General features: G+C 37.5%; 1 protein-coding gene across 2 annotated transcripts; it reads right to left on the bottom strand.

The window, feature by feature from the left end:
• Positions 1-2,396: 2,396 nt before the first annotated feature.
• FBN2 (fibrillin 2) lies at positions 2,397-236,370 on the bottom strand. Of its 2 annotated transcripts, XM_079916031.1 has the most exons (65): positions 235,650-236,370; positions 234,750-234,832; positions 229,127-229,225; positions 226,107-226,202; positions 217,615-217,710; positions 171,346-171,543; positions 154,647-154,772; positions 122,033-122,158; positions 111,233-111,385; positions 109,511-109,744; positions 108,446-108,583; positions 104,507-104,626; positions 102,742-102,867; positions 101,784-101,906; positions 100,007-100,129; positions 94,573-94,725; positions 92,108-92,161; positions 90,401-90,526; positions 88,357-88,482; positions 83,508-83,627; positions 77,509-77,646; positions 76,866-76,916; positions 75,921-76,046; positions 73,075-73,302; positions 72,123-72,248; positions 67,615-67,743; positions 66,714-66,839; positions 64,300-64,425; positions 63,738-63,860; positions 63,456-63,581; positions 63,006-63,131; positions 61,791-61,913; positions 59,371-59,493; positions 57,666-57,791; positions 52,093-52,215; positions 51,101-51,223; positions 48,574-48,735; positions 47,777-47,845; positions 47,199-47,324; positions 45,873-45,998; positions 45,112-45,264; positions 40,601-40,669; positions 39,589-39,714; positions 39,282-39,407; positions 37,334-37,459; positions 35,412-35,528; positions 33,777-33,905; positions 33,244-33,363; positions 30,307-30,432; positions 29,487-29,639; positions 28,646-28,711; positions 28,206-28,331; positions 27,510-27,629; positions 26,486-26,608; positions 25,921-26,052; positions 20,872-20,997; positions 19,348-19,554; positions 18,272-18,397; positions 16,545-16,667; positions 15,075-15,191; positions 14,331-14,459; positions 12,498-12,617; positions 7,745-7,976; positions 6,130-6,301; positions 2,397-4,275 (listed from the first exon to the last, which is right to left on the bottom strand). In XM_079916031.1, exons 1-65 carry the CDS (start codon positions 235,901-235,903, stop codon positions 3,901-3,903), a joined length of 8,739 nt encoding a protein of 2,912 aa, XP_079772157.1. In that variant the 5' UTR covers positions 235,904-236,370; the 3' UTR covers positions 2,397-3,900. The 2 variants fall into 2 exon arrangements, with proteins under 2 accessions (XP_079772157.1, XP_079772158.1); XM_079916032.1 differs by lacking the exon at positions 6,130-6,301 and having other exon boundaries at positions 4,089-4,275.
• Positions 236,371-288,358: the final 51,988 nt, after the last annotated feature.

The raw sequence follows: 288,358 nt of genomic DNA on the forward strand, positions 1-288,358 counted from the left end.
TCACCTTCACTTCCTGTGGGGTGTTAATGAATCGCCATCTTTCCTGTCTCTTCAGAAGTAACGATTCCTAAAGTTTCCCTTTTATTTTTCAAAAAAACATGGGCTATATTTAACCTTTCCCAATGGATTTGTCTTTGTCTTTAAACAGTTTCCAGTAATCCCCTCAAGGTCCCAAAGATGTGTGATTTACACTCTTTCCAAAGTCTCTGGAGCATGAAAGAAAGTGGCTGTTTGAATACATTATGTCCTTTCATTCTCTTGTGGACTATTGTAAATTAGAAGTTCAAATGAGCCACAAGCAGCATGGAGAGAAGTGAACAGAACTGATTCTTTCAAAGAGAAGGGAAATTTTCAGATTTCCAGCCTATCCTTGAGAAACATGAATATTTCTGAACTACATATCTATCGAACCATGTGAAATTACCATTTTGTAAGTCAAACATGGCCAAATATTGGCAATTCCTCATGGTTCAATTTAACATATGAATTGACTCATTTCCCTTGAAGCATCAAGGATACGAACCAAAAGGTCTGTAGGTCTCAAACTGATGTTCTGTAAATTTTAGTTGTGTTCCCCACTCTCTACCATAAGCATTTATTCTTGAACCAAGAAGGCAAACCAAAACCTTAGAAGGGACAGATCCATGAATTATCCTGTTTGATATTCCTAGATAATGAAATAGGGCAGATGTTAGAATTTAGAGTAAAATCATTACATATTACCTTAAATTATTTTCAGTGTTCATGTGCAAATGTAACCAACCTTCACCTACCACAAACAAGGAACAAAATAAAAAGTACTAAACGGGCCTAAATTTTTTTTTTTTTTTGCAGTACGCGGGCCTCTCACTGCCGTGGCCTCTCCCGTTGTGCAGCACAGGCTCCGGACGCGCAGGCTCAGCGGCCATGGCTCACGGGCCCAGCCGCTCCGCGGCATGTGGGATCTTCCCAGACCGGGGCACGAACCCGTCCCCCCTGCATCGGCAGGCGGACTCTCAACCACTTCACCACCAGGGAAGCCCCAGGCCTAAATTTTTAAAAGCTCCAAATCTAAATGCTAGTGGAAAAGGAATTCATGTCAGCTGAAGACCAAATTATTGCTTATTATTTTACTATTACATGTACCTGCTGGACTTGGTTTATATGTCTGGGCTTACATTATTAATTTAGTCTTGTGTGAAGTTTTCTGTAAGTTCGCCAAGGTAATTTCTGAGGGGACAGTTAATGAGAAAGACAAAATGGTACAGGATCTATCATTAGCATTTAGTTACCAGAGAGGCACAAACTAATCACAGCTGTGTCAGTGCTCACAATAACGGAGTTGCAATAAAGCTATCAGACGTGCCCAGAAAGGTTCTTCCTGGAAGGAGCATCTTGAAGTAGTCATTTCCTTCTAGTACATTCTTCTGTGTAAAGCACCTAATGATTTTTTTTTTTTCTCTTCTGTGTAAAGCACCTAATGGTGTGGATTCTCAACTTCCTCCAGAGCAGGTTAAAGCTAAACTAAGAGTGCTGTTGCTCAACTTTCAGAGTCAAGTTTGGTTCCAGGTAATTTCATATTACAGCACTCACGCTGTACCAGTAACAGATGCCAGATGAAACTGAAGACGCATGTTAAGTTTTAAAGGATGCCTCAAGGCAAATACTTCCCTTATTCCATGCAGCTAATTTCTGGTTGGCTAAGAACAGCATTAAGATCAGTCATAATATTTCCTTGTTTTCTTATTCCTTGGATGAAAAATTTCAGCACACACATTCTCAAACTTTGTGTGGAATTAACTTCAGAGACGTGTCTGTTCTCATTTCAGCTGTGTATCAGAAGAGAGTCCCTGTTCAACGACTTCTCCTATCTATACACCTGTCCTGTGAGGACAGTGTACAACACTGCAAGAGACAGGAAGCTCTCTTCCTGTTATTTTTGGTGAAGGTGCCATTTGGCCCGGGGTATGCCTGCTGCATACTTTTGACTAAAAACTCAAGTTCAGGAAAACCCTAAGAAGGAAGACTCTTTAAGAGAATGTTTCACTTCCTCACAGGTGTTTTAGGGTGCTTTAACACAATGGCACCCAAACCACAGGTGAGGATGAAGTGAAGAGATTCTGAGGTCTCTAGGAAGATGGGTCCTTGGAGGCTTAGAGTCTACGCAGAAGTGAACAACCAACTGCCTTGACTATGTCCTTCAATTTGGATATGACCTTATATTGTAATTGTCAGTTGAACACTCCTGCCTAATTTGTGTCACAGACTTGACAGCAGTCGCTTGTTTTCTTGTAAATGTGCCTGGCTTTCCTTCTGGTACTTTCATACAGGTCCCTGTAAGCAAAGCCCCCAGCCCCTCCCACAAACAAAACAGGGATTGTAGTCCCATAAAACTCTCAGTCGGAAAGCTACCCCAAAATAAGCTTTATTGCAAGAAATGTGTCATATTTGATACACAGACCTATGAAAACAAACAAAACCAAAAGCCATAAGTTTTTCCTCATAAACACTTGATTACAAATTTACACTGTTTGTTTTTTAGTTATTAGAAAACAAAACAAAGTCCCAAACTGGATCTAACTGGTGACTAATCTTTGGTCAGCACAGGTGTGAGAGGAACAACCCAGAGCCTGCATGTGCTTTGGCCATTTCACATATGAGGTTTGGTCACTGGTCCAGGGACAGGTTCTTGGGTTGAGAAGAACGCGGGGACTTACTCTTATTAGCACATCCTGGTACAATATCTTTTTAAATGACTAAAGCAAACTAAACATCAATTCATTGTACAAACATCTTTCATACACAATAGGCTATGATAAAACGAGACATATGGTGTATAACTACAGTATTAATGAAAATTCTAAAAAAATTGGATTTAAAAAAAAACAACATATATTCCTTGGCTGTACTGCATGATTTGTTTGCACATATGGCAATCCTGAAATAGCTTGAACATAATAAATGCACCATTAATCTAAGACAGCACCAAACACTACAGAACGCCAGGTGTTCCTTTCCGAAGGAACAGCAGTTCTTCAGCTGCCTACAGTACCACAAGTATGCAGCACGCCCTGGGTAAGAATGAGGTGTTGTGGGTAGCACATGTGCTTCCTTGAGGTTATGAGAAGGAAATACAGTACGGTTTGGCCTGCAACGCTACTGGTCTCACAAGCAGTCAAGGTATTTTGCTACAGTGGTTGTGTGCTTCATCTTCTGTTGCCTGGTGTGTCTGGTGATGTGAAATATCATCACAATGAGCTGCTCTGGCTTTGATCTCCTTTATAAAGGATCTAATGACACATTGATTACACTGCCCGTTCAGCTCTGTGAGGCTTCCTTTAAAATAATCAGATGTGTACCAGTTGGATGACTGGCAGAAAACCAACGGAAACACCTCTTGAATCTACTGAATTTTTTAAAAAGCACCTCTAAAAGAAATAGCTCAAATTTATAAATCTAAAGAAAAACAAGTGAGTTTCCCTTTTTGTTTACATAGTTTGTTCATTTCTCCATATATTACTGCATTAAAAATAAATAAACATCTATATTTTTTTTAATTAGCAACTATAGCAAAATACCCAAAGTGTTACAGACTGCTAACAGGAAAAAAAAAGCTCACATTATTTTTGTGCATTTAGTGCCATATGCTGATCTCTTGAATATTTAGGTTTTTTTTTAATATATTTTAAAGTGAAGTTATATAGAAAATACAGTAACCACGGTTGCCTCTGTACTCAAATCTTTGGCCACACCAGAGTCTAATTATCACTCCCTGTGAGGGTCAACATTCTAAAGTCTGAGACAGGGAGGAAAGAAATAAAAGTCTTTTTTTTTCCTCTTTAAAATTAGTCATTGATTTCTCAGAGGCTTCTGAAGGCTGGCTGTGCAGGGATTTGAGCCTGGAACAAAGTCTGCAAGGGGTTAATAGAGTTGAATCTGCAGCCTCATTCTGAGAGCCTCCCCGAGCTCCCCTAGGAGGTAGTCGTCCTCATTGCTGTCTTCCAGTTTCTTAAGCTCCTTTTTCTTGTAGAGAGGGATGCTAGTGACTTCCAGTGTGTATGTGCCAGGCACGAGCTTCCTCTTGGCCGTGTGCAAGTAGCTGAGCCCATTCCTTTGGTGGATGCGGAAGATGCCATCGTCATTCCCTTGGGAGATGACATAGCGGATGTGGTTGTTGAGTGGCTCAATGGCGGGCATGAGTTCTAGGATGTGCTCCTTAGAGCCAAGGCCGGAAAGGTTGAACTTCATTTTCATGGGGCTGTCCATGTCGACACTCTCCAGGCTGATCTGTTCAACCTGGAGAAAGAGCAGGAAACGATGTGGGAAGACCTTCAACAGCACAGGTAGATGACTCGAAAGGAGCCTGTTGTCGGGGTGCAGCCACAAGGACGATGTATCTCTGCCCCTCTGCACTCTGCTTGTAACTTACTGTCAGCTGGGAGAAAAGGTCAATTCCACAGAGTATGCCCTGTAAATCTTTACGACTTCTCACTCAGCCTTATCCAGGTAAAGTTTCAGGTCTGGGCCTATGGGGAGCACTCACATTTCAAGTTTTTTTTGTTGAGTTTATGGAATATCATGCTTATTAATACTAAACAAGAGACAATTTAGGAAATGACTGTAATTTTTTTTTTTTCCTGGAGTTAAAACGAGAAGTGCAGCTGTTATCTAACAGCAGGGACTGTCCCCAGAGGGCTCTTCACTCTGAAGGCCCAGGTTGATTTTATGGTCACAAACCGTGAGTGAGTGTCTTTGCTGGGAGCTGTTAGTGCAGAGGGAGGGAACTGCAGAGTCGTCAGGGCTCAGGTTTGAACCAGCTTTGGTAAAAAGCCAATGGGGCATGGCCCAGATGAACCAAGTCTCCCTCAGTCAGCAGTATGGGAGGTTTAGGAATGCTATTTCAGTAAGACAGGCAAAAAAAAAAAAAAGAAAAAAATCAATGCATTGAGTGGGTGCCTGCCAAAAACTTGAGAAAAGTGGTGCAGAAGTGCCCCCATCAGTGTGCAGACAAAATCCTGTCCCCAGAACTACGATGGGAAGGTTTTATGAGCAGAATTTCTGGATTTGTAGTTTGGGATACTTGATGAATATCTCAGTTGCCATATTTAAATATCAGTTAGACACCTCAGTCTCCGCAAGGTAAATGTAATGCTGGCCTATTTATTATTATAAAATAGAACCAGAGACTTTTTGGCTAGCGAAGTCTATCTAGTCTTACAAATAAGTTTCTGAGGCCCAGAAAACTGAAACAAATTGCCCAATTCACACAGCCAGTGAGTTGAAGACTAGGTTTTTTGATGGGGAATTCTGCAGTAACACTAACTGACAAGGATGGTACTCTCCCTGATGTCTGGGGGAAAACATCTCCAGATACTGGATACTATTCGGAGAACATGTACGATGCTTATGCTAGGCACCATTCCAGGAGCTTCACAGTAATCACTCAATCTTCTTGTCAGCCTTCAGAGGTAATTATTTTTATTCCCATTTCACAGGTGAAGAAATTGAGGTAGAGAGAGGTTAAGTAAAATGGCCCATGTAACATGGGTAGTAAGTAGGGAGGATCAGGGAACATATTCAAAATCATGAAGTCTGTGGCCTGCCCCTTTAACCACTCTGCTAACTACTATGAACAGCAAAGACATAGCAGCAGCAGGCAATTCAGATCTTCAGCTCCTTACAAAATACAAGTTATGTGGAGATAAACTCTTTATGGGAGGAACACCTGTCTTATAAATATTACAATATAAGACCAAGTTGGCTTACCTACTGAAAATTAAAATCAGCCCAGTACATTACATATGTATACAACAGAACTGGACAGATTCAAAATAATTTTGGTTTTTGAATCATTTCAAAATAGCTATTTCCTAGAAGCCCATATTATTGCCTTCTGGCACAAATCAAAAAATGAAAACATACGATCTGAAACTGTGAATCTTAAAGTCCCCCAGTCCTTGTGTTTTGAGCTAAAAATGCCTCTAATTTTAATTTACTTGTCTCTGCCATAGTGTGTCCATGAATTTAGCCAATAAATTTCATGACAGTTTTAGCTTCACTGAGGCTGAAACCTACATAAAAGTTTACTGCAAAATATACGTGACTCCATATGGATAAAATCTGGTGACAAAACAAAGTGAGGTTACTCACAGCAGTGGGTTTGGGTTCATAAACACTTCTCTTCTGTCTGCTGTCTTTCTTAGAGTAGCCATTGATTTTGCACTCATAGCATGCTTCCGGGGACAGAGCGTTCTCTTCATCCACTTCTGCATCCATTGACAGGTACTGCCCTTTGTTAAATCCCATTCCTGAGACACAGTGGCTATTTGCAATAGGATGCAAGGTGATGTTAGACTTCATTATAATGTTGACTACTGTTTTCCAGAGGTAGAGCAGAGATTTTTCCAAAATAAGAAACCCACAAAGCAAACCCTAAGATCATAAATATAAAAACCTAATAGTCTTGGTAACTCTTTTCTTCAACACTTAATACATGAGAGTCTCCTTTATTCTGAACAGCAAAATTCTTCTAAGAGTGAGCCCCAAGTTTCCCCAATTTTCTATCCTAATTAGACTGAAGCACTATGAGTAGTTAAATCAAGAAGATAAAAATTAAGTATGAATTTCCAAAGAGAGTGCCAGAAGTTCTTTTTTTTTTTTTGCAGTACGTGGGCCTCTCACTGTTGTGGCCTCTCCCGTTGTGGAGCACAGGCTCTGGACGCGCAGGCTCAGTGGCCATGCCTTATGGGCCTAGCCGCTTCACGGCACGTGGGATCTTCCCGGACCAGGGCACGAACCCGTGTCCCCTGCATCGGCAGGCAGACTCTCAACCACTGCGCCACCAGGGAAGCCCCAGAAGTTCTTTTGAGTCAAAAGCCTGAAGCCTATGTTTTCTGCTCACAACAAAGCTCTCTGCTTTACCAACTGAGATTTCTGAACTCCAATTCTGGTTAGTGAAAGACTCAGCGAGCTGGCTCTAAATGACCCTTGTCTACACCACGACTTTTGTTTCAAGCATTATTATGTACCCACAGCGGACATACTAGTCCACGACCCTCAGTGTCTGACTCACACACTGCTCCTTCTGAGGAGGGTGACCCTGACTGACTCCTAAACTCTTATCTTCTATGCTGTTGAGCACTGACTTCCTTGAAGGAAGGATGCAGGTGGCCAGAACCTCATCTGCAGCTGATAGGACTTGAGACAGCTGCACTTGGGAAAGTGCGACTAGCTGGAGGGAACCCAGCCTTGTGGAGACAGTGTCACACCAACCAGGCGCATCCTCTCTCTGTGCAACAAAAAACCAGATGAGCAAAGAGAGAAACAACTCCTTCCTCAGGGAGCATGGAGCTAGCACCTGCCAAAATTCACAGAAGAATCTGGGGTGAAGCCATTTCCATTTGTACTTAACTCAGGTGTCTCTGACAACACGTGAGCCACAGCATTTTTAGACAACTGCTTGTCTCTGGCCTTGAGGGATCCAACTGAATCCACTCAGGCCATTTTAAGAGGCAAGAGAGTGATACCTGTACACACGTTTGAGTCTTATGCTCACCACAAAGGAGGTAATCCACATGCCTTCTTCCATGTGCTTCCTCCTCCTATTCCCTAAGTGCCCTGATCAATGCTTTTCCCTTGTGGGCTTTTAATCACCATGAACTGCCCCCCCTCCAGTGCCGGGTGGCCAGGCGGCCTGAACACAGGGAGGGCAGCCTGAGTTGGACCACGCTCGCCTTCCTGTGTGCGGGGAGGTGGAGGGTCTTACCCCTGTCCCACTCTGTAGTAGCCAGGTGGGCAGCCGCAGAGGTAGCCCCCTTCCGTGTTGGAGCAGCCGTAATTGCACGGGTTCTTGGAAGACGAGCACTCGTTCACATCGTGGCAGGCACTGGAGAACTGGTCGAAGGAGAACCCAGAGGGGCAGGCGCACTTGTAGCTCCCCAGGGTGTTGTAGCAGGAAGCAGAGCCACAGGCATTTGGATTGGAGCACTCATTCTCATCTATGAACATAAAGCAAGAGACTCTTACAAGGGGTAGGGGCAGTGGGGCAAAGAAGAGCCTGAGTTTCAAAGTACCTACGATTTTACAGGGGAAATAGCTCTAGAACCGTATTTTTTAAATGTTTACCCTGATGGTCGATTTGCAAAGCCTATGAAATTAAAAAAAACACAACAAGACCCAACAAATCCCCCTAAATTATGACTTAAACAAAACCTTGCCCCGCCCTTTTATATTCTGTTTGTACTAGGTTTTTCTGAATACCCTGGCAGCCTCTGGGGACAGATATTTGTAGTTTGACTACTGAAGAACTCTTCTATTCTCGTATCAGAAGGTTACTTCAAAAGCCTACACTTCAGATAGATTCACAGAGACAGAAAGAAGATTACTGATTGCCAGGAGTTGTGGGGAGGGAGAAATGGAGAATGACTTCTAATGGGTATGGGGTTTCTTTCTGGGGGGATGAAGATGTTGTGGTGTTGACGTTTGCACACTGCTGTGAGAATATACTAAAAACCACTGAACTGTACATTTTAAAAGGTGAATTTTATGGTATGTGAATTATATGTCAAATTTTTAAAAGCCTCTATTTATATCTGTATTTTTATCCATTCTCCCAGCAATTCCCAAAGCCTTCACTATATATGGAAAGAAAAACAGATAAAAAATTTAAATACCTTAAATGAAAATAACTGAAATAAACATTATTTAATTGAACATTCTGAACCAATAACCTTGTACACTTTTAACACTTGAGAATGCATCAAGTGCAGACTTTGCCTTCTGACATGGGTTTGCACCAAGCCATCAGCTGACATAGGTTTTACTAGTTTAATGACTCACATTATACCATAAATGCCTGACAGCAAGATAATTACAGGTTGATACTTTCAGCTGCTCTTATCATTTTTACAAATTCAAAGCTTGATTGTGCTTTTAACTTTGGAGATGACAATTTTGCTCTTAACTATCTGGTTGATACCTATTTTGTGGCTTGACCCCTGTGGGCTTTATTATAATCTAAATGTCACCCTGGGCACCAGTCACATTTGGTCTGTGGAATTCTTTCAAATTCTCATGACTGCACTGGAGCATAGTGTGTCTGTTTACCTAATACCTGACAAGTCTATGTTTCAGCCCATGTGGGGAAACAGGCCCATTTGCAATTAGGTGTACCCTTGGGACACAGCAGCTACAGGGAAGTGCTTATCTGCAGGAGCTCAGAGAGATTACAGAAGATGCAGATACAGTCTCAGTGAAGAGGCCTCTCACACAGGAAATTAAACTTCATTAACTACGGCACAGAGGTTATTGAGAGGGCCGATGTTATTAGGCACATTTCTGTATCGTGATTATAGTTTCAGAATTAAACCAAACTGCCAAATGTAGAATTCTTAATTACTGGATATGAAATGTGCTATGATTACCTAATATGTACAAATTCTTAGCCTTCATTTCATGGGGAGAAAGTATATGAATAAATTCTTAATAACCAGGCTACCTATGACATAAATATAACTATTTTATTTCTACATACGAAAGACTTGGAATTCTGCCTCAAAGGCTCATCTGCTTTTATAATTAAATCTGACATTTATATGTGGTGTTTCTCTCCTAATGGAGAATGTGAGTTAGGTTATAATTTAACAAAATGATCCTGCTATGAATATAGTATTCGACACTGTGTTAGGTAGAAATATTACCAGGCAAAACTAGTTAGTTGAATAAATTGCTTTTAAACATACCACTGACATGAACATTTCTAAGTAGGTAAAATTTCTGGAAGCACCAGGATAGACTTCATGTTTATATGCTATAAACGTACATCACAGCATAATTCTATAGGCTTAGGTAATCTGACTTTGAAAATATGTTCCTGTTTGAGACCCACTTTGAGCTGACTCAAGCCTTGCTAAACCATGTTCAAGTTATTTTGAAAAGGACATACAAGGAACTAGAAGTTGCTGACACCACATAACCCAAAGCTTCATATACTCAGAAGTAACCATATGCAAATGTTAATAATATTCCCTTATTTTCAATTTGGAATAATCATCATGCTGGCATATATTTGAGAATGTTACCTAAATCTGTACAGTACACGTACCAGAATGTTATAAATGTTCTGTGGTAACTGGCTGGAAACTTCTGAAAGTATTCATTTGAATTAAAAACTTTTTTCATTATTAACACTTACAAGAACTGTCATTTTTCTTAAATTGGTAGTAGTATTAACAACATTGTAGGTTTACAATTTAATATTACTTAAGTTATCTGATGCACTAACATTTTTGTCTTTTTACAAGGGGACCCCACTTAAATCTGTCTGAAATACTTCATACTATATTCCCCCCTCAATCATATGAATAACTGAAGATATTTCATACCCATAGTGACAGATAAAAATGATTTGTGGCCTTTCGATTTGCATTTTGTTATAATGCTTGTTATTTTGCTAACTTGTTGCTTTTATTAGTTCCCAATGGGTTGTTTAATTCTCTTACTGCCATATATTTGAGTTAAAATTCCAACTGTGTTCTGTGGGTTCAAGGCAAGAAAGTCAGCAATTTTACTAGAGACCAGCTGGACTGCTCAACCCTGCACAGAAGAATCTCGAATCTTTCAAATTAAACCCCTGCTTCATCTTACTTACCAGGGGCCTGCTGCTTACAGAGGCCCATTTTAGCAGAGCAAGCTAACAAATTAATTCTTGCAGTTGGGGATATCTGCTTATGTATCTTTAGCTTTGAACTCATCTTTGAAACCACTTATCCCTCTGCCCATGGGGGTCTCTCCCGACTAGAAGGCACACTGGCCTCTGGCTGGACTCCAGCGTGAGCTGCTTTGGGGTGACTGCCTTGCTTAAGTGCCTATTCCAAGGATCCCAGCAAGAAGAAGTGGGATACATCACATAGCCCTGACTTTAAGTTAGACCAAATTCAGTGAAAACCTGTGTGGCTATTTTCGCACTAAATGCTTACAGACAGAAACTCCAGGAAACTTAAAAAACGTAGAAATTGAGTTGATACTCCATACATGTTCCTATTTCCACTCATGATCACTTTAAAAACAAGAATTTTAGTTAAGCTGACACATGTGAAATATTAGAGGATCATTCTTTTGCTTTAAGTTCTGTAGAATTAAACAAGAAGCCGTGGTGTTAACCAAATAGAGGCTTGGGCCTCATATTTTATAAACAACACAATAAAATCGTTTCACACTGTTTAATAGCTATCTAAAAAAGTACCATTCCCTATGTTCTGAAGAGTGTGCCTATACTTTATCTCTGTTTATGAATCAATAAATCAGGGCACAACAACTTCTGCGACATTCTTTTTTCTATGAAGAGAAAAGAAGTAAACTAAACTTATGAAGTTATTTTGATTGACTGCCTAACTCATCATTTTGATAATCCTTTCAAACTCTGTCCTTAACTCCTAGATCATTAGTGGTTTTTGCATTTCCCCCACGAGTGTCTATTTGTGGTGTGGCTAAGCATCTGTCTTTAACCTGGCACAAGGCCACAGCAGACTTGCGATGACGTTCAGAGTTGCTTTCCCTCCTTTGAAATTTGTCTTGATTTTCTCAGTTCACTAAACTGTCATTAGAAATTTCTTTTGAGAAGATCACCAAGGATAAAATCAGGTTAATTTATTTAGTGGATTGCTCACAGTAAAAGATCTGAAATACATGTGGGGTAATTTAAATGACTACAGAGAAACAGGAAGTACCCCGTTGTTTCTCAGCAGGACCACTGTTCCCCTTTCTGTTCTGCTGTGCCAGCATCTGATGTCACACTGTGTTGGATGGTGCCTCTATGAAGGGCATTCAAATGGAGCCAAGAAATTAGGCATATGCTAACTAAGTTAGCCAGCTATTCAAGTAGAGAGCAATGTTCTCTTTGATCAATCTCTCCTTAAAAGGAGAATTTCCATGACTCTATCAAGTGCAAGAAAGGGAGCTGAGTGCCTACAGATTTTATTTTATAAACACTTTTGTATGGAGTTTTCAATAGAATTTGCTGTAACTAGGTACTTTTTCTACCTTAAAATCCTTTAGCCTCTTCATTAAATATGTGACTGGAGAGCACAGATGAATGGTGCTCATTAAGTTGATCTGAATCCCTTTAGATTTATATGAGGGGGATGGATGGGCAATCCTTCAACCCCCAATCAAAAGATACTAAATTACCGATAAAAACTCTCTGACCTTAACATGTGAAGATGATGATTCTTGACACCATCTTCAGAAACTTAGAATTACGCCTAGCAGAAAATTAAAATTATGAAAGCTCTAGTTGAGTTACCATTTAGGTACTTAACATTTTTATTATGTATATTTTCAAATACACACATGTACAGAGACTAGTTTAATGGATCCCCATGCATCAGTCCTAAGTACTGGTTTTTAAGTTCTAGGGTTTAAAGGCTACACTGAAATGCCAGTCTTTATTGTTCGTTCTTTTTACTCAAAGATGCTTTAAGGTGAGAAAAGCAGATGCTGTGTAACAAGCGAGTGCTCACCGACACACTGATTCCACTGGTAATGCTGAATATATCCTTGAGGGCAGCCACACCTGTAGCCTCCCAGGATGTTCTGGCAGCCATGCTGGCACCTATGGTTTCCATCACATTCATCAACATCTGCAAAAACAATCCCGGCAAAATCTTTATGTAACCTTTCTTCTACTATTCTTAAATGAACTCCAAACACAGCCTGGGGTAACTATTATCACAGGAACAAACAAACAAGACATACTGAGGGGCTGTGATTTTTCCAAGTCACATGGTTATTAATCAGTGGTGGTGCAGAGAACAGTTCTGAGATAAGAAACCACATCATTCTTATGCTATCCACCAGCCATGCCACGTCAGTGCTCTAAATAACAACTTAATGTCAGCAAATCAACCATAGCAACCACAAATGTTGTGCATTTTGGATGGATTAACTACATACGGTATGATTTATTTGGTAAATGATATAAATATCTTTGCATTATATATTCCAGTAGGTTCAAAAGTGATTGACATATAATCCTCATTTTTGGGAAGATACAAGCACTACAGAAATACCTAAAAAGTATAATGGTTTGCACACAAAAAATTTTATTACCATTCAAGATTAATTAGATGCAAATTTAAAGTATTCTAAATATGTTATTTTTAGACACGATATAGTATTATGACACATATGGAATAATTTCTTTGTTCAGACATGCATACTCTTCTGGAATGACAACTGAGGCTTTGAAACCTACCCATAAAAAGTGAAATGAAATTGGCATGTCTGATGTATGCGTAACAAATTTATATGGATAATTAATAAATGATATCTTATGTGGATGGTTACAAGCCAAACCCACACATGGCAAGCAGCTGTATGTTCAGAATACTTTCAAAGTCTCAATGACTTCGAATACAAAATATTAAAATAGAAAATTTTTAAACTGAATTTTTCTTGGCGGAAAATTAGATACATATAAAAGTCCTATAATTCTTAGAGTATATTAAAAACTTTGAGAAATTCTTAGAGAATATTAACAATTTTGAATATATTTCTAGAATTCAAAATCATATATTTCTAAGAATAATTAATTAAAGGGTGACTAATATCAATAAAGACATAAATTACAATTGTATATAAAAATATAAAGGGGATGTATATGCTCTCAGAATCTCTGGCATGAGCATTTTGTAAAAGCTACCAATCCTAGTACATTTGTCTCATACGCTAGCACATGCAATAGAAATACTGAAGAACAATATAATATTTTATTGACCGCAGGCAAATTCTTATTTTATTCCTACTTAAATGTTCCCTTGGACTTAATAGGAAATACCTATTGTGACAGAGACTTTATAGGAAATGCCCTTTATAGAAAAGAGAGTGAATCAGGAGTCTCAGACCAAATAAAATCGCCATCAGTTTTTCCCAGAGCTTTCTGTACATTTTTTCGGTTCTCTATAATTCGTTCTTTGTCTTACATGTAATATTTACACATTCAAGTATCATGGAACAGACATCCAATTTTTTTCTGGTATACTCATACACTACTGTAAACTAAATTAGGTACAGAATTCTTTTTCAGTTCAATTCTTTTTTAGATCAGTAATTAGGTAAACAGTTACTTTAGAAGCCAATTTGTACTCACAGAATTTTTGTTTCATCACATTAAGGTTTTCCTCTGCCCCCAAAATGATATATGAAAATTTATGAACAAAAAAATCAATTTCTGGGTTTTATTTTGTTAATTTTTTTTCTTTTGAGATGATCTCAATTGCTCATTGAGTGGCTTGGAAGTTAAAAGAAAACAGTTTGCTGTATTAGAATAAGAATATTTGAGCAAATAAACTCACCTTCACAGTTCAGTCCCGTGGCATCAAGAGAGAACCCTCTTTGGCATTCGCAGCTGAAACTTCCAGGGGTGTTTTGACAGATTCCTTTTGCTCCACAAAGTGAAGGCTGAGACCCACATTCATTGTTGTCTAGCAAAGCACAAAGTGGGAGAGCGTCAAGCTTCCCAATTATTATATGACTCAAATTTTACTACATGAAGTAAAAAGTGAAGTATGAAAGCCTAAGTTTCATGATGTGAGAACAGAATTTTAGGGAAATGTATACCATTATTCATGGTCATGTTAAAGGCAAAAATGGTCAGAAAAAATATATTTCAAGAGATTTGAAATTAGAGCATATTTTGGGTCAATTGAGGACATGGTTTTCGATAGTACAGACAAAGTCTCTTAACCTGTGTGCCTTCTAACATAAAAAAAAAAACCCAGCATATTCATTAGCATGTTCTAAACTACAGTGAGCCTTTACTCATATTTTATCTGAACAAACATGGTTATATTTAGAATGCAATATAAAGGCATTGCCTGGAATACACCTCATGTGCATGTGCTTGGACTATACAGGATTTTTTCCTTTGGATATTGTTCTAGTGAAAAAAAATCTATTATTAACAACATTTTTAGACCAGTAATTATGAGGGATTGGTTTTAATGTAAATACTGAGCCATTATTCTACCATTTTTTTAGTACAGTTTTAGGCTTCTACTAAAAGTTTGCAAAATTTCTCTTTTGTAGTTTTGTCTTACCAATACAAGCAGTGTGATGCTGTGTGAAACCAGGTGGACATTTACAGGTAAAACCTCCCAGAGTGTTGACACAGAGGAACTGGCAGTTGTGCTGTTTGGTTTGACATTCATCAAGGTCTGCAATGAAAGAGAAGCCTATGAAATTGGAGCAGAGTTATCTGGCTTTGCCTCCTTTCTCAGGAAGCCACAAGGAGTATTTTGTCTAGATTTTTGTTGGAAGCTTTGTAGATATCCATATGCATATGGCAAGGAGTTTCTTTTCACATACTTAAGCAGCATAAATATCATGGGCTACAATGATAGGATGGCTAAGGTGATACATACCACAAAGTTTTCTTAAAATAAAAAACTGAAAGGATGAATCATAGTGGTGTTCATGAACTGTTCTCAAAACTAATATCCAAAGGTTATAATTCTTGTATTTAATGCACAGTTTAGCACATGGCTGGTCACTTATTTCTATTAAAGAAGGGATTAAACAAAAATAAAACAGAATCTGAAAATTGATGAAGGTCTTAACACAAACACTGAGTCAGGTTCTCAGGATCCAAATGAAAACACCATCATAAATACCAGAAGAAGCAAAATCACAGCATCTATAATTCTAGTCATAAATGGAACTAGTATTTGAACTATACTGATAGAAAACTCAAAATCTGATTTTGGTTGGATTGGAACTTAATATGGGAAAAGACATTTAAATAAATTCACAGAGCAATGTAAGATGCAGACAAGACTAACTATTTTAAAGCTTAAAACACACACACACAGTTGCACTCAAATAAAAATAACTATAAACGTGCAAAATTAAATTGACTCATAACAGTTCACTAAGTAGAGCCAAGGGTATAATATTGCTTCCTATTATTTTATTGTATTTGTTTTTTGGTATTTCTTGGAAATAAAACTTCATCTTCTTGAGAATAAACTGTATTTCAAAAATTTAATTAGACAGGAATTTCCTCAGTCCATTATTTTCATACCGATGAGGTTTACTACAAAATTGAACATATGAGTATAGTATTGAAGCTCTTTTAATTATCTAATTTAGTTTGATAATTACTACTAAAACTATGTAAGCAAAAATTTAAATTTACCTATTCATTTTCAATCTTCTGCAGTAAATGTGTAATAAAGATAGTTTAGAGAAATGAAATCTCAGATAAGCAACAAAATAAATATTATTTTAGTTGTTCAGTCTCTTCCTTCACCATAGCTTTCTGTATTATTTAATTTATTTTTCAGTTTGGGTGGTTTGCTGTAAGAAGCAAACCACTGTAACCCGGGTTTTAATTCTCTCTGCCTCCTGGCATGTGTCCTTTGGTAGAATTTTCTATGAATCATAAAATGGTCACTAGGAAGATGTGCTTTAGTGAAGGTGAGACACACAGTATCATCCCTGATTAGCTGACTTTGAATCTGAAAAAAGAGAGGACTCTTTTTTCAGAAGAATGCAGACTCTTCACTCACCTTTGCATGTCTTTCCGTCCTCCTGTAGGACATAGCCCCGAGGACAGGAGCACTGGTAACTCCCCTCTGTGTTCTTGCAGATGAAGTTGCAGGGTTTTGGGGACTGTGAACATTCATCAAGATCTAAGCAAAAGTGATGTGAGGATTAAATTATTGGTTAGAAGGAAAAACCAGTCCCTTTCCTCCCTCCATATTCTCACTTCATCTTTTTCTTTTACTCTTCAACTTAAAATGGAAAATAGAAATGAGGCACAGAACAATTTTCTCTAAATTAATTTACCGGTTTACTCTGTCGAGCGTGTCTTGGGCAAATATTATAATATCCGGAACAACTGTCTGGGTTTAAAAAAATACACTAGATTTTTTTAGATTGGGTGTACTTTGGTTTACAGCTTGAGAATCATAAACTTAAAGGCTAGAGTTTCTTTCCTTTGACACGTGGATGTGGCAGGAATTCTCAACCTCTCTTAGCTGACACTCCCCTAAGAATCTTTCGGCATCACAGACTGTGCTGGAAGCCTCCCACTTCCCCCTTCAGATGCAGTCCTCACCCTGGTCCACCCTGTTTTCGGGCCCAGGAGGCTGAACTGCACAGACACCATTAGCAGGCTCTCCTGCCCTCTGCCTTCAGGCTGGTCCTTAATTCCTCAATTCCCTCCTCGCAAGATGGGATCAGAGGTCACAGATGCTCTCAAGGCAGGTCTCTGGGCAAAACTTCTTCCCTCTTCTAAGTTTCAACCTTTCCCTCTATCTTTGGCCCAGAGGTGATACAGTCCCAGCACTCAGCATTATCCCTTGCAGTTTCTGCCCACTCTACCCGCACCTTTATATACTGTCTCTTTGTCAAAAACAAGTCTCTGTAAACTGTCCTCATTTGAATATGCCACCTTCTTTCTGCTAGGACTCTGATAGCAAATCACCTCCATTTCCCCCATAAAACACATTGATTGATAGCCCACAGAATGCTAAAAGCTCATGATTGATAGCCTAGTCTCTATCACTCTCTTGCCCAAACAAGTGAGTTGAATGTTTACTAAGATTTAGTTTGGTTTTTCTTAACCTTTTCATGCCAGGTATGCTTGTTATTAAAACAAGTTGATGTAAGTTGATGAAATATGAAGGAGAAAAGTTTTTTTTCTTTAATGAAAACTAAATGCTTTGGAAAGACTCAGAAAGGCAAGCTACCAACCCCCTCCAATTGTCATAGAATGGTGTCGATGAGACAATAAAATAAATTAGAAAAAGAGATTGTAAAAATGTAGAAGGTCTCTGTACTGAGACTGCTTTGCAACTGGAAATTTTAGATGATGCTTAATTGGCATATTTTATGCAAAAAAACCACAATGAGAAACAAGCAAAAAGCACTCTCTCCATATGCAAACACACAATTTCACAATCAAAAGTCCTATTCTTTCATTAAAAGAATGACAAACAAACATGCCTTTATACATTTTAAATTAAACATAAAATGTTGAAAATATATTTTTAATAATTTCTATGTTTCCCTAATTGCACAGACTTTTTGATGAATTAAACAATTCTGTGTCTCACATTACTAGACAAGGCCTTGGACAACTCCTATGATATTAAGAACCACACTGCTGAAAGGAATGGCATTTTTTAACAAAATGTACATTCCAAAGCTCCATAATAAAGATACTCTGCTGACAGTAAATGACATGTAGGAAACAACCACCCAGATGCAGAGACGCCTCGCCTCGCCTTACCTACACACGAGGTTCCGCTGATGTCCGTGGTGTAGCCAACCTTGCAGAAGCACCGGAAGGAGCCCATGGTATTGATGCACTGACCATTGGTGCAGAGATTTGGCATAACTTTGCATTCATCAATATCTGTCCACCAAAAACCCCAAGGCAAAAACAAATGTAATTTAATACAGATGCAAGAATAAAACTGGTTAGAAACTAAGAGAAATTAAGGAATTGACAGATCATTAAGAACCAACATTCATAATTGTGCTGGTGTACCTTTTCATCATTCAGTCCAGTGGCAACATAGAAGGGAGAGAAAAAAAAGAATCTGAAGTGATAGGAAGAGGTAAACAAAAGGAAGGCTATGTTGAAAGCCCCACAGAAGTCTACTCGTTCTGCAATCTAAGTATGAATTAGTTTTTGGGAATCTAGAAAGCTACCCCTCTGAAGTTCAACTAATTTGGAATTTGTGATAGTATACCATGGATTGGTTTTAAATTCACACTTGTATTAGACTGAAGAAAGGGTTTCATTAGCAAAGTAATCAAGCACAGGGTCGAGAATCTGTATAGTAATAGAGGAAAATGACATTTTTAGGACATTAGTATACTGATTGTACCAAAAAAATGGAAACTACTAATCATTTATGAGACTTGCTGGTTTGTAAATATGTTGCCAACAGAATGAGTCCCTGCGTACACTCAAACAAATGCGTTACACACAAACAAACAAGTAACCTTTATTTAAATGAAGCAAGTATAGTTCAGGAGTTATCCATGGGCTTTGGGGTTAGACAGATATGTTCCATTCCTTGGTCCATCCCTTAAAAAGGCTGTGATCTTGGGAAAATGATTTATCGTTTAAGCTTTGTGCTTCAGTTTCTATCTTTTAAAATAGGAATAATAATAGATTCTGCCTTTTAGATTTAATATGAAGATTATACCTTTCAAAGTCTCTGAAGCATTAGCGAAAAGCATATACAACCACAACATACGCACACATATTTTAGCTATTATTTTACTTCCTTCAAAATTAATCTGATTTAATGTTCACTGTGTTAATAATATGCATGAATTTCCTCAACTCCTTACCTCTTCCATCAGTGGTATATCCTGGGCCATGAGGACATATCTTTTTGTACTGGGCAGTTCCAGGAAGTGGGCAGAGCTCACACTGGTGACCCCAGCCTCGCCCCCCATCGCAGCAGCATTCTGACTTTGTGACAAGGTTACGGCTGCTGGATGCCATCTGACACATGGTCTGCAATACCTCTGCAAAGCAGAGTCCCTGTCGATTGTCTGAAATGAGAATGTAGTTAATAGGCATCAGTGTCAAGGAACTGACACCTTGGTCTTCAAATTAAATAGGACAATCAATGTTCTCCTTAGAAATACTTTCTTAAAAGCTAAATATTCTTTTAAGACAATGTTTAAGACAATGATTAGAAAGTTTTGTTGGAGATTAATTTCACGGAGTGTTCTTTCACTAAACACAGTTTATTAAATTTAATAATAAGTGAAACTATACTTAAGAAATAGATTTGGGATTTTTCTTTTTTTTTCATCTGCAGCTAAGTGATAGTAAACTACCATTCCTGTAGAATCCAGATAAAAGGAAAATCAAAGAAAATTATTTCCCTTTAAATAAGCAAATGAGCAACAGGATTTGTTTTTGAAAAGCAAATTCTAGACTATGTTATAATTTTGGTACATATTCAATCTAATCTCCTGTATTTTAGACATCTAAAATACTGTTCAAACATTGGATTAAGTAGTTTTTTAATTATAAATAAAGGGATTTCAATGATATAAGTAGGCAAAGAGATCTTTTATGTGGTTTTAAGAACCATCCTAATGAACTGTTAATATGAACAGAAAAGAACACTTTTTCTGTAGGTTATCTTTTCTATTTCCAAAAAGGTCTAGATTTAAGACAACAATAGCCAATTTCTTGACTAATAATTTCCTAGGATTTGAAGCAGATGACAGCATTTTGAGAACAATCTGATGTAGTTGAAATGTTCTATTTTTGCACCAAATCCAGTGATGAGTGCTAGTTCTCTGTTTGCCTTAAATTTTACTACTCCATACTTTTACACCTGCTCATAATTAACTAAAATGGTTTATGATGTATGCATGTTATCATTAAAATGTCTGAGACTTATATTTTCCAAAAGAAAATATTTTGTAAAACATTTTCCTGTACCATAAAATAAAAATCAACTTTCACTGCATTTTTGAAATGTGGCATATTCTTTAATATCATTAATACAGCAAAGCTTACCTTACATAGCAAATATTTTCTTTTGGAATTAAATCATCCCCTGATGTAAGTTTTACTAGAGTCACATTTTCCATAGAGCTTAATTAATCTTAATTTTGGAAAGACCATTTAAGATGGTTATTTACATTAAGCATAGACGTAGGTACAACACATACATATACAAATATGTCATTTTAATAGATGTCTACCTTTAAGGAAGAGGTATGTGGATTATTACTCAGATTGGGGAATCTGTTTAGCAGACAAGGATACATATGTAGAACTCTTCTGTGATGATGTCACAAAACAGATGTTTCATTTACCAAGTAAAATATACTCGTTTATCAACTTACCAAGGCATTCAGTTCCTGAAGAGCTTGACTGAAAGCCTTCATTACACTCGCACCTATAGCTCCCAATAGTGTTAACGCAACGCCCATTTTCACAGATTCCTGGCTTGGTCCTGCATTCATTTTCATCTTTAGAAAAGCAAATAATGTGAATCATGAGTAGACTATAAAATTGTAATTTACAAGTTTATCTTCTAATGGGTTATATCATATTTAAAACTTCCTCACCAAAATACTAATATGATAGAATACTAATTTATTTTTAAATATACCTCATCCTTCCAAGATGGGTTCTTGGTTAACAAAGTGTTTTTTTTTCCCTTTCCTTCTTTTCCTCTTCCTCTTTTCGGGGAAGAGGTGATATTTGATGGAGAATAAGAAAATTGGCCTCCAAAAGGGATTACTTGACAAGGAGAGAAAGAACTTTGGGGAAGAGGATACCAATTTATGTGATATGAGAGAGAGGCTGAGGGCGGGAAAGGGGGGGTAGGTGTTAGGGAGAGGTGGAGAGTAGGGTAAAAGGGCACTTAGGCCATGGATAAAGGACAAGTTCCTAGACTGCCTTTGAGTAAAATCACAGGAGTGGAGCAGTGTGTTAAGGGCGGCTAATGGAAGAAGGAATTTAGGCCGTACTGGTCTTTTGATTGGTGATAAATAAATATATTAGAGCAAAATTGTTTTATTAAAATCCCTATATACTTACTTATTGTGTTTATTTGATATTTTGTAAATTTTGTTTGAGGTATTTTTCAAATCAATGTTGTCAGAAGCATGAGAACTCATGACAATTAAATCCTTCTGATTAATTGCTCCCTTCATGTCTATACTTTTCAATCTTCAATCTGTTAATATTTATTTTGCATGTGCTTGCTTTTTATTAGCATTTGCCTTGAATATCTTGTCCTACCCCTTTATTTTCAATCTAGCTCACATTTTGATTTGGTACGTTTCTTGTAAAAAGCACCAAGCTGCATTGTAAAATAATTTTTAAAAGTACATTTGCCTTTTAACAGAAATTTGAACTATTTCCAAACTGATATGTTTGGACTCTTGCCTGCCATTTTATATTATTTTATATTTACCATGCTATTGCCCCCTTCTCTCAATATTTCTTCGATCAGTCTAGTTTTCTCTGCCCTCCTCTCATCCCTAACTCATGTCTGGAAGTTGTAATCTTCTATTCTTCCAGTGGTAACCATGAAACAACTTCAACATACACTTTAATGAATATTTTTCTATTAATATCAAGAGGTATCTGTTTCAAAAGCTTCTGACCATAACGAGTACCTTGGTATGACTTCTTTCTCTTCTCTCCCTGTGTCACCTGCCATGTTGATGTGGTCGAGAAATTTTGGTTTGTTATGTTTTTGTTTTTATGGACCACCAGCATCTATTTAAACCACATAATAAGGGTTACTGGTTTCTTGGCTTACCATTGCTTCACGTATACTACTACTTCCTCTTGAATTAACTTTAAAAAATATATTGGAATATAATTTGGTAATCATTTCAGAGAGGGTACGTGGGTGATAAATATTCTACAACACATTTCTGACAATGCCATATTTTTGTTTGCTTTATCACTAGATTGGATATAAAATTTTAGTTCAAAATTATTTTTCCTTAGAATGTTTTGAAAATACTGATGCTCCACTGTTTTCTTTTACCCAGTATTAAGGTTCATTTGTAGGGAATCTGGTTTTGCTCTCTTGGGAGCTTTAAGGATTTTCACTTGCTCTTATTGTTCTGAAACTCACTGTGATGTTTCTTGTTAAAGATATATATTTTTTCTTTTAGGAAACTTATTGCATAAGTTTTAAAGTATATGCAAAAGTATTAAACTGAGTTATGGATTTAAAAAATTGTACAGTGTTTCTTATTTCTAGAATCTGAGGGTTCAAGGTCTACCTTCTTGATCTCATCCTGTCCCTAATGTTGATACCTTTATTTTGATTAGTATTTTAGTTGTCTGATTTGAATTACTTTTTTCAAGAAGGGCTTTTGTTGGATATACTGAGTGAGTTCTGCCATGTTTGATGATATATAGTACAGCTTTTATACTTGAAAGATAACTTGATGTATCTTAAAGTCTTGGATTACTTTTGCTTTCACACCTTTGGTACTGAGAATCCCTGAGATAACTTGACAAAAAGAAATTACAATGGGGACTTCCTTGGTGATGCAGTGGTTAAGAATCCCCCTGTCAATTGCAGGGAACATGGGTTCAATCCCTGGTCTGGGAAGATCCCACATGCCGTAGAGCAACTAAGCCTGTGCGCCACAACTACTGAAGCCTGCACGCTGCAACTACTGAGCCCACGTGCTGCAACTACTGAAGCCTGCGTGCCTAGAGCCTGTGCTCTGCAACAGAGAAGCCACCGCAATGACAAGCCCGCGCACTGCAACGAAGAGTAGCTCCCACTGGCCACAACTAGAGAAAGCTCGCACGCAGCAACAAAGACCCAATGCAACCAAAAAAAAAAAAAAAAAAAAAAAATTACAACGGATCTCATGCGTAAGAAGTCAGAATTGTAACAGTGTCTTCCATACATGTTATTTCTACCCTTTCATACACTTTGAGAAACATATATTACTCTATAAACATGACTTAAGAGTCTAGGTTTAACTTGGTTTTCAGATCTTGTAAGAACAGTGTTTTCAGATCTTAGAAAAACAGTGTTTTTGAAAGAACCACTGCATAACCAAACCTCTAAGGTGATCTACTTTAACTTTATTAAGTAGTGGATTTCGAATGAAATATCTATTAGATTAAAAGAAACTATGAAATCCAATTATAATCTGATGGGTTGTTGCAGACATTTAAAAATTAATTTAATATTACATATGTAATTCAGGAATTCACTCTTTTGTAAAAAATTAAAATTGACACATACAGTTGAATTCACTTCAGACCAGTAACCTCTAATAGCGTCCCTGGATGTAATTCTTTTTCTACGAATTGGCGTTTATATCCTTTTTCTCTTAAATTTTTGCCCACTAATTTTAGCATCCATCTGGATCTTGTCTGCTTTAATGTTATGTTTTTTGTAATTCAAAACGTATAACTGAAACATATCTAAAAAGACCTGATTGCTACAAATCTTAGATTTATTTTCTTTCTTTTTTAAAAATTTTCCTGACAATGCAAACAAATGTTGGGAAATTTCTCTTGAGCATAAGATTTTCCAAGTTGCCACAGAAACCTAGTAACGATAGAAAAGATTAATAATATTTTACAGTTTGCATATTGTATAATGAACCTAATAGAGTCTTTTAATTTTTAATCTATTTGGCTATTTGCAGAGAAAATAATACACCATATTTTTCCAGTTTGATAGCTAAAATTCAGATTTTTCTGGTTGCTGAATACAGTAAAATGATACAATTACCTTATATCCCTCTTGATTCGTGTTATATCATCAATCTTACTACTTTCAAATCATTTTTCTCTCCTAATAATATTCATTACACCAAGTTTATTAAATATTCACAAGGCCTTAAGTCACACAAAGCATATTTTGCTTTTGCATGCACATCTTGTAACTAAATATATGTTATCAATAGTGAGAACCTGGAGTGTAATTTGTTGTGGAAGAAAGCATGCTGGCCTTGGGGAAAAGCTTTTGTATTCCAATATGATGTTGCAATATAAACACAAAAATAAAGAATTAATGGTTAAAAATAAATAAATCTTTTCCTGTGTATTTACTGGCTTGCATATGTACCTACAGAAAAAATATTGTATGATTTACAATTTTCTTTAAAATATGACACATTGTATATATTATTCTGTAACCAAATATTTAGAGTTATTTTTACTTCAGTACATACGCATATCTATTTTATTCCTTTTAACTGCTCTGTAAGGTTTCATAGCATTGCCATGCCACATTTATTTAGCTGTCATCCTGTGATGGGCATTTAGGTTGTTTCCTACTCTCTTTTTTTTTTTTTTCGGTTGTTACTACAACCAAAATTTAGTGGACATCCTCATGTTTCTTTTCCTATGGTAGATTCATTTTTAAAAACAACTTTACTGAGGTATTATTTACTGGCTATAAAATTTCCATTTTTAAGTGTACAATTCAGCGATTTTTAGTAAATTCTGGAGTCGTACAGTCATTGCCACAATCCAGTTTTAAAACGTTTCCATTTCCCAAAAGGATCCCCAGCAACCATTTACAGCCACTCTCCATTCTGACTCTTAGCACCAGGCAATCACTAATAGATTTATTTTAAGAAATACTATTATTATGTTATTTTTTCCCCAATAAGAAGTTATTAGTAATCTTCAAATGTTCCTCCAAAAATATCCACATTTTTCCAGGTATTGGAGGTTAAAAAGGGAGCACAGCAGATTATTAATTAAAGAAGGGGAGACACTTATTCTCAAGAAGGAGGAAGACCGTGTCGTGGGCTGCAGTGCCTCAGGCGACAACACTTTAGGGAGTAAGTGCTGAGATACTGGATGGGGTGGCCATGACCAGCTTACACGGTGTGATACTTCAGTACTCATCATAAAATCATAACGTTTCAAATTCCTGAGGTGATCTTAGAGCCCCAGCCCTACCTCCTCCCTTTAAAGATGAATTAACTGAGGTCCAAAAACATTAAAAAATATGGCTAAGTCACAGAAATACCCAGCCTGTTACAGAGTTCTGGAGATTACCTGCCTCATTACTCTCCTCATTCATGGAGTGATACAAAAGCGAGAATATTAACTCATACTTTTAATTTTGCTACATAAGTAAGTAGCATTGTTTCAAGGAGTTTTTTTCCACACTTCTAAATTTAATGATTTAGATTTACAAGACAGAGAATTATGATAAACAAGAAGGCATATATTCTAGGACAAGCATAATCTCCACTGTATTATCCAGAACCTACTGTATTAGCATGGACCCTGAGATCGAAGAAATCTAGCTATATAGCACAGCCTTGAAACAGCTGGAAAATAGCTGGCTTGCAGTTAGGATGATTTGGGAATAGCGCTGTAAATCTATCTTGGAGTAGAAGTATTAAATAAAAAGACACCATCCCATAAAGCCTTACCTACACAGCCTTCTCCATCAGGCCTTCGGGTCATCCCAGGCGGGCAGATGCACATGAAGGTGCCAATCAGATTCTTACACATCATGCCCCTAGATTCACAGTCATGTAGCCCTTCAGCACATTCATCCAGGTCTATAAAATATTTTTAACAGGAAAAACATAGAAGTAAGAAATTTTCAGGAACAGGGTATTGTTTAGTATTTTTAAGTCACTTTTTTGGTCTTCTGGCTCTTATTATGTAACAGAGAAAGGAGGAGCCCAGTCTTTTTCAACCGTTGGCTGTATTCTAGATTTATAAAATTTCAGCATTGGTCCTAAAGATAAGAAGTTCAGGAAAGGGCTATCTTTGCTTTAATAAGAGCTCAAGAGTGTGACATCTTATTTTTGACTTGACTGGACAGACCATCAAGTATCTTGTTATCTAGATATGGAAATCTACCAGCAATGTTGTCAGATACATTTCTCTAAAGCTCTAGAAGAAGACAGCTGAGAACCATAAACTCATTAAAATGTATTTCCAGCATGGCAAATAAAGTGCTAACTACTCCCCTGTCTGTAGCCTTACCTTTGCACATCTTCTGGTCTTCCCTGAGGGCATAGCCAATCGGGCATGTGCATTCGTAGGACCCGAAGGTGTTCATGCAGCGGAAAGCACACAGCAGTGGGTTCTGGGCACACTCATTGATATCTGATCAAGAAAACAGGCAGGCATGTGCTCAGCCTAGAGTTCTAATTACTTGCTCAAATAAACACTGATGTATTTGCACCTAACTCATCCTCCAACAAATAACAACTATAAACTCTGTAAAAAATACAAAAATAACACCTGAAGTGGTTTTTAGTGGTGAACTGAAAGTCAGCAAACAACAGGCAAAGAATAGGTTCTCAAATTTTTTTTTCCTGTGGATAGCACCAGTCCTGACAGCAGCACCTGGCAGCTAAATCTTCAGTAGAACCTTTCTGAGCTTCTGTCCAGGAGGATTCAGGGAAGGGAGCCTTGGGGCAACCAAGGCTGCTGAAGAATGAGGAGGAATCCCGGAAATGAGAGGACCAGAGGTAGAGAAATACCTTTTTCATTTTTTTGCACAAATGCAGCCCAAGTTGCTGACTTAACCATACATGTGTAGGCCAAAATCAAAGAAGCTAGCCACTAGGGTTTAAAGAACAGAACTGAAATCTGAACCATTGTCTTCCACAGGCCTGACAGTCCACTTTTATATTTATCCAAGTTAACTGCCTGCTAAGACAAAACCGTCAATATTCTTCAAAATAATATAACTGATTCCAGAAAACATCATTCACAATATCCAGGGCATAATCCAAAATTACTTAGGAACCAGGAAAATGTGACCCAATCTCAAGGGAAAAGATAAGCAACTGACGCCAACTCTGAGAGGACCAAGATGCTGGAATTATCAGACAAGGGCTTTAAAGTAGCTTTTGTAACTATGCTCACTGAGATAAAGAAAAATATGTTTGTGATGAATATAATCATCAATAGAACGTCAGAATAGTATAAATAAAAGCTGAGACATGAAAAACCCTTTCTATATCAAGAAGAAATAATACTAAAGAAAAGTATCACTTGCCTTCACAATTCATCATGGGCCCTGGCTCAAAGCCTTCGTTGCAGTTGCATTCAAAACTCCCAATAACATTGGTGCACGTCCCATTTCCACAGGGATTGCCAATTGAACATTCATCGGTATCTGAAAAAGAAGAATAAGAAAGTGCCACAAAATCTGGAGAAGGTTTAGTTTTATAGCAGTATGCCCATGAATATCCATCTGGCCCTCACACATGTCCCAGATCTGTGCAGGGCACACATGACTCTTGCAACCCCCCTTGGCCTTGGCTGGCTGGCCTTTATGCAGAGAACCCCGAGAGATCAAGTGTGCAATGATCTGAGCCTTCAGACAGCCGTGGCTTGCCCTAAAAAAAAACACAAACCCAGGGAGGGATGTGGTCTTCTGCCACCAGAGCAGAAGTGGAAAGTCATAAAGTAAAATGGATCTCTTTCCCAGTTAGTGGTTTTGGCAATTGTAAATCTCTAGACACATCAGAGTTTGTATATTTGGTTGAAGGCAGAGGTTGGGCAACTCTCCCCATCTTCACATAAACCAGGTCTACTGGAAAATGTAGAATGGGAGAAGAAAGAGCAGTTACTAGCTACTTATCCTGGCTTTGTAAATCCCACTGCCACCCATGGGGCCTGAGAGACCTTTTGCTGAATATAAGAAAGAAAACAGAACTTTCAAAGTGTGAAATGTGGAGTCAGCACTTACCCACACAGCGTACTCCAGTGTAATCAAGGTTGTAACCCATTGGACATTCACAGCGAAAAGACCCATCTGTGTTGATACACTGACCATTTGAACAAATGCCAGGGCTCTCAAGACATTCATTGACATCTAAAATACAGAATCACCCATGAACTCTCTTACATAAAAAGATATGCCCAAACTGTATATATCTATTCAAAAGAGGCTTAAAAATTTTAAAACATATAAACAATTCTTTTATCAGAGAAATATATAATGTATTTCACATGTTACAACATAGTCTTATGATAAATATAGTGCATATGATAACTATATAATAAATATTGTATTTGTGTATTAAATGCAATATACTATGTTATACAGTAAAATCAGCATGATTATAAAATAAATGTACAAAAATTTACTTATGTAAGACTATAAAAATAAAATATATCAAACCACACCTTCACGGGTATCATGAAGACTAGGAACAGTTCCATGGCCATAGGGACACAAATCCTGGAATGCCACTACAGAGAAAAACACAAATTACCCATTATCAAAGAGTCTCAACTATCAGAGAACTTAACTGATTACTGATAATACATGAAATGAGGCTTACTTCTCCTCTACAAGGCTGTTTTTAGTAAGAGTTTTTCTGTTTTTATAATTTATTGCAAAAGCAACGCTGAGCATATTTAGAGGTCACCTGAGCTTGTCCAGCTCCTCCCAGAGTACCACCTATGGAGGGTGTCTGCTTCTGTCTGCTTGCTTGTTTAATGTTGGTCAGCCAAAGAGCCTCTCTGCCCATTACACACAGAAGCTACCTCTGGCCTACAGACCAGGCCAATTCCAAGACTGCTGAAACAATTGTACCCTTCAGCTGTGCTAACTAGATCTGTGAGGTTCTTGGTCTATTCCTGCAAATGGCTATTGTGCTGACTCAGCTTCTCAGAACTTCACATAAGAGGCTGGGAGCCACAGCGTGGGATACAATACCCATGTGGGACTCCCGCAGCAATCTGGAATATAATTTTCATCCCCTCCTTGGATCTCTTGCCCTGCACCTCTCAAATTCATTCCTTTCAAAACAAGTAATACTAGCCTTGGTGGGAGAAATGAAATAACGTGGTAACTCCCTGCATGTACACATGTTGAATACAAAAGTTGAAAGAAGTTCCTGAGACTAGGTTGCTCACAATAATTTCATCCTCAAAATACTCATAAATTACATAGTCCAACTGGGTTCCGCCAGACAGTCCCAAACTAGTGCAAAGTGGCATTTTATGTAGTTGTTGCTCTTACCTTCATCATCTTTGGGGCACAGCTCACAGGGGTCCCCCCAGCCCTCTCCTGGCATCTTACTACAGCAGCATTTCGCCTTTGTGGTATTGAAAGCTTTGGGTACGGAGCACTTTCCATTTTCAAAGTTTGTGAAACAGAAGCTCTGGCGAGTATCTAATCAAGAAAGCAAACATCACAGATCTCCTTACTGGTCATTTTAAAAGATGGAATAATTTGTATATAACTCTGTTTCCGACAGAACATTTCTCATGGGCTGAACATGTGATGCAGATTAGATTAGCAGTTAAAAGATAGGTCTGGAAATCCTCAATTGCTGATTAACACTTGCCAGTTTAAACTGACCGCTCTGTAAAACTATATTTAATTATTTACAATATTTACAATATTTTAATAATGTGCTTAGGAAATGTGACAAATTATGCTCAATATTAAAATAATTTCCATGTCTTTTTTTCCCCCACTGTTACATTATAGCCTAACAAAATCAATCTAGGTAATTTTCAGTAAGTTACATCATATCAGAAGCAACTCCTCACCAATGTACAAAACATCTATGCCAACAACAGAATGAAAATGATGAAATAAGATAACAATTTTTCTTTTAGCATGAAGTCTTTTTAAAATGTAGAAACAGAGCCAATAATTCAAAGTGCCTTAAAAATTGTCCAGTGCATATACATCTGAGACCTACATTTTAAACTTACAGATGATGTATTTGCCAGAGACATATATTTTTAGTGACAAACACTGAATCATGGCTTACTATCTAGCTTTGAAGTTTAAGGGCCAATTATGACAGAGAAGCCATTTCAAAACTTACCGAAGCATCTCCGTCCATTATCAGACAATACAAAACCAGGGGGACAAATGCACTGGAAGCCCCCAGGAGTATTGGTGCAGGAACCGAAAAGACAGATGTTGGGATCTTCATCACATTCATTTATATCTGCAGAAGAGCAGGATAATTTATTGATTGAATTAAATCAAAACATTGTTCAATATTTGAAAATAAATAATTTGTCCACACTCTAACAGTTCACTAGCCATTGGATATTTAACATGAAACAATACATTGTATTATGTATACGTTTAACTTATCTTTAAAAAATAAAGTGTTACTGCCTCAAAAGTCAAAGATTACATCCAGTTTCAATCAACCATAGCCCCAGACTCCCAAGTCGGTCTCTAGCTCTCCAGACTTGACCCCTGGGGGTGTTTTTACATCCACCTGCCTACCTGACAGGACCACTTCAATGTCTCACAGGCATCGCATCCTCAGCAATGGTCCCCTTCTATGATGCCCCTCTCAGCAATCCACACTGGGGACCTGGAATCACATTTATTCCTCTCCCTGACCTTTCAACTTTCACATGCAAGCAGCATGTGGCCTGTAATTTCTATCTCCCCTCTACATTCAAACTCAACATCATTTGTCGCCTGGATTATTGCAAATCTCCCAGCTGGACTGCTGCATCTCCTTCTCTCCTCTTCACACTGCCACCAGGGCTGGTTTTCTAAAACACACACCTATTTTGAAAATCTGTGCCTGTGGAACTAGGGGAACTCAGACATGTGTTGAGAATTTTATCATTTCCACCTGACCCCAGAATGGTTCCTAAAAATACACAAGGATTCCTTACCAGCGATGTTCGGCCTTTTTTCATTGGAAGTGCTTATTTAATGGGTTATTTTAACTAAATGAATAAACATTACACAATTTCAGGCACGTTAGAACATAAGCTCCATGAGGACTTATGTGATGTGTCTCTTATGTGATGTGTCTGTCTGTCTGGATCACTGCTGCACCCTCAGCTTAGTCTAGCACAGTGTCTGGCACATTCTACATTCTCAATTTGTATTTGCAGAATTTTAATGAGTGAGTCGCACCACATCGTTTCTAAAGCAACCTGCAGTGCTCCATACTGCCTGCAGCACTGAGTGCAATCTTTTGAGCTGGCCAATCGATGCCCCTTACCACGTCTGTGCTGCCCCTCTTTTCAAAATGCCTCTCTGTTCCATTTCCTTCTTTGATAAGTAAATTTCTATCCAACATTTCAGAGACACCTCAAATGTCACCAATCCTTTGTGACAGGCTTCCTGACATGCCATCCTCTCACCACCACCATCATTATTCACAGCCTCCTACTGTGATCCCACATCCTGAACAGATCCCAGTACAGTGTCCGTCATGCTGAATTGTAAGGATATCTTTACAAAACGGGGTTTCTTACGAAATATGTCTTTTCTCTTAGGCAGTAAGTTACCTGTAAGAAAAAAACTTCCTTTTTGCGTTTCCAGCACCTAAAAGATGCTGTGTCCACTGTAATGTCCACTGAATGTCAGGATGGATTTATGTGTGTGTGTGTGTGTGTGTGTGTGTGTGTGTGTGTGAGTGTACATATAGTCACGTTAGAAAGCATTTCATCTAGGAAAATTGGTAGAAGAGATTCTATTGATAGGATGAAGGAAATATTCTTACAGTGAAGTAAGTTAGTTAAAAACCCATTCTTACAACATGTGAAATAGTGATGTTGTTTATCAGTGGATAAAGAAATACTCCTGAGGTTTAAAAATATGTAAGTGAATCATAGATTTTTTTTCACTAAGAAAAAAGGTAGCTAAGTCTTTCTGATACAAAGAGACATATGCATTTCTATTTCCTCCTTATGGCTGACACACTGCTGCTATCCTTGCTCCATAAAGAGATGAATCACAGGGATGTTGAAGAATTGAGATTAAATATAAACAAAGAAAATGAAAGAAAGGATCTTAAACTTTTCAAGAGAGTTTTTGCTAAGATGCTTCTAGTATTATTATTGATTATTTTTAAGTATTAAAAACACTAGACAATCTTACAAGGAACTATACAAATCAGACAAAAAAGGGACAAGATATAAACACCAAATTGGAATGACTAGGGATACCTATTATTTGTAATTATATGGTCTGAAAAGAAATTAAATTTAACTAAGTGAACTGTTTCCTTCAGTTCCATCTATATAAGTCCCTTGAGTGTGAACAGTAGAGCTACTTAGAATTTTTTTAAGAAACTGGGTAACTCAAAGGCAAAAAAACTCTTAACAATCATTTCACGTTAGAAGAACCACACTAAGATGCTGGTGCTTCTGAATTTCAACAAAACTGTTAAAAATAATTTGTACAAAAGTGAAATAAAGTAACTGTAAAAAGGTCGGTCTTCATCATGTCCACCAGGCAATTCTGGGACCCACTTTTGATGTGGTTACAGTGTTCTTGTACACTGGGAGAGTTTCCGCAGAAAAACATCTGTTCTGACAAATGGATTAATATTTTCTGTTTTGACATGTGGCCTTCCCAGGGAAAAAAATGTTTCAACAGCATTGTCAAGATTTTCTGCTTCACATTTCTAGAACTCCAGACACCTTTAATAGCTGTTTTAAAATTGGTTGCCAAAGATTACAATTTTTGTAGACACTCTTTAAATTCAGTAGAAAGTCTCTGTTGACATTTGGAAAAAAGCTTAGAATGCACTGAAAATTCTTTGACTAGTATGAGATTTCTGTTAATGAAAAATCCCACATCCTTAAATTCTTTATTCCCACCACTCCACCTTCAAATCATTTCTGATGGTTCAATAAAACAGATGTAGGCAGCTATATGTTTAATTCCTCGGGTCAGCATGCTTACAGTGGTTTGGATTTAATATATTTCCACAGAGTCTATACCAGGTCTTATTATACTAAACAGCTCACGGACTCAAAATAAACATTAGCCTTACCGATGCAATTCTCGCTTTTTACTTCATACCCTGGGGGACAGATGCATCTGAAGGATCCCTCCAAATTCTGACAGGTGCCAGGAGAGCAAGAGCCAGGAAGGGCAACACACTCATTAGTATCTTTAAAGAGAAACACGAAAAAAAATGATTTAAAGATGAGACGATTGTTGCCAAAGGATATTAACATGAATTCAACTCAGGCTTTCTGATCTACCACATCACTCTGGGCAAATATGCCCTTAGAGGCTTTTGACATATTGAGTATTACTCATTTGGCAAGAGGCTAATTTTCCTTTGTCTACGTTTATTGAGACACGGATAGCCTGAAGCTCTATCCCAATAAAAACACTGCATACGAGTCATTCCCAACTGTTGGCTTATACCTTTTACCAAAATTTCCCATGAAATTTATCTTGGTCATGTAATCAGATGACCAAATGAAATGCAAATGTGTCCCGAAGTTGGTGTGGGGGGGAATCACATCATTATTTTACAAAACAAAACAACATAAAGACTGTTTATTATGTACATACCTATACAGTTCTTGCCATCTGGAGTAAGTTCATAGCCTTCATTACATAAACACTTGAAGGAGCCAATTTCATTAAAACACCGTCCATTTCTGCACACTTGACCAAAAAAGGAACTGCACTCATCTACATCTGTAAGCAAACAGGAGTTAGCTTTTCAGAGAGAGCTCTTAACACATATTCTGTCACAAGTTGCAACTTAAAAACATATTCATTGGTAGACATTTACAAAACCCTACATTACAATTCCTCATCAACACAGAGAAAAGTGGCTCATATCATAAGGATCAGGTGACTAGTAAGGTCACACAGATCTCTCCTGTAGGCTTAAGGTGAAGCTTTCCATGCTTTCCAATTGAAATATAGTTCTCATCCTGGAGGTAAGAGGATACACGGATTTAACTGGACCAGTTTGCAGGTAACTTTACCTGGAGGTAAGCTGACTATATTCAAAGGACAAATAATGAAGCATATCAAAAATACAGAAAAATCAATTATATGAAAAACACTCTAGAATTGCTGACACGTTTTTCTGTCAATTGGAAAAAGAAGTTCTTAAGTGGTAGGTTTTCAGTTAAGCTTAGGGTTGATCCCGTTTGAGTAATTTTTTAGTTTGTTTGCAGATTATACTTTGATCAGAGCCATATTTGTATCTTTCATTCTCCCTGGCTGTACAAAGGGTCTGAGAAACTACAGACAAGAAGGTGGTTCAATAAAGTGTCTAGTTAGCTCTAAATTTTTTCACCGTTGCAGAATTTTATAAAATAAAGAATGCTGAGAAGAATATATATTGGATTAAATTAGGAGGTGGGTTTGAGCTGTGATGGTTCCATTAAGGTAGAAGGCCTGAGTTACTTTCACATACCTTACAGGATAATGTGAATTAAGAGATGCTATGTAGTAAAGCACCAGTATAGTGTCTGGCACATGGTAAATGAAATATTGTCAGTGTTTGTTGTCATATCTTTTACTATCTTCTCCAGCAACTACAGGACCCCCTCCTCCTCCTTCAGTCACTTTCAATTTTTATTTCAATCACTGTCTGTTAGAGGCAAAGGCTAAAATTCTGTGCCATGTAGAGAAGACAGTTTTATTTTCCACTGAAAGTACAGTTGTTCACAGAGGTTAAGTAGGTTTCTGAGGGCTGATTTGGAAACCTAGACACCACGCACTCTTTCTGTGGGAAAAGGCATCCCTTGCTTCAAAAGCTGACGGAAAATAAAATTTCAAAACACAACAGGGTTTTCAGTTGTAGATTGTCAGTGTTTGAATGTAAATCAAGAATGGATTTTATGAAATAATAACACTGAAACCATAACAGGTCTAACTTTGATCCCATCTAAGGGGTAAAAATAACCCCAAACCATAAATCAGTCCCAATATATTTACTATTATCTGCATGGCCTTTTCCCTTGAATCGATTAGTTGATTGACATAGTATTCAACGCAGCAGATTGTCTTGTGATTATTTAAGCCATGAGTGTGACTTCAGTTAACCAGAAATTAGTTAATGATATTACATATCTTTTGCACACATGCACAATTTGAATAATAAACATATTTATTCTTTGGCTTTATTCTGTGTTTCAGGATGTTGTGTAGAAATGAAAGAGAAGCAATAAAGGACTGAGTACTTACCCAGGCAATCATTATTATGAGTGAGTTCAAAGCCTGGGTAGCAGAGACAGTTATAGGATCCAACGGTGTTTTTACAAGTTCCATTTCCACATGGATGCCGCTCACATTCATCAACATCTACAAAGAAACACTGGCTCAAAGGAATTCAATTTTTTACTAGAAAAACATAGCCTATTAAACTTTTAGATTTTTTTTAAACTACTGGCTTACTTAGATTTTCCTCATTCAATACTAAGAACCCACATTTATTTAAGGAAAGTAAATATGAGGTAGAGCTAACTCAGAAGTAGAAAATTATAGGAAAAAGTGCCACTTAATGACTTACAGGAACATATACGACTCAGAAAAGAACTGGACTAATAAGCCAGCAACTATCTCCTTAGTAAGAGGTTTTAATGAATAGGTTCGCTTGTCAATTGTAAGGAAATCAATCTTTTGAAACACTAGAACAATTTGTTCTATTAAGCATTATAAATGCTCCCCCAGAAATTTTCATATCTTAATGTGATCAGCACAACAAAGGTAAACTGTGATTTCCTAAATTTTATGAATTAGTGGAATCTAAATTGAAGAAGTCTATTAGAGTTCAATTGTTATTAGCCTTTGAAAAAATGGAATTAATATTGAAAGGTCATGGCATATAAGAGAGGAGACGCTAGACTATGAATTCCAGGATGCTGAAAAAAAAAGAGGGTATTACTGTTCCTTAGGAAGGAAGCTTTGTTTAAGAGAGGTATTACCAAGGAGTCTAGGTGACTTTCATCATGGATGAATTGTTAGGACCAAGGACAGATTTTCACCATATGAATTTCTGAACCATATATCTCAGGGGTTTTTCTTAGCAAATCATATCCTCCCTCTCAGAGAGAACAGCCAGGAGAAGCATATATAAGCAAGCAATCTCAGAAAGTTCATGCAAGTAGGGCCGCATCCTCCGTGTGTCCTTTGCACAAGCACTCCCTAGAGAATATTTCCTAGGACCATGGGAAATGTCTGCAGGGGAGTTCTTAGGAGGCACTGCAAGAATGGAGACGTTCTCCAGGTGGTCCTCATGTATGGATACGCCATAAAGGAAACTAGTTCTGCCGTTCTGCTGTACTGAAATCTGACCTTACGATTCACAAAGATAGTATCTTAAATACCAAAAGAGTAGATGCACTTTAGCTTTTTCTAAACTGAGAACATGATAATTATAAATAGCCAACTTTTAAATTTAATTTTCCTCCTTCAAGCGCAAAGTGCTTCAGTGGAGATGAGCCAATGGCTGACATCAGCTTTAAGTAGTTAAGCTGAGTTCCAAGGTGTCCAGCCCATCTGCTTTTGAAATCTTATTAATCATCAGCTCAGCAAGTACTTACTGAACACAATTATTGCTTAACTAACTGTACTTTAGCTACTGGGGCTTTTCAAAGTTCCGCTATCTTTGCTTCTAAAAATTGTTCGTAAGAGTTAAAAAGCAAAACAAGTAGATAAATCTCATGTATTCAATGATTCGGGTGAAAGAAGCATATGTACGTATGTGTGTGTTTATATATTCATTTCAAAACTGTCACTCTGCTACTACTCCCTTGTATTCTTGCATTCCAAAAGGCTTTCTTGAGTGGGAATAGAGAGGGGTAAATGGGCAGCTGGTACCGTGGTGATCTCTACGTAACCCTGAGTGTCCCAGAGCTCAGGTTAATAAGCATGTGAAAGTCACCTAGGGAAAAAGGCCGTAAACACTGAACCCAAGAACATATTATGGTGTGTCCTGCTTGCAATTTTTACATTGAATAAAACCATAAACAGTTTCACATAGCTCATTTTTTGTAAGACTGTTTCTGACAGAGACTTGGTAGTTACTGTGGCGAATGACCAAACTGTAATCTCTTCTGGAGTCTCAGCTCCACGTCACCCCCTGAAACTAATGTCCTCCTTCTTACCCATGCACATCGTCTGGTCCTGAGAAGCCTTAAAGCCGTTGTGGCAGATACACTGGTAACTTCCTTGTAAATCCACACACAGGCCATGACTGCAAACATTAGGAATTTCTAAACATTCGTTGCGATCTAGCACAAAAAATAAAACACATGTTATACATATCTGATCTTTATTAAGATTCCTTCATTTTTTTCCACAGGCGCTGTTTCTATAATCTGCTATTAATTATTACAGACAGTCTGAAAATGAACCATAACAACAGCTGAATCAAAATAAGCAAGGCTTTAAAAGTATCCAAACCTCTTTTCAAAAAATTTTAAATCATGCAATTTTTACATGCTGATTGGTATCTCAAGGACATTATTTTATTTTAGGTCCAATTCCAGGAAAATCCATTGAGAGACCTCTTCTTTTCCTAGCAAAAGAATCTAAAAGATATGGTGAAATAGGTTCAATATGAATGAATAGATTTACTTAGAAAATCTTTCCAAATTATCTTTTTTCTCTTTTTTTAAGTGGAGTATAATTGTTTTACAGTGTTGTATTAGTTTCTGCTGTACAGCAAAGTGAATCAGCCACATGTATACATATATCCCCTCTTCCTTGGATTTCCTTCCCATTTAGGTCACCACAGAGCATTGAGTAGAGTTCCCTGTGCTATACAGTCTGTTCTCACTACTTATCTATTTTGTACATAGTAGTGTATATATGTCGATCCCAATCTCCCAATCCATTCTATCCTCCCTTCCGCCCTTGGTCTCTATGTCTGTGCCTCTATTTCTACTTTGCAAATAGGTTCATCTATACCATTTTCTAGATTCCACATACATGTCCTAATAAAAATAACCAAGAGATCACTGAAAAACTCAAAGAGGAAATAAAAAAATACCTAGAAACAAATGACAATGAAAACACAACGACCCAAAACCTATGGGAGGCAGCAAAACCAGTTCTAAGAGAGAAGTTTATAGCAATACAATCTTACCTCAATAAACAAGAAAAATCTCAAATAAACAACCTAACCTTACACGTAAAGCAACTAGAAAAAGAAGGACAAACAAAACCCAAAGTTAGTAGAAGGAAAGAAATAATAAAGATCAAAGCAGAAATAAATGAAATAGAAATGAAGAAAACAATAGCAAAGATTAATGAAACTAAAAGCTGATTCCTTGAGAAGATAAAATGGATAAACCTTTAGCCAGACTCATTGAGAAAAAAAGGGAAAGGACTCAAATCAATAAAATTAGAAATGAAAAAGGAGAAGTTACAACTGACACAGCAGAAATACAAAGGATCATGAGAGAATACTACAAGCAACTATATGCCAATAAAATGGACAACCTGGAAGAAATGGACAAATTCTTAGAAAGGTACAACCTTCCAAGACTGAACCAGGAAGAAACAGAAAATATGAACAGACCAATCACAAGCACTGAAATTGAAACTGTGATTAAAAATCTTCCAACAGGGCTTCCCTGGTGGTGCAGTGGTTGAGAGTCCGCCTGCCAATGCAGGGGACACAGGTTCATGCCCCGGTCTGGGAAGATCCCACATGCCGTGGAGTGGCTGGGCCTGTGAGCCATGGCCACTGAGCCTGCGCGTCTGGAGCCTGTGCTCCGCAATGGGAGAGGCCACAACAGTGAGAGGCCCACATACCACAAAAAAAAAAAAAATCTTCCAACAAACAAAAGTCCAGGACCAGATGGCTTCACAGGCGGATTCTATCAAACATTTAGAGAAGAGTTAACACCTATCCTTCTCAAACTCTTCCAAAAAATTGCAGAGGGAGGAACACACCCCATCTCATTCTACAAGGCCACCATCATCCTGATACCAAAACCAGACAAAGAAAATACCTTTTTTGATAGGAAAGCATGGACAGTTTTTCAGTGCAGGAAGTGTAAAGAACATTGTGCTCAGTGTCAAAGAACAAGTCATTCTCTTTCTTACCTACACAGGCTCCGTTGGGTGAAAGTTTGAAACCTGCAGCGCACTCACAGCGGTAGCTGCCGGGACTGTTGATGCAGTCGGCATTTCGCTGGCAGAGGTTATCACCGTTGCTGCACTCATCAATATCTGAAAGAGCAACAATTCCATTTTTAAAACTTCATTATTGCATCAGTATTATATTCACTTAACCAATTTGGTGATCAACTCCCAAATGCTATAGAAGAAACAGTAAAAATCAGAAAACTGTCTAAAAACCAGTTATGTCTGCCAAACTTTTTTGGATAAGGTCACACATCATTCAGATTACCTTCACAGACCAGGAGCAGGTCATTGTAGCTGAATCCCGTAGGGCATTCACAACGGAAACTGCCAATCTGGTTAATACACACACCATTTGCACAAATGCCTGGAATCTCTTTACATTCATCAATGTCTGCAATTGAACAGATGTGATCAAATATACAGGGTTCTGCTTAATGTATTCACCATAAAACCTTGAATAATACTATGTGTACACTGGAGTGAAAACACACAGTGTCACAAAAATCAATTCTATACAAGTATGAATGATTTTGTGGTTTATGAAAGCATACAGACCATACGATATTATATCCTTTGAACAGTGATGAAAAAAAATGAAGCAGCTGATCAAATATACCAAGTGATATTAGTGTCAATATAGCAAATGAATTTCCTAGGGAATCAAGCTTCCTCTTAAGTTACATGTCAGGCTCCCCAGACTGCTATCAGCCATCTGATAAAGCCAGCTATGTTTTTTTAATTTTATGTCCTTTGTTATACATGAATTGATAATGGACACTTAAAATTATATTGTTTATTTAATCTTTGCAGAAGAAAAGTAGATTGTGCAACAGAAAGTACATTCAGGAGGAAGTGATTTATACAATTAATAATTCTGCAAATTCATAAGTAGATTGGGAGAAAGGAATACTGTAAAAATACACCCAAAACTTAAATGTATACTTATGAAAAAACAGATGGTAAAGGTTAAAATAAAGTGGATTATTTAGAGTCATGTAATACAATATTCATGAAGAGGAAAACTAAAGTTTCAGCTTGATATGTACGAAATCTTGAGATAGTTACATAACTATCATAACTCAATCACCAGACTATGTTGATGGACTAATCCCACTGTTAAAACTTGGTTAGAGGCTCTAAACATGTTATTTCTTTCTTGTCTAACTATATTAGATCCAAATACAGATTATTATCTTTTATGGTACTTTAAAAACACTGAACAAATTTTTACAAAATGCTACATGTATTAAAATAAACATAATTTAGTAAAAACTCACCAACAGCTTTTCCAGTGTGAATGTCAAAGGTGAATCCAGGAATATTTCCACATATAGTTTTAAAGTCAGCTTTAAAATATAAACAAAGCAAATGCACTCTTAAAATTCTCAAACTCCTTCAAAATAACATTTTACATAGTATTACTTTTACTGACAGATGTATTTTATATTATTCACAATGAGACATTTTAATTTCAATTATATTTATTTGATAACAATGCCAGCTTCTGCAAGAAGTGAATCTAGGCACACTTTATCATTATTATTATTGCTATTCTTATTATTATCATCATTAACTTTTTACTGCTCTGATATTAGAAGTAAATCATTATGAGATTCAAAACATCTACTTTAGGCATTTAAATTCTTTGTATTTGGATATGGAGGGCTTTAAAAATGACCCGATTTACATAGATTGAAAAACCAGGTTAGTGTACCAATTTAAAAAGGGATTAGAATTGCACAAAGGCATAGGCATGCAAAAATAATTCTGTAGTGGTGAAACATGTTAACAATGAGTAATGAATGAGACATGAATTATGTCTTTTTTTAACATAAATGTCTATTTGTTGGAATGTGAAATTTGAGGCATCAAAAACAATGCATCGTGGAATAAAACAGAGACTATGAGAGTCACTCCACATAATTCACCAAACTAATAGTCTAATTTTTAAGAAGCATATTTCTTCTAATGCCCACTGCTACACACATGAATAAACCTCTTGAAAACAGTATCAAGTAAACACATACTGCAGACTATATGCCAAGTGCTATCTGGGGAGGGACTTTGTCTGTTTCATCCACCAATATTCACCAAGCATCCAGAACATATAGAAAGGCACATCACAGATGCTCAATTTAATGGCTTCTAACTGCATGGCAATATGAGAACTGTAATTTGTATACATCATCTCATTTAATCATCACTATAGGGACTTCCCTGGTGGTGCAGTGGTTAAGACTCCATGCTCCCAGTGCGGGGGGCCTGGGTTCAATCCCTGGTCAGGGAGCTAGATCCCATATGCATGCGGCAACTAACAGTTGGCATGCCACAACTAAGGAGCCTGTGAGCTGCAACTAAGGAGCCCACCTGTTGCAACTAAGACCCAGCACAACCAAAAATAAATAAATAAATGATCGTCCTTATAACCATATCAATTAGTCACTGTCACCACTGATTTATTATCCTTATTTAGCATACGAGGAATGTTTCAGAAAGGATAAATAATCATGGCAGAGCTGTGATTTAAATACAGACCAGTCTATCAGACCTAAGCCCTTTACTTCCTCTCACCTAAAAAAGTAATATTTTATTCCCCAAACCAATGATTTTCAATTTCTAACTGGTGAAGTTTTCAAATTACAGAATTATAAAAATGTTCCTATTTGTTTTTTTTGGAATAAAACTAGGGCAAGATAGAGCTAAGAAAATCCACTTGTGCCAAAGCAATCTTAACACATTTTTGACTGGAGATGTATTACAGCCACAGGCATTAGTTTCTGCAAAAATCCCCCAGTCAATAATGTATTAAGAAAGAAGGACAGAGCTGGAGGTATTAAGAGCCCTAATTTCAAACTATACTACAAAGCTACAGTCATCAAAACAGTATGGTGCTGGGCTTCCCTGGTGGCGCAGTGGTTGAGAGTCCGCCTGCTAATGCAAGGGGCATGGGTTCATGCTCCGGTCTGGGAGGATCCCATGTGCCACGGAGCAGCTGGGCCCGTGAGCCATGGCCACTGAGCCTGCATGTCCGGAGCCTGTACTCCGCAATGGGAGAGGCCACAGCAGTGAGAGGCCTGCATACACCAAAAAGAAAAACAAAAAACAGTATGGTGCTGGTACGAAAACAAACACATAAATCAATGGAACAGAATAGAGAGTCCAGAAGTAAACCCACACTTATGTGATCACTTAATTTATGACACAGGAGCCCAGATTATACAGTGGGGAAAACACAGTCTCTTCAATAAATGGTGCTGGGAAAACTGTATAGACACTTGCAAAAGATTGAAACTGGCCACTTTCTTACACCATATAAAAAAATAAACTCAGAATAGATTAGAGACTTAAATGTAAGCCTGGAAACCATAAACTCCTAGTAGAAAACATAAGCAGTATGCTCTTTGACACTGGTCTTAGCAATATTTTTTTGAATCTGTCTCCTCAGGCAAGGGAAAGAAAAGCCCTCAGGCAAGGGAAAGAAAAGCAAAAATAAACAAATGGGACTACATCAAACGAAAAACCTTTTGCACAGTGAAGGAAATCATCTACAAAATGAAAAGGCAATCTACTGAATGGGAGAAGATATTTGCAAATGATATATCCAATAAGGGGTTAATATTGAAATATACAAAGAATGGTCACAACTCAATATAAAAAATACAAACAATCTAGTTAAAAATGGGCAGAGGACTTGAATAGACATTTTTCCAAGGAAGACATACAGATGGCCAACAGACACAAGAAAAGATGCTCTATGTCAGTGATCATCAGGGGAAGGCAAGGCAAAACCACAATGAGATATCACCTCACACCTGTCAGAATGGCTATTATCAAAAAGACTACAAATAGGGCTTCCCTGGTGGCGCAGTGGTTGAGAGTCTGCCTGCCGATGCAGGGGACACGGGTTTGTGCCCCGGTCCGGGAGGATCCCACATGCTGCGGAGTGGCTGGGCCCGTGAGCCATGGCCGCTGAGCCTGCGCATCCAGAGCCTGTGCTCCACAACGGGAGAGGCCACAACAGTGAGAGGCCCACGTACCGCAAAAAAAAAAAAAAAAAAAAGACCACAAATAACAAGTGCTGGTGAGGATGAGGAGAAAAGGGAACCCTTGTGTACTGTTGGTGGGAATGTAAATTAGTGCAGCCACTATGGAAAACAATATGGAGGTTTCTCAAAAAATTAAAAATAAAACTGCCATACAATTCAGCAATTCCACCCCTGAGTATTTATGGGAAGAAAACAAAACACTAACTCAAAAAGATATATACATTTTTATGTTCTCTGCAGCATTATTTACAATAGCCAAGATATGGAAGCAACCTAAGTATCCACTGATGGATGAAGTGATAAACAAGATGTGATATACTGTATATATATATATATACACACACAGATATATACACAATGGAATATTACTCAGCCATAATAATGAATGAAATCTTGCCACTTTCAACAACATAGATGAATCTAGAGGGCATTTTGCTAAGTGAAATAAGTGAGACCAAGAAAGACAAGCAATGTATGACTTCACTTATATGTGGAATCTAAAAAACAAAACAAACAAATGAAACAAAACAGAAACAGAATCATAGTTATAAAGAAAAACTGGCGGTCACCAGAGGGGAAGGGAGTTGGGGGTTGGGCAAAATAGATGTGAGGGATTAAGAGGGCCAGATTACCAGCTATAAAATAAATAAGTCACAGGAAAGTAATGTATCCATAAGGAATGGTCAATAAAATTGCAATAACTTTGTATGGGGACATATGGTTACTAGACTTATTGTGGAGATCAATCCGTAATGTATGTAAATGTCAAATCACTATGTTGTAATCCTGAAAATAATATATTAATTATACTTCAATTAAAAAAAAGAAAAAAAGAGAAAATTCATTTGCCCACTGAATTTAAGCCACTGAGAAAGGCCCCATATGTCACTTTTCACCATGCCTCTCCTTAATTTCATCATGTTAAATGAAACATTTTAATAAATATACCCTAACTAATACTGTATTTGGTAACAAATGCATAACCATTGTTTCCTATTTGTCCTATTGGTTCATCTCTTAGTATCTACAACTATTAAGAGTGATCCCTTCTCAGGTCATAAAGGAACCTGAGTGGGCAACAATTTTAAGACAATTTTTTTGCTCTTGTCTCTATTATTGTTCAGTTTTTCTTTCAAAAGAATCTGTGCTTGGAGAAAAATTTTACTGTATAAAGACCAGTTCTCTTTTCTGCCTAAAAATTTCAGGTAAGTTTGAGGGAAATGATGCATAAGGAAAACTTTGACACTACATTGCTTTTATGTTAAGTTTGCTCATCAAATCCATTTTTTGCATATTTTCCAAGGTCGAACTAAAAAGATACTCACTGAGCTTGCTGGACTTTATAAATGACCACAAATTTTTAAATCAAAATGACACCTTCTAAATATAGCACAATGACACACAATAGTTTCTCAATAAATACTTGTTTTATGAATAAAAGAATAAGTAAGCAGCACGTTTTAAGATAATGAGTTTAAATGGGCTAGCGTTATAAATTTTAATTTCAGCAATGCGGCTTATTTTCAGGATCCAGACTCCTACTCAACAGACATCTCAGGAATTAGTGTTTGAATCCCAAAGAGGGCTGCTTCAGAAACCGAGCCATATGAGCTCTTGGATATTTTCAGAACGGAGTGTGTCTGCTTTCCGTACTTTTAGTACTTTTTGCTTTTCCTCTACTGTTACATGTATACCTGTGTCACTGACTCGGCCTTCAGCAGAAGCAGGAGCTGTGTGCTTACCCGTTCCTGGCGTTGGGCATGGTTCACAAGGTTTGTTCCAGGCTTTGCCCACATTGTATGTGCAGCAGCACATCCTCTTTGTCACATTAAAAGGCAACTCATTCTCACAAGTGGTTCCATTATAGCTTCGGTAGCAGAAGCTTTTTCTCATGTCTACATAGAGAAAAACAAGTAAGCCAACCAATCCTATCAGCAAGCAGCTAATAGCAAACCCCACACACCTGGACACACCAAACTTCCTCGATTAACTATGAAAATTTTCACGGTCGTTTGAAGGTATCTTAAAATAATTCCTTAAGCTGAACACAAATCATTTTTAGATAAGCATCTTTCCTGTTTTTAAATAAGGGGTTTCATTTACAATTTTCTTTGGGGGACAAAGTTAATAGATACTTCTCTATTCAAATGCATTTATTTAATTTAAAAAGGATTACATGTTAAATTTTAAATGTTCTCTTATTCATAAAATAATGTTCACTTTACACGAATGGAAAATAAAAATTATTCAAGAATATATATTTACAATATTTGATGAAATTTTCTACCTGACTCATGCTTTGTAACATGCAACTATGTAGCCAAAGTTCAAAAATATGGTACAGACCCAGAAGTTTATAAGACTTTGAAATACTTCACTATTCATAAAGATTTAACTTCCAAACTTTCTGAATAATAATTCTGAGATGTAAGTATCTGGGAGATAACTGTTGGCCAGGAAGCCAGCAACTGTGACCTAATCAATCTCAGAGACCTTTACCTACCCATACAGTTGTGGCCTCCATTGACCTGCATGTATTCAGGTGGGCAAATGCAGGTGTAATTTCCCAGGGTGTTGTAGCAAGTCCCAGGTCCACACACACCAGGATGTGCAAAACACTCATCAATATCTAGAGGAGGCAAGAATGTCCATTAATTAGTAAATATTTTCCCCATGAATTTATATCACTTAAACTACTGAACAAAGCATATAGTTGATTCCCCAAATTCATGTTTTTATAGAATTTATCTTATTTTTATAAAATTTAGAATTTAAAGCAATTACATAGGAAATGCCCCCAAATATGCATTTACATGATATAAAACATGTCCTTCTGAAGAATAAAAACCTAACATTCAAAAATAAAGATGATCAAAATAAACTATTCCGAAGTGGCAAAAAATAAGTTAAATGGCACCTATACTTTTTAATTGAAATTTCATATTCGTCAAATGGAATTGCTTTAAAGCTACTTTCCTCTTATGTCATTGAAAACCAAATATTAGTGTCAACTTTAAACTGAATGCAGTTAGAAAAGCCTCTTTCTTTAAAATTAAAAAGGCTTTCCTTTCAAATTAGCACCCATTCAGAGATTCTAGAAGTAGCACAGCTGCTGGGTAATTCTCCTTATTAAATCATATTTCTTCCAGATGCATTCATCTAACATGTTCCAAAAGAAAGGTTATAATGGAAACAATTACATTACATGTTTAAGGTTCATTTTTTAGAAGCATTCATTCATTCATTCCATAAATAAATACTGAGATTCTACTGTAAGCTAGAACTTGTAGCTATAAAGATGAAATAGATGTGGATCTTGCTTCAAGAAGCTCCCAGTCTAGTGGGGAGACAGACCTCTAAAAGGATGATTACACCGCCATGTGAGAAGTTGGGGATGGAACCAAGAAAGGCATCTGCATAACCTTTGAACTGCTTCATACTATGTTGTCCAACATTTAAAAGTTACTGAAAATATTAGCCTAATGGTTGCATTGAAACTTATCTATTTTTCTATATAAAATATAACTTATTGGTATTTGAACTAATAACTTATTTTGATACTGAATGTTTTCATATTATTCCAGCTTCCCCCACTTATTACCAACCCATTTACTCAGAGAAAAATAATGGTAAATTGTGGCAAATAATCTGGAAATTAATTTATCTATCATCATACAACTTAGCAGCACTGATAGGAAAAGAAAAAAGCTATGAACCAGTCTCAACATATCCTTTGATAAAATTTGAAGATGGACCCTTTTTCTCCAGTCCTGACCAGTAATTTTGTTTTAAATAGCACTAATAATTTTTAGGTATAAATTTATCTCACCTTCACAGATGCGGGTTTCCTCACTGAGGTAGTAGCCTTGAGGGCACTCACACTGGAAGCTCCCGAAAGTGTTGATACAGTTTCCACCCTGGCAGAGACCTGGTAACTCCTGGCATTCATCAATATCTGCAAAAGGGGAGACAGCTCAGATACCATCATGAAAGATAAGAGTTACTATGAGAGCTTTCAAACGTGTGATACTGTAAGACCTGCAGACTTCCACACATCCAAGTGAATGCACACTTAGATGAGAGGTTTATTCTGACCATGAATTTTCTTGGCTTTGTCATGGAACTTTGCTATAATCTGAGAAGAGTAATTACAGCAAGCTGAGGATGATTAAAGTTGCGGATAATTATAAAAAGAGTTTCTCTGCAGAACAATCACACATCAGGTCACTGCAATGGGTCAAATCTTTCTGATTTACAAATGGTTATTCATCAGACTGGTAATTGTCCATCTGTAATTTTGCAAAATAATCTTGTTGGGACTGTTCCACACTAACTTTTCTACCAGATTTGCTCTAAAGTAAATTCTTTACCTTGTTTAAATCTGGTGACAATTAGAGGTATGCTCACCTTCTAAGATGATTGTGATGGGGTTAGGTCTGAAGCCTTCACCTCCAGGACACAAAGTGTAATATTCAGCTGCAAAACAATGGAAAAAAAGAAATTTGATACCTGTGTGCAAGAGGCTGACAGTGAATTAGCACTTAACAACTGCCAGGCTCAAAGCGCATATCCTAAGGGGTGTATCTATATTTTCCTTAGTGCCTTTTCAAATACATTATCTTTAAAAAGTACATTACATTTTACTTGAAATAAGATGATTACTTCATAAATTATATACAAAGTAGAATAACAAAACCCATTTGCTTTTAATTAAAGAAAAAGATTATTTTCAGATAATTTATATCACAACCCTTTTGGCTAGTAAATAAAAACTAAAAGACTCAACAATTCAAAAGTTTCACCTATGTTCATATCAGGACATACATTTCAATTTAAGACATAATATGACTGGACTTGAGGAATACAACTCACCTATGAACCTGAACTAAAACAACTGTGGAAAAGAACCAGGAATGGTCTTTATCTGTGACACCAGGGAGAACTGATATTATCATCATTCATATTGGATTGTGGTTAAAAACTGTTTTTTCTTTTTAGCATTATCAAGAAAAACAGTAAGAAGAGAGGAATTCAGATTCCTTTTATATGACACACTCTTGGCTGGTTTCAGTACAATCATTGAAAGTAGTCCAGATTCAAAGTTTTGACCCTCACTACCTCCCCCACCCCCTAGCACCAGAAGAAAATGGTAGCTAGTGCTCAGCTACCAGTGTTTCTTTCCTCTTGTTCCGTTCCATACTCACTGCTATTGACAGGGGGGCAGGTCTCGCAGGGGTTCCCCCAGGCCTTCCCCAGAGAGCAGCAACAGGAGGAGCGGCTGACGCCCACCCCAATCTCAGTGTTGCAGGAGAGACTCCCGTCGCCCCGAGGACCGAACTTCAGGTAACAGTTGCCCACTCGATTGTCTGCAGGGCAACACAGGAACTTAAAATTGTCCTTATCAGAGTAAGAATGCCTGTTTTGGAGAATGGTCACTCAAATGATGAAATTCAAATTCTGTACATTAATCCCCAGAACAGAATAATCTCTTGCTTTAAACTTTTTCAAAACTGAGTTGCAGGAATTAAATAAATTACACTTTCCTACATCTAGACATCCATATAGATCATGGACTAAACAAGATAGTAAGCAATTACTCATGTGGGACATTCTGAATCTTTAATAATATGATTGCAAAAAATGTTTCCTATAATCAATCTATAGCATGAGTTTATCAATAAAGGGAGTGAAATCCAATATGTTAATTTAAAGCAATGTATCCTATCACTGAAATATTGATAACGCCATCTCCTTCCTCTCCTCCCCATAATCTCCACTCTCCCACAGTTTAGTTTCAATTTGCACATTGAGTTTTGCAGGTTTTGGGAAAGCTAGTCTGTAACAACTTTAGGGAGGCTACTTAAGAGATCAATGAATCTCAGCCTTTGTCTTGTCTCTATCCATAATTACCATCTAGATCACCTCATTAGTTCCATGACTTTAAATACTATCAAATTTGTCGTTCCATCTTTCACCTCTCCCCTGAACTCAGATCTTTCTGCCATGTGCCTAGTATTTGATTTCTCCTCTTAGATATCTCAGGTATTTTAGAGTTAACACGTCTAAAATCAAACACTTGATACTCTTTCCTCCACATACAAAACCTGCTCCAATCCTCTCCCAGGCTTCTGCATTTTCAATAAACGGAAACTCCAATTTTTTAATTGCTCAGGCCCTATACCTTGCAGTCAAACTTTGAATCCTTACTATCATGCCTTATTCAATCCAGTAATAAGGTCTGTCAACACTACTTTCAAAATATATCTGGACTCTGATGACTTACCACTGCTTCTAAATCACTACAACCTGAGTTCAAGCCACCATCATCCCTCATCTGGACTATTGCAATTGTTTCCTAACTCATCTCTGGACCCAACTATAGTCTATTTTCCCCACCATAGCCGGAGTCATCCTTCAGAAGCATTACCTTAGCCCAGGCCACTCCCAGTGGTGTCCCACGTCAATCAGAGTAAAATCCAAAGTCCTTATTACAGTCTACCAAGTAGTTTTCATCTCCAGCTGCACATTATAATCACTTTGGCAGCTTTTTATTATTTTACTTTTCTCTTTTTTTTTTGGTTTTGTTTTTGTTGCTGACTCCGGTGCAGACAGAGGTGTTAACTCATGGTTCTGCTCTTACTAGGCTGTATTCATTCATCCTTCCTTCCTCCTTCCCTCCCATTCTCTCTCTTTTATCCCTGCTCTCCATTCTCATTCCTCATCCCCTACCCAACCATATGAATGTGTTTAATATTATTCTTTTGGTCTCTGCTCCTGCAAAATTGTATTTTTGTTTTCGTGTGCAAATTTTAAATTTCTATAAATGGTATTTTGTCGTATACCTCATTCCATCTTTATAACATCCAATCCGTCAACTCCACAGTATTCAACTGCGATTCTTTTTCAATCTATCCACTCTCCAAATATGGCTTCTAAATTCTTGCCACTGCAAATAATGAGGCACTGAATATTTTTCCTTATGTTTCCGTATGGGCCTGTAAGTTACTTTATTTGATATCTAAAGCCCAGACAGGAGCTGCTGGTTCACAGAGTTTGCATATTCTTAGCCTTTGGTATCAGGAAAAGCAGTCCTTGTTATCTGCCATATGCATCCAGTAAACCTTTTTAATTTTTTATATTTGTAAGTCATTTTGAAAATAATTTGTAGAAGAAAAAGGCACAAACAACCTTACTAGAAATTTTAATGGGAATTTAATCATAGCTAACTCAAATTTTATTCTGTATTTTCTTGGTTTTGAAAAAATATACACCTGAAATGGTCCTATAAATGCCATTAACTGCTTGCCTGTCAGTTGTCATGCATAAACCTGAAACATATTCATTTTGTAAAACTGATTCCACATTTCAAACACATCTGTCCTGGCCAATGTACTGGACAGGGAGCCAGGCAACTCGGGACACTGCTGAATTCAGCTTTGCCATGTGCAAGCTCTGAGACCTTGAACAAATGACTGCACCTCTAGGGCCCTGGTTCTCAAGTCTGTGAGAGGAGGTGGTGGGAGCAGATGTCTCAAAAATTCCTGTTTCAAAATATGACTTGGAAGATAAGCAGGATAAAAGTGACAATATATTTTGGTAATCTAGAGTTTCTTCAGGTAAAGGACTACTATTTTGTTCTCAAGTTAATTGTAGTAAATGGTCATCACAAGAGAGTATGAGTATTTAACTCTATGTACTTCTATTCATTTGTTTCACATAGCTTTTGCTTACCAACACAACCCACACCGGTGGGGTTCAGCTGGAAATCGGGTGGACAGTTACACTCATAGCGACCAGGAGTGTTGACACATAGGCCGTTCACACAGTTTATTGGATCTGCACATTCATCAATATCTAGGAAAAACATTTAAAATGCCCACATTAACATCTTTACTTTCCTTGTGCATACTGCTGTTCCGAAGAATTTGGTGGAAAGTTTGCAAGTCAGTAGACTAAAAATCTTTAGGAGGGACTCAGAACAATGAAATAAAAATGAAATACTTCTATACACCTAAAGCAGTTTCCATAGATCAGTCACACAGTATTCATGATGATATCATTTAATATCCTTAATAAATAAATTATAATGAAACGTTGCAATTCTGAAGAGAAACATTTTATCACTTTGTTTAATTAAACTTAAACATATGTATTATATATTTGTACATATATGTGGACATCACAAATACATACAAAGAAATACTTTACTAATTTCGTGTTGGATATTTAATATTAAGTTGTTTATATTACAATGGATCCATTCAATAGTTAAAAATAAATGTATCAGCCAAGGGGGAAAGGGGTGGGGTGTGAGGAATTGGGAGACTGGGATTGACACATATACATTATTGACACTATGTATAAAATAGACAACTGATGGGAACATACTGTATAGCACAGGGAACTCTACCTAATGCACTGTGGTAACCTAAATGGGAGGGAAGTCCAAAAGGGAGGGGATATCTGTATGTGTATGGCTGATTCACTCTATGGCTCTAGAGTGTGGTGGAGGCTAACACAACATTGTAAAGCAACCATACTCCAATAAAAATTAATTAAAAAATAATAAAACAATAAATGTATCAGAATGTAATTTTCTTTTTCAAAAAAATGCATAGCCCAAGGCATAGCAGGCTAAGCAGAAATTTGAGGAACTTCTATATCTAGCACAAAATGTTCATTTCAACTAATAAGAACACAATTAAGCCCTTAACTGGCCATACCTGTACAGTTCCCTCCGGTTCTGTCCAATTCGTAACCATCATCACAGATACAATGAAACATTCCAGGCAAATTATTACATGTTCCAAAGACACAAATATTTTGGAAGGAGCATTCATCGATATCTGGAGATTAAAAAAAATAGTAATCTCTTGATTACAAAGACATTTAGATTTACTGTATGACATTAATAAATTATTCTATCTCCTCAGATGTTTTTATGCAGCAAAAAATTTTCTTTTTCTTTGACCAAAGATGTCACATAAATGGCAAGCAACTAATGTTTATATGGGTCAGAAATATGAAAGAATATTATCTTATTTTATTGATAGTATTTTACTGTCTTGACCTGTAAAATACTTCAGAAAAAAATTGGCCTAGGGCATAAAAACCTTTTAGAAATTAAATATGAACATGTTAAAGGAATAAGATTGTAAAAAATTAAAGATAAAAACAAATTCAAAGATTATAATAATTAAGTGAAAACAGATGTTTTATAAACATCTACAACATACAAAATATACAACATAAATATTTTAAATATTAAATATATCTTTTAAATTATTTAAGTTTAATTTTTTAAACTTCTTTCTTGTTATGTAATCTGATCTGTTATAATAAAGTCAGTTATAAACAGGGAAAGAAGTTTTTTCCCAGTAGTGTGTAATAAGATCATCCATTGCCCCACATTCCTCCAAATCTCATTAAGATATCTCTATTGGACTGAAATCATAAATTCAGTTTATGAAAGTCTTCCATGAAGCTTTAACCCAAAATAAACAAGAAGTTATTACTCCTCATTCGTATGAAAATGAAGGCATAGTGTGCCTGTACAGCTGTAGAAGTAATCTGTATTTCTACTCATAGGAAGAGGATGGACATTTTTGTACACAAATTACCTCATATCCTGAGAATGCAGACCAGGCATGCCATTTTAGGCTAGACTAGACAAGTCATTCTAAAATGCTGTCTTGAGACAGTTATATCTTAAGTATAAATGGGTCTTTTGGTCATTTATGATTGTCAAAATAAAGCATTGCAACTATCTTATATTTAAAGTATAGTTCAAATTGTGTCTAGAAGTTCAATTGATGTGTAAAGTTTTCTTTACTTGTGTTGGGGCAATAAACAAAGTTATTCTTTTTATATAAATCAGCAAAGACTCATTAAGTTAGTTTATAATTGAGTTGTGTTAATCTATAAATTGAAGTGGAATTGTATTATCAGCCTTCTGCATATGCATTTTACTTATAAGTGAACTTTATTAGAAATAACTTCCATTTAAATAACGTAAAAGTTGCGTGGAATAAGGTATTTTAAGAGAATACTGCCTTGTTTTTATAAAATTGATGCATATTCAGAAATTTGAACAATACAGAAAAGTGGTGATAGGAAACAGAAAAGATATGAAACACAGAAAATAAGATAGCAAGAACAAAAATCACTCAAAAATGCTTCTATCCAGAATTATCATTGTAAATGGATGAACACCATTCCAAACATTGATATTTCTCAGTGCATATTCACAGAGAGTAAAGCTGAAACAATTTCCATGCATCAGATCAATTTTTCATTATCTCAGTATCTTCTAAAATGCTTTCTAATGGTAAGAATTGATGAAAACACTAAAACTGTATCATCTTTTGGCTTTATGTTAAAATTCAAACACAATTTTAAGACAGTATTAATGGATTCTATACAATGATGATTAACAATTAGCATCCATATATGCTTCCAACTCATTTTTGTTATTCATATTATTTTCACTTTTTAAATGTTCATGGCATTTACCATAATCTCTACAGCATTTAGTACTAATTCTTTAAAGGAAACAATAATGTTTTTATTGTCACTTCTTCATTTACTTCTTGATTGGCTGTTTTTCATTGCTGATAAGTTGTGTGTTTTTTTTGTTTTTGTTTTTGTTTTGCCCAAGACAAGAAGGGAGATCCCACAGGTGGTTTGTTTCTGAATTATTTCACTTGTCAGGATATGTCTATTGTCTTTTTTTTAAAAATAAATTTATTTATTTTATTTATTTATTTTTGACTGTGTTGGGTCTTCATTGCTGCGCGCAGGCTTTCTCTAGTTGCGGTGAGCAGGGGTTACTCTTCGTTGCGGTGTGTAGGCTTCTCATTGCGGTGGCCTCTCTTGTTGCAAAGCATGGGCTCTAGGCGCGAGGGCTTCAGCAGTTGTGGCGCGCGGGCTTCAGCAGTTGTGGCGCGTGGGCTCTAGAGTACAGGCTCAGTTGCTGGTGCAACTGGCTGAGTTGCTCCTTGGCATGCGAAATCTTCCCGGACCAGGGCTCGAACCCGTGTCCCCTGCACTGGCAGGAGGATTCTTAACCACTGCGCCACCGGGGAAGCCCTGTCTATTGTCTTTATAATTAACTAACTCTGAGGTATAGCTTTCTTGTCACATGTGTCCTTATAACTGTGAGGGCAGCATTCTAATGTGTGTTGGTACTGAATGTTTTGTTCATGACTTGCCTTTTCTATCTGCAGTTTGAAGAATCTCTATTACTTAAGTTGACAAATTCAATAAGGTTAAATAAAAATGATTTACTTCTTTCTGTATATTCAGTTCCTTCTTCTATTTCAGGAAAATGTTTGGTTGTTTAATACTTTTTTTCTATTCAATTTTTAGGGACTCTTCACTTCAGAAACACCCATTATACTTAAGTTTATGGTCTTTGTCTTTTCTCTAATAGTGTTAATTTATCTTCTCCCCCCTTTTTTTCACTGTGATTATCTCACGTCCATTCTCTATGGTAGTAATTACATTTTCATCTCCTCTGTTCTTTGCTGTGTCTATTTAATTGTTCTCTTATTTTGCTGCACTGGTCCACGTTTTTTGTTTCCCTTAACTCTGCAGTATCTCTTTTTGTCTTTTTTTTCTGTTTTTATAATCACTTTGAACTTGTTCAATCATATGTTTTTATTAAGGTTATCTGAGGTACAATATACCTATGCGAAATTTGCTCTTGTTCCTTAAGTAGTTTTCCTCTACTCTGGATTGATTATCTGCTTTTTGTATGTTTTTGTTGTTGTTGTTTCCATAGAACACCTGCACAGTTGCTGTTGTTTCAGTTTGTTTACACATTACTTGGTCAGCTCTTTCAAGAGTTTTATATACAGTTGATGCTTGAACAACATACATTTGAACTGTGCAGGTCTACTTATACATGGATTTTTTTCAATAGTAAATACTACAGCGTATGTAGTGCAACTACACTATCTGCAGTTGGTTAAATGTGTGGACATGGAACCACTAATGCAGAGAACTGTGAACACTGAGGGCCGACTACAAGTTATACACAGATTTCTCCCCATGCTGAGGGTAAGTGTCCCTAGCCCCCATGTTATTCAAGTGTCAACCGTACTCTGAGATACAGTTTAGATGGAGCTTCTCGACATCCTCCCTTCTTTTTTGATTTGGGCTTTCTTTGGAAGACAGCTTGGGGTATGGGTTTCATTATAGCTTCTATTCTGTGGCCCAGAGTTTCATAAGGTGGGGGAAGAGGAGAAATACGGATGGGAGGACCTCCACTGGGCTCTGTGTGCTCTTTGTTGGTGAACCTGGCCCCTGCTCTCTCTTCGGAAATCATACTAAATGCTCTGCATCTGGGTTTACTCCATCTGCTGGAGTCCTAACCTGTCCCTGAGGAGGTTCTTGCAGGTTCTGTACCTTCCCATTTTGGTGAAGAATACTGGGAAATGGCCAACTCCAGCAGTTTTTTAAACTCTATAGAAATTCTGAGAATTTATGATTAGAGGTAGATGCTGAGTGGAAAATGTTGTTTAGAGGATCAATTCAAAGGGGCATCAATTTATAATAAGATGGGAAAATATCAAGGAATTAAAGTAATAAATTCAGGATAAACTGTCTAAATGTGCCAGATCTCATAGAAAGAGAGAAGACAAAACCATAGAGAAACAGGCAGAACCATGGAATTGCATTTTGTGGATCTCAAAAGTTGGCATCTGGTTAAATGGAGCAAAGGGTGAGCTACATGTGTGCCACTCTCAGGTGCCCTGGCAACTGGGATTTCTCTCCATGGAAACAACATATTTTGGGAAAGCCAACATGAGAAGGAAGTACAGTAAACAGAAACTATTTAGCATCACCTTGAGGGAGGTTCTGCAAGAAGTTTTGGAAGACCCTAGGCCACAAATAATGGAACAGAATTATGAAAGGGAAATGCTGTCTTATGTATAAAGGATTCATTTTGAAATTTTATGTTGGCAAATGTGTCTGGCTATTGCTAACTTGTCCCTTTTCCCACCAATTCTTGTCAAGCTGACGTGGGTAATAAATCATGTAATTCCATAAACACATTGACTCACAGTTCCTACTAATTGACTTCAATGCTTAGAAGGAACCAGGACTAGGAAAAAAATAAAGCTCATTCTACAGATGCCTTGTATAAAATGGTTTAGGTTCTGCCCAACCTAGCAGGTCAAAGTAGAAGCATGAATACTTTCAGTTTCTAATATCATCTTCCCAGAGCCTACTATTCATTCTCTCATTCTGATTCTCTTCAAATTGGTAGATATTTATGGAAATTGCCATGATCTTTTAGGCACACTTTCTTTCTTCAGTGACACTTCTGGTGGTGGGGCAGAGTCAGGCTCTACTCCAAGCTACCCCAGATTGCATAATTTTTGTTTGGTTGATGCTGGTGAAGTAAGTGTGTGTGTGTGTGTGTGTGTGTGTGTGTGTGTGTGTGTGTGTCTGCGCGCGCGCGCACGCTGGCATTTACTATTTCTGTTCATTTGATTAGATACTCATGTAGGGAAAGCCTATAATCTGGTTTCATTTTATAATCTTTGCTAGCAGTTAGCCTGAGTTTTTTTTTAAGGTTTTCTATGAATCACTAATTTTGTTAAAACCTTATGGCATATGAATTGTTTTCAATCCTTCTCCTTTATTTACATTTTCACGTACTTTTATGAACACAATGATGGCCCAAACTCTATGTAATGTGAATTGAGTCTCTAATGTAAAAGAAAATCCAAATTCTTTTTCTTGGAAAGATATCACACTAGTCACGAAGTCCCATTTCTAGGAAAGTAGGTGATGTCATAACTTAGAGGCAGGAGACATGACTCTTAAGCAAAAGGTGTAGTTCTTGATGAGTCCCTGAAGAGGACTTCCAGTCCCAGACATACAGACAGTTGACTAAAGCATAAAGGTAATGCCAAAAATGAGCTACTTAGATTTTGATAAACACATTAAATAGCAGTGATTGAGGTACACAATATATTTTAAAAGCTGAACAGTTTATCCACATTTCATTCATTTAGTGATAAAAAAAGAAATAGTTAAAAAAAAAAAAAACGAATAAGCCAAAGTTCCAACTCTTGGCTCTTGGCCAGGAAAACTTCATAAGAGATGAAAGCCACCTTCATCATTATTCATTCGGCAAAATAATCCATGCTTAAACAAATGACTTTTATGTGTGCAGCATGTGCTGTGTATTCTGCTTCCAGGTGGAGCCTGTTCAGCCCTTTTTGTGGTTTCATTTGTTGTAGTTGATCCAACTTGGAAATGAGTTGGAATCCTGGTGACCCACCTTGGCAGGATCTGCTGTCTGAGGCTGGAGTGAAGCCCATCTCACACTCGCAGCGATATGCACCCGGGACGTTGAGGCATTGTCCATTCTCACAGAGATTTATGTTTTCTGCACACTCATCAACATCTGTTGAAGGAGCAAATTACATCTCTATTAAGTTCCAAATCTCATGACATTTTTTTCTTTGCTCTATAACTAAACTAGTCTCACTGGCTTGAGTTAGTGCTCATTAACATCAAACAACAATTATCCATATACACCTAAATAAGGGTATACAACTTGATAGCAGAGCTGTTTATGCCCTAACATTCAATTCCATTATGATAAACAGTAGGAACGAGGTGTCTCTCACATCTGTCTCAGTTCTCTTTAATGCTAATTTGATGCATCTGTGTTATACCAACATCATTTAGATATAACCAAGAACATTGGAATTAATCTTAAAATGGTGTTAATTCATTTGAAAACATTACAGTATTAAAATGAACAACTTTTTCACTAGTTCAAGTATTTTTAAGCAAGTAAGGAACACTCTAAGGGAGTGAGGAAAGTTTCTTTCATGCCATTATAATCTCATTAAAATATTCTTATATTTAGGGCCTAACATTTGCCAAGGAGTGTGCTAGCTGCCTGACGTTCATGTTTTCACTTAGTTCACCAACCCTGTGAGGTTTACAAGAGGAAGAACCCGAGGCTAAGAGGAGGCGACTGATGCCTGGGAGTCACAGTGATCTAGTCTGCGGCTGAGCCAGGGTCTAGGGCCAGCTGTGTCTGATACCAAAGCCATGCCCCTGCCCTCACACCACGGTGCAGAGACATGCTAAGAAAGATGCAGTACCCAAGGTTTAAAAGTAAGGAAGCTTTACAACTGAATAAACATGTTTTCTTAAAGAGGCATTAGAAAACTGTAAGTCTGTGTTTTTGATGTCACTAATTAGAAAAAACTATCTTTTAATTTGGGGTTTAAAGTGTGCACTGAAATTCAACTGAGAAACACCTATCTCTCAAGCTTAAAAGTATCATTCTTTATGTCCAGCAAGATGATCTAGTCTTTTACGTGAATATAATAAGTGGATGTTTTATCCTCAAGGAATGCAGAGTGAATTTACTCACATTCATTAAGCTCTTATGATGCATGTTTCTAAGCTCTTTACTTGTATTATTCCATTTAATCCTTTCAATACCATGTGATAAACTGAGATTTTGATAAACACAATAAATAGCAGTGATTGGGTAGGTCATAGATTTTATTTTAAGAAGCTGTATAGTTTTCCCAACATGTCATTCATTCAATGATATAAAAGAAAAAGGGAAATAGTATTTATTATTATTATTACCACCATGTCCATTTTAAAATGGAGAAACTAAGGACACACAAGTTAAGTCATTCACTTCAGGCTATATGGCCAGTAAGCAGCACAGGCAAGATCTGGATCCAGATGGTCTGACTCAGAGCCTGTATTTTTGACCATTATGTTAATTAATGAATAAAAGGAAATGACAGTCACTAAGAGTACATGATAGTAATAAATGCCATTATTTTAAAAATTTTCCAGGTTTTTGTGTTTAATGTAAGCAAAAGATACATATTCACCTTAAGTCAAGTGTAAAAACAGAGGTAGTGATTTCAGCCTCCTTTAACTACAGTCTTCTTCTGATGATGAAAACATACAGAGTGTTGCATGAAAATCAGGACCTCACCCACCTGAGCAGGTAAATCCATCTCCAGTGAACCCTTCGGAGCAGGCACAGCGGTAGGAGCCTGGGGTATTGACACACTGAGCATTTATGCTGCACTGGTGGGTTCCATTAGAACATTCGTCCAGATCTGCATGTCAAGAGAACATAGCAATAAAGTTCAGAAATGAAAATGGAATATTTAAACACCCAGGAAGATTTTCATTTGTCTTAATTTAAATGTAAACTGGCCCCAAACTGGCCAAATGGAATGTATTTTAGTTTACTGGTCAAGTTGCAGTTCTATATAATTTTCTAAGACCTCAGACCTATGATCCAAAGTGTTCATGCTACAAACATGGGCCAAAATAATTAGTTCAAGCGTTTTGTGAGCTGTCTAATCAACTAGAATTATAATGTTTAAAAGAAAACCAGGCCTAGATTTCTTTCCGATTTCTACCGAGGGTGAATTTTATCATTGGCTACCTTATCACTAAAAAAGGGGTCAATTTTCAAGATAATACTGAATTTCAGAGCAGGAAAATTACCATAGAATTTTCAAGTTCATTTTATAGATGAGGAAACCAAGATATGATTCTTGACCTCATGGAACCCCTAGTCTAGTGGAAAAGACAGATGTTAAACACAGAGAATTCAATTAAATTTAATACTGTCATACATGTACCATGAAGAAAAGTTACAAGGTATAAGGAAATAAGAAGGGTGTCTAATTTGGATTGCAGGAATTAGGAAAGCTCCACTGAGGAAGTCATTTTCAGTTAACTTCGCATCTGAAGGATGAGCAAGAGTTGACCTGCGAACAGAAGTAGGGATGGGTCTTCCTTGCAGAGGGAACAGCACGTATGAAAACACTGAGAAGGAAAAGAGCTTTGATGTGACAAAAATTAAAGGAGGTTAGAGTGACAAAGAACAATGTAGGAGACCAGGGATGAAGGAAAGTGAAGCTGGAGAGATAGTGGGAAGATGCCATAGGGTCTTGTAAACCATGTGAAGGAAGCTGAAGTTTATCCTAAATTCAATGGATTAAGATGACAATTGTGAAGAAATCAGATCCATGGTTTAAAAAATCTACCTGGCTGCAATGTGGAGAATGGATTGTGGGAGGACCAGAGAGGGAGTAAGCCAACATATGAGGAGGTTCTTTTAGCAGCTAACGGAGAGAAAGGGCTGGGGTGGGGGGCAGATTGAGAGAGAGAACGGTTGTGATGAGAGCAGGGGGATGGAGATGGAAAGGAGTGGAGGGATTTGGATGCCATTTTGGAGTAGAGGTGCCTGGACATGGTTAAATCTTTTGTATTAGCGGCAGGCTATTTTTCGATAGCTGGCCAGAGTGATAGATGGACAAGAAGCACAAAAAAAGAGAGGCTAGAGGAGGGAAAAACAGTAAACAAATGGGACTAGAAAACTGGGAATGGGGATATAGCTGAAAAGTTGTGAGATTAATGATAGAGAAATGGCTGGACTCAAGTGGGTAGCTAGTGGACTTAGTGACACCGTGAGAGAACCTTCCTTAGCAAAGTTATTTAAAAACTATGTTAACTCAAATTCTGGAGTCAGCTCATAAACATTTGACAAGTATAAAACAATTGAGTAGGTAAGAAAGTACATTCAAATTAACTAATATTATTAATAAGAGATCTTAAAATTATCCTTTAATTCTTGCTGCAGGCTTATCAGGTTTTAATGAGTAATCATGGGGAGGTCGGTTTTGCTTGCTTTAATTTGTATTTTAGATAGACCTGGATAATTTTTACGAGTTGCAACATGCCTTATTGTTGAGGCACATAAAACACTGAACGTACCAAGCAGCACTATGAATGACATCAAGGGTAAAATCCAGTTCCTTGCCTCACAGCTATAAAGGACTTATTAGACTTTGGTCAAGAACTATAAAACTTGGAGAATGGCAACTGCCTTCACATTCTCCTTCTAATCTGGCTTCTTGGAATCCAAGACATTTAGATTTCTCTGGAAGAAGAATTCTATTTTCTATTAAGAAGCTGGTATTGACCACTTACTATAGACCTAGGTTATCTGAAAAAAATCGTTTCATTCCCTTCATTTATTTCACTGGGTTTTAAATCTCACTGTTACTCTATGAAAAAACTGGAAAAATATATTAGTCATGTTTCATCCTACAGCTGTTTGGATTTCTGGCTGCACATCAAATAATTTTTACTGAACAACACCACATTAAAAAGCAGATGCCAAGGCATACTGTTGTAATTTGATCATTTATACCAAAGTTAAAGGAAACTCTTAGGCAAGAATTATCTTGCAACGAAAGACAGCCTTTAATTTTCAAGAGAATAAATGAAACTAAGAGGCATGTTCCTATTTAAGTATGTAGGTTAACAACTGTGCAAAGAAGAGCCTCTAGGGATTCTCTGTCTTAGCGAAGGTTATTTACATTTGCAAAATACTCACCAATACATTTGATGCCATTTCCAACCCAGCCTTCTCTGCAGCTACATTTGAAGCTTCCTGGGACGTTTAGACATGAGGCATGCATGTCACAGTTGTGGGCACCAATTTCACACTCATCCACATCTGAGAAACCGTAGTTAATATGAAGATAAGATACAACCTAGTTAATTCTACTTCCAAGAGATTTCTGTATAGGCAAAATTTTAAAGTAAACACAGAGAAAACATTAACGTCACTTTTATTTTTAATATGTTTAGACTCCAACAGGATTTGGAAGTTCATGATCCAAATCAAACAAGGCCTTCCCTGAAAGAAACTGCCAGCCAGAATATATAAAAATAATCACTGGAAATGTTTTCTGGAAAATGACCAGATGCTTTTATCAGTATTATGTATATAGTGTCTGTGTATGTGGTACACATACATATGAACATGCAGAGTTCTTCTTTCATTACTTGCTCTTTCCTGGAGGTGTCAGCTTAAGGCCTAGGCTGCAGTCTAAGTCACCCACCACCTGGCCTGAGCAAAATACCACACTAAAGCCTTGAGCAATGATGGACATTTGGCCCAAAGCACTGACCCTGGGAGTTCAACCCCCATCCGCCCTTCAAAAGGCTAAAACTATTTAGTAGAGAACAGGAATAAGAGATAAAATGAATGGGGTGAACAAAGAAAAAAAGCGAAGAGAGGAAATTTGGGCAGGGAGAAGAGAAGGCAACAGCAAATGGAAAGAGAGGAGGGAAGAGCAGAGAAAAAGATGGGGAAAGAAAGGAAGGAAAAGAGTCTAAATATAAGTTTTAGATTAATTTTTGTTAGTTTAAAAGACCTGTAAAACTCAGCAAACACCTGGGATTCCTCCAGGTCCTTTGGTGCTTCTTCCTTACGTATATCTCCTGTTTGGGCAGGAGAAAGTGAACGCTGCCCCAAGAGCTACCAGGAGCACATCAGAACCATGGGGGCCAGATTCCACACCCATTCTCCCACTCCGTGACCAAGCACGCAGCCAGGTCTGCGGCTTGGTAGCGGAGACCGTGCTCATCTACCACAGAGAAGAGACAAACGCATCACACATGCTCTGGGCCAGTTACTCATCACATAACTGTCACAACCTGGTGTGGGTGAAAGTACAAGAAATTCCAGGGAACAAATGATGCTGAAGGTTAACCTCTGAAATATAAGAAGCTGAAACACAGGGGATACAAGCTTGAGACCTACCTGTGCATCCCGTGGTCCCCTTCTTTACTGAATATCCCAGCTGACAGTGGCAAATGAAGGATCCCTTGGTGTTCTCACATTCCCCAAACATGCAGATGTTTGAATTTAAGTCACATTCATTCACGTCTAGGAAATTGATTTTCCACACCTTGGTTAATACTTGTTTATTCTAGTAATTCAAAAGCTATCTTTTAAACTGAATAGCATACTAATGAGATACACAAATAACGTTTAAAATATAATGTATTTGCAGGACACAGTATTACAGATAAATATATTGTCTTTAAGGATTTTTTTTTCAAATAATTCTTCCTTTTTGGCTTTCACATCTTCTAATACAATGGTTTGAATTTTAAAAATAACCAAAAAAGCCTTTTCTTCTTAGGTGCGCGCGTGTGTGTGTGTGTGCACACTGTACATAAATATTTATCCTGTTCTTATGGTACCCACCAATGCATGTTTTCATGTCCATTGAAGCCATGAAGCCATCATAACACAGACAGCGATACTCTCCAGGAATGTTGGTACACTGCCCACCATCACAGATATCAGGATTATTTTCACATTCATCAATATCTGATGATACAAAATCAAAATCAAATGAAAAACAAGGATGACTTTTATTAAGCTCATGCATTTTTTTCCATCCAGTTCCACACAAAATATGTGGAGCCAGATTTGTAAGATAAGATTAACCAGATGTACAAAGTCTGTGTATTTTCCTTCCTGTACCTGCACATGACCTCCCATCTGGCATCAGGGCATAACCTTCACTGCAGCTACATTCATAGCTTCCTTCTGCATTAGTGCACTGGGTGTCACAGCCTCCGTTCATTATCATACATTCGTCAATATCTGTAAAAACATTGCCACCACGTTACTTGTCAGAGATACTGCCTTAAAAAAAAAAAAGAGAGTTTTTCTACTTCTTCTTAAACAGACAATGCTCCAGTGACTTTGGATTTTTCATGTTGATTGATCATTGTAACATTAGCCTTTCTTAGTTCCTCTCACTTCCTTTTAGACAGCATTTCATTTGACATTCAGCTCCTGTAACCTAAGATTAAAGAACTCAAATATACCATATAGGATGAAATATATAGAGAAATATAGGATGTTTCTTATTATAAAACCAAAGGTTCCTCTGCAAAACCACCAATGGCATCTGCCCCCATTCTTAGATTTGTTTTTAGGACAAAGGACTCCCATCGGCGTCACTATATATTCCGTGCCAGAAGCATTCCTCGACTGACTTGAGAAATACAACTTCCAGACCTGCCTGGTCTACTCTTACCTGTACAGCCCTGCCGGTCTGGCGTGGCCTGGTACCCAGCATTGCAGGAGCACTGATAAGTTCCAATCATGTTTACACATTTTCCATTTCTACAGAGATTGTCACTCAGGGAGCATTCATTAATATCTATAAAAAGATACACAGAGTTAATGTTTTATGAAATCACAACACCACTTAAAGTATCAAGAACATGCAGCATCAGAGCAATGGTCTCCAAAGGGCTTTATTTACTTCAGGGGGAAGTAAGATGGTCTCTTGCAGCAATTCAAAGAAAACGCCAGAATCTATATTTCTCTTAGTTCTATCTGCAACAGTGCTCTCCAGTGGAACTTTTCACATTGATGGAACTGTTACATATCTGTGCTGTCCAATATGTAGCTGTTACTGAGTGCTTGAAACATGGATACTGTGACTAAGGAACTGAATTTTTAACGTTATTTAATTTTGATAAAATTTAAATAGCCACGTGTGGCTAGTGAGTACCACATTAGACCACATCCACCTAGCACATGCCAGAAATAAAGCTTGTTAATACTTAATCTATGAATTTACACTGGCACCCTCAGCTGGTCTTAACTGGATGGTTACGTGTTGTCTAAATAACATGAAGGTTCCTGAAGGAAGACAGCTGGTTCCAAAAACAGAGGGGCTGAAAATAGGGCCCTCAGTTTTTAACTTTTCATGGCATTGTGTTTACAGGGCCTGGATAGGTGGATTACAGATTATATTGCCTGTTTTTAAGTAAATTAACCCTTATAAGATGGGCAGATGCCTTAAAGAAAACGCCTGCAAAGATCTGTGGAAGAAACTAGTACTAATAATGCAAAAAGAGAAGAGCAAGAAAATGGTAGAGTGACACTTCCTCACACAAGTTACCCGTCAAACACAATCTAAGGTAAAAATCAGATATAACAAGAAATTCACCCCAAATTCTCAAAATTACTAAGAAGACAATGTGGCAGATTTATGTTTATAATCATGAAATATTTATTTCATTGAACATGCAAAAATACATATTTTATAATGGACATTATATCATTGAGGGGAACTTTTTTTTTCAGCTATAAAACCCATGAAGGGCTTCCCTGGTGGCACAGTGGTTGAGAGTCCTCCTGTCGATGCAGGGGACACGGGTTCGTGCCCCGGTCCGGGAAGATCCCACATGCCACGGAGCGGCTGGGCCCGTGAGCCATGGCCGCTGAGCCTGCGCGTCCGGAGCCTGTGCTCCGCAACGGGAGAGGCCACAGAAGTGAGAGGCCCGCATACCGCAAAAAAAAAAAAAAAAAAAAAAAAAAAAAACCATGAAAGTTAATTAGCAAAATAAACTGAATTTAGAAACAGATTCTGGATCACTGGTATCACAACCATGAATAAATATTCTGTAATTATCTGTGTGAAAAAGCTTTTTGAACTATTAAAGTGGAATTAAAAATATTTAAAACTTTCACCTTTTAAAATGTCTGTTCGAAAAAAGAAGCAGACTCACAGATACAAAGAACAAACTAGTGGTTACCAGTGGGGAGAGGAAACGGTGGAGGGGCAAGATAGGGGTAGGGGTTAAAAAAAAAAAAAGGGTTATTATGGGATTATACAAAAACACGAATGCAAAACTTCTGAGAATTGTAAAGCACGATAGAATTTAAAGAATCTTTCATTGAATAAAAAAATTTAAAAAATAAATAAAATGGTCTATGATTTAAGATTCACCTAATCATTAGCATAGCGATATAAATATGGGTTATAAATAAATACATGAGTAGTCGGGAGGTGTGCTCAAGCTATGTTTTTATTTGGGGGTGTGGGATCTGTCTATTTTAAACTGTTTTATTTGCTTACACTTTCAAGAAAGACTTACTGTGAGGAAAACATTTCCTGGCTAAATCAAAGCTTTAAAGCCTATGGAACGCTTCTTCAAGACCAGCCGTGGTCGCACCTACATCCTCCGCCCCCCATCCCCGAGCTCAGGGCCGGTAAAGAGGCTTCAGTGCTTCTGTGAGGAGGGGGTTGGAGCGTGAGCTCACACACAGGTGAGCAGACCCTGTGATGACTGACATGGGGCACCGAGTGGATCCTTGTGCACAGGTGTGCACACAGGCAAACTATCAGGGAGCAGCCCTTCCAAGGGGAGCAGCTGTCCCATCCCAGCCGACCCGGAGGAGGGAACTACAAGGCCTGACACAGGGTCCCTCCCACAGGGTCCTTTCCAGTGCACTTGTAACGAAAACGAGGGGAACTGGGGTAAGCATCTTCTAAAGACACAGCCTGAATCCAAATGTACAGACTCTGAATTCCCAAATGTTAATCTGTTAGATTTCACAGGCCCAAACCAACCAGTTCATGAGAACGACCTCTGAGCTTTATGATATTTACCAGTTGAACTGGGAGGGTTTTATGTGCTGAGGAGACAAACTCACCCACACAGTCCTCACGTGACGGTGACAGCTCATGTCCCAGTGGGCAGTCACACTGAAAGCTGCCCTCAGTGTTCACACAGGTGCCACCCCTACAAAGGAGAGGGTTACGTTCACATTCGTCAATGTCTGAAAGGTAAAAACGTGAGAGCCATTAAAGAACTCTGAGGAAAAAACGTTCACGCACACAGCATGGGAGAAAGATTCATTATCTGAGGTCATTGTGACTCAAACATGAGACATGGGTTAGTAAGAGATGGGATAACGCTCTCCTCACTTTATGATCAGTAGATAAAAGGTTAAAGTTCTACTCTGAAAAGATAGTGAGCTATCAAGGCTTTTACTTGTATGAAATGAGCAGGCTCATGAGAGGTAAAAATAAACAATATTCGCTTTATATCACTCTAAACTCCAGACACCATATGTCTCTATCTCTAATCAAAGTGAAAGAAAACTCTTAGACTGATCACTTTCTGTATCCCATGAGCTGAGTCCTATAAGTTGCTAAAAATCAAACGATGGGCTAAAAGGTGGGCAATGCCAAGAGTGTTTGTAATAACACCCAAGTAAGGAAAAGGACATGGGATTCGCATGACAATATAAATTTGGGGGTCACCACCCACTACCATACATTTTCAGTGACTCCCTCCTCAGCAGTTAGTCTGTGGTGACTTCAGATTCTATAAATAAGCAGAATCCAGTCTCAATATCTCACTGCCATTAAGGCACCGAGGGCCTGGGGCTCCCCAAGAGCTATCGAGGAGCGGATATCCTGTCTGACACTTAGATCTGTTCTCTCTCTCACCACAGCTCCTTGCCAAGCATGCTGTTCACAGCTCTGAGACAGGCCAAGGTCGCACTAAGGAGTCTGTGCTACACCGGTTTGCAGACCCGAGCAGCTTACCCATGCAGTTCTTCATCATCATGAACCCGCTCTCGTAGCCTTCGAAGCACTCACACTCAAAGCTGCCCGGCGTGTTGACACAGATCCCACTCCCACAGAGGTCAGGAGAAATCCTGCACTCGTCAATGTCTAGTTCACAGGGTTTAAAAGAAATTCAGAAAACCAGAGTGAGATGAGAAGGTGTTAACAAACAGAGAGGTTTGGCCTTCCGAGCAAAAGTGCTGGAGGAAGCAGGGGCGAGGCGTAGAAGGATGTGTTTTCAGGAGGTCACCTCGAGGGGGACAGGGCTGCAGGCATATTCCTTTCCCCAACTGCCAAAACTGTCACAGCCAATGGGCAAGGGGGCCCTTTTTGTCCTTAAGAATTCTGGAATTGTGGATTTCTCTTTGTGGCTTAGAAATGATAACAGAAGGATGAACCAAGCAACTGGGATATGAGCCGACCAAGGCAGGTGGCAAACGAGGAAGCAGTGGCCATATGGATGGAGTCCCATGCAAAACGCAAAGCCCACGCTGGTTCTGCTGCATTAGCCCACGTCCGCCCCTGGTGCGGGCGTGAGAGGGCTGCTGCCTCTGAGCAGGGGTGGCTAGCCGGCCACAGAGACAGCCTCAGAGGCAGATGTGACCACTGAACCCTGAGCCGGAGAACGCGCCTATATGGCAGGGCCGTGGAATATGCCCCAACTGTGTTTCTGCGTCATATTCAGACGGAAGAGCCTACTGATTTAATTTTAAAATTAAAAACAAACGATAATGATGGGCTTTTGCGTTTGTCAATTTTTACATACTACAGTAAATAAGAATCTTTAATAGCAGCACTTAGACTCTCAAAAATAAGATTCTCTGAGAAATCTCCCATTCCTGAAATCAAGATTTTCAATAGAGCAGTATGTCTGTAAAATAAGATTAAGAAAACATGACTTGCTTAAATATTTTTGTCAGAGTGGGAAAAATGTTTTTGCCAGCATCTGTTTATTCTCGTGAATTTAAATTTTTAAGTTTTTCTATCACAGGATTTATAAATGGCTAATTTGCACACATTCTCTTGCGGGGGGTAGGGAGGGTAGTCTCAGCCCCTGCTTTCTCCCAGCTTTTGTTTTCTTTCTATTGATTTTTCCCAATTGCAGGACATACTGAAAAAATGCAGGTACTTTCTTTTAAACAAAAGTCTTAACAAAATTGATTGATTCAATTAAGCAGGTAATAATATGCACACTAATTCTCTTAATTTTTATCTATCAGTATCTAGGAACTGGTGATGAGAGCCATATGAAGAACACAGAATAAGTTCAATGGCAGAGGAGGGACAGATTTTGGCTGATGTGATGTGGTGGGAGCTGCATAGTGTAGATTATGAACTCTGGAACCAGATGACTGGGCACAAATCCCACTTCTGTCATCTTCTGGGTGTAGGGGCTTGGGAAAGTCACTTAATTTCTCTGTGCCTTAGTTTCTTTATCTGTAAAATGGGGCATGTAGTAGCACCTGCCTCATAGGAGTTTCTGAAGTGCTGAGAACAGTTCTTGTCTCATAAAGAGGGCAGTATATATGAAAGCTATTCGCTGTTAAGAATTAGCATTTTGGAGGAAGTGGCTTGAACTGATCCTGGAAGATGGCATAGAAATTCTAACTTTAAAGATGTAGAATAAATAGAAGGGCAAGAGATAAAATGCACAGATGAAGAAAACTAATGCATTTCAGAGAACATCAAGTCATAGAGAGGCTGATAATGGGTGCAAGTACAGGTAAGATAGGTACGGTTACTGAGGGCGCCAGCGTGGGGAGCAGAAGATGGGCCTTACATGCTGTGAAGAAGGGCAGCCAACCGTGTCCCACTGTCCTTTCACATTGCATCCCACAACACCGCAGTGCTGTCAACAAACTTCTCTTATACAGTATAAACGAGTTGAGTTTCAGAGCCATTAAGTGACTTGGCTAATTTCACACCAAAAACAGGGCAGTCAGAACTGGAAAAGCTTCTTTATCTACGTCTAGGATCATCTAAGTCAATAGAAGTTGTTTTGCGGGAAGTTATACAATCCAAGCCCTGCTTTAGGATGAAAAACCTGGTGGTTGTGAAAATGAAGGATCTAATTGGAAACTTACTGGGGTGGGAGACGCTGGAGGAATCTGCAGTGTAGTAGAGACTGCGATGTGCTGCCCAGGTCCCCCTTCAAGAAGGAAGGACTCACGCGTCCTTGCCCTCAGCTGTCGGGACTGCGGCTGGCAGAAAGTCCTGAGGTGAGAACTGTCTTCAGGAAGCACCTCAGCTAAGCGGACCTTCCTCACAGTCACACCCCTTCTTGGGGCAGATGTATGCAAAGATTCATCATGCAGGTACATAAACACCTAGCCCCTCCGCCCTAATCAAGACAACTGTGATGTGCTTCCCAGATGCAGAGCTCCCGGGGCAGGTGGGCTGAGGACCACATTGGGACTGCATCACAGCCCACTTCTGCTTCCTTTCCCCCCCTCCCAAGACCAATCCTTAATAACCTTCGTGCCTGCTAATCTCTGCTCCATCTGTTTCCTGAGGAGCTGAACCTACAGCAGCAATAGTGTAGAAGAAATAGTACAAGTACTTGAAACAACCATTTTGATGGAAGAATATACATAACTTTTTCACTTTTCTATTGGGAGAGGGAGGTGTCAAAATTAAGTCTGAGGCTTCAATCCTGAGTGAAATGATACTATTAATATATCCAAGGAAGTCCCTAGGCAGAGGAAGGGGGGTGGGACAAAGGGAGACGAAAACAAAGAGTAACTGTCCAGATGGAAGTTAGAAATGCAGGAGTGGAACTCAGGAGGACTAGAGAGCTAGAGATGGCACCTAGGAGTCAGCTCAACAGAGGCTATCCAAAAAGGCGTGATGGTAGATGCAATTCTGAGAGGCAGAATGTTGAGAAAGCAGAGGATTTTGGAAAATGCCCAAGGGATGGAAAATGCCAAAGACAAGAAGAATCTGGGAAGATTAGAGATGGAACATCATAGTCATGATAGGACAACTCAGACGGGAAATACCATGGAAGCTAAGAGAGAAGAAAATCAAGGAGGGGGTTGGCCAGAGGTCAAGGAGAATATGCACTGAGAGAAAGATTTTTTTGAACTTGGCAAAGGTGTTTTTTAAGAGTATATATATATGTGCCTGAAGGAGGGAGGTCAGCATTCAGGGGCTACAAAGCAAATGGTTACTTAAAAGAGAGGAATGAGAGGTGAAAGTAGGAAAAGAGCATGGTAGCTTGAGGGAAAAGGAGGGCTGAGGAGACCCTCTGCACTTGTTTACAGGTCTAGGGAAAGAAACCAGTAAAGAGGGGGAGATGCCAGAGAGAGAGGAGTGAACTCCGCTAAGAAGGGCCTGGAGAAGAAAGAGGGAAGGAGAGTGAAAGCAGAGAGTTTCGCTGGAAAATTGCAGAAGAACATCACATTTCCTTCTCTGGAAATGGAGGAGAGAGTAGGGCTGGAAAAGGACATTTTATACCAGAGAAGAGGGTGTGTGAGAAGGGTCCTGGCAATCAGGTTTGACTTCAATAAAGAAGAAAAGGAATGAATAGCGATACGAGAGGGTGTGTAAGCCAGAAGAGGTTTAGAAGTGCCGCTAAGAGAAATTTATTAAGGGACGTAAAGAGGTGAATACAAGTATCGCTCAGCAGCAGCAAAGGCCTGGTTGGGGGCAAATGCAGGGACCTCGGTCACCTTTTCTCAGGCTCTCCCCACCAAGTTCAGCAGCCCCGAGTGGAGAAAACAGTGGTGAGGGGGTTAGGAGTCGGGGATCGGCATGGAAGGCACGGCAGAAAGACAAGACGGCAGAACTCCACAAGACCAGATGGATAGTTGTGAAATGCTCAGGGGATAGTCTAGGCTGGGGAGGGCCAGGAGTGAATCACTAGGATCCTATGGAGTACGAAGCTAGGAAGAAGTCAAGAGAGACACTTCAATGGAGATCAGGAACGCGTAGTGGGGGCAGGAGAAAAGGGAAAATTCCAAAGAGAATATGTAAAACGAGAGTTCTGAAAACAAGACCTTGGAGACATACTTCAAGTGTTTGGAATAATTTGTTACATTACCTAATAGAAAAACTTGGAATTTTGTGTATTTTCTTAGAGAGAAGGATAAGGGTATGGATATGGACTGTGACTGAAGCATAATATTAAGAAAACTGCCCACAGACGAGGAAAATAAGTTACAACTTCTCTATTACAAACCTTAAAATTTGTAACAGAATGTCAAGTTTATACAAGTGTTGATTTAATGGCTATATTCTTTAGTACTCATATATTCTGAAAATCCTATTGTTATACTGTTCTTGTAGGTAGCACAGATATTATTTTCATGCTCTTTTGCAGCTCTCTCACAAGTTTGCTGGAGAAGTGGTTTAGGCATCAGGAAAAGGAAATAAAAAGAACAATGTACATGTTCCTAGTGAGAAGATGGGCTTTTAAAGGCAGTACTTCCCAATAGCAAAAGAAAGAGAGCCAAGGTTTACCCAGTACAACAGAAGAATAGTCTCACCTGTGCAGTTTCTTTCCTCCAAGTCTAAAGCAAAGCCACTATTGCAACGGCACTTGAAACTTCCAATTGTATTCCTGCACTTTCCATACGTGCACATCCCAGGGAATGCTTTGCATTCATTGATATCTACAGGCAGAACAGAGCTGGAATGTAGAGCCAGTTGATATAAAAGAGTAGGTCCAGCTTATCCTTAAGCTGGGATGAAGTGAGAGCATGGCATGGACATATATACACTACCAAATGTAAAACAGATAGCTAGTGGGAAGCAGCTGCATAGCACAGGGAGACCAGCTCGGTGCTTTGTGACCACCTAGAGGGGTGGGATAGGGAGGGTGGGAGGGAGGCTCAAGAGGGAGGGGATATGGGGATATATGTATACGTATAGCTGATTCACTTTGTTATACAGCAGAAACTAACACACCATTGTCAAGCAATTATACTCCAATAAAGATGTTAAAAAATAAAAGGGTAGGTCCATCATTTTAAGTTAAAAATCTAACATGATGGAAAAGAATGTACTCAAGTAAAAATGGGGGATATCAAATTTTTCAATGATTACATTGATGCCACACAGGAAGTGTCAACTGTGAAAAAGATTCTGTATTTTTACTGAACAGTTCTGATCCTTTTATTTCTATTTGTTTTGTAAAGTTTAGGGGAGATAGAGAACTTTTTGCAACATCAGGGCTGCATTTCATCAGGCTGTGCTGAGGAAAGCAGCAGTACAGTAGAAGGCTGTAAGAAAAGTGAGATTAGCTGTCTTTTTTAGTATCTTCACTTCAACACCAACTTGTACAGGTGATTTATACTCCTGGGCCATAAGGCTGGTTGCATGTTTTGTTTAACAAAGAAAATAAAGTGGGAAATCAAATGTTTAAGGCAAAATCAATCTTCAGAGAATGCGGAAGGTGAGCTTTAGTGCAGAGAGACCAAATGCGCTGCTGACGGTTACCTTTGTAAAATGGCCTCCCAGTAAGGACGTCCCCTCTGTTAGCAAAGCCAGGCCCCCGGGGGCACAGGGTCTCGTACTCCGTGGTGCCAGGTTTGGGGCACTCCTCACACTCAGTGCCCCAAGCCGCCCCGACTGCACAGCAGCAGGCATCCATGCGGAACTTCCCAGGAACAGGACGGACGCATTCATCCTCATCCCACTTCAAGTAACACTGCTCCATGCGGATATCTACAGGGAGAGGGAACCACAGTTTGAGATTAAGCTGTAAGATGCACTGAACATTCACATACCAAATACCTGCTTAGGCCCTGGGATAAGGCCAGGCCCTGGAGACACACTAATGAGCAGGAGACAGAGTCCCTGACCTCCTGAAATGGATACCATAATGACAGTCATTTAAAGAGAGAACAGGTGGGTTCTCCTTCAGTGTTACCTAATTCTCACCTGACACCTTCAGGAAGAAAAGGTTCCCTTGGGATAAGATTCCTTCTTATCATCAGCTATGATCCTTTTTTTGTATCACTGACATCAGAAAGAACAAATAACTTTAGCATATTTTAGGGCCACTGAAATATGAGCAATTCTGTGATTAGTGGGGGGAAAAAAGCATTTGAATTACATATGTTAAAAGTTATAAGAGCCTGGTAGAGTAATCCTGTGCCTTTACTACTGAGTTTCATATCAATATTTACATCAGGAATCAAAACACTGTCAACATATGGCCTGTGAATGTTTTGATTTTAATACTAATTTTGGAAACCTTTGGATAGTACATGTGCTTTACAGTTTGTTGCAGTCTTCACTACTCCTTATTACCACCTCACTCATTTATGTTAACTTCTTGGCCCCTGCAAGCATCTGAGTTTGATTTAGATCAACTTCTATCAGAGCAGTTTATCTCTTTTGTTCTCAGAATATTTTCCATTTTCATATGCCAATCTCTTGAAACCTTCTCACATTCACAGCCATGGTAAGTTATTGTAGCAAAATCTAAGTAGTGACAAAAAGCATTTAACAATAAAGATGTTAAAAAAAGAAGCATTTAACAGAAGTACAAGGATGAAGAATCCGATATATCCTCTTAGAATATTACAAAGGCATGATTTTGAGTGATATTACTGAGAATTTATTTTGCTGAGTGATAATTTAAAATCAATGATATAAATTCATATATAGCATCATTTAGTTACTGAAGGCAATTTGATTTCATTAGTTATTGGACCATACTGATACTATTACTTTGTCATCTTCAAAAGATACTTTACATTTTTCTAAACTTTGGAGATAATTTAAGAATAAAACTCCAAAAAGAAGTTTTCTTTATAATTGGACTTTGGATATTATAATTTCTAAACAATTCCATATGATTTTTTTTCCAAATGATTTTACAGTCATACTTTGTATCCAAATTTAAATATGCTGTCAAAACTTAGTTTAAAATAAAATTTGTGTTAATTATAATAACTAAACTGTATGCTGTTGCAAACTTTTTTCCTACTACTAATTTTAAAAATCCCTGTTTTTAAAATACTTTAAAGATCTTTGAATAGAATAGTTTAAAAATATTTATTATAGAGTTTTGGAATAATTTTTAATATATAATTTTTTGAATACTTAGTTAATATATAATTTTAGAATACCTATTTAAATACCTTGAAGATCTTGGAATATAATACTACCATTGCTCACACTTTGTCTACAAGCTTAAATTTCAAATACAAGCCTATGTAAAGTTATTTTACAAACTAAAAACTTCCTGTTTCATAAGATATTGGGAAAAAATCCCTTAAGTAAATAAAAAATTGTTCGGAGACAACACAGAATCAATAGAAGTTTCTCTTTCAATCATGAAACTTAAGTTTAGTCAAGAATAACGCTGATAAAAAATAAAGTCAGCTAGGCATTTCTATAATACAATGCTGACAGAAAGAGCTTCCTTATTTAAAATCTTTAGAAAATAAAGCATTAAGAAAATTTAAATTCTGAAGATGGTAAAGGAAGAGGTAGGATCAGTCAATGTTTTCACACAGAAGCCACATCCAAACTTTGCCATGACTTTCCCCCCTGTCTTGTCAAGGAGCATAGCTGCAATGGGCTGGTAAATGTTAAACTTCAAACGCGAGTCTCCCATTTTTTTCTATGTTCAAAATATACATAGTTCTCTTCTTCCACTGACTCAGTGTGAAAGACTAAACAGTCTAAAATATCTGATTAAAGAACTTATAATTTGTGTGTGTGTGTGAAAGTTGGGACTCAAAAATATATTTGTACGGCCCACGCTCATAGAAGCATTATTCACAACAGCTGAAACCCAAGCATCCATCGACAGATGAGTAGACAAATAAAATGTGGTACATATATACAATGGAACACCACTCAGCCTGAGGAAGGAGAGAAATACTGATACATGCTACAACATGGATGAACCTTTAAGACACCACACTAAATGAAACAAGCCAGTCACAGGAGGACAAATATCATATGATTCCTTTCCTATGAGGCACTTAGAGTAGTCAAATTCATAGAGACAGAAAGTAGAAGCATGGATGCCAGGGGCTGGGAGAGGGATAAGGGGTGTTAGTGTTTAATAGGTACAGAGTTTCAGTCGGGGAAGATGAATTTTTGAGATAAATTTGAGAGTATACTAACTTTCTGTATTATACAGAAACCATTTCATTTAAATTCATTCACTTGAAAAATATCCTCTGGTGAGTTTCCCCCAAATATCTCACTTAAAGCAAGTTTTCCAGCTATAGACCAAATAGTTTTGGTCAGGCCACTCTCCAAAAAAATAAGAAAATTCATGCTTGGTTTCATGCATAAAACACAAGACAGCATGGACTTACCCAAACACACACGGCCAGTTCCATCCAACGTAAGGCCTTCAGGGCACTCACAATGAAAAGATCCTTTGCTGTTAACACAGCGTCCATTTGGGCAAACACCAGGAAACACCTCACACTCATTAACGTCTGCAGGGAAATGAAGCAAGCAGAGAGAAAAAGATGTTACAAGTAGAAAAAGCAGGTGTAGTCTTACTTCCTGTATAGCATATTCATTCTGCAATACAATGTGGATTATTACTTGAGTTAAGCAGAAATATTCCACAACGAAGCCACCGGGTTTCCTGGGTACCAGCTGTGAAAACTACCACAGTCTTGCCCGTCCATAAAACACATCCCAGACATACACCTTTGCCAGCTGTTCTGTGCCTTAAAGGCTAGTGATGTCCTCACAAAAATTCATCCAACAGCATAAAGAGGAGAAATGGGAAATTCTAAGCTGTTTCCTAAGAATATTATTCTAAAACATTTGTTGACTACATCTAGTATTTTTATTGAAATTCCAAGGTTTTTGAAAGTGATAAATATCTCCAAAGTGTGAGAGTGAATGTTAATTTTTTTTTATTAATTTTAAATTCTTTTTTTTTTTAAACCCCACATTTGTTTATTTATTTATTTTTTTGGCTGTGTTGGGTCTTTGTTTCTGTGCGAGGGCTTTCTCTAGTTGTGGCAAGCGGGGGCCACTCTTCATCGCGGTGTGCGGGCCTCTCACTATCGCGGCCTCTCTTGTTGCAGAGCACAGGCTCCAGACACGCAGGCTCAGCAGTTGTGGCTCACGGGTCTAGTCACTCCGCGGCATGTGCGATCTTCCCAGACCAGGGCTCGAACCCGTGTCCCCTGCATTAGCAGGAAGATTCTCAACCTCTGGGCCACCAGGGAAGCCCCAGTGAATGTTAATTTTAAATACTGCTCTAAAGACTTAACAATGTCATTCAAGAATGCACCCACCTTCACAAGTAACACCTTTAATCCTGGCAAACCCTCTTGGGCAAGCTGTATCTGTGAGAACAAAGGACACATTTTTACTTCATTACAAAAAACACAACTGTCTTAAGCTCAAGAAACAGTATAATGGAATCTAAATTGAACTAAATAAAAACCACAATCTGGGCTTTAGAGGCAAAGGACTCCAGCTGCCCTCTGTTCAATTCAGTGGAGCACATGACATGCTGTGGTAACTCCATTGGTGTTGACCCATATTGAGATTCTCATAATTTTTCCTACAATTTCCTTTTGCTTTCACACTGTCAACCAAATCACAAGTAAACAAAAGATTTAGAGAAAAGAGACATCATGCTCTACCGGGACACATGCAAATAAGAATATTGGAGGATACTGATAGTCACCCAGTAGCTAAATTCTAGTTGATTCCCTTCCTTATCCAAACTATTCAGAAGGTCTGCTTATAGTAAAAGGATAAACCAAATACATATTTCCAGAAATGAATACATTTTACCAGAAAAGACAACATGTTGGGGAGGGTAATGATCTTATGGTCTGCCTCATGGTGGAAATATACAGAGAAAGAGATGCCTATTGAGGAAGAAGCTTTCCGATGCGAAGCCCAGAAGCCCGCTGGCCAGGCTCCTACCTAGTTCACACCGCTCACAGGGGCTCCCCCAGGCAGCCCCGAGGGTGGCGCAGCATTCGGATTTCAGAGTGGCTCCGTTAATGTTCACCTCACAGCGGTTGTCCTGGATGTTGAGCCAACACGTCCCTTTCAGGCTGTCTGAAAAGGAATAGGAAATAGTGGGGAGCTCTCATCTCTGAAGAAAACAGAACTCAGTTCTATACACCAAAGGCATTATTTAATAGTATTAAAAAACAAAACCTTATTTAAAAAACTTTTTTATAGACATTTACACGTACATGCATTTAAATACAGCATATTACATACATGAAAATTAAATATGGTACTGTATATATTTCACACGATATGATAATTAATACAATTATATCTATGGGTATTCCAGGAGCAGCTGCTACTGCCCACGATTTCGTACTGGGATTTGCAAATACAGGGCATTACTGTTATAAGATCATTACTTGTATGAAAAATATTCATAAGACTTATTCTTTATGGCAGATATTTTGATATTTAAGATTTTATCAAATAACATTCTCCAAATAATCTCCTTCTCTCCTAATTCCCCACCAAATAAACCACACACAATTTCCGTTCTGTTGGAGAGAAGCCAGTGTCTCTCCAACCGAAGATAATTATTTGATGAATAATTTGAATAAAAGAAATCTTAAAGATAAAAAAAATAAACATCACTCATAAAACCACCATTAAGACACACCAAGGCTAATATTTGATGTATTTTCTTTCAGGCATCTTTCTATAATACATATGTATAGCCTTATCTCTAGTTCAAAACGTAACACGTTTATGATAAACTACTTGAAGAAATAGCAGAGAAAATATAAAAATCACCTGTAATCTAACCATCCAGAGGCAACTACTCCTAACTTTTTATACTATGTTTCTACATCAGATTTAAGTTCTTCCTTAAATGCCCATTAAAAAGCCAATTTTGAAGCAGAGAAAAGGAATCCATAGTTGACATGGCAAATATTAACTGGGTAAAATAAATCATATGTGAAGTTTTCCTTGCAGTACTGTGGCTCTCAGTTTACTGTGCATAACATTACCAAGCTTCTTGTTAAAATGCAGACTCATAAGTTTCCAGGTGTGTGGCCCAGGAGTCTGCATTTGACAAGCTCCTGAGGTGATCCCTCTTCAGATGATATGTAAAACAATTTAATAAAGCTTAATAGCGTAGTGTGGTCACAGTCTTGGAAAACAATAAAGAAAAAGGCTATTCCTACAGTATTTTTTTTTCATTTTTTAAAATAGACTTTAATTTTTAGAGCAGTCTTAGGTTCACAGCAAAACTGAGCATAAAGTACAGAGTTCCCATATACTCCCTGCCCCCTCACACACACAGCCTTCCCCACTATCAATATCCCACATCAGAGTGGTACATTTTTTACAGTCAATGACTCTATACTGCTATGAATATCGTGTACAGGTTTTTGGGTGGACATAAATTTCAGGTGATTTGAATAAATACGAATGAGTGCAATTGCTGGAGTGTATGGTAAGAGTATGTTTAGTTTTATAAGAAACATCCAAACTGTCTCCAATGTGGCTGTACCATTTTGCATTCCCACCAACAATGAATAAGTTATTGTTGTTCTACATCCTTGTCAGCATTTGGTGTTCTCAGTGTTTTGGATTTTCACCATTCTAGTAGGTGTGCAGTGGTGTCTCATTGTTTTAACTTGCATTTCGCTAATGAAATATTATGTGGGCATTTTTTCATATGCTTATTTGCCATCTGTATATCTTCTTTGGTGAAGTATCTGTTAAGATCTTTAGCTTATTTTCTAATTAGGTTGTTAGTTTTCTTATTGTTGAGTTTTAAGAGCTCTTTATATTTCAGATAACAGTCTTTTTATCGGATATGTCTTTTGCAAATATTTTCTTCCAGTTTGTGGCTTGGCTTCTTATTCTCTTGACCATATCTTTTGCAGAGCAGAAGTTTTTAATTTTAATGAAGCCTGATTTATTAATTACTTCTTTCATGACTCATGCTCTTGGTGTTGTATCCAAGTCATTAGCAAACTTAAGGTCATAATAAATTAATATAAACATAGACATTACACCCTTCACAAAAATTAACTCAAAATGCATCACAGACCTAAATGTAAACTACAGTATTTACTTTAAAACTCATCTAATAATAAGGTCAAATAAAGTTATACTGCTAAAATCAACAATAAAAAAAAATACAGGGCTTCCCTGGTGGTGCAGTGGTTGAGAGTCCGCCTGCCAATGCAGGGGACACGGTGGGTTCATGTCCCGGTCCGGGAAGATCCCACATGCCACAGAGCGGCTGGGCCCGTGAGCCATGGCCGCTGAGCCTGCGTGTCCAGAGCCTGTGCTCCGCAACGGGAGAGGCCACAACAGTGAGAGGCCCGCGTACCACAAAAAAAAAAACAAAAAAACAACCAGAAACACAGAAAGGGAATTGCAGTGAAACTGGCAGGCCCATGAAGGGAGACGTTGTAATCTGATTCCCTATGGAACAAGGTAGTGGGTAAGAGGACATTACCTACAACCCAAGCCCTCTCCGTCAGAGGATAAAACAAAACAAACAATTCTGTCCTTGACTGAATACAAAAAGTTATGGGGCAAGGCTGTGGGGAAGAAATAGGCGGTCCATTTGCTTTTTTCTGTTTTGAGATTCAGTTTGGATAAAAACTGTATGCAAATGAAAAAGATTTGCTCAAATGCATTTGTATCAGGTCTCAAATTACAGGTTTTTTAAAGGCTTAAACCTGTACATTCCATAGCACAGAGGAAACTGAGATGCTTGTGTAAGGCTACTGTGTATTGAAATGGTCTTTTAAGGACTGGGTTAATTACTGATTTATCACCTTGGCTGTAGTCATTTTAAGTAAGATATATTGTAATAATATTTGCTAATATTTATTGAGGTAGCAACAAGCACTGTTAAAAGCTTTCTATGTATTAGTTTATTTACCCATTAAAACAACCCTATAAGGTGTGAACAACTTTCAGATGAGAAAACTGAGGCACAGGGGTCAACTAATTTACCCAAGTAAGGTCACCCAGCTAGGAGAGGGTCAGCATCAAGATTCAAACCTGCGTTGTATGATTTCAGAGGCTTTACTCTGCTTCTGTAGGCTGGTATTGTATCAACACTGAAAAGTCCCCAAATCCATCCATACACACACATATACAATCCATCTCTATCTCCTGACTGTTTTTTCTTTTGTGTGTGTACCTATATACCTACACATACACACACACACACACACACACACACACAGAGTCACAATATAGACGTAGTTATATAGTCAGAGGTTGGTTAAGATCTCTGAAAAAAATAAAGCAGGGAAAGCAGATAAGCTAGAGGCTACAGTAAAAATCAAGAAGAGAAATAATGGTGGCTTGGACTGGGGGTTGTTGATCTTGGTGGTGAGAAGTGGTTGAAATATGGATAAACTTTAAGTACAATCAATAGGATTTACTGATGGATTAAATGTGCAGTTTGAGAGAAAGGCATCAAGGATGACTCCAGGATTTTAGAGGCTGGCAATTACAAGAATGGAGTTACCATTTGAAAAGACAGAAATGATTCTAGGAGACACAGATTTAAGCTGAAAGATAGAAATTTGCTAAGTCTGAAATGTCAACTAGACACCCAAATGGAGACACTGTGCAGATAATTAGAAATACAAGTCTGAAATTAGCAGACAGATTAAGGATGGAGAGAGAAATGTGAGTCAATGTAGAGGCCATCTAAGCATGAGTGTAAGACAGAAGCAAAGAGGTCCAAGGACTGACCTGTGAGACATTTCAAATTGGAAAACAGGAGAATATGAAAGATTTAACAAAGGAAACTGAGAAAACAGGCCAGAAAAGTGAAAGGAAAAGAGGAGGCGGCCATAAATGAAAAAATTCTTGAGAAGGGATGAGTGATGAACGGTGCTAAACGCTGCTAATAGGCTAAGATGAGGAGCATTGCGCCTGTCGTGTCCATGCCCAGAATGCAGATCCAAGCCAAAGATGAAGGAGATTGGACTAGATTATGCAGAGCTATCAGATGTGAGCAGTGTAATGCAGGAAAGATTAACCAAATTTATAGTTCTATTATATTTAATCATTTCAACCAGCATACAGCAGTCTCTTCAAGTAGTTTCTAGAACAGTTCAAGATTGGTTTATACTTAGGAAGTTTGCATAATATCTTCTAAATCCCTAAATATTCTTTGTATCTAACTAATTCATGTACATTCTGACAATTTTAAAGTTTTAATTATATCAGGGAATTTTTATCCATCCAGTTCTAAATTTAGAGATTTGGCCCCTACCAAGAACAGCTTGCAGGCTAATTACTGATTAAAGCCATTTGACAGTCCTATTAAAAAGTACATTCATAATATTTCCTAAGTATATTTTACTATTAACTCCCTTTTTAAAACTAGAATTCTGTTTTTAATAAAAAAAGAAGAAAAAATGATGTCTAAAATTTTAAAATATTAAGTAAATTTCTTTCTGAGCAGCTTTAGGCTGGGATATTCAAATATGATCACAATGAATGAAAACACGTAACACGTTGGCTGAGAAAAATATGGTGGTGTTTAGGTGTCCAACATAATGACTTGGAAATAGAAAGTCTTTGTTCCTTTTCATTAATAACTATAATGGTAAAGGCCAAAATCATAGACATGTTTATGACAAAGCAAAAACTAAGATATCTTTGATGCCCAAGTGGCATACAGAGTTAGTTTTCTGAGACATTAATTGACTAATGCTGAGTTCATTTCCTTCGCATAATAAAACGAGTCTATCTCAGTTGGAAACTGTGGCTTAGCAAAAATATTTCTGCCTTACCAGATCCAACCCACACGTCCCCCCCCAAACCAGGAATTCTGTGAGAAAAAAAAGTAATGCCCTAGGCAGATGGCAGTCTATTTCCTAGTATGGAGAGCTGAGCAAGGCTCAAATTTCACCAGCTGTACCTCACTGGGAGATGAAGAGTTGGCATTTCCAAAGGGAAGGTTTTCATTGAAACTTTGGACTTGGTCAGTTCTCCTCCTGTGACAAACAGGTACTCTAAGCATCCAGCTAAATATTGCTAGCATCAGACATAATACTGAAAATACTATTGTCTTTGGAAAATACTAAATTGAAAATTGATATTGAATAAATAACAAACAAAAACAGCCAATTTATTTGGCACTATGTAAAACTGAAACATCTCCCTAACTACTTGGAAATATATATTTAGTTCCCTTTAAAGGTGGATACTAGGTAATAATATGAAGTATGTATACTTAGCCAGTGTAGCCATAGACACTAGAAGCAGGAAAGAATGACTGGGATCGTTTTTTCCCTTACATATGCTAAACGGTTGCTTATAGTGATAGATCAGACTATTTCATTTTATATATCTCCTATCGTCAAAAACTGACCTTATATGTTTTGAGATACATTGAAAGATGTCTTGGAAGTTTTGGAATCTTTCTCTCTTAGAGATTTCCCAAAGCAAGAAAACAGTTATCTTCTCTTCCTTGGAGCTCATAAATTTATGATTGATGGGAGAAATGAAAAAAAACAATAAATTCTTTCTATTTGTTTAAAGTTTAAACTCTTCAAATTCTTGTTAACTGAGTCCAAATGCGATCACATTTCTGTTTACCATTGAAGGTTGTTTATAAAATGTATGCAGTAAGGATTTGATTGTATTGATGCCTAAGGCATTCCTGGGGAATGAATATAAATATGTGTGTGGTATGGAAATGCTTATAATGTATAGCATAATATATATACTTATAAAAAAGGAACGCTTCCCAGAATCTAACAAAATATAAGAGCCTGTCCAGTTTATGCTATCATGTTGTACTCCCATCTTGATAACAAGAGAAAACAACTGAAGTAACTCCTAATTATTAGCTTCCTGTGATCGTGTTCTGTTTTTATCCACAGAAGTCCTGAGGTCTCTGCTTATCTTTGTAGTGAAACTGAAACATCAGCACCATGTATGAATCTTACCAATACAGATCAATCCTGTAGAGCTGAGTTTGCTGCCAGGAGAACATTCACAATTGAAAGATCCAAGGTTGTTCCTGCAGGCCCCATTGACACATGGGTTGCTTTCACATTCATTTATATCTACAATCCAGAAGGAAAAGATTCTGTTAGAGCTGCCATGTGTTTCTGGAAAATATTACTCCAACAAGCCACGCTATGCCAGAATGTCTGGTAAGCTTGGCTCTTGTAATTTTAATATGGTTCTATGAGGCATAAAGTGAATGGGGAAAGGAGAAGTGCATTTTACTGTGTGAATACACATGTGCACGGCCGGGGACTCAGTAGGACTATAGGAATCAGCCTATTTTGAAAGGGTTTAGCATCTAAAGCTTCACTGTTTCACTACAACTTTACATAAATTGGATTCATTTTCTCCTATAATGAGATGTAATTTTCCTGTGGGAAATCTGAATTCTGATTCAACGGAAAGCAACATATTCCTGGGTGCAATGTGTGCTGTGCACAAAAGTGACTGTTTCTGTCATTTGTGGCTCCGAGAGGTTTTGGAAGAATTTAAAAAGCCTGTAGTAGAGACAACATATCACAATGCTGGCTTTAATTCCAAATTTCTGGATACAAATCAGGGAATAAGGGATGAAACTTTAATACTGGGTACAGCATTCTCCTCTAGCCCTTATCCACCTTCCCGTTCACATTTCCATGTTTGGTGTGAGACATTTTTGCAGGCCTCTCACTGTTGTGGCCTCTCCCGTTGCGGAGCACAGGCTCCGGACGCGCACGCTCAGCGGCCATGGCTCACGGGTCCAGCCGCTCCGCGGCATGTGGGATCTTCCCGGACCGGGGCACGAACCCGTGTCCCCTGCATCGGCAGGCAGACTCTCAACCACTGCGCCACCAGGGAAGCCCCCTGGTGTGAGACATTTTTAAAGCACAACTGATTGTGCTAAAATTAAAAAGAGAAAAAAATCTTTTAATTGTTTTAAATAGACCTTTACCATCATTAATTTGATCTGAGTCCTAAATCAAATCATATACCATAATCTAAACAACTCCTGTTGACGGTCAGAAGTATGACGGTCAGAAGTATGACGGTCAGAATTAGAGTATGCCTATGTTCTCAAGTGGTGACTAAGCAAAATGTCAAGCCAATAAAGTTAAATAGCTTAACATGAGTTAATTAAAAATAAATACAAGATTTAGCTAAAGTGTTTAGAAACAATATCAAAGACTGACCTTCAATATAAATTAAACCACTCAATTTAAGGAAGAGAGACATGGATTTCTTTCTGTATTTGGTTAACTATCCGAAACAGGTCAACATACCTCAAGATTTTTTTTTTGAACACTACAGTTTCCGAGTTCACCATAATACTTATTTTTTTCTAAACACCTCTTTGAATTAAACATGAATACTATATATACCAAGGAAAACATGCAAATAAATAACTAGACGATTGTAATGTTTACTCTTGAACATCTCAAGTCAAATACAAACTAAACTGGTTCTGAAAAGGCAGGGCTCACTGATTTTCAAGTCTATGGACTTGAAATGCAAATTTAAAAATCCATGCGGAAAACAGTTATGTTCCTTCTTTGCTATTTCAAAACTACTAAAGAAGTACCCAGGTATAAAATGAATTCTTCAAGTAGAAATTGTGTGAAGAAATATAAATGCATCTTTCTTTCAGGTCATTTGTAGCAAGAAGGCCTCTTAAAAGAAAAATACAAGAGCAGGTTTTATAAATATAGCACAGATTTGGAATGAAAACATCTATTCCAGAGTACTAAAATTCTTTCAATAAAAACACAATGTAAAAAAGAAATCAGCCAAAAAAGCAGCAGATACCTAATCTGAAGACAGATGATATATTACCTACTAATTTTATTTGTAAGAAGCTCCCCCAAAAGAAAAATGTCAGTATCATATACTTTCAAAATCCCTATTTTATATTAAGCAATTATGAACTCAAAAACTATAAACACATGCCATGACAGCTACAAATATAAACTGTTTAATTTTTCTTTAAATACAATGTTTTTATGTTATAAATGTCGTGGAACCAGGAACTGAAACAGTTCACTGTACATTCCTGGAAATAAACTTCAAAGCACATCTGGTTTACATTTAACTAGTTATGTCACTGGAAACACAATCTAAACCACAGTGCTTGCTATAAAAATTTTAACTTTCACAGACTCTCAGAGCTCAAACAAAAAAGTAAAATAAATTTTTGTAACTTCAGTTTGAAATATCAAAGAAACTTGATCACTGCTATTTATTACGTATTTAAAATAGCCTGTTGAAAACATGAATGACAAGCAAAATTAGTGAATCTAGCAAATATATATAGAGAAAGCTAGAATCGGCAATGAATTGGCTGATAATTCCCTGCCTAGTCTTTGGAAATTAGTTTAGAAAGAATAGCATGCAGAGAACTGCTTCAGGCAGACAAATTTATTGTGTGAATGCAAGGCTGGAAATAAGGAGGACACCCAAGGGAAAAAGATATCCGTGGTCTGCAGGTCTATTTCTTTTTTGCAAAACACTTAATAAAATGCAAATAACTTAATAGTGGGAAGAAAGTGTAGAAATAACAGTTATTTGGTTGGATTTCTCACCATAAATCAATTTTATTTCCACAAATGTCATAAGGCTAGAACTAAAATATTTCTCTATCATTTCTCTTTTATTTACATAATATAAACTTCTTTCTTATAAACGACAGATAATAAAACATATTTCGTATTAAAGAAAAGGCTCAGGTTTATCAGGAACAATTATCCTTTGGACAAAATAAGTAAAGACCATGTTTTCTAACCATCACTGTTGCCTGATTTGGTATTAATATGCCTTAATATTTATGTAATCATCCAATGTCATACTATTAAACACCATTAGCTCCTACTCTTCACTTTTTCACGTAAGTAGGCGAATCCCTTTTATTTACCCTTTGGTATTTCACCTCTCAGTACCCTTCAACTTCATCTTACTCGTTAAAATGGAAGAAATATGCTATAAATATCGATGATTTGGTACGCAAACCAAAGTGACGAAACTGAATCAGACACCAACCATTTAGTTCCCCGTTGTGTCTCCCTCACAAGAGCACCAAAGGGTTCTGTTGCTATGGACAGGGAAACCAGTCCTAATAATCTTCAGCTTCCCAGTTAAATCAAGATGATACCCTTAGCTATTCTTGCTTTCAGAGCTTCCTGATATTTAACAGAAGCTTATCTTCCAAGAGACAATAGATAAAACTGATAAAGGGCAGTGAGAAGGAAGTGTAGAAAGTCGGGAATAAAAACAAAATGGAAAGAAACACAATTCTTGAAATCCCTTCTCCCACCCTCCAAAAAACTCATGGAGGAAATATGGCTAGAATTTTTTTTCTTTTACAAAGTTTCTCATGGCAATTTTGAAGGATAAGAGGTGTTGAGGGGAGTGGGTGCTAGAAAATAAAGACTCTGGTTGAATACATTTAAGAAGCTTAGGCTAAACACATATTATGTGAAAATATTCAAAATTCTTAAGCGTGCCCCCTGTCGTCTCTGCTCATCTATGGACAGGATGAATCTTCAAGTACTTTAGCTGGGAATGGAAAGTGCGCTTTTCTTTGAACAGCTCCTGCCACAGGTGGTGGATAGGAGGGGAACTCAACAATTATCAGAACTAAGTTCAGAAAAACTGCATTTTATGCCGAGGTTTTCTTTTTTCTTCCCTTTTTTTCTTTCTTCAGGTTAATTACTGCTTTTCAGTGGTCCCTCAAATTCAATCCAAACTGAGAATTGCACTTTGTGATTGCATTTCATTGACTTCAGCTAAGTCCTTTGTGTTCTGGCATCTTGTTTGAGTCCTAACTTGTTTCTGTTCATAAGAATGCTTTGAAGTTAAACAATAAGATGACGAGAATGTTAACATCTTTTTGCATAATATTACTATTGCAGTTTTCTTGGCTATGAAGTCACTAGGAAACAAATACTTTAACAGATAAAAAAGGGCTACTCCAAATAACTAAAGATGAAATTTTTTTTTTGAAAAGGTTACTATTCGGAAGTAGTTATTGGATTTGAGAATGTCATGGGACACTTCTGTAGGCCCACACAGTGAGACTTAAAAGGAACAATGACTAGTAGTCATACCACAGAGTATTCTGAAATACACAGTACTTTGATCAAGAAACAAAAACATAATTGAAGGCACTCATTGCTTAGCTGGTATCTACTGAAAATGAGGCCTTTCCTAAGCATTTAACTCATTCATGTAACTCCCACTGAAGAAAAATGAGCTTAAAAGCAAAGGAAGACGTTTTTAAACAGTGATTCACGATCTTTAAGCCCAAATTATAACTTCAAAATTTTCAAATGCAAATGACAATTTTCTTGGACTATAAATTTAATTAAGGTGACCATTTTTACTCAAGCCCCAAATATTTTCTGGGCCAACCTCTGAGGTCTATCAATCATTTCATAAATAAAATGCCTAAGAGCTGACTTTGCCATTACAGTGCAGGTTCCCCCAGGCTAATGTGTCACAGTGGTTTTAAAAAGGGAAAAACAAACAAAAATCTGACATTTTATTAGCAAGTAAAACAAATTGGCTCCTTTCACTTTTTTTTCCCATTAAATTCAAAATGTTTGGTGATATTTCATCTGAATGGGACAAAACTGATGGTTTTATAAACTGGGTTAGGTGCATGCTATTTCTAAAACTGGCAGATTAGCTGAAAGAGATTATACAATTTTAAACATATTCAAACAACATTCTTTCTGCTCTACTGCTTCATAACGTACTTGTGGTTCACGCATATCGAGGTGCTTACTGTTCACAACGAAGGAAGATGGCTCTTACCTTCACACGTCTCTGTCTCAGTCCTGAACACATAGCCAGGTGGGCAGGTGCAGCTGTAGCTCCCAGGTGTGTTTCGGCATAGGCCATTGTCACAGAGCAGTCTGTTTACCAGGCACTCATCAATGTCTGGAAGCAACCGTTAGAAGACAGGAGACACACACAGTGAAACAAACAGCACAGTGATCAAAATGTTTTATTTCTGTTGTTTGTTTTTTTCCTCACCCCATACCTTGACTCAGTCTCTTCGTATCCAAAACACATTCCTGATCCTAAGCAAAATATATTTGGTTTTACTCATATGGAACATTCTTATTCTTGTGGCTACTTTTAAGATGCTTTTGAAGTTCCTGGGAGGTGTGTAATGATTTGGAAAAGGCACATTACTACTTTGTTCTTCATTTACTTACTGCCCCACAGCGGTATTATACTTTAAGCATCACCATAATCTCCCTCATGATTGTACATTTTATCAAGTGGCTGAATCACTATTTATTTATCCATTAGTCCATGCTACGGGTTGAAATGGGTCTCTCAAAAAATATTTTGAATCCCTAACCCACAGTACCTCAGAATGTGACCTTATTTAGAAATAGGATTGTTACAGAGTAATCAAGTTAAAATAAGATCCTTCAGGTAGGTTGTATTCCAATATAGGTATGGACACCAACAACTGGAGTCCATATGAAAAAGGGCAAATTTTGACATAGGGACAAACACATACAGAGGGAAGCTGATGTGAAGACACACAGGGGAAAGATGGATGTGTGGCTAGAGTGACACATCTAAAAGTCTAGGAATGCTAAAGATTGCCAGCAAACACCAGAGACTAGAAGAGGAAAGGAAAGACTCTCCCCTAGGGCCATTAGAAAGAGTGTGATCCTGTTGACACCTTGATTTTGGACTTCTGACTTCCCAAACTGTAACAATCAATTTCCGTTGTTTTCAGCAACCCCGTTTTGTGTACTTTGTTAGGGCAGCCCCAGCAAACTAAAACTGGAATTCGGCTTCATTTTTATTTTTAAAATCTAGTTTTAATTTTATCAAAATTATGCACGTACCTACTTTAAATAGTTGAGTAGTGCCATGAACCATGTTCAATGTGTGAATGCTCACTGAATCTCCCTGTTTTCAGTAGGGTACTCATGTGCTCAACTGTACTTGGACACTATGCTGGAAGCAACTTTGCTTCTGGGGAATAAAAACTAGCTGCTTTGCGTATTTTTATAAATGTTCAACAATCTCTGGCTGGTGCCCTTCCCAACAGATATCAAAATCTGTTATAAGTACATGATATTTAATATAGCTTTATATATCCATCTGTATGTATGTCTTCAACCCAAGGTGAAATGGATATATAATAACATAAATCAGTAATAAAACCCAGAGCCATAAACACAGAAAAATGTATTTCTTTCTAATCATAATCATCAAGACTTGGATGTAAGAGTCATCAGTGGTTAGATGTAAAAATTATTATATATAATAATGGATGGAATAACATTCGTTTTATAAAAGTGAACTCAAGTGCTCCACGGGAAAATCTAGATTCTTCACAAATTCTTGAACATACGAACTACATACTTGAGTTTTTTCAAACATTCCCTTATAAATTACAAAAGGAAACACCCATCTCAGTTATCATGTTTGGATATTTTGCAGCAACTGATTCTTTATAAGTCAACCTGTAATATTTAATTTTCTTAACTTATTATTATCCACACTGCCTCATTAATTTTTGAATCCCACTTCCTAGTGAAAAATTATAGGATTAAGATATATGCAGATATAACAGGCCGATAACTGACTCTGTGTCCATTCACTTGGGAAAAAAATAATTTAAATACTAAATTGTGCCACTAAAAAGTCTGTTACTATGTAACAGCATTTGTTTGATTCCCATATTTTTCTATCTCTGCACTAAAAAGGAAACAAGAAAAACTGTAAGATCTCTAGTTTCACTCATTTATTTGTAGTTTGATTTCTCCTATAATCCATGGGATTAAACTATACAAAAGGCTCTTGTATAATAAAACAAATAACTTACCAATACAGTTTCTTCCAGAGGCATCTGGCTCATAGCCACTGTTGCAATTACAACGGTAACTACCACGTAAATTTTCACAAATTCCATTGGCACATATATCAGGATCCAGAGCACACTCATTGATATCTGCATTAAATGTTCAGAGTTTAATGCTCACAGCCACTTACTGTCTGTTGATACATGTATGTCTAGTAAAGATCACTCAAAATACGTAGTGTCTAACCCTGCAAACCCCCAATTTGCCATTCAGAAAGGGAAACGAAATGAAAATAAGGAGTGAGAATAAAATAGAGAGATATGGGACACTTCCTGGTAAGTCAAAAGAAAAATGAAGGGGACCGGCAGAAATTCAAAGCATTAAGCCATGTAATGTGCTGGCATTTATGATAAAATTAATAAAGAAATTTATAGACTGTTGGCTCAAAACCCAAAGGAAAACTCAACTTGATAGGTATTATAACCATCTAATTAAAAGGCAAAGATTTATTAGGGTGTCTGTATAATTTTATGGTCCTGAAGGCCTGGAATATTTCTATTTTATTATCATTTTTTATAGTCAACTAAGTAATATGATACTTATTAAATGTTACTCATTGTTGATAAGTTGAAATTAATGGAGAGGACAGTTCAAATGTGGATGCTTGAGAACACAGTGTTTTACAACAAGCCATGAACATGACTACGCTCTGTCACCCGTGGGCCGTGGGACTTGAGGAATGATGTACTTGTATGAGCAACCATCTAGTTGCAATGGCTCTGTTGGGGAGGCCATATTGAAAGGGAATAAAAAAACGGAGTCAGCATAAAATAAAATTTTGGTAACTATGCTCAAATTTTAATCCTAACTACTGTGTTCTAGAATTTGGGAAGCCTTAAATACTCCAGAAATGTTAGTCTTTTAATTTAATTTTTGGGAGAAACATCATTGTAAAAGTTTGCTCCTTTACTCTGGTTTCTGACGTTCTTTGCAAAAAAATGTGATATTTACTGTCAATCTATAATTTGTCTAAAGTCTCCTCAAACATGAAAGTATTAGAATATATATGTAAACTAAAGATTAATAGCACCCTACAATTTTATTTTAAAAAAACAAAGGACACTATTAACATATAAAATAACTTTATAAACACATATGTACTTAATGTTCAAGTTCTATATTGTAATTTTGTTAATCATAGTGCTAAATTTTAAAAAAGAAAACTTTAATGAAACCTTGTACTTCTTTGGTTGGACAGAAACATTTTAGTATTCTTAGTCATAAGTAGTCAATTTATTTTTAGGGCAGTATATCTCAAATATCTCTTAAAGATCCATATCAAATATCTCTTACAGATTGTTTTTGTTTAAACCATGTCAGCACCATTATTTAACATTTTTCTTTAAATTGTCTTGTTTTTCTTTTTTTTTTTTTTACAAGCTCTAGCTTCTTCTTAAGTGACGGTATCCGTAAAATCATGGTTGTAGTTTGTTAGTGACATTTTAAACAATGCATGTTTAACAGATAAATATTTATCTACTATGAAAAATGTACATCTACATACTTATTGATACCATCTAGCTTATAACCATTGTTCTAGGAGATAATTTATTTTATTACTTTATACTGATATATTTTTATAATATTAAATACATCTTATCTATAATATTATAATAATAAAGCTATAAAACTATATAATTATTATAAGATTGAGAATTGAATAGAGCTACCTCTTCCATCCACAGTGATACCTACTCCACTACTACAAAGACCGTGGAATTCAGCTGTAAGATAAAAACAAATAGAGAAATCAAAAACTCTAAATTATATCTGTTCCATACACAAGTCACTTACATAACTCCAAAACTATCATTAAGAATTACCTGCAACAACTTAAAATGAAAAGGACCATTTTCTAGCACAAAATTATTTTAAGAATTCCAAAATCACAGGTAAGCATAAAAATGTAAATAAAAATAACTGTGATTATCACCCTGAATTTCATTAATATATTGATAAAGATTACAAATATTTTCTACTTATGTAAACTTTAAAAATATCTAAATTGTACAACAGAGATTGCTTTTTAGCTTTTCTTCTCCTCTCAATAATAAAATAATAGAAAACACGTAATAAATAGCATTTACCACGTGATGTGCCTGGTGTTGTTCTAGCATTTTGCATCTAATAATTTATTTAATCCTCCCACTACCACAAACTAGATACTGTTATTTTTCCTCTTTTAATCCCAAGAGAGCTTGGATAGAGATGGGAAGTAACATGCTCAGGTCATAGAGTTTGTAAGTGGGGAGCAGGCTTGGACCCTCTGTACTCTACAATAGACATTTCATGTAATAGCCTATTTATAATAAAGACGATTTAACATCTTTTCTCAGTTATGTGGATCTACCACACTCATTCAATCAATCTCTTATTGATGAAATTAGGTTTGTTCAACTTTCTGCAATTATAATAAAAAAATACAAAGTTTAATTCTATCACTAGGTTAATCTCTTGGAAGTAAAACTGCTCAAAGTTTATGTCTCTTTTAAGGTTTTTGATAGTCCCCCTCTCCCTAAATATCCCAGGTTACCCTTCTAACACCAATGTAAGAGAGTACCCATTTCTGTATATCCTCCCCAACACTGGGGAAAATCAATCATTTGTATTTTACCAATCTAATAAACAAAAATGACACCTTTTTAAACTTTTCTTTTAATTTTAGATAGATTTCTTTTAATTTTTATATGGCACTCTACCATTTGCCTTTCTGCTTTGTGAAGTTCTATGTACACTGTACTTTTTTCTATAGAGGATTTCAACTTTCCTTATTGATTAATGTAAATTCGTTATAAATTAAATAAAATATTTTTCTACTTTATATGTGTATTTTAGTCTTTGGGGTCTGTTTTGAGTGTCCTTTATCATTACAGGATAACAAAAAGTTTGTATCTTCTACAAAAAAATTATTTTGTAACATTTAATGTAGGGAGCTAACTCCATATTTTTCCCAATATTTATCAACAATATTAATTACTTAGTTTAATTTGTTCTCACTGATCTCAATGCTATCTTTATTGTGTCCTATATTTCCACTTATATTCAGAACTCATTTTATTAGCCACTAATCTTTTTACCTAGTCTTGTTATCAATTTTTGCACTTCTTTCATAATATGCATAATTCACTTAACATTTTAGGGGAAGACTTCCTTCATTAACTCCTCTTTTTAAAAAATGTCATACTCAGTAATTCTTCCCGAGGGACTCTCACCATTTTGCTAAGGTTTGAACAGTCCATTTAGGATTTTTAACAGAATTACAAGCCACTTCCTTTGCTGGAATTCATTTCTTCCATCTTCTACCTGGGAAGTTCTTATTCCTTTTTTCAAGACCAAAGTAAGCCTCCACCCCTCTGTGCAGTCTTTCCCAGCCTCCCCAGGCAACTAACTGCTCCTCCCTTTGTGCTCTCCCAGTTCTTTATGTCCCTTTTAAGGCAGCAATCATACCAAACTGTAATTTATATGTTTGCCTACCTATATTTTCAACTATTCCCAACTTTAAAGGAAAAGAGATTGTGTTTATTTCTGATTCCCTACTGTACTTACATCTATTCAATACAGTTTTCATAAAAATATGAATAAACAAGTCATAGAATAGTCAAAGAATTAAACTGTTTAATGTGCCTATAATTCATGACAACATTCAGAAATAAATTTATGACTTTCTGGAACTACTGATATTCCTGATAGACTGGAACTTCTGGTAGACTGCAGCCTAAGACCATTCTGTGTAAAGATTAAAAATAAATAAATAAAACCAGGTTCTCATGAACTTATTATAACCTTGAAAGTGATACGTAAATTTTATGCTATTTATCTTCAGAATGACAGAAGGGATGGAAGATTTTGAGGCTAACATATTCACGTAAAGAATCCATTGTAACAGTCATAATTGGATCATAAAATAAATAAATAATCATAAAATTCACCGTGTGTTCTCTCTGCCTAGAGATCATAAGTAAAAACAAGATAGATCTCTTTATTATATGCTTCACATGTCAACACAGATTTGGATTTCTTTTCTTCCATTAAAAATAAAGACAAAACACTTCAGAGCCGAGGTACTCTTTGGCCAAATATCTAATGTGACATTTCTAGATTCTTTATCAGGTGTGAAACTGGCGAAGGTGACTACCTGAATTTTTAGCAGGGCATGGCTGGCAGGGCTCTCCAAAACCATAGTCTGGATTGGCACAGCAGCATTCAGACTTGGTCACTGCACCAGGAAAAGGACGGACACACACTCCCTTCTTGATTCCACCATAGCATGTACTGCGCATGTGAGTATCTAAAGGAGACAGAAGAACAATGATTTGAGACAGTGATAGAGACAAAGAGATTTCAAAACTGAAGGCTTCTTGTAACTTAAGTGGTCACTATATGGGAAGCTTCTAGAAGGCATCTGCCACTTTTCTTTTTCTTTGTATCTTTAGCATCTCATAGTGTTAAGAAATCAACAAATGTTTGTTGAGAGAGGGAAAGAATAAATGCATTATCAACAATTCTTTTTTTTTTTTCTCCAAGAAGTTTTATGTGCTACACAAGCATCAATTATCCCACTTTTCCTCACGGGCCTGTCATTGAGCCAGGTATATTTCCACAGTTACAAACAAGACTTAGAGCTCTAATCACTGACTACATTTAATATTATTTCTATTTTAGAAGTTCTTATGAACAATGAAGTGCAGTGCAGTTAAACTACCTTGAGATGATACTGCTTGGTCATGAACTTTCTTACTTAAATTTCTGAGTTAGGTGACCTTTCTCTTCAACCCCCAATTTACTGTTGTGACTGTGTTTTAATCATTGCAGACTCTCAATAAATCCAGTTACACAAATAATATTCAATAACTATCATTATGTATCTGTGGCATTGTGCTTGTTGCTTTACAGACATTATCTTGTTGAACATTCAGGCCAACAACTCCATAGGATAGTGATCATTACCCACTTTTTATAAATGAGGAGTTTGAGGTTCAGAGCGGTTATATAAGTACCTCAAAGCTGTAGACTATCCACTGTCTGACCTGGAATTCAGACTCAGGCTTGTGTGACCTCCAAAACTTTTCCTCTTTCTACTATGTCCTGTTACACCCCAAAGTAGCGTATCCTGCTTAGTTCTCTCATTCTAAATTCTCATAAAATATAATACAACTTTATGAGATGGTAAATGGTGAACTATAAAAAAACTCAGATCATCATACAGGCCAGAGAAGCAGTAGAGCTTTTAAGCAGTCTATTGATATGGCAATTCCATCAAAGAGATAACCATTATTATAAATATCTATAATTATTCATAACTTGTTGGAAATAACTTTATCTGCTTGTTATGCAAAGTGAGTCACCTATGTCTTACAATGTGGTGATGTTTCCCGTTAAAACAATGAGATGTGTGGCCGCATTAAACAATGAGATCTGTGTATGCTCAGATAGAAGAAGGTCATAAGATTTTACTACTCCAACCCTGGGAAGGGGACGTGCTGTCCCTTTCTGCTTCTGCTATGGCCTGGTTTGGCAGTCAGCTCTGAGCTACACATAAGAATAGGACTCAACACAATGACAAATATGCACAAATACCACATAGTTCATGATTTTCAATAAGATTTTTGTGAGTTCTTAGGATGGTACCACTTATCTCAAAAGGCATCATAGAATGGTCAAAGTTATTTCTGTTTTCATGTTAAGAACATAAGCCAGGAACAATTTTTAGAAGCAAGTTGATAAAAAGCCTATGGTACTCACTTCTATTTTTAATGAAGACAGTTGACTTTTTCCTTTTCAAAGACCCCACACTGGAACCTTAGTTCACATTATTCTCTTCAATGTAACCAAGCCACTGTTCCCAGTGGACAGGATTAGAGGTACCGATACCAGCAGCACGATCAGAACATGATCACATGAATATTTTGGTGGATGACTCGACTTCATCCTAAGCTATACCTGTTCCATATGTTATCAAATTTCTCCATGTCTTTTCTTTCTTAAAACTTGGAATTGCTAAAGGATTTTTTCATGGAATTATCATACTTTATCTTTACCAAAGGTAAAATTGGTATGGACACAAGATGCTAGCTGTATTTTACATTCTTTAGTATCAACTTTTCTTTATAGCTTAAAGCAGCAACTCTAAGACTATTTTTGATGTAACATCACTATTCCGATTTAACAAAACAGTAATAATTGTAGTAGTTAACTTATTGGGCATGTTTTATGTGCCAGACATCATTCAAGTTTACACAAATATGTCTAATGTTAACATATTTAATCTTCAAAAACAACTAGTGAGCAAAGGAGGCACAGAGAGGTAATGTGTCTTGCCTAAGGCCTCACAGCTAGTAAATAGCAGAACTAGGGTAAAGAAAAAAATTAACCTTTTACCTGACAGAACTGTCAAACAGCGTTCATGAAGATATTGAAATACTAACGTAACAGGATGCTAAAAAGGAACTTTAAGCTGAAATCCCATGGTGCTAAATATCATATAACAAGGTGAATTTTGAGACTCCATCCTGAAGGAAGTAGAGATGGAAAATTGGTTGCCAGGTCCTTAAACCCCTCCCAATACCGAGGATACAATTTAGAGAATAGCAATTAAGAGAAGAGTTTTTGAGGAGGATTTTTTTGGAAGAGCCAGATTACAAGTTGGGCATGCTTCCATCCTCACCCCTGGTCAAGAGAGCAGAGCTTCGCAGGGAGCAACTTGAAGAGCTTTGCACCCAACTCTGTCAGGGACACGTAGCACACAGAGGAGAGTGGCTGCTATTCCCACTGTAGAACCTCTGTTCACTCGGTTCAGAGGGCAAAGGGTGGCACGTCCTATGGATGAGACATGGGCCACACTAAGTGAGGTTCCTAAAACGACTACGTGGAGGGTGATGAGACACCATTAGATCTCTGTCTGAAGTGGACTGCAGAAAGACAAGACGTTGAGCCAGGAGTGGCCACCAGGAGAAAAATTCAGTGTCTGCATCTCGGGAAGGGCAGGCCAACGCCCCTGACATAATCATGAAATCACCCACGAGGAAGAAATTGGCTTTAAACTTGTGTGAAGCCCAGAAGTCTTGAAGCCACCCTAGGACACTGTCACTGCTTCTGCCTTCTCACCTTTCCTCCTGCACTTGAGCCTGTGGAGTCAGAAATGTCTTCCTCACGAAGGTCTGAGCTTGGGAGGGAAGTCGTAACTTCAAATCAAGTTCGAATATTAACTATTATATGATGCTGGACATTCTAATTGCTAAATTCAGATTATTTTCATTACCTAAAGTAGTCATATAAATTTTTGCTATCTAAAAATAGTAAAGTAAGGGGCTGCCTGAGTTTTCTTCCTTACTTATTGGATAAACTGCTCCCATTGAATAATTAAAAATATATTTTTAAAGGATTGAAAAAAACAAAATACAGTTGCCTTTTGTTCATATCCTGCCTGTGAGTCATGCTTGTTCAACGTACTAGTTACAATAGTAATTTAATTTTCTGAAAATAAAAACCCCCATCGCACTCTCTAGGGAAACAAAAATGAACAAACAAAATCTAGAATTAAAGTGCTAACTCTAATAGTAATTCATAGCAATGATTCATTTCTAACCTCAACAATCAATGCAACTGAAAGCATTTCAAAAGGCAGAAGACATGAAGAAAAAATATCTAGCATGTTAAGGGAACAGTAATATATAATTTTACACACAGAACAAATAGTGTTTTTATTTTAAAAAGTTTAAGTAACCACAATTGTGAAAAACTGGAGAGCATTTCCCAAAAATTTCTAATGCCTTTTCTGTATGTGGACAAGAGAAGGAATATTTGTGTTTGAACACTGAATTCCTAACAACTACTCATATGTCGGTTGCTTAAAAGAAAAATTATTTCTCCCTCTAAAACTGGTTTTGTACTCACCATAGGTTTCAGCAAAAGCATTTAGATAAAGGAAAAAAGCAACTGAAAATATTTTAGCTCTCTAAGCAGCAAGGAGCTACATTCTTCTAGTTACTGTATTTGAAATAGCCCTGAACGAAGTGCTGACAATCTTGTAAGCTGAAATAAATCCTAGATTGGATGGAGTGGGTGAAACTTTAAGTGGTCAGATTATTTCCATCTGCTGTTGCCTCTTTTTTTTTTTAACCTTCAGAATCCAAATGTTTTGATTCCCATAGGTAAGAATAAAGTAAAACCAACTATGTCTGAGAAAGACTTTCATTTCTCTCAAATATACTTTTAAACCAGTGAGTATGTCTGCCTTTTACTATGTGACCTGAAAACAGATGGTGCACAATGGCTAATTCACCCTAGAAGTTTCATGAAAGTGCTTTGGAGAGAATACGGCATTCAGTGTATTTTTACAACAGACTCACTCTGCTCTTGCTATCGTTAGGACACGTTGGGTGGGTTTCGAAATGCCAATGACATTTTCATCTTGCCTGCCTCTTTAAAGCTGATGCCTGGTAACTCAAAAGTACCCAAGAGGAATTCTGAATGGTTTCAAATAAAATATACATTCTCTCTCATACTCTTCCCAGGTTTCTATCATTAGTTACATACACAGTGATGAAGAATAACTATGTAGAAACATTTCTAGCTTTTGATGTACGTCGAAGTTCTATTGTATAAATTATTTACATTTAAAATTTTGTTCGGGAAAAAAAGCAGACTCACAGATATAGAGAACAAACTAGTGGTTACCGGGGGCGGGGCAGGGGGAGCGGGCAATATAGGGGTAGCGGAGTGGGAGCTACAAACTATTGGGTATAAGATAGGCTCAAGGATATATTGTACAACATGGGGAATATAGCCAATATTTTGTAATAACTGTAAATGGAAAGTAATCTTTAAAATTGTATAAAAATAAAATTTAAAAAAATTTTTAAAACTCAAATGGAAAAATAAATAAATAAATAAATAGATTTTCTTGGGATAAAAACAAGAATTTATTTAGATACAACTACAGTACCCATTTCAAGTCTTATTTGTTATTAATTATAAAATATAAATCCATTGTATTTAGAGATGTGGTTATCTAACACTATGAAGAATGCTGGTAAAGGACAATTTTTTTTTACCTTCTCCAGCATTTATGACTTGCATCTCATCAGAGGCTTCTGAAGGGAGCTAGCCGGGCTCCTTGTCCATTTCTTTTAAACCACTTTATTAATATATAATTCACATACAAAGAATTCACATATTTGAAGTGTACAATTCAATAGTTTTTAGCATATTCACAGAGTTGATCATCATCCTAGCTGATTTCAGAACATCTCACCACCTCAGAAATGCCTTTGGTGATCACCCCCTTCTCCCACCACCCTCACCCTCTCCTGCTCTAAGCAACCACTAATCTGCTCTGTCGCCACAGATTTGACCTTCACGAACATTTCATTTGGACTCGTATACTATGTGGTCTTTTATGTGTGGCTTCTTTCACTTAGCGTAATGTTTTCAAGTTCATCCATGCTTTCTTATGTGTCACTACTTCATTCGTTTTTATGGCTGAATATGATTCCATTGTATGGATGTATCTTTATCCCTTTTTCAAAGATCATTTGGTCAGTGGGGCCATTACAGAATGTTTCACTTACCAACACACACGCGTCCATCCACACCCACAGCCAGGCCTGGGGGACAGTCACAGCGGAACGACCCTTCATTGTTGATGCAATGCCCATTCATGCAGATTCCTGGGGTCTGGCACTCATCAATATCTGCCCAGAAGGAAACACAAGCCGGGCCATTACTGGGTAAATTTAACTTTCCTACAGAGTTCACCTGTTGCCTCCACTCTACATTATCAACACTTTGTTTTCAATTTTATAATTTGTGGAAGAACACACAGATGTGACAACAAATCTTATACACAAATGCAATTCTTTCAAACGTATTTTTCAGAAAGACTGAGTGAAAGTTGCCTCATTTTACCACTTAGAAGAGTCTCACAAATTCATTTTTCATTATTTATTTGGCAATTCAGCTTAATATTAAAGATATTTAACTCAAATTAGTTAAGTGAAACAAATTCTTCAAACTGAGGTCAGTGTTTGTATTTAACTTTTAGTTACACACACATAAAATTCTAACTAAGATGCTGTTTTAATTCAATTAGTTCATAATAACAAAATAATTTGGGGTCTCCCTTGTAATTTTCAATTCAATTGCTTGAATTTATGAACTGTAACCCACCATTAAATGGTTTCCCCCCAAAAGGGAAACAGCCTTCCAAACACGGGGCTGCCAAATCATGAGCATTTCAAAATTTATGGATTACAGCATTGGTAATTAAAAAATTAATAGAAAGTTCAATAAAGCAGGAACTGGTGAGATTTAGGTGATCTTTATATGAGTACTTAAGTTTCTTAAGAACTGCTAAAATGTTACATGCTGTAATGTCATGCTACACACTGAAACAGAATGCTAATCTCATACCCTGTGATTAATCCAAGTCAGCTCACCTTGAGATGACATCCCATGCATGAGATCAATCAGCAAAGCTACAATATTTCTATTTAATACTGAACTCCCCTTTCCTGAATAGTCAAGAAACTACTTTTATTCAGAAATACAAGAATGAGTCTTGATTTTTCACTCTCTACTGTCTCCAGAATTTCACTGAAATTACAGGGATTGGTTATGAGTATTATTTGGTATTCAGATAAGTTTGTATAATTGAAGACAGAAAGCATTCATGGAGTTAATTTTGTCTAAAAGAAGAAAACTGTAAATAACTTGTTTTTAAGTAAAAACTGCAAAATTTGTTCCATCTTACTAAATTCCAATTGTGAGTATAAACATAATACAGTCTTATTTATTTGCAAGAGTCATATATTTTGCTTCCTAAAGTTATCGCTAGAGCTTGGCCTTCAAAAGGGTTTTATAAACAAAACAATTGCTAGGAATATTCAAATTACTTCTACATGAAATCGATGTAAGATTTTTAGGTAACAATATAGTAACAAATGATCCGTGGATTAGCTTATGGAAAAGATATAATGCAAAACCAGTAATGAATGACAGTGGAAAATCTAGTTCTGCGAACACAAGATTTTTTTCTTCCTCTTTTTTATTGAGGCAAAGAGTAGACAGAAATTATTTCTATATTGTCTTTTCCAGACTTGCTAGAACCAATCTGTCATTCCCTTAATTCTTCCTATGCCATTATTATTTTTGTAAAGATATTAGTGTTCCATAAACCACAATGTATGTTTTTCTAGGAAACTTCAGGCACCTGCCGTACTGAATTAGCAAGAGATGTGAATAATACAAAATCCACATAAAGAAACTGAAGTAATTCTTGCATGATTGATTCAAATAAAAAAGATGGTTTCAATCATGGTTACTTTCCTATCTCAAAGCCATACATACCAGTGCAGTAACGCCCATTTGGAGCCAAGACAAATCCTGGTTTGCAGATGCACTTGAAGCTGCCATCTTCATTAATACACATCCCATTCAAACACATGTTGGTAGTTGTACATTCATCATGATCTGCAGAAGGAGAATGTGACTTACACCACTGGCCTTGAGGAAACCAGTTCCCCCTCTTTCTACAAACAATCACTAGTCATATTCTACTGCATAAATGAGCCATGTGGTCATGGATTTTTTTTCTTATGAATGCCAACTGACTGAGGGCAAATAGTGTAGAAAACATGAAGGAACTTTAGTGTAAGGGACATAAAGAAAAAGAATTAAGGAACCTTTGTGCTTAGTTTCTATTAAAACCACATGAGTAGTGTTTTATTTTGATTACCAAAAAAGTTAATATGGTTTCAGGGGATGTTTATATTGTATGAGAGAATAAAGCAATGACAACCTCACTGCAAGTGAAATGATCTGGACTTTCATTAGTTGGTGAAATACATGTTGCTGTGCAAATAGAATATTTCTGTGGAGTACTGATATTTACTACACTGTTAGACATCACCAGGACCAAAATTTAGAGGTTTGATTATCACATATGTCAAACATTTTTATGCTTCCCCAGATTGGAGGTGGGCCTTTTCTATTTTGTCAGTGTTATAACCCCGACATTCAAAATACAGTAGGTGCTAATAATTACAAAGAACAACTGCTACTTACAATTAAACATATGCCACACAGAAAATTTCCAGAAGTAGTAAATTATTCATTTGTTATGACATTTCCCAAAAACCTGTCCCTTCACTTTAATAGTCTTATGTTAAATGTATTTATATTTTACCTAAGTCATCTGAACAACTCTCACATATGTGTTGTGTGAGCTTTCATGAAAATAGAATATATAAATAAAAATGTATATCCTTTAAAAAATATTTTGCAAGGGAGCAGGCAATTTCCATACCAACACAGTTTTTTCCATCTGTAGTTAATTCAAAGCCAGCATTGCAAATGCACTGGAAACTTCCATCTGTGTTCACACATCGACCATTCTTACAAAGAACCCCATTCTGGATGCATTCATCAATGTCTGGGAAAATTAACAATAGCCAAATATTAGTCTTTTAAAATAATTATAGATAAAGACAATAAAACAATAAATGTAATTTTAAATATCTAGTTTATTTTTACATGTAATATTCAAGATCATGTTGCTTCTTCAGCAAAATTTTCATTTCTCACCAGCTTTTTTCTTGGATACGTAGGTTTATGCAATTTTATAGCCCTCACTTATAATAGCTGAAGAGGGAAAGAAAGAGAAAAATGAAATGGATGTGCAGTGAATGTAGGAGAGGGTGGACAGTGCAGCTGGAATTACCGGTGCAGTTGCTTCTGACATAGTGGTTGAAGACCTAAAAGTCAGAGCAAGTGATATCGCTTATATGTGGGTTCCAAAAAAATATATGGCACAAATGAACTTATTTACAAAACAGAAACAGAGTCACAGGTGTAGAAAACAAACTGATGGTTACCAAGGGGGAAAGCAGGGGGAGGGATAAATTGGGAGATTGGGATTGACATATATACACTACTATATATAAAATAGGTAAGTAGTAAGAACCTACTGTATAGCACAGGGAATTCTACTCAATAATGTGTAATGACCTATATGGGAAAAGAATCTAAAAAAAGAGTGGATATATGTATATATATAACTAATTCACTTTGCTGTACAGCAGAAACTAACATAGCATTGTAAATCAACTATACTCCAATAAAAATTAATTTTTACAAAAGTCAGCAAGGAGTAAGAGTGAAGTAACTGCAGAATATCTGGATTAAGAGCTACATGACAAAAATTGCTGGAATAGGGCTTCCCTCATGGCGCAGTGGTTGAGAGTCTGCCTGCTAATGCAGGGGACACGGGTTCGAGCCCTGGTCTGGGAGGATCCCACGTGCTGTGGAGCAACTGGGCCCGTGAGCCACAACTACTGAGCCTGCGCGTCTGGAGCCTGTGCTCCGCAACAAGAGAGGCCACGATAGTGAGAGGCCCGTGCACCGCGATGAAGAGTGGCCCCCATTTGCCACAACTAGAGAAAGCCCTCGCACAGAAACGAAGACCCAACACAGCAAAAATAAATAAATTAATTAATAAGAACAAGGCACCAAGACCTGCAGTTTAAAAAAAAAAAAATTGCTGGAATAAAGTGATTCAAGTAACTGCCAGGGGATGAATAGGAAATGAAAAAGAAGACAAGCAGAGTCATCTGCTAAAAGAATTCTGGGATGAATCAGTAGTGAGGGAGAGGTTTGGACGAGGATGGTGGGCATAGCAAGGAAACTGTGAATAAAGAGCAGGTTAGATTTGGTGTCCGACTATGTGTGAGGTTCAAAGAAACAGAAGTTGAAAACGACAATAAATCGTAAGCTCCGTTAATCAGAGAGCAGTAATGCTACTGATGTTACTTGGAGAAAGGAAGCTGTGATCTAGGGAAGGAAGAGAAACCGAATTTTTTTTGTGAAGCCAGATACCACATTGCCTGTGTTACACATGCAAAAAGTGTTTATGTTTGAAGAGAGCACTTTGAGGGTAGCATAAAGTAAATCTGTAATAATGTAACAGCATTTATTTCATTCCATGTCTTATTTTAATATTCACTTTTAACCCCAACAGCCTGGGTCACTATATTTCATGGAACATCATCATATGTGAAAGCAAACTGCCTTACCAATGCATGCTTGCTTGGTGGGAGTCCTCTGGAATCCAGCATGACATTTACAATAATAGGATCCAGGTGTGTTAACACAATCTCCATTAGTGCAGGGATTCGATGTGCATTCATCAACATCTGTGAGTAGCAAAAGAAACCATTATAGACTTCACTCCATTTCTAGAAATGTTTGTTTAAAGTACATTTAGGCCTCCCAAATTTGAGAGAAGGCCAGTCAGTGGTAATAGTCTAAATATCAGAGTATTTATAAATGAATAAAAATTCCTTTCTTCAACTACAGAGGCCAGTCTGGAGATTTACAAAAATAACACCTATTGGAGAGTACAAGGGAATTTGCTTTAATCAAGAAATAACAACTTTTCAATTTGAGTAATGCACAATGATTAAAACCATGGACTTGGGAAAGACACAGCCACGAGTTCCAATACGCTAGAAAATGCTTATTATCTAAGTAATCTGGGCAAGTTAATAGCCTCTTTAAAGCTTAGTACAGAGTTAGAAGATAATTAAAGATTTTTAAAGATATATATTTATATTACATGTTGACACTTCTACTAGTTTTAAAAAAGAGACAAATTATGGAATTTTTGTTAACTTTTTTGTGAACTCAACTATATATATGTAACTATGCATCAAGGCTTGGATAATATTTTGAAGTAAAAAACAAAGGATGGGGTAAAAAAATGGAAATTAAGTAAAACAAAGTCTATTACATTCAGTAGCTTCTGGTTTCTTTAGGATCTTAAAATTGGCACAGGGATTTTTTTTTTTGTATGAAACCAAGTTTTATGCAAATACTAGTTCTGGTCCCAAGTGTGAGAAACATCACTGCTTTCCTTCAGGTTCTCTAAGCCTTGATTAAATGCAAACCCATCACAGAATTCAAGGACTGCACAACCAAACAACTGACTAGACAGTGAAGATTAGTCAAATCCCAGAGAAATCAAGTTTGCCAGTGTTAGAAAAAGTTTAATTCATCTTCTTTCAGCAATGCCCACTAAATATTATTTTGAATGCTGGAGAATTAAAAACCTGGCTGACTGGTTAGGCATAGTGACTTGCCATTTCATATACATGAGAAGCCATTAACATATACAATTTCAGCTAAATTGGAGAATACAACAATAAAGTCAATTCACAGGTTTACCATTTTAATAGATTACTCCTTTCACAGATGTTCTTAAAAGAGGAACTGTACTCTACCAAACTCACCAGCTTCACTGATATATACACTCAGACTGAATGCAATTAAACCCTCTCTGGTAAAGGAGGAAAAAAAAGAATCTCATAGCAAATAAAAACGACAAAGGAAAACAGGATTAAATACTTTTTCAATTCATCCAAAGATGCCTTCAGCCCATTAAGACTCATATTTACGCTTTTGGTTGATAAAATCAATTCACTGAGCCAAAGGAATGAAGCAATATGAGAAAAGACAGAGCTTAGAGCATTAACAAGCATATCAAGCATAACTAATGGTCTGTCCAACTGGCAACATTACCTTCACTAGGCAATGCTGAAGATCCCTTAAATTCTCTGTGTACCCAACATCGAAATGCAACGATTAGAAAGGTGTCATAGATGTATCATTCTAGAAGCATCATTGTAAAGCTCTGTTCTAGTGAAGAACATGAGAGACCATGCACCCAACCCCCTCTTTTTAGGTAAACCTTCTGGGAAGCAGGGTCCTTTTCCTCCCCTTGAGAACCTGTTCCCAAGGTCCCGCATTGCTATGACAGTTCTGCCAGTTATTTTACCATTTACAGCCCTGATTCATTTCTGTTTCCTTAGCCCCTTAGGGACCTCACCAAGGTTACAGCACACGGAGAAGATATAGTAGTTCACTTATTTATTTCTTCTTTGGAAGTACAAACAGTCACCAAAAACTATTAGTGACTTCACAATTCCATATGATTTTAAAATCCCATTTGTTTTTTTGTTTGTTTTGTTTCCCAGGATTATTTTAAGATTTTAAGTTTTAGGCTAATCACAAAAGACCACTGCCACATTCTGAAATGTATATTTCATGCTTTTCCTTTACTCTGAGTCTCAATGCCTATTACCTCCAAATGATCACCTTTGTTTTGCCTTGTATAGATGAACAGAATTTAAATATTACAGTCTGTACACTTTGATTCCTTCCTCTGTTTTCACTGAGGACTGAATATTTTTAAGCAAAATTCATAAGGATTTTAAACTCCTAAAATAAATGAAGTAATTGAGAAACACTGATTATCAAAATGGTTAAATTCTCAGATACTACTGTGGTAAGAAATGTCTACCCTTGAAAAGTACTTTATATTCCAACTTAGAAAACACTCTTAATTTTCAAGGGCTGTAAGATTACCTTTGCTCAACAGAAACAAATTATTTCTTACTATTCCAAAATAGAATGATTTGAGTTAAAAACTCACCTGGGTGCTAACATGAACTAAATGGAGGTCTTTGGCTAATTTTTACAGAAAATATTAAGCTTATGGCCTATTTTTATTTGTTGGTTGATGAATCATGCAGTGATACATGAAGAGCAAATATTAATAGCAAAACAAAAATAGTCAATCAAATTTCAGTTTGATAGATTGTAACTGCTTATGTATGTGCAAGAGGGGATGTTTTGTATGTTGTATACTTATAATCTATTTTCTGGCAGTAAAATCATTCTTAAGTCATATAAGTAGAATAAATATATCAGTATGTCCTGGTGTTCCAAAAATAACCACGTGGTCTATTACTTAAACAAGCACCAAGTAGTATGTGCTAAGGCAGGACTGATGCATATGGTTATACCCTGCACAACCCTGGGGTGTGCTATTTACTTAGATTATGTGAATGGTACCCTCTACAGTTGGGCGGTGCAAAACCTGTGCACCTGTATATAGGGACCCTGGGCTAAGCTTTATTTAATCATTCTGATCTTGTGTCTCTGTACACAGTTTAGAATGATTGATTTTTCCAAAGCACCATATTCGGCTTACATTTTTTTCATAGTCATAGTGCACTTAGATGTTTTCAATTTTACTTGGGAAAATTGTGATACTACCTGTCTCTGTTCCTGGCCTCTCATCTATATTTTATAACAGAAGACCTGAACCCAAATCTGGTATTTAGGGTTATGCTAATTACAAAACACATACATGATTATTTGCTAATAAGATGAATAAATAAAAGAATAACCTCAAAATGGTTCAATCCCCATGGTCCTAAAACTACCCTTAAAAGATCATCAAAACTCTCTTCATTGCCAAATACAATAGTGGTTTTGTCCTCACTGTATTTGATTTTTTTGCTGCACTTAACACTTGACACTCCTTTTCTCTTGAAAGCATACTGTTTCAAGGCTTCAGTGCCATGTATTTTCAGATTATTTTGCCAGCTCTCCTACATTACTAATGTTGCTGGTACACAGGGTTCCAGCTGCACTACTCCTGTTATCTTTTTACTCTTCCTGTTGTTCAGCCTGGCTGACAATATTCACCCTCATGGTTCTAATAAACACCTCTATGTTACTGACTACTAAATCTCTAACTCTAGTCCTGAACACTCCTCTTAGCTTGAGACCTCTATAATTAAGTACCAGAGACACCTAAAACTCAACATGCTCAAAAAGAGACTCATCAACCGCTTCCTCCCAATCTCCACCTTCTCTTGCATGTTAATGATGCCACCGTATATCCAGTGTTGTTCGGCTAACAAGGAAGGAAAGGGGGAAGCAGAGACAGAAATCACAACATTTAGGACCAGAAAGGGAAGGGGAGTCTTGAAGTGGTCCAGCTCAGCAGTAGGTTAAGGGAGCACATGGAAGAGCATGCACACAGGAGAGCCCGTTTGGAAATTAGCTTTACTTCAAAAGACTTTTTAAAAATCATATTCAGCCCAACTTGTTCCTGTAGTCTAAAAGCTATTAGAAAACCAAGAATTAAAGAAGCATGGGCTTACCTATGCAATCCCCATTTGCATCCTGTTTGTAACCCATGTTGCATTCACATCGGTAGCTAGAAACAGTAGGTATGCAGCGTCCATTTAAACAGAGATTAGTATGGTGCTTACATATATCTATTGTCTGGTTCAGAATAGCTAGGGAAAATTAGAACACAAATGATATTTCATCATTCCAACATGGATTGCTTTTCTTAAAGTCGATTTTTAAGAGGATATTTAATAGTATATTATTTAGGTGTACATATCAAAAGCCCACATTATTCTATATTTTATTAAAACTTTAACGTTGAGAATCTAAAAACTATTCTTGAGACACATGGTTGTAACTTGCACTTGTTAATATACATCTGGAAACTTTGCCCATAATGGTGTCTTTTTAAAATTTCAGGAATGTTCTACTGTACATTTGAATGCTTTCCATTTCTTTTTTTTTTTTTTGTAGTTGAATATTCAGATATAGTAAATAGGCAATATGCCAAAAAGAATAAACATAACACTGTAGGACATCATTAAATATTATTAGCAAGAGCAGTTATTTTAAAAAGAATGAACTGAAATGTCAAGCACACCAATGCCAATTCTGGCAGTTCTCAATTTCTTAAGTTATTCAACAAAAAAGGGCGAAGAAAAGAAAGATATTTCATTATAATATTTGTATAGGCACAGAGCAAGATTTATTCAGTCTATCTCAGTTGAGAAATGGTTCTGGAAAACAATTCAAAGGTTGTATGATCAGGGCAGCTGCAAGCAGCCAAATGAAATACACTGGAACCGAAAAACGTGATCTTTAATGGTGTCATCTGGACTTGGAATATTACCACGCTCTCATCTCTATTTTCAAAGAGAACCTGGGTCACTCATTCTTTTCTCCAATTTAGAAAGTTTATGGAGCATAAAAATAATACTTTCCTAAGATTCTGTTTTACTATATTATGTTTTAGACCTTGAAATAAGTTTCTGCACACACACACAGACACAAACATACTTTGGCAAAAAAGTTAGATATTATAAAATTATTTAAGGTGGAAAACTAAAGAGTCTATGCACAAAGTGAACACTCACTTAGTCCAGTGATGATGGGCCCCTGTCCCCCGGCCCCTACACCGGCTCCCCCAACGCCAGGAGAAAAGCCATTGCCTCCAGGAATGGGAATGAAGCCTGTCCCTCCTGGGCCATAGCCATTGCCATTGCCACTTGGAGCAAAGCCACTCCCCCCAGTGCCTCCAGGTCTGGAACCAGCACTCCCTGGAATCCCTCCTATTGGAAGTCCATCCATGCAAAGTCTGCGATATTCCTCTAAAAGAGAAGAAAGTTCAGTTAACCACAAATGAATGGATTTCTGCATAATAAAGGCAATTTGTGTACTGTAATAATCATTTTAGGTTATCCTCACTTGATGATATGAATAAGTAAGTTATTATCTTAATAAACATTTTCAATGCTAGCAGTGGCAGAAAAAGATACAGATGTTTCAGAAAAAATTAAAATATGTATACCATATTTTAACTGAGTTGCATAACCAAACAATTATCTACACATTTTGATTTTATGTCCCTAAGTGCAACTCATAAAATTCCAGATATAACTGTAAATGCAAGAAATTTACTTGAATGGATGAAAATTAAACCTTTAAGTAATTCATTCTGTATGTTTGGTTTTACTTAAATCTCCATCAGTATTGTACCTACACATTTTTCCTACCTCTTCTCTTCTCTTTAAGGGATTAATATGGCTTCAGAATAATTTTTTTCTAATGTGGATTTTTAACAGAAGACAGTATTTAGTAAACTTTTAAATCTGCTCATTATCTGTCCAAGTATCAAAGCTGAGGGAAAAGAAGCAAGAATATAGTGATTGCCTTATTTCCTTAACTGTTCTCAGAATCAGGGCACTATATAAGAAGAAGTGAAAACTATTTAGCTCAAGCAATTGTCTGAGTATTGACATTACTATCACATACTAGTGGAATGATGAGTTTCCAAAATTATATACTATGCATTAACTCTGCTTTTTAAAAATTTTTACTATTCAATTTTGGAATTTCATGGCTTAGAGATTTAGGAAGAATGTGCCTTAATTTTTTTCTCCATAATAGTACATATAGATACATATCTTTATAAGCATATTTCAAAAAGTGTTATTATTTTTCATAGTATTTATAATATAACATGAAGATAATATAATAACATATTATCAACATACCTTTATGTGATAAACACTAATTGTACTTTACTATGCATATTATATTAACAAGAGGAACTACTTCTCATTCATCTTAATTTCCCAGTATAGCTTCAGGTATACAGCAGTTAATATAGCAAAGTGAATGAGAGGTATCCTCCTACCCTTGTATTCTTAATTTTTAAGGTCATTAGAAAAGAGAGGACATATCTTTAAGGATTGGGACACTATAAGCTAAGGGCATTCCTGAAATAAAGTATAAATGAAGGCCAAAATTTGTTATTCAAGCTTCAAATAGAAGATTAGGAGGTTTTAAAACTGAACTGAAATACTGACATTCCAGATAATTATTAAAAATTCTTGCTTAAAGTCAAGTAATGATCAGTTTTTAGGAGTTTTTCTAATATTAACAAAATAGATATAATAAAAACTGATCCCAATAACCAATGCCACCCTAACCCTCACAAAAAACACCCAAGTCATATTGAAGACACTAATAGGAATGCAAACATGACTTGTCTTTAAGGGAAACACTAAAGTACATTATTGTTACTAATTTTCCTAACACTGTCTGTCCTGAGGAACTAGCAGCCAGCAGCTCACCAGAGCCTCTGATGGGACAGGCTTCAGGAATGGTTCCAACACCCCAGCAGCGGCCGGGCTCACAGCAGCATTGCATTTTTGTCATTCTGCCCGGAAGCTCTTGTGCACAGCGACCATTCACCAGGCCGGAGAAACATGTGCCTGTTCTCTGATCTGAACATATGAAAATTAAATAGAAGACATGACAGAATTACCTGGAGTTCACATCAATTATTTCACATGTTAGGAGATGCTAAGCGAAGGGAATTATTTTACTTAATTTCTATTATATCTACTCATTCGTTTAATTTCTATCACATTTATTCATTCCTTTACTTATTTACCAAGCAAATATTCACTGAGCATCTATGCCATGCCATATCCCAGGCATACAAAAATGAAAGACGTGAAGCAGATATGAGCCAACACTGCAGTGAGAAGCCACACCCAGACAGACCCAGAGCCTGAAGGAAAGCGACAACCCAGTCTCAGCCTAGACTGGTCAATTAGTCACCCAGCTAACCTGCAGACATGTACTGCTGTTCACTACTGAGAGTTTTGTGGTTATTTGTTACCCAGTAATATCCACCTGACGCAGGTGCTATTTTAGAAAGGTTGAGCAGAACAGCTCCTTTGAGACATCTGAGAAGAGACTTTAATAAGATGAGAGCATGAGCCACACGGTTACCTGAAAGAAGGGCAGTTCAAAGAGAAAGAAGGAGATGTCTTGACATATGTGAAAAATGAGGAACCCATGTGACTGGAGAAGAGCAGGCATAAGGGGGGTGGAAGACCCTGAGCTCAGAGGCATACAGAAGGCAAGAGCATGCACAGCCTGACAGACCATGAGGGAAGGACTTTCGGATTTTATTCAGAGAGTCAAAAAAATGTAAGTCTAGTTTCACTATATATTGTTTAACTTTTATCCAGATGCTTCCAAGAAGTTTTGTCTGTGACAAGAAGAAAGATGTACCACAACAAACAGGAGCTGCATGTCACTGATGAAGATGACACCATTAATTACAAATAATGCTATTAATAGGGAAGGCCTAAATTTTTTACACTAGATATTGAGTTTAAAATAAATATATTATTTCCTTGAATGGTCCAAAGTATACCTCAGGTTGCTTCTACGCTATTGTTAAAGAATTGGTTTGAAGGTACTCCATGTAAGAATCAGAATGCCTTCCATTTCCCAAAAGAAACCCAGTATGCCCAAGAGCAAAGTACTAAATGTGATGTATGCGTGCATACTTAAAGGCACTGCAGACATTTCATAAACGTTACAAGCTGGGCTTGGATAGGCTGTCACTGGGAATAATTTCACAGAGAGGTTTCTACTCCCAAGAATGATCCAGGAAAATAGTTTTTAGGATATTCATTCCAGGAACCCAAAGTATCATATTCCTAGATTTACTTGATTGCTACACTCCTCAAGAATAGGATGTAAATTAAGATAAGAAAGTCCTAAGCTCTTTACAGTAATCACTGTTACAAAACACATTCAGGGCTACATGGTAGATTGACTGTATTGATCTCTTCAAGGCTCTGTAAGGAGGAGGCTGTACCATAAGACTTGGGGAAAAAAAAAAAAAAAAGAAGAGTCATGGCTTTGAGTCAGGATACCTAGGTTTACATCAAAATATTATTACTGTTGATTCTGTAACATATCTCTTCTTCTTTATGGAACAGGGCTGATGAGAGAATTAAATAAAACAATATATGTTCTGTTTCCAGCAGAATGGTGTATTAGCTACCCTGAGTGTCTCTCCCAATTGAAACACCCTGGATAAAATATGAGAAATTATTTTAAAATATACATCATCTTGCTGACATCAAAGAACGAAAAAAACAGAGTCTCAAAATGAAGTGAAGACAGGAATCTTAGGAGGTAAGTTCACACCTAGCTTTCGCTTTAGGGTTTCTGCAAAACTCTGGAGATTTTGATTTTCAACTCTGATAATTTCACAAGGGGTTAGAGCCTAAGATATAAAAGCCCAGATTCACCTCGTTAATGCAAAATGTAATAGGAAACTCCCTCATAAAGTAGGAGTCCCAAACAGCTATATCCTTGTTATGTGGCTAATGTAGAGGAAGGCATCTAAGAGACTTGCCTGTTTATACCTCAGTGCTGGGTGGAGGGAAAAAAAGATTCTTCCTAAAAATCTGAAACCAAAAGCTCTTTCTCACACAGACAGCTCTGATGTCAAAACATTAAGTTTGTGTTCTGAAAAACTTCAAAGGAAGAATATAACATAAAGAGGTCTCCAGGTAGGGATATTCCAAGTAACTCGCAAAAATCAGTACAATTGAGGACTTAATACTGACATAGGTCTCAAAGAATTCCCATAGATAAAGTTCTAGGAAAAAAGGAGTAGCTAACAACAAAGTAACTAAATAAGTAAATAAATAAATAATGCACAGAGAAACAAGGCTCAATGAACAAAAACTAGCTGAATAAACAGCAGGTTTCAGATACTGGAATGGTCAAACCAATTCTGAAAATCATTGTTTTTAATTAATGATCATTCATTAAATATTAATTAATAATGAAATAATCTGTTTAAGGCAATTAAAAATCTAAAAATGGGAACAGTAAAAACAAGCCCATAAACAATGAAAGAAAAGATGTAAAAGACTTCAATGAAACTTCTATAAATGAAATGATCATAACTGAAATAAAATGCTTAGTGACTATATTAAGCAGTGTATTGCACATAGATGAAAAGAGAATTACTGAGCAGGAAGATATAGCTGAATATATTATTTTAGTGTTGTTCAGAGAGTCAAAGAGATGGAAACTGTTGAGAAGAGGTTAAGAAGTATGCAGGTGAGGGTGAAAAGGTAATTTGCATCTAATAAGAGTACTAGAAAGAGTCATAAGCAGACAGTTGTGGGAAGGCAACAGTCAACAGATACTAGTTTACAACTTTCTAATGATGTTGCAAGACAACCTCAGATCTAGGAAGTCCAATAAATCCAAAGAAGGAAAAATAAAAAGAAATCCACAGCTATCCATATCACTGTGAAACTGCAGAACAACAAAGAAAAGGTGAAGATCTTAAAAACAGCTAGGAAGAAAAGACAGATTATCGGCTAAGGAATGATATTTAAGTCAATCACTGACTTCTTAATAGCCCCAGTGGATGCTAGAACACAATGGAATAGTATCTTCTGTCTTCTGTGATAAAATAACTGTCAACCTAAAATTCTGTACCCCAAGAAACCAAAGGGAAATTAAGTTCATTTTCAGGAAAACACAGAGACAATTTTCTACCAAAAGGTTCTTGCTAAAGGAAATTTTAGAATAGGTGTTTTAGGTAAAAAGGAAAATAATTCCAATGGAAGGTTTGAAATGTATGAAGGAATAAACAGGGAAAATACTTTTAGATACATGGACAAGTACTAAAATATCAAACAATAATAATAATGATTAATTTGTTGCAAACAAGGGAGTGACAATTGACTAGAATTTTTAAATTGGAAGAGGGAGATCAAAGTGTAACCATTCTAATATTCTTTTATTATTTAGATGTGGGTAAAAATACAGATTAATTCTAGGCTTTAAGTTACATATGCATCTTCAAACAGCTAGGATAAGCACTAAAACCACAGAAATAAACTACGTATTTCTAAACAATAGAGGAAAAAGAATGGGGTGTGGAAGAATGGAAGGCAGGAAGCCTGAATAAATCCAAAAGAAAGCAAGAAAGAGAAAGTAACAAAAAAGCAAGATAAATGGGAAGCAAAAAAGAAGATAATAGAAATAAAAACAAATATATCAGTTACTGTAATAAACACAAATAAATTTAAATCTCAATTTAAAAGACAAAGATTTTAAGACTATGCCCCCCAAAATTTAGATTTAGGCTGTTTAAAGAAGCACATTTAAGGCAAAAGGAAACAAAAGATTGAGAGGAAACATATCCAAATGGCATATATTTAAACCTTCCTCTCCAACTCACAAAATGTGATGCCAAATAATATGAAATAAAATGAACCAAGAGAAAATATTTAGAAACAGACCAAGAAGAAAAGAAAAAAAACTTTAGAGAATCAATATACATCAAAAAATGGTTCAATTCACCAGGAAAATATAATACTTTTAAACATTCATCACCTTATAACATAGCATCAAAATACATAAAACAAAAGCTTAAAGGGCCACATGGAGAAACTGAGAAATCTACTACCAAGGTGGTACATTTATACAACTCTTTCAGTAACTGATAGACACAGTAGATAAAATCTAGCAGCTCAAGAGAAAATTTGAACAGTACAGTTAACAAGTTTGATCTCATATCTATCCAACAACTGGAGAAAACACAAAACTTTTTCAAGCCAACATGGAAGATTTGCAAACCAGGTAAACTCCTTACACTTCTAAACAACTCATGTGTCAAATACAATACCATACTGAAAATAAGGTAATATGTAAAAAAAAATGAGTAGGGGCTCATCAGGAATCTGTACCAGTCTCAGATTTTGGGAGTCTGCAATGTTATTGTGAGGGCTCCACAAATTTATACTTACATTGCACACTGCAATGCAAATGAAAATGCCTCATAATATACAGGCACTATTATGGTTCCTACTGATGGAGATTCCATTGTGACTAATAAAATACAAATTCATTTAAAATTATTACTGAACATCCAGTAGTTTTTTTTTCATTATGTATTTTCTCAAAGATATTGGGTTATCATCATGTGTGGATCTGAAAACATGTTTGATATTAAAGAGGGGGTCTTCAAATTCAATAAACATAATTAACTTCTGTCCTACACAGTTTGGAAACCTCTACTCAGTCTTATAAGATGTGTTGGAGGAAACCATGTCATTGTTGAGAAGGTGGAGGGGCAGAAAGAGAAGATTCGAAAGTAAATCATAACTTTTTTCCATAAATTCTATAATTAGTCTCTTCTAATAACATCAAGGAGGCAAACAATCTACTTCCAATCCTTTGCATCAAAAACAGATCAGGATGAGATACAGACACATGTAGTGTGATGTCTCACAATTAAGGTCTCTCCAAAAATACATTTCAAAAGGAAGACAGTGGCTGAGAGTTAGGTTCTTTCCTTTGCATATCTGAATTGCATGGTGCTTAGAAAGTACTGTGTTGGAAGTGTGCCATATGGAAGAATAAAAGGGGGCATCCTATAGAACTAACTAAGAGTTGTCTAGGCACATCATCCCTTGAAATAGGGAATTATTAGGGAAAAAGGCAGAAGAAGCATATTTGTTACACCATTAGGACAAATCCTTCTAATGCTTGGTATATATTTAACCGTAGAATTGATATGTCATAAGTAACAAAACATGTCTAGTCCTCTAATAATCTCCTATCACCCTCGCTACACTCCCAGAAGAAGATTTACATCAAGTCTTATTTAAACCCACACTGAGGAAGAGGAAGCAATCCGTCTCTTCTGATTAAAATATAAATCTATCTTGAAACAAAATAATGGTACTCTTATCAGAGTTTGTTTCATGGCTTGACATTTAGTCTAAACTTGATTTACGTGAACTAACAGTTAATTATACAATGTGATGAAAACTTGGTAAAAGATGGAGGTGGGGCTTACCTTGAAAAAAATACATCTCCTGTTGAATGAGCTTTGCTTATTAAAAATGAAGGGGTCAGCCAGAAAACCCTGATGAGGTTAGCTCAGGTCAGAAGACTAGCGACAGTAGGTGTTCAGTACATAGAAACCATTGCCTCAGACATCAGCCCCTCATACTGGAGACCTGCACTTGTCTCGCTGAGAGTCTGGCGCCAACCTGAGTTCCACTTGATTAATTCTGCAGATTCTTGCTATTCCTAAAACACTTTCATGTTGCTTTTGTGTTTCTATCATACAAGACTAACTAGAACTAGGAACAATGAAAGAAAGAGAACGACTGTGGCTCCTAGGTTTACTTCTTCCTTTAAAATAGTGAAGTTTGTCTTCCTCATTGTCTAACCTTCTCTTTCTAGGACATTCTTTCTTAATTAAAATTACTACCCCTGTTCCACCAGTCGCCTTTTATATGATTTTGGGGTTAAAACTCGAACACTATACTGTTTCATCCCTGTCTCCCTTCCTCCATTAGTTAAACATTTTTAGGAATTTTGGTTTATCCTTCAAGCATTTGTTGCAAATGCACGCACACACATGTAATCAACACCCATCATCACAAAGAGTGCTGCACAAGGACAGCATACCCTGACCATCACTGTCAGAAGATCTTCCTCATTTTGCTTAAACAGTCTTCCCTCGTCTTTTGTCTCTGTACTGCTCAAAATTCTTGATGGGCTCCACCATCCTCAGGATCAACCTGCAACTTCTTAGCATGGCAGTTAACGAGCCTCAACAATAGAGTCTTCATCTTAACCCATCTTTCCTGTTTTGTCTCCAACTACTTTCTCCCTCAGCTCTCTTTCCCAGACAAGCTCTCCTCACCGTCTCCAAGCCCCCTCACTTTCAGCATCTGTACGGCTGCTGACACCTTTCTCTTCGCTCAGTGCAGTCTTATTCCTTTGTTTAGCTGTCATCCATCTTTCAAAGTCTCTATCAGTGCTCACTTCCTTGAGAATTTTAACTATAATAATCAGGACTTTCTTTTGGACTTACAGCACTTATTGGCTAAGAAATTATTTAGCAATTAACGACCCACTGCCTCAAACTGTCTCTTACGTTACTACTTTTCACATTATGTTTTCAGGTTTTGTTTTCTCAAGAATACTCCATGGCAATACTGTGCACTGAAACTTTTGTAAAGCTCAAGGAAATGCACTAGGATATTGTGGCAACATCATATTACCTTAAGGACTTCTAAATGCTTACTTTCATTTTCTGAACTTCACTTGCTGCTGACTGTCACTTTCCAGTCCCCCAAATAGGGTCCCTGCTAGTTCTGTGTGCACGACAGTAGCTGGCACATTAACCTGCATACAGAATTTGCTCACGGCTGCTTGTCAATCATTACTGACTCGCTGACTGCCAGTCACTCTTCTTGCCTCTACTGCAACGTGGAAATTAGGTATTAATAATGCCATGAATATTATAATGACATTGAATTACTAAATGATATAAGGGTCATTAAGTTGTGCTATTAAAAATGCTTCTAAGAAAAAAAATATTAGGTATGGGTGGACTCTTTTTCGAAATGACATATGTTAGTACTCTTTGTTAAAAAGGAGAGCTGTTTCCAGTATATTTTTTAAAACTTGATGGAAAACAGGAGATAAAATCAAATTAAGAATTTGATTTTTATATTTAGCATAAAATGAAATGGGAAAACTATCCTCATTTATAATTAAAATGCCCCACTAAACTCTCCTGCCATATAAAGCTACTTCCTACACATGAAAGAAAAAGGCAGTTTATTGATGCTTTATAATGTTGTATAGATTCAAGATGTTTTGATTAACTAGAATAAGGGATTAGGGCAGCATTCACCATGTGCCACTCTTAAAATAAAGGTGCAGATAACATGCAGTTTCTTACTTAAGAAAAAGCTTTCAGTTCATCCAACTCATTATTGTTAGCATACATGTGGTTACAAAATAAACAGCATGGAAATATTTATGACATATATAATTCAATCATAAATAAATTCCATCTAAGAAAATACAGACTCAGATTTTAAAAAATCAAAACCAAAGATCTCTTACATATTAAAATGCTAGATTTATTTTTTTCATATGTGGAAAACACATACTTATTCCAAATGAAACATAGTTATTCAAAAAATTTTTAAGCTGCTTATTACTTAATTTTAACATTGGTTTTACAATTTTGGAACGTCATTCTCCCCTCCTTAGGGGCTTTCCTCTATTCCTGTGTCAGGATATTGATACTGAAATGAATGGGAACTCATGGTTAGCAAAGAACTCACTGTGCCTCAGGTCTCTGGAGCTCAAGCAGGCTTTCTCACCTTCTGAGCATTGGGGACTGTAACTCAGTGCCATCATATCATGTCCAGCAGGATGCCAAATGATGCAAAGCAGTTATTAACCAACATTAAATTCTTACATTCAATGTCATCTCATTCATTCATTTGCTGGTTTGCCTATTCATTCAGAAAAGATTTACTGAGCCCAAACTTCTAAGGAAGGGACTACATAAGGCACAGGGGACAAAAAGCTGCATAAGGCAGGACCTAACGGAGCTCAGAGTCTGGCCAATGAGTAAAGCACAAATACCTGTGACACTGTGATAAACCCAGAAATGAAGGAAATAAAAAATATTACAGGAAGGGCGGATTGATTTTGCCTGACAAGAAAATGTGGGTTAAGCAGGGATGGCTATAAAGAAATGTGATACCTAAGTGGGTACTTAAAGGATGAGGTGGGTTTTAACAAGCATAGAAGGGGGAAATCAAGATGCTTCAGGCAGAGGAAGTACTGTGGGCAGTGTGCTCATGTACTGCAATAAGAGAAACGTGAGTGTGAGGTATAAGTGGTTAGAGACGAGTCCTGAATACAGGCTGGGTCAGGCTCTAAAGGGCTTTGAAAGTCCAGTAAAGGCTGATAACTTTATATAAAAAAGCAAGAGATAGAGTTTACCATGATTTAATGGTAAACCAAATATCTGACATTGAAGAAAACAACCTCAAAAAATCACTGGGGATCTTGATCATCTGAATATGATGAAAAATACGCTTCCTTTTCAATGCAAAAAAATGAGCATGTGTTGACTAAAGAAAGAAACTTAAGAAATGAGAGAGAAAGAAACAACTTAGAAATCTGATATAAAACACTAACATTTGTTACGGCAAATTCTGCCTTCTTACTAGTTGGTCTAGTTGTACAATTCATTCCCAAAGGCCTTCAATTACTCCACATTGTCTACCAAATAAAATACAAACATCTTATTTGGCATTTTCAGAACTTCATGGTGATAACCTCACTTATGTCTCCAGCCACATTTCTTTTAGCCATTTCTAGAATATAAGTTTCCTTAAGTCAGGGTCTATGGCATCCAGCCAGTGATGTTCAACGATGACTCCCAAACTGACATTTTTCCAACAGAGTTGAGTTCATGCCTATTTCAAGCTGATGACTGCATATATGCGTGTATGTATATGCACATTCTTTTCCTATACAGTTTAAGAAAATTAAGCCAAGTATAGGTAGTTCTACTAATTTTCAATTCTGTTAAACTATGTTAAATGAATCAGACTTACTATGCAGTGAGCCAACTGGTAACACTGACCCTAAAAACAGCTAATTTGCTCAGTTTTATAGACTTAACGCCTCTATAATATTTTACCTAGTGTAAGATAGAACTCGGATTCATTCGTGAAGAACAAATAATTGTCATTCAAATCTCATAATACTCCAACGGGAAAGGGAGGCTCCAAATGGACATTGTACTTTTCAAAGCAGACTGTCAGAGTGGTGGTAGAGAAACCACTCATGCTGGACACCTTGATATCTAGGCACAGGGTCTCTGTCACCTTAAAGCAGATAAGGAGACAGTGTAGAACCACAGGTAACACAGGTGCAGAGAGATCTGGATTCAAATCGTGGCTCCATTTGTCAGCCCTGTAACATCATGTAAGTCACTTTACCTCTCTAAACCTCAATTCCTTCATCTATAAATCAGAATAATTATGCCTATCACACACGGCTATTTTAAGGAGTACATCTTCATTCTCCTATACCTCCTCCTTCCCCTAATGATAATAACAGAAGTAATAAGAAATATTTTATTGAACATTTACTAGAAGAAACTGAAGTATAGACAGGTCAGTAGCTTACCCAAGGCCCCACCACTATGTGATAATGAGGTAATACAGATGTCCAGTGCCTTACACGTGGTATGTATTTCATAAATGGCAGCTGTCAATTTTACTACCACTACCATAGCTTCTTCTTTGACTGCTATTGCTACTTTTCTATTACTATTTACGATGACACCATAGTATTCTGAAGGCAGGATCTCCATTTCTCATGTTTGCTGTTGCACGGCCATAGCATAGTGTTTGGCATATCAACACATTTTATCCAGTGAATTCAAGACTTTTTACTGGTGGCCTAGGACTTCTAGCTTACATCCTGAACCCTCTGTTATTTCCTCTCTTCAACCCAGTTCACTTCGGCATCCTTTGGATTTACAAAGTCCCTGAAAGTTAGTTGCTCACACACCCTCCCAGTGGGGATGGGAGACGGTCATTGCCCAGACGGTCATCCTCCAGCAAACTAAGCAACTCTCGTCTTTGGGTGCTGCTTTAATTTCCCTAATTCCTGTACTATATGAATCTTTAGTGCTCTTAAAGTCTAAGGCTTGTTCAAAAATAGATTACCTACACATGACTCTTTTATCTTTCTAAACAAAAGAGAACATGAAAATATATACGCCTTTAATTAATATATGCTTAAAACAAAATTAAAGGTATCGATTTCTTTTCTGTAATAACTATTTTCACTAGAATAAACACATGCTAAGTAAATAAGACACTACATTCATGATTCATAGCAATGAAAGAACACTTAATTACTACATTTTGTCTCCCAAAGTAGATTTTTAAAAATCTTTCTCATGCCTTTGTGTCTGTTAACACTTGGCAAGAGCAGTGTCTTGAGGAAATCTTTCTTCATTTCAGAAATGGCTTTGACAACATAAAGCAAACCCAGATGGCTTCTGAAACTGAAGTTTTTGCAAAGAGCACCTGGTCGATCAGTCCCTCAATAGTGGTACCGTTTATTTTAAACAACTCTTCCAGCATTTTCCCAGTCATTTTATAATCGTTGCCATCTCCGTACCTGTTTGGGCTGTTCTGTCATTAGAAAGAAGCAGTGTATTGTGCCTTCAAAACTACAAGGCTTACCGATGCACCGAGAGCCATCTGTTGAGGTTACATATCCACGTGGACAAACGCAAAAATAGCTTCCCACGGTGTTGGAACATTCGCCAGTTTCACATATCCCAGGAATGATGCTGCACTCATCAACGTCTAATCAGGGGAAGAAGGAGAAGATGACTGAGAAAGGCCTTCATTAAATAGCTTTTAAAAGGGATTTTTTAAAAAGAGTATGAGAGCACTCATGGTTGATTAGGTCAGATCATATAACCCTGAAGATACTCTTGTTTCAGGCCCTAAAGAATTTCTCACACATATCTATGGGAACTGAGATGAAAGTAAACTCCCATGGCAGTAAAACAAGGCCAACTAAAGCAAAACTCTATATCCTTTTTTTTCCCCCAAATGCAATTTAAATTGGAAATAAGTAAAGATGTAAATGTTTTAGTTTCCATTCTACATCAATTAGGGAATTATCCTACTAGAGACTTTTAAAAAAAACACGTGCATGGATGATATTTTAAAATATGAAATAACTACATTTAAAAATGTGTAGCTAATTTTCACATTAATTATTTGAACCAATGGAGGGTGGCAAGCACTTTTCTTTTTCTATTTGGCTTCAGGATACGTTTTTGTACTTACATGTGAATATCGGTATATTTGACATTCTGGAAATTAAGTTCAAACCTAAAATAATACAGTAAAATGGCAAAGGGCAAACTTGGGTGGCTTTGGGAAGTGTCCAGTTTTCCTATTGTGCCTCCCTGCACTTATCCATTCAGTTTACTCAATGTTAGGACTAGTCTACTCCCTTTCACATTAATGAAAGGTCTGCTTTCTTTTAAACTGTCCCCAAACCAGAAAACCTGGCCATTTACATAAGCTTTAATGTACTTTTCTTTTAGTTCAATAAGCAGAGAGAGGTGGAAAGTCAACAAAGCTACAATTAGGTACACTGGAAGCTACTTGTTAATACATTTAAAAGGAAATGAGCCATTGTGAGGAGAATCCAGCCACAGATGCCTGGGACTTAGCTGTCCTTTTTAAGGAACAGAGCTAGCAAAGATCAGTGAATACAGGGAACAATTATAAAAGCCATAAGCATAGATGATTACTGAAAAGTAAACCTGAGCTTTTAGTTTTGTTTTAGATGCATATATATATACACACACACATATATGTTTAAGTGTATCAATAAAAAGCAAAGGAAAAATTATATGCTAATTGTAAATACAAGGAAATAAATTTTAAACCCCACAATTAAAGAATGGTTGACAATGCCTTTCTTAAATTCCTCTATTGCTCTATTCATCCTTTTTTCCCGCCGTTTACTGACAAGTCATTCTTGCCTACAAGCTGTATCATGAAATAACTATATGCCTGTGTCTTCTTGGAAAGTTCTTAATAAAAAAGTTACCAGATTCAGACTTTTCTGAAATAATATCTTCATTAGAGGCTTAACAGTTAGCCACTGAAGGCACAGTGGTACAAATCATAATCTACCAATTCCCCTAGAGAGCTCAGAATTCTAACATGAATTGGTTACATGAGAAGCAAACATATAATGTGGTGAAAGAGTTACCATCAGATTTAATCCAACAAAATGAAACCATATGTGCAAAATTAGGGTCTGCTGCATCCTGTGTTGCTATCTTAGTGCAGGGCATCTTAATAAAACCGAATGTGGATTCAGAAGAGAAAGGAAACTAGAACAGTTATACTCTAATCACCAAATAAACTGATAATCACTTCTAGATAAGGAAGACAAAAAGAAAAAGAGAATAGCACACAGTAAAGCAGCAAGCACTACAAAAGTGAAGGACCAAAACTTTCCTTCTGATCCTCTTATATCCAAAGTTATGACAACAGTCAAGGCACTTATGGAGCCCAGGATTGATCCAAATTCTTAAAAATTAGGAATCTTCATTTAGTCCTTAATTTAAGTATTTACTCTTATTTTCAGCCATTTCCTTTCATAATAAAAAACTTCTTTGTGCTCTACTTCCAAATAGCCTCCTGACAACAAAAAGAGTAGAAACTGAAAGATGTTTGACATTTTTCTTTTTTAGGTGGAGAAAAATAACCCTGGAACATAGAAGAACACATGGAATGATATTAAATTTGTGGGTTTTGTGTTAAATATTTTATTTTACAAAAACTCCATGTTTCACAATTCTCCTTAGAATTAAGTTAGAACCTTGAAAAGTTAGCTTCCAAATAATTATATGTAAAAGGTTCCCAGTAAAGTATTTAAGAATTCTATATGAACAATAGGAATATTTTTCATTTATTTTTGGGCTAGGCTCCCCCTCAAATTTTAATAATTAAAAAATTTGGTGCTTTGTTTTTTTACTGATCAAAAAACCCTGCCTTTCGATGTGCCCAATATTTATTCATCAATTTAAATTTAGCGTTGACATTTATGTTAAGAAGGATACGTGCATTTAGCTCTTCTGTAATAATAGTTTTTCAAGACCATACGTCACAATCAGATTTGGAAGTAGTATCTTCACAAATACAAAACATACATTGCCTATGTAGGTACAAACAAGTAAGCCTAATAGGGACAAGTCTATTCACAGGAAAAGGCAGTCTTAATGGGAATTCATTTCATTCACGTTCTGCATACCTAATATGCTTCTGTCCATCTCCCCTTGAACTTTTTAAAAAACGTTTATTTATTAGTTTGGAGGCTTTGGTCTGTAATAGAAAAGCTGATCCAAACTGACATAAACCAGAAATTTAATAGCTTGCATATCTGGCAGTCCAGAAGTGGCAAGGATTTTAGGGTTGTTTTAAGGCAATGTCTCTTGCTCGGCTTCTCTGAGATCTACTCACCTATCTCTCCTCTGTGCTTTGATGTCATCCTTAAGGCTGACTTCCCTGATGGAAGCAAAATGGTTATAGCAGTCCTAGGCTAGATCTTTGACTGGGATATCTAGTGGAGAAGAGAGGGTGTCTCTTCCAGCGGTTCTCTTCTAAGAGGAGGAGAACTTTTTCCCAGGAGCACCCAGCAAATCTTCCCTTTTCTCCTAATATCCTGAACTGAGTCACATGCTAACTCTTTTGAATGATTCCTCTAGCCAGGAAAATGTGCTCATTGACTTAGGCCTGGAGTCCTGAACTAATTACTGCTGCAAGTGGAATACAGTTAGCTTTAGACTAATAAAAAACAATGAAAACAAAAATAAAAGCCAAAAACAGTATGGGTGAATACAACTGAAAATACAGCATAGTTGAACAATGGAAAGTGTACCAGTACGGTTGGGAAACTGATGAAGATAAGCTTAGCCAGTCAGCCATATGCTGAATCCTGAACCCATATGAGAGCTTTCCCAAGAACTTTGGCTTTTTTTCTGAAATGATTTAAGGTGTCTATGAAGAGGTTTAAATTAAACAAGAACATTTCATAAGCAAATCAATATTTCAGAAAGATAATCCTTGTGTTTAATGTAGATAGACAATAAATAGTCCAGTGATAAATGATGAGAGCCTGAAGTAAGCTTTATGATGAGGGAGAGAACTCATATTTAAGAGATTCTAGAGGGAGAATTCAACAGAACTTTGCCACTAGATAAATATCTCAGACTTCTGGCTTGATTGAGAAGGGAGCTAATGGCAGTGCTATTAACAGGAAATGGGATACAGAGGGAAGAACACATTTTGAGGTTTGGTTGAGTTTGGGACATTTTGAACAAGACATTTTGAAGAGAAATAGGCAGAAATTCCAACTCTTCAGCTAAAAATTTGAAACTCAGTAAAAAAAAGTAAGGGGTAAAGATGTATATTTGTGGTTTATCATCGACTCTGCAGATTGCTTTTGAAGTTGTAGCGATAAATGAGATTTCCAAAGAAGACACATAAATGAAAAGAATTGAATTTAAGGAGGGAACTCTGAGAATCACCACCATCCAAGGGAAAGTCAAAGGAAGAGAAGCCAGTACAGGAGACTGGGAGGAAGAATCAGGGAAGGTAAAAGCAAGAGTATGATGACAGGATAGTAAGGAAGAACTCTGTCAAAAAAGACGGAGCTTTAAGTGTGCCATGGGAGGGTAAAGAAAGAGAAGGACTGGAAAGTGTTTGGTAATTTGAAGAAGTGGAATACAGGTTTTTTTTGGTGTTTTTTTTTTTTAAAGGAAAGTAGATCTAAGCAAAACCATCTGACAGATTTCTGACTGCCAAACCACATAACCTCATATTTGTCAACCAACATTTACAACATTCACTGTAACTCTTACTCTAAGCAGAATATAATGAATAATTTGGTAAGTAGTGCTAAGTGTGATCTCAGATATCACTGAATTCTAAGAACATTGCCCTAGAGATTCTGTCAATTCCAATATTTACATGTCATACATAAAAGCAGTCCATGTAACAATTATGTTACAGAGAACTTAGAACAAATAAAATAAGAAATTTTGTTTAAGAAAAGTGCTCATAGAATATTTTCTTTCCATCCCATGCCAAGGAACCACATGTATTTAGCATATTGCATATAACTTTTCTTTTGGTATAGAAAAAAAGTAAATATTATTTCTCTTCTATGTACACTGAATTTTTATTAATATACTATTTGAAACTAGGAAAACTTACAGCTAAATTTTAAATATAATAAGTTGCTATTTCAAGCTTTTATAGAGACAACAGGCATTTTCAAAATGATAAAATAAGTTGTAATGGAAAAGTAATGTTTGCTTTACCCTTTTCAGATATTGAAAGGATAATGTATATCAATTGCACTCAGAATTTCACTGTATCTTTATAAAGAGCTTTATAAAAATATAATAATTGCATGGTAATACAGCCATCCACCTAAAGTACAAAATTCAACAATTTTTGGTATTTACAGGGTTGTACAACTGTCACTACAATTTAATTTTAGAGCAATTTCATTCCTGCCAAAGTAATTCCACCCCATTAGCAGTCACTCTCCCTACCTCCCTCTAAGCCCTAGGCAATAGCTAATCCATAACTAATAGATTTATGACTTATAACAGCTAACCTGTATCTATATATTTGCCTATTCTGGACATTTCATATAAAGGAACCATAAAATATAAGGTCTTTCATGACTGGCTTCTTTCACTTAGCATGATGTTTTCAAAGTTCAACCATGTTGCTGCAAATGTCAAAACTTCATTCCTTTAATTGCTGAATAATATTCTATTGTATGGATATACCATATTTTAGTTATCCATTCATCAGTTGATAGATATTTGAATTCTTTTCAATTTTTGGCTATTACGAGTAAAGCTGCTATGAACATTTGAGTACTACTTTTCTCTGGACATATGATTTCATCTCACATGGTATGCACACCTAGAAGTAAAATGGCTGAGTCATATGATAACTCTATATTTAACTTATTAAGGAACTGCCAAATTGTTTTCCAAAGCAGCTGTAATATTTAACGTGCTCACTTGCAATGTATGAGGATTCCAATTTCTCCACATCCTGCCAACACTCATTATTACCTTTTCTATTTTAAGGATGTGAAGTGGTATCACATTATACTCTTGGTTTGCATTTCCCTAATGACTAATAACGTTGAGCACACTTTAACGTGCTTATTGATTGCTTTTATATGTCTTCTTTGGAGAAATATCTATTCAATTACTTTGCCAGTTTTTAATTAAGTTATTTGTCTTTTTAAAATTGAGTTGTAAGAGTTCTTTATATATGTCCCATATCTGATACATGATTTGCATATAAATTTCCATATGAACCTTAGGATCAGATTGTCAATTTCTGCAAAAAAGCCAGTTGGGATTTTGACGGGGACTGTGTTGCATCTATAGGTCAATTTGAGGAATACTGTCATCTTAATATTTAGTCTTCCAATCTGCAAACATGGGATATCTTTCATTTAGATCTTCTTTAACTCCTTTCAACAAGGTTTTATAGTTTTAAGTGTACAAGTCTTTCACTTCCTTTGTTAAATTTGTTCATAAGCATTTATTCTTTTGGTCCTATTGGATGTGGAATACTTTTCTTAGTTTCATTTTCAGAATGTTCACTGCTAATGTATGGAAATACAATTCATTTTTATATGTTGATATTCTATAGCAGCAACCTTGCTGAACTGTTTACTGGGTCTAAATATAGCTTTTTTTTTTTTTTTTGCAGTACGCGGGCCTCTCACTGCTGCGGCCCCTCCCGTTGTGGAGCACAGGCTCCGGACGCGCAGGCCCAGCGGCCATGGCCCACGGGCCCAGCCACTCCGCGGCATGTGGGATCTTCCCGGACCGGGGCACGAACCCGTGTCCCCTGCATTGGCAGGCGGACTCGCAACCACTGCGCCACCAGGGAAGCCCTAAATATAGCTTTTTAGAGGATATCTTCTCCACTTTAGTGGATACCTTACTCATTTTAGTTGATCCCTTATCCACTGAATGTGTGTCATCTGCAAATAGTTTTTCTTCCTTTCCAACCTGGATACTTTTTATTTCCTTTTCTTTCCTAACTGCCCTGGCTAGAACCTCCACCACAATGTTGAATAGAAGTTGTGAGAGTGAATATCTATTTTATTCCTGATCTTCAGGGAAGCATTGATTCTTTTGCCAGTTAGTATGATGTTAGCTATAGTTTTTTATATATGTCCTTTATCAGGTTGAGAATGTACCCTTCTATTCCTAATTTATTGATCATTTTTATCATGAAAGGGTGTCAGATTTTTTTCAAATACTTTTCCTGCATATATTGAGATGATCATATGGCTTTTGTCCTTTATTCTACTTATATGATATATTACAGTACTTGATTTTCAGATGCTGAACCAACTTGCGTTCCTGGGATAAATCCTAATTGATAATGATGTATAATCATTTTTATATGTGGCTGGATTTAGTGTGCTCATGTTTTCTTGAAGATATTTGCATCTACGTTCATAAGAAATGTTAATGAAAATGCTATTAATTCTTCATAAAACTCTCAATTTTCTCTCTTTAAATCAAATAAATAGATTTAAATTCAGCATCTACCATTCATTCATGAACTCATTAAGTAATTGCTGATTAAAGTCCTTTGTCATATAACATGTATCAGCCATACATAATCTCTAACCATCATGAATTTATAATTTATTAAGTAGGTAAATTTAAAACAAGGCATGATATGATTGATTCCACCATATAAGATTAACAATATGCTACTTCAATTTAATTATGAGAAACAGGAAAAGTTCTTGGAGGACATAGTAGTTGATAAAAGACCCTAAAGAATGGGGCAGAATTTAAACAGGCAGAGAAGATGGGAAAAACTATAAGCCAAAAACTATGGATGAGGAATGAAGACTTTCCCATGAGCTGCGGGTATTTATAAGGAGTAGAAGATACAACTAGAAGGTTAGAATGACATTCTCAAGAATCTTTTCTTGCTCTGTAGCAACGAGGAGCAACTGAATCACTAAGCAGGAGAAAGGGAATAAGAATATTACTTTTGGGGGACTTCCTTGGTGGTCCAGTGGTTAAGAATCTGCCTTCCAATGCAGGAGATGCGGGTTCGATTCCTGATTGGGGAACTAAGATCCTACATGCTGTGGGGCAACTAAGCCTGCATACTGCAGCTACTGAGCCTGTGCACCACAACTAGACAGCCCGTATGCCGCAACTAGAGAAGGCTGTGTGCCACAATGAAGAGCCCACATGCCACAACAAAGACCCAGCACAGCCAAAAAGAAAAAAAAAAAAACCGGATTATTATTTTTGGCAATGCTTTGTGCCAGTGTTGATAAAGAAGAACAGTACTAGGGTAAAAATGGGGTCAGAGGCAGATATGGTCTAAGCTCCAGTTAATGAGGGTGGGACTAGGAGAAGAAAGAATAAATGAAGGGGAGACCTTCAAGATGGCAGAGGAGTAAGACATGGAGATCACCTTCTTCCCCACAAATATATCAGAAATACATATACATGTGGAACAACTTCTACAGAACACCTATTGAATGCTGGCAGAAGACCTCAGACTTCCCAAAAGCCATGTGAATGACAAGGTCTTGGTGCCCCGGCCGGGTGTCAGGCCTGTGCCTCTGAGGTTAGAGCTGAGTTCAGGACTTTGGTCCAGCAGAGACCTCCCGGCTCCACATAATAGCAAACGGCGAAAGCTCTCCCAGAGATCTCCATCTCAACACAAAGACCCAGCTCCACTCAACGACCAGCAAGCTTCAGTACTGGACACCCTATGCCAAACAACTAGTAAGACAGGAACACAACCCCACCCATTAGCAGAGAGGCTGCCTAAAATCATAATAAAGTCACAGACACCCCAAAACACACCACCGTACACGGCCCTACCCACACGAAAGACAAGATCCAGCCTCATCCACCAGAACACAGGCACTAGTCCCCTCCACCAGGAATCCTACACAACCCACTGAACCAACCATAGCCACCAAGGGCAGACAGCAAAAACAACGGGAACTCCAAACCTGCAGCCTGCAAAAAGGAGACCCCAAACAAGACAGAGAAACACACAGCAGATGAAGGAGCAAGGTAAAAAGCGACCAGACCTAACAAATGAAGAGGAAATAAGCAGTCTACCTGAAAAAGAATTCAGAATAATGATAGTAAAGGTGATCCAAAATCTTGGAAATAGAATGGAGAAAATACAAGAAACATTTAACAAGGACCTAGAAGAACTAAAGATGAAACAAGCAACGATGAACAACACAATAAATGAAATTAAAAATACTCTAGATGGGATCAATAGCAGAATAACTGAGGCAGAAGAACGGATAAGTGATCTGGAAGATAAAAGAGTGGAAATAACTACTGGAGAGCAGAATAAAGAAAAAAGAATGAAAAGAACTGAGGACAGTCTCACAGACCTCTGGGACAACATTAAACGCACCAACATTCAAATTATAGGGGTTCCAGAAGAAGAAGAGAAAAAGAAAGGGACTGAGAAAATATTTGAAGAGATTATAGTTGAAAACTTCCCTAATATGGGAAAGGAAATAGTCAATCAAGTCCAGGGCTTCCTGGAGTCCTGAGAGTCCCATACAGGATAAAACCAAGGAGAAACATGCCAAGACACATATTAATCAAGCTATCAAAAATTAAATACAAAGAAAAAAATATTAAAAGCAGCAAGGGGAAAACAACAAATAACATACAAGGGAATACCCATAAGGTTAACAGCTGATGTTCAGCAGAAACTCTGCAAGCCAGAAGGGAGTGACAGGACATACTTAAAGTGATGAAAGGGAAAACCTATAAACAAGATTACTCTACCCTGCAAGGATCTCATTCAGATTCAGTGGAGAAATTAAAACCTTTACAGACAAGAAAAAGCTAACAGAATTCAGCACCACCAAACCAGCTTTACAACAAATGCTAAAGGAATTTTTCTAGGCAGGAAACACAAGAGAAGGAAAAGACCTACAAAAACAAACCCAAAACAATTAAGAAAATGGTAATAGGAACATACATATTGATAATTACCTTAAATGTAAATGGATTAAATGCTCCAACCAAAAGACACAGACTGGCTGAATGGATACAAAAACAAGACCCATATATATGCTGTCTACAAGAGACCCACTTCAGACCTAGGGACACATACAGACTGAAAGTGAGGGGATGGAAAAAGGTATTCCATGCAAATGAAAACAAAAAAACCTGGAGTAGCAATTCTCATATCAGACAAAACAGACTTTAAAATAGAGACTATTACAAGAGACAAAGGAGGACACTACATAATGATCAAGGGATACATACATAATGCACTACATAATAATCAAGGGATCAAGAAGAATATATAATAATTGTAAATATATATGCACCCAACATAGGAGCACCTGAGTACATAAGGCAAATGCCAATACCCATAAAAGGGGAAATTAACAGAAACACAATCCTAGTAGGGGACTTTAACACCCCACTTTCACCAGTGGACTGATCATCCAAAATGAAAATAAATAAGCCAACACAAGTTTTAAACAACACATTAAACAAAATGGACTTAATTGATATTTATAGGACATTCCATCCCAAAACAACAGAATACACTTTCTTCTCATGTTCTCATGAAACATTCTGCAGGATAGACCATATCTTGGGTCACAAATCAAGCCTTGGTAAATTTAAGAAAACTGAAATCATATCAAGTATCTTTTCTGACCACAACGCTATAAGACTAGATATCAATTACAGGAAAAAAAACTGTTAAAAATACAAACACATGGAGGCTAAACAATACACGACCGAGAGACCACTGTAGAAATCAAAGAGGAAATCAAAAAACTACCTAGAAACAAATGATAATGAAAACACGACGATGCAAAACCTATGGGATGCTGCAAAAGCAGTTCTAAGAGGGAATTTTAGCAATACAATCCTACCTCAAGAAACAAGAAAATTCTCAAATAAACAACCTAACCTTAAACCTAAAGCAATTGGAGAAAGAAGAACAAAAAAACCCCGAAGTTAGCAGAAGGAAAGAAATCATAATGATCAGATCAGAAATCAATGAAAAAGAAATGAAGGAAATAATAGCAATGATCAACAAACTAAGAGCTGGGTCTTTGAGAGGATAATCAAAATTGATAAACCATTAGCCAGACTCATCAAGAAAAACAGGGAGAAGACTCAAATCAATAGAATTAGAAATGAAAAAGGAGAAGTAACAACTGACACTGCAGAAATACAAAGGATCATGAGAGATTACTACAAGCAACTCTATGCCAATAAAATGGACAACCTGGAAGAAATGGACAAATTCTTAGAAAAGCACAACCTTCTGAGACTGAAACAGGAAGAAATAGAAAATATAAACAGACCAATCACAAGCACTGAAATTGAGACTGCTATTAAAAATCTTCCAAAAGCCCTGGACGAGATGGCTCACAGGCGAATTCTATCAAACGTTTAGAGAAGAGCTAACATCTATCCTTCTCAAACTCTTCAAAAACTTAAGGGAGGGAGGAACACTCCCAAACTCATTCTACAAAGCCACCATCACCCTGATACCAAAACCAGACAAAGATGTCACAAAGAAAGAAAAGTACGGGCCAATATCATTGATGAACACAGATGCAAAAATCCTCAACAAAATACTAGCAAACAGAATCCAACAGCACATTAAAATGATCATACACCATGATCAAGGGGGTTAATCCCAGGAATGCAAGGATTCTTCAATATATGCAAAACAATCAATGTGATACACCATGTTAACAAATTGAAGGAGAAAAACCATATGATATCCCCAATAGATGGAGAAAAAGCTTTCAACAAAATTCAACACCCATTTATGATAAAAAACCTCTAGAAAGTAGACATAGAGGGAACTTACCTCAACATAATAAAGACCATATATGACAAACCCACAGCCAACATTGTTCTCAAAGGTGAAAAACTGAAACCATTTCCATTAAGATCAGGACCAAGATAAGGCTGTCCACTCTCACCACTATTATTCAACAGAGTTTTGGAAGTTTTAGCCACAGCAATCAGAGAAGAAAAAGGCATCCAAATCGGAAAAGAAGAATTAAAGCCGTCTGTTTGCAGATGCCATGATACTATACATAGACAATCCTAAAGATGCTACCAGAAAACTACTAGAGCTAATCAACGAATTTGGTAAAGTAGCAAGATACAAAATTAATGAACAGAAATCTCTTGAATTCCTATACACTAATGATGAAAAATTCGAAAGAGATATTAAAGAAACACTCCCATTTACCATTGCAACAAAAAGAATAAAATACCTAGGAATCAACCTAAGGAGACAAAAGACCTGTATGCAGAAAACTATAAGACACTGATGAAAGAAATTAAAGATGATACAGATGGAGAGATATACCATGTTCTTGGATTGGAAGAATCAAGATTTTGAAAATGACTATACTACCCAAAGCAATCTACAGATTCAGTGCAATATCTATCAAACTACCAATGATATTTTTCACAGAACTAGAACAAAAAATTTCACAATTTGTATGGAAACACAAAAGACCCCAAAGAGACAAAGCAATCTTGAGAAAGAAAAATGAGCTGGAGGAATCAGGCTCTCTGACTTTAGACTATACTACAAAGGTACAGTAATCAAAACAGTATGGTACTGTCACAAAAACAGAAATATAGATCAATGGAACAGGATAGAAATCCCAGAGATAAACCCATGCACATATGGTCACTTTATTTTTGATAAAGAAGGCAAGAATATACAATGGAGGAAAGACAGCCTCTTCAGTAAGTGGTGCTTGGAAAACTGGATGGCTACATGTGAAAGAATGAAATTAGAACACTCCCTAACGCCATACACAAAAATAAACTCAAAATGAATTAAAGACCTAAATGTAAGACCAGACACAATAAAACTCTTAGAGGAAAACATAGGCAGACATAAATCACAGTAAGATCATTTTTGAGCCACGTCCTATAGAAATGGAAATAAAAACAAAAATAAACAAATGGGGCCTAATGAAACTTAAAAGCTTTTGCACAGCAAAGGAAACCATAAACAAGACCAAAAGACAATCCTCAGACTGGAAGAAAATATCTGCAAACAAAGCAACTGACAAAGGATTAACCTCCAAAATATACAAGCAGCTCATGCAGCTCAATATCAAAAAAACAAACAACCCAATCCAAAAATGGGCAGAAGACCTAAATAGACATTTCTCCAAAGAAGATATACAGATTGCCAACAAACACATGAAAGGATGCTCAACATCATTAATCATTAGAGAAATGCAAATCAAAACTACAATGAGGTATCACCTCACACCAGTCAGAATGGCCATCATCAAAAAATCTAGAAACAGTAAATGCTGGAAAGGGTGTGGAGAAAAGGGAACCCTCTTGCACTGTTGGTGGGAATGTAAATTGATACAGCCGCTATGGAGAACAGTACGGAGCTTCCGTAAAAAACTAAAAATAGAACTGCCATACGACCCCGCAATTCCACTACTGGGCATATACCCTAAGAAAACCATAATTCAAAAAGAGTCATGTACCACAATGTTCATTGCAGCTCTATTTACAATAGCCAGGACATGGAAGCAACCTATGTGTCCATGGACAGATGAATGGATAAAGAAGATGTGGTACATATATACAATGGAATATTACTTAGCCAAAAAAAGAAACGAAATTGAGTTATTTGTAGTGAGGTGGATGGACCTAGAGTCTGTCATACGGAATGAAGTAAGTCAGAAAGAGAAAAACAAATACCATATGCTAACACATATATATGGAATCTAAAAAAGAAAAAAAATGGTTTTGAAGAACCTAGGGGCAGGACAGGAATAAAGACACAAACGTACAGACGGACTTGAGGACACAGGAGGGGGAAGTGTAAGCTGGTACGAAGTGAGAGAGTGGCATGTACTTATATATACTACCATATGTAAAATAGATAGCTAGTGGGAAGCAGCCGCATAGCACAGGGAGATCAGCTCCGTGCTTTGTGACCACCTATGTGGTGGGATAGGGAAGGTGGGAGGGAGACGTAAGAGGCAGGAGATATGGGTATGTATGTATATGTATAGCTGGTTCACTTTGTTATAAAGCAGAAACTAACACACCATTGTAAAGCAATTATACTCCAATAAAAATGTTTTAAAAAAAAGAAAGAATAAATGAAATGAATATAGACCCTGAAATCAAAGCGAGCGTATGGGAAAGGAACAATAAGGCTTCATTACTGAGCTAATATTAATAAAGTTAGTGAAGTAAAGAAACTATATTTTTGGCAAAGTTGATGGTTTCAGCATTAACATTTCAAGCTAATAATATGTAGAAAGCAGCTGAAAATTCAGGCTAAATCTTTAGAAAGTTATTGGCATCTATCTATGGATAAAGACAGTTGAAACCATCAATGTGAATAATCAGTGAGATGAGAATATAAAGGAAAGAGAAGAGAACATAAGAGAGGGTGTTAAAGATAGTTACAAAGGAGGTATATTCACTTGAAGGAAGAAAATCAAGCGAGAATAAAGAAAAAGTAAAAAGGTCACCAGAATTATTGAAAGCCTATTTAAATTTTAATCAAGTCAAGTGTGGTAGGTAGAATAATAGCCCACCAATGACATCAGAGCCCCAATCCTGGAGACCTGTGAATATGTTAGTTTACATGACAAAGGGGAATTAAGATTATTAATTGATTGGTCCTGCAATGGGGAGAGGACTGTGGATTATCTCGTCCTGGCTGCAACATAATCAAAGGTCCATTTGAACGGAAGAGGGTGGCAGAAATTTCAGATTCAGTGAGAGGTTTGAAGATGTCACACTGCTAGATTTGAAGAGAATGGAGGCCACTAGCCAAGGTATGAGGTCAGCTTCCAGAAGCTGGAAAAGTCAAGACAATGGATTCCCCTCTAGGTACGCCAGAAGAAATGCAGTCCTGTCACCACCTTGATTTCAGCCCAGTGAGATCCATTTTAAACTTCTGATCTCCAGAATGTAAGATAATAAATCCGTGTTGTTTTAAGCCACTAAGTTTATAGCAATATGTTACAGCAGCGATAGGAAACTAATACACCAAGGAATTATATTTAAGAAGAAACAGGGTAATCAAGAATAGCGAATGCTATGAGGGATTCAAGAGAATAAAGGTAATTTTACGAAAGGATAAGAAACAGGTGCTAAGGAACTTAAGATTGCTGGTACAAACTAAGCTTTTAGGCGACTGTAGTGAAGAAAGTCAGAAAAAAATGGTATAGTGAGATGTGACCAAAGAGATGGAGGAGAGAGCTTTTGTGTTAATGTGGTTTAGGATGGCCTTGATTGTAGGTAAAGAGTAAGAGTCAGGGGTTTCCCTGATGGCGCGGTGGTTGAGAGTCCGCCTGCCAATTCAGGGGACACGGGTTTGTGCCCTGGTCCTGGAGGATCCCACATGCCGCGGAGCGGCTGGGCCCGTGAGCCATGGCCGCTGAGCCTGCGCGTCCAGAGCCTGTGCTCCGCAGCGGGAGAGGCCACAACGGTGAGAGGCCCGCGTACCGCAAAAAAAAAAAAAAAAAAAAAGGGTAAGAGTCAGGAAAGAGAAGAGATGCAAGCTAGAAAATGAATTTATTAATAGTAAGAGTTAAAAGGAGTCTAGAAAGGTGATGGAATTAAGCATGGAGCTAGAACATTCTACTCTGGAAAGATGGGAAGACACTTCATCAAAGGCAGAGAAAATGGAAAATGAGGATGTAGTAATAAAGGGAATCTGAGGTTGAATAAGTTCATGTCAAATAGCTTCAGTCTATAGAATAAAATAGAGCACAGATGTTACAAAACTTTAATGTGCATAAGAATCACCTGGACAGCTTATTAATCATGCAGACTTTAACTTCTGGTCAGGATTTGTTGGTACTCCACTTCTGCTCCAAACACGGAACAATGACAAATAATATACAAAAAAGACAAAACAAAAAGAGCCAGCTGGTTTCAAAATACAAGATGAAAGTTTCCTTGGACCAGAAATAGAATTGCTAAGCTGTAACTACAGCTGAAACCAGGGGTTTGCTGGACTCCTTCCCCAGAAGCTGGCTGTGATGGGCAGGAGATCAGAATTATCCCTGATGACAATACGGTGTGATAAATACTAAAGCAGGAGTAGTGCAGGGTGACAAGGGAATGCAGAGGCAAAACAGGTCAGGAGAGACTTACACAGGAAAGTGACAGTTAAACTGAAACATAACAGGCAAATAGATCTAAAACAGGCTACAAAAATGAAACAGAGTATTGTTATCCAAGCAGAGAGAAGAGGGCACAAAGACAAGGCAACAAAGTGCACGACTTGAAGAACAAGTAAAAGTTAATGTGTCTGAATCACAGACTGCATAGAAAGAAACAAGCCTAGAGATGTAAGCAGAGGATGACATGCAGAAACTCTGTCTCGAGAACAGGAGACTAAGGAGGGATATGACCAAATCTGTGTTCTAGAAAAACCATCGTGGCTGCAATGTGGAAAAAAGATTGAGAAGAACAAGTAGGAGATAGGGAGACCTCAAAGAAAGCTGTCTCAGTAATCCAGAAAAGAGACCATGGTGATAAAGGCAGAGTGAAGCGGATGGATTCAAAATATATTTAAGATGTGGAATCCATCTAAATTCTTGGTGATAAAATGGTTGTATCAGGAAAGAGAGGTATTAAGAGTGCTATCCAGATTTATGCCTTGGGCTAGAAAGTGGGTAGTTGGGCCAATCACTGAGACAAGGGACTTGAGAAATGCTGGTAAAGGTACACACAGAGAGTTTGAGATAACTGGGGGGCATCCAAAGCATACATGTCTGGTACGCAGCTGCATACAAAGGTGGGAAGCTCGGGAGAGATCTAGGTTCTGTTTCTGGGAGCCAACTGCGTATAGATATTGTTGTTGGTGGTTTTTTTTTTTGGCGGGGGCGGTGGGCAGGAATGTCAGGTAACATAAGAAATGGAGAAAGTCCACCTAGTGAGTTGGCTGAAATTAGTTTCACTTGACTGGTAGGGATATTCTCTAGGTTACAATGGGTTCTAGAGTAAGTCAGAAGAAACAAAGAATGACTGTAGATAATCCCTAAGTGTGATGTGAAAGGAAGAAAAAGAAAGGGCAGTGGCTCAAGGGAAAGACGGAAAGGAAAGGATATTTTTTTAGGATCATGGAAAACACTACGATCCACTGTACATCCAATGTATGGAGGACTAAAGCTTGTTATCTACTACGTAATATCAATATTTTTGTGTTATTTCAGGGTTTTACTATAGTATGACTATATATACCTTCTTTGTCCCTTTTCCTCTAGTTATAGGGAAGTATATTTAAAATACTCTGTGTGATAACATTAATAGGCAGTAAAGGAACCTTTTAAATTAAAAGGTTTTTTGTCCGCTTAGGCAAAATAATAGCATTTTCTTCTATGACTGTAGCAATGTAATGCATGGTTCCTTTTTGGCCTGAAACCAAGAGTGCATCTTTCTAAATACTAATTTGGAGTAACTCAGGCATGAAGTAATGGCAGCAAGAGGCAATTCTATCAGAGTGTTTTTGAGACTGCAACAACAATTGGAGAGCTATTTGTATTTCAAAATACATGAAAATTTCTGATAACATAGTCAGCTATTTACCAGCTGTGGTTTTTCCCTTTCTTCCTATTTTTTCTTTTTTTTTTTTTTTTATTTACTCAGGGTGGCAATATTTTGTTACCTTTTGTTAGTCCAAGACAAATAAGACCAAATTATTTACAGGCTGCAAAATACTAAAGGCTTAAAAGGATGACATTGAGCTTCTGTAAAAGAATATTTCTAACAATTGAGTGATGAACTGTTTAAACCATGTCTTCTAAAATCTTTCTTTCTTCCAATTTTCTCTGCCCTCCATAATTATCTTAAAAATTTTAATATAGAAAAATTAAATTGAAAGGCTCTTTTAATGTTGAGTAAAACCTACAATTTTAACAACATAAAAGTCAGGAAATTCCAAAGTTAAATTCACTATAACCATTTGGACTTGGCAAAGATGCAAGCATTTAATATTTTCTGTTCCCATTTTTTCTTTTAAACATCAGTACATTAAGACATAATCATAAAACCCTTGGGATTTTTAAATGTATTTTGGCATAATGTAGTAGGAATCTTAATTTAAGAAATCTTGATCTTTCATCAATAATTTGATGATGCATCAAGGCATTTATTTTGTATTTTCTAAATAAATGGCATTAAGTGAAAATGTGTCCTACCTTCCATTATAGAATTATTATATAAATATTCATTAGCCTCTGTGCTTTTCATACTTATCGCCATAAAAGGAAATAAATTCAACAAAAATGGTATGCCCAGTTACTAAGACACATACTATATGCAATTCTTATTAAAAAAAGTTAATCTTTGAATTGTTACAGTTGTATTTTCCTGGGTTTGGCTGATTTCCTTATTCCCCTGATAGATTTCATTCATATATATCCAGTTTAAATTCAATATGTAACTGTACATACACTGAACTGCACAGACATATCTGTGTTTGTGCACAGATTGGATTGTGTAGGTGTAAGTATGCAGGGGTCACTCCTAAGGCTCACTCAGCCTGTAAAGCACACAATTTGATTTGCTCAAGGAGGTGATGGAGTTGCATAAATCCAACAACTCATCCACTAGCATTCTGTGTGCAAAGTGGCAAATTCAAAATGGCTGACTGGGAAAACTCACCAAGACTGATTGGACCTCACTGGGGTCACACTCTGGGCTGACAGAGCACAGACACATTTGCACAACATATTGAATGACTGCTTTACAGTACAAGACAGAATTGTTGCTTATCCACAGGAAGTAATCTGGACAATTCTCAAGGACACTGAAGCACCTCAGGGGTCTTCACTGAGATTCTGAAAGACCTTCATGTTTGAAATTCACTTTTCTTTAAATTACTCACAGGATCTGTCTGGTGATTTATGCAAAAGTTAAATGTTTGCCTGCAGACTTACAACTGTAAGTCATGAAGTTGAAATGTTTTCAAATAAACTGAGAAAATATGTGGTAATGAGTATTTGAAACCATAAGGGTGCAAGCAGAAAGTAACTTTTTATTTCTCCCACTGCCATTTTGCACATTTTCTTTTGACCAGTTCTTTCTTGACCCTAGGAAATTTCAGGCAGCTCCCTTAGGTTTTCCTACCCTTTTTAGATGAACAAAATGTCTGCTCAAATGCAACAAACCACATAGTTCTAATTTCTCATCCAGTTAAAGCTTTTCCTCCTTCCCAGTTTGAGCCTGCAGAAGCTTAGAAGCCTTCAGCAGTGGAGATGTGGTTGTCTTTTTTCCTTCTATTTTCCTATTCCTCCCTCCCAAGACAGCAGCTATTATGAGTTCTTTCAATGCTGTAGTGGGGAGGAGAGAGGACAGGTACTGGTAACAAAGATTTTACTTGGTTGGTGGAGATGTTATCTCACAGATTTTTCCTTTTCAGTCTCCTTTGCTGGTTCTTTCTCATCTCCTGGACCTCTAAGTGTTGAAATGTTCTAGGGCTCAGCCCTTGGATTCTTCTCTATCAAAATGCTCCCTTTATGATCTATCTATTCTCGTGGCTTTAAACATCAGCTACAAGCTGAAGACTCCCAAATTTATATTGTGAGCCTCGACCTTGCTCTGGACCTTAACCCATATATGCAACTACAAATGGCTACCTGAATGTCTAATAGGTGTCTCAAATTAACCATCTAAAGCTGAGGTCATGGTATCTACCCCCCCACCCAACTATGTACCCCCCACAGATGTTCTCCATCTCAGTTAATGGGAACTGTGTGACCTCCCTTCGGAAAACCTTGGAACTACTCAATTCTTTTGTTTCCCCAGCTCACAAGTGACCCTCAACAAATTCTGTTGGTTCAACCTTCAAAATACATGAAATTCAACCATTTCTTATCACGTTTACCAATAAACTCCTGGTCTAAGCTATCATCAAAACTCACACTACTGCAATAGCTTTTTAATTGCTCTCCCTGCATCCACATGTTCCCTTATCATCTTTTCAACCACCCAGCAGCCAGAGCAAATCTTTTTAAATGGAGGTCAGAATATTTCACTCCTCTGCTCAGAACTCTCCATTGACTCTCATTTTGAGAACTCAAATTAAAGTCCAAAGTACTTACCTGGGCCTGCAAAGCCCCACAAAATCTGGCACCAGACTGCATCTCTAAACCTGTCACTTCCTAGTCACGGTCCTCCTCACCCCTGTGCTCCAGTCACACTGGCCTCTTTAACATTCTCTCCATCCCTCAGGCATGCCCCTGCTTCAGAGCCACTGCACTTGCTGGTCCCTGTCAGGCATCCACCTCCCCTCACAGCCATGGTTTTCCCCTCACCTCCTTCACACCCTCATTCTCACCCAGCTTTGATTTTCTGATGGCTTTTTCACATCTGACAGACATGGTGTAGATTTTTACTTGTTTACTGTTTGTCCCTTGTTTTTACAATGTAACCTGCATGAGAGAAAGGATTTTTATCCGCTTGTTCACTACTCTTTCCCCAGGGTCTAGTAGTGTGCTAGGAACTCAATAAATATTTTTCTGAATGAATGATTCTGGCATCAGTGCCCTCTGGGCATGGTGGCTACAAAGCCTAATACTTTTACTGATATTTTGGGAAACCTCAGTGCTGAGGTCTCTCACTTCTCACCGCTGAGCCCAGGGATACCTCCTCTATCTGACCACTTGTAAGTCTCTCAACAGCCCCAGTTTTCTGACAGTTTATCCCCAGGCTAGGATCACCCACCCTACAGGAATCCATGTGGCAAGAGCTCTTTTCAAGAACACCCAACCCATCTCCTTTCTGTGGGGTCCTCACTTGGGAGGTGGGAAACTCATGTATCTTTTGCCTTTCAAACTCTGGAAATGCAGAGCAGAGAGTCTTCAGATCTGGGTTGGGCTCCACTTCTTTTGTTCCCCCTCCTACACTCTAGTTCATGGGCAACACTTTCCAAAAAAGATCCTCACTACCCTTCAACTTCTTTAAGGAGTCTCTCTTTTTACACAGCCCAGAGGTGAGGGATGAACCAATGAAGGCAGAACAATCTTCCCCTTTCTTTTCTCCCTCATCTCACTCCATTGTTCACAAGTTATGCAAATGATAAAGACAGTAGTTACATATAATATAACAATATTCCTAAAAGAAAAACACAATCAAATTTTAATTAAGTGTTTAAAGAGGAGCATGTCCTAGAATATATTTTACCATGAGATCCACATACTTTCTTGATTCTAGATAGAAATATTAATACTCGATTAACTAGTCACTACAAATAGAGTGTCCACACTAGTACACAGGATTTATATAAAATGCAACATCACACTTTTTGGAAAAAGAAACATCTACATGAACAATCTTCTATCTTGAAGCTATAGGGAATATTTTTAATGTAAAATCAAGTTTCAAACAAATGTCAGAATGCTATACTTCCTGTTTTTGTTAGTTAACTATAAAAAATATTTTTTTATCATATGGTAAATTAAGGGAAAAATATTCCATGTGGTAGGAAAAGTTATGATAATCTAATTGGTGATTAGCTGTATTCTATGAGTTTGTTATGAAGAATTAATTTTCTAAGCCAACAACTAAACATTCACAATATGGATTTACTAAAGTATTAGATGAGAAATTTTTAGCAAACTTCAAATGTTTTCTATTACAAAATATCTTCAATGGCTTCCAATCTGTTGTGCTTAGAACCCAGCAAAACAAGAAAGGAACCTTTGATAGTTTTTCCCAACATTACTGAAAGCATTTTTTTATATGCCTTCATGTTAAAACAGAACCTATTTATGTATAAGCATATAGCAGTAGTTTTAGAAAAAGTTTGCTCATATTTTTGTTTGAAAATTTTTATTTTAAAAATAAAATACTAACTGCAGTAGCATACACATCCCTTCTTTTTGAGTGCTGCATTGATTCATAGACCACATACAGGTAGATGCTTAAGAGTAGAATGAACTGGAATGATGTTAATGATGTCAACAGAAATTTTCTTGTAATTTCAGGAATGACCAGGTTTCTAATTACAGTCTAGGTGACAGCAGAGAAGAATAGAAAAAGAGCAATACTATAAGAAAGGATGGGAAGAAGAGGAGACAACAATTGGAGATAAGAAAGATAGACCTAGAAAGAAAGATAACAGAGCTAAATTTTTTATGATCTTATTAGCAGCCCATTCCTTTCCTTTTGGAACTCTCTGGCAAACATAATGGTGACCCTGAGTTTCAGTTTGGAGAACACATTTTCAGAAGTAAAAAAGCTTTGTGATAATAATAACAATAACTATAATGATGATAATAATAAATCTTACAATGTCATTTCTAAAATTCTAGTCATTAAAAATCACATCTCCATACCAACTGCTATATCCTTGAATCACTTATATTACTTTTTACTTAATATATTTCTGTATGCATACTCATTTAAAAAATTTAAATAAGAGGATTTTTAGGGCACTGAAAATAGTCTTTATGATACTGTAATGATGGATACATGTCAGTTTTCATTTGTCCAAATCCAATGTGCAATACCAAGAGTGAACCCTAAGGTAAACTACAGGCTTTTGGTGATTATGATGCATCCATATACGTTCATCAATGTAACAGAGGTACCGCTCTGGTGGGGGATGTTGATAACGGGGAAGGCTCTCCAGTGCTGAGTCAAGGACTATAGGAGAAATCTCTATACTTTCTTCTCAATTTTGCTATGAGCCTAAAACTGCTCTAAAAAATAAAGTCTCTACAAAAAAATTTTAATTTGAACTTTGTTATAATGAATAATACTTTCAGGAATAGCATTCATAAACACATAGTTTTGATGTATTAGTTATGTTTTTTTCCTTAAGACATTTTAATGGATTATAACTATTAAAATAAAATTTGTTTGTCCATGACCCACCTAAAATCACCTAACCAGTCACTAAGAAAATAGCTATAAAATTAGGTAAAGGGAAGACAATTTGAAATAGGGCAAGAATAGTGATAACCATGATAATCAAGAACAGGGGTTGGCAAACTGCAGCCTATTGCCTGTCTTTGTAATGAAAAGTTTTATTAAAACACAGCCACACTCATTCATTTATGTATTTAATGTCTATGGCTGCTTTTGCATTAGGGTGGTAGAGTTGCATATCAGCAATAAAAGGTGACTTCCATCTCCAAAAATATTTATTATCTGGCCCTTTACAGAAAAAGTTTGTCGACCCGTGATCTAGAAGGACTCTGCACTCAAGAGTGCCTTGAGTTTGCTTTAATTTAAAGAAATGAAACTGGAAATCATAAGCATTTGGGGGAGGTTTATGAGACAATGAAAGTTCCTGAGGTCATTTGGGAAACCACTCTCAAAAAGAAGGCCCACTCCCTGTAACAGAAGATTGGAAAACGAAGGTCAACACAAAGTTTTAAGTTAAACTGAAATGTTAAAGGATGTATCACTTTTATTATCTTCTCTTTTCATTTTTTATTAACTAGCAAATAGTACTGATTTTGCTGGATAAGAAAGTCCTCACCATAATCCCTAATACATATAAGAACAAAATGAAAAGCTGTTTACTTCTATGTGATATGAACTCTTATATGATATTCTATCACAAATTAGAGAAGGGAAATTTTGATTTATAGTCACATACTCCTGGTAGCATTTCCAAGAATTTGGAAGTTGAAACCTAAAGCTGAAAAATATGTTTATGCTTCAGATTAGCATCAGCTACAGCTAGTTAAATCAAGCCGTACTAAATTTAGTATGATGGTGTACAGCTGTTAGTAAACATTGCCCAAATTGTCTTCTGCCAATCACCAGAATTCAGCCACGCTAGACTGTACAAACCCGCAACTTTGCCCTGCATTTGTCCTATGTGCACTGCTGCTGGACTGAGACAAAAATATACTCAGACAGCTTTCATAGTTCAACTGAAAAAGACATGTTAACATGTGAAATATGAAACCACCGTCCATCAGGAAAACCAAAGCTTACACAGAAAACACAGTAACTCATATAATATCCATATGATGACACTGAAAGAAACTTGCACATACTATAACTAAATTTATTCATTTGTTTATTTTAAATTCTGTGTCCTTGAAATAAAAGCTGCTTAAAATAGTTGTCTTCTGGAAGTAAGTAAAACAACAGGTACTTGGAGAAACAATTTACTTGACCTTTTGACCAATACAGCAGGAGACTATAGTTAAAATTTTCAAAATCATTTATATTATCCTTAATTAATTGCACTTAAATCTAGCAAAGGCAGAGTATAGATGAGAAACACTTTACACTGAAATATGAAAGGATTATATTTAATAAAAAGAGAGATTCCTAATTTGGGACTATGAAAGAAACACAGCTTAAGCATTATCACAGCTTTGTTTATTTATATCTTGACTAAAATGGAAGCTCTAAAATTAATTAGCAGCTCCTAAAAATTTTCACCAGTCCTTCATACATTTTTCCATGCCTAGGTGGTGAATGTAGTATACACAAGGTCAGTAACTGACAACACTTGTAAAAAATGCAGTCACGGATCAAGGTATTATATTTCAAATTTTGTTACATTTTTACCTGACTACACAAGACATTTCTTTAGAGTAGACTAATTTCCTTCAGGCACTGAGCCATGGTAATTTGTGAGATAGCCTTTCTCTCTCTCTCTCTCTCTCTTTCAGTAGAAGCTAAATTTACATATCAAGAATATTGTAAAACCAGCATTTTATTTTGTTTATTTTGGCCTGCATTATTGCCTTTACATTTCTACTATAAAACAGCAATGACTTAGTAAAATGAATAAATGAGGGAGCATATTTGAGTTTATATCTTTTTTTTTCTAATGTCAAAGTTCAAAATGTTCACCTGATCCTTTCATTCCAGGGTAGAATAGATTTTTCTATCACTAACACACACCTACTTTTGCATCTCTGAGAACGGTTTTTTGCAGGCTCTCAATTTTTCCAGTGATCTTCAGCAGAAAGTGAACTGCAAGAATCATGTAAATTACTTTACCATGCTTTTTTTCATATTTATTTAAAAAGGGATTTAAATATACAATGGCACTGGGGAAACACTGGTTCCACCATTTGGGAAAATTTCCCTGAATCCACTAAAATACAATTTCCTGACCATTGTGTTATGCTAAATAAATAAAAGTCCCCTGGGCCTCAAATATCCATTTCTGTAATTTGGGTGAAACTGGGGCTAGAGGAGTAAAAACAGGGTGAGACGTCAGGAATTAATGGATAATCTTAAATCCCCAGTTCCATGTTCCTTCATCATGATGATGGGTTTGAGTCCATTTCATTGTTTGTTAATACTTTGGTCAGAGTAGGCAAATATATGCTCCAGTAGGTCAATTTTGTTTTGTTTTGTTTAAGATTAAAAGAGTTTATTTATAGGAAACTGTACTACAAGTAATAACTGAAATGTTATATTAGAACTCTTTTACAATTATTTTTTTAAGATCTCAAATCACATGGTTTATTGAATCTTTTATAATTAAATTGTCTATGCTATATATCCCTGCCATCTTTAACAAAGACCTAAAAAAGGCCAAATGCTTTCTTTATCTTATATAATACTCATAAAAACCTTATATAGAAAAGACCATTATTATCTCTACTGTAAAGATAAAGGCATTAATTTGCTTGAGATCACACAGTCCCCACATGCTGCTGAAGCACAGACCCTGACATTTGGGCCCCAAATCTTGTACTATTTGCTCCTATGCTCTCCTCTCTCTCCACATTTATTTCCTGAATTGTACTTGAAACTTAAATTGTCATTTCTCTCTACAATTTTCCTCTTGTTCTTGGAATGAAAACTTTAAAAAATAAATTTCTTGTAAAAGAAAGTTAAATTGTAAAGCAATTATACTCCAATAAAGATTTTTAAAAAATCACATTTAAAAAAAAGTTAAAATGTGACCTGAATATTTCTAATTTTTTTTCTAATTGATTCAAAACCTAGATCACAAGCTAAAGAATATCTTTTTGTTAAATAATTTTCTTTTGGAATATGTATTTTTCACAGACTTCATGTCTGTAATGATGATGCTACCCATAATGCCGTAAATAAAGAACTCTTTCTCCTTCAGGCTTTCGTGGAAAACTATGTGTGCAACTTTCCATGAAAACCATTTCATTTAGGTTTAAATTAAGGGAGAGATGTCACTTCAGTAACTCAGTATGAAATATCGCTGTGAGTTGCCTAAGATTGCCAAAGTAGTGCCCAAGTTACTTAATGCATGCATTTTAATAGCAGAAGTCATTTGTGAGAAGAAGCTGAAAGAGTTTAGACTGGCAACTTCTGATAAATACCCTAGAAAGTGATATGTGCTGATTTTGCCTCAAATGTCAGCCCCAGGCTGCTGTTTGGCTGCTCCTCTGGACTTCCTATCATTCTTGCCTGCTGGCCTCACTTTCTTGGATGTGACATTTCCATTCATGAGACACATGGGGGGCTTCTAAAGTCAAAATTGAAAACCCCACTGCTAACCTGGCCCATATGCCCTTCCCAAATGGTTATGAAAGCATAAATGCTTCAGATTTCCATTTTAGATTTTAACTCTTAATATATATGCAAAAAATTTCTAAGCCACTCAAGGCTCTGCCTCCCAAGATAAATGCATCATGAAAAGCAGATTCCTTAGTGCAAAGAACTTTTACTATCAATTCATTTGATTACAAGTCACTGTCTACCTTCTATGGGGGGGCGGGGAGAAAGAGAGAGAGAGAAATGAAAACACAGGGAACTTGCTGGATGTCATTTTTGCTTAGCACACACAGGAAGCAATGGCAAGTTGAGCCAGGCTTTGATTCTCAGAGCTAGTAATTCCATTTAAATAAAGTTTCCATTATTGTCCCTGTGTTATAAAATTAATAACTTTGTTTCCAGGGGAGAGGGTATGGGGAACTGGGAAGAAGGAGGCTGGGGACTAAGATCAGGTTAACTTAGGAAAATGAGCTTTAGCAATCTTTGCCAGTGTGCTGGACTTGCCCAGAATTTAATCCTGTTCTCAAGGAGGCGTTTGGGCTATTATAGGCTCCATCCCTTCTATTAATATACCTCAAAAATGAGACTGAATATTGAAGGCTGTTGCCAGGAAAATGCTATGCTTCAGATGAGGTGATGCTTCAAAAGCCAAGATACGGAAACAACCCAAGTGTCCATCAACATACGATGGATAAAGAAGATATAATGGAATATTACTCAGCCATAAAAAATGAAAATTTACCATTCGCAACAACATGGATGGAACTAGAGAGAATTATGCTTTCTGAAATTAGTCAGAGAAAGACAAATATTGTATGTTATCACTTATATGTGGAATCTAAAAAATAAAACAAATGAATGTATGTGCAAAACAGAAGCAGACTCACAGATATAGAAAACAAACCAGTGAATATCAGTGGAGAGAGGGAAGGTGGGAGGGGCAAGATAGGTGTATGGTACACAAACTACTATGTATAAAATAGATAAGCAACAAGGATATATTGTAGAGCACAGGGAAATATAGCCATTATTTTGCAATAACTTTAAGTGGAGTATAACCTATAAAAATATTGAATCACTATGCTGTATACCTGAAACTAATTTAATATTCTAAGTGAAGTATATACCTCAATTAAAAAAAAAAAGAGTAGGTCATGCTTAATGCTTTGGGAAAATATAAATAAATTGTAACATGTGCAAAACAAAAACTAACAAGATATGGAAATGTTTGCAGTATCTTTGCTTCTCCTGTATGATTTCTTAATCTGTATCATGAGCTCAAAGCCTCGAGGAAAAGACCTAAGGAGTAATTTAGAAGATGGGAGTCTAGCCCTGTGAGCCAGAGTGGGCTCACTGATCGCTCAGCAGATGCTTCTCTGAAAGGCAGCACACAGGCCTGGGATGAGGGGGGAGGCACCCTAACTGCAGAGTGTCAGGCTCTTTGTTCCCCAATCAGGCATCAAACAACAGTAGGTGGAAACAAGGCTCAGCATGCTAAGCCTTGTGACCTAAGCTGCCTACACAGACATCAATCCTAGTGGAAATGTGAATGAGTCACCCGTTGGGAAATGAAGGGATCAAAAAGAGAGGTAGATATCCCTCCGGAAAATCAGCGTATGTGTGTCTGCAAGTATACTGACCACTATTCACAACAGGAAGAACCAGAAAACGATGCCCATCAGTGAGAAAGTGGATAAACACACTAAGATAAAGCCACATAATGGAATATTATATCCTATTCTAAAGAATGAACTAGAACAACATGCAACTATATAGATGAACCATTTCATTATAATAAAAGCTCCACACAGATCAAAATTTTTTTGTAAAATTTTAAAAACTGAAATAATAATTAACAATAATAAGTGAAATATCTATAGGTGTAATACAACCATCTAAAAAAAGCCAGAAAAATGTAGAATCCAGATACAAAGTGTGGTTGAGGGAGCACCATGATCAATACGGGTTATTATCCTGGCCCTGGCTTTTATTTTTGGTAGTTTCATGGGTACTTATTACATTATTTAAAGCAACTTAAAAAAGCAGGCTATGACACCCAAACATTGAGAGGACCCTTGGACACAGGGTCTGAAATGACACTGACACCTGGAGGTGGCATCATGGTCCCACATTAGTATGAGGATACAGAAGAGCCAGGCAATGAATGAAGCTCTGGACCAGGTTCAGGTCACAGTGGGTCCACTGGGTGCACGGACCCAGCCAGTATTCACTTCCCAAGACCTCAAATGTCTAATTAGTCGGAACACACCTATTAGTTGGCACAACTGGCACAGACAGCACTTGGCCTGTAGGGCAAGAGCTATTATAGTGAGGAAGGCCAAGTGGAAGCCTCTGAAATTGCTCCACACTTTTAGATAGGGAATCAAAGAAAAAAAGAAAGCAGGGTTTGTGTGGAATAATAATGAGATTATGCCATGAAACAAATACGGTGATGAATAAAATTCTGTGCAACTGAGAGAGAGAGGGAGCATAGATATGTAGGTAGATGTGTGTATATGTGTGTGTAGAGAGAAAAGAAATCCTGAAATAGACAAATGCAATCACCATAAAGTAGAGCTAGATTGACCTGTTTCCTACTTTAAAAGTCCTAACCTACCTATTTGCAAAGGAGCAGCCTGTGTTTTGACTCCTGCATCAGCTGTGATTTCACTGGGCCATGAAGCTCATTTGCAGTTGATGACCAGGATTTTTGCAGCTTTTTGTTTAAAGATGATTTAAGAACATGTTTCTTCACAATACAACTACTACATACACCCTTTAAAATAATACTTATATTTTTGCCAAAAGCAAATTATAATCAGCTTCATTGTATTAACACCCTGACCTCTTCCTCTTTTACTATTAATTTCTCTAGACCTCTGCTATTGACTCCCTTCTGTGAATAAAGACAGAATTAGTTCGGTTCCAATTTTCCCTACTGTTGTTCTCCTTCCCCTGCAATTTCAATTCTAAAGTCATAAAGAATGGATTATTTTAGCACAGTAGTACATAATAAACTTTCATTTTAATAAATAGAAAATATAGCAAAATCTCCACAGCCAGTACAAGGATCACCGAAATGGGTCTAACTCTGACCCTGCTGGATTGCAGGGCATGACCACAGAATGCAATGAGCAAACAGGTACCCCTGTTGCTTCTGCTGTCTCCATGAGTTTTCCCCTGTAAATACAGTCCATGAGTTGGAGTGTGTGCTGCCCGGTCACCCACCTTTGCTTGCTCAACAGAGCTTGCTGAGAGTGAAAGCTCTGGAATGAATCTAGCAGGTTGGACCCCTGGCTCCATGGTTTCCTAGCCATTAAACCTTGCAAAAGTCACTCAGACTCTCTGTGCCTCAGTCTCTTCTTCTGTAAAGTGGGTTAATAATAGTAACCAACCTCACAGCACTGTATTATGATTTAATAAGAAAACCCATGTAAAGTGGTTTAAGTATAGTTGAGAATAAATTAAGTGCTCCATAAATATTAGCTTTTATTAATATGTTATTTTGGCACAAATTACCTGCAGGCAGACTCAGACAAAAAATTACTAATAATGCACAATAAAAAGTGTTGTGATAGAGGAATACCTTATTTGTTATGAGAGCAGAAAGTAGATTTGAGTTTAACAGCGTGGGCTTTCTTATTTACGGGAGAGGGGATTTATGTTTTAACTACAGTGTTGCAAATTTCTTAAGAAGATTTAAAAGCTAGTTCTGTGTTTTTTAAATTAATGACCTAAAACGTTTTCCAATGTTTACAGTCCCCTTACTTGAATCTCAATCTTTAATATGTAGTTTTCTTTGGGAGAAATAGTCAATGAATTTATTTATTATTTATTTTGAAGTTAATACACTTTTGGTAATATGAGTAAAAGTAAGTACCTTTCAGTTTAGCACAGACGTTTATTTTCCACGGTTTATCAGAGTTGGAACAGCAGCTAACGATACTGTGCCAACAACTTTCATGAGTTTCATGAGCATAAATAAATACATTTGTTGTCACAAATCCCAAACAACTAAATACTGTGGTAATGGAGCAAAGCTGAAGACCCTTCAGAATAAATTGCAAACAACTATTTGACATGTAAAGGGCCACGGAAGGGAATCTTTCCAATACAGTGATGCTATTTTCCTGCCTTCCATTTAAGCCATGAAAGAATAACTAGCTCAAGGAATGTCAAAGAAGGTATAGTCTGGGAGGAGGGATCATGTAAGGACATCTGGTACCTACTTGTGCTTTATCCAAGTGGACTGAAATTCAAAATAACATATTTTATTATAAAAAAGAAAAATGTGGACAGTCTTCTGATACACCATTTCACATTATATTGATATGTTCTGCTTTTCTTCTTCATTTAAATTAAACAGACATTTAGATGAATGAATCTTTGAAAAGCGAAAATAACTGAAACAACTTTCTTTCTGGATGTGAATAAATAGTTTATTCCACCAAAGAATAATTTTGCCCACTGTATGACAGAATTAGGAAAAGGTTTTGTAGGCAATCTGGCCCAGGAGAAATAAGATATGACTTTTGTAGACATGAGAGGTATTATTGAATCTGGGATACTAACTTAGTGATGGGGGAAAATAACTGATTCTTTTACAGACAACCAGAGAGGGAGAAACATATATTCCTTTCTGCTTTGGACTCAGATTAACTGCTCGGACAGTAGCCTATAACTGAACATGAGAAAAAAGAATCCACCCGACTAATGATGTGAAACAAAACAGGCCTCAATGATAGATACAGAGTCACAGGTTTCAAACATTAAATTAGGAGATGAATGCTCCTTCACCATTTTTTTTTCATTTTAGTATAAACTATATATGTTCAAACTTCCAGTAGAACAAGCCTTTTAGGATAAGATTTTAGTTAAGAAGATATCCCAATGAACAAGCAGAAGATAGTTCTTCCTCTTAAATAGAGAGTGAAGGTCCCTGACCTCAAAAGCATTTCCTGCAGGTGACCAAAGAGGGACAATGACACAAAAATCTAAAAATGCTAAACTGCACTTAAGGTTCATGCTCTTGGTTTTTGAATTGCAACCAAAGTAAAATAAGATTATTAAGAAAGTGAAAAAAAAGTCAGATGAAGGAAAAATTCCCATCATGAAGATCACTGGCCTCTTTCCAAAAACAATGTCAACTCTGGCCCCATATTTTCTTTTCTTTTGGATATTCAACCCAAGTAAAAGAACTTAACTTATTATCTAGCCTGTTCCCAATGAATCAATATAGCTTACGATATATCAGGAACTGTTCCAGGCTCTTTGATATAACATGAACCAAGACAGAGTTTTTGTCCTCAACGATCTTACTCAAGTGTTGAAGTGAGATGGTCAATAAACAAATACACATACAAAAAAATCAATAACACAATTCTTCAAAGTTATTAACGTGACTTTGCAGTTCCTTGTTAATGCTACCACCACTCCCCTAATGACATATTCAAAGCTCTAGTTACCTTTCTTATTTCTGAACAGATCTAGTAACTTACAGACTGAAAAAGATTTCTTTGGAGAATTTCATTGCCATATGAACAGAAATATAAAATGTGCTATAATAGAAATAGGGAGGGCATCACTTGAAACTAAATCTTTTAGTACTTCTATATTTCACATTCATTGTAATCCACATAAAAAATTAAAATCTTACCTTTGACAGTTGGTCAAAAGTAATTGCTATCATCGTATTTTTATTTAGAACAAACAGTAGCTTTAAACTTATGGCAACACTTTTGCATTGATACTACATAAACTATATGTAAACTGACTATAATTCAAAACCTGTAACTGAGTGTAGCAACAGTTTATAGTCTTTCCAGATATATTATGCCACCAATTACACTAAATAATTTTATGTAAGGAAACACCACTTGATCTTTTACATAAAGAGACACTATAACCCAAAGAAAATTGATAATACTCACTTTTAAGACCTATTCAAATAAATATGACTTAGACACAAAGTAAAGGCTTCATAAAATCCTTAGCTTTCAAATTCTAATCACCACTTCTTCCAATCATACTATTCCCCACCAATCCCAAACATTAAATCACATAATTTTTTCTCGGCTTTGGTTAAATGGATTTGGCTGCCTGGGCAGGAAATAAGGAAAGAGACGACTGGATTCAGGGCTCCAGGTGGCGCCTACATTACATCAATAGCCCCCTTTCCTAAAGAACATAGACAAGTGCGAATAGAGTGGCACTGACTTTCGCCAAACTGTGTCTTGGTTCTATATGTTGTTTTTATGAAACGTGCTGTAGAAAAGGCTCATTCCATTTCAACTAAGAAGTAATACATTGTTGGATGATTAATGGAAATGTCACAACCACTCTCATCAATCGGCGGCTGTGCCTTCTCACGTATAATCAAACACTCTCCTTGTTCCTAGGAACTAGTCTGTACCCAATTTTAATGTTTGATATAATTTCATAAGTGAAATAGAAAACTATTTCATTAAGGAAAAAATATAAATGGCTGGATTACTCTGACTCTTACTAAAACAAACTGAGATAACAAATGTAAAATGATCATTGGCTCTTTTTCCAAATCAACCCCATTAATTACACAAACTAATACAAAACTACTCTAAGGTTATTCCTTCACTTTCATATTAAAATAAATAATTACAATTGTGATTAAATCCTCCAAAACTCAAAATGAAGTCATGTTTTTCTTGGATTCAGAGTCAACAATTAGACATGTCCCTCAAAATAGAGACCCTTACCTTCACATTTCTGAGTAGTTTCACTCTGCTTGTGACCAGCAGGACATTTGCATTCAAAAGAGCCCACTGTATTGATGCAGTTTCCTCCCTGGCATATCCCAGGAATAGCCTGGCATTCGTCAACGTCTGTAAGAAGAAAGTATTTTCAATATAGATATCATTGATTTTCACAATATCTATGTCTATTTGTACATACATATTTCTTGAATGCACAGAAGATATTCGCTTGTTCGCAAGAGAATGAGGTGTGAGGAGTCAGGATCCCTTTGTATGCATGCATTTTAACTTATATAAATGGTATATGTTAAAGATCTCATTTTGTTTCTTGATTTTTTCTTTTAGAATTTTGTTTCTACAAACCATCCATCTTGTTATGTGGGCAACCAATCTCTTGCTTTGATTTGCTGCAGAACACTTAGTGTGCTTACTCTCCCGGTGATGGGCACTCAGCATCCTCCAACTTCTCACCACCTCAGGTGAACAAACAGATAATATGACTAGACGTACATCTATTAAAGTAATTTAATTCATAGTTTAAAATCTTTGCCCAAAGAAAACTTCAGGTCTAGTGGCTTTGCTGTTAAATTCTTTCAAACATTTAAGAAAGAAACAATACCAGTTGTACACAAATTCATACAGAAAAGAGAAGACACTGCCCAACCCATTTTATTGAGCTGGCATCACCCTGAAACCAAAGCCAGACAAAGACATCATAAGAAGGAAAACGAGGGGCGGAGGGGAAGATGGCGGAAGAGTAAGACGCGGAGATCACCTTCCTCCCCACAGATACACCAGAAATACATCTACTCGTGGAGCAACTCCTACAGAACACCTACTGAACGCTGGCAGAAGACCTCAGACCTCCCAAAAGGCAAGAAACCCCCCACGTACCTGGGTAAGGCAAAAGAAAAAACAGAGACAAAAGAATAGGGACGGCACCTGCACCAGTGGGAGGGATCTGTGAAGGAGGAACGGTTTCCACACGCTAGGAAGCCCCTTCGCGGGTGGAGACTGCGGGAGGCAGAGGGGGAAGCTTTGGAGCTGCGGAGGAGAGCACAGCAACAGGGGAACGGAGGGCAAAGTGGGGAGATTCCCGCACAGAGAATCAGGGCCGACCGGCACTCACCAGCCCAAGAGGCTTCTCTGCTCACCCGCCGGGGCGGGCGGGGCTGCGAGCTGAGGCTCGGGCTTTGGTCGGAGCTCCGGGAGAGGACTGGGGTTGGCGGCGTGACCACAGCCTGAAGGGGTTAGTGCACCACGGCTAGCCGGGAGGGAGTCCGGGAAAAGGCCTGGAGCTGCCGAAGAGGCAAGAGACTTTTTCTTCCCTCTTTGTTTCCTGGTGCGTGAGGAGAGGGGTTTAAGAGCGCTGCTTAAAGGAACTCCAGAGACGGGCGCGAGCCGTGGCTAAAAACACGGACCCCAGAGACGGGCGCGAGCTGCGGCTAAAAGCGCGAACCCCAGAGACCGGCGCGAGCTGCGGCTAAAAGCGCGAACCCCAAAGACGGGCGCGAGCCGCGGCTAAAAGCGCGAACCCCAGAGACGGGAGCGAGCCGCGGCTAAAATGGTGGACCCCAGAGACGGGTGTGAGCCGCAGCTAAACGCGCGGACTCCACAGACAGGCGCGAACCGCGGCTAAAAGCGCGGGCCCCAGAGACGGGGCTAAGGCTGCTGCTGCCGCCACCAAGGGGCCTGTGTGCGAGCACCGGTCACTAGCCACACCCCTCTTCCGGGGAGCCTGTGCAGCCAGCCACTGCCAGGGTCCCAGGATCCAGGGACAACTTCCTGCGGAGAACGCACGACGGGCCTCAGGCGGGTGCAACGTCACGGTGGCCTCTGCCGCCGCAGGCCTGCCCCACACGCCGTGCCCCTCTCTCCCCCCCGGCCTGAGTGCGCCAGAGCCCCCGAATCAGCGGCTCCTTTAACCCCGTCCTGTCTGAGCAAAAAACAGACGCCCTCCAGCGACCTACACGCACAGGCGGGGCCAAACCCAAAGCTGAGCCCCTGTGAGCTGTCAGAACAAAGAAGAGAAAGGGAAATCTCTCCCAGCAGCCTCAGAAGCAGCGGATTAAAGCTCCACAATCAACTTGATGTACCCTGCATCTGTGGATTACATGAATAGACAAGGGGAGGTGGACTTCAAGAGCAAGATCTATGATTTTTTCCCCTTTTCCTCTTTTTGTGAGTGTGTATGTGTATGCTTCTGTGTGAGATTTTGTCTGTATATCTTTGCTTCCACCATTTGTCCTAGGGTTCTATCCGTCCGTTTTTTTTTTTTTACTTTTTCTTAATAATTTTAATAACTTTATTATACTGTACCTTTCTTTCTTTCTTTCTTTCTTTCTTTCTTTTTCTTTCTTTTCTTTCTTTCTTTCTTTCTTTCCTTCCTTCCTTCCTTCCCTCCTTTAGACAAACAATCATCCCAAATTGAGGAGGTGGACTTTGAGAGCAAGATTTATGATTTTTTCCCCTTTACCTCTTTTTGTGAGTGTGTATGTGTAAGCTTCTGTGTGAGATTTTGTCTATATAGCTTTGCTTCCACCATTTGTCCTAAGGTTCTATCTGTCCCTTTTTTTCCCAAATAATTATTTTTTAATTTAATAACTTCATTATACTTTATTTTATTTTACTGTATCTTTCTTTTTTCCTTCCCTCCTTCCTTCCTTCCTCCCTCCCTCCTTTCTTTCCTTCTTTCTTTCTTTCTTTCTTCCTTCCTTCCTTCCCTCCTTTCTTTCTTTCTTTCTTTCTTCCTACTTCTATTAATTCTTTCTCTGTACTTTTTCTCCCTTTTATTCTGAGCCGTGTGGATGAAAGGCTCTTGATGCTGCAGCTAGGAGTCAGTGCTGTGCCTCTGAAGTGGGAGAGCCAACTTCAGGACACTGGTCCACAAGAGACCTCCCAGCTCCACATAATATCAAACGGTGAAAATCTCCCAGAGATCTCCATCTCAACACCAGCACCCAGCTTCACTCAACGACCAGCAAGCTACAGTGCTGGACATCTTATGCCAAACAACGAGCAAAACAGGAACACAAACCCACCCATTAGCAGAGAGGCTGCCTAAAATCAAAGTAAGTCCACAGACACCCCAAAACACACCACCAGACGTGGACCTGCCCACTAGAGAGACAAGACTCAGCCTCATCCACCAGAACACAGGCACTAGTCCCCTCCACCAGGAAGCCTACACAACCCACTGAACCAACCTTAGCCACTGGAGACAGACATCAAAAACAAGGGGAACTACGAACCCGCAGCCTGCAAAAAAGAGACCCCCAAACACAGTATGATAAGCAAAATGAGAAGACAGAAAAACACACAGCAGATGAAGTAGCAAGATAAAAATGCACCAGACCTAACAAATGAAGAGGAAATAGGCAGTCTACCTGAAAAAGAATTCAGAATAATGATAGTAAAGATGATCCAAAGTCTTGGAAATAGCATGGACAAAATGCAAGAAATATTTAACAAGGACCTAGAAGAACTAAAGATGAAACAAACAATGATGAACAACACAGTAAATGAAATGAAAAAGATTCTACATGGGATCAATAGCAGAATAACTGAGGCAGAAGAACGGATAAGTGACCTGGAAGATAAAAGAGTGAAAATAACTACTGCAGAGCAGAATAAAGAAAAAAGAATGAAAAGAACTGAGGACAGTCTCAGAGACCTCTGGGACAACACTAATCACACCAACATTCAAATTATAGGGGTTCCAGAAGAAGAAGAGAAAAAGAAAGGGACTGAGAAGATATTTGAAGAGATTATAGTTGAAAATTTCCCTAATATGGGAAAGGAAATAGTTAATCAAGTCCAGGAAGCACAGAGAGTCCCATACAAGATAAATCCAAGGAGTAATACGCCAAGACACATATTAAGCAAACTGTCAAAAATTAAATACAAAGAAAGCATATTAAAAGCAGCAAAGGAAAAACAAAAAATAACACACAAGGGAATCCCCATAAGGTTAACAGCTGATCTCTCAGCAGAAACTCTGCAAGCCAGAAGGGAGTGACAGGACATACTGAAAGTGATGAAGGAGAAAAACCTGCAAACAAGATTACTCTACACAGCAAGGATCTCATTCAGATTTGATGGAGAAATTAAAACCTTTACAGACAAGCAAAAGCTGAGAGAGTTCAGCACCACCAAACCAGCTTTACAACAAATGCTACAGGAACTTCTCTAGGCAAGAAACACAAGAGAAGGAAAAGACCTATAATAACGAACCCAAAACAATTAAGAAAATGGGAATAGGAACATACATACTGATACTTACCTTAAATGTGAATGGACTAAATGCTCCCACCAAAAGACACAGATTGGCTGAATGGATACAAAAACAAGACCCATATATATGCTGTCTACAAGAGACCCACTTCAGACCTAGAGACACATACAGACTGAAAGTAAGGGGATGGAAAAAGATATTCCATGCAAATGGAAACCAAAAGAAAGCTGGAGTAGCAATTCTCATATCAGACAAAATAGACTTTAAAATCAAGACTATTAGAAGACACAAATAAGGACACTACATAATGATCAAGGGATCGATCCAAGAAGAAGATATAACAATTGTAAATATTTATGCACCCAACATAGGAGCACCTCAATACATAAGGCAAATACTAACAGCCATAAAAGGGGAAATCGACAGTAACACATTCCTAGTAGGGGACTTTAACACCCCACTTTCACCAATGGACAGATCATCCAAAATGAAAATAAATAAGGAAACACAAGCTTTAAATGATACATTAAACAAGATGGACTTAGTTGATATTTATAGGACACTCCATCCAAAAACAACAGAATACACATTTTTCTCAAGTGTTCATGGAACATTCTCCAGGATAGATCATATCTTGGGTCACAAATCAAGCCTTGGTAAATTTAAGAAAATTGAAATCGTATCAAGTATCTTTTCTGACCAGAACGATATGAGACTAGATATCAATTACAGGAAAAGATCTGTAAAAACTACAAACACATGGAGGCTAAACAATACACTACTTAATAACGAAGTGATCACTGAAGACATCAAAGAGGAAATTAAAAAATACCTAGAAACAAATGACAACGGAGACACGACGACCCAAAACCTATGGGATGCAGGAAAAGCAGTTCTAAGAGGGAAGTTTATAGCAATACAAGCCCACCTTAAGAAGCAGGAAACATCTCGAATAAACAACCTAACCTTGCACCTAAAGCAATTAGAGAAAGAAGAACAAAAAACCCCCAAACTTAGCAGAAGGAAAGAAATCATAAAAATCAGATCAGAAATAAATGAAAAAGAAATGAAGGAAACAATAGCAAAGATCAATAAAACTAAAAGCTGGTTCTTTAAGAAGATAAACAAAATGGATAAACCTTTAGCCAGATTCATCAAGAAAAAAAGGGAGAAGACTCAAATCAATAGAATTAGAAATGAAACAGAAGAAGTAACAACTGACACTGCAGAAATACAAAAGATCATGAGAGATTACTACAAGCAACTCTATGCTAATAAAATGGACAACCTGGAAGAAATGGACAAATTCTTAGAAATGCACAACCTGCCAAGACTGAATCAGGAAGAAATAGAAAATATGAACAGACCAATCACAAGCACTGAAATTGAAACTGTGATTAAAAATCTTCCAACAAACAAAAGCCCAGGACCAGATGGCTTCACAGGCGAATTCTATCAAACATTTAGAGGAGAGATAACACCTCTCCTTCTCAAACTCTTCCAAAATATAGCAGAGGGAGGAACACTCCCAAATTCCTTCTATGAGGCCACCATCACCTTGATATCAAAACCAGAGAAGGATGTCACAAAGAAAGAAAACTACAGGCCAATATCACTGAGGAACATAGATGCAAAAATCCTCAATAAAATACTAGCAAACAGAATCCAACAGCACATTAAAAGGATCATACACCATGATCAAGTGGGGTTTATTCCAGGAATACAAGGATTCTTCAATATACGCAAGTCTATCAATGTGATAAACCATATTAACAAATTGAAGGAGAAAAACCATATGATCATCTCAATAGATGCAGAGAAAGCTTTTGACAAAATTCAACACCGATTTATGATAAAAACCCTGCAGAAAGTAGGCATAGAGGGAACTTTCCTCAACATAATAAAGGCCATATATGACAAGCCCACAGCCAACATCATCCTCAATGGTGAAAAACTGCAAGCATTTCCACTAAGATCAGGAACAAGACAAGGTTGCCCACTCTCACCACTCTTACTCAACATAGTTTTGGAAGTTTTAGCCACAGCAATCAGAGAAGAAAAGGAAATGAATCCAAACCGGAAAAGAAGAAGTAAAGCTGTCACAGTTTGCAGATGACATGATACGATACATAGAGAATCCTAAAGATGCTACCAGAAAACTACTAGAGCTAATCAATGAATTTGGTAAAGCAGCAGGATACAAAATTAATGCACAGAAATCTCTGGCATACCTATACACTAATGATGAAAAATCTGAAAGTGAAATCAAGAAAACACTCCCATTTACCATTGCAACAAAAAGAATAAAATATCTAGGAATCAACCTACCTAAGGAGACAAAAGACCTGTATGCAGAAAATTATAAGACACTGATGAAAGAAATTAAAGATGATACAAATAGATGGAGAGATATACCATGTTCTTGGATTGGAAGAATCAACATTGTGAAAATGACTCTACTACCCAAAGCAATCTATAGATTCAATGCAATCCCTATCAAACTACCACTGGCATTTTTCACAGTACTAGAACAAAAAAATTTCACAATTTGTATGGAAACACAAAGGACCCCGAATAGCCAAAGCAATCTTGAGAACGAAAAACAGAGCTCGAGGAATCAGACTCCCTGACTTCAGACTATACTACAAAGCTACAGTAATCAAGACAGTATGGTATGGCACAAAAACAGAAAGATAGATCAATGGAACAGGGTAGAAAGCCCAGAGATAAACCCACGCACATATGGTCACCTTATCTTTGATAAAGGAGGCAGGATGTACAGTGGAGATAGGACAGCCTCTTCAATAAGTGGTGCTGGGAAAACTGGACAGGTACATGTAAAAGTATGAGATTAGATCACTCCCTAACACCATACACAAAAATAAGCTCAAAATGGATTAAAGACCTAAATCTAAGGCCAGAAACTGTCAAACTCTTAGAAGAAAACATAGGCAGAACATTCTCTGACAGAAATCACAGCAAGATCCTTTTTGACCCACCTCCTAGAGAAATGGAAATAAAAATAAACAAATGGGACCTAATGAAACTTCAAAGCTTTTGCACAGCAAAGGAAACCATAAACAAGACCAAAAGACAACCCTCAGAATGGGAGAAAATATTTGCAAATGAAGCAACTGACAAAGGATTAAACTCCAAAATTTACAAGCAGCTCATGCAGCTCAATAACAAAAAAACAAACAACCCAATCCAAAAATGGGCAGAAGACTTAAATAGACATTTCTCCAAAGAAGATATACAGACTGCCAACAAACACATGAAAGAATGCTCAACATCAATCATAAGAGAAATGTAAATCAAAACTACAATGAGATATCATCTCACACCAGTCAGAATGGCCATCATCAAAAAATCTAGAAACAATAAATGCTGGAGAGGGTGTGGAGAAAAGGGAATACTCTTGCACTGCTGGTGGGAATGTGAATTGGTTCAGCCACTATGGAGAACAGTATGCAGGTTTCTTAAAAAACTACAAATAGAACTACCATATGACCCAGCAATCCCACTACTGGGCATATATCCTGAGAAAACCAAAATTCAAAAAGAGTAATGTACCAAAATGTTCATTGCAGCTCTATTTACTATAGCCCAGAGATGGAAACAACCTAAGTGCCCATCATCGGATGAATGGATAAAGAAGATGTGGCACATATATACAATGGAATATTACTCAGCCATAAAAAGAAACGAAGTTGAGCTATTTGTAATGAGGTGGATGACAGACAGGATGGACTCTGTCTGTCATACAGAGTGAAGTAAGTCAGAAAGAGAAAGACAAATACCGTATTCTAACACATATATATGGAATTTAAGAAAAAAAAATGTCATGAAGAACTTAGGGGTAAGACAGGAATAAAGACACAGACCTACTGGAAAGCGGACTTGAGGATATGGGGAGGGGAAAGGGTGAGCTGTGACAGGGCGAGAGAGAGGCATGGACATATATACACTAACAAACGTAAGGTAGATAGCTAGTGGGAAGCAGCCACATGGCACAGGGATATTGGCTTGGTGCTTTGTGACCACCTGGAGGGGTGGGATAGGGAGGGTGGGAGGGAGGGAGACGCAAGAGGGAAGAGATATGGGAACATATGTATAACTGATTCATTTTGTTATAAAGCAGAAACTAACACACCATTGTAAAGCAATTATACCCCAATAAAGATGTTAAAAAAAAAAAAAAAAGAAGGAAAACGAGAAGAATATCTTTTTGGAATAGGCACACAAAAATTATTAGCAAGTCAACTTTAGCAATATATAAAAAAGTTAATACGTCATAACTAAGTGGAGTTTATCCCAGGAACTAGGTTGTATCAACATTCAAGCATAAATCAATTCATCATATTAACAGATTAAGGAAAACATATGAGTATATCATAGATGTGAAAAAAGCAATGACAAAGTTCAACATTCATTCATTGTTTTAAAAATCTTGGTAAACCAGAAATACAAGGGAATGTACTCAACCTGATAAAGGGCGTGTACAAAAAAACTAGAGCTAATATATTATAGGAGATTGGGAAAAATTCTTTTATTTAGAGTTTCTGAATCTTTCATTTTATATCTATGTAAACTTGCCTTATTTCTCTTTGTGTAAAAGGTAACTCGGTATATTGTTATGATGAACACTGTATATAAAAGGAAATATAATATATAAGCTTATGCAAACTTACATTACCTAGTCAAATTGACAGGCCAACATAACAGATTTATTAGTATTACATCTTTAATTACAAAATAACATATACTCATTATAATAAACATTAAAGATGCAGAAAATAGAAAATTGAAGAGATAGCCATTGATATAAGTGAGTAGTCTGTTCTTTTAGACTTATTCACACACACATTCAGAGTGGTGGTCCATTTATTTCACAAGAATAAGATCACACTGTATGTGTTGTTCTGCATCTTGTTTTTTTTCCATTAAAATATTTTGTGGATATATTTCTATGTCAGTATATATTTATCCTATTATTTTTTTGGTAAGCCCACACGTTTGGTATATCTTAGTGTGTAAATTAGGGAATTTAAGTCTACAAAAGAGCTTAGCATCCTTATTATTTCTTCCGCACTTTAACTATCTGTCTATAAAACTAATTACAATAGTCCAAAGTGTTTTTATCCTGAAATTAAAGTAGATATCATTGTCTTATTAAAGGATAGCTGATCCAAACAAAAAGCAACTGGAATGAAATACATGACAGGAGGTTTATATCCTGAACAGTTTAATTTACATTTCGAACTGTATTATTTTAAAAATGTACTAAATTTCCACCCTCATTACAGTGTGGTATAAAACATCCCTAGAAACCTCTTTTCCTGGCAGATAAATCAGAGAAAGAATATCTCGGTATAAGCTAAAAAATGAGGCCAAACCTATAAATCCCTTAATACTATTCATAAAAGCTTTGACTACATATTTAGTAGATTCAGTAATTTTTCAAAGGAAAAAGCAATCTGACTTTACAGGGTTTATTTTGTAATTGCCTAAAAAGTACTTTCCTAGAAAAAAAGAAATAAAACTTTTTGAAATATCCTAGAGTGAGCAGCTATACAGAATTAATTTCTTTGGGTAGATCAAGTTAATCACTAAAATAAAAAAGAAAATTTTAAAGAAATCTTATAGAAATAATCAACATGAACCTAGAAGCACACGAGTGCTCCCTATAAAATCAAAAGAAGCAAGCCTCAGACCTCCAAATTATGCAAGAGTTTCTGCATCTTCCAAGTGCCAGCATAAGGAACTACTAACGTCTGATTAGTTTTCCACTGTCCAAGTTATACAGATGGGTTTCTGTTCCTCCCTTCAACTCAGGCACAAACTTACTATTTCTTTAAATGCTGGATAACTTCAAATCACATGCAAGGATTTTACAGAATAATATTGAATCTTTTGAAACTTAAACCTTATATAATCCCTTCAGTCTATGTCTACTAAGGTTATAAATAATGTAACAAAGCAATAGTAATTCTAGTTTATGAACTCATTTCTTCTCCAACTTCTTCAAATAAACTTGCCCTAAGAGATTAAACTGATTTTATTATATAAATTAGTATTAGATGGTATATTATTTTTAGTTGACATTAAAATGTGAAAATATATGTGCCAGTGTTACAGGCATATAAAAATGGTTCATTTAATTTATATCTGTGGGAACTAAGGACCAATTCCTATTACTGTATTAATAGTGCATGATTTTTTAACTTGGCCTGTCCCCAGATTAGATACATTTTTAAAATGTAAGTTCTTATTCTACACTCCACATATATTCATACATAGTACTTCTACTTCTACAAAAACAAATGCCAATCTTTAAGTACAACAATTGAAGAATAGGTCTGTCTCTGACTGGAGCCTAAGACATACAGGGTATCTTGGCAACCGTTCAATGTGGTTTGATTCGGCCAGAATACCTATTCATGTATTCACAAAATTCCAATGTTGAATAAATGATCATCCCAACAAGCAAATATTGGTAACTTACTACCTGTAGGACTCCGAACTAAAAACAAACAGACCATGGTTCTGTCTCAATCTTCCTTATCTCAACAAATGTCATCATTGTTTATCCCGATGTCAAAGTCAGAAACCTAAGTGATAAACTCGGCATCCTCTCACTTGTCTCACTTCATTCCATCAATAACAAGTGCTTACTTCCTAGATATATCTCAAATCTTGGCCCTATGCCTCTATTCTGGTCTCAACCTCCATGATATATCACCTGTACTGCTGCAGGAAACTTCTGTTATTTTTTGCTTCCACTCTGGCCCCCCTAGAGTTGATTCTTTACAGAGCAACTAAAGGACTTTTATTTACATATGTGTAAATCAAGGACAGAAGTCTGTAGACACTGCCACACTGTTTTCTGGTCTATGAGTTGCTCTACAGAAGTTTGAGACCAGTTAAGATATTCCCTTTAACAAAGATATTTGCTTATTCTGTCTTATTATGCCCACAAAATTTTCCTTATCTTCTCTCTCTTATTGAACTTTTGTGCCTTCCAATCTGCAAACTGAAGCTTTTATCTCTTTTAGAAAATGTTTCTATATTATCTTTATGCTTTTTTTCAGTTCCTTTCTTCAGTTTTCTTTACAACCTTTCTGCTGACTTCACTACCTTTCTGCTTCTTTACAATCATTATTTATTGTCCTCAGACATTTTGATTTGTGATTTCCTCAAGGTTAACCTTTGTCATTGAATTTTTTCAGTCTTATGTATGTTTGTATGTATATATGTAACATTTGCCTTTCATTAGGTAAAGTTTCAAATCCTTCTTCAGTTTCTTGAGTGCTACCAATGCACTATCTCTGATTGTCTTTTCTGAACTCTTAACAGTGCTTCTTTGAGCACCTGTTAAGAGAAGAACCATATTATTTTTCACTTCCTTGAGATAAAAGAGTATATGAACTTTGTGTTTATTTAGGTAATTCTTCCATAAAGCATGTTCCTCTGTCTTTTCCTTATGTTATTTCTCTCTTTTTTCAGCTTTTATATGTAAGCCTTTTCTCTTTAGTACTCACCTTTAAATGGGGCATTTCCTGCTGAAGCAAAAGTGGAGAAAGCCAAGAAGAAACAGGTTGATTTGAGAACTTCTGTAGAGACTCATGCAGCTTCTTACCAAACTCTCTCCACTTTCTTTTCCTCCTGGGTATTAATTTTAAACTTTCAGGTAGTGGTGTAGCTCCCACCTTCTGCCCTTTCAGATACAGACTCTGCAAGCTGCTCACCAGTGGCTCCCATATCCTCTTTTCCTTCCCCCTCCTTTACCTAAAGGAGCATCTCTGGGTTGGAAGGCTGGCTAGAGAATATTAGAAATGGCTTGCCACCAAAGACTCTCTTTCCATATGCCTTCAGTTACTCCGAGGGCCTGCAGTAGAATCCCTCTCTTATGGGATATACTCCTCCTCTCCAAGAGACCGTCCACATCCACTCAACAGCCTTTCAGGATGCTAATGCTCATGGCAAACACATAGAAGATTCTCCCTGTCCCCATGACTTCCCAACAACCGCCATGTGTCCATCACTGCTCTGAACTGGGGGTTGCAGAGTTTTATTTTAGAAGGGCTTGTTCTCTGTTATTCCTTTTCTTGTTAGTTTTTGTTGAGTTAGAAGAAGGGCAATATCCTGCTATTTTCAATACGAGTTCCTATAATCGACTATGTTTTAGGTAAATTTTTTGGATTGTTTAGGAACGGCTTGTGTTCACATAGTGTGAACTACAGTTAAACTTTGCAACGATCTGGTTAACTTGGTCAATGCAGACAGCCAAGATAAATTTGTGTTTAATAATTTATACTAATCAGATGAACCAAATCTCCTTTTCATTTTGTGCTATACAGAAGGCCTGCAAATAACATTCTACTGACAGTATCTTCCTCTCAGGATACACCTGAGGAACTAGCCATGCCTGCCTGGTTTCAGATAAGATTCAACTTCTCTACATGATTCATGTGCAGTCTGATTGAAGGATTAAATATTTCTGAATACTAATCCCATTTGACAAGGACAGGCACGAATACTTGTTTTGCAGGGACTGACTCAGGGTCTATACTGCTCTTTCTTTAAGTCCCTGTCTTGTGTCCTAGCTAGGTCCTGACTCTGTCACGTATGTCACAATTTCCATGCCTCTCACACTGCTTGGAATGGAGCAGAGGCCCAGCATCAGTCTATTACTATTGTCTATAATAAAGCAAAAGATGGATTTAAATAAGCAAATTTCTTCTGCCGTACTTCCAGTTTTGAAACATCTGGAGTAGTTTAAAAGCCTAATTTCTAAAAATCAAGCAACATAAATTAATAATTATACAAATTTTAATATATTTTGAAAATTTTAAAATATATTTGAAAATCTAAAAGACCCAAAGTATTATTCTTAAATAAAATACCCTTCTAATTAGAGTGAATGTGTAACATAGTAAAGATTTAAAAAGAAGAACCTATTTGTAAAAAAATAATACAACATATGCACGTGACAGTTTATGACATATATATTTAAAGTTTGTAGATATTCTTGGAAAAGAGCTTAATGCCACTTTTATTACCTTTAATTCACTCATTTTTATGCTAGCTTAAATTTTAAGGCTTATGTGAGCCAACTTTAGTCCTTCAATGTTTAATAAAATGAAGAATGTACAAGACTAAATGTAGATTAGACTTAGGCATAAGGGCTAGAACTGAAATGCTCTATATATGAAAGAAGTCAAGAATCATTATGATTGACCTCATAGTACCCTAGGAAGGTATACTCTTCTGACACTGCTTATTTGAGTACAGAAAGTCATGACAGCAACAGTGAAAAGTAAAAAGTTTACTAGTTTCCTCACAGCTTAGTTCTTGTTGGGTTTTTTTTTTGCAGTACGCGGGCCTCTCACTGTTGTGGCCTCTCCCGTTGTGGAGCACCGGCTCTGGAGGTGCAGGCTCGGCGGCCATGGCTCACGGGCCTAGCTGCTCCGTGGCATGTGGGATCTTCCTGGACTGGAGCACGAACCCGCGTCCCCTGTACCGGCAGTCAGACTCTCAACCACTGCGCCACCAGAGAAGTCCCACAGCTTAGTTTTTTTAAAGTGTCATCTTAATTTTCTGTTGGCCCTCATTTTTCACATTTATTTGGTTTACTACAAGACCTTATTTCATCCCCTCCTAAGCCATAGATAAAGTAATTCACTAATTGCATCAGCTACAGGATAATTTTATATTTAGAACTTCAGAAATGTCCTCCCTTGGCTAATATAAACCATGTTTTAAAACCAATATTAAACTGGCTATCATCTACACAGCTGAAATTTATTTTTAACTCCACAAAAATTTTCAGTTACACTATAAAAAAGATCACTATTATAAAAAAGAAGTCTGACATGTGTGTATCATGTTTTATTATCTTATATTTTTACGCCCTATTATCTTCCAAATTAATTTGGCAGAGTATTTGGGAAACAGTCTAGGAATTTAAAGGAAAAAATGAAATCACAGTAAGATGGAGTCTTAAAATAGCCTGAACTGAGGATTAGTGTTTAATTGAGAACTTTCTGACGATGCCATGATTTTGAAATAAAGCAGAACTTTTTCAACTTTTCCAGACCTTTTAACAATGTGGCAAATTTCATTTTGCTCCTGTGGCTGTATTAATCCATTATACTCCTGGGCAAATGGAGCCCAAAACTTATCTCTACTACATAAACAAATTCAAACAAATAAGCCTTCAGACATTACTCAATCCTGAAGGACATTCAGGAAGTTTGAGATCAGATCACACACTTTTTGTAATTGTGTTCAGAAAAACTAGGCCTCTCTGACAAAATATCAAGGTAAAGAAGCCTAAGTACAAATATAGAAGATGAGGAGAGTCAAAAATTTGCGATGTTTTGGTTGAAGTTGAGGGCTTTTCTCAACCTGGACTATTTCTACGAAACAGTGGTTTTTGGAAGTATTTTAATATCAATTCCATTTATTAATTCAAAAGATATTTACTGAGTATCTACTGCATGTTAGAATGCCTCAGAGACATTAATGAATAAAACAGATTTCTGCCCAAATGGAGCTTACATTCTATCTGGGGGACAGTAAAAGCAATAAAGACCATAAGCAAGTGCGTTAGAAGGTGATAAGTGCTAGAGAATAAACAAAAATTATTACTCTGGTAAATCTAGTCAGTATTAATCTAGTAGATCTATACAGCGTTTTATCTGTAATAGTAATCCATTAAATTACATAAATTATACAGTAATCTATACCTAACCTAGGAATTCTATGTAGTATGGTAAATACTATATACTATATAGTATAGTGTATCTTTTATAGAAAAAACTTGCTTTATCAGGAACTCTATAGAATCATACCGATAATCATATCAATGATTTAGAATGTTGTTATCCATAGTAAACAACAGATTAAAAATGACATTTAACCCAAACTTCATATTTGTTGTGGTTGGTATTAATCCAAGAGACAAAATACTCACAAAACCATTCTAAGTCCACAGCTGACAAGGCTTTTACATGCAAGTAAACATAAAGTTGTGAATCTGCTGGGTTATATGGTCATCTCTTGGGTATCCCGGTAGTTTTGATTTGAAAAGAGTTTAGATACAGATCATTTTTTAAACTACCTTTTTTTTTTTTTTGCGGTACGCGGGCCTCTCACTGCTGTGGCCTCTCCCGTTGCGGAGCACAGGCTCCGGACGCGCAGGCTCAGCGGCCATGGCTCACGGGCCCAGCCGCTCCACGGCATGTGGGATCTTCCCGGACCGGGGCACGAACCCGTGTCCCCTGCATCGGCAGGTGGACTCTCAACCACTGCGCCACCAGGGAAGCCCTAAACTACCTTTTATAAAACTACAAAACTAACACAAATCTTTGGAGGCCACTATCGGAGATACACTTACCAAATTACACAGAGCACTCAGATTTTATTATTCAATGGATTGAGGTTATATACAGGCTCCCCACACTACAATTTTCGTTTGGGTTTTAGGGCACTGGCCTGGTTTTCTGCAATATACCATTTACATGGGCTGGATAGGTAACCTCTCTACCTCTGACACTGGTTACTAACATCAGTTTGAAAGATTTCCCATCTAACTTTGTACATGATTTAATTAGAACAAATAAACCTAACTCTCATGACAAGTATGAGTAACATCATTTCTGTGAATAATACAAAAGTACTTTCCAGTTTCCTGTGATCCTCCCACCATTTGAAAGCTCATTATGGCACTCTGTTCCAAGCTCTAAAAACGTGTTTAATCCATATGACGTCAGAGAAGTTGCCAAAAAAGGCTAAGAATCATGGTGGCTGAAAAGTAATTATCCAGTTAAGTATTTAACAATTTCCGGCTATTTGGTTTAAAGTTTATGGTTGTAGCATCCTCAGGGCCCCAATCTAACCCTGATATGTGGTTAGGAAGATTGCCTGGAGACAAGATTGTAACCAACTGGTTATAAGCTCAGAAATAACTACAGTCATGGATGGAGTTAATACTTTGTCTCTGAAGATACTATTAATAACAATACCGGACGGCTCACTTCTCCCTGTCACCTGGGTTCAGGTTCTTATATGTTGAATGAGATTGGAAAGACAGAAAAACTGTGTCGCCTGGGTATTTACATATGCAAAGTTTGAGGGGCTGTAGCAGGGAGTGTGTAGCACCATCTGGATGAAGACATGGAATGGCTTATCCTCTGACTGTATTGAATATTTTTAATTGTATTTTAAAATTTTTCCCCAGTTTTTCATACTTTTCATATATCTCTTCTCCTTTTTGGTCAATTGAAAAATATTTATTAGGTGGCTAGAAGGTAAGCCATCTCTAGTCAGGCTTGCTGATGAGGCTCCTCTTGGAAACAGTATTGGGTTAAAGGTTCCCATCCACAGTGCCAGATTCTCCCAGCGCACTGAAAGGAGCCCAGACACATGGGTGACTCTGTGCACACAGGCTGAAGGCTAACTCACCTTGGCAAGCTCCAGTGCGGATGTTGGGGATGAAGCCCCGCCGGCAGGGCTGAGGCTGGGCGGGACACATCTCACAGGGGTGGCCCCAGGCCCGTCCAATGGTGGCACAGCACAGAGTCTTTGTGCAGACAATGCCTGTCAGCTGCCCTTGGCACATCTGGTTGTTGACCTGAGTGAAACATGGGCCTGTCCTGTAATCTGGAATGTGAAAGAAGACAGGAAGACAGGTTTTATGATCACACACCAATCTTACACCACGACCTCCAAATACATAAAACAGAGACTCTTCTGATGAAAACATCGCACAACAAGAGGCCAATGTGTTTGATTTTGAAAATTCTTAATTTTTCAATATTGAGAAGTGCATTACAAGAATTCAATGTATTCTACCCTAGACACTGTAAATAGATGGCTCAAGGGTTGTGTCTGGGACACAGATGTGTTTTCTTGGCCGCCTAATGTTTTAAAAGAATTTAAATGAGTAGCCAACATTTTTAAATGGGGAAATTTCACATGAAATTTATATTTCTGGCTTTTCTTAAAAAGTTGGAAGTTCTAGCCATGCTAGGCCTGACATGTTGCATGGCAGTAGTGGAGTGAAGTGTGTCCCCTCTATGACAGCACCGCCACAGCCACTCAGCCCTCTTCACTCACTGGTGTGCGCCACCTGTGCCCTGATGGTACCTGCTTTAGTGGCTCCTCTTTACCGAGAAAAATTTCTTCTTTCACTAGGTGGTCAAGAGTTCAGAAAATCAAAACAGAACCAATGAAGATATACCCTTCCATATCACGTCTATATTTGGGCAGTCCAGAATGTCTACAATCATTTAGTTCTAACAATTGATTTCTGTTTCCTTGTCAGTCTGTTTAGTTCTATGTGTAGCTCAGCTTGGAACACAGTACTAATAAGGCCCATGGTCATGGATTCTTTCCAAGTTAATATTATATGATCTCTATTCTCTAGAAGATGATTGTACAATTGTCCAGCTCGGTTATGATGATGATAAAAACGTTAGCAAATGTGTGTCACTTATGATCTACATGCAGACTCTTCTATGAATATTAAGGACAGCTATTATGACCCTTGGGTCACAAAGTGGTTCATGGACCAGCAACAAATGCATCACTCAGGAGCTGGTTAGAAATGCAGACTGAGGCCTCATACCAGACACACTGACTTAGAATATGCATTTAACAAGATATTTAGGAGATCCATACACACCTTAAAGTTTAAGAAGGACTGATCCAGACTACAAGCAACTTGAAAGCTGTGCATTTCTATTATATCTCTCTTCCTGCTATAATTTACTTAAATGACTCTTTAAGATGATCAGTATATGTATATTATTTTAAGCAGAACTGAATTATTAATGGATTTTTAATTTGTTGCTTGTGTTTTGAAAGACACAGAAAATCAGAGAAAGGTCAGTTTCCCAAAGACTGACCAATTAAATGATTAACATTTGTTATAAAGTTACAACAGAAATATGTGAAAAAGCTTTTCCCCCATTTACAGAGATTTGTATGCATACAGTTTATTAACTCTTGGGAATGTAAGAGGATAGTCAGGATTTCCTGATAAGCCTTAATGCAAATGACATAATTCCATTTGAAGGGGAAAGCCAGAACAAGTTTATTTCAGATTTTTGTAAGAACAAAACAATGTTACATTCCATGGAAGAACAGTCAATAATGTTGGTAAGATTTTTATGAAAAACTGTTCCTGGGAAATATCAAACTTGGATATAATTTAACATTCAAAATGCTAAACAAGAACAACTTAGATTTCATCTAAATGCTACAGTATGACAAAAATACACCTTAGAGCCACATAAAATTTCTGTTTCTTAATGAAGAATGAGGCTTTGTCAGATACAAGAACATTTTAAAAGTTCAATATAAAGGGAAAAAATCTAAAATAGGTAACTTTTTTAGCAAGCTGGCTTAACATTCTGTTACTCTGCAACTGAACTTCAACAAAAATAGCTCATTTTAATCCATTACACAAGAACAGATGTGCTGGCTGCAAATCACGTTTTTGAAGAAGACAATCTTTGTATTATACATGTAGATATGTCAACCTTGTAAAGAAGCATGCTTCCCATACCACAAATTGCCAGGTCATAAATTTTTTAAACCTACTCTATTGTCCTTCAGGCAACACGTTATTTTGCCATTTTAAATAAATATTAGACTTACGATAAATTGTATCACGTTCTGAACAAGTAGGGAAAAGCCTACTTTTCACCAAGTCTCTTTTTCTGTTTTTTTTTTCATAGATTCATGCATATATACCTACGTTCACATTCTGTACCCTTTTAGGATTCCCAGAGAGAAGCCTGCATAGCCTCTCTCATAATCTCATTCTTAAGTAAACCAGTTTGTCAGGAAATGCCTTCCTTCTAACTACAGCACCTTCTTAAAATTGTGTCCTCTTAGTCTGATCTTCTTGGAGAAGAGGACTATCTTGACAAGGATAGCTGTTTGTCCCTGCAAACGACCCTGCATGTTAAAGGCCCTAATTAAGCCAACCCCAGACTCCCCTTCCCGGAAACAGAGTTTACCATTCCTTATTTCTTCTGCCTGTATTTCCCTTCGTTAAGACTGTGCTTCAGAATCTATTTTCTTACATGGTTACACTTTGCTTTCTGGTTGGCAAGTGATTACCTTAAAATTTAAACTTACAATGTAACCTATTTATTCCAGAATTACTCACATGTAAAATGTGAACAAATATTAGATACTGAAAAGAGATTTAAATTTCCTGATCAGATTTTAAAACCATTCTGTCCCAGACATTACTAGCATTTTAATTATGGTCAAAGAGTACTAAGAGACCTTAATTAAATGTTATGATTGGCCATACACTCATCAAGTTTTCACTTCAAGTAAAATATTATTGTATACCATGCTAACGATTCATAGGTAAGGACATACTTGCAGTGTGTTAACAAAGGATAAAAGGAGTGAACTGCTTAACACTTGGTATGCTGGAACCAGTGGGTTGGAAACAGATATTTTCCTCATTACTATATGACCAAGAAAATTTTGTTAAAAATTATCCTGTGAAACACAAATATTGCTATTTTGATTTTCAAATATCTAACTGCAATACAGCATATTAATTGGCTTTATATAATTTCACTTTTATTCACATTAAGCAATTGGTACAATTAGCAAACTCATCAAAAACTTAAATTCATTAAGGTATAACTTATACATCTATATTCATCTGTTTTAAATGTACAATTCAATGATTTTTCATAAATTTTATTGAAATGTGCAACCATCCCCACAATCCAACTTTAGGACATTTGCATCACCCCAAAAAGATTCCTTGTGCTCATTCCCAGCCCCCATCAACCACTAATCTTTCTGTCACTATAAATCTGCCTTTTCTGGACAATTTCATAGAAATGGAATCATATGATATGTGATCTTTCTTGTCTGGCTTCTTTTGGTTAGCATAATGTTCTTGAGGATCATCCATGCTATGGCATGGGTCAGTACTTCAATCCTTTTTACTGCTGAATAATATTCCACTATATGGATATACCACATCTGATAACCAACCAGTGGCCTTTTGCTGGGCCGTACAGTGAGCACATGTTTGACTTTTAAAGAAACTGTCAAACTGTTTTCCAAAATGACTTCATGGTTTTATATTCCTACCAGTAATGAGTGAGAGTTCCAATTCCTCCACATCCGTGCTAATATTTTCTAGTTTCTATCTTTATTATTATAGCCTATGTTACCATTTTACTTTAAATAAATACAATTGAATATAGTTGGGAATTTTGCTATATTTCACAAGTCCTCTTAATATAACTAGCGATGCTAAACAGTGATAGCTAACCAAAGATGAGCATTATTGTCATATGGACAACCAGACAAACTTTGCAGAGGTTTCCAGAAGGTAAAGACAAAAACAGGTCTGCTGGGGATTTGGGATTGAGGGAGAAATTTTTTATTTATTCATTTATTTTTTTGCTTATTTATTCTTTTTGTTTTGTTTTGTGGAAGAGACGAGGATTACTAAAAGTCAATGGGAATGACCTAGTTGAAAGGGAGGGTTTCTGATTACCATAGAGAATAATAATTTCTAGTATAAGACCCCTAAGGAGTCAGGCTGAGAGTGAAACCAGAATTTGTGTGGAGTTATCCTTAGACAGGAGAAAAAAAGCACTGTTCTTGTAACCCAAGGCAGGAATGGCAGGCTGCACAGAGATGTAGGCATGTTTGTATAGTAGAGGATAACGAGCAATGTCCTCTCAGATACCTTCTCTTTTCTTTGTAAAACAGGTGGGACAGTAGGTCTTTGGCAGAGGTTAGCTGGGGTGTCAGATCTCGGAGGCTAACTGAGATGGACACTGCAGATACCAAGAGAGGGAGCTGACCTGAGAATCCAGCAAATTCCCAGGTGACAACAGCACCTCTCTATGGTGGGAGAATAAGCTGAACTTATAATGGGACCCATCTGTCTGTTTTGTGACTTTTTCCAACAGCTCTAGGCAGCTGAGAAGCTCACTCAGAGATAAGGGTTCATCTAGGATTAGGGTTTTGTCTGTCAGAGAAGAAAAAAATTCAGAATGGCAAGGGGGTGTAAGGTGTTGTTAGATATATTTTGAAATTATAGACTATGGAATCTAAGCTGGATGAGCTGGGAAGTGAAAAAAGGAATGGACTTACAGATTAAGAAGTGGGAGAAAGCAGTAAGATCAATAGACTAGGTGTCCCCAAGAAGCCCCACATGGGGCGGGAAATTAGTCACAGTGATAGCAATACATCAGCTGTCCATGTGGCTGTCGTAGTATTTATTTAACTGTCCGCAGAATGCAGTTAAGGTTCACAACTGCACAGATGTACACTCCATAATTTAGGAAAGCTACCCACAACTACTGTAATGTAAATGACATCCCCTGGAGCTGTGCAGTCAAATAATGCCATAAAGATATCCAAAATTCCATTCATCCCCACTTTAGTACACAAATAATTGCCTGATCCCAGAAGGTGTATGAAAATATGTGAGATTTCTCATCAAGCTGCACAGTCTTTGGACTTAAGCAAGAAGGCATTTCCATTCTTTCCATTCTCAGGAACCAAAGAAATACAACATGCAATCAAGTGATCGTCTTGTGTGGGAGCTGCAGACATGAGTGAGTACAATGAAGAACTAAGGAATGTGTATAATCTAAGTCTAATGATCCTGGCCATATGACAGTCTCCTTTGAGTAATGGAGTTTTTGACATAGCAATTACAAATAAGGTTTAGTGCATTCCATTATGGTTCTAATTGAGAATCTATCTAGTCAGTCTGCCAGCCGAAATATCTGATCACAGATATAACTGGAGCATGCAGAGAAGGCAACCACTCTAATTATAGTTTCCTTAGTCTCAATAAGATTTGCCTAAATGTCTGCTGGTCCAGAATTCATGCCGGGTCTAAATATTCAGAGTTAAGTAAAGTGAAATAAGATAGCGATTATCTTCCATGATGGAAAAATATCTGTCACCCTCAGGAAATTTTAGAATTAAGTACAGAAATGTTTAAGAGAATCAAAGCCATTAATTTAATACTTTTGCTTTTAGGAACTTGTGCAAAAATTATGTACCTGTAATGTTTAATAGCATCTTGCCCATTCCATTAGATTGCCTTGTAACCACAGTTTAAAATAAATAATTATGTAATTTATTTAGAGTTGTGATTTTTATGTTAAAATGTGACTATGCTTATACACACAACGGGATCATTTAAGTGAAGTTCAGATTTTTATAAATTTGTAAGTTTGAGTACTTAGACATTTAGATTTTAATTAGGTTTATGAGAGTAACTTGAGTACTTACATAGGTTTTTAAGTTGCACAACTGAAGTACTTAAGGGAGATATTAGGTGTACTTAATACATTAAAGCAGTTTAAAAGGTAGGGAGGTGTTTCATTAGCTACATATGAAAATGGGACCAAATACTATTTAAAGACCTCTTAAAGTGACTACTAAAATCTGCTAGACTTATTAGTAGATGAGTGATATTTATACGCCGAATTTGAAACCTCAAGGAATATACACTAAAGAACTGAAAGCAGGGATCTGAAGAGATATATGGACAACCACGTACACAGCACCATTATTCACAATAGTCAAGAGGTGGACACAACCCATGTGTCCATTGACTGATTAATGAATAAACGAAATACATACAATGGAATACTATTCAGTCTTAAAAAGGAAGGAAATTCTGACACATGCTACAACACGGGTGAACCTTAAGGACATTATTCTGAGTAAAGCAAACCAGCGACAAAAGGAAAAATACTGAATGATTCCACTTTTATGAAATGTCTACAGTAGTCACATTCATAGAGACAGAAAGTAGAATGGTGCTTGTCAGAGGCTGGAGGGTAGATGGGGAGTTAAGTGTTTAATGGGTTCAGTTTCAGTTTTGTAAGACAAAAAATTCTGTGGATGGATGGTGGTGATGGTAGCACAACAATGTGCATGTACTTAACGTCACTGAATTGTACACTTAAAAATGGTTAAGATGGTAAGTTTCGCATTACATGTATTTTACACAATTAAAAAATATTTTTAAAAAGCTCCCGGGGCTTCCCTGGTGGCGCAGTGGTTGAGAGTCCGCCTGCCGATGCAGGGGACACGGGTTCGTTCCCCGGTCCGGGAGGATCCCACGTGCCGCGGAGCGGCTGGGCCCGTGAGCCATGGCCGCTGAGCCTGCGCGTCCGGAGTCTGTGCTCCGCAACGGGAGGGGCCACAACAGTGAGCGGCCCGCGTACCGCAAAAAAAAAAAAAAAGCTCCCAGAATGACCAGGGTTTTGAAAGTATACTTAAAAAAGCAAACCCGAATTTTTAACACCAAAACAAATAAACTTTGAGTCTTTTTCATATACAGAGTCACCACTGAGGGCACTGAAACATCCCCCTTCCACACTGCTCACCTGCTTTGGGATGGATATTTATGCTGTTTACAACTGAGCACAAGTGCACACAGTGCTGCATGGGTCTTCTTCACTACACAGCTTGGCAGATTTTCTGTAAGGTCAGTTCCGAGGTCTGGAATTGCTGGGTCAAGTAGCCAGTTTGAAAAATATTATGGAATTGCTCTCTGAATAGGTGGTACCAATTTACACTATTATTTCCTCACACTCCTTCCAACACTGAGTAGAAGCAAACGGTTTAATTTTTATTAATTTAATGAGTGAAAAATGGTATCTCATTGTTTTCCCTGACTCATTGTCCCTACTTATTGACAATCAAGAGAGGAAAATTAACTCCGTGGCAGGCACTTTATAATGACCCTTTCTATAAACTATCTCACTTTATTTTGATGCGCTAACAATTTTTGTCATTTTTACACATGAAAAAACTAAAAATCAGACATTAAGTTATATGTGGAGAATCAAAGAGCTGGTAAAAAGAAATGTATGGATACCAAGGGGGAAAGGAGAGGGGAATGGGAGGAATTGGGAGATTGGGATTGACACATATACATTACTGATACTATGTATAAAATAGACAACTAATGAGAACCTACTGTATAGCACAGGGAACTCACTCTACTTAATACACTGTGGTGACCTAAATGGGAAGGAAATCCAAAAAAGAAGGGATATATGTATACGTATAGCTGATTCATTTTGTTATACAGTAGAAACTAACACAACATTGTAAAGCAACGCTACTCCAATTAAAATTAATTTTTTAAAAAAAGTGAAGCTGACATTGGACTTGGCCATCCACTTCATACCAAAGCACTGCACCATGCACGACGCATTAATGAGACCGTGAGAGTGAACATCCACAGTCTCAGCTTTTGGTAGCTTTGCCTTCTCCTAACAGATCAAAGTCCTTTAGCATTCAAATGAATATCGTCACCGCTCCACAAATGCCTCCTCCCATCCAATGTACAATCTCCTAATTCCCAATGAGCAAGCCTGGTCTTGCTTTGTTTCTGATTTCTCCCAAAGATGAGTCTCCATCTAGCCAGATTATGTTAGGGACAAATTCTCTCTCTTACACTGAGAGAAACATTAAAGACTTTGCTTCTGCAAATAGATGAGTAACTATTTTAATTACCACAGTTGCATTGAATTTTGTTTCTAACATAATACCGTTATTTAATATTTCAGTGGAATGTGGACTCAGCAAATAAGGACCCCTTTCACCACCCTCTACATACAGTCCTTCAAAGCACAAGGCTACTGCTGACATCAAAGAGCACTTGAAGAATGAAGAGGCAGGAAAGATAATTAGGTACTGGCCAGTGATGCAAACAAAATTGCTATCTTTGATGTCACGTTTCATAAGGATGAGGGCCATCAGAGATGTGGTCCTAAAACTCATGGCCTATGAACTTAAAGTGCACTCTCCCAAGAGCAAAGCCAATTAACTTACTTTAAGGATGACAAAAATTGCTTAAGATTATAAACTAGTAAGATTATTTAAGCAGAAAGATATTGTCACTTCTGAAAAAGAAAGTTAAAAAGACAAAAATATGTTGTCATGAGTTAATAAGGGAACCACAGACATAAATGATTAACACAGAAGATGGATAATATGCAAGTCAAATCAACAAAGTACCAAATTTTATGGTAGCTAAGAAAAACCTATGGTATAATTAAGTAAGCCTGAATAATTTCAGGGAAAAGTAATATGGGCTCACAAACATTTATCCATTATCAATAAAGTCAGTGGAAACCAGTGTTTGAACAGATCTTATACATCCCTTGCACCAAATACAATGAGGTCACAAGACTGGATTAAAGCAGCAGTGAATAGAATATTAGGCACAGTTTGATGACAGAGTCTTTATGTAATAATATGGATGCAATGTACTGTTTTCTTTTTTTTTTTTTTTTTTTGTGGTACGCAGGCCTCCCACTATTGTGGCCTCTCCCGTTGCGGAGCACAGGCTCCGGACGCGCAGGCTCAGCGGCCGTGGCTCACGGGCTTAGCTGCTCTGCGGCATGTGGGATCTTCCCAGACTGGGGCACGAACCCACGGCCCCTGCATCAGCAGGCGGACTCTCAACCACTGCGCCACCAGGGAAGCCCTGTACTGTTTTCTTTCTGAAATTTCTGCCTAAATCAACTCCTCCTGAGCCACGTAGGCAGCTATATACATGCACTGAGTCAACCAAACATCATAAATCACAGCTTTCCCAGGAAACATGTCACACTATATGACTGGAAAACCAAAGCCCTTCTCTATGATTCTGCCCTGACATAGAACTTCCAGTATAACATTTAACCAGCCAGGGCGGGGCTGGTATTTCTCCTGAGAAGAGAGCAAATGCCATGTGATCCATTTAATGGGGTTTTAACTATTTGGGAGTTTTAGGGAAATGCTGAAGAGCAAAAAAGACCATAGGTCATAAGGCCTTCTAAAAGGACACAGGTAGCATCTATCATTAGATCCATTTGACTTGCAAAGGGGGAGGCCCTTCCTCTGGGACTAGCCACATGAAGAACAGCAGAGAGTCCCCAGACCCTGCTGGCAGGGGTGGTCCAGCATGGGTGGTGGTCTACACTGGTAAAGTGAATCATTCCTGGCTCTCTGGCTGGAGCCTATACCTGTTCCTCGTACATCAGGACCAGGAGAGGCTCAAGAGCAAAAGATGCCCCTGTGACCTCTCAGCAGGAAGGTTACAGTACTACAATTGCAGCTCAGTAAAATAAAAAGGACTATATCTTACACAGCCTGCAAGTTTGTAACCGCTGGAGAAACCCAGGTAGCTTGACTGGTATAGGTATTAAGGGAATTTGCTTCATGAATAGACAAACACATATTAAAAGACTAAAGTCTTTTTTTGGTTCAAGAAAGTAAACTCTTTTAATATTCAGACTCAACCGAAGAACAGAAAAACAAACGGTCACTGTCTCAAGCTAAATTAGTTGTCTAGAAGATCAGACAGAAGAAATAGCTTACAGCAGAGAGCAAAATTTCTGAGAAATTAATATCATAAGTAAAAGATGAGACTTGGAAGACAGAGATTGAAGACAAGAATGTAAATAATATGAATTCCAAAATAAGATTTAAAAAAAAACAGTAGAAAATAAAGAAATAATAGGAAAAAAAGAATTCCTAAGCTTAAGTGAAAAGTAGCTTTACATCTTTTGGTCACAGGGTGAAGTAAGTCAGAAAGAGAAAAACAAATATCGTATAATATCGCTTATATGTGGAATCTAGAAAAAGGATACAAATGAACTTATTTGCAAAGCAAAAATAGAGACACAGACATAGAGAATGGACATATGGATACCAGGGGGAAGTGAGGGTGGGATGAATTTGGAATTGGATTGACATATACACACTACTATATATAAAATAGATAACTAATGAGAACCTACTGTATAGCACAGGGAACTCTATTCAATGATCTGTGGTGACCTAAATGGGAAGGAAATCCAAATAAGAGGGAATATATGTATACATATAGCTGATTCACTTTGTCGTACAGCAGAAACTAACACAACACTGTAAAGCAACTATACTCCAATAAAAATTTAAAAAATAAAAATAAATTGCTCATAGAGTCCTAGACAAGAATAATGGGAAAAAAAGATATATTAAAAAAAGCCTCACGAAATCTCTGAATATCTGAACCTTAAGACTAAAAGGAAAAAAAAATCTTTCCATCTCTAGAAAGAAAGAACAAGCTATCTACAAAGAAGATGGACTAGCCTAGCATTAGTCTTCCCATTGTAGTATAGAGAGTTAAAATACAGTGTAGTATAGAGAGGTAAAATACAGTGAAACAACATTTACAGGTTATTAAGTTATAATTTTTGAGAAAGGATTCTTGAAACAAAAGAGCTATATGGTAAGACAGTAGCCTAAAATAATAATGTCTGGAATTGGGGAATAGGAGAGGTACTTGCCATAATGAGGACTTGGAAATAAATTATTCCTAAGATCTCAACTTGGGACTGGGAGATGTGAACAAGTAAAATGTCTAGGAATGAGAGGAATAGGGTTTTGTTTGTTTGTTTGTTTGTTTTTTGTGGGTTTTTTGCAGTACGCGGGCCTCTCACTGTTGTGGCCTCTCCCATTGCGGAGCACAGGCTCCGGATGCGCAGGCTCAGCGGCCACGGCTCACGGGCCCAGCCGCTCCGCGGCATGTGGGATCTTCCCGGACCGGGGCACGAACCCGTGTCTCCTGCATCGGCAGGTGGACTCTCAACCGCTGCGCCACCAGGGAAGCCCCAGGAATAGGTATTTTTTAATTTCTATACCACAGAACTGTTGTAAGAGAGGAAAAGATGTTTCCATACAACAGTAATCACTAGTTTAAAGAATACAGAATTTCTTAATTAAGGAGGAAGGGCAGTGGAAGCAGAGGAGTGAAATGTAAGTGACTAAGCCAAAAATGATAGCAAAGGGGAAAAAAGGAAAACTACAAAATGTAATGACTTTTATACATAAAGTAAAATGATGGGAATAAACCAAATAAATATACTGAAATCTCAATAAACAAAAACATGCTTAGTTTTTAATCAAACAAAAAATCATTTGTAGATCTTATTAAAATAACAAAATTTAGCTCTATTCTGTCTATAAGAAAACCATCAAAATGAAATGATATAAAGAGTAGAAAACAGGACAAAGAAAAACCAGGGAAAACATAAATGATATAAAGCTGAAGTAGTAATAATCAATATCAAATAGAATGGAATTCAGGCACAAAAAGCAATACCTGAGTCCAAAAAAGCATATTTACTTAAGGTTGAAAATTACAATTCATTAAGAGGATATAAGATTTATACACTAAAACTGTAATGAAATATCAATAGCAAAGTTTTAGTAAAACAAGCATAAAGTTATAAGAGGAATCTTTTCAAATCTGACAGAATAGACAAAAAATAAATAGGGATACAATCAAAAAGCTTGCCTCCATAGATGGATTTACAATTTGTACCATATAAACAAAGAACGTGCTTTTTTTTATTATTATGGGACATTGATTAAGGTGATCAAATACTTGGTCATAAGCACACCATCATTTCAGTGAAATTCAATACAACCTCGGGGGGTTACACTGAATATTTTCTCTTCCACAGTGTGAAAGTCTGAATCAGCTCCTTGCATAGGAGGATTTTAAGTAATGTGGCTGATGACATTCACCAGAAAAGAATACCTTGTGTTTTTTTTTTCTTAAAGGGATCACAACCAACTTTTTAAACTGTAGAATCTGTGACATGAAAAAGTACTTTAGAGAAAGAAACTTTAGCAGTTATAAATTTCATACCAATGTGGTTTGTTATAATCTGTAACTGTGCTGTCCAAAACAGTAGCCACTAGCCACATGTGGCTCTCTAAATTTAAACTTTATATTTAAATTAAATAAAACAAACATTCAGTTCCTCAGTCACACTAGCCACATGTCAAGCGCTTAAGAGCCACATGCGGTTAGTGGCTACCATACTGGCTGCACAAAGAACATTTCCATCAACCCAGAAAGTTCTACTGATGCACACAGGAGTAGCTGTCTCCCAACACCATGAGGAAACAGAGAATGAGACAGCCTTTGGCGTTGAGGCAAGAGTTCTTTACGGTTATGTTTGAAGCTATAAATCATTCCTATCCTTTTTCAGTGCCTACCATGAAGTTTGTGCAGTACATTATGCCCATCATTTAAAGTTATCTGTACAATAACTTTATTTGGTTGGCATAAATAGCTTTTCTATACAGATGATGACAGTAGGCTCAGATAGGTTAAAGAAAATAAAATAAAAATTAAATAAAATTGCCCAGAGTCACAAGACAGTGCATGACAAAGCCAGAATTTAAATGTCAAATGTATCTGACCCCCAAACCCATGTCCTCAAGCACCCCAATCTGCTACCTCTCAGTGGCATCATCGCTGGGGGGCAGTGTCCTGTGTTTGTTCAGTGGTTCTCACTCTGCATTAAATGCTCTTTACTGGAGACATTTATTTTTTTCCCTGGTTTTAAGACTGTAATCCTTTCATTTAGCTCATAAGTGAAGTCCAGCTTACCAAATACGTCCCTGGACACTTTGATATGCCTCCAAAGAGAACCACCATGTCTCAGATGGCTGCATGTCCAACTGGATTTAGCCTTTCCACTACTCTCAGTGAGCAAGTACTTCTCAGCTATGGAAATTCTCTTTCAGCAGGCACTCTATGGCATGATGACCCAACCAACTTCAAGTCATACCAGCAGCTTCTCTTCTGTTCTCTAAGAAGGTGGACTACGAAGAAGTATCCCTTCAATGCTAAGACAGGCTGCAGTGCTGGAACTGTAGACATTGCTGGCCAAATGCCCAAGAAGCCACACACAGTATCTATAGAAGGCGAAACACTGCTCTGCAAACTTCCAAAATAATCTGCACTATTAGGTAGGTGCTGGGCTTTGCTGCCAGCTTCCCAAAAGGTTTCCAGGCCATTCTAGAGGAGGCATAGAAAAGTATTTTGAGAACTGTATAGCATTATTTAAATTTTAATTATTTTCAATAACAACTTTTTTTTTTTTTTTTTAGATTTTCTGCCCTTTTTTTTTTTTTTTTTACATCTTTATTGGGGTATAATTGCTTTACAATGGTGTGTTAGTTTCTGCTTTATAACAAAGTGAATCAGTCATACATAAACATATGTTCCCATATGTCTTCCCTGTTGCGTCTCCCTCCCTCCCACCCTCCCTATCCCACCCCTCCAGGCTGTCACAAAGCACCGAGCCAATATCCCTGTGCCATGCGGCTGCTTCCCACTAGCTATCTACCTTACTACGTTTGTTAGTGTGTATATGCCCATGACTCTCTCTCGCCCTGTCACAGCTCACCGTTCCCCCTCCCCATAACCTCAAGTCCGTTCTCTAGGAGGTCTGCGTCTTTATTCCTGCTTTACCCCTAGGTTCTTCATGACATTTTTTTTCTTAAATTCCATATATATGTGTTAGCATACGGTATTTGTCTTTTTCTTTCTGACTTACTTCACTCTGTATGACAGACTCTAGGTCTATCCACCTCATTACAAACAGCTCAATTTCGTTTCTTTTTATGGCTGAGTAATATTCCATTGTATATATGTGTCACATCTTCTTTATCCATTCATCCGATGACGGGCACTTAGGTTGTTTCCATCTCCGGGCTATTGTAAATAGAGCTGCAATGAACATTTTGGTACATGACTCTTTTTGAATTTTGGTTTTCTCAGGGTATATGCCCAGTAGTGGGATTGCTGGGTCATATGGTAGTTCTATTTGTAGTTTTTAAGGAAACTCCATACTGTTCACCATAGTGGCGGAACCTATTCACATTCCCACCAGCAGTGCAAGAGTGTTCCCTTTTCTCCACACCCTCTCCAGCATTTATTGTTTCTAGATTTTTTGATGATGGCCATTCTGACTGGTGTGAGATGATAAATAACAACTTTTAAAGATAGAACACCCTTACAGATTATCTGATCCTGTGATGAAGAGATGAGGAAATAAAGTCCAGAAAGTTTTGGCAACTAGCCCCAAGTCAAAAGGATTTGATGTGACAGCTTGAGCCTCCTGATTCATTCTCCTGCAGTATTCAACCTCAAATTAGAGGCTTACAGCCGATGGAATCTGGAGTGTCAAGGGCTTTTCATGACAAAATACACCCACTGAGTTGAGATCCAGAAATATGGTCTAACTCAATAATTCCCAAGATGTGGTCAATGGAACACCAGTTCCACAGAACATTTGGAGGATTTTGTCAAAAAAAGAATTCTGGGGCTTCCCTGGTGGCGCAGTGGCTGAGAGTCCACCTGCCGATGCAGGGGACACAGGTTCGTGCCCCGGTCCGGGAAGATCCCACATGCCGCGGAGCGGCTGGGCCCGTGAGCCATGGCCGCTGAGCCTGCGCATTCGGAGCCTGTGCTCCACAGCGGGAGAGGCCACAACAGTGAGAGGCCCGCCTACCGCAAAAAAAAAAAAAAAGAAAAAAAAAATTCTGTGATCAAATATATTTGATTTAAAAAAAGGAAAAATGTGTGTATACGCAGGTGAGTGTGAAACTACATGATTTTCAGGAGCCCTCAGTGTACTTATGTGCATTATTAACTGCCAAGAGGAGGGTATAACAGGCAGTGTTCAAAATTTATTTGCTCATAAAATATTTTCATTCAATAGCATTCCTCGAGACTAGAGTGGGGGGCTTCCTGGGTGGTGCAGTGGTTAAGAGTCTGCCTGCCAATGCAGGGGACACGGGTTCGAGCCCTGGTCCGGGAAGATACCACATGCCGTGGAGCAACAAAGCCCATGCGCCACAACTACTGAGCCTGCGCTCTAGAGCCCACGAGCCACAACTACTGAGCCCGCATGCCACAACTACTGAAGCCCGTGTGCCTAGAGCCCGTGCTCGGCAACAAGAGAAGCCACCGCAATGAGAAGCCCGCGCACCGCAACAAAGAGTAGCCCCCAGCTCACTGTAACTAGAGAAAGCCCACACGTAGCAACGAAGACTCAACACTGCCAAAAATAAACTAGAGCGGGATGAAATAAATGCACTTTGGCAAACACTTATCTAACCTTATCAAAAGATGAGTCCCTTGTCGTATTCTCAAACATGACTGCCTGGAATAGATTTAATAAAACGGTATCTTTTGTGTAATTGGCTTTCCTCCAGATGACATCACTACTACCATAAATATCATGGAGAACTACAGAAACTTATGACATGATTGTAGCATTCAAACTTTCTTAGCAGTTGCCAAACTATTGCCTAAACTGCTAATAATACTGAAATATTTATAAGTGATCATAGTTCAGAGGTTCTGTGTTTCCTTGCATTATTGTTCTATATATCAAAGATCACATCTATTCTTCTAGAGCCTAAAATCTGATGTCCCATAATCAGTGGAAAGCACACAGTCCCACATTCCTGTGTAGGATGTTGTCAGCAATGTGAGGAAATACATATATAAATAGTGATATGAACAGAGGTATAAAGTACTGTATAACTACTATAAATACATTATATACTTTTTACTGTTCTGACCATCAAAACAACACTATGACTTAGGTACTATTATTATGCCCATTTTAGGGATGAGCAAACCGAGGTACAGTGAAGTTAGGTAACTGGTCCAAGGTCACATAGACAGTAAGTGGCTGAACCAGGAAAAAAAAAAAAAGACGTGATAAAGAGTCACACAATTAGCTTTCTCACATTTCTTTTTAAAGCAACGGATGATAATGAGATAAAGTGTGTACACTTACTCCACACAGTATTGAGGTTTTCAAGCAGTTTATCTTCTACCTTGAAACCTTCAAAGGTGAACTGTCATATTTTGGCGCTCTAGCATTATATGCATATAGAAGCACTTAACACACTAATTAAGAGCACAGGATTGCAGTCAGACAGCTCTGGATTCACAACCATTCACCTATGCTTCACAAACTACTCACCTATAGCCTTGAGTAAGTTACTTTAACTCAGTTTCCTTATTTGTAAAAATGAGTATAACAAGAGAACTTTACTTAGAGCTTACGATGTGGATGTCAGCCTGTCATGAGATAAAAACTTCCAGTACTTAACACAGTGCCTGGCTTTTAATAAATGCGCAGCTGCTGGTGGCTGTTCTCATAACTGTGGCTATTGTGGCTATTAATAAACAATTTTAGAGCATTCTCTAGTTTACAGCACACTTTTCTATGCTTTATTTCATTATGGCCAATACAGTGACATTGCAAGGTGAAGGATGAGGGAAGCAGAAAAGCCTCCATCCACCTTTGTTCCTCATAATTATACATGGATACAATTTTCCTGGATGTGAAAGCTGGAAGAAACCACTTGTATGGATAGCAGGATCCTTCCAAGAAATAATATACTTCCTCACGGAGTTATTTTCTCTATTAAAGTTCCCTCTTTCCCAAAGATCTGTTTGGAATCGAAGCCAGGTTTCACAGCCTGAAAATTAATACTGTGCAGCCAGAAATAAATTATTTTGCAAAGAGAAATACCAGACCCACATAATTTTACTCAGTGAAAAATAATCTCCCTTTTTACCTCGCCAGAAAGTACAATGGACAAATATAACAGCACAACGTTTATCCATTAATGTGGTCTGTAAAAGAAAGCACCCCTTTTGATTCCTGACTCCTAGCCATTATTCCAGCAGTACTGCTCCAGCCTGGCAACAAAAGCACCATCATCAATTTGTGATTAGCCATGACATTATCTGGTTTTCAGATTATCCATTTCTACCTGCAGCCTCTATCTCCTTGCCAGGAGACTATGCCTTGTGCCACTGAGAGCAGGCCCTCAGTAGAGAGGAATCATGGCACAGAATACAATGAGATTGTCAGCATCTGAGCTTATGGGAGAGGCTCTGACTGCCTAATGATGAAGATCAAAGAAAACTCCAGCTAAATGTCCACATGTTTCCAAACTTCGCTAACATTCCAGATACAGAAACACATCCTGACACTTAAGTAAATTTTAAAATTTCCAACCAGATGTTTGCTAGGTTAAATATGCGTCTCTGATTGACTTCAAAAATTAGAAGATTATGATTCTTATTTTATATTATCTATTTATATCTTCTGTTGCTAATTAGTAAAGGAAATCAAACTTGAAATTTCCTACTAGAAAAAAACATCTTCCTCGAGTACTCACACATTTCATATTATCTTTTTTGGTATATAATATAAGCATTGTGCTTATCAGATTTCTACTCAGTAAGCAAGTTGTTCTAATTCTTGGGTCATTACAGAATGTTTGTCATAATATATAGACAGGAAGTAATAAACCCCATAGGGTTTCCTTAATTAATCATACATTTTGAGGGCAACTAAACTGTTTAACAAAAAGGCTCTATTTTAATTCCTCATAAATTTGAATAGTTGTGATGGATTTATAGAGTTCATGAAAATCACGGTCAAAAGATATGATGAGCTATGTAGGGAAAATGTGAACATATTTGGCTCGTTCTGCCTCCAAACCTATTTCCCGTTTAGGAGAAAGCTCTATTGTGTGAGTTTTGGTGGGAGAACTGATGCAAAGGTACATATTCAGATATCTGTCTCAACAGCAGGAGGACAGGGGAGGTATCAAAGGACTAACTAGGTACTAACCAGCTAAGACCTCAGCTGATTTTTCTGCTGTCAGCTTCCCTTGCCTCTTACCTAGTCTCCAAGTTTCCTTCTCTAGACTGCCCACAGATTCTATATCTACCCTTTCAATTACATACAATTTGTTATTATTTTTAATTAAATGAGCCAAATTTGGTTTTTGTGTTTTGCAGTTAAGACCTCTAACTGTTTCAGGTAGCATGCTATTCATTGTAGAAAATATTAAAGAAAGTTAAATATGTTAACTAAAACTTAAGACTCCACATAATTTTTTCCATCTGTATTCTTGAAGGTAGGATGTAAAGTTCAAGGGCAGCTATCATTCTTTGCAGGGACATCCCTGTTCTGATTAGAATTTTAGAACATTGCTATATTAATAATATGCCCTGGAGCTCCAAATTTTTAATCATTCCCATGTCACCTGCAAATATTAATAATTAAGATATTTAAATGATGCTTAACCCTTAAAAGGTACACATGCTTGTTTTAGTAAAGATCCTTCAAAATCATTATAATGTGAAAATCTGCTCTTGTCTAATTTATAATAACTTGCCAAGGTGTGGAAACAGCTAAGAGGTTTTTAAAAGACATGAACAAGAAATTAGACAGGCTGCACTGATTTAGGGTTGACAAGAATAAAAAGCACTTTATGAAAGGTGACATCCAACAAGCTATGGAGAGAAGGAATACCAGCTGAAAATGAGATCCAGCCTTTTGGAAAAACTACCTGGGACCGGCTAACTCTTTAACTTATCTTGGAAGAGACTCACAGTCCCTAAGCAATCTGTTACCTTTGGGGCAGCAGACTTAAAGTCTGCCTGTTTCCAAGTTCTGAATTTTTACTAATTCTATGTTACAATTTTAATGAACAACCCAAGACAGGTAAGTCTGTGGGATACATAAAGTATAATGACTTTGAACCCGTAAAAGTTTCCCAAGCATTGAAAAATAAGTTGCCTGGGGGAAAAGACCTCAGAAGATATTAATATTTTGTATGAATCGATGGTTCTTAAAACATTTTATTTTAACTGATAATAGCTGGAAAAATTTTTAAGTGTATAGTAATTTTCTTCAATAATATAATTCTTTTTATAGAGTAGATGAATCTGGTTGCCAGTAGAGGCTACTTAACAGCATTTCAATCCTTCTGCTGTGTATGTCTTGACTGCTATGAGTAATATTTCCACCATATATGTGATGGAAGCCTGTAAGTGATTGGGCTGTCTAATGTACTCCCAGAAACTGAACTGCATATGGAATGGGCAAGGTGGAGGGGTGTGAGAAAAACTAATTGTTTAATGTAAAACTTCGTTCAATTTTTATTTTTGTATTTTCATAGAATTACAGCTTTTTTCATGCCGTTGTATTATCTATACTTGAGCACATTCATGCTTGTTCATATTCTCTCTCTTTACATATGTATTCTAGGTCCTTTAAGTTACTATAACTTAAGCATTAAGCAGATACAGAATATTAGATATTTTAGTATACCTACATATTAGATACTTTTAAGCAGAAATCATAAAAGAAATTAGTAAAAGAGAATTAGTTAAAACTAAAATCTTCTATATAAGAAAAATCACCATAACCAAAAATTCAAAAGCAAACAACAGTCTAAGAGCAGATAGCTGAGCCATATAAATATAAAAATAAATAAATAAATATAAATATATATATACACGCACACATATATAGACATTAATTCTGTTTATGGTTTATGTAGGTATGACATATGTACATGTACATATACATATATATATCTATATGCCATGAACAAAGAATTAATATCCAGAATATATGAAGAAGGCATGCAAATCAAAAAGTAAAGATGAACACCTCTAGAAAGATAGAGAAAAATGTTAATAAACAACTCACAGAAGAGAATACAAATGGTTGATAAATAATGAAAAGATATGCAAACATCCTGAGAGAAACAAAATTAAAATGAGGTATAATTGGACACACAGCAGACAGGGCAAAAAATGTGGCAAGCACTGTTCCAAGCATCTTGCATATTTTGTGTTGTTTAGTCCTCATGAAAACTTTACAAGGTATGGCTATTATTACCCTCATTTTCCAGAAGAGCAAAGTGAGGTACAGAGAGTTTGGGTCAATAAGCTAGTGAGTGGTAGTCCACGCAGCCCAGCTTCTTAACTTGACAACACAAAGTATTGGATAATACTGGATAAGACAACTCTGGCTAAGAAAGGACCATGTTCATGGTCAAGTGAACTGTTGTGGAGAGAAGTCTAACAATGCGTGACAAGCTGAAGATGCATACATCCAATCTTGTTTAGTCAAGAGAAACTCTTACATACATGCACAAGGAAACACTTTAAAAGAAGTTCATCGTAGCACTTTTTAATTAGGAGAAATGAGAAAGAATCTGAATGTTTATCAGTGAAAGAATGAATAAGTAAACTGCTTTACAGTTATACAAATGGAATACTGCAGAATAGTTTAAATGAATAAACTAGTTCTGTATGTATTAACATGGGAAGATCTCAACAATAATGTTCAATGAAAATAAGTTAAAGGATGCATGGAGTCTGATAGCATTTATGTTCATTAAAAATGTAAAACAATGATATATATATAATTTGTGGAAACACTAAATGTAGTAAATGTATAAAGTGAATGGAGTAAACACACTATAAATTATGACAGTGATTACCTCTGGAAAAGCAGGAGAGAGGAAAAAAAAGAACAAAGGGGATTTCAGTTTACCTGTAAAGATGTATTTCTTTTATAAAAGAGAGGGAGAAAGAGCAAGAAGTGATTTGAAGCAATGTTTTTAAAGTTAGTTTTCTTTTCATTTGGTGGTATGCACATGGAAGATTTCTTGAAATGTCTTTTGTTATATTCCAGACTTTAAAATTTTTCCATAGTATTACACTTAAAAAGATCACTTAATTAAGAACAGAGCATTCCTGAGTGATTAGACAGAATTATGTCCAATTGCCAGGACTAAATCAAACTTATCATTTAAGTACAGAATTTATTTAGAGGCATTTCTCAGAGTTTATTTAACTGCAAGAGATCAGACATATCTCACTAATGCCCATATATAAAAATAACTTTAGGGTTAGAATGTTATGTTATCTGCCCTATATTCTTTTACCCTACAATTTTAATACTTAGACTTCTCTTCTGAGGGCTATCAGAGACAAGGCAAGCCATAGAAGAGAAAAACACAGTTGTTCTTATAAACCCAGAAGACATAACATCAAATGCAAGTCTTCTTAAGAAAAATTAGCATATCATGATTTTTTATTCCACACAACTGTACACCTACCATAAATGGAGTACAATAGGAAAAACTTTCACAATCTCAAGATAACCCTGCTGACAATGAATGAAAAAGTTAAAGTAAATGATAAACAATTAGGAAAAATATTTCCTAAGTGGAAAAATAATTGGTCACTATTACCACATTAGTATTTTTAATGGAAGACAGATAATTATTCAAAACAATGACTCTCCTAAACAATATTTAATCATATAAAAAATTATTGTTGTGGTGCAGTGGTTGAGAATCTGCCTGCCTATGCAGGGGACATGGGTTCGAGCCCTGGTCTGGGAGGATCCCACATGCCACGGAGCAACTGGGCCCGTGAGCCACAACTACTGAGCCTGCGCGTCTGGAGCCTGTGCTCCGCAACAAGGGAGGCCATGATAGTGAGAGGCCCGCACACCGCGATGAAGAGTGGCCCCCACTCGCCGCAACTAGAGAAAGCCCTTGCACAGAAACAAAGACCCAACACAGTCAAAAATAAATAAATTTATTTTAAAAAATTTATTGTTCACAATACTCCACTTCCATTGTTCTTTTATCTTCAAAACACTCACCTCTTTCTTATTTCAGGGCTTTTTCCCATGCAATCTCCTTTTCCAAGAACTTTATTCCTTCAGTTCTTAAAATGGCTAGTTCCTTTTCATCCTTAAGGCCTGTGCAAGTCACTAGTACCGCTCATCAAAATCCAATTTTTCTCTCTTTTCAGGCACATAGAAAACTGTATATATCTGTATTTTAAAAAATTACGTGTTGCCATGTCATGTGACCTTTTCTGGCCAATCATATAACAGATATCACTTTCAGACAAAAGCCTTTAAGGGCCAGTCTTCAAGTCATCATATCTTCCTTCTTTGCTCTGGTGACCATGGAGACATGTTGAGACAGAGTCTCCTTCACTCTGAATCCCTGAGTAACTATGATGAACAAAGTTCCCCTGATACCTCATACTGGACACTTGGTTACATAGGGTGAAAAGAAATTAACCTTTGTTTACTAAGTAAATAAACCACAGAGACTTTAAGGTTGTTACAGTAACATAACCTAGGCCATCCTGACTAATCCAAGGTCTCAAATTAAATGGCATCTCTAAAGAGTGGAATTTCTTACACGATCATTGAAATTGCTTTAATCCATTATCTCAGGAAACATTTTGTTTCCTTCAGAGCATTTATCACAATATATTTTTAAGTGTATTTTTTTTTCCAAACAGACTGTAAGCACCATACAAAAGGGATTTTAAATGTCTTGGTTATAGTGGTTTCCCTAGTACCTAGCACAGTGACTAGTAGATAATATCTTCTTAGTAAATACTTCCTAAATGAATAAATGTTTCACTTTATTTTATTTAAAATAATGTTATGTACTTTACAAATTTTGATACACAGTTAACATGCTTGGGCAAGAAATTCCAATGACAACAAAGGTTAAAATGCACAAGAACTTCTCACAACACATATGAAAGTTCTGAATTTGCATATCCTATTACTTACAAGCTATTTTACCTTTGGGACACCACTGCTCCAATTTAGACAACATCAATTAGAGAAAACTTCTTGATTTATCAATAATAATAATAATAATAATTCCAGTTAAACTCAGATGCAGTTCATGTAAACAGAGTGTAGACTTAAACTTAACCAACATATTAAAAAGTCATAAAAGTTACAAGGATGACATTTTATTGAAGTTGTAAAGAACACATATACTCTGCTGGAGCCCTTACTCTCCTGCTAGAAATTTAATAAACGTTTCAGTCATATTTATGACCATTTCATTTTCCACATATCTTTTGTTGCCAGGATAAAACCTTAGGAGTTCATGCTTCAATAAACTCAGACTCAAGAATCTATTACAAAAATGAATTTTAGGCTGGCATCCACTGAAGCCCTAAATCTTCTCATTCAACTGCCAGGATGTAAGGTAAAAATGGTTGCTGTACTAACAGTCTTTGTCAGCTGCCATACTTTTGCCAGTGACTGTCAAGCATGGATTGTCGGTAAGCTGCAATCTATCATAAATTTTCTGGGAGATTTTAACATGCCTGGAGGTCTCAACTCAGTAACATTTCAAGGTCTAGCTTCAGACAAGGCAAGATGCCACTGATAGGAAGCAAGTTTAGACTAAATATGGTAAAAATGAACATTTCTATACAATCATGCTAGATCAGAGTCAATAATGGCAATTATACCTGTGGCAGTTTAGCTGGATTTGTACTCATTAATAAGTATTTGACCAAGATAGCCCATGAAACACTTGATAAAATTTTATTTGGAATATTTGTTCTCATACATTTAGCTATATTTTCCCCTGATTTGGATTTTAAATGCTTTTATACTCTTGTTTTCATATTCTTCCATTTAAAACATTTTTTTTCTTTTTATACTACATAAGAAATGTTTAATGCACTCAGGCGATGCATCTCTCTAATACCATAATGAAGTTAAAAACTCTGGCTTTCTAGTAAATGTGTTTGTATCTATGCCTTGTAATCATGATTGATAAATAACAGATGAATTCATTTCTAAAAGGAAAATAATTATGGTTCTTAATAATAAAAATAGTAGCAAACTTACTCCTATACTCAATAGACACTTGAGGAAACAAAGTTTCTATGAGGGTAGGTACTATGTCCAAAGCAATACAGCAGCATAAAAAACAATAAATGTGTGTGTGTTATTAGTTATAATGCATGACCGGGAGAACGATATAGTATACAGACTAGCAGTATAGCAGAGAGAATACACATTAGAGTCAGAAAGACCTGGGTTCAATCTCAGTGCCAACATTTACTAGCTTCCTGACACTAATTTATTGAAAAAATTCATGGGAAGAGTCTTTCTACATAGTAGGTGCTCATTAAAAAATAGCTATTTATCATAACATTATTTAAACATGACTCCAATAATTTTCCGTTAATCGTCAGCATTGCCCAAGCATTGTATGATAAACATGCATTATTTCTACAAACAGAAAAAATAAATCATATAAAAAAGTAATTTTATAATGTTGACAATTTGAGATTAGAGCCATACCCAGATCAAGTATTAAAAAGGAAAGCTGACCAATTTCATATCAATTTTATTTCAACATATGTTAGCTGTATTGATGGTGAGAAAGGCTTGTGAAAAAGAAATAAGTATTGGTCAGGAGAACTTTCACTGGCATTTCTACTGAAGACAAAACCAACAAGGTTGGGATTAATCATGGAAACCTCAGCAAATGCAAAAAGAAACAAAATAAGAGAATAATAAAAATCTCCAACCTTTTCCTTAAAATTCCACAACTTATTCTCTTAAACAGAAACTGGAAAACCAGAGTTTACTCCTTCATACTTGCAGATATTGTATATACTGTGAAGTGGAGATATCAATGCTAGTGCCCACATGGAGACATGAAGTACAGAGAATAATGCAGTGCAATCACATGGGTTGTGTATACATGTCCTTGCCACTCTCTCACTTCATCCCAGCTTAAATATACACTACCAAATGTAAAATAGACAGCTAGTGGGAAACAGCCACAGAGCACAAGATCAGCTCGGTGTTTTGTGTCCACCTAGAGGGGTGGGATAGGAAGGGTGGGAGGGAGACGCAAGAGGTAGGAGATATGAGGATATATGTATGCATATAGCTAATTCACTTTGTTATAAAGCAGAAACTAACACACCCTTGTAAAGCAATTATACTCCAATAAAGATGTTAAAAAAAATCACATGGGTTTATGTAGCCAGGGGACACGCATCATTTTTAAGTTCACTCATCTAAATCCAGATATGCAAGTTTACATTAACAGTAACAAGTATATGAAAAATAAATAGCAAGTTTTCTACTTCACTGATTACTGGCTTTTATGAAAAACAAACAGGTTACTCATCAATTCCTTAACCACTAATGCAGAAATCTTGGAATGCACTTTTTCCTTCCAAGTACAGAGTGCTCCTGAGTTTTTCCTGATCTATTTCCATATTGATTTGGAAATAGATTTGATCCAATACTGAGAAAAACCTTCACCATATGTAATTTCTTCAAATGTTTAACTGATGAGGATAACACCCTACATCCAAAGAAAATGGTAACATGAGATAGACAGAGATAAACTCCCGTTATAAATTTTGAGTTAAGAAAAGAAGAAGAAAATTGTCTTCAAAAAAAAGGAAAGGCCTTTTTTTTTGAAAGGATACACAGAGTCTGTACTAGTTTTTTTTTAACATCTTTATTGGAGTATAATTGCTTTACAATGGTGTGTTAGTTTCTGCTGTATAACAAAGTGAATCAGCTATACATATACATATATCCCCATATCTCCTCCCTCTTGCATCTCCCTCCCACCCTCCCTATCCCACCCCTCTAGGTGCTCACAAAGCACAGAGCTGATCTCCCTGTGCTATGCAGCCGCTTCCCACTAGCTATCTGTTTTACATTTGGAAGTGTATATATGTCCATGCCACTATCTCACTTTGTCCCAGCTTACACTTACCCCTCCCTGTGTCCTCAAGTCCATTCTCTACGTTTGCATCTTTATTCCTGTCCTGCCCCTAGGTTCTTCAGACCTTTTTTTTTTTTTAGATTCCATATATATGTGTTACCATATGGTATTTGTTTTTCTCCTTCTGACTTACTTCACTCTATATGACAGTTTCTAGGTCCATCCACCCCACTACAAATAACTCAATTTCATTTCTTTTTATGGCTGAGTAATATTCCATTGTATCTATGTGCCACATCTCCTTTATCCATTCATCTGTCCATGGACACTTAGGTTGCTTCTATGTCCTGGCTATTGTAAATAGAGCTGCAATGAACATTGTGGTACGTGACTCTTTTTGAATTATGGTTTTCTCAGGGTATATGCTCAGTAGTGGGATTTCTGGGTCGAATGGTAGTTCTATTTTTAGTTTTTTAAGGAACTTCCATACTGTTCTCCATAGTGGCTGTATCAATTTACATTCCCACTAACAGTGCAAGAGGGTTCCCTTGTCTCCACACCCTCTCCAGCATTTATTGTTTCTAGATTTTTTGATGATGGCCATTCTGACTGGTGTGAGATGATATCTCATTGTAGTTTTGATTTGCATTTCTCTAATGATTAGTGATGTTGACCATCCTTTCATGTGTTTGTTGGCAATCTGTATATCTTCTTTGGGGAAATGTCTATTTAGGTCTTCTGCCCATTTTTAGATTGGGTTGTTTGTTTTTTTGATATTGAGCTGCATGAGCTGCTTGTATATTTTGGAGATTAATCCTTTGTCAGTTGCTTCATTTGCAAATATTTTCTCTCATTCTGAGGGTTGTCCTTTCATCTTGTTTATGGTTTCCTTTGCTGTGCAAAAGCTTTTAAGTTTCATTAGGTCCCACTTGTTTATTTTTGTTTTTATTTCCATTTCTCTAGGAGGTGGGTCATAAAGGATCTTGCTGTGATTTATGTCATAGAGTGTTCTGCCTATGTTTTCCTCTAAGAGTTTGACAGTTTCTGGCCTTAGATTTAGGTCTTTAATCCATTTTGAGCTTATTTTTGTGTATGGTGTTAGGGAGTGATCTAATCTCATACTTTTACATGTACATGTCCAGTTTTCCCAGCACCACTTATTGAAGAGGCTGTCCTTTCTCCACTGTACATCCTGCCTCCTATATCAAAGATAAGGTGACCATATGTGTGTGGGTTTATCTCTGGGTTTTCTATCCTGTTCCATTGATCTATCTTTCTGTTTTTGTGCCAGTACCATACGTCTTGATCACTGTAGCTTTGTAGAATAGTCTGAAGTCAGGGTGCCTGATTCCTCCAGCTCCGTTTTTCCTTTTCAGGATTGCTTTGGCTGTTCGGGGTCTTTTGTGTTTCCATACAAACTGTGAAATATTTTGTTCTAGTTCTGTGAAAAATGTCAGTGGTAGTTTGATAGGGATTGCATTGAATCTGTACATTGCTTTGGGTAGTACAGTCATTTTTACAATGTTGATTCTTCCAATCCAAGAACATGGTATATCTCTCCATCTGTTTGTATCATCTTTAATTTCTTTCATCAGTGTCCTGCAGTTTTCTGCATACAGGTCTTTTGTCTCCTTAGGTAGGTTGATTCCTAAGTATTTTATTCTTTTTGTTGCAATGGTAAATGGGAGTGTTTCCTTAATTTCTCTTTCAGATTTTTCATCATTAGTGTATAGGAATGCCAGAGATTTCTGTGCATTAATTTTGCATCCTGCTACTTTACCAAATTCATTGATTAGCTCTAGTAGTTTCCTGGTAGCATCTTTAGGATTCTCTATGTATAGTATCATGTCATCTGAAAACAGTGACAGCTTTACTTCTTCTTTTCCAATTTGGATTCCTTTTATTTCCTTTTCTTCTCTGATTGCTGTGGCTAAAACTTCCAAAACTATGTTGAATAAGAGTGGTGAGAGTGGGCAACCTTGTCTTGTTCCTGATCTTAGTGGAAATGGTTTCAGTTTTTCACCACTGAGAACAATGTTGGCTGTGGGTTTGTCATATACGGCCTTTATTATGTTGAGGTAAGTTCCCTCTATGCCTACTTTCTGGAGGGTTTTTATCATAAATGGGTGTCCTAGTTTTAAAACTGACTTTTACAAGTTTGAATAACCTTTAAAAAGGTCACTTTCTAAAATATACTTGGAATTTTCTTAAGAGGACACTTGATTTTTCTGCAATGCAATCAAATGTTCTCAGGACACTGAAAACCATGCTCCAAGCAGTGAGACTTTGAGATTCTACAATTTACTGAGAACAAAAGCAGGTTATTGGTAAAAGTACTGCTGGCATGCTTCCTTGCAAGATCGGGTGGTAACAGAGCTTAGGGAATAATCCTATTCTGTCCACACAGGAACTGGAGCAAGGGAAGACTGCTAGAGCTACCATGTCACAATGCTACCAGAGCCAAGTACAAGCCACAAGCCTAATGATTTTGGCAGAATACTGGCATTTATGTCATAGATAATCTTCTTACTCTTTAACAGAGCCAAAATTATTTCTTCCAAAATGGTTCCAATATCCGAAGAGGGTAATTTTCTAATGTTAAACAAACACAGTGGGGAAAATGCAGCAACAATAACAAATCAAGAAAAAGCCCACCTAGATGAATAAAGAAATTTTGCCGCCAGTTTTAAAAGTTAAAAAACCAATCTCTGAATGATGAGCATTTTTTTTCCTCAACCTGATTCTAATTAAATGATACTAATTCAATTCTATTGAGGGCATTGATGCCAAGTTTTTAGAAATATTCTTTTGAGCCATTCCCTCCTTGTCACAATCCCTTCTAATAAACACCATGATCACTTTGAATTTTGATCTATGACCTACGAATTCTCTGAAGAATTTGAATTTGAATGAAGTTTCTCCTCTCCTAATACCAGTTAAAGGTATTGAGATTTATGCCTAAATGACAGTCAACGTTTTCCCCCCATCTCATTTTGTCAAACTCAGAAATACTCAGAGACTTAAAACGGCTGTTTTTGAAAATATTTTTTAACAGTTACGGTTGTTAAAAAATAATGTTGGGGGGCTTCCCTGGTGGCACAGTGGTAGAGAGTCCGCCTGCCGATGCAGGGGACGCGGGTTCGTGCCCCGGTCTGGGAAGATCCCACATGCCGCAGAGCGGCTGGGCCCGTGGGCCATGGCCACTGAGCCTGCGCGTCCGGAACCTGTGCTCCGCAACGGGAGACACCACAACAGTGAGAGGCCCGCATACTGCAAAAATAAAAAATAAAAATAAAAAAATAATGTTGGGGACCAGATTAACAGAGCTCTTCATGCTGCCATTCTCTTCTTGTGCATTCTATGTAGAGAAATTTGTCTTTTTAATATTTTATTTTCTAATTCATCAACTTTCTTCCTTTCTGGCCACTTTTTAAAGAAAGCAACTTTATCCATTAAATATTGTTATTCCCTCTCTGATTCTTTTCTTGGGCTAGTTCCTTCCTTTCAGCAATGTTACTCCATCCTTAGGCTTTACTTTTCACCTATTCTTCTGAAATCAGACCATTTTTGCTAATGTTTACTGGACAAAGCTGTCTGACTGTCCCATGGGTGTCTTAGGTATGACATGCCTTACCCTGAACCTGCTGTCATTTCCTAGAACTCTGGTTTTCTCTCTGTGATCATCACATCAGATAAGGTCATCAGCATTCACACAGTCATCCAAGCTAAAACCCTTACAGTAATTCTTGACACTTCTCACTCCAGCCCCAGATCTGTCACTAAGTCTTGTCCATTCTGCTTAGGAAATGTCACTGGAATGCATAGCCTCCCCTTCAGTACAACTCTGATTACTTAGTTCAGGCCCCCTTTCTCCTAGACCATTTCAGCAGCCATCTTTCTTTCAGTGTCATTTGCCTTCAGAGTTTATTTTCTTCCACGTCTAAGTTAAAATTTCCTGAAGTACAAACCAAACAAAATATTTTTGCTGGCTTCCTGTTAGTATATGATAAAGTCCACGTTTCTTAACTTGACATAGAAGGCCCTTTTTGTATGACTGCACACCATTAATGTTTCTGAACCTTAGGCTGTAAGTGAGGATACTACTCTTTAGAGGAGTTGTGAGGTTTCAATGACATGATGCATGTCAAGTGTTTACCCAGTTCCTGAAAAGTTAGCTGTTATTTTTATCATTATTACCTTTTTCCTTCATAACTGATAAATTCCTCAACCTCCCATCCCCAAATTATACTCCACTCTAGCCGTGGTGGACCAATTCTCTTCCCAAACATGCCCTTCCTTTTCATCTTGTGTCTCTGTACTTCATGCTCTCTCTGCCTAGATTTCCCACCATAAAACTTAATGGCTAGAATTCAGAGTTGAGAGATAGTCCCCTCTTTCTTATCCTCCTACCTTATTTACTATATACTCTATACAGTGTATACACATTACTATATACATTGTAAATACTGGCAGCTGCCCCTTCTGTATAGATATAATAGTTCTTGACTGAGAACTGAGAGGAAGAGGGAGCCCCATTTCATGGGCCATACCTGCTTGGATTGGAGCTTCCATTACACTGCACTGAGGGGTGGGGAAGGAGGAAGCAAGTCATGGCTCAAGTGACACAGACCCTTGTTGTTTTTACCTAGATTTAATAGGTCTTCTTGAATAAGTGTGTCTTTGTTTCCTTGACTCTCATAAGACACTTCAAAAGGCAGGAATGCAAGGGAACTTCCTCAACCTTTTATGACAACAGGTAACCTGTTGCAGGCCATCTACAAAAAACCCGCAGCTACATCATACTTAAGGGTGAAAGACTGGTTGCTTTCTTTTTCCTTAACATCAGGAATAGGACAAGGGTGTCTGCTCTTGCCAATTCTATTCAGCACTGTAGTGGAGGTTCTAGTCAGTGCAATTAGGCAAGAAAAGGAAATAAAAGGAATGCATATTAGAAAGAAAGACATAAAACTATCTCCATTTGTAGATGACAAGATCTCATGTATATATAAAATTCTAAATTATCCACTAAAAAATTAATACGTTCCTCAAGGTTGCAGAATACAAGATCATTACACAAAAATCAACTGTATTTCTACACACTAGCAATGAAAAATTAAAAAGTGAAATTAAGAAAACAAATCCATTTACAATAGCCTCAAAAAATAAAATACTTAGGAATAAATTTAACAAAATTTGACACAAGAAGTATAAAAATCATACTTCAAAACTACAAAGCATTGTTAGAATTAAAGAAGATATAAGTAAATAAAAAGATATTCCATAAAATAAAGGAGAAACAAGAACAAATTAAGCAATTATTTTAATACATTTTGGGATACCCTTTCCTAAATGTCTTCAACAAATGGGAGTAAGGTAGGGAAGGAGATTCCTTGCTTTATCTTACGCTAATAATCAGCCTGATGGGAAGGATTTCTAGGGCAGCCTGACGTCAACACCTAGAACACCAAACACCATGCACAAAAACTTAACATATGACATGTGTGCATGTGTTATGGATGAAGACACTCAAGAAATTCCAGATTCTCAGAGATTTGTGGGCCAGATTTCCTTGGAACTGTGAGTGGAATTTCCTAGATTTGGTTTGGTAATCACCATAAATCTAATCCAAAATGAATGAGGAATAAAGCAGAGGGTCAGATAGTTCACTCCAAACTTTCATAAATGCCCTGAGTCAGGAACTACTATGCTTACTAGTTAAGTAACTACTGTGTTCAAGCTTTTGCTTTAGTGTCATCCTAACAGGCAATAAGATAGTCTGTGACATCCAGAGCCACTCTGTACAGAACAAGGTCACTGCAGTCCCCAGACAGCACAATTCAAAGCACAGTAATCTAGAATTCTGCATTTATTACTGCAAATTTCTTTCAGTACAGTGTTCAGAGAAAGAGATATGTTTTCTAGTTCATTATTATGTCTTTGGGCTAGCAAACAGGGTTAGAGCTATATTTCAAGATCCTTTGTAATGTGATATTTACAATAAGTAACACAATCCCCTAAAAGCTTTTAATTGAATGATTGGATGTACATGTTTCATAATTCTAGTAATTAAATAACAGAAAGTATTTTTAGGCATTTTTACCAAGCAATGTACCAAGTTCTTTATATATTGGAGTATACCTTGTGGACTAACCCATAATGCAGAGCTCCTTACTCCTAGACCAATCTCTACCTTTCCAGCATTCATCAGCACCAAACTGGCCATGCAGCTAGCACCTAAGGAAGAGGATAAGACCTAAGAAAGTCCTGTTAGGAAGGAAAAGCAAAAGGAAAGGCTGACCCCTCTGTGCTGAGGAGTACTGTCAGAGGCAGGCTGGAGAAGCACAGCATGAGAAGTCCAGGGCGGGGACAGTGTGTTAGGTACAGTGAGGGGAATGCAGAGGGCACAATACATCGGCCTTCTTTTGGGACTCCAGGAAGAGGTCACCTCACAAATCCACAGCAATCTGAGGATAACCAAAATGGCTCCTGCACGGCCCCACAAGGATCCTGAAATTACTGGAGGATTTGGCCAGGATGTTTGCAAAATCCTGCACTCGTGATCATACCTAACAGATAAGCAAAAACCCTTCAAACATCTTGCCGCAGAGTTGTAGATTTAACTGGGATTCCCTAAAGTCCTTTCCTCACCCCCTCAGCTCCTTGGCCATTATCTGCTCAGCTGCTCTTTCATCTTGTCTGGTTCCGGCTCTAGGTTTTTTCCTGAAGTGCCCTGTGCCTGAAAAATGTTGCCTGGTATTCCCCGGCCCTAGTCAAGCCCTCCAAACTGTCTGTTTATCAAACAGCATTTCAGATACCACCTCCTTCACAAATCATTCTTTACAATTACAAGTAAGAGATCAAGTTCCTTGTCTCCCACTCAAATACAGGGACAGTAAACTATACTTTCTTAGTTTTGCACAGTCATAAGCAACAGGAAGTACACAGTTGTGTAGTGAGAAATAAATACTTATAAATGCCAGTAATTATTTTTAAAAGAGGAAATATTATAACGTATAATACAAAAAGTATGTGATGTGTCTCTTTGTACATCTCAGTATAATCTACACTACTATAATCTCACTATGATCTACAAAACTATCATGTTATCATTGAATAAGCTACAGAGTTTAAGCAAGATAATGATGTCATAAGGTTGCTTCAAACAAGTGAGATTTTCCTTAAAAAAGACCTAGATAATGGTTTCCATTTTCTACTTATGATTTTTAAGGTATATTGGGTTTATTTTTTAGTTTACCACACAGTAACCAAGCCAAGATTATAAACATTATAATTGAAGCCATTTTAAACATTGTTGACTCAATCTTGCCCCCTGCAGGGAGTGTTAACATCTTACTGGGGTCACTGAGATTTAAAAATTTGTGAAATGGAGAAAACTTTAAAGTTGACTCTTTTCAAATCCAATTTTGCCACATCAGAGAGAGGGAAAGCCTATTCCAATATTGTTAAAACATTATAAATCTGTTCAAAATAACCCGATAGTAAGTTTTATTCAGAGTGGCTTCATTTGGGGCTCTAAATGCAAAAACTGAGTTGTTGATAAAATCTTGACTATATTTTTATAAATGATTTCTCAGACTTGTCATAAGAATATTCTGGGTTATTCTGTAACTACCTCATGCTAGCAGTGTTCTACAAACTTCGCCTTACAGTGGAATTACTTTGGGAGCTTTAAGAAATAAATGCTGATGCTTGAGTGTGGGTCCCATTGTTCAAGATTCTTAATGTAATTGATCTGGATGAAGCCTGGGTGTCAGGATTTTAAATCCTCCCTGGAAATGTTAATATGCCACGATGGTTGAAATTCATTGAATTTGGAGCACTAAATTTGAATCTCCAAGGTATAGGCGTAGGAATCAATATTTTGGAACAAAAAAACTCCAGGTGATTCTTATTACCAACAAAGATAGTTAAACAGTGATCTAGCCCAGTGTCCTCACATTTCAAACAAGAAATTACTCATGAATTGACTTGCTTAAGAGCACAGTTAAGGGGTTCCCTGGTGGCGCAGTGGTTGAGAGTCCGCCTGCCGATGCAGGGGACAGGGGTTCGTGCCCCGGTCCGGGAAGATCCCACATGCCGCGGAGCGGCTAGACCCGTGAGCCATGGACGCTGAGCCTGCGCATGCGTCCGGAGTCTGTGCTCCGCAACGGGAGAGGCCACAACAGTGAGAGGCCCGCGTACCGCAAAAAAACAAAAAAAAGAGAGCACCGTTAATCTGTCAAATTCTAATTAAAATCTCTCTGTGACAATCAGAACTTAATTCTTTTTTCTTAAGATGAAAACAGTCATGTTCAAAATTTGGAATGTGCCTTGTATGCTATTTCTAAGTCAGATTAAGACATTCACATTCAGCTTTGTCCATATGGAAGAATTTTGCATGCATTAAACCATGACATTAAGTATGGTCATGGGAAACACAGTCTTTAATCCACAGAAGATGAGGCACCCATAGAACCAGTGTTTCTTGGTACAATAATGTGCACTTAATAAGCCACCACAATCTTACTTGTAAATGTCAACTGCAATATCACAAATCATATCATCTTCTATCAGAAACCCCTATAACCTGGCTTTCCGTGTGACTTTAGATGGATTTCAGATCAAAAACTTGTAAATGTGATATCAACTTCCTGGCAAACACAGGAGATTGAAACCATATCATAGAATCTCCCTTTCCCACTGCTAATATAAACAGCAACAAAAAAGGTAAAATCTAACAAAAAATTTCACTCTCAGCACCTAAAGTAGGAAATAGGCACAAACTCCTGCTGTAATATTTGAAAATGGCAGCCAAGGAATGAAATAGGAGACTGCTCCTCCAAATAATACAGGGAATGAGAATGATTCATCAATATCCTATGAAGTCTCACTAATTCTCCCTGGAGAGATAGTGTGGGTTCAGCTTATGGAGAAATTAGGGAAAGTTTGGAGGAGTAAAAGTCCCTACCAACCAACATAATAGCTCATCAGAAAGCAGAAAAACAGAGAGGAACCAGCCGTTGTAATTTCTACCAGATGGGAGGAAACCAGACAGTGAAGACAGGATGATCCCCGCCACACAGGGTCAATCATCCCGAGTACTCAACAGGAGAAGAGGAGACCCATGGACAATATGGAAAAAAGACTCTCAGGGAGCAGGAGGCTGGACTGAAGTCCCTTATGATGACAATAGTGAGGAGGAACTACTACTGGAGAATGATGGGGCAAATGGGTGAAATCAGCACCGAGCACGATTCTCTGAAATCAAAGGTACACCAGGGACTATAGCTGAAATGGGAGGAATCACTCAAATTTCAGGGATGTCCCCTTTGAAAAGAGAATATTCCCATGACCGTACAGAGTGATCCTAGGACAAGTCATACAAAGAATATCCTCAGAAAGTGCAGAGCACAGATCCTTTCATCAAAGCTGCCCAAACCCCAGCTGAGATCTTCCTCTCCTCTTCTGGGCTCAGAACACCAAGTACTTGAATCCCTGGCTCTCGAACAGGAGCAAGGACAGGAAGATAACTCTTAGGCAATTTTGGAAGGGAGAAAAGGAAAATTCACTTTTACCAAGTTAGTGGAAATAGAAATTCTGGACAGAGCTGCCCATTTTAAGCAAGCATAAGACAAAAAGAAATGGGACAGGAACTTTCTAACATACTGTAATTTTTTTTAAGACACAGAGCAGATTAAGAAAACAAGAATACTCCATTATAGGAAAAAAAGAATAATCAAGGAAATAGAAAATAATTATGCATCATTAAGTATAATGTTAGCTATAGCTTTTTTGGAACTGCCCCTTTATCACATTGAGGGAGATCTCTTACTCTCTAGTTTGTTGACAGTTTCAGGAATGGATTCTGGATCTTGTCAAATGTTTGTCTGCCTCTATTTAGATAATCATGTGATTTTTAAAAATTTGTTAATACGGTGACTTACACTGATTCTTTATTCTGGGATAAAACAATTGGTTATTATATACACTCTTTCAATATATTGTTGGTGCAGTTTGCTGAAATTCAAAAATTTTGTATTATGAAAAATATTTGCAAGCTCTTTTCTTTTCTTGAAATGCCTTTCACCCGTTTTGGTTTCAAAGTAATCTGGCCTCACAGAATGAGTTGGGAAGTTTTAACTCCTATTTCTTTTCTAGAAAAATTTTTATAGGGCTGGCATTATTTCCTTCTTAAATGTTCAGCAGAATTTACCAATGAAGCTATCTGAGTCAGGATTTTTCTTTATAAGAAGGTTTTTAGCTACAGGTTCAATTTCTTTAATTGATATAGGGATATCTATGTTATTTCTTCTTGAGTGAAGTTTGGTGATTTACATCTTTCAAGAAATTACCCACTTCATTTTTATTAGCTTAAAGCTGTTCATGGTATTGCCTCATTATTCACTTATCAGTAAAATTTGGAGCGATGTTACCTCTCTCATTCTTGATGTTGATAATCTGTGTCTTCGCTTTTTCCCTGTCAGTGTGGATAGTGGCTTATCAATTTTATTAATCTTTTCAGTGAACCAGCTTTTGGTTTCAATGATTTTCTCACTTTCTCTGTTTCCTACTTCTTTTATTTTTACTCTGAACTTACTTCTTTTCTTCTGCTTATTTTGGTTTAATTTGTTCTTTTAATTTTTTAATGAAGAAGCTGAGGTCCCTGATTTGAGACCTCTCTACTTCTAATATAGACCTTTAGAGCTATAAAATTCCCTCCAAGTATTCCTTCAATGGCATCTCACAAATTCTGATATACTGTTTTCATTCATTCAGTTCAAAATGCTTTCTAATTTCCCTTTTGATTTCTTCTTTGATCCATGGATACCAGAAATGAGTTACACAGTTTCTGAATGTTTGGGTATTTTCCAGAGATCTTTCTGTTACTGCTTTCTGATTTAATTCCATTGTGAACTAAGAAGACACTTTGCATACAGCTTAAAGAATCTGTCAGGCTATGCCTGGGTTCTCTCTGCCCACAGCACAGCCTGAAAAAACTCTCAAGCAGCAACCTGGGAAAATCTAGCAGAGTCCTTTCAGGGATCACTTTCTGTTGTTACTTGAGGTCCAATATCTTGAAACCCATTGTTTCATATATTTATTCTGTTTTTCAGTTCTTCTCAGGCAGGAGGGTTAATCTGGTTCCTGTTAGGCCATCTTGGCTGGAAATAGAAGTCTCAAATTTGTTTTAAGTATTATGAGTTTTGAATAAATATTTTACCAGATCTTACACATAAAGAAACTCTAGGTATAAGCATGCAGAGGTATAATCAGAAATTTATATACCAAAAAGATTTCCCTAAGCCAGATAACAAAAGAACATAAAAATAGCAAGCCATCTCTTTCATTCTATTGGAAGTGTGTACCTATTTATCACTCTCATACTTAACAATTGATACAATATATTTCTAAAGTGTAGAAATACATTACTTTTGCAATTTTGTGTTTCACTCGAAATAAAGTTGTAGTTAAGTGTGTGAGTTTTGAGGTTATGCCACTGTGTTCCAATCCTACTGTCTCCATTTATTAGCTGAGTGAATTTCAGCAAATTGTTTTACCTCCTTGTGCCTCAGTTTTCTCATTTGTAATTTGACGTTAAAAAATGGTATCTTTGGGTTGCTAGAAGTATTAATTTCTCTAAAAAACTTATCATAATCCCCAGCATTACATAATTTTCCACTTCAAATTAATACTACTTTAATTTACGCAGAGATAAATCAAAATCTGACTGAAAACACTATACATACAAACGTAATAGATTCATTGCTCTTATCTACCTGACATGCAATGAATTCTCCTGAATGAGGTCTTTGCCTTCAGCCTCTCCAACCTCCATTTCTTTTTGTTTACCACTCCAGATTGACCTTTATAGGGAACTCCTTTCAAGATTAGAAGTCCTTCATAATCCCTCTCCCCAGAGACTACTGCATAGAGGGCAGCCTCTTGACTTTGGCATTCCAGACTTTGGGTATTAAAGTCCAAGTTTATTTTTCCAGCCTCATTTTCTACTCTTCCCTTTCACTGTATCTTAGAGCCACACTGATGAATAAGCATCCATGAACACTCAAGGACCTCAACTACGTCTGTACTTTTTTCATTCTATTTTTTCTACTTGGAGAAGCTATGTTTATGTAGTCACATACACGGCCTGCCTTTTATATACTGCACTGTGTGGAGCAGAGGGAACACAAGGCAACTTAAGATAAAAATATCTGCTCTTAAAAGGCTCACAGCAAAAAAAGTAAGCAGTCACAATGCAATGATGAAGAGAGCTACTCTAAAGGAATGGGATATATGGCAGGTATAGTAAAAAAACAGAGCATGCCTAATTTTTGCACCAAAGGTAAGGTAAGGCAGGGAGGCAGGTGGTGGTCAAGGAAAGCTTCACAGAGAAACTGTTCTCTGGACAGTCTGAAGACCCCTCTGACCTACTCGTATTAGATTTAGCAATATACTAGCCCATTGATTACAAGTACCTTGAGTGAAATAAACTACTATATATTAGTTACACTGTGAAATGCTTGGAACAAGACTTTGTGCATAGAGAAGGGGGAGACTAAAGAGACCAGTTAAATAGTAACTACTAATAGCAACACTGGTACTTACAGTAGAAACATGTCAAAAAAAAGAAGAGCAGGGTCTAAAAATTCAACTGCATAACAGGCAAGGCAGTGATGATGATATATAGTATTTTTCATTTGACCTGTATTATCACAAAAAATCCACACAAAAATTACATTGTTCACAACGGATGCACTCTGACCTAAGACATTCCGAGTGATGCTGGAACAATCTTCCTCATCCATAAACACAATTTTGTGTAGGAGAGCATATCATATCTTGGCTTTATTTTTCGTAATTATAGCTTATTATTTATTGAGCACTTACTCTGTGCCAGACACTGTCTAGGCACTTTATCTTTCATTTAATTCTCATACCAAGAATGCGAGCCACTCTTAAAACATGCTATTTATTCTGAGTCCTTACATTCTCAATAAAAGCAGCATTAAACTTTATGTGTATGATTTAAACGGTTGACAAAATCCCTTTATTCCGTATCTGAAATTCCACTTTTGAATATTCCGCTGTTATTTTTTGATAACTGGGGAGTTCAGTTAAAAGAGATTAGCATCAATAATGATCATTTATTGGGTGCCAAGTATTGTATCATTAAGTCTCAAAAATAATTCAAGATTGACACAGTAGGCACCTATTATATATTCAGAAACACAGATCAGAGACGGCAATCACATTTCCAAGGTCACACAGGTCTTAATATTAAGGTTTGATTCTGGCTATACCCTGTGTTCCTAAAACACAGCAAATATCACTCAGTAGATGCCTACCATGTGCCAGGTGCTCTGCCTATTATGTGTTAGGAGCTTATTAACACAGTATTGCTTTTAATCTTCCCAACAACTCTATAAGGTAATTGCAGGTCCAGAATCCTTTATCTGAAACCCGTGGAGACAGGTGTTATTTAAGAATTTTTAGTATTGGGGAATTTTTTTTTGAAATATACAATGATATAACATAAACCCCTCTCCCCACCCATGCACATTGTGTTATTTATTGCTTTTGGCTAAATCCTATGTAATAACCTTTCATTATACTTAATTCGTGTGTGTGTGGTAGCTTCACCTAGTTTCCATACCAGCTAAAACTCTAATGTCTTTGGACCTGATGCTGAAATAGGAAAACAGGAAAGTATTTATGGAGCTACACAAATATAAAATATTTGAATATTTTTATTTTGTATTGCAGGTTCCTCTGCCTCTAGGTAGACAAACCAAAAGCAAACAAAGATATACATAAATAAGGAAACTTAGAGCTGGAATAAATGAAAATACTCACTGGCTTAACTCAAAGGAGTTTTAGAAATAAAGCATCAGGGTCTAACAGGCTGCCAACACATTCAATCTTACTGCATAGATCAAAAGAGCACAGGCTTAAATCGAAGAGTGAGAAACGGAAGCTTGGTCTCTCCCAGATCAGATTAATCAATGAACCGATTTTCTCCAAAACTTAGAGCCGTCCTTTATACAGCCCAGCATCTCCACTCTGAGTTTTAGCTTTCCATCTTCCTTTGCTATCATTCTTCATTCCGTTCTTCTTTTCTTTCCCTTCCACTTTCCACTGCCTGCTTTTTTTCTCTCTCATTTTCCTTCCCTTGTGTTCTTAATGGCATTCAAGATAAGGATGTCATCTGAGCTACTGCCAAAAAGTTCAGTTCCCACAGATCTTCTGGTATTTCTCTGATGCCCATTTAAGGCTAAGTTTAGCTTAGAGAGTGCAAGGTTATAAAACGTTCTTAACGACTTCAGGAGTGCAGAACTGTGTGTGTGTGTGTGAGTGTGCAGGAGCGTGTGAGTTTGACATCTGCGGCTGGTAATGTTTTCTCTCTGTTCCTTGTAATTTCATTCTCACTAAATCTTCTGAGTGCAAGAAAAAGGGAGACCTCTTATTTCTATAAAGCAACATCAGCTCAGTAACTGTGGTAACTGGTAATTAATTGTGGAGTTTAAATAATGTTATTCAGTACAAGATTCCATCATGCTATATCGTGTAATATCAACACAGGAATTAGTCCAATACTGTTTTTCCCATTATAATGAGTTAGTTCTTTTCATTCAGATTAATTGCAGGAAAACTTCTGTAATTCTCCCTTAATCAGGAACCATTTCTGAGCTCTCACATAAATTTGTTACTACTCCTATTATAGTACTTACTATGTTGTATTTTATTTTAGTGTTTAAGCAGATGACTAGCTCTAGTCTTTAAACAGATAATTTGCTTCTCATTAACAGGGAGTATATATTGTTTGTAAATTGAACTCCACATACTTGGCCTAATACTAAATAAGTACTCAATAGATATGTGATAAATAAATAAATAAATATTTATAAATAAATTTATTTTAGTTACCATCCTGTATGTTCTAACTTGTGGTTAAAAAGGTAAAAGAATAAAATTCCAATAGGAATTTTAGGAAATTCCTAGGAAAAAACTATAGATATTTATATTTGGAAATGGGGAAGACTTTCTAAACATAATACCAAAGAAATAAATCATAAAAAGCCTTTTTGGAGGGAAATGAACAGAACATATGAAAAACTTTAAATTTTCACATATTCAATGACTCAGTAATTACATTTCTAGGATATATTCTAAGAATAAAATCAAAGATATAGATTTATCTACATAGATTTTTATCAGAGCTTTGCTAAGAAACAAACCAATAAAACCACAAGAGAACCTGAAAATGACCTTAAATGTTAAACGTTAATTAATAAAAAATGTAATTACAGCAGACAGCTATATCACCATAATTGAATTTAAGGTCTGAAATCAGATTGTTGGAGATCCTCCTCCCATTCTAATACCCCCAATGTTACCATAAGTTTGAAGTGGGCAAAACTTCCTCATCTGTGAGACAGAGAAAATAACTTTACAAATATCATACAGTTGTTTAGAATGTAGATACCTAGCCCTCATTATTACAACATGCAGTGTAACTATTATAATCCATAATCTAGTACAATGTTGGTCATAACCTAAAAGAAGCAGCAGCATATAAGTACATTTCATGTTACAGAACATGAAATATTCTTACAGTTGATTCCAGTAAGAATGGAAACAGCCCATTCTTTGTAAGCAACATATGTGTGGTAGAACAAAGGACTCAAAGTAGAACCCAAATCTTAAAAGTAATTAATTCTGACTGGAGAAAAATCATAAATAATTGCATTTCTTGTTTTTCCTTGTCTTATTTTCTAAATTACCTTATAACAAACACACGTTACCTTTAGATAAGAAGATTACAATGGGAGGAATTTTTTCTAAAAGTACTGCCTATTCGTTTCTTGCAAGTATCAAATCCACTGCATACAGAATTCTGCAGAATTCCAGTCTGTTCTCTCACCACACTCCCCTGTATTCCTGGTCACATTATTAATTTACTATGCTACTTGAATGTCCATAGGCTGAACAAACCCACCCTGCATACTTTATAATAAATTCCAAGAGCATGGAATTAATGTTGATTAATAAATGTATAACTTATTTCTGCACAAAGTTTGGTCTGGTCTACATAATCCCCAGAATTCTGGAAAACCCTAATTTGCCAATCTCCACTCTCGTTCTTGGAGAATCTGGATAAGGTCTGAGTGGGTTTACTAACAGTCACAGTTACTTTACCAACTGAAATGTGAGTGGATGAACAAAAATGTACAGAATAATTCAAGACTTTAAGGTGCCATCACACAATCCTGAGCAGTAAGTTATAACGGATGCCTTTAGAGAAGTCACCATCATCACGTTCCCCCTGAATTAGACAGTAAGAGAGGCACTACACATCTGTTAAATGCCCGCTTAGGCAGGAGCATAATAACGCAGAGTTTAAACAGCCAGGACTCTGACAACGGAATTCCGCCTCACGATGGAGGTAGCTACGCACACCCTGTGACTGGAAGTATTCGAGCAGAAGCTGAGTTACAACACTGAGTTCATGCGTTAACTGGATGATTTTATGAAAGTTATCCTGAAAGGAAATCCGCCCATTTTACATTTCACATAAAGGCGTGATACTTTAGATTTTATAAACTTTAACATTTGCAACTTGATCTCACTTTTTTTTCTGAGGCAGATTCAGATTAACAAAAGGAACTTTTCTTTAAAACATCAGTAGGTTAAAAAGTAAATTTCCTATTCTCCTTTTTAAGGTACGATTTACTGAAAGATATACATTTTAAAGGAAATATCACTAAGCATAAGGGTATTTGAAATTTTACCAAATTTACACACTTTTTAAAAGTAAGTCATGTTTACATGTTTACTACTACAAACTGTTAAAAAAACAGTTGTTTAACAATTTGTAGTAGTAATTTATGCATAATTTAAAAGGGTCTAGGATATATTTCTTTTTTTTTTTTTTTTTTTTTTTTTTGCGGTACGCAGGCCTCTCACTGTTGTGGCCTTTCCCATTACGGAGCACAGTCTCCGGACGCACAGGCTCAGCGGCCATGGCTCATGGGCCCAGCTACTCCGCGGCATGTGGGATCTTCCCGGACCGGGGCATGAACCCACGTCCCCTGCATCGGCAGGCAGACTCTCAACCACTGTGCCACCAGGGAAGCCCTAGGATATATTTCTAACAGATGGTCTCTATATAAGCATCAAGGAAAATTCCATTACAAAATATGATTTCAACAACCATTTAAGGTATAGAAGTTGAAACAGGGACCTGGGGCAGGCCATGTTTTGTTTTGTTTTTTAAAATATTTATTTATTTATTTGGCAGCATCGGGTCTTAGTTGCGACACGTGGTTTCTTTCGTTGTGGTGCAAGGGCTCTACAGCGTATGCGCTTACTTGCTCCGCGGCATGTAGGATCTTAGTTCCCTGAACCAGGGATCGAACCTGCATCCCCTGCATTGGAAAGCGGATTCTTAACCACTGGACCACCAGGGAAGTCTCCAGGACACTGGAGTTTATAATAAGTAATCACTGTACTTAGTCCAGAAATCCCTCAGGTAATTTCATTTCTTGCCTGCCTGCCCCCTCCAAGTTTCTACTGATAAATAATAAGGTATATTTTAAGTGTTAGAGAAAAAACACCAAGTCTTGATATATAATGATGAATGCATGTCTATGTATTTTCAGGTTTATATTAAGTGCAATATTTATCTTATTTCAAATGTCATCTTTATGGAGAGAGAAGCAAAAAAAATGAATATTGTCATGTGCCTTGGACATAGCTAAGCTGTCTGCATTTTACAATCAGCATGGGACCACAAGAACTCTTTCTTCAATGCTAAGTATAAAAGGTCATTGTACATATCAGCAAGAATGAGGAAAGAACTCCAAAAAGGCTCAGCTTACCCAGCACCAAGACTCAAGTTAAATACCACAATCATGCCAGCCATTGGTTACCATTCAGTCTCTGTCTCCAGTCCGGAAACCAGTCTGCCAGAAGCCCAGATAGCAGAAAAAGCTGCCATGTTTATCACACTACTGATCCCAAGAGACCAATTTAAACAGAAATTATATGTGTTCTACATTAACAATGAAAAGTATCCCTAATTTTACAAAACAGTTTTTTCTAGGAGAACAAAGAACATATATTTTGAAAATTCAATCATTGAAAAAGACAATATGAACCGTAAATGTAAACTGAGCACGTGGGCCTATTCACTAATGTCAACATAAATAAATTATTCCTTTTGTAGCTAAGCAGACAATGTTTCTTGAGAAAAATTGTGAACTCCACTTTCAGTGGGTTAGCTATTACACATAAAAATTCAATTGAAAATATCTTTCAAAAGCTTTAAAGTTCAGAGTTGCAATCTAAGAGTGGAAATTGCTAATTTCTTCTTTGGAAGAAACAAAGTTTTCGAACTTTCATCTGAAGGTTAGTACTTAAAAAGATTTTTAAGAAACAAACCCATGTTTTAAAAAAAAATCCTTCAGGCCAATGCATTAACTAATAAATTTTGTAATTCTTCTGAAAACATGCTACTGTACGTGTAAAATATATGTTAAGTCTTTATTGAATTTCCATAAATTTAGTAAGGACTAACAAACCCAATGAATGAATAACTGTTGCAGAATAACGATGTAATAATGCCTGGAAGCCTCTTTCTCGAAACTACACAATTCCTTTGCCAATTAGGAATTGAATTTGAAATCTGCTCAAGATAAAAGTGCTACAAAGTTTACATGACCTCCAGAAAAATGAACATCATCTCCACCAATTATAACTATGTTAGAAATTATAAATTTAACTATTTTCCATTCTATGGTGTTTAAATAAACTTATCATCTCGGAAATTTGTTTTATTCCATTCTCAACAACTTATCATTTTATGCTAACATTTCACAATTAATTTTTCTTCTGAAAATAAAAGCATCTGGTGAAGACATTTAAATTTGTCCTAAGTGTAACTATAAACTCTGTCATTTGTGGAATGTACTTCGGTCCCAAGAAATCTCTATTACCTTAGGAATAATGTAAATATCTTAATGTACATATACATACAAGTGTATGTTAAAAGGCTGCATACATCTTACTTTTCAAACTTCACCATATAATTCTAATTTCTCAGCTTCTTCTCAAACTTCAACCTGAATACCAGGATTAAGTTTTTGTCAGTGTAATGGATATAATTTTAAAAACACAAGGTTTCTTTGCAATTCAAAGCCTCTACACATATATAAACCATCACCACTACTTATCTGTAACATTTCAATGACATAGCTTCATATACTCAAAGTTTCACAACAAAGAAAGCACTATACAACTTTAGATGCTATGAAAGCCCTGGGAAAATCAATTGAGTATGTATGTAATTATGAATGATTATGTAATATTGATTTTAGTTTAAGCTTATTTTACTTTTATGGTTCAGTGCTAAACAGTTATCCCGTTTTATAAAATTTACCTTCTTTGATATGCCCTTTTGCTATCAGAACATTATTAATAGTTCACTTGTTGCATCAACACTGGGGATTTTCAGTAGTCTACAGGTCACGAGTTTAACTGCTATTTAAATAATGGTAAATTGTTTTCATATTGGCTTGACCGACCATTTACATGGATAAGGTGGACAATGCTGGATGCCTACCCAGTACCCACTCCCCTACCCCCTTCCTCCTGCCCAACACAACTTCTACTGGGTTGATACCAAACTCTCCTTTTCAGATAGATGACTTTGAGAGGCTTTCATCATCTCCTGCTCCAAAGGCAGGTCCTGGTAAGTCTACATGGAACGTATTAATACCATTCCTCTTACCAGGGACTGGTTCAAAAACTCAAGCTTAATCCAATCAGTGTGTGGAGTATTTCTGAAGGCTAGTATTGGCCCATGGTTAAAGAAGAGGTTTTCTCTCTCTAGATGTGAACAAGAAAGCATGTTCCCTTAGTTACTGCTGGCAGTCATTTTACAACCATAAAGAACTGGAGGGTAGGGCAAAACTGACAAAGGAAGGCAAGGCCAAGAGAAGTAGAACAACAGAATGAAAGCCTTGATCATGTCCTACCTGAAGCCCAGTGACTCTGGAATTTTTGTATGCAATGTAATACATTTCCTTGTTAGTTAGGGCAATTTATTTCAGAATTTTGTTGGTTTTGCAGCCAAGAACATGCTACATTTTTTTTTAACAGAGGCCGCACTGCCAACAGTGACTCCTAATTTGAATTAACTCCAAATTATTAGGTTCTGCCATCAGTCACTCACTCAGAATTACTCTAGAGCCGGAGTCCCAGAGTTGGCCTCCTGAACTGAGTTCACTCTGGTGGAAAAAACTGAGACACTTCAGCCGCTATTAGCTATATCTCAAAATCTGACCATGCAAGTTATAGACATAATCAAAGAAGAATGAAAATATTATTTCGTTAGATTTTTTTCATCAAGTGATAAAAAATTACACATTTACAACAAGATAAACTTCTCCAAAGGGAGGTTCTCTTTTCTCTTCTTACCTCTTTCACACTGTGGACCAGTGAATCCATAAACACAAGCACAGCGGTTGGGTCCAATACAACGTCCACCATTCTGACATCCATTTTCACAGACGGCTGTACACAAACACAACAAGAAGCTCACTGTACAGTAAATGTCCAAGTACAATGTAGTAGTGTAGAAATATAGCAATAATGGATCTTACTTCTAAAACAAGTCACATCACGCATTTAAGTAAATATATTTCAGTGTATATTGAGACCAAAACCTACACAATTCATGTAAATCACATTGTTAAGCAAGCATTTGGTAAAAGTTTTTTTTAAAATCAGAATCACAAGGATTGGCTGGCTCTAATGCCCATACAGTCAGAATATAATGATTCGATCCTCTATTTCAGTTCTATTAACACTATAATCTATTTTCATAGGTGAAAGTTGACTAAAATATGAAGGAAAAGGATTGTAGACTTTAGAGAGCAGAGAGAGGGAGAAAAAGAAACAGAGGAAAATGCAACATGAAAAAATAAAGAGGATATGGCAGTAAAAAAGAAAAAAACAAAGAAAAGGAAGCCAAAACTGAAGGCAGAATAAATAAGTAAAAGGCAAAGCTAACATGAAAAATGGGGGAAAATACTATCAATTCAGCAATAAAATACCAAGAGAAGTAACTAACGTGTCAACTTATAGAAAGAAAGAAAGGGGAAAACCTCACTGTGTCAACACAAAAGGTCCTTTCTTATGAAATTAACCCACAGTTCAAAATGTGTAAGTATGATGACAAACACCTGCAGCACACACTTTCCCTGCTCTGGACTTGGGACAGGGAGACCGGAATTCGGAAGTCAGGTGGCCCAGAGGGAGCCAGTGAGTCAGAAAGGAATCTGAACTCTCTCCCCACCCTCTCTCCCCACTGCACCTCCCAAGGGGAGCAACTCAGCAGCCAGGACCCAAGCCAAGGAAGTGTCCTTAAAAAATCACCCTTCAGATTACTTGAAAAATAACTATTCCTGTGAAACATAATGAGGACAGCTGAATTCAAGAATCTCATCTCCTGCAAGAGAAAATACCAATACTACAAGCTGTGTCATAACCTACCCACCTGTTGAACAGATTAACACTCTGTCCTCACAGAAGTAGAAGAGGATTACATTCTATGACCTGTGCCTCCAAAACAGGACTTAAGACACGAAAGAGCAGTGACGAGGCAGAGCACATTTACGTGCGCTTCAAGTGACGGCCATATCGGGAATGGGAAGCTCAATAAATAAAGCAGTATCTAAAGATGCAAGAGGGTTGCTATTTCCTTACCAGGAACATGCAGCTCGATTACCTACCATCATCCAGAGCACACAGAATGGTTTCTCTTCTGCTCATAGTAGCAATACCAAAGCAAACTTTGAAACAAGACACCTTCATCTTAAAGCATCAGTGTGCCAATGGTCTTAAAATTCTTTGTCTGCATCAGGCTTCGCTCCAAAGCAGAATTCTTTGTATGTCTACACAGGAAGGTCCCCCTAAGAACCACACCTTTCCACTTCTTCACTTGTCCCAAGCTGAGTTTTACTAGAAAGTCCAATTCATCACTGCCTTGGAAAAACAGTTGGGCAGTAAGTTAGATCGATAAATACACAGGATAAAAGACACGAAATAAAGGTCGTGAGAAGGATGAGAAAGATGGAGGTGGACAGGAATGTGGAAGGAACAAAAATCTGTCAAGAGAACTCTCGGTAGGGTATAATTTCACAGAAACAACCGTAAGGATTTGAGTATTTTGATTGCTAAAGGTATACTGCAAATGGGTAACACTCACCTAATGTAATTAATTAATATGAAAGGAATTTTCTTTAAATATTATCAAGGTGTAAGAAATGTAAATGAAAGTCACTGTCCCAGACATGTTCTCTCATTATGCATATGCTAACCCTTATGATGTGAACGGGAAAACGCGTCCATGACTGACACTCAGGATCTATCCCTGGGGAGGCGGAGGGAGGGCTTCTCTCAGGGTTTTCCAAGACAGAGCTTCCAAATGCCAGTGAGGAGAAGAGGGCTGGATAAGCCTGGAGCACCTCCTGGAGAGAGCTCGCCCAGTACACATAAAATCCAGGCTAACCTACACAGGTTAGACTAACAATGCCTCTCTTCTCACTAAATTTCTTTTTGGTGTGGAAAACGTAGTTATTATTCATAAAAAATTATATTAACGTGCAACATGGCTTCTTGTTACTTCAAATGAAATAATTTTTTAAATTTCTCAATTTTAATTTTTAATACAGTAAATATCAGCAGGTATAACCCATTTAAACAAAAGATTTTCGGTGACTTCAATAATTTAAGGAAGTACCAAGGGTTCCTCTGAACAAGAAGGATGAGACTGGCCAATACAGCCATTTGCTTCTATTCCTACTCTCACCTGAGAGAGAGCTCTTCCAGGAGAGGGACCATAGGGAGTTTGCCTTTGTATCCCCCTCATTTACTGTAGTATTTGATGTACTGCAGATTCTCAAAAGCTCCCAAAATATGTCAAGATCTCGCAGGATTCTTCCCACCTTTTTGGGAGGCGGTACAAAGCAGGGAACAGATGAGGAGTTCTGCTGTGCTCAGCACATCCCAATCACGTCATCCTTCCGATTCTCAGCTTCCCTGCCTATAAAGTAAATAGTCCCTACCCCAGAGGAGTTTGAGGATTAAATAAAATGGTGTAAAAAGCAAAGTTCACCCATTAAACTTTGTGGCTACCCATTAAAGTGTTCTACAATCTTAAGTCCCCTTCTTTTTTGTACTGCAAAGGATCTGTATGAAAAACAAGACTTGTTCTACAGCAACCAAAGTTTACCCTGAAGAGCAATAGCCAAAGAAGAGAAGCAGGCAATGCAGATATAAAAGTGGACCAAAAGGAAAAAAAAGAGGTAATTTCCTTCTTTTGAATAAATTAGGATAAAAGTTATTTTATAAAGTAACAAGACATAATGGCAACAAATTTACCTTTCAACTGCAGTTGGAAAGAAACTTGTATAAGCCTAAATTTCCACCATGGAAAGAATGCTGACCACTCAGGAAGAAAAATATAATTGCTTACACCTAGTGTGGGACAAAGCAAAAGGCAAGGAAGAAGACGACTATGGAAAGAAATATGAGCTGGTTTCTTAACTGCCTGCCATGATCTGGGGAGAAGGGAGAAGCAAAGCCTGTTTCAAGCTGGTCAGCCTGTGATATAGAACCCTGATCATGACTGCCAAAGCCTGAATATTTTTATTCAGTAGATATTTACTGAGCACCTACTCTGTGCTAGGTAATATGACAAGTGTCTGTTATTACTAGACAGACTCCTGTACCACTCAATATAGGTACAAACACTTGGACATAAGTCAAATCTGAAATTATGGTAGTTACTTCTACACAAACGTATGGGATAAAAACAGATGCTAAACCAGGTTAAAATGTTACAAAGAGGAAAGAAACAAAAGCCTATTTTTCTACATGAGATAATATAAATCTCTGCTACAGGCGCTACCTTTTTCCTTTGTCTTGCAGGTTACCATGCTCTCCCAGTTTTCCTCCTGTCTCACTGTCTACTCTTCCTCACTCTTTGCTGGCTTCTCCTTTCTCTTCTCCACCTCAAAATGTTGGGCAGCAATCAAGGCTCTGGCTTCAGCCCTCTTCTCTTCTCTACCTGCACCAACTTCCTAGTGATCTTTGTCTAGGCCTACAATTAAAAGATTAACCATATAAAAATTCAATCTATATGCTCCCGAAGTCATATCTCTATCTCTGACCTCTCTCCTAAGAGCTGAGTTCATAGATTTTTTCACTTGGAAGTCTAACAAACTTCTTTAACTATCAAATCCAAAAGAGAACTCTTGATATCCCATGCTCTTAGCCCCACCTGACCCCAGTCCAACCCACTCCCCACCCAGTCTTTGGAATATCAGGAAATGGCATCACCATTCAGCCCAGAGCTCAACCCAAACCTTCTAGCTGTCATTATGGATCTTTGCTTTTTCTTTTAGTCTCATTCACCACACCCATTCCACCAGTACACACTTCCTTCCATAGATTCTACCTCCAATGCAATCTTAATCCAAACACTTATCACATCCTTAGTTACTAGAGCATCATTTACCAGCACCACTACACTAGCCTCCTAACTGGCCCTTTCATTTTCTCTCTTGCCATTTCTACAATCCAGTTTCAACACAGCAGCCAGAGTGATTTTTTTTTTTTTAATGTTAATCGGATTGTATCACTCCACTGCTCAAACTGCACCAATGGGTTCCCATAATATTTAGGGGATAGTCCAAATTTCTTTCCTTGGTTTATGAGGCCCTACACCTTCGTCTCTGAACTCATCCCCTGCCATTATTTCTTTCCCTCACTTCAGCCACATAAGTCTTCCTCTTGTTTCCAAAATGTATGTGATCTGTTCCCACCACAGGTCCTTCGTATTTGCTTTTCCCACTGTCTAGAACACTTTTCCCATAGACTTAAAAGCACAGACTCAGGTCTGTGTTCAAAGTCACCTTCTCAGAGATTCCCCAGTTAAAAAATAGCAGAGAACTGCTTATTCTGACCCAGACTCTCTCCCCCTTACTCTCATTTATTGTTCTAGAACTTCTCATTCCCTAAATTTGTATTAGGCATTTCACTTTTCACCTACTTGTTACCTGTCTTCCCTACCACAAGATAAGCTCTAAGAAGTTGGGCATCATCTTGCTGGTCACTGATGTACTCCCAGCACCTTGCACAATGTGGGGCATACAGTAGTTATTCAATAAACATTGCTGAAGGAAATGAAAGAGTGCTTTCTAAAGAACATTTTCTACATTTCTGGGAAAGCAGCTAAGCAATTTTAATGTTTTTATAATCCTCATTTTAAAAAACATTTCCAGGATTTTTCTGGGTTTACAAGTTGATACTGTTACACCCGCCTCTTTACTCCCAGTAATACTCTCTCTATATAAGACAACTTAGAAAGCATCTTCCTTAAACCATTTCTTGAGCTGACATGTACTAGTTATCATACCATCACTTTCTTATGTGCTGGGACTAATGAATTTTTTAAGTTATATAACTTTCTTGAACCAAATGTTCTATTACCCGTAAGTAAATGTTAGGCAAGGATAGTTCCGTCCCATGAGATATCTAGAGGACAAATTTTCAGATGTAGGATGGGCTTCTGGCCCAGTGCTTTTTCGCTTTCCCCTGACAGAAAAGTGTGGTGACATCAATATGGCTTGCCACAGGGGCAGAAGAACATAAAAGCACCTCCTACAGGATGGGAAACTACTTTCCGTCACCTCATTTCCCATTTCTGTGTGAAAAGCAGGGAAGAGACATACCTACAAGAGCTCTTTCTGTAGAACTTTCAGGAAAATACATACATAAACACACATACCCCAGACAGGTACAGCAGCTGAATTCAGGCAAAAGTGGCTAGTTTTAGGATAGGTTTGACGAAATACTCTGAAAGACCAGTTGAGGCAAGGCTCTTCCCCTGCAATTCTAAAGGAATTACGATTTTTCTCCCTGAGGAGTAAAAGGCTGAGTTTCAAGAAGCATAACAGTGTCTCTTCTCTGGCTATTGAATTCTATAAAATAGGGATACAATCAGATCTCCTAATGTTTTTGTAGGTGTAAAAAAAGGTATAAGTCTGCTTTGTTATAAATAAAATAGACAAATTATGGGAACATGCTGTATAGCACAGGGAACTCTACCTAATGCACTGTGGTAACCTAAATGGGAGGGAAGTCCAAAAGGGAGGGGATATCTGTCTGCGTATGGCTGATTCATTCTGGTGTGCAGTGGAGGCTAACACAACATTATAAAGCAACTGTACTCCAATAAAAATAAATAAATAAATATGGTGTTCATAATAGACTTTTTTTTTTTTTTTTTTTTGCGGTACGCGGGCCTCTCACTGTTGTGGCCTCTCCCATTGCGGACCACAGTCTCCGGACGCGCAGGCTCAGCGGCCATGGCTCACGGGCCCAGCTGCTCCACAGCATGTGGGATCCTCCTGGACCGGGGCACAAACCCGCGTCGCCTGCATCGGCAGGCGGACTCTCAACTACTGCGCCACCAGGGAAGCCCCATAATAGACTTTTTTAAATAGTTATAATCTGGAGTCCATTGTATAAAATTTGGAAAATGCTTGAATGTATGAAAAATACAGAAAAAAAATCATTTATGAAAAAAGAAATTTTGTTACAATCTGATCCACTGTTGTCCAGCTGTTTCCTGCTCTCACCTGGTCAACCCTAGCCTAAAAAAAGTTATTACATTGGCATCTTCTATTCTTGCAAAAAACTGGCCTCAGTGCACGGTGTTCTCTCAAATTCCTTAAGATTCCATTTCCCAGGCTCAATCTCAGGCTAGCTTAACAGCTTTTTCCATACCTGAGAACCACCTACACAAGGGGTCTGCAAACTACGGGCCACAGGACAGATCTGGCTCATTGCCAGTTTTTGTGCTGTCCATGAGTTAAAAAGGGCTTTTACAATTTTATGTGGTTGAAAAATCAAAAGAAGAATAATATTTTTGGAACATGTGGAAATTATATGAAATTCAAATTTCAGTGTCCAGAAAGTTTTGTTGAAACACAGCCAAACTTTTTTATTTGCATATGGTTGCTTTTGCACTACAATGGCAGAGTTGAATAGTGACACGGATCACAAAGTGTAAAATATTTACTATCTGGCCTTTACAGAAAATGTTTGTCGACTCCTGACCTTAAGAGAATATTTTTCTTTAAATCAATTCACCTGTTTATTTTAAATTATTTTAAAAGAAAACTTTATAGCACTTATAAACAGAAAGCTAAAATTACCCAAACCTGAAGGCAACCTCAAAAATAACATCAACAGCCACAAGGAGATACTTTGTATCCATTAAGATTGCTACCATCAAGAAAACAGAAATAACAATTGTTAGTGAGGATGTGGAGAAATTGGAACCCTTGTGCACCGCTGGTTCCCACCTGTAGTAAAATATAAAACGGTGTAGCCACTATTGAAAACAGTATGAAGGGTAGGTCTTCAAAAAATGTAAAACAGAATTACCATATGATCCCTGGATTCCAGTTGTGGGTATATATCCAAAAGACCTGAAGCAGGGACTTGAATGGATGTTTATCCACCCAGGTTCACCACAGTGTTATTTGTAACCAAAGGTGGAAGTATCTCAAGTGTCCATCAATGGACAAATAGATAAAAGCAAAATATGACATATACACAAAATGGAATATTATTCAGCCTTAAAAAGGAAGAAAATTCTGACACAAGCTACAACATAAATGAACCACGAACACATTATGCTAAGTGAAAGAAGCCAGCCACAAAAGGACAAATACTATATGATTCCACTTATATGTGGTACCTAGAGCTGTCAAATTCACGGAGACAGAAAGTAGAATGGTGCTTGCCAGGAGGTGGGGTGAGGGGAAATGGGGAGATAGCATTTAATGGGTACAGAGTTTCAGTCTTGCAACACAAAAAATGTTCTGTGGATGGATGCTGGCAACAGTTGCACGACAATGTGAATGTACTTAATGCCACTGAATATACACTTAGTAGTTAAAATGGTAAATTTTATATTATACATATTTTACAATAATTTCAGAAGTTTTTTAAACTGCAACAAAACCAGAATAACGTTAGTTTAAAACAAGCTAGATATTCTTGCACATCTAAGACATGGTCTTGCTATGTTAAAATGGTTAATGAACAATTCTTAGGGAGGCCTTGATGATTAGCAGCAAACCTAGACGCTGCACCTGATGAAATGCAAACGGAGTGAAAAGGGACTTTCTTACTATTTATGATTCAACTTTCGTTAATATCATGTCCTTCTACTCATCCATACTTAAAAATATGGGGATTCCTGTAAGAGTCCCACAATTTGGGAAGCACTAACCTAAAGTATTGCCCAGTGATAAGTCAAAATACAAGAGCTATCATCCTTACATTCTTGCTAAAAGGTTGTTTGTGATTATAATAGGATATTCTCCAGTGAGTGAAGAGCTTTGCTGGATTAAAGCTCCCTCTTTCACAATGACATGATTTTTAAAAAATCACCTCACAGCCCTGTACTGTGGTATTAAATAATAAAATATATTTGAGCAAAGGACAATTTATAAGATTGGCTCTGCTAGGGTTAAATTTGGGATATCCTAAAAACAGAGAGAGATCACGGCGAACGTTACCATTTTTTTCAGACAGGTATCCATGCTTTATGGAACTAGATAAAAGAAAATCAAGTAAATATTTACCTGTGATATATGTCAAATTTGATAAAGCACTAGTAATATTCAACAACATCAATACTCTAAAACAAAAATTTTTAAAGAACTGGAAAACATTAGGTATTCAGCTATAAGGTATGTCTTTTCTACATCAACATATTTTTAAAGGATTTTAAGATCCTTTACAAGACCTTAAGTTACGACTCAGTATCAAACGCCCACTCAATCAAATTATTTCTAATAAATCGAGTCTATCCCAATGTTGCTTACGTTGTCCACAATAAGTTCCAATATATCCTTTCTGGCACTGGCAATGGTCATCTGCACAGGTCCCACCATTCATGCACCTAACACTGCACTGCTGAACTGCAAAGAACAACAAAAAACATAAAATTATCAATCACCAGAATTACAGTATCTGTGAGAGTTATAAAACTATACTAAATACCCAATTAATGACAAATGTATTCTATGGAAGTAAATGTTATGACCCAAGCATACCTTTATTTATTTGTAGTAAGTATGCACACGAGCATATCTGTTACAACATATGTTATTTAGTATATATTTAAAATCTATTACACTTTCAATGTTAAAAGAAGGAAATATAAGGTGACTAGAAGTGTAAGTTCTAGGATGCAGGAAGCACTCATGTATCCATTCAGAATGCGGTGGCTGAGACCTGGCACTGCCATCACCCAGTGCTTAAGCAACTGCTTCTCTTTCTCTCACATCAAGTGTTTTAACAAGGTCTGCAGGTTCCACTGGAAAATACATCTCAAATCCATCTTCTCCTTTCTGTCGCCATTGATACTGTGTGGTTCAGCTACCCTCATCTCTCACCTGGACTGTTGCAGTAACCTCCTGATAGGTTCCCTAGCTTCTACTCTTACCCTCTTCAAATTCTTTCTCTGCAGAGCAGCTACAGTAATCTTTTAATAATATAAATGGCATTGCTTCATTTTCTTATTGAAACCCTTTCAATGATTCCCTGTTGCATTTGGGATATAATGCAACCCTTCCATGACCAAGGAGGCCGTGTATTATCTCCCTGGATGTGCCTGCTTCTCTAAGACCTTCTCTTCCCAATCTTCCTCTTTGTAATCACATGAACCTTTCACAGTTTCTCAAGTGGAGGAAAGGTCTTTTGATTTGCTACTTCCTCTCCCTGTGAGGGTCCCTCCCTGGCTCTTCTCATGCCTGGCTCATTCTCATCCTTCAGAACTCAGCTCCAATATCACGTCTCATCAGAGTGGTCTTGTCTGGCTCCTGTAACTAGGTTCCCCCTTGGCTCCAGGCTGTTCTCCTTCACAGCAAAGTTTCCTTCCAAGAACTTACCACTATCTATAATGACTCTGTGGTGTTTGTTTACTTGTGTTTTGTCTGTCTCCCTACAGGGATGTAAGCTCCGTGACAGCGGATGCCAAGTCCATTATGACATCAGGGCACTGAGCTCATTGCCATTTGCTGGGGCCAAGGAAACTGTGGAAGAAGTAGACTGTGGTCAACAATGAATCAAGAGTTTCATGCCACAGTTTCAGATGCCTACTATCCATTCAAGTGGAGAAGTCCAATAGGAAATGGAACATGTGAATATGAAGCTCAGTGGAGGGAGCTACTCTAGAGATAATCATTATGAGTTAGCAACACATTGGTAGTAACTGAAGACATATATGTAAACAAGTTCACCCAGGGAGGACAGAACTCTTGGGAATACCTAGCTGTGACTGTAAGGCTAATAAAGAAGGTACAGAAAGGAGACTAAGAAATAATAATCAAGAAAAGGAGTATTGTGAGCCATTAATATTTTACAAGTGAAGGGAAAAGAGAGCATTTCAAGAAGATACTGATTAATGGTGCTAAATGCTTTGTGGAGCTGGAGCATCTTGAGGACTGGAAAGGAGAGAAGAGTTCCTGATGGAAAGGCAGCCAGTATTACTCAAGGCCAAATGAATTCAGGGATCCTCTATTAAATTACATACCATAAACTGAGGGTCAGCCAGTGATTGTTCAGCTGCCCAGGTAGAGGAATTAAGAAACTGAACTGTAAAAAATTTCTCCAGGTTTGGGTTTTTTGCTGAGGGTGTAGTTGAGAAAACTAAGAGAACAGGATAATGAAGATATGGGGAATGGTATCGTCCAGGCAGTCAGACAAGGGAGGTTCAGGAAAGTAGTGGAAGAAGTTTGCTAATCAGGGTGGTCAAGAAAGTCTCGATGAATTCTAAATAACAGGTTTTCAAAGGTCGGGAAAATGACAGATTATTTTCACAGAAAACGAAACTAGAGCATTAATCAGAAGCTTCATCATCAGACAATGACATTTGTTATATGAATCTTGAATCTTATATTCCTCAATCAGATAAATTATCTATTACCTTTTCTTAGGGAAAATTTGTAGAGAGAAGTGTTAAAAATATAACAACTTCACACTAGTTTGAGGCAGACAAAGATTTATTTAATTATTGAGCAATTAAATAAATAATATCTGCTTCCACCTTGCTATAAAATATTACCTTAAACACTGGCCTAAAAGATTAATCTTGGACCTAAAGACCCATCAATTTCTACTTAGGTCATGAAAAACACAATCTTAGCCCACTGTTATTGTGATCTTACAGAGCTGTTGGGAGTCAGTATGTGAACAGCAAAATAGCTAATATATGTAAAACATCTGGTCAGTACACAATAAACAGTTGTTGTCATCTCAATCCTCTTATCCTTCCCCTTTAGTTAACCCACAAAACAGGATATGAGCCACAGGAGTTAAGCAAAGGCAATAAACAGAGCTGAGGGTTTGAGACTACAGGCTTAGGCATCAGAATCCCTGGCTTCAAATCCATGTTACTTTGGGCGAGTTAAACTTATGTGCCTCATCCTCCTTCTCTGTCAATGGGGTAATAATAGTATCTCATAATATTCATGTGAGAATTAAATAAAATGATATAGTTAAACACTTAAAACAGTACCTGCAACATGGTAAAAAACCCAGTTAAGTTATAGCTATTACTCGCAAAGAATTACTTCTCCACTAAATCCAGGCTCTTTTACTGAATAGACACATAGCATCTGGACCAGTACGAAATCATTTTTCTTAATGAAAATCACTCCCCCATTACCCCTTAGTTGTTGGTGGCAACAACTAAGCCACCAAAGATTTTTACTCCAAAGATTAGTACTGACCTAGTTAGGAAAATTATCATGGGTCTATATCCTCATTGAAAAGGACATTTAGTATTTACTCAAAATCTTACAGATAATGCAGTAAATAAGGTCACATATTAAAAACGTACTTGATTTTGATCCACAGGTTGGTGATATTTGGCCGCTGGAACAAGTACACATGTTAGGACGGGAACAAAATCCATCTCCACAACTATTTCTACAAATTGCTGTAGAAAGCACAACAGGGAAACGAACGAACAATTAGGTTATAAACCATAGTTTACAAAATAAGAAAACTATAGTTAAAAACAATAAACCTGAAAAATTAAGATATAAAATATGTGATATATTATATACAATGGAATATTACTCAACCATAAAAAGAAACGAAATTGAGTTATTTGTAATGAGGTGGATGGACCTAGAGTCTGTCATACAGAATGAGGTAGTCAGAAAGAGACAAACAAATACCATATGCTAACATATATATATATGGAATCTAAAAAAAAAAATGTTCTAATGAACCTAGAGGCAGGACAGGAATAAAGATTCAGACATAGAGAATGAACTTGAGGACACGAGGAGGGGGAAGGGTAAGCTGGGACGAAGTGAGAGAGTGGCATGGACATATATACGCTACCAAATGTAAAACAGATAGCTAGTGGGAAGCAGCCACACAGCACAGGGAGATCAGCTCGGTGCTTTGTGACCACCTAGAGAGGTGGGATAGGGAGTGTGGGAGGGAGATGCAAGAGGGAGGGGATATGGGGATATATGTGTACGTATAGCTGATTCACTTTGTTATACAGCAGAAACTAACACACCATTGTAAAGCTATTATACTCTAATAAAGATGTTAAAAAATGTTTTTAAATATGTGATATATAATGCCTAATTTCAGATATACAACAAAATTACCCATTGTAGACAAGTGAATCAGTCTCTTAAGTATCCTTATGATAATGTTCACACAAATGAAGCTACTTCAAGTTCCATAATCCTAATCATTCAACTCTTATCAACACAGGTCATCTCTTCCATTCAAGGGAAAGAGTTTATAATCAGAATTCACCGTGAGAAGACAGTCTTGGTCCTAGGAAGCTGGGAGGGTTGAGGAAACCTAGAGGTCCTGCATACCTTCAGAAAACACAGCCAACTCTGTAAAGGACCTTCACAGGAGACAGAGAATGTGAAATTGGCTGAGCTGGAGGCTCCACGCTCTAACGACTTGGCCAAGCCCCAGGGGTTCCATGCACATTCCTTCCCGGCTGGTATCTGACCTGCCCCATCATCAATCTTTGTTCCCCTTAATAATTCTCTCTCTCCTTCCTCCAGCCTTTCTTCTCCCATTTTACCTCCACAACCTAGCCTATTCCCGCTGCTCAGAAAAGCTGCTGCGACATTTTGATGGAGGGAAAGTCAAAGCCTCCTGCAGCTATGACCTCCAAGGTATGAGGGTCATCAGAGCAAAGAATGTTAGGCTCACTGACACAGCACATACCACAGATCCTCAAAATCGGTAGTCCAGTGCCTTCAAATGGGAAGTCTCTCCCATATTTAGAGTCAGTTCATTTAGGAGCTGAGAGATTTATCTCTATACCCACAAGTGAATTCTCTCTGTGCACACAGGCAAGTGCTTTAATGCTCCATGAGTGGATGCATGAAGACAGGAAGAGGAGAGTCTGGGAACGCCCTGAAACTAGCTGTAAATATGTATGTAAATGTGTGTATGTATCTTTCACTAGGGAGGGGGTCTCACAACTTTCAAAGAGATCTGAGCCCCTCAATATGTAATGTAAAGGGTGTGTTCTATAGAAATGAACTAACTCAATGTTTTTCTTCTCCGGATTGCCTTTTGACACCCACATAATATGGCCGGCATCTCTATTACCACTCCCTATAAACGAAAGTGTCATAAATTATAGTGTGAAGATAAAAAACAATTTTAGGCAAGAACATGGCTTCTGCCATGGAGTTGACTATTAATTCTTAAAATGTGCTAGATTTTCTGATCACCAATAACTTTCCAATGAAAAATGTTTACTAAAACATTGTTTTATCTCAAAGCCCCCTTACCCTCAGTAGGTAGACATTTAGTCTAGGCTTACGTTATATACAAAGTGCCCCTTCCCAGGTCCTAAACCCAAAGAAGGTCTGATGGGCTGGAGACTACTCATCCTCAGACAGAGCCCTGTCATGGCCACAGGTGTACCCTGTATATCCGTGAACCCATGAGAAGCAAGAATGCTTAGGCTCTTTCTCTTCACACTCATCTCAAACTATAGTACATCTCATCTAAATATCTGTCCCTCCCACAACTACAAAAACGATGAGGCCCAGAAATACCAGAGGGGAAAGGAGAGAGGACCTGGGTGTTGGGATTTCAGTGATGCTGGGAGAAGATGCATGGCACAGGGGAGAGTAAATGAATGGTATGCAAGAGGTCTGAGGTTGAGTTCCCGCTCTGCCATTGACCCACTGCAAGCTCGGAAAAAAACCCACAGCTTCTCTGGGTTTAGTTTTCTCATTGGTAAAATAAAACAAAAGGATTATACTGGAATGTTCTGATGTCTCTTCGGGTCTCAAATGCTATGATTCTGGGCCAACCCCTTCCCACTGTTATTCACTGATCAAAATGCTCTTCATAGTATAATTTCACAACAAAAAAATTAATAAGCAAACTTTTCCATTGCTTCATGTTCTAACAAGATTTTAAAAAAACAAATGGAGAGTGAGAAAGTCAATTTCATCCTTTTGGAAACAAATATTTGGAAGTTTGGAAGTACTTCAGTGATTTTTGCAGGCCACAATTAAGAACAATAACAACAAGACGCAGACTCAAATCAAAATGCATTAAGTTTCCAGTAGTTTGAGAAGTATATTTTTATTTTAATATCTTCTCATGAAGCCTGGTCAAGGCCAACCAGATTAAAATTCTAAGAGTTGATCATTTTAATATCTTTCTGTAAAGAAAAAATGTTGATGTATAAATGTATAAGGAAATTAATCTTTGGTCCTCTTTTTCTATTTGTATTTCACTTATTCTCTTTTTGTAAGTTTCCTCAGAGCTTTTCTTTTGCTAAATGATGGAAATTCAATAAATATAATAAATAATTTGTTATCATAAGAAAGTCATGGAATGAAAATTCTTTTTTTATTGAAGTCTAGTTGATTTACAATATTAGTTTCAGGTGTAAGCACAGTGATTCAGTGTTTTTGCAGATTATACTCCATTATGTTATTACAATATAATGGTTAGAACTCTCTGTGCTATACAATATATCCTTGTTGCTTATCTATTTTACACATAGTAGTTTGTATCTGTTAATCCCGTACCCCTAATTTGTCCCTTCCCCACTTCTCCCCTTTGTAACCACTAGTTTTCTGTATCTATGAGTCTGTTTCTGTTTTGCACATACATTCATTTATATTATTTTTTAGATTCCACATATAAGTGATATCATACATTTTTTTCTTTCTCTGTCTGACTTATTTCACTAAGCATAATTTTCTCTAGGTCCATCCACATTGCTGCAAATGGCAGAATTTCATGGAATGAAAATTCTTAATTTTGACTTTATGATGGTTTCAATTTAGTTATTACCTCCATATACTACAGTTTTAAATGTCAGACTAATTGAACTAGTGAATTTAATGCAAAATATTAAGGTAAAATTTAGATGAGACCCATGCAAGAGAATATAAACGCATTACAGTCTCCCTCTCTTTTGTGCACTATTTTATAGTCTTGGGTATTTGAATTACCTTTTAAATGTGCTAATAAATATTTGTGTAGATATCTCTTGACACAAGTACTGTAAATGTTTCTTGGAGATATAAAGAACATTTCAAAGTTTATGCTTTGTATAGATTTATGATATATGTACATTCCAGTGTATTTCATAAGCACCCAAATACTTGGAGTATCAGAAATGAGGGCTACAATATTCACTGTTACTTTGAGATTTCCAAAGCTGATTTTCTAAACATGTAAAGAGCACACTGTTACTCAAAGAGCAAAAATATATTTAAAGCTGACACTCAGAGGGCCATATATATACGTATACATTTTTTTTTTCCTACTGCGAATATTCTGGAAGGCTCTGTTCTCTGGAATTCCCATTCCACACTGATCCAATAAAATCTGACTTTACAGATTTTCAACACGTACCATAAACCAATCCCTTCTCCTCGGCTACTCTCCAACTCAATAATGGCAGTCACATTCATTACATTTAGTGAGTCAGACTTTCCGCAGTGCCTAAGTCACTCCCGGCGAGTATGGCAGGTGTGTGGTGAGTGACTTAGCTGTTTCAGAATTCTAGGAACCATGGAAGTTTAAAGCAGGCACAGTAACACCCTACTGGTCTGAAAAAGTAAATGCACCCTCTACACACGCCTCATGTATATGACTTATGTGCTGGAGGGGAAAATATCCAATACCCTTCCATTCTTTTTAATAAAAGTAAAGGCTTATAATCAAAAAGTTTATTTAAAATATTTATGAATCACCCTAAAGAACACAGCTGTTGCTTCCTGTTTTTGCCTCATTACTGGATACTGTGGGATTTTTTAGGGTAGAAATAAGAAGAAGCTAGTATTCACAACACTTGAGATACCATGCCTTTCTAAAAACTGCACAGAAATAACATCAAGTGTCTATCTCAAACCCACAAAACCAATAAATATAGAGTCAGAGATGCCACTACATCCTTATTATCCCTTGGCTAGTGTGGCTTGCCCTTTTTCTCTCTTCATGTGGCATAATTATCTTTTCCCTGGAGAATATTGAGGTCAATCTAAAGTCAAGACTGTCTCTAAATAAATGTGCTATGACACCTGGCTGTCCTCCCAACAAGGCAAATGTGGCTGTGCTATATAAATACACAAGAAAAGGCCAGTCACACTTCAACTCACAAATTCACAGGCATGTGAAGTAAGACATCCCATAGTCCACCACTGTGAGGCTGATAATGATAACTAATGACTTCTCCAATTAAAACTTGGAGAGCTGGGTATACACTTTGGAAACTGAATAAAATAATCAAAACTTTTAAGGTCAGATATGCAAAACTTTTGAAGTTCTAAGACTCACACTTTGGAAATCTACTGTACACTATGAGATCTGGGATCTGGAAATCCTAAATTTCCTAAATGTCTTCCAAAAATTAAAAAAAAAAAAAGTCAAGCCATTTGGAAGAGTTCTCTCTTTTAAAATTTTCGTTAACCTGGATCAACTCTAAATCTCTGAGAGTGCTCCTTTCATATCTATGTTAGATGACTGTTGAGATGAAACCAGAGATAATAAAGCGGTTTTGTACGGAGGCCTAAGCAAGCTTGATCTTCAGAAGGCCTAAACCTCCTGCAGAGTCAAAAGGCAGATAATTTACATAATCACATTGTGGTCTTATCTGCTCTCCTTCAGGAAAAAGTGGTGTGGGTTATCTGGGGAATTGCTGTACTCCCCCTTCAGTTTGTATTAATAGACATAGAAAGATAAAACTTCCAAGTATCTTTGAAACCTTTATTATTATTGCCCTTCAACAGAGTCTATAAGTGAAGTCTAAACCGAAGCAAACTGGCTGCTTCTTCCCCACCATTCAAATGGGGCCGCGCGTCCTAATTATTACTGCTATGTGGCCACCGGATTCTAAACGCAAATGTGTGTCCAAACGACTGAATGCAAGAGGTCGGCCCTGAGATGGGGCCGAGCGTGCTGCTCCCAAACTGCGATCCCAGCCTAGCACTCACGGACAATGCATTGGTTTCCTCCAGGGAGCGTCTTCCATCCCGGGCAGCAGTAGGAGTGGAACCTGGATCCGCATACGTTGGGCCTGTGATAGACAAGTGAAGTAACGCACACTTAGAGAGGGGTGCGGTAATACATTAGCAGTTTTCGTAACATTTATGGGACAACCAACAGACCAAAACTACACGTCAAATTCTTGGGGCTTGGGGCTCAGACGTGGAAGTGAACGAGCTAGACACTGGAATGAGGAGGGTCAGAAATGTCTAAACATTGCCTTTCATCCGCCCTCCGTTGCTACCTTTTTAAGGAGCGAAAAGAAACAGGGAAACATATAATTTGCTACTATTCTAGCCTCCGGATGCAGAGAACAAAGGGAACACTCCGTTTCAAAAATCCTTGCCCTCGTCCCCAAATCCATCCCTCCTTGATCAACTGTTACTTTGGCCCCGACACGTCAAGGATGGCGAGTCGGAAGGTGGAGCGCTCGGCTTGATGATTAGAATGAGCTGTAAGTCCCGCACACGTCCTCAAACAAAAGGCTCGGGAGTTGCGCCCCCGACGGTGGGGAGCAGGCAGGCTTGACCAGTCCCGGCGCGGGGCGGCCTCAAGCGCGCCTTCCGCCAGGAACTTGTCCCCGCACGGCAGGCTCTGCAGGCGCTCCGCGATCCGCACCCGGGGGCCTCCGACCCACCCGCTGCCCAACCCCCCCCGAGGGAGGTTTTTTTTGTGTTTTTTTTTTTGCCGGCCGAACTGCTGAGGAAAAGGGGGAGGCGCTTCTGGGAGTCTTCGGGGTCTACTGGTGGAAGGGGCCTCGGCTCTAGCCGCCAGAACTGAGTTTTGGGAGGGGGTGGGATGGAAAGCTGCCAAGCCGAGGTTTCCCCCCGTGCCGCCTGCCCACCTACCCTCGGAGCACGTCCTGCTGTCCTCGCCTGCGGACGCGGCTGGCCGCCGCGACGCCCTCCTCCCGGTACTCGGGCACTGCGAACCCGCCTTCAGAGCCCGCCGCTGCGGGCCTGACCTGTTGCGGCGGCGACTGGGGCCGGGGCGGCTTGGGCGGCGGGGGCTGGGGCTGGCCGGCTGTGCCCTGCGCCCAGAGCGCCACGCAGCCCAGCCACACGAAGTAGGGCTGGAGACACAGCCGCCGTCGTCTCCCCATCGCGCGCGCTGAGAGCGCGCGGACCGTGGTCCGCGGAGACGGAGCGCTCGAAGACAAAATCTACGCGGCCCGAAAAAAGTCAGGTCTAACAAGCCCTTCGTCGGCTCCGGAGACTCCCTTGAGCTCGGGCTCCCTGCTCTAGTGGGAGCCCAGGACCGAGCGCTGGCCCGCTGACTGCCGGCGAGGCGCGAGCTCTAGAGCAGCGGGCGGCGAGGCGCGGCGGTGGAGCGGCCGGCAGCCCCGCGCGGTCCACGTTGCATCCCCCGGGCCGCTGCCCCGAGCGACTCCAGGACCGCCAGCAGGCGGGGGCGGGAAATTACAAAAGTAACCCGAGCAGCCGCGGCGTAAAGTTACAAAGAAAGCGGACCTCAAAAGAAAAAAAGGGCCTGCACGCAGCGACTCGGCGGATTCCCGTGCGCTCCGGGTACAGATCTTGGAAAGCTGCAAAAGTCACCAGAAAGAAGCCGGAAAGCAAACAAAAGTCGCCCCCCAAAGAAAAGGAGGGTCTTCTCCCGGCTCGCCCGGAGTTCCACTGGGCAGCGACGCGCCGGCGGCGGCCGAAGAGCAGGGCGGAGGTGCGCGGGACCGGGGCGAGACGCCGGTGAGAGGGAGGGCGGGAGGCTGGACGCCGGGGAAGATGCGGCGGGCGAGGGCGCGGCGCGGGGGTTTTGAGGCCCGGCGGGGCGCTGGGCGGGCCGGCGGGCGGCGGCTGTCAGTGGGGGCTGGAGCGCAGCCGTCCACACGTGGGGCGCAGCCCTGACCGAGGGGCCGGCTCAGAGTGGGCGGAGACAGAGTAAGGGGGCGATGGGGTGGGGAGGAACGAGGGGAGCCAGGGGCTGGGGGAGGGGAAGAGGAAGGAAAGGGGTAGGGTGAAGGGAGGGGAAAGGACTCAGATTGGGGAGAAGGGGGGCGATCCGGAGAGGAAGGCCAGGGTTTGGAAAAGGGGCTTGGAAAGAGGGATTGGCGAGCTTGGGTACGAGAGGAAATGAGCGGGGGATGGGGGCGAGGTTAGGGCGAGGAGAGAAGTGGGAAAGGGGAGGGAGGGCGGGGGGGGCCTGGAGGAGGGGGCGAGGCGCTAGTCGACTTTGCTTCCCGTCCCCCTCAATTGGCCGCTAGCTCTGTTTTGACTGCCTGTACAAAGCGAGCAGACGACGGGGGAGGGGGCAGTTAGGGAGCAGATTTGGGAAAGGCGACTGCAGCCCCTTCCCCTCCCCCTCCGCCCTCGCTGGGCCACGGACCAGGGACGAGGGTCTCTAAACGTGCCTGGCTTGGCTAGACCCGCAGCTGAACTTCCCCACCCGACAGAGGCCACAGGGTTGAGGATGAGAACGGGTCCTCCTGCAGGGACCCAGACCCAGACCCGGGGATGCGGGATTCTCAGTCAAGCAGGACTAGAGACTCCCGCAGGAGTTGGCTGCAACCTCCATCCGAGGAGGCCGGGCCCTCCCCATCGCCCTCCTACCCCCACCTCCCCATCGGGAGCGGCGTCAGTCTGCGGAACCCGCAGAGGGGCTGGGCGTTTCCGGATTGAAATGCGCCCTCCACCTCCAAGACCGAGCTCACGTAGCCGCGGGGAGCCTTGGCAGCTTGCAGGCGCCGCGGTCCTGGGGAGTCCGTACAGGGGGTGTGCTTCGGGGTGAGCCCTGCCAGGACTCTGCATGAGTTCGCAGCCAGAGAAGAGTTAGATCCCCAGAAGTGTGTTTGGGGGGGGACGCGCATGGTGGGTAAATGGATCTTGGGGCATATCCCTGGTTCCTGTCTTAGACTTCTGATTAATGGTTAAACGTTAGCAATTGGTGCATCCACTGGCTGGCCACATGCCCTCTGGATCCCAGAGTAGCCTCTGTGCTCACCCGACTTTGGGGTCTTCCTTTGTGGCCCTGACTTCATGAGATTTCTGTGAAGCCCTAATTGTCTCTCAGCATTTCATAATTAAAAATCTAACACCCCTGAAATCTGGGACTGGACATCCAATCATGGTTTAGGATATAGTACGAGACACCAATGTCTGGATTATTCAGGCCTAGAGAAACTTACTTTAAAGATTTATATACCTAGAGATTTTTTCCTGGCCCAATTTGCCCAGATGTGCTATTTGGCAGCCAAAATTCTCTGAGAATTGGCATAGCTCCCTCCCTTTTTCCCCAATGTAGTTAGGCAAAGACTTTTAAGGTAGTATTCCTTCTTAACAGTATTCTCATAAGGAAAAGTAGGAGCAACATAATTTCATGTGGGACACCAATCTGTTCAAATCCAAAGAAACTAAAGACAGCAAGAGAGGTATTTGTCATGCCCTGTCCTTCAAACAAAATCATTTTAATTAAAAGAGCTAAATAAAGTATCCCCTGGGTTAAAGCAGTGTTTTAATCATACTTTTTAAACATTTAGCCCCATTAAATGGGTTTTTATTTAATACTTAAATAGTTTTGTGGTTCATTTCTGTCTATCGTATCAAATCCAAATGCTCTAAAATTACATAGGCATTTATCCTTAGACTCACCAATTCCACATTTAGAAATGTATTTAAAAGATAAAACAGGCAAAAAATGAAATGATGAATGCCGTATTCTGTTCATTGCAGCACTGTTTATAATGGCAAAACATTAGAAATACAAAGTTCCCATCCACAAGAAACTGGTTGAATATGGTTTAATCCATTCGGTAGAATACTATACAGCTGTAATAAATCAATGAGGATCTCTCTATACTCCTATGAGTGATCTCTAGAATATACAATTCAATGAAAAAGAAAAACAAACAAACAAAAAAAACCAAACTGCAGATAGACTAGGTAAATCTATTGAGACAAAAAGAAGAATAAAGGTTACCAAGGGCTGAGGTGGGAGAAGGGAATGAGGAATCATTGTTTAATGGGTATAGAGTTTCCATTTAAGATGATGAAAATGTTCTGAAAATTAATAATGTGATAATGATTGCACAATATTTTGAATGTACTTAATGCCACTGAATTGTATACTTAAATATGGCTAAAATGATAAGCTTCATGTTGTGTATATTTTACAACAATAAAAATTTTAATGTAAGGTGCAGGATATTGTATACGGTATGCTACCTTTGGGGGGGCAAACATGCACATGCATGTGTGTGTGTGTCTGTGTGCGTACACTTTTAAAAAACAGAAGTATAAACCATATCTAATAAAAATAGTTATCTTAGAGAAGGAAGAGGAGGTGAAGGAATAGATAATGATGGAACCTCTACCTTTCCAAACATGCCTTGTTTTATAGTTCTAACTTTGGAGCCATGTGTATATCTTATATAGTTAAAAACAAAATTAAATTTAAAAGAGCTATGCCTAAAAACTGAAAAGAAACTAAAACAAATGAACCTGTTTATCACATTAGTGTCATAAATGGAGAGAATTATTATTTAAAGTGACATTTAAACAGGATGTAGGATGTAACCTACATCCTTTAGTAGGATGTAACCTAAGGATGAAATGAACAAGAAGTCTGAAATTGCATTCCATGGTGGTAATGTGAGAGAGAGAGATTGGGAAGGGGGAGAGAGAAAGAGGGAGATAGATATTAGAAATCATGATTTCAGCATAAGAGAAAAGAGATTAAATATAAAATGAAAGTAAAAACACTGCAAGTTAAATTGAATTAAAATGCCAAGATGTAATCAGAACTTACATTTTTCATTAAAAAATATGTATTTCCTGGTCCTACGCATTGAAAAGACCTGAAAGTAGTGACAGCCCAATAGCAATGAAAACCCACTGTGCTCAGATTGTGGATCCTAAATACCATTTCCCAATAAAAGGAATGAGGGCTCCTTTGGGTAGGTGGCTGACTTCAGGTCTGGGGCAGGAACTATGTAAAATGAGTCTGGATTATCTATTTTGTCATATTTGAAAGCAAGGAAATTATCAAACAATTTAGGGTCATGTCAAAAGGAAACAGGACCTAACTTGAAAAAGATTCCACTGACGAAAGATGGGAAAACCCGAACATCACAAAGAAAAATGACTGCAAAGGACTGAAATATATGAAATGTGTAAATATTCAAGAATTACAAATGATACTTTAAACAAAAATTAATTAGTCAATTTGGAGATTGTTAGGGCACAGCTTATTCTAGAAACATTGATAAATAAAATAATCAAACATTTATTTTGCCTTTGCTGGATAGACTCAGAGAAAGTATTCCTTTAAAAAATTACAGTTGTAAACACAGGAATGATAGAATTTTTAAAAATCTCAACTTTGCAAACTCTAATGAAATAATGGATCCAGGCAAGAGTTATTAATGGCTGCTAAAACTGTAAAGTCAAGGATTCTTGATTGGGGGCCATCTTCTCTCTGGAGGACATTTGGCAACATCTGGAGACATTTTTTATTGTCACAATAAGATGGTGTGTATGGGGCAAGAGTGTTGAGGGTACCAGGGATCCTACTAAGTATCCTACAATGCATAGGACAGTCCCCCATAACAAAGTATTATCTGGTCCAAAATAGCAATTTATTTGAGAACCCTTGCATTAGGTGAACAGTCAGTGGGGACCTTTTTAATGAATGATTCAAGCTGTTACCCCCAGAACCTAGTGATTATTGCTAACTTCTAAAAAATAGGATAATCAGACATTATGTGTCTTCTTAAGTGGTACAACTAGAGGCACACAGAACTGCCTGTGAAATATGTTTGTCAAAAAAAATGAACCTAAATGTAATCATAACTTTATATTTAATAATATAAATTTTCAGTTTCTAGGAACTATGGAGAGTAGTAAAACACATTAAATGATACCTCAGGAATACAGTCAACCAGATCTAGAATGTGGGAGATACCACAGGACCAAAGTTTTTCAAATAAATGACGTGAGTATAGAAAAGGGAGGGGAGCTCTTTTGATCCAACAATCCCATGCAATGTTTGTACCTTATCGGAGATTGTTATTTGAACACAGGTGTCAAACAAAATTTTGAGGCAGTATGTGGGGGTGGGGGTGAAAGCTGATTATTAGCTAGTAAAGATTTATTTTCAATTTTAGGGAGTGTGAAAATGGTATCGTGGCTATATTTTTTAATAATATTTTCTAATACTGACTAAATTCTTTATGGGTGAAATGATATGATGCCTGGGATTTGACATAAAATACCACAGGAAAAACACAGGCAGGGTTCTAAAAAGATGGAGTAGATGTACTTTCCTCTATTCCTCTTGCTAAGTATACTTAGCTGAACATCCTGGACATTATGTATGGAAAAAAAGAGTAAGAAGACTCTGATCAGTGGAGAGAAGATGGCAGACTTGCCAGGGACCTGAGTCACAACATGGAAGTGAATTCCTTGGGTTTTTTTGTTTTTGTTTTTTTGCTTCATACATTGTGGACTGGGTGCTGGAGTAGGTGACAACCTGGAAATGCCAACTGGCACAGACCAAAAAAAAAGCCTCCAAAAAAACCCTGAATTCTCTAGCCAAAGGACAGGAAAGGGGCATACTAGCCAGCCAGAAAACTTGTAGATGATAACTGCTCTATAACCAGCCAAACATCACAGAAAAAAAAAAATGTGGTCACCCCCAACCAGCAAAGTCCAAGTGAAGACTTTAAACTTTCATCCTTGCCAGGCTGTAACAAGGTGTCCTTCCCCAGAGTAGTGTCAGAGAAGGCCAAATAATGGGCCACTCCATCCCCCTGCTGCCCCCACAGTGCCAATGGAGAACCTGGACTTCCACTCCCACCTAACAGTAATGAAGTGCCCCTGTCTGCTGGGATGGTATCAGAGGAGTCCTAGTAGAGAGTCAGGACCCTTATCATTGCCCATCCCCATGGGAAGCCAAGGAGAGCCACATGGGGAACAATAATAAAGCATGTCTCTCCCTCCCAGCCAGGGTGGTATAGCAGAAATTTAGTGGGGAGCTAGTACTCCCACCCCAGCCCAGCAATTACAAAGTGCTCCTCACATCTCAATTGCGTCAACAGAGGCAGAACATGGACTTCTCCTGCCATCTAATAGTAATGAGGCAGCACCCTTCTCTCTTCATCCCCAACCCCATGCAGTATCAGAAAAGGCTGCTGAAACAGATGACTTAAATAAGATCCAAAGTATCATAACACCCAAAATGTCCAGGATTCAATTGAAAATTACTCCTCATACCAAGAACCAGGAAAATCTCAATGTAAATGAGAAAAGAAAAGTAATACTCACCAGTGCTGAGATGATGCACGTGTTAGAATTTTCCGACTATGGCTTTAAAGCAGACATGATAAAAATGTTTCAAAGAGCATTTGTGAACATGCTTGAAACAAAAGAAAAAAAAAGAAAAAAGAAAGCCTCAACAAAGAAATAGAAGATATAATGAACTAAATGGAAATTTTATAAGTGAAAAATTCAATAATTAAAATTTAAAAGCTTAATAAATGGGTTAACAGCAAAATGGAGAGGACAGAGGAAAGAATCAATGAACTTGACGGTGGAATAATAGAAATTACCCAAACAAAAAGAGAAACTAGATTGAAAAAACAAACAACCAGAGTTTCAGGGATCTGTGAGACTATAACAAAAATATTTAACATTTCGTCATCAGAATCTGGAAGAGGAGTGTAGAGCTGCTAAGAAACTACTTGAAGAAATAATGGTTGAATGTTTGCCAAATTTAACAAAAGACATAAACATACAGATTCAAGAAGCTGAATAAATCTCAAACAGTATAAACGCAAAGGAATCCACATCAAGATTTCTCATAGTCAGACTCATGAAAATCAAAGACAAAGAAAGCAGCGAGAGAAATGACACCTTACTGGTAGGGGAAAACAATTCAAATGACAGCAAGTTTCTCATCAGAAACCATGGAGGCCAGAAGGAAGTGGCATACATTTCTCGAGTGCTGAAAGAAAAGAACTGTCAATGCAGAGTTCTATCCCCAGTGACAATATTTTTCAGGAAAGAAAGGGAAATCAAGATGTCAGATGAAGGAAACAAAAAGGAGTTGTCTCCAGCAGAGAGAGGATGTCCCCTCTCACCACTCCTGTTCAATATTGTACTGGAATAAGAGAAGAGAAGGAAATAAAAGTTATACAAATTGGGAAGGAAGAAATAAAACAGTCCTTATTTGCAGATGACATAATTGTCTATCTAGAAAATTCTGAAGAATCAACAAAAAACTCCTGGAACTTATACATAGTTATAGTAAGTTTGCAGGATACAAGGTCAATATAGACAAGTTGGTTGCTTTCCTGTATATCAATAAATTATTGGCAAAAATATTAGATATACATCTAACAAAATATGTACAAGATCTATATGAGGGTAACTACACAACTCTGAAGAAAGAAAAGAAGATTTAAATAAGTGGAGAGATATTCCTTGTTCATGGATGAAAAGACTCAATACTGTTAAGATGTCAGTTCTTCTCAACTTGATTTACAGGTCCAACACAATGCCAATTAAAATACCAGCAAGTTATTTTGTAGATATTGACAAACTGATTCTAAAGATTATATGAAGAAGCAAAATACTCATAATATCGTACACAATATTGAAGAATAGTCAGAGGATTGACACTACCCAACTTCAAGACTTACTATAAAAGCTACGGTAATCAAGATGGTGTGGTTATTGGATACATGGGTGTTTATTATATTTCTGTCTCTAATTTTGTATATATTTGAAGGTTTTCATAATGAAAAGATTTTTTTAAATGCTACATACTTGTTCCTGAGAGCCTTTTTCAACTGCCCTTTTCTCTGTGTTTTCTCCCTTCCCCTAATAACCAAAACTTTATCTACACTCTAGGTTTTATCAGTTTTCCTGATTTTCTGTTTCTTATATAAGAAATTTCTGCTTTAATCATTATTATCTTATTTCTTATGTTTTCCTTGAAAAACTGCATGATTTAATTTTGTAGTTTTTATTCAGATATATTAGTCCAATTCTTATTTGTTTAGATTCCTTTTTAATTGCTTAAATGTGTAAAACTATGAGTGCTCAACTTCAGATAATCCCTAAATTTTTTGATATAGGATGTATTCATAATCTGTATTTTATAAATTTTCTTCATTTTTCATTCTGAATTTGAAGTATTTAAGAGAAAGGCACATACTTTTCTGTGGCTAGATATTTTTCTATTTATGATTATTAATTTCTAGTTTTATTGTAGTGTGTTCATGGATCATGGTCTCTTCTTCATGTATTTGTGTATATATTTGGAAATGATCTGTGTTCTTTATATAGCACTGGTTTTGTAAATTTTCCATGGAAAGAAATGTTAAATTTTCCATGAAAAGAAGGTATATATCTTTCATGTTGTAGAGTTTGAGGCATATCTGTTAGCTGGAGTATAATTATATTACTAAAATTCTCTGTATGTTTATTTTGATGTGTAGTTGGTCTGTCATAAGCCTACAGGAGCAAGTTAAAATCTGCTGCTAATACTGTGTTTCTATCCACTTCTTGTTTTCCTGCAGTTTTTGTTTTCATCTCTTATTATAAATGTACACATTTGTGGCAGCTCTATTCTCATTGTAAACTGTATACCTCATACCTATAAAATGGACCTCTACCTTATCTAACATTTGTTTTGGATTTAGTCTTGGTGATACTGATATTTTCAATGAAGATATTTTTTGTTACTACATATTTGCCTATCGTGTCTTGTTTTCCCATATAATCTGAATCTTTTAGCTCTGGATGCTTCTTGTGTATTCAACAGATTGTTTGGTATTTTTAAAAATCAAATCTGATCATCTTTGTGTGAATATATCCTTTTTACATTTGATATCAAAACAAATATATTTTGTTTTAATTTTTTCATCTAATTTTATGTTTTAGTTTTGTTTCAAATGCTTCCCTTGTCTTTTGCCTTCTTGTGCATGGATTTTCTTTCTGTTACTTGGGCTAAATGTATGCAATGTGTACTTTCCTTGTCATAACTTGGAAGGATTATATCCTCTTTTTAGATATTGCCAGTGAAACATTTGTAAGTTTATATATTTTATCTAACCACTACCTCTTGGTATAGCAACTTTAGGCAGCATTTGTTGATGTTCCCTGTGAAATTTTAGATAATTAGCACACTGCACTTTCTCTTAACTCTTTTCTCTTTCTCACTTTCTGCTTTTGTCAATTGTACTGTTATTTTAGTTCTGGTGATTCCCTTTATAACATATAAATAATATACTTATACTACTACTTGTCAATTTGTTCACTTTGCTATGTTTATTGATTTATGACCAAGAGATATGCGAAATGGATACATTTTCTTTCCCCCAGTTTTATTATTTTTACAACTTATGCCAATTTAACCTTTCTCTCCCCAATCATGCATCCTATAATAGTCTTTTTTTTTTTTTCTTTTGCCTGCATAACGTGACTTATGGGATCTTAGTTCCCCAATCAGGGACTGCACCTGGGCCATGGCAGTGAAAGCACTGAGTCCTAACCACTGGACTGCCAGGGGACTCCCTAGTCATTGTTATATATTTAAATTAATCACATATTTGCTATGATTTCTCCTATCGTTTCTTACTTGGGTAGAATATTTTGATGTTGTCATTTTTTTTCAAGATTCACAAATATATATTTCATGATTTGTTTGCTTGGTTTTAAAGCTATCTGCCTACTGTCTGAGAATGTCTACCTATTGACTGTATATTTGGATAATTACTCAGCTTGGCATAAAGCATACCATTTTGGCATCACATAACCCTTTCATTAGCTCTTTGTAGGTTATTGATGCATTTTTTAATGGCATTTAATCTGGTTTTAGATCAGTAAGTGGCCAGCCTGATCCTCCCCTCCCACTTCCACCTCACATTCAGCCTGATTTTTCTCCCTGGAAAATGCTTGCATTACTTCTGAAGTTTTGTGAACTTACCTAATACATGTTTCAGAATATATCATCATTTATTATTTTTTTCTTGCAATGTGATATAATATTTTTCTACAGATTCAATTCTTCCTATTTTCTAGAAAATTTTATTTTTCTCTGTCTTTGACTATCTTTTCCATTCTGCATGTTGGTTTCCCGACTTCAATGACAAATATTATTTTTGTTTTGGTCTATTGTCCATTTACGTTTTTATTATTATTGAACATAGTTGGTGGACAATATTATGTTAGTTTCAGTTGTACTACATAGTTATTTGACATTTACATACATCATGAAATGTTTGTTATGATAATATAGTAACCATCTATCCCTATACAAAGTTATTACAATGTTATTGACCATATTCCTTATGCTGTATATTACATCCCCTTGGCTTATTTATTTTATAACTGGAGGTTTGTAGCTCTTAATCCCCTTCACCTTTACTGCCCACCCTCCCACCCCCGAGCCCCCTGGCAACCACCCATTTGTTCTATGTATCTATGAGTCTGTTTTTGTTTTGTTTGTTTTGCTTTTTAGATTCCACTATAAGTGAAATCATATGGAAAGATGTCTTTCTGTGTCTCACTTATTTCACTTAGCATAATACCCTTTAGGTCCATCCATGTTGTCACAAATGGCAAGAATTCATTTTTAATGGCTGAGTAATATTCCATTATGTATGTATGTATGTTTGTATGTATGTATACCACATCTTCTTTATCCATTCTTCCATTGATGTACACTTAGGTTGCTTCCATATCTTGGCTATTCTAAAAAAATGCTGCAATGAACATTGGGGTGCATATATCTTTTTGAATTAGTATTTTTGTTTTCTTTGGGCCAATACCCAGAAGTGAAATTGCTGGATCATATGACAGTTCAATTTTTAATTTTTTGAGGAACTTCTGTACGTTTTCCATAGTGGCTGCACTAGTTTACAATCCCACCAACAGTGTACAACGGTTCCCTTTTTTCCATATCCTTGCCAACACTTGTTGTTTGATGTCTTTTTGGTGTTAGCCATTCTGATAGGTGTGAGGTGGCATCTCACTGAGGTTTTGATTTGCATTTCCCTGATGATTAGTGATATTGAGCATCTTTCCATGTATCTGTTGGCCATCTGTAAATGGAAAAAAATGTAAATGGAAAAAAATTGGAAAAAAAAATGTCTATTCAGGTCCTCTGCCTTGCTGTCCACTTACTTTAATCTCCTTCTTTTCCTCTATGTTCATCGTGGTTATCTCAAACCTTTTTTCTTTGTTAGTAATTTCGTTATAGGCCAAGTCTAATTTGCTAAATTTAGTCTTTTTTTTTTTCTGTTTAGTTTGGTTTTGCTTCTGTATTTATTTCTTAGGTCTGCAGTTTTCATTTTCCTTCAGCTTTTGTTTGTCATCTCTAAGTTTCTCTGCTTCTATCAAGTTTCATATTTTCATTATGTTCTTCCTCAACACAAAACCTTTCTAGGGAAATTTTTTCTATTTCTTCAATTTTGCTTTTGTCTAGATAAGACTGTCGTCTGTGGCATAGATTAGTAGCAGCCTACTCAGTACCCATCCTTCCCTATTTTCTTATTTCCAGACCACTCATTTTATTCAAGGCAGTAATGTACCCAGCTAAAAGGCAACATTTCAAGACTCACAGCTAAAGGCAGTTGATGCATTTCTTCTTAGTATCCTACCCCCACGAGGACACTTAAATCTTCCCATATTTTAGCTTGTGCAGGTACAAGTTTTGTGTGTCGGTTCGCCTTTCTCTGTGTATGAGGGTCTTAGTACAATTTTTTAAAAAGCAGCTTTTCATTAACATTTCTTGCCTACTGTGTGTGTTAGTGAGTGTGTTGGGTGTTTCATGCTAGTTACAGTAATTTGTTTTACTACAATGAACCACAAGGATTCAAGTAAACCTCTTTCTTTTCTCTCTCTCTTTCTCTCCCTCCTCCCCCTCATTTTGGATTGTATGGCATGAAGCTCAGTCCTTTCTTTTAATTGATATTGAGGTATTTTAGCTGGTTTGCTCCTAATTTGTTATTATATCACTAGGTTTAGGGAAAAGGAGAGTTTTAGGCATTTTCATTCTACCATCTTAACTGGAAAATCTGTATGAGTAGTTTAAATACATTTTAATCAAAGTAATATAAACAAATGGTAACAAATCAAATCATGCAAAAATATTGTGATAAGAAACAACTGAACTCAGCTTCACTGCGGCTTTACACAAACCTTACTCCACAGAGGCACTTTTTTCTTTTTCTTACACACTGTGAAATGCACACATTTTAAGTGTAAAGTCTGATGAGTTGTGACAATTGCACATACCCTGTGACCCCCTCTATTAAAATATAGAACATTTTTATCACCCAAGAAAGATTCCTTTTGTAATTTTGCAGTTAATCCCCACCTCACTCCTCCATCCCAGAGGCAATTGGTGTATGGGTTTTGTTTCACCATAGGTTAGTCTGCCTCCTGTAGAACTTCATGTATATTGAATCATACAGTAGGTACTCATTTATATCTGGCTTTTTTCAACTCAGCATAAAATTTTTGAAGATTTTCTGTGTTGTAACATGTTTCAGTGGTTTGTTCCTTTTTATTAGTGAAGCGTACTCCATTGTCTGTTTATATTCCGATTTGTTTATCCATTCTGCTGACGATGGGCACTTAGGTTGTTTCCAGTTTGGAGTGACTACAAAGAAACCTGCTACAGACATTATTGTACACATCTTCCTATGTCTACATGTTTTCATTTCTCTTGAGTAAAGGACTAACGTGGAGTTTCTGGGTCTTAGAGTAGGTGTACTTTTAACTTTATGAGAAACTACTAGAATAATTTCTAAACTGGTTATACCATTCTACACTGCCTCCAGCAATATATGAAAGTTTTGACTACTCCATATGCTCAACAGCATTTGGTGTTACTGGTTGTTTCACCTTTTCCGTTTTAATGATTTTGCGGTATATACCACTGTGATCTTAATTTGCATTTCCCAGGTGACTAATGATGGATGTTAAGCACTTTTTCATGTGCTTATTAACCATTTTTATTTCTTCCTCCATGAAATGCCTGTTCAAGTTTTTTGCTGATCTTTTATTCGTTGTTTTACTTTTTATTATTGAGTTGTAGGAATTGTTTATATATTCTATATACAAGTGCTTTATCAGATATAGGTATTGCAAATACTTTCTCCCAGACTGAGGCTCAGATATGTTTTATTAATGGTGTCTTTCGATGAGCAGAATACTTATATTTTGATGAAATATGTCTATCTTTTCTTTTTTATTTCATGGAGAGTGACAACTAGCTAAGAAATCATTACCTAACCCAAGCTAAATCAGTTTGTCAAGTTCTACAGAAATGTCTGCTTGGATTTTGACTGAGATTGCACTGAATTTGTAGATCAAGTTTGGAGAATGGAATTTCATCAATATTGAGTTTTTACTGAGTCTAACACTCCATGGGCATGGAACATCTATTTATTTGGTTCTTCATTACTTTCTCATAGTAATATAATATTCCAGATTTATGTGTCAATTTGGCTGGGTTATAGTACTCAGTTATTCAAGCAAACACTAATCCATATGTTGCTGTGAAGGTATTATATTGATATTTTGTAGACTTAATTAACACCTATAGTCAGTTTAAGTAAAGATTATCCTTGATAATCTGGATTGGCCTGATCCAGTCAATTTAAAGGCCTGAGGAGCAGAATTGAAGTTTCCCTGAGGAGGAAGAAATTCCATTTGTGGGTTGCATCTTCAGCTTCTGCCCAAGAGTTTCCAGTTTACCCTTCCTAACAGCTTTCGCTGAGAGTTTCAGACATAACTAGCCAGCCCCTACAATCACATAAGCCAGTTCCTTACAATATATCTCTATCCTACTGATTCTGTTTCTCTGGTGAAATTCTGACTCTGAGACACTTAGCATATAGCAGTAAAGATGATTTTTGAGTACTGACTCAAATATTTACCATTTCTTCATTCCTTAGGTGGTGGTGGTATTCTTCTCACCTAACAGGACACAAGCCTTTGGTAAAGGGAGTACTTTCTGGGATCTTTCAGGGGACATAGTGTGGGGTGGGCAGGACACACTTGATAAATACACGTTAGCTCTCCTGTATCTTGAAGTCTGAATTCTCTCCTGTTATACCAAGGAATTTCTGGCATTTCAGTTTTATTTAATGAGGACCACTGTTGAGAGTCCATATCTTTGTTTACCAGCACAGCAAGCAGTTAGAACCGTATCTATCCCCTCAAAACTGAAGACTGAATTCAATGTCTGTAGAACATGTATCTTTATCAAGACATAACTAGGTGATGAATTTAATTGACATTGTGTATCAGCAATCTTCATGGTCAGATCCCAAGTTTGGTCTTTGGGTTTGATAGTTCTTTGGCTTTAAGAAATAAGATTATTTTAGCAAAATTATAGACACTTCTTAGGTTTCACTTTTGGTTTTGACTGAGAACTTAGGGATTTGATGTACATATTCCTTCCTTTAATACATTTGAGGCCTTCAGAAGTAGGCACACCATTTAGTAATCTTTGAATTCCTCATGCTCTTTATACTGTTCATTTGCCCTGGTAATGAGTTTCACCAAAGCCTTGACCTCAAGTGGTAGTAGATAACAAATGAGCAGTACGATGATTAGCTATTTGCCTTCAGCTCCCACTGGGCCAGATTTCCCTACTGATTCCTGATGATCTGTTACCTGGAAAATGGTAAAATAGAAAATAAGCTAAAATTCTTACTCGCAAGCTGAAGAAGCTGACTATCCTAAGCAGGAAGGAATCTTTTAGAAGGAACTTGGATAGCTCACAAATGTGATAAGAATTATTCAGAGGGGCTCAAGATACAAGCAGACTCAAGAAGGAAGTATAACCACTATATTTTAGCAGGAATAGGCCTTCGGTCACCACTAGGTATTATTGCAGCTACCCTTAAGGATTTATATCATCCCCTTCACCTTTACATCATTCACTTCTGATTCAGAGTTCTGGAAATGAGTGTCCAGTGTCTGAGTTTAAGCACTGGCCCACATGGCCTCTGGGGGAAGACATACCTATTTGTCTTTTGCAGTTGAAGGGATAGAACTGCGCCCCACCAATATTGCACACAATAGGGAATACTCCCCCCAAATGATGTAGGTTGAATAATATTCAGCCAAAAGAAAACAACCACACACAAATTTAAATAACAAGTTGTCCGGAAGTCCTGAAAACATATTTATTCTGACCTATAATTTGTTGGTATTATTTCTTGGCAAGATGTCTCATTTGTTTGTTGGCCCCTACCTCTTCCCCTCATTTTTACTGCTCCATTGTTTTCTGTCAGTCAGGGTGCTGAAAAGGATTAATGCCAGTCCAATTCTCCTGCCTTTGCAAGTGAATTGGATTTTTGTTGTTCCTTTCTTTCTAGAAAATGTGGTAATCTTTATTCTTACTTGAGGTTCAGAAACTTTATAGGAGGGGTCTTTTTTTCATTTATTATGCTGAGTATATCATGAACCCCTTTGACCTCGAGAATGATGGTATTCTTCAGTTATTTGATTATTTACTTCCTCCATCTTTTCTGTTCCCCTTTTCTGAAATACCTAGTAGTCAAACACTGTACCTTCTGGAGATTCTCTATTTAAATTTATCAAAAGCTCTCCTCCATGGGTAAGCTTCTCTTCCTGTTCTTTTCACTGTTGTGAGTTTGTTCCTTTTTGCATTTTTTTTCAGTCAGGTCAAGGGAGGGATGAGAGCAAATTCTTATTTTTGATCTTCCTGTAAAGAAAGTGTCTATGCATTAATGATAATCCCTTTCCTTGTTCAGTATTTGTTGAAAACATTTTCCCTGTTTGACTGTTATCTTTTACTTTATAATTGTGTTTTCTTTTTTATTTACAAAAGTTTTAAAATCTGTCAATTAAAATGTTTTTCTGCCACAGTCTTCAAAACTTAGAAAGCACTTTCCTAAATAGAAATTTGAAGAAAAAAAAAAGAAACTTGATTATTGTTTTGATTTTCTTATATTTTCTGATATTTGGTGAGCTGAATGCCCAGCACTAATTATTAAATACAACACCCCTTCTTAATGATTTGTGGTGTTTTATAACATATTTTTATATGTATTAGGGCCTACTTCCTTTTATGTATTCTGTCTCATTACCCCGTCTACTTTTATAACAATACTACACTGTTTTAATTCCTTTAGCTTTATCAGAAGCTAAATAATGGGGGCTCTCACTGACACCAATTCCCTTGCAACCTTCTTTAGAGGAAGATAATTTCTTTTCAAACCTCATGGAAAAAAAGGGGCAGTGTGCAAGTAAATGCCCTCCTTGTTCCTTGCCGCTGCTATCAAAACATCTCTCCTTCTATTTTCAGAGTCCCCAGTTCCTTTGATGCTCTTACCATTGGACCTTATCTTCCCCTGCTTCTCCTCATTGTCCTCTTCCAATTCTTCATCATTCCTTGTCATTTATTGAAGTCTTGAACTCCTAGATTAATCTCTTCTTGTCCTATTCTACTACTGTCATAATGCTCATGGAACAACATCCATGTCAATAACATATTCAATACTCTAGTCTCCCAGGTTCTGGACTTCCTTATTTTCAATGAACATTACATCCAACCTCAGGTACTCAGTCCCATGGTCACACATTAAACAATATTACCAGTAACTATTACCATCGTTGAAATAATTGTTTTAAACTTGCTATTATTCTCTTCTCTTCACTTGCTATGCCAGCTCGCTTACTCTAATGCCCCAATGCAATAGTTCAACATCATTGAAATTACTGATCCGTTATCCCCCCTTTATACTTTTCTCTGTACTCTCTTTTATTTCACTTCTTTCCTTAGCCAGTCTACATTCCATGGATCTTCCATGCAAATACCCTCAACTCCTTTGCCTCTAACCTAGCAAAAACTTAATCTTGATTAAACTCTACATCTTGTATCGGCTTCCAAAGAATGGAATACTTCTCTGAAATAGTGTAATACAAGAGAACTATCTGCAATGATGAAAATGTTTTGTATCTATGTCAGTTCATTTTCCTACTTTCAATACAAATATTTAATGCTTTCTGCACTCTCTTAAACCTTCTGCACCTCTCCACATTTTTCCATCAGCTGATGATCTCACTTATGCTTCATTGAGGTGGTAAAGCAAATAAGATGAGAACCCCTTCATTTTTTCACTACCAAATCTCCTCAGCTAACTGCATCTGAACTTCTTCGCCTCACTTCTACCTCTACTGGAAAAAGTGTCCATTTTTCACTCAGAGGCCAACTCCTCCATTTAACGCTTTGGAACTCTTCTCCTCCAGGCTCACGAAAAACTTCACTCTTCTAGCTTGTCCCTCTGTTCAGCACCAGCATTCCACCATTCTTAAATTATGCCTCATCTTAAAAAAAAAGTCTGCTTTGTGTCTGCGCCTCATTCTAGATATTATATTTCTTTTCTATTCTTCACTGCTGTCCCTGCTTCTTCATCTCTATGTATTTATTTAGGATCTGATAACCAATTTATTAAAATAGTTGATTTAAGCATCTGCAACGGTGACCTCGATCTCTACTCTTGACTCAGTACAGATGGAGGTCTCTGAAGGACTGTTCAAGTCAGTGAGTCACTTGAGAACTGTGATCTGGAAAAGAATTCCAACTCTTAGAACGTTTCACCACAAGGAATTTTTCTTGTAGTGATCCTGAGTGTTGGTAGGCATCCCATCTGATCTCTTAATTTTGAGGTCATTTTCCTTTGCATATCTAAACAAGTCAGCACAGAGTTTCTCCGGGGATTTGACATTGCTGTTGGCTAGGGTAATTTTAATTGGGTTCCACAAGCGTCTTTCCTTAGAGATCACAGCTCCAGTGCTGCTTCCTAATCCGCTTGTTCCTTGGCAGAGGGAACTGTGGTGAGTCAGGAGGAGGGGATGGGACTTGAGCTTTGCTGAAGCTACAGCTAAATCAGGGGCACCCTATTAGTTCCTAAACCTGGGCCAATTAAGGGGTTTTTTTTGGTACCACTATAGAAACTACTCCTTTTCAGTGTTGCCAAATGAATACTAAGTTACCAAATCCAGTGGGTATGATTCTGTGTTCATTTTACTCCTACTCGTTTAATAATTTTACTTTACTCAATCCCAACCTTTGAAATAATTGATCACTCCCTCTTTCTTGAAAACTGCTCCTTACTTTTATCCCATAACACCGCATTCTCCATGTCCTCCCACCTTACCAGTTACTAATTTCAGTCCCGGCACCAGGCCTCTAAACAGACCTGGCAGTTGACTTTCTCTGAATACATTCCCTCCCTAGGTGATATCTTCATATACTAAGAATATGTTTAATATCCCAGAACTAATTCTAGTTTTCCTTAATCTTCATTTTTCCAAGTTGTCATTGCTACCTTGGAATGAATTAAGTTGTGACTAGTAGAAATTCCAACCCAAAGCAGATTAAAAAATAAAAGTACACAGAAGTAAGGCTGTGTGGTGGTAATGGCTCTTAGCTATAGACAACAGAATTCACTGTGCTTGTTTTATCAATAAGATGCTTATTAAAGGATATGAGAAAGCATACAAAATCATTGGAAGAACTGGAGGAAGAGGCTGAGGCTCCAGGAAGTATGCCCAGAATCATTCTCTAGAGCTGTGTTTGTTTGTGTTTGGTTTTTCTGCTACTGCCACCACCACTGTCCCCTTCAGAACCATGCTTCTTCTGCTGTTCTCCTGCCCTGACGACCTTGGGCACTGAACACACTAATTCTGCTGCCAGCCACTGAGAGATGCCTCCACCCTCTGCCCATTTCCTCATGCAGTTCTTTTCCTCTTCAGTCCTCCTTTGGATATGTTTGGTTACAGAGGTGAAGTCATGGTTCTCAATGACTAAGGCAAAGGAAATTGAGACAGATGGTGGTTTCTCCATTGGCAAGGCAAGACTCACAATGTAGGAAACTATTAAAATCTAGAGAAGGAGTTCAAAATATATTGGGCAGTCACAAATGACAGACATCCACTGTGGAGGGCTTAAAGGCATTGCTTACAAAGATTTTTCACTCCTTTATTATTTTTCTTGGTTTTGCCCTCCTCTGTGTGTCACTTTTTCTCCCCCCGTGCAGCTTCACTAGGAGGGCTGCAGTGTTCTAATTAGCAAGTTAACTTTTTGAAAGTCAACTTGGTGTCAGGCAGTGTTCTAGGGGATGGCCTCTGCCTAACAGGGAGTGAAGTGAGAGTGTCTCAAGGAACTTCTAATTAAGAGAAGCAGTTTTTTTTCTCTGAAGCTTCCAGTAAAATATGCATCCTTCTAAACTAGGTCATAGGACCTTTCTTGATACACCGTGCCTGGTGAGCAAATGGGAGTAGCTGATTGGTTTAAGCCAATCTTGGGCCATCGCTGGCCTGAGCGAGGTGAGCTTCCCTTGAGGACATAGGCCATTTGTGGAAGAAGTGAACACAAGAATACGATAAGGAGGAAATGAATGCTGGGTGACTCCACAGTGTAAACATCCTTTTGCATTCGCTCTATCATTCTAGATGAACTTGAGAACTGCATTGACTTCTATAGAAATTGTATTAATCCAGTAAATAATTTTAGAAGAAGGGGCATCTTTATAAAATTTATTCTTCTCATTCAAGAATGAGGATATGTCTTTACTCGTTATTCTTTATTGCTCATAAAAGGTTTATAATATCTTTCACATGTACTTCCTTGCAAGATTTTTGCCAGGTACCGTAGTCCCCCTTATTCTTGGATTCAGTTTCACTTACCTGCAGGCAACCTCAGTCCAAAATAGTAAATGGAAAATTCCAGAAACAATTTATAAGTTTTATATTTCGTGCTGTTCTGAGCGGCGTGATGAAACCTCACTCCATCCTGCTCTGCTTCGCCCCGGATGAGAACTATCGCTTCCGCCAGCGTATCCCACCCGTTGGTCACTTACTGCCCACGCGGTCATCAGATCTACTGAGTATTTCCGTGCTTGTGTTCAAGTAACCCTTATTTCACTTAATAACGGCCCCAAAGTGTCAGAACGTAGTGATGCCGGCAATTCCACTATGCCAAGGGAAAATCGTAAAGTGCTTCCTTGAAGTGAAAAGGTGAAAGTTCTCAACTTAATAAGAAAAGAAAAAGCTTCGAATGCTGAGGTTGCTAAGATCTCTGGTAAGAAGGAGTTTTCTATCCGTGCAATTCTGAAGAGGGAAAAAGAAATCGCTGGAAGCAGATGATCTTCCTTCCTTGACAACAGAAGGTGAGTGCAAGCTAACGCTGTCACAATGCTTACGTCATTCACTTCACTTCATCTCACCACGTAGGCATTTTATCATCTCACATCATCGCAAGAAGAAGGGTGAGTTACAGTACAGTAAGATATTTTGAGAGAGAGCACATAACTTTTAGTAGTATATTGTTATAATTGTTCTATTTTATTATTGTTGTTAGTATCTTACTGTGCCTAAACTTTATCATCGGTATGTATGTATAGGAAAAAACAATAGTATGTATAGGATTGACGCTATCTGAGGTTTCAGGCATCTACAGGGTGTCTTAGAATGTATCCCCTGTGGATAAGGGGCACTACTGTAGTTTTTATTTTGGTGTTATTGTGAAAACAACTTCTAAAAATATTTTCTTTTCGATATGTATATTATCAATTTGTGTATATTATATGAAATCATTCTAAATTACATATAAGTAATTTTACAAATCCTAATTATTTATAAAAAATCCTGGCATTGTAGAATAAAATTTATATTTAGTTTCTGTTGATATTGCCAAAAAAGTAATACTGTGCTTTTATTTCTAAAAAATAAATTAAAAATTTTTTCTTTCATACATTATTAAAATGGTATTAATCACGAGAATGATATATATCAGCTATCAAAGTTTTGCTATTTATTTAGTGATACTAATGCAAAATTAAGTTTAATAAGATCACTTCTATTTTTTTCACCATTAAATAAAATATTAAAATTGGCTGATACTCTTTATTATGTAAAGAAAGATTTCTATTTTTTATTGAATACTTTTAAAATAAGCTGCAATCAGTGAATCAAAAGACATAATATTTTAAATTTTATCAGTTTGATAAATATTATACAAAGAGACTTCCTAATATGGAATAACCTTCCAACCAGAATTTAAATCCTTTCATTAAATCTAGTCATTATTACTCTCTAAATATTTACCCATTGAATTTTTATTTTTAAAACTTTAAAAGGGAACACATGAAATCTCTGTTTGAGACTCTTCCTGGTGTAGAAACAAGGATAAGATTCTTAGGGATACGTTAATATTGGCATATACTATGGCTTCAACTTATATTACTGAAATATTCATCTTGAAAATGCTCATTTTCCACTTTCTAAGTCATCTAATTTATTTAAGAAACCAAACCATTTATCTAAACAAAAATTTTAAATTACTGCACTCACTTTTATATTATTTTTACTTTTGTATGCCTTTTCCAAAATCGTTTTTGGCAATTATATTGGCACAATATGCAGGAAATTGATTTAATTTTTTCTGAAACCATGTAAATATAGTCAATAAAAACTCTATTATCCACTTTAAATTTATTTATTCATCCATTTATTTTTGCTGTGTTGGGCCTTCGTTTCTGTGCGAGGGCTTTCTCTAGTTGTGGCAAGAGGGGGCCACTCTTCATCGCGGTGCGCGGACCTCTCACCGTTGCGGCCTCCCGTTGCGGAGCACAGGCTCCAGACGCACAGGCTCAGTACTTGTGGCCCACGGGCCCAGCCGCTCCGCGGCATGTGGAATCCCCCCCAGCACAGGGCTCGAACCCGTGTACCCTGCACCGGCAGGCGGACTCTCAACCACTGCGCCACCAGGGAAGCCCTCTATTATCCACTTTAAAAAGAACAGTGAATAAGCAAGTTTTTGCTTTTTCCTCCCCATCAACCAAAGGAATTTCTTAATTCAATTAAGAGTATTTCCCTAGGAAAAATGAAAATAGATGCAAGTGTTATTAAGTTGCTAATAGACTTATATGTTTAATTTTTAAATTTTTTGAATTAGTTATGGATTTGTCTGAATTTCTTTTACACACTCCCATTTTCTTTTACTTCTGTCCTCCTTCTCTTCATCCCTCTGGAATAGTGAAAGTTTCTTATGAAAGTAGAGTCTGGCAGTTTCAGATTTCCCATCTTTAAACTATATTAGGCAATTCATGGAGTGAATTTTTGAAGCCAATTGAAATAGCACATTTAAGATTCTTGGATGAGGAAACCCTTTATAAATAAGATTTTCATGTTCAAATACAGAATGGCTCCCTGATCATATGAAGAGTAATTTAAGCTACTGTGTTAAAGGATGTTCATTCTTAAGATACTTCTCAAAAGTCCGCTTTAAATCCCTTTCTCAATATATAAAGCAAGTAAAATTTTTTCCTGTAATTTTCCTTATACTTATATTAATATCTTTTTAGTGACTTTATCACTAAGATGATATTTTTTAAGTTTTACTGAAGACTTTTTAAAGTTTAATTCTCTTAGTGTTTCAGAAGAACAACATAGACTTGGCTACCTTTGGTGTTACACTAGATTTATTTTTTTCATTCAAAAGTGGTATTGAAATATTTTTACCTTCTTTCATGTAATGATTTTTTAAGATGACCTTGGAATTAACATAACAACAGACCATTATGGGTTTTCCTAGGGTTACCATCTTAGTGTTTCTCTACTTTTTCTCTCTCCAGCCTGAATTTTGCTTTGCAGAGTTTCCAGTTTCTTAACACTCCATTTTTATGACCTTGTTTCAAATTCACTTTCCCCCCAAACTAGATACTACTTAGCCTTCTTAGCAACCATCATGCCATAGTAAATCCCTCTTAATATAGACACATTTTTATATAGAACCAGACTGCACAAGTCATCTTCCTCACACCCAACTCAGACACAATATCCCCCCTCTTTAGAGCTTCTAAAATAAAATCCAAACTTCTTAGAGTGTATTCCAAGATATCAACTACCCTATCTCATATTTGGTAATACCCTTGGCCTGGATTTTCTACTTCTGTGAAATAAGTGAGATTTCTGTCTAGTCCTACATGTTATTGTCCAATCATAGTTATTATCATCATTGATTACTAACATGGATCTTTACACTTATGTTATTGTCTCCAAACTTCTGCATGTGTCACTTTACATAGAATATAACTTTTCTTTCATCTCTAACAAACTGCATTTTAAAATGTATCCACTCTACACTACCTTTACTAATTCCTCTAGAAAATATTTTTGACTACTCTAAAGACTTAGACATAAAACTCTTCCACAGAACTGTAATTAGTTTGTACTGGCTTGTAGTTTGCTTCTTATATGTGTGCTTATATAATCGTATTTTTTTAATCAATGAAAGAGAGCTCTCCTGTCATTTTGGACCTATGGCTTGGTATTAAAAAACAATCGAGCATCTTTCTCCAGGCTTCTGATATTATGCACTATATTCTGTCACTGTTTCTAAGTTGTATGTCTTTTCAATGGCTTATATAGACAAATAAGCTTCTCTAATAAATTGGAACTCTAATTTTAAAAAAAAGTAAAAAATTGAAGTAAACAAGCCCTTAGGAGTCAAAAATATTAACACCATGAGTGATTTCCCAGTGGAGCCACATAAAAAATGCCTACGGTTTAGGACTGAATGTCTGATAGCATGATTAATGAAGCACGTGTACTCTGTCTTAAATGTATTTACACTTTTGTGAAATGTAATCTTGGATCACATAGAGTCCATAAATTAAATAGCAAAAGAAGATTCCAAGATGAAATCATTTTATTACATAGGAACGCTTAATTTGTCAACCTTGAAATCCCATAATGCTGTCTTTTTATTTTTCAGTTTTTCCATTTGCTTGTTTTGGTGTTTGGCCCAATGAAAGATACCTCAGGAGACCATATTTTACAAGTGAATGCAAACATATGATGCAACTTGATGGTTTGGAGTTTATATTTAAGCAACTTTGTATTATCCTAGTTTAATTATGTTACCCATAATGTAGACAAGTCATATTTTTATTAAAAGGGGAAAAAAAAAAAGACTGATCTCAGAAGCACAGAAACTAGAACTGGTGGGTCACATGAATCTATAGAATCAGCTCTGCTAATTCCATACAGATGTGCTAGCGCATTCCTGTAAATTTTCAGACTGAAAAGGAAATGTTAGTTACACCCTTCCCCTTTACAGCCTAGGGTAAAATATTTCGCATATTGTACATATGCTTTACTAACAGAAAAAATAAAAAAGACCAAAATTAAGAAGTAGTCACTTTGGGCTTAACATTTTACTGTAAATATAAAAGAACAGTGTGTTTAAGACCTACTTACAATTCTTTTGTGGATATCAGTCCCCATATTTCAAAGTATAAAAGTGGAATTTGTATTTTTTTTAGTGATTCAGTTATACATATATATATATTCTTTTTCAGATTCTTTTCCATTAATGGTTATTACAAGATATTGAAAATAGTTCCCTGTGCTATACAGTAGGTCCTTGTTGTTTACTTATTTTATATACTGTAGTGTGTATCTATTAATCCCAAACTCCTAATTTACCCCTCCTTCACCCCCTTTCCCCTTTGGCAACCATAAGTTGGTTTTCTATGTCTGTGAGTTTATTTCTGTTTTCTAAATAAGTTCATTTGTATCATTGTTTTTAGATTCTATATATAAGTGACATCATATGATATTTGTCTTTGACTTCACTTAGTATGATAATCTCTAGGTCCATTCATGTTGCTGCAAATGGCATTATTTCATTTTTTTTTATGGCTGAGTAATATTCCTCTACATGTATATCTTCTTTATCCATTCATCTGTCCATGGACATTTAGGTTGCTTCCATGTCTTGGCTATTGTGAATAGTGCTGCTATGAACATTGGGGGGGCATGTATCTTTTCGAGTTAGAGTTTTCTCTGGATATATGCCCAGGAGTGGGATTGCAGGATCATATGGTAGCTCTATTTTTAGTCTTTTTAAGAAACCTCCGTACTGTTCTCCATAGTGGCAGCATCAATTTACATTCCCACCAATAGTGTAGGAGGGTTTCCTTTTCTCCACATCCTCTCCAGAATTTATTATTTATAGACCTTTTGATGGTAGCCATTCTGACTGGTGTGCGATGATACGTCATTGTGGTTTTGATTTGCATTTCTCTAATAATTAGCAATGTTGAGCATCTTTTCATGTGCCTGCTGGTCACCTGTATATCTTCTTTGGAGAAATATCTATTTAGGTCTTCTGCCCATGTTTTATTTGGTTGTTTGTTTTTTTGATATTGAGCTGTATAAGCTGTTTGTATATTTTGGAAATTAATTTTATTTAAAACCTATACAGAATTCTTTTGCAGATATCAGCCCCCATATTTCAGCATATAAAAGTGTAATTTGTATTTTTAAAGAGTGATTGAGGGAAACAGTTTATTGAGAAAATTCACATCCATTTCTAACATGACAAATAATATAGTTGTCATGTGGACATGTTTACCTTTGGAGAATTGGTATGATTATACTTCACGATATTAACAGGGATATAGACCTCCCAGAAGGAATTACACAGTGACTAAGACGGCACTCACTGCACTACCTGGAATCCTTGACTGGCATTTCTATATTCTCCAGGCCAATGCATCCAAAATGGCTTATTAGCTAATAGGCCCATCTACAGATGGACCAGCGGCTCCTGGTCAGGCACTGAAGAAATCTTTAATGTCTGTCATGATTTTGCTTTGAATAGGGGAGTTCGAAATCAGCTAGTCCGGGAGAGGCAAATACATAGTATGAGTCCTGACCCTTCACCTCTCATAACCTTCTTTCCCACAGAGCCTGAACTTGACTATTGAATCTTTTTCAATACAGCACTATGGTTAGCCATTACTATTCAAACAGAAATTGGCACACGGGAGGAAAACTGTTTATCTTCCGTGATTTAGTCCAGTGCTCTAATTTTCCGAAGAGTAAACTGAGGCTCAGAAAGACTGATTAGAAATCACTTGGCTAGTAAGTGGCAGGAATAGCACCTGAGTCTCTGAATTTAATCTTGAAGACTTACATTCCAGTAGTCCTCTGGTGAAAAGATATGGCGATTTCCTAATAATCATTCATTAATCAACCAATATCTAGAGGCAACTGAGACCAGGCATCCTCTGTTAAAATACTCTGCTATGGGGAAAACCATCAGGCTAGCTATGGAACCATGAATAGAAGAATAGAAGCCTCTTGCGATTAGTTACTAGAAGAGTTTTCAAGGAGTGTAGAGCCAGGGAGGGCAGATGACTCTGAGTCAAGGTTAAAACATTTCAGGGACATGTAGATAGCAAGTCTTGTAAGAGGAGAACTGAATGGAACTTTACAGGGTCCTGTTGTAGGACCCGCATGAGGGACTGTGCTTGTACCATTAATGTCTAAAGATAATTCAGCAAGGCCTGGGAGAGAGACTTGATTCTGTTGCTCAGTCTGTGAGAGCTTGTCAACAGGAAACAAAGTTGCTTGGCACTTACGTTTAAATTTGAGAGACACTGACAACAAGCCTTGTAAAAACATGGTGGGCAACACAGTTTCAAAACTCATCAGCTAGAGCAGGTTAGTGCGGGGGTCACTGGTGTCTAAACACTGCTGATAAACTCCAGATAGACCTTGCCAGCCAACACAATTTTTCAGTAGCTGCTTGGCTGACTCAGGGAAGCCAGAGTCCCTGGGTGTATGACTCAGCATCTGAACCTCATGCAGAGTGAGATGCTGGCCCAAAACTTGGCCTGGCTGGTTCCTCACAGCCAGTCCATGGCCCCTGCCAGAGATCACACCCCTGATTTGCTATTGTTGAGCCCTTGAAGCATAAACTGATCTATCTAGAAGAGCCTCATGTGAATAGGACATGTTCACAATCAAACTGAAGTCTTCTCTGGACTTTGGGAGTTTGAAATGTTCTCACATTTCAAAAAGTTAGAGAGAGGGTGTAATACATTTTATGGCAGAGTGCGCAAAGCTTCTACATTTACAGGAATTGGAAGGGGTTCCCTTGATGCTGCTTATAGATGTGAGTTGGAAACATAGGGGAGGCTTCATGTAGGAGAAATGGAGAAGGGAACCTGACTCAAAACTCTGCTTTCCTCCTCCTCCTTGAATGTGGATGCTATTGAATGTATCTGCGTTGAAGGTGTAGAACTTGCCCCAGTTTTATATTTCTAAATGCTTTGGTGAACCCAGCAGAGTAAAGAGAGATTCAGAAATAGTCCTAAACTCTACCCCCTAAAAGAACCGAGGGGATTGGTGGGTGAATGGACCATGAGTGGGTGACTCTAGGTGCCACAAGGAAATATGACAGTCTTTCTAACCAGCAGGAAACTGTAGTAAAATACAGTGGATCTTCCCAGAACAGGTTTTGAGGTAAAGAAAATGGTTGTTCTTTAAGCTAATAACCAGGTTTCATTTTGATAAAACTTCTAGATGAGCATTTTGTGTGTGTGTGCAGAATGGGATCAGCATGTGCAGCACTGTCTGGAGGAAGATATATCAGGGAGGAATGAGAGAGGCTGAGAAAGATACAGACACGCGACATGTACCTTAGACAGTAGAGCTTTGGGGGAAATGGGGATATTGGATTGGCCGGTGGTACTGGCAGAAAACAGATGGCACATTCAAATTAGGGTACTTTGAAGCGAGTTTAATTAAGGGACTATTGATTGAGATGTATGCAGTATGTAGGAAAACCATAAGGGCCAGTGCAGAATCCCTGCATTAATTAAAAAAAAAAAAAAGACATTATTATCATTCCCAGATCCGAAGGGAAGTACCAATTATCAGAACCTGGAGTCTGTGAGCCCCATGATAAAATGGCTGCCTATCAAGGGGTAAAACCTTCCATCTTAGGATGTGGGATAAAGACAACACCCAGACTGAGGGATCTCAGTCTCTTACTCTGTTCTTACTTCTTGCTGAAACTCCCCATTGGCCGCAGAGCAAGGAAGCCCAATGATGTAGTCAACAGAGGTCCACCTTCTAAGGCACAGAACAGGGTGGAGAAAGGTGGAGATAGAATCTGAAGGGGAAATGGAAGGCATTCAGAACCGATCTTTGAAGAGGATGTTTAGAAAGCCTTGCTATATGGTGTGGGATTTAAACCACTACCCTATCTCCCCATGAAAATGTCAGTAAAAATCAACCTTACTTACCAGTGCTTCATGGAATTAGGTGTGTGTGTTTGATGAAGGGTTTTATGAGTTTAAGTCAGGTCCCACATGAGGTTTAGCTAACAAAATTCAGTTGAATTTGGTTACTCATATTTGAGAGATATTTAGCCAGCAGTGTTTTTCTTAAGAAATAACAGTGAATTGTTCTCAATTTTGACTTAAAGAAAATAATAAGAAATTCTGGAACTCTTTTCCTATTACTGGTAAAATTAAGTCAGACCATTAAGTTGGGGTTCATGAGCTGTAGAGGTTCTTGGGCTTGTGATTAGGGTGCTTTCACAGATGCCTCTCAGTACCTGAAATAGTGCATTGCACAGAATAGGTACCCAATTTTTTGGCCTGAAATAAACAAATGCATGAATGAATAAATCAATTGAGAGGTTCTTGATTCCCACTAGTGCCTGCTTCTGACAGGAGAAGCCAGGGGAAGTATTGATAACATGCCCCTTTCCAGAAGCAAACTACTTCCTTTCTTTTGATTTTTCCTTCTTGACTTTCCTGTTCACCATGTGGAGACAGGAGAGTTGAGCAGGCATGAAGGCCTGTGGTGCTCAGATGCCACAATGCCAGCCAGAAACAGACAGGGGAGGGGTAGCCCTGCTGAAACTACATGGACTAAAGTCCGAGGAAAGGTGTCTCATTGCTAGGAAGGCTGTGTGGCTTTCCTTCCTAGCTGCACTAAGAACCTAGCCACCTACCACCCTACTGCAGAAAAACAGCACCCTTGCAAACCCACGATGTGCTTTAAAGGAGGGAGCCATTTCACTGTATACTGGGGTGGACAGCAAAGGAGGACGCCTCGTAAAGACTCTGTCACTGAGTCTGATTTTGCTGCCTATGTCATCATGATACTACACTCTGAAAATCCTGTTACATAGATACTGTATCTGAGTGTGTTGACAGTCTATCTTTATTATTTACAACTATTTCCAATGATGTTACATTTTCTTAACAACCCAGTGCTTGTCGATGAAACACAGTGAGTCTGCACATACTATGGCAACAGCTTTTCCACTGCTCCTGTGTTCCTTCCTGCCATTGCTTTTTCATCATCAGTACAGATGTCTCTATATTTTTGCCAATTTATTTGATTGTGTGTGAAAAACTAATCTAAATACTTAAGAATTCATTCTCCTGTTGTATATGTGTCAAATGCTTTATGAAACAATAAATCAACCTAGGCGAACATGTTCAATTTATAAACGTCCTTACCCTTTTCCCCATGAACCATGAAGATTTTGTATGGCTTTGTCTAAGGACTAATTTTTCAAGTATGTCCAGAGTGCATTATTCCTGCGATTGATTTACCAGATGGTGTTATTAATTGTGTTTTTTTGGTATCTCCTATACTTACTGCCTTAATACCTGTTAGTGTTCGTAAGTTCACCTCTAGAAGCATCTATACTCTTTTCATGTGCAATGTTGTAACTTACTTTCAGAGAACTTTTTAATGAACTATTAATGTTAGGGTAATGGATAAGTCAAAATTTCGTTTGTATAAATATTTTTCAATTTCATTAAGCTGACCCATTTACATCAAAGGAAGTTGAGACCCTCATTGTTATGTTTTATTTCAGAATGATGTAACTTAGTAGAGTCCATAAAACACTGTGTTTCCACAAACATAAGATGCTCACATTTAAACATTTTAATGTTTAATGCCAGGAGGCATTCCACAATAGATATGTGTGGTTAATAGGGTAGGGGCTCTAGGGTTTGGTTTTTTCCCATAAAAGTCATTTCTAAATTGGTTGTTACATCTTAGACTCAAGAAAATGTGTTATTCTGTACTTTTTTTTTATTGCATAAAACATACTGTAATATGTACCTGGGTATTCTAATTTTTGAGTGATGGTGTAAAACTTTGCAGTGCTTTTCTTCCCTTCTCTTTCCTCCTGTCAGTATAATCAACAATTGTTGAGTTTCAGGAGATCCAGTATGGTATTATTTGCTATTTTGTCTTGAGAATAACTGACACTCACGCATCTGGTTCTTGTTTTGCAGATGCCTCACATGAGTCCTGGGAGAGTGTTTCTTTCTGACATCTCCCCTTATTTAGTCTCTCCTTCTATGAGCAGGTGTGAGTTTTAAAAAGCCACCATCTCTGATATCTATAAACTCAGAATTTGGGGGAGGAACTGTGAGGGGTGGAGAGGCATAAACAGCACACGTTGGGTGCTGATTGAAAGTGTGGGAAAGATGCAGGATAGGTTCCCAACCTAGTCTAGCTCCTTCTTATGTGTCTTTCCAGGTGGTTCATTTTCCAAACCAGAAAGTTCACAGGGAAATCTTCTTAGTGTGCCCGGGGGTCCCTTACTTCCCATTTTCTCATTATGAGGGTCAAGGAGAAGCAGGATAGGACAGGACATTAAGGAGAGCTACTCAGGAGACTAGGAAGCCCATTAATCTGTTTCACAAAGTGTAGGTTTCCTTTAGGGAAGTCCTTAGAACACGAAGAGGCAGCTGCAACTGGGTAGTTTTGATCACTTGTTCATCTCCTCAAGGGCAACAAAGTATATTTCTTGGGAGATGATAGCCTCTGGGCGATAACAATCATGTGTTCACTAATGTACGAATTTTCTTCAGATCTCATCAGACCTTATGTGAAGTATCTCCTTGGACCCACCTGTGAGGGCTCTCATCCCTAAAACATCATCCCATATTTTCATCTTCACCAATTTTTCTTAACCACCCAGCTTAAAAAACCAACAGCTCCACCAGGTCCTTCTGACTGAGGGACTCAAGGCCTCAGGTCTACCCCATCATTTGCACAAGTCCATTGTACCCAGAGAAAATAGAAGACAATCCTCAATAATCTGACTGAGTCACAGGTGAGTTCACCTCAAAGTAATTGACTCGGCTTTAAAAAATACATAGAGGCAATGCATTTCAGCTCTGACATATAAAGAGCTTGGAAGCTGGTACTCCTATTCTCAAAGAAGAAAAATGCTGAACAAAGTGAAAACCAATGACTTGGATCCATTGGAAAATTGGGGTCACAGGACACACTGCCACTGGGAAATCTGGAGAGTCAAGGTGAATACAGAAATTCACAGTCACAATCAGCTTACTATCTGGAACAGACGCCACTGGAGCCATAAACTGGTAAGAACACTTAAGTGCTAATGCATCTTAATCTAACTGACCTTTATAGATACATTGCCCAACAACAGCACAATTCACATTTTTCTCAAACTTTCATGGAACATTTTGATGAATTGGTGGAGGCCAAGTATGAACTAGCTTGAGAGAGAGAAACTCAGGAGGACCCAGTCTTGGGAGGGACCCAATACTTTTGTGTTTATTACCTCCAGGGACCCTACCCTGTTCTCAAGGTGAAGATCTAAGAAAAATCCTCTCATGTTTCTGGCAGGAGGAGGAGAAAAGTAGCCATTTGGAAATATGCCCACAGTGTCCTCTGTAGCAAAGGCCTACTATCCACAGGGAAGGACTTTATCAGATCTTATCTGACCTGGGGAAGGGCAGTTAGCCAAACCAGCTCTCTTTAGTTCTCCTGTCTAATCTCATGGGAAAAAAAAAAAGGCTACGAAAAATTTTTGAAGATTACAACCCAAGGACCTACACCCATTCAAGGAATGAGATATTATCATAAGATTACAGAACACTTCAATTTCCCTCATCTTACTGTCATGTGACAAGGGCCCCAGAGAATCAAAACAGGCAAAACTGACAGAACTGCAAGGAGATACAGACAAATCCACATTATAGTTGGAGATTTCCACGCACTTTTTCTTTCCAGCAGCTAAAGAATCAGGAAGGATGCAGTTGAACTAAAAAGCATCATTTATTGCCTGGATCTGATTGACATTTATAGAACACATCACCCAACAACAAAATACATACTTTTCTCAATCTTGCATAGAACACTCAACAAGATAGACCATATTCTGGGTCAGAAAACATACCTTAACAAATTTAAAAGAATAGAAATTATTCCGAGATTTTTTTTCAGATTGCAATAGAATTATATTAAATTCAGTAAGAAAAAATTAGCTGGAAGACCCCCAAATATTTGGAGATTAGACAACACGGAGATCGACAATAAATGGGTACCCAATAGCAAATTCACAAGTCACAATTCAAAGATCTAATTCTTACAAATTTTTTTTTTTTTTTTTTGCCTGCAAATTTGAAAGGAAGGGACAATGTGAAATTTTACCTTCCTCTTTTGACCAGGCACCACAGACAGAGATCTGGGAGAGCTGTCTTTGATAAGAATTCTCACCTTTTTCCAGCCTCCACCAGTTTTCCCAGGATCCCATCTGCCGGCTCTAGAGTGAGCAGAGTGTCGCAGTGGGCCTCATCCTGGTCACCAGAAACTGAAGAGGAGGAAAAATAATTTTCCCTCCACACTTTATGGTGAGTGTCGAATTATAGTGGCCAGAGTGAAGAACTTTTAACTTAGATAACCTTATCCATTTATGTGGTACCTTTTACAGAAAAAGTTCTCCACTGTGGCCACTATAATTCAAGATTATCTTTGGTAAGGTTAACCTGCTTATTCAGCTTAAAAACAAAAGTTTATTCACCTGAGGCCTAACAGCTGGACCCAGTTCAGCTTAAGTCGGGCCCAATCTGTTCCCACACCTGGTCTGATTTCCAAGCAAGACCCGGTCCGTCCCCAGACCCAGTCTTGTTTCTAAGTCAGACCCAGTCGGACTCAAGCTGGTTTCTGGACCTAGTCTGGAAAAAGAAATACTCAAAGTCTGAAAGCTCATAAAATAACACAAAGCTGCGAAGCTAGAATCCGAGAAGGACTTCCACACGACCTCCGGAGTCTGCAAGAAAGCAGCGAGTTCAAGGGGCTCAACAGGTACCTCTGTTTGCTCGGTGCTCCTGAGGGCCCTTTGGGATCTCCTTCAGTTCCCTCTTCTGACACCCAAACAGTTAAAAGAGAAACTGAGGTACCCAAAACTTTTTAAGAGTTTATTTGAGCAAAAATCAGTTTGAGTCTAGCAGCATCCAATCTAACAGATATAAAAGGCACTCTGAAGAGATGTACAAACTGAAAGACTTTTATAGGCAGAAGGGAGCAGGAACTTGGAAGTTATATGAGGCAAAAAAAAGCAGGCTGCTTAATTGCATAGTTACTTTCCTTAGGGGATGGCAGGGGCCTATCAGGCAGATTACCTACCTAGGGCTGATCAGGTGTTCCTGATGGACTGGTTTAAGATTCTGTTTCTCAGAGAGCTGAAACTATAACTAAGTCGTGGTTTGGTGATGTGGGGCTTAGCATGAGTGACTGCATTTGGGACCTGTTGTCTTTTTTTTAAACAGAACCAAAACTGCCATACTTAAGATTACGGCTAAGATTTGTGTCCTTACTATGTGCTAGGCATTATTCTAAGAGTTACACAAGTGTTTAACACATTTTTATCCTCACAACAATCCCCAAGAGGTGGGTATTTTTATTATTTCTATTTCTGAGATGAGAAAATCCGGGTACAGAAAGGTTAAGTAATTGTCCATGGTACATAGCTAAAGGCAACAGAGGCGGAATTTGAGCCCAAAAGTCTTGATTCCGAACATGTACATTTAACTGCCTTGGAAAAGTCTCTGCATGTATGCAAGGTTTTCTAGGTTACAAACACAGAAATGAAACTGCTGGGTTACAAGGTATGAGCATTTTACTATTTTTAGAGTTACTGTACCAATTTATATTTACACCATCACTAAATGCGTGTTTTAGGCCCCGGTCCTCTCCTCGTGCGAAGGGGAACTACTCTGAATGATCTGAACTGGTCGTCTGTACTTGTTGATCACTCAAAGCCCAGGAGGTCTATGCCTTCAGCTACACTTACCACTTCAAGTTTTGTTTTGTTTTATTTTGGTTCTATTATACTAGAGCATCCTCAAACCATGAACTTTAGCACTACTTGGACCTTCAATTCTATTCATCTTTCACTACAACCACCAATATTTCTTTTCTTAGAAAAAATTTATTTTATTGAAGTAGAGTTAATTTATAATGTTGTGTTAATTTCTGCTGTACAGCAAAGTGATTTAGTTATACATATATATACACATTCTTTTTTATATTCTTTTCCATTATGGTTTAGGATATTGAATATAGTTCCCTTTGCTATACAGTAGGACCATGTTGTTTATGGATTCTATATGTACTAGTTTGCATGTGCTAACCCCAAACTCCCAGTCCATTCCTCCCACACACACCCCTTGCCAACCATAAGTCTGTTCTCTATGTCTGTGAGTCTGTTTCTGTTTCACAGATAAGTTCATTTGTGGCATATTTTAGATTCCACATATAAGTGATATCATATAGTATTTGTCTTTCTCTTTCTGACTTACTTCACTTAGTATGATAATCTCTAGGTCCATCCATGTTGCTGCAAATGGCATTATTTCATTCTTTTTTATGGCTGAGTAGTATTCCATTTTATATCTGTACCACATCTTTTTTATCCATTCATCTAGACATGTCCTAGATGGACATTTAGGTTGTTCCATGTCTAGGCTCTTGTAAATGGTGCCGCTATGAACATTGGGGTGCATGTATCTTTTCAAGTTAGAGTTTTCTCTGGATACATGCCCAGGAGTGGTACTGTTGGATCCTATGGCAATTCTATTTTGAGTTTTTTGAAGAACCTCCATACTGTTTTCCATAGTGGCTACACCAATTTACATTCCCACTAACAGTATGGGAGAGTTTCCTTTTCTCCACATTCTCTCCAAAATTTGTTATTTGTAGACTTTTTCATGATGGCATTCTGACTGGTGTGAGTCTGTACCTCATGGTAGTTTTGATTTGCATTTCTCTAATAATTAGTAATGTTAAGCATCTTTTCATGTGCTTTTTGGACATCTGTATATCTTCTTTGAAGAAATATCTATTTAGTTCTTCTGCCTATTTTTTTTTTTTTTTTTTGCGGTACACGGGCCTCTCACTGTTGTGGCCTCTCCCGTTGCGGAGCACAGGCTCCGGACGCGCCGGCTCAGCGGCCATGACTCACGGGCCCAGCCGCTCCGCGGCAGGTGGGATCTTCCCGGACCGGGGGCACGAACCCGCGTCCCCTGCATCGGCAGGCGGACTCTGAACCACTGCGCCACCAGGGAAGCCCCTTCTGCCTATTTTTTGAATGGGTATAACCACCAAATATTTCTTAAAACTCTCTCCCTTTGTTCTACTTACCAAGGATTCAACATGTCTTTATTGATCATCTTCTGATGAACAAGACACTGTGCTAGATATAGGGCAAACAAAAACAAATTAGGCAGAATTCCTTGCTCTGAAGAACTTAGAAAGGAATTAGCCACATAAACAACTAATTATAATGAAATTTGATAAATACTGGAATGGAAGTATAATCATATGCTATGAGAATATACATAATAAAGCATTTCTTTTTGCTTTAGGTGGGGCTTAGGGACAGTGACATATATGCTGGGAATTCAAAAAGAAGTAGGATTTTTTTAAACTTTGAGGAGAAAGTGAAGGTGTTTACTGAAAGGGAGGAACATAAACAATTGCTTGAAGGCCTGAACATTCATAGCATATTCATGAATCAGCAAATAGGGTAGTTCAGATGGTGGATGATGGGAATTGGGAAAGAATTTACAGATTATATGACTGAGAAGGTAAGTTGGTCAAAACTTTGGAAGTGGTTGTCTGGAGGTGGCAACTGAGAGGAGAGAGAGAAAGGGTCATAACTCACTACCACCTTCCCAATACAGCTTTTATTGGTTCTGTATGCAGTTTAACTCCACAAATCACTTTTTCCCTTAACAGCTCTTGAAAACTTATACCACTGTTTAGATAATGACTCCTTTTTTTCCAGTATAATGACTTTTTCCCCTAAAATCCACTAAATAAACATACTATGCAAAGTTATATTTCAGCATTATTATTTCAAACAATGGCACACTTACACATTTATATTATACAACAGTTTCTAGTTAAAGAATATTACTTGGAACGAATTTGAAATGCATGCTACATTTGGATGAACCTTAATGTTGTGCTTTGCCTATGGAGGCCAAGTAAGAGGAATTCAGACGTGTCCTCTTCTGCTACTCTTCATTCTTGTGCATGTATACAATTTCCTCATGTTTGGAAGCACATATTTTTCTACCCAAAGATTCCAGTCTTTTCCATTTATGTCAAAGCCTTTCATATCAGATAGTTATTTTAGGGTTAAAGTCTCACAGGAAAGAGAATTGTCAAGTTCATATGATGCTAACATTAAATGCTTGCCCAATATTCAAACAAGTGACTCTACCTTTTGAAGGATGATATTTCACCCCTCTTCGTCAGCCATCATCAATCTTCCTCCTTGGAGAATATAATAAAACTCATTACATTACTTTATATGTACAAGCAGTATTTATTCACTGTTAAATTGATTATTATTATTTTTTTACATCTTTATTGGACTATAATTGCTTTACAATGGTGTGTTAGTTTCTGTTTTATAACACAGTGAATCAGTAATACATATACATATGTTCCCATATCTCTTCCCTCTTGCGTCTCCCTCCCTCCCACCCTCCCTATCCCACCCCTCCAGGTGGTCACAAAGCACCGAGCCGATATCCCTGTGCCATGTGGCTGCTTCCCACTAGCTATCTACCTTACGCTTGTTAGTGTATATATGTCCATGCCTCTCTCTCGCCCTGTCACAGCTCACCCTTCCCCCTCCCCATATCCTCAAGTCCGCTTTCCAGTAGGTCTGTGTCTTTATTCCTGACTTACCCGTAGGTTCTTCATGACATTTTTTTTCTTAAATTCCATATATATGTGTTAGCATACGGTATTTGTCTTTCTCTTTCTGACTTACTTCACTCTGTATGACAGACTCTAGGTCTATCCACCTCATTACAAATAGCTCAATTTCGTTTCTTTTTATGGCTGAGTAATATTCTATTGTATATATGTGCCACATCCTCTTTATCCATTCATCTGATGATGGACACTTAGGTTGTTTCCATCTCCGGGCTATTGTAAATAGAGCTGCAATGAACATTTTGGTACATGACTCTTTTTGAATTATGGTTTTCTCAGGGTATATGCCCAGTAGTGGGATTGCTGGGTCATATGGTAGTTCTATTGGTAGTTTTTTAAGGAACCTCCATACTTTTCTCCACAGTGGCTGTATCAATTTACTTTCCCACCAACAGTGCAAGAGTGTTCCCTTTTGTCCACACCCTCTCCAGCATTTATTGTTTCTAGATTTTTTGATGATGGCAATTCTGACTGGTGTGAGATGATATCTCATTGTAGTTTTGATTTGCATTTCTCTAATGATTAATGATGTTGAGCATTCTTTCATGTGTTTGTTGGCAGTCTGTATATCTTCTTTGGAGAAATGTCTATTGAGGTCTTCTGCCCATTTTTGGATTGGGTTGTTTGCTTTTTTGTTATTGAGCTGCATGAGCTGCTTGTAAATTTTGGAGATTAATCCTTTGTCGGTTGCTTCATTTGCAAATATTTTCTCCCATTCTGAGGGTTGTCTTTTGGTCTTGTTTATGGTTTCCTTTGCTGTGCAAAAGCTTTGAAGTTTCATTAGGTCCCATTTGTTTATTTTTGTTTTTATTTCCATTTCTCTAGGAGGTGGGTCAAAAAGGATCTTGCTGTGATTTATGTCATAGAGTGTTCTGCCTATGTTTTCCTCTAAGAGTTTGACAGTTTCTAGCCTTAGATTTAGGTCTTTAATCCATTTTGAGCTTATTTTTGTGTATGGTGTTAGGGAGTGATCTAATCTCATACTTTTGCATGTACATGTCCAGTTTTCCCAGCACCACTTATTGAAGAGGCTGTCTTTTCTCCACTGTACATCCTGCCTCCTTTATCAAAGATAAGGTGACCATATGTGCATGGGTTTATCTCTGGGCTTTCTATCCTGTTCCATTGATCTATCTTTCTGTTTTTGTGCCATACCATACTGTCTTGATTACTGTAGCTTTGTAGTATAGTCTGAAGTCAGGGAGCCTGATTCCTCCAGCTCTGTTTTTCATTCTCAAGATTGCTTTGGTTATTCGGGGTCTTTTGTGTTTCCATACAAACTGAAATTTTTTATTCTAGTTCTGTGAAAAATGCCAGTGGTAGTTTGATAGGGATTGCATTCAATCTGTAGATTGCTTTGGGTAGTAGAGTCATTTTCAAAATGTTGATTCTTCCAATCCAAGAACATGGTATATCTCTCCATCTATATGTATCATCTTTAATTTCTTTCATCAGTGTCTTATAATTTTCTGCATACAGGTCTTTTGTCTCCTTAGTTAGGTTGACTCCTAGATATTTTATTCTTTTTGTTACAATGGTAAATGGGAGTGTTTTCTTGATTTCACTTTCAGATTTTTCATCATTAGTGTATAGGAATGCAAGAGATTTCTGTGCATTAATTGTGTATCCTGCTACTTTACCAAATTCATTGATTAGTTCTAGTAGTTTTCTGGTAGCATCTTTAGGATTCTCTGTGTATAGTATCATGTCATCTGCAAACAGTGACAGCTTTACTTCTTCTTTTCCAATTTGGATTCCTTTTATTTCCTTTTCTTCTCTGATTGCTGTGGCTAAAACTTCCAAAACTATGTTGAATAAGACTGGTGAGAGTGGGCAACCTTGTCTTGTTCCTGATCTTAGTGGAAATGCTTTCAGTTTTTCACCATTGAGGACGATATTGGCTGTGGGTTTGTCATATATGGCCTTTATTATGTTGAGGAAAGTTCCCTGTATGCCTACTTTCTGCAGGGTTTTTATCATAAATGGGTGTTGAATTTTGTCAAAAGCTTTCTCTGCATCTATTGAGATGCTCATATGGTTTTTCTCCTTCAGTCTTTTAATATGGCTTATCACATTGATTGTTTTGTGTAAATTGAAGAATCCTTCCATTCCTGGAATAAACCCCACTTGATCATGGTGTATGATTCTTTTAATGTGCTGTTCGATTCTTTTTGCTAGTATTTTGTTGAGGATTTTTGCATCTATGTTCATCAGTGATATTGGCCTGTAGTTTTCTTTCTTTGTGACATCCTTGTCTGGTTTTGGTATCTAGGTGATGGTGGCCTCGTACAATGAGTTTGGGAGTGTTCCTCCCTCTGCTATATTTTGGAAGAGTTTGAGAAGGAGAGGTGTTATCTCTTCTCTAAATGTCTGATAGAATTCGTCTGTGAAGCCATCTGGTCCTGGGCTTTTGTTTGTTGGAAGATTTTTAATCACAGTTTCAATTTCAGTGCTTGTGATTGGTCTGTTCATATTTTCTATTTCTTTCTGATTCAGTCTTGGCATGTTGTGCCTTTCTAAGAATTTGTCCATTTCTTCCAGGTTGTCCATTTTATTGGCATAGAGTTGCTTGTAGTAATCGCTCATGATACTTTGTATTTCTGCAGTGTCAGTTGTTACTTCTCCTTTTTCATTTCTAATTCTATTGATTTGAGTCTTCTCCCTTTTTTTCTTGATGAGTCTGGCTAATGGTTTATCAATTTTGTTTATCTTCTCACAGAACCAGCTTTTAGTTTTATTGATCTTTGCTATCATTTCCTTCATTTCTTTTTCATTTATTTCTGATCTGATTTTTTATGATTTCTTTCCTTCTTCTAACTTCGGGGTTTTTTTGTTCTTCTTTCTCTAATTGCTTTAGGTGCAAGGTTAGGTTGTTTATTCGAGATGTTTCCTGCTTCTTAAGGTGGGCTTGTATTGCAATAAACTTCCCTCTTAGAACTGCTTTTGCTGCATCCCATAGATTTTTGGTCCTCTTGTCTCCATTGTCATTTCTTTCTAGGTATTTTTAAATTTCCTCTTTGATTTCTTCAGTGATCACTTCGTTATTAAGTAGTGTATTGTTTAGCCTCCATGTGTTTGTATTTTTTACAGATCTTTCCCTGTGATTGATATCTAGTGTCATATCGTTCTGGTCAGAAAAGATACTTGATACGATTTCAATTTTCTTAAATTTACCAAGGCTTGCCTTGTGACCCAAGATATGATCTATCCTGGAGAATGTTCCATGAGCACTTGAGAAAAATGTGTATTCTGTTGTTTTTGGATGGAATGTCCTATAAATATCAATTAAATGCATCTTGTTTAATGTATCATTTAAAGCTTGTGTTTCCTTATTTATTTTCATTTTGGATGATCTGTCCATTGGTGAAAGTGGGGTGTTAGAGTCCCCTACTATGAATGTGTTACTGTCGATTTCCCCTTTTATGGCTGTTAGTATTTGCCTTATGTATTGAGGTGCTCCTATATTGGGTGCATAAATATTTACAATTGTTATATCTTCTTCTTGGATCGATCCCTTGATCATTATGTAGTGTCCTTATTTGTGTCTTCTAATAGTCTTGATTTTAAAGTCTATTTTGTCTGATATGAGAATTGCTACTCCAGCTTTCTTTTGGTTTCCATTTGCATGGAATATCTTTTTCCATCCCCTTACTTTCAGTCTGTATGTGTCTCTAGGTCTGAAGTGGGTCTCTTGTAGACAGCAAATATATGGGTCTTGATTCTGTATCCATTCAGCCAATCTGTGTCTTTTGGTGGGAACATTAAATCCATTTACATTTAAGGTAATTATCGGTATGTATGTTCCTATTCCCATTTTCAAAATTGTGTGGGTTCATTATTGTAGGTCTTTTCCTTCTCTTGTGTTTCTTGTGTAGAGAAGTTCCTTTAGCAGTTGTTTTAAAGCTGGTTTGGAGGTGCTGAACTCTCTCAGCTTTTGCTTGTCTGTAAAGGTTTCAATTTCTCCGTCAAATCTGAATGAGATCCTTGCTGGGTAGAATAATCTTGGTTTCAGGTTTTTCTCCTTCATCACTTTAAATATGTCCTGCCACTCCCTTCTGGCTTGCAGAGTTTCTGCTGAAAGATCAGCTGTTAACCTTATGAGGATTCCCTTTTGTATTATTTGTTGTTTTTCCCTTGCTGCTTTTAATATGTTTTCTTCGTATTTAATTTTTGACAGTTTGATTAATATGTGTCTTGGCATATTTCTCCTTGGATTTATCCTGTATGGGACTCTCTGTGCTTCTTGGACTTGATTAACTACTTCCTTTCCCATATTAGGGAAGTTTTCAACTATAATCTCTTCAAATATCTTCTCAGTCCCTTTCTTTTTCTCTTCTTCTTCTGTAACCCCTATAATTCGAATGTTGGTGCGATTAATGTTGTCCCAGAGGTCTCTGAGACTGTCCTCAGTTCTTTTCATTCTTTTTTCTTTATTCTGCTCTGCAGTAGTTATTTCAACTCTTTTATCTTCCAGGTCACTTATCCGTTCTTCTGCCTCAGTTATTCTGCTATTGGTCCCATCTAGAGTATTTTTAATTTCATTTATTGTGTTGTTCATCATTGTTTGTTTTATCTTTAGTTCTTCTAGGTCCTTGTTAAATGTTTCTTGCATTTTGTCCATTCTATTTCCAAGATTTTGGATCATCTTTACTATCAGTATTCTGAATTCTTTTTCAGGTAGACTGCCTATTTCTTCTTCATTTGTTAGGTCTGGTGGGTTTTTATCTTGCTCCTTCATCTGCTGTGTGTTTTTCTGTCTTCTCATTTTGCTTATCTTACTGTGTTTGGGGTCTCCTTTTTGCAGGCTGCAGGTTCGTAGTTCCCGTTGTTTTTGGTGTCTGTCCCCAGTGGCTAAGGTTGGTTCAGTGGGTTGTGTAGGCTTCCTGGTGGAGGGGAGTAGTGCCTGTGTTCTGGTGGATGAGGCTGCATCTTGTCTTTCTGGTGGGCAGGTCCCCGTCTGGTTGTGTGTTTTGGGGTGTCTGTGGACTTATGATTTTAGGCAGCATCCCTGCTAATGGGTGGGGTAGTGTTCCTGTCTTGCTAGTTGTTTGGCATAGGGTGTCCAGCACTGTAGCTTGCTGGTCATTGAGTGAAGCTGGGTGCTGGTGTTGAGATGGAGATCTCTGGGAGATTTCTGCTGTTTGATATTATGTGGAGCTGGGAGGTCTCTTGTGGACCAGTGTCCTGAAGTTGGCTCTCCCACTTCAGAGGCACAGCACTGACTCCTGGCTGCAGCACCAAGAGCCTTTCATCCACACGGCTCAGAAAAAAAGGGAGAAAAAGTAGAAAGAAAGAATTAGTAGAAGTAGAAAGAAAGAAAGAAAGGAAGGAAGGAAGAAAGAGAGGAAGAAAGGAAGAAAGAAAGGAGGGAGGGAGGAAGGAAGGAAGGAGGGAAGGAAGGAAAAAAGAAAGAAAGAAAGAAGATAAAGTGAAATAAAATAAGGTAAAATATAATAAAATTATTAAAATAAAAAAATAATTATTAAGAAAAAAGGGGAAAAAAAAACCCCCAAAAAGAAAAAAAACGGACGGATAGACCCCCTAGGACATATTGTGGAAGCAAAGCTATACAGCATAAATCTTGCTCTCAAAGTCCACCTCCTCAATTTGGGATGATTCCTTGTCTATTCATGTATTCCACAGACATCAAGTTGATTGTGGAGCTTTAATCCGCTGCTTCTGAGGCTGCTGGGAGAGATTTCTCTTTCTCTTCTTTGTTCTCACAGCTCCCAGGGGCTCAGCTTTGGATTTGGCCCCGCCTCTGTGTGTAGGTCACCGGAGGGCATCTGTTTTTCGCTCAGACAGGACGGGGTTAAAGGAGCCGCTGATTCGGGGCCTCTGGCTCACTCAGGCCGGGGGTGGGAGGGGCACGGAGTGTGGGGCGGGCCTGCGGCGGTAGAGGCCGGCGTGACGTCGTACCAGCGTGAGGGCTCCGTGCGTGCGTTCTCCTGGGGAAGTAGTTCCTGGATCCTGGGACCCTGGCAGTGGCGGGCTGGACAAGCTCCCCGGAAAGGGGGTGTGGATAGTGACCTGTGCTCGCACACAAGCTTCTTGGTGGCGGCAGCAGCAGTCTTAGCGTCTCATGCCTGTCTCTGGGGTCCGCGCTTTTAGCCGCAGCTCGCGCCCGTCTCTGGAGCTCCTTTAAGCAGCGCTCTTAATTCCCTCTTCTCGCGCACCAGGAAACAAAGAGGGAAGAAAAAGTCTCTTGCCTCTTTGGCAGCTCCAGACTTTTCCCCGGACTCCCTCCCGGCCACCCGTGGCACACTAACCCCTTCAGGCTGTGTTCACACCGCCAACCCCAGTCCTCTCCGGGAGCTCCAACCGAAGGCCGAGCCTTAGCTCACAGCCCCGCCCGCCCCGGCGGGTGAGCAGACAAGCCTCTCAGGCTGGTGAGTGCCGGTCGGCCCTGATACTCTGTGCGAGAATCCCTCCGCTTTGCCCTCTGCACCCCTGTAGCTATGCTCTCCTCACTGTCTCCAAAGCTTTCCCCCTCAGCCACCCGCAGTCTCTGCCCACGAAGGGGCTTCCTAGTATGTGAAAACCTTTCCTCCTTCACAGCTCCCTCCCAGAGGTGCAGGTCCTGCCCCTATTCTTTTGTCTCTGTTTATTCTTTTTTCTTTTGCCCTACCCAGGTACGTGGAGGGGGGGGGGGGTTCTTGCCTTTTGGGAGGTCTGAGGTCTTCTGCCAGCGTTCAGTAGGTGTTCTGTAGGAGTTGTTCCACGTGTAGATGTATTTCTGGTGTATCTCAGCAGACTCTGTGGCTTCGTCCTCTCCAGAAGCAGGAACAGCCGGCACAGGATTCTCAAGGCTGACTGGACTGGCACCAGGACCCAATTTCATTTCAACGCACATCGCAGGAAGCCGGCGCCGACTGGGGACACGGTAAATTGATTATTTTTATAAACATGTTTTTATTATTCAATTGATATATTATCTGAGAAAAATGTTGGATATATTAGATTGGTATGGACACATTGCATGTTTTTATATTTAACAACTTTTCAGTTAGTGGCATTATTTTTAGGAATAAGTTAAGGCCATTACAGGAGGAATAGGTGCATTTGGATTTCACATAAGACCTTGTTTGTGAGAGCACAACTAATAAAAAAATTGCAGTTTACTTCTGTAGGTTGACAAGTTTATGCCTGTTATATCTGATTGCAAGAAAATAATTCAATTCTAAACACTGAAGCAAAAACAGATAATTTATTGGAAAAAAATTGTTTCAGTTATTTCATCAAAGAATGTTCTAAACAACCAGTCTGAGACGGTAACGGTGAGCGCTGCTGGGCATCCCAGTAGCCAGCAATCCAGGACCATCTTTTTATTTGTCCGACTGTTCTTGTCTGCTTAATTCTTGTCTCTGCATCAGATTCAAATTCCAAGGAGAGATATCTAATAGCCATGGACTGGTTTATTCCTATACTTCAGTGACTACTTTGAATGGGAGACAGTTTCCCAGAGTAGGTTTTTTAACTATAAAAATGAGGAAAGTGCTTGATATAGGAAAAACAACAGATGCCCACCAGATTTTGTCAATACCCTACCAGTACGTGTACACAGACACACACACACACACACGGACATATTTTCCTCCGCATGTAAATATTTAAAAATCCCTTCAGCTGACATAATGGATCTATCTCCAACAGAAAATGCTCTCAGCGCTGTAGAGCAGACTAACCAAATGATAACCATTTAGTGCATTCAGGTTCAAGTCTGGAATCTCTGGATTATCGATCATCCTTGTTTCTGCAGCTAGTCATAAGGCTTTACCAGCTATTTATGTCTTCCCTTCGTAACCCTTTGTATGTGTTGTTGTGGTTGTTGTTGTTTTTCTAAACACCTTTTAAACAGTGGTGACCTTCTGGTGAACAGTCACATGGGACATAAATATTATTAGCCCTGGTCTATTCTGAGAGCGCCATTCAGGCAAACTGTTGGCCAGTGTCTATGCATCAGTGTAGAAACTCTTCTTTTGTTATGTTATAAGAAACTCTTCTTATGTTATAAGAAACTCTTCTTATGTTATAAGAAGAGGTGAAATTCAAAAGAGTGCCCATTGGAAGGATTGTCTTTCTCCACTGTCTTCCAGGGCCACAAGTAAGTAGGACCATAATTCAATAGAAGATTATATTAGCTGTTGGAGAAAAGCTTGGAGAACCATCTGAAAACTAAACCAGATTTCATCCTTGGTCATCCAATCAAAAGGAATTGCCAATAAATCTATTGATATGGGTTTAGGAAGAAGTTCATCTTTGAAATGTTTGACATGAAATCTCTGAAATTCTCCCACGTGGCAGACTACTTGCTATTCACCGAAATAATTATTCTTTTATTCTTCCTGGATTATTTCCAGGTTATGTCTAGCAGCTTCCTTTGTAGTTAGTTAGGTGTGATCATGTGACTGTGATCTAGCTAATGAAATGTAAGCTATCAATACCATTTTCAGGGGAAGGTATTTAAGAAATCTTGTGCTTCTTTTGCAGTCTTACATCTTCCCTGCTGTCACATAGATGCAGAGGATAACAATGTTCTAGGGAATGGCAGAGATTTAAGAGGCAAAAGTGCTGAATCTCTGAGTCACTATGTGAATGAATGCCACCATCCAGGAATACCCATACTTGACTGTCAAATGAGCAAGAAATCCACTGCTATTGGGTTAAATGCCTGAAGTTTAAATGTATTATGGAAATTAGTATATTAGACCCTGGACTGAGGAACACTGATGTCTTGCATTTGGCCCTTCCTACTATAAACCTTTACCCTGTGGGTCAGTGAGCTAGTGTAGGGATTCTGCCAGTGGCCAAAGATGTCCATTCAAATATACACCAATAAGCTAAGAAAATAATCGTTGGATGGGTTTGTTCCACTGGCCTTGGGCAAGTACTCCATTTTGGCACTTATCCTATTAGCCTTACTCTGTCAGACCATGATGATTTAATGGGTTTCTGGAACTAAGATTAGCTCAGTATCCAATACTACCGAAAAGGTTTTGGTGATTCCCTTCCTTGCTTTTTCACAGTGCCGAGTATCTTAAATTTCTTTGGGGAAGACTGGGAGGAAGGACTAGAGAACCTATGTATGGTGTTACAGTAAATCCTTCCTTAACATGTGTGATTTTGACCTTATTCAAGGGCCTCTAATTTTGGAAAATGGGCTCAGAGGCCATGACTCTGTAGTGTGGTTAGCTTAAGTTGGTCTCTAGAATATTTTTGATTATACAGAACTAGTAAAATCTTACTACCTATTACTTCTATAGTTCCACGATTAACACACTTCAGCTAGAGGTCTCTGTGGGTCTGGCATTCTTGGAACTAGCATGATCATGTTGACTCTGTTTTTGATATGAAAACCAGGGATGACATTTGACTAGTACACACCGGAACTTTGTAGTGGCCAGTATCCATTTTGATTCTTGGTGCCTGTGCTGTATTGCTCATTAACTATTTTGACTTTACCCCTGATGATAAAGATGTATACTATACTTCAGCCACTATCTGAACTTGGCAGCCCAGAGATCTTCCCATTCCTATTTTTATCAAAAACCCAATTATGATGGTTGAGGACTAGTTGGGATGATGTGTTTTTCTCAGAGGATATATAGTATAGAAAAATTAAGTTACATGGTTTTAAATGTAAAAAATTGTATCAATTACAATAAATTTTATTAAATATTATAAACCAGATTATTTAATTAAATGCTACTAATGAAAACTTTCTACTCTTCACGTTCCCAGAAAGAAACATAAGATTGGCCACCATGGAAAAGCCACACTTTGCTGATATTACTTGCATGTGTTTGTGCAACTTTTACAAGTTCAATAATTTAGATCTTTTTTTCTCTAAACATTTCTGTAAAAACTAATATTCCAGGGAGCTCTGAACCCAGTACTCTGCCACTTACCTCGATGTACACATATACCCTACTATGAGATGCATACGGAAAAGATACAGACACAATTGGAGGCTCACTAAAAATGTTTTAAGGTCATTCCTAGTGCATCTATTTTATTTTTTTCAGTTATTAAGGGCTTTGTAATGTGTTGAGAGTCAAAAAGTGGGGGAAGAATGATGAGCTTGAGGATAGTGATAAATGGTTGAAACTTTACCCTTAGCTTTGGGAAATTGGAAATACAATGGATGGGTAAAATGACTACTAATCGGCAATAAACCTCCTTTTTCACACAGCTAAGAAATAATGATCTTGGGGACTTCCTTGGCGGTCCAGTGGTTAGGACTTCACCTTCCAATGCAGGAGGTGTGGGTTCCATCCCTGGTCAGGGACCTAAGATCCCACATGCCTCATGGCTAAAAAAACAAAACATAAAACGGAAGCAATATTGTAACAAACTCAATAAAGACTTTAAAAATGGTCCACATAAAAAAATCTTAAAAAAAAAAAAAAAGAAAGAATGATCTTGAATAGAATTGAAGCCAAAGTACCGTGAGGTTTTGCTCCTTCTGCTGTGCCATGTTGCCTGCCATGGGTTTCACAGCTCATTACATCAGTCTGGACTTATATAGTCAATAAAATGATGTTTGCTCCAGATATTACGATGGATTTACAATAGTGGACTTTGAATAAATATTCTTTTTCATTGATATCCCAGTTCTGAGTAATCAGGGAAAATGGTGAGATTGTGGCTGATGCCCAGGGGCTGCAGTACTGAAAGTAAAATGTAGTAGAAGCCTTCCTTAGATCTCAGAGTGAGTAGCATGTACCAATACAACATGAAAAATCATAGATCCTGTGTGGTTTTCTTTAGTGCTACACAGGAGTGAAAGAAATGGCATAACTTATCACATACTCAAAGGAAAGGTAAAAGGATTTGTTTTTCTGGTATTGAAATTTTTCTATGGTTAAAACACCAGTTTTACAATGTTGTAGAACAAACACTGTGAAGACTCTGTATCTTACCATTGGCATGACAGTTTTGTCACTCTGTGTGGGAATGTGAAACTGTCATACAATATTACTTCACACAAGATTAACAACCCTCACTCCTTTGTCGAGACAATACCTGAAATAGAGAATCAACTATTATTCTTTTCCAGTTAGGCTGGACAGAACAATGAAATCTGAGTGATTATCATTGTCTTTTCTTTTAAAAAGGACCAAATATGGTAGTAGTCTTTGAAAAGTCTCTTTATGTTCAACTCCAGGCAGCTCAGATCTTCTATAAAAACTCCAGCACTTACTGAGTCCCCTAAGAGTGATCAGCTGAAGATGTGTAATATGAAACTTCTGTGCGAATTGTTAACTTCCCTCAGATGGGGCAAACCACAGTGTCTTTTAATGCACTAATGATATCAAAATGCATAAACATCAAATGCAACTGCACTCTCACATTTGATACCAATCTGGTATTTTAATAATGAATTATAATGCAGGGCACGAGGGAAATTATAGCATATCCTCACATCCAGCTTACTACTGCTTGACAATTTCATAAAGGCTTCTTTCAATCAAACCCCTCTTCCCAGGTTTGAATAATAGGATCATAACAAAGAGATAAGGCAAAAATTAGAATTTAGGGCTCCCCCATATTAATGACTAATGGATTTCCCATATCCCATTAAACACTTTAACCATTGCTCATTGGCTCACAGGGAATATTACTTTCCCTCTAGTCTCAAACGAAATATAAATAATAAAAATACTTTAGGAAACTTCTTTTCAGGATCTGCTCTTAACTCATATTAACACTCATGGAAAGTTATGCAACTACTGGACTTTGAAAGACAAATGGAACCTTTAAACACCTTTTTTTTTTTTTTTTTTTGGTGCGGTACGCGGGCCTCTCCTGCGGCCTCTCCCGTTGCAGAGCACAGGCTCCGGACGCGCAGGCTCAGCAGCCATGGTTCACGGGCCTAGCTGCTCCGCGGCATGAGGGATCTTCCCGGACTGGGGCACGAACCCGTGTCCCCTTCATCAGCAGGCGGACTCTCAACCACTGCACCACCAGGGATGCCCTTTTTCTTTTTTTTTAATGCAAAGTTCCAGCTATGAGATTTGACCATAAAAAGCCTTCACAATATTGTGGTTCAAATGCTTTCATTCATAATTTCATAACTTTCATCAATATTTTGTATTAAAATGGAAAAATTAATACCCTATACTTTTCCTAAGAACATATCTTAGTTGCTAAAAATTTTACAGAATTAAAATGTCAGACTTGGAAGGGTCATACAGATACACAGTCTTCCAGACAAACAAAGTTTTCACTTATTTCCTCAGAGTTCACAAAATACAGAAGAGAGAAAATTATTTTAAAAATATGCATAGTAGTACAATTTCTGTTGCTATAGTGTTTTTATAACAATCCTAAAAGGGAACTTCAAACCCTTCATATCTCATCTTTTTAATAAATGAAATGAATCCAGAATTTCAACAGTCTTATCGCATCTATAACTTCCACCACATCTATTTTAAGAATGAATTAACCCAACACCATTTGTATCCTTTCTCTTCCATATCTTTTAAGCTAAAGCATACTGAAGAATTGACAATTCTAAAAATATTTTCCCAAATTAGATATATTGATGATATACTTGATTCTAATATATGTTATTGGGGTTGCCGGTGAAAGTAGCTATCTTGTAAAATGGAATTTGGTGACATATTCACAAATGTTTCACATTTGTCGATTGCACAGTAATTTTCCTACTTAGGCTTCAGAGAAAACATATAACATCCACTAAAACTTTCATTTCTACTTGAAGTGCAGAAGAATTCTCAGAGAAGACAAGTTTGGAGGTCTTTGCATTTTCAGTACAAATGTGCATTTCTCTTCTGAAATAGTGTATGATTTCAGGCCTCAATTTTAAACAACAAAAAAAGCATTAGAATGAAAAGATGAAATGTGTGGTCAACCAGGGGCTGACAATGTGAATTTCAGGTTTCCAGAAAACCAAAAGAAAACAAGGGATTTTCCTGAGAAAAATTAGGCTGAATGTTTGTATATAAAGTTTACTGTTTATAACCCCTGGGTGTGGTAGAAGGGTCAGGAAAGCTCCATTCTTTTCAAAGGTGGTAGATTCTTATTTCTTTAATGTCAAATGACAAAGTGAAATTTCAAAATGTAGTAAACCTATCTTCCATATTCCATAATGTTTTATCTTCATCAGTCTGCTAGGCTACTTCTGGCTTAACATGATAAATGAATGAATGAATGAATGAATGAATAAATAAGGTATTGCTTTAGTATACTAGTAGAACTTGAAGGTCTTGGGGCCAGGAATGAGACTCTAGAAAACAAAACTGAAGAATATCTTATTGCCTACAAAATGTGTCTACCTATGGAGTGGAAAATAATAATAGAAAAGCACCCAAACTTATGAATCATTCATTCATTCAGAGGTTTTTTATTGTTTACTGGGTACTAGATAGGCTGACATTGAAGAGCATACAGTCTACTGCCTTGGGGATACTGACAAACAGGAAATTACAATTTGACAATGGTCTTTTCAGAGCTTCAGACACAGTGCTAAGGTTTGAGCAATCATCGAGGCTTCTGGCCTAGGCGATATCTGAGCTGCAGTTAGGAGGGGCAGATTTAGCTAGGGGAATAATTGTATGGAGAAAAAGACATTCAAAACACAGTGCCTCCTTTCCCCCAGGCAAAGCCTCAGGCACAAGGAAACAGGATAGTTTGGGGAAATGCAGGTGGAACTGCAAGGCAACAAGTGTCAAAAATGACACTCCATTGGCAGTAGAGGATTACATTCTGTATGGCCTTGAGGATATGCTAAGGTACATGGACTTCTTCCTAAGGCAGTGGGTAGCCATTGAATAATTTTAAGCAGAAGAATGATCTGTTTTAAGAAAGTCATTTCGGTGTGCTGTGGAGTCAACAGGTATACTCTTGAGGGTGGAGCAAGGGGGGTTGATGTTCCAGAGGGCTTGAGGGGCTACTGCTCGCAATTCTTGTGTGATATCATGAGGGTCTGCTCAAGGGAATGGAGAGAAGTGGACAGCTTTGAGAGGACTGGTGAGGAGGGGAGAGGTAGGTACCTAAGTCAATTCCATTTATTTGCTTTGGGGGACCTGGCTGATAGTATTGAGAGAGGGAGTGCAGGGGAAGGCTGGTGCTCACGAGGCATGTCTGAAATAGAGATCGCATTTGGGCACCACACTGCCTTGCTGTACATTCAAATGAATTCAGCTGAATCTGGCTGAGGGAATAGCTGGCCAGGCCCAAAGCTTTATTTCCGTTGCTAGACTTAGACTAACAGAGGAACGTTGAATTATTGGCCTCTGTGAAGCCACTGACTCCAGAGGAGAAATTCTCCCTTCAGCAATGTTGGGCACTAGTCCATTTGGAACAAAAAAGCTGGAAGAGGAAAAGACAAAAACTTCATTTGGATATTGTAAAAGGAAAGAAGATATTTCAAAATTGTCTACGTAAAGAGGAGTTAATACAAGTATTACACTCTGTAGCAAAATCTGTTTTATGTATAGTCGTTAAATTGTAAAGAAAAGTTATTTATGTGGACAGTTTACACAGTTTTTGAGTTTGTGCCTTGATTTACAAAAGTTCACTTTGTAGACTTGTTTTCCTCCATTGTCTTGCTAAATGTAATTCTCAATTCTGTGCTGTTTTCAAAAATTAATTAGTCATACCTAATTTGGGGATTCCATTAGTGGCAGCATCCCTGCACTTAATTACTTACTATCTGTTGAATGACTCTATTTGTTTTGGGGCATCTAAGACAGGGAAGGTCCTTTGGGAGCCATGAATCCCTGAAATTATATACAAAACTTGTGCATGGGTAGTTGACACCTTTGTCAAACAGTGAGTGCACTGGAGTTGGTGCTTGGACAGGCATGGGGTCAGGCTTTTCCAGGTCTCAGTTGTAAATCCTGTGATGTTGCCTCCTTTCTCTTTTCTCTCATTTATATTAGCTTGAGGCAGAGACTTTGGCTCAATATTATCTGACTTTCTGACGTATTTGGTTCCTGGCTGCAGGCAGAAAGGGTCTCTTCTAACAAAGCCATATATTCTTCCCTTCCTGCTTTCAGACGGGCTAGCGCTGATGAAGTGGCTGTCTCTTCTAAAGTAGTGAAGCAGTTTTGTCTCACTTGGCTCGTGATTGCAGGTAATGGAAAATAATTCTGTCTAATTTAAGGAGAAGGAATTTATTAGAAGGATATAAGGTAGGAGGCAAGGAGAGGCCAGGAAGTGGGAGCACAGGCAGGGTCTCGCCTCTGAAATGCTCTGGTTAGGGCACTGCCACCGGCCCTACGTCCACTGTTGACAGTGTACTGACAGTAAGGCTATTATCACTACCCATCCCTGCCACTGACACTGCACCATAAAGTTCATCTCTGCATCACTCACTGGAGGTACAAAAGCTGGGGAAAAGAGCTCAGCACCTGAGACTAGGCACGTGTACCTGTGGTTGCTGCTGCGGCAAGACGAGGGTTCCTGTGTATCAGGAGGTGGGCCGTGTTTCTCTCCAGGGCTCACACAATGAGGATCCCTCCTAACTGGAAGGGGTTTGTGTAGCCAACAAATGACAAATATTCATTACAGTTTATTCTCTTGGCTACCTCTATTTGTTCTTCTGCACATATTTACATTACAAAATACCTTCACCCAACATAATGTAACTATTCCACATACAACTTACAATGTGTTTCTTCCTTCTGCAATGGGAGGAAGCC

Source organism: Stenella coeruleoalba (genome assembly GCF_951394435.1).
Source record: "Stenella coeruleoalba genome assembly, chromosome: 3".
Taxonomy (NCBI): Eukaryota; Metazoa; Chordata; class Mammalia; order Artiodactyla; family Delphinidae; genus Stenella; species Stenella coeruleoalba.

What these genes read in the sequence shown, in the direction of transcription:
- FBN2 (XM_079916031.1), bottom strand. Translation starts at nt 235,903, where the DNA reads ATGGGGAGACGACGGCGGCTGTGTCTCCAGCCCTACTTCGTGTGGCTG. An exon ending in AGATGGCTCTCGGTGCATCG is followed by an intron (nt 111,386 to 122,032) that starts GTAAGCCTTGTA and finishes TCATATGTTCAG; the next exon opens with ATCAGAGAACAGGCACATGT. An exon ending in CACCAAGCAAGCATGCATTG is followed by an intron (nt 102,868 to 104,506) that starts GTAAGGCAGTTT and finishes TAATTTTCCCAG; the next exon opens with ACATTGATGAATGCATCCAG.